Here is a 210,163-nt window from a genome sequence, read left to right on the forward strand (position 1 = left end):
GGTCAGGAGCCCCATCAGTCCTTTCACTCTCCACCTCTACCAACTCATTGAGGGTAATAGTACTTTTAGGTCAAGATTGCATGAAGGGGCAAGCATAGCATCCATACATAGTGCTCATCACATGTGTGCTCTGTTTCTTCTTGGGTGTAATCATCAGTGTGAATATCTTGGACTTGTCTAACAAGTCTTTCTGCCTAACAGTGAATTTTCAGACAAGACACATTGTCCTGTTTTTCCCATTCCCTCACTGCCACCACGCCTTGGGCAAGACGCGACCCATCCCAGAGTCTCAGTTTCCTCATCCATAAAATGATGGAATCAATAAAAAGTACATATTTTTAAATAAGACTCAATGGACTAACATTGACTTATCCTCTCGTTTCAACCACCCTAAATTTCAGAGTCTAGCAATTCAGCTAAAAAGAAAAAAAAAATCTAAAAACAGGCATTTTTTTTTAAAGATTTCATTTATTTATTTGAGAGAGAGAATGAGATAGAGAGAGCATGAGAGGGAGGAGGGTCAGAGGGAGAAGCAGACTCCCTGCCGAGCAGGGAGCCCGATGCGGGACTCGATCCCGGGACTCCAGGATCATGACCTGAGCTGAAGGCAGTGGCTTAACCAACTGAGCCACCCAGACACCGACTTTTTTTTTTTTTTAATTTGAGAAAGAGAGAGAGAGAGAGAGAGAGCATGAGTTGGGGGAGGGGCAGAGGGAGAGGAAGAAGCAGACTCCCTGCTGAGCAAGGAGGCTGCAGTGGGTCTTGATCCCAGGACCCTGAAATCATGACCTGAGCCAAAGGCAGATACTTAACCGACTGAGCCACCCAGGTGCCCCTAAAAATAGATACTTTTAAGTTCAGAGTTGGTCCTCATGATGACAGTCTTTCAAAATCTCAATAGATTGGAAATATTAAGAGCATTAACAACAACCAAAACAAAATACTTTTGAATTTCTCTTATGTTTCAAAAGCCAAAATAACCCAAGATCCAAGTTCTAGAACATGTAGCCCCCACTACAGTATGAAAAGTGTGTGAAATAACACAAACCTGTGTTGTTCGAACTCTTAGAATTCCTAAGGCAGTTGCTGTAAATAAGAGGCAGGTAATCACCTTAATTCTCTTGGGTCATCTGTACCTGCATGAAAGCCAGGAGAGCAAAATCTTATTTCAAGATGGCGAGGTGGCAGGACCAGCATGGCAAAACCTTAACTCGTGGGAAATGGCACATCAAGAAGATGGAATGCCATTTCTTGCTAATGGGACTTATTACGGAGTACTATAGTCCCCCAGCACCCTCCATCCACGGTTTCACTTCCTCTGGGTTCAGTTACCCATGGTCAACTGCAGCCCAGAAGAGGATGTTCCTCCTTCTGATAAACGTTGGGAAGGTCGATAGTAGCCTAATGCTAGGGCACAGCGCCGACGTCATTCCCCTGACTTCATCTTATCATGTGGGCATTTTATCATCTCACATCATCACAGTACAATGAGATATTTTGAAAGAGAGAGAGAGAGAGAGAGACAACATTCACGTAACTTTTATTGCAGTATATGGTTATAATTGTTCTGGTTATTGTTGTTAATCTCTTAGTGTACCTGATTTATAAATTAAGCTTTATCATAGACATGTAGGTATAGGAAAAAACTATACATATAGGGTTTGGTACAATCTACGCTTTCAGGCATCCACTGAGGGTCTTGGAACTTATCCCCCCCACCCCCCACCCCACAGTGGATAAGGGACGACTACTGCATTCCTCTTCAACTCAAGCAAATAAATACTGGGGAATATATTTGGGAAAGTGTAGCTCATCACCCTGGCTCCTGCAGGAGTGGAATCCTGACACACAGCAGGTCATTGTCAAGAAGGGTTGCCCAGCCTCTTCCCAGAAAACCCTTCGGGCTGTAGCAATGGCATTTAGTACTCAGCACTAACATTTCTTTGAAACTAATAACAATATTTTTTTGTAATCCTCTGAGTCAGTGACCGTGGGACTGCAAGTCAGATAATGAAGTGCGATGTGGGGAGTTCATTTTAATGGTTCACCCACTGAGCACAGAAGGTAGAGACAGTTCATTCTCCCAAGTCATGCCTGCATTTCACAAAGCTTTCAATGCTCACTCAGCATGAGTTGATCAAGAATACAGTTTGCTCAACATTAGAGCCCAATAAATACCTAGCAGATGACAATGTGATTTCCTGTGCAGAGACTGATAATCTTCTCTGTTCTCCATGTTCTTTGCTACCCTGCCTATCTCCAAGAAGGATCTGGAGTGTATATTCACATGCAATCAAAGGAATGAAGTGCATGAAAAACTCCTCTTGGTTGTTCCTGGAGGTTGTAAATGCAGATTACAGGACCATGGAGATTGGGTATTAAGTAAAAAATTATTGATAATTGCTGGATCTGTTCCCTTTTAAAGACAATTACTCCTCTTAATCACTTAGTAGAACTTGGCATTTACTCAGATTCATTTTTCTTCCAGCTATAATTTATAGGAGAGGTAACTCAGTGAAACTCAACCGAGGAACTAATTTTATATTTTCCCCTGCAATATGTTGTAATTAATAGGTTTTTTCCCTTTTTTCCCGAAGATCCAATATTCTATTGCTGGCCAGACTGTAGTTTGTAAATACTTAAGTGCCCAGGATTGCCCTATAAAAGTCATACAACTGATGAAGGAGCAGAAGGCAAGCTGAGGACAAAGCAGAAGTTGACACCCCGCAACTCCACCGCTCACAACCCCGGTGCAGTAGCTCTTTCTGCCCATGGGTCCTGTCTCCGTGCTTTAATAAACCACCATTTTGCACCAAAGATGTCTCAAGAATTCTTTCTTGGTCGTTGGCCCCGGACCTCACCCCACTGAACTTCACAACAATGGGGTTTCATGATGTCCAGCCAAAGTTGTCAGACATCTGGGTTGGGATTCCAGGTCACAGTGGAAGGGCCCTCTGGGGTGCCATAGACTAAGAAATATTCCCTAGAATGAAGGCTTGTTTCTTCTCAGTGCCTGCCACATGTGAATGAGTAAGTACTTCCCTGACTTGAACACAAAATCCAGTAAATTGTATGGATTCAGCTGGTGAGATAAAGCAGTATGTTCAGGCACCAACATTTTTTTCTGTGGATACCAAATTTTTAAAAAAATTTTTTATTAAGTAAGCTCTACCCCCAATAACCCCAAGATCAAGAATCACATGCTCCACTGACTAAGCCAGTCAGGCACCCCAACCAAACTGTTTTTTAAGGGAATAAAAACTAATTGTAAATATACATGATAGGTTGTTATATAACACCCATATCTCCGTATGGGTGTTAAGGATAATGAGTTTAGTTTGAGTTCCAAATATATGAAATGGGTTTTAACTTGAAAAGCAAGAAGGACGACTATGGGGCAAAGGATGGATTTTATTTTTTTTAATATTGTATTCATTTATGAGAGAGCGGGGTGAGGGGCAGAGGAGATGGAGAAGCAGACTCCCCGCTGAGCAGGGAGCCCAACGCGGTTTGATCCCAGGACCCTGGGATCCTGACCTGAGCTGAAGGCTGATGCTTAACTGACTGAGCCACCCAGGTACCCCAAGGATGGATTTTAGATCCAAAGTTGATGCAGTGGTGTTTCTCCTTTACAATCTTTCCCTTGTTAATGGCTTTGATGACAGACAAGGCTACAGGACCTAAGGGAATACTATGAAGAACTGAAAAGGATGGACATTTGGTTTATGACCAGCAAGAAATGCAAAAGCCTTGAAAAAGCTATTGTGTCCTGGTCGGCAATGTGTTTCTTAGTACACAGAAACAGGCAGGTGCTTCACAGCATGCTCTAAAAATCAGGTTTTGGAGGAAAAGAACTACACAAATGTCTCTGATGGGTTCTAAGTTTACTAGCAATATACAATAACGGGGGCAGGAAATATTTTTGAGGAAGGAATGTCCAAAATAACATTCCCACCACAAAATCCTTTGTGGGAAAAGGCAAGGTATGAATATAATAAATACATCCTAATAATCTTTTTCAATACACAAAATCAAAACTAAAAGTCAGGCTGGAGTTCTGGGCGAGAGAGTGGGTTGCACACATCCATCCATTTTTTCTCCCTTCCCATTAAAACTGGAATAAAGGTTTTTACAAGAACAGCACACAAGATAAATCCTTAAACTTGAAGAGAACAAGAGAGGAGACAATACAATAAAAATCTGGAAGTTGGAAAACAGATGGACAAGTTGTCAGTGGCGTGGCATGCAGCCAAATCCTAAGCTGGCAGTGGAAAAAGCTGAGAAGCGATCTTTATACCACAGATTTCTCAAAAGCTCAGAAATTGGAAAGGCCAGTATCTCCTGAAACCGGGGTAAGGACTGACTAAAACACAGAGGATTGGGTGAAAGGCGTTTGAGATGAGCTAAATGGGTCCTTTTCCAAGTCTGCTGGGCAGTCATCTGCAAGTTAATTTCTCAGTAAAGTGAGGGAAAAAAGGCATTTTTCAGACATGCAAAGGCTCAAATAGTTTATCTTCCATGTATGCATCCTTTCTAAGGAAGCCACTGGAGGATAATGCTCCATCAAAGCAAAGGAACAGACCGAGAAAAAGGCCATGACTCCCAGGAAACAGGGGATCCAGTACAGGAAGGAATAAGGGGAACCTTGGGCTGGTTACAACTCACCAGTCCTAGAGGGTAAGCACCTGACATTTAAGAAGATTCAGACATGTGTAACTAAGGAAAGTGTAGGGCTCTGTATCTGTATCCACCCATGAGAATAACTGGAAGCTAAGTTCTATCGGTAAGATCCACAAAGATGGTGAAATATGGCTGAGAGTGAATAATAAGTCATGACGAGGATGTGTGCAACGCGGATGCTTGTGTTGAAGCTTGATGACTCTCTCAATATTCTGGCAAGAACTTTCTGATCTTCATAGACTTTACATTGGAATAAAATATCAATTTACCTGAACAAGAAGAATTCTCAACCACACGCATTCTATGCAAGAGTATCTCTGGAAGGGATCCCAATAAGCTGGTACCAATAGTTGTCTTGGGAGAGAGATTTGGCAGGCTGGGGAGAAGGAGTACAGAAGGCCATTTTACTGTTTGATTTTTGTTGTCGTTGTTGTTCCTCTTGATATTTGTACCATGTGCATGAATTACTTATTCAAAATAACGAGATAAAATCTTTTTTTTTTTAATTTTATTTATTTGACAGAGAGAGGCACAGCGAGAGAGGGAACACAAACAGGGGGAGTGGGAGAGGGAGAAGCAGGCTTCCCGCTGAGCAGGGAGCCCGATGCGGGGCTCGATCCCAGGACCCTGGGATCATGACCTGAGCTGAAGGTAGATGCTTAACAACTGAGCCACCCAGGCACCCCAATGAGATAAAATCTAAAAAAAAAATCATGCCTGTCGCTATTCATCACTTTATTGGAATTTCTGCCAATAAGAATTCTTGAGGGCACGATTACAAAATCACCTGCCAGGTTACTTTAATATTTCCCACAAATTCTAATAAAAGCCTTGCATTCTAGCTGTGTCACCAAAGTGGGAGGGATATTCAATTCAATGAATTTGGTAAGTGGGCGACACTAAACAGAAAGCATTTTCTGCTGCTGGTTCTGCCCTTAGAGAAATCTGTGAATTAGAAAGCTCTTTGGCTTACTAATGTTGTAACCTTGCACGAGTGACAAGCTGTCCAAGCCACCATCCTCCTCTAGGGTAAGGGTGATCTGAGAACATGAAGCTACGACACGGATGAAAGCAGCCAGCACAGTGCCTGGGGCGGGGCGGAGACCCTTTTAAAGCATCAGCAGGATCCAAAGGAGTACTTTCTTTCTTTCTTTTTTTTAAGATTTTATTTATTTATTTGACAGAGAGAGACACAGCGAGAGAGGGAACACAAGCAGGGGGAGTGGGAGAGGGAGAAGCAGGCTTCCCGCTGAGCAGGGAGCCCGATGTGGGGCTCGATCCCAGGACCCTGGGATCATGACCTGAGCCCAAGGCAGACGCTTAACGACTGAGCCACCCAGGTGCCCCCAAAGGAGTAATTTTAACAGGTGCCATGATCTTCCTCTCTGCCATTCTTTCCTTTAACTTGGAAAATTTGGAAAATAGGATCCTTCCCGTGCCTCAGGAATTTCCCTGGCAGTCTAATAAGCTTTACTACTAAGACGGAAATAACAATAACTCCATCCCACTTAAAGGTGGTTTTTAACTGATTAATATTTGCCCCTCAAAGGAGAAGAGAGTGAATGGGAGTGTGGCGGGAGCCTCCAAGGATGGCCCCCTGTGATCCCCAAGTTCAGGGCAGTGCGTCACCCCCTCCTGCAGTGTACCACCCCCGGTCTGTGTGACTGATAGGATGTCACCTCTGAGATTAGGCTGGAGGCACTTCAGCTTCTAACTTGGGCTCTCTCCCCGTCGTATATCACACACTCTGGGGGAAGCCGTGTCACTGATGCTCGGCCCTATGGAAGCCCTCCGCTGGTGAGTGAGGGAGAGAAGCCTCCTCTGGCCAACAGCCACCTGAGTGAGCTCAGGGGCAGGTGCCCCAGCCCTACTCCAGGCTTCAGAGCCTGCAGCTCCTGCGGACATCACTGAGCCACGATAACACCGCAAAGATAAGAATGTTAACTTTAATGCGTTACCACGAGCTAATCCTCAGACCTTCTTCAGGCTTTTCCTAATCATCCCAGCAAGACCTTTCCAACAAAAAAAATGAAGCCCCTGAAATCGTGTGTTGTATTTAATTCATTCGATCTAAGAAAGTGCTTCAGCCATTCCTTTACTTTCATCATTTTGATTATTTTCCTTTCATATTTTTGAAGCCTACAGGCTGGTTATTTGGTAGAATGTCCCTCAATGTGGGTTCATCTGACGCTTCGTCATTAGATTCAGAACAAGCATTTTTGGCAAGAATATCACAGAAATAATGCTATGCTCTTCTCACTGCATTTTCCTGGGTGGTGCATGATTTAGGTGGTATCTGCCAGGCTTTTTTACTGAAAGGCTGGTCTTCTTCCCACTGTAATTTGTAAGTCTGTTATGGGAAAGTACTTTGCCTAGTATAATACCCTCTAGATCCATTCATGTTGTAAACGGCAAGATTTCATTCTTTTTTATGGCTGAGTAATACTCTACTGTGTATATTTTGTGTGTGTTTGTGTGTGTATGCATATGCCATGTTTTCTTTATCCATTCGTCTATGGATGGACCCTTGGGTTGCTTCCTTATCTTGGCTACTGTAAATAATGTTGCAACAAACAAAAGTGTGGTAGGAAGGTACATTTTTTTTAAAGTAGGCTCTACACTCAACATATGGCTTGAACTCATGACCCTGAGATCAAGAGTCGCACGCTCCACTGACTGAGGCAGCTAGGCGCCCCGAGTACTTTGAACTATGTAAATATCCCAGTCCCTATCAGATGTTTAATTAATTCATTTTTAACTTGATTTATGGATTCCTATTTCATTCAATGATTACTATAATCAGTACTACAATTACTTATTTTAAAACTCAAAGTATCCCGTATTTGTGTAGTAGGAACCCTTTCAAGCTGGCTTCTGTGCCACTTTGAGCATGTCCTTACTTTCTGGCACAACAAAGTGCTCCAGACTCATCTTGTACTTTCCCTGCCCTTGCCCTGGATTCAGCCATTACTCCTTGGAGCCCTGGTTCCTGTTCATGGAGAATGGTGTTCAGAAGCCAAGATCTGGGCACTAGGTACACTCATGGCTACCAAGGTCTTCAGTGCTCCCAGTTCCTCTTAATGAACACAGTTAGGGAATATATGTATTTCTGACATATTTACTTCTCTATTTATTTCTCTATTGAAAAACTTGAGTTTACACCGCTGGTAGCCAGCCTCCAAGCTGGTCCTCCATGACCCTGCCTCCTGGGATTCATGCCCTTGTCAGAAAGGCACAGAGACTATAAGAAATGAAAAGAGGTCATTGGGCATCCAAAATTCTACTGGCAGAAAACACACATCTGCAAACACATACTACCTTTCATGAAAAAAGAAGGATGACCCAGAGGGAAGAGCCAAGAGCAACGGAGAGTCACTCCAGGGCAGGGATAGGACCAAGTCCCAGTCAATGAGCGTCCAACATTTTCTTGGCTCCGTTTCAAACTGCCTGGACCACTGACTGCTGTGTACCTCCCATTTTCCCCCTTAGGAGTTGCTATACAGCGGCTATCGTATGCTGATCTCGCCATTGTACGTCGGTGCGTGTGCTTTGCGGGTGGGAGTGCTGATAACTGGTTTCTTCAGTTCAGGAGAAAAAGGAACTGTGTTTGAAGAGCCTTGTCTGCACCTAGATGACAAAAGCATGGACTTTGAGCTGGTGCTATAATGGGATGAAATTTGGGGAAGAGGGGTGAGCATATTTTGCGTGTGGGATGGACATGAATCATTGGAGACTAGAGGGTAGATGATGATAGGCAGCCTCCAGGATGGTCCGCATTCTTAACCTTGTGTAATTCCCACCCATTGCATGTGGGCTGCACTTAGTGACTGGCTTCTAATGAACAGAATAAGTCAGTGACACCCTGTGTCACTGCGACTAGGTCATAGGAGACCATGTGGCACTGCTTTGGTTCTTAGATCACCCACTGTAGGGGGAAGCCAGCTGCCATGCTGGGAGCAGTGCTACGGAGAGGGCCACATGATGAAGAGCGAATCCCCTGGCCAACAGCCACATAAGTGAGCTTGAAAGCCCCAGTTAATCCTTGAGAGGACTGTGACCCTCGCTAACACCATGACTGTAACCTTGTGAGAACCCTGGGCAGAACCACCAGCTAAGAGGTTCCCGCATTTCTGACCCACAGGAATTATGGGATAATAAATATGTATTGTTGGAAACTAAGTTTGGGGGTAACTTTTAGGCAACAATAAGTAACTAATATAGGGGTGCCTGGCTGGCTGAGTCAGAAGAGCATGCAACTCTTGATCTTGGGGTCAGGAGTTTGAGCCCCATGGTGGGTGTAGAGATGACTTAAATAAATAAAACTTAAAAAAATAATGAATACACTCCAATATACCCAATTTCAGTCCATCACTATGGGGTTTCTGCAATGGACAGATCTAGAAATGTCTATTTTTTAAAATCAGAAATTAATTATTAATAATTCCAAATTAAATTTACATTATAGAATTTTTCTGAACATCTTTGATATATTTGTATCTTTCTACTTATATTAAAATATCAGTTTTATTAAGATTAATATATTTACTTACTTGCTTTATCTAACAATGTACATAAAGAGGTTTCAATTTACAATAACAGTATTGCTAATTATAATAAAACTGAGTGAAGTTTAAGGTTTATTTGCAGTTCCCTTTGTCCTTGGACTACACCCACTGAGCATATACAGTCAAAATAATGGGTTCAAAAGTTACTTGAAATTGCCCTATGACCCAGCAACTCCACTCTTAGGTATATATCCAAAAGAAATGAAAACAGAAACTCAAACAGTGGTACATGAATGTTCACGGCAGCACTATTCACAATAGCCAAGAATGCAAAGAACCCAAATGTCCATCAAGAGATGAATGGATAAACAAAATGTCATCGATCTTGTAATTCGTTGGATGTGTAAGCAACATCCTCCTGGGTCATTACGTGTACTTTTGTCCCAGCAACAGGCTGAGATATGACCCTACTTATGGTAACAGGTGGTGGTTGTCTGGGGGAAAATGAGCATCTCTTTAATGTGCCCCAGGTGGGTTTCCAAGGGCTCTCAGGCAAAGGAAGGATAGTGTCCTCAGATATGGGAGCTGGGGAAGATAATTCCACTGGCATGGGAGGCTCAGAGTGATACAGGGGTTCAAGAGTCTGTTTCATCTAGGTCCAACCACATGTCCCCATTCTAAGTTTCAGGATCCTATCCCTTCCCAATGAGTGTCCTAACTCTCACATAAGAAATTGCAGGACTGGGGGCACCTGGGTGGCTCAGTGGTTAAGCTTCTGCCTTCGGCTCAGGTCATGATCCCAGGGTCCTGGGATCGAGCCCCACATTGGGCTCCCTGCTTGGCAGGAAGCCTGCTTCTCCTTCTCCCACTCCCCCTGCTTGTGTTCCCTCTCTTGCTGTGTCTCTGTCAAATGAATAAATAAAATCTTAAAAAAAAAAAAATTGCAAGACTGTGGATTCAACTTGCTGTAAACCCAGCAATACAGTTTCCTTTGCACTTGCTTTTCAACAATGGCAGCCCTGTGGCTACGAGAAACGAGCGAGTTTTTGAGGGCTGTCATAAAAGCTGTCGGGTTCTCAGACCCTGAGCTGAGAGGTGAAGAATCCAGGCTTGCCATTTTCTCTCTAGATGATCCAGTGTTGCGCACAGGAAAACCCACCCACCCCACAGTCTTTGCGCTCACCGTTACCGCCACACCCCTCAGGTGGGTTCCCAAGGCACTTTTTTCAGTTGTCATTCCATCACAATCCACCACAGACAACAGCTTCACCAGTTGTGACAGCACGGCTGTCCTGCTTTCCATTGGCAAGGCGCTCAGCACGGCACTCAAGTTCACGCTCCATCCAACCAGTTCCCAAATCCCATCATCGTGGCTCTACCTCCTGGTACTGCTTAAGGCACCAACTTGGTATCCTCAGAGTCCAGGGAGCAGAAGGCACAGAGTAATTTGGCCAGGGAAGGTTTAACAGAAAGAATTTGTAACTAGAGGTGATTACATACTAAGAAGAGACAGAAAACATACTCTCGACAAATGACGTGGGGCTGAAAGAGATGTCTGAGGAAGAAACAAACGTGGGGGGAGGAACAGGCTCTTCCCAAGACTGTACTTGACATTTCACTGGAGAAGGTCTGGTTGCAGCCCCCTGGGTTGCCCTGGACCAGAGCTGGACTACAGTTACCAACCTGCGCCGGGGAACCACGGGCTTGTCGTGGCAAGCAGGACACCTCCGCCAAAGAGCAGATGGGCAGAACCTGGTGGGCAGCGAACCTTGGGCCAAGAACGGAAAGCAGGGAACTCCCCTCTAGGGTGTAGTTGTACTGAAGAGCGTACGCAGGGCATTGCCAGCTGCAACTTGTAAACAGGAAAAACTGAGTCACCTGCCATGCAAGTAAGGCAGAAACTCACCAGCACCTGGAAGAAATCCCCTTCCTCCGGCAGTGCCCCTCCAGCGCTCTCTATCGACAAAGCTTAACATCATGCCAGGTGGCAAATGGAGACTCCAGCTCCATCACCACAGAGCAAGGCAAGGAGGGTGGATTTGGAGCTGAGTCAGTAAATTGATCATAATGGAGTGATTGTAAGTGAAAACGCAAGATGCAGAACGGTGTGCACGATGTGCTATCTTTTGTGGAGGAAAGGCTGGGAAATTATGTATCTGCGTAATTCTGCACAACAAAACACTGGAATGATATACCTAGAAATTAGTAAAAACAGTTAACTATGGAACAGCTCGGAGTGAAGTAAGGATGGAGGGAATGCTGATGGAAGCAAGATTTTCTGAAAATTGATGTGGTTTTGACTTTTGAACTGTGTATTTTATATGTCCAAAAATAGAACTAAACCAAAACAGTAAAACAAACAAACAAACAAACAAAAACAGAGCAAACCCTAACTGGTTTTGCCATATAGCCACCATCACCCAGGAGCAGCTGACCTAATTCAGAGGTGCAATGGCTTCCTGAAAGTTACAGAGCCAGTCGGGGGACACTACCTTGGAAAGACAGGTTCTGTGCTATGGGATGCAGGACATATTTTGAACCAGACTCCACGACATGGTGGCGTCTCCTCCATGATCAGAACACACAGGTGCGGACATGAAGGCATAGAAGGGGGGTGGACAGCCACTCTCACCATTATACCTAGAACCCTTGCACAGAAATGTTACTTTCTGTCCAGGCAACTTTGAGCTCTGCTGATTTGGGGGTCTTCACTCCCAAGGAGGAAATGCTTCCACCAAAGGAAAGAGAGCAGATTCTGCTAAATAGCAAGATGAGATTTTCACCCGGCCATTTGGGGCTCCTTATTGCCACTGAACCAACAGGAAGCAAAAGGGTTTATTCCACTGCCTAGAGGGATCGTCCCCAATTACCCAGGGCGACTTTTGAACTGCTGCCTACACAATGGGGCAAGAAGGATTATGTGTGCAACCCAAGGGGTTCCCTGGGGTACCTCCTAGCAATGCTGAATCTAAAACAGGTAGGACACTTGAAGACTCAGGCCATCTGGGAAGGATGGCCTGTTATTCCACTCTGACCAGCTGAAATTTTGCCTGAGGGCAGGGGAAACATGGAATGGGTAACAGAAGAAGGAGCCATTGATACCAACTGCAGCCTCATGATCAATTTCAAAAATGAGGACTATGGTAGCCTCATGCATTTTCCTTTTCCTTGTCCTATGTAGGTGTTTGTTGGCTTATGTTGTTTCCGTCTTCTCTCTCCTCCTTCCCATTTTTTTCAATTTATATGCAAGTTGTTGGAGGTTAACTTTGCAATTTTGTCTTTAGGTAACAGATGCTCAGGGAGGCTTTGATGATCTGAGGGTCATTAGCATGGCCCACGATGGGTACAAGGACTGCTCAGGAGGTATGGCTCCTCATTCTGGGGAGAAGGTGACAAACTTCTTCCCTCCTCTGAAGCGTGGCTGTATCTTGATAGGCAGAGACACAGAGCTGTTTTGTTGTGCAGAAGGCCAAATGTGTGTAGGAAGATGCACACGGAAGCGGCGTAGCCAAAGGGGGTGGACCATGGTAGTTCTTGATTTCTTCTCTGTCAGCTCCGAATCTCCTCTTCATTCCTTGTTCTGTGATAGTGGAGATGGACTTTGTAACCGTTCTCCTTTGCCAGTTAGCAGTAGATGACTTCGGGGCGGGGTGCTGCGGGAGGAAGAGGCGTACCCTCTTGAATCCCACTGGCAGGGGATCTCCTGCCTGCTGGCCGCAGCCTGGTGACTGGGCCCACTCAGGCCTGGAGCAACCCACCACGCTTCACCACCACTTCTCCAATGAGATTGAGCCATGGCACCACAAGAATTGCCCAGCCAACCCTTAGCCTCATGAGAAACATACATTGTTGCGGTTATTTTAAACCCCTACATTTTGGGGATGTTTTGACACAGAGGGAGAGAGAACACAAGCAGGGGGAGTGGCAGGCAGAGGGAGAGGGAGAAGCAGGCTCCCCACCGAGCAGGGAACCCCGATGCGGGGCTTGACCCCAAGACTCCAGGATCATGACCTGAGCTGAAGGCAGACACTTAACTGACTAAGCTTAAAATATGAAGTTTAAAATAAATTTTCTAGCTCCACATTTTTTAAAGGAGTACTGACATCCTTATGTTAAATTGTGTTATTAAAGAAGGTGGAATGGGGGCACCTGGGTGGCTCAGTCAGTTGAGCGTCAGATTCTTGGTTTTGGCTCAGGTCATGATCTCAGGGTCATGGGACTGAGCCGTGTCCAGCTCGGAGCTCAGCACAGTCTGCTTCAGATCCTCTGCCTCTCCCCTGCCCTTCCCCCCGCTTTTGCACGTTCTTTCTTGCAAATAAATAAATAAAATCTTAAAGAAGAAGAATGTGGAATGTTTTCAATTTGTTTGACTCCAGATTTTTGTTTTTGATTATTTTAATCTTTTCCTCACATATATTTTGATTATTTCTTAAGTTACTCCCAGGCATTTAAAAAATTATCCTGAACATGTATTTTCCCCCATTTTTTATTCTGATTTTTAATTTTTTTTTTTTATTAAGTAAACTCTATGCCCAACATGGGGCTCGAACTCATGATCAAGAGTTGCATGCTCCACTGACTGAGCCAGCCAGGTGCCCCTTGTTCTGATTTTTAAAATATATATGTGGCTCTTGCATGGAGCATTGGGTGTTATGCACGAACAATGAATCATGGAACACTTCATCTAAAACTAATGATGTAATGTATGGGGATTAACATAAGAATAAAAAAAAATATATATATATGTGGCTCTTGATCCTATTAACTTTATATCCAATCATCTTGCTAAGTTTCCTTATTTACAGCTTTTTCCTATAAATAGAAATAATTTAACTCTTTCTTTCCAATTTTCAGGCCTCTAACTGTATTTGATTGTGGTGGCTAAAACCTTCACTAAAACATTAGGCAGAAGTGAAGAAGGCAGTCGCTTAACCAACTAAGCCACCCAGGGGCCCTGAGGTACATACATTTTATCAAGCTAACAAAGTCTCCATTTAGTAAGTGCCTTCCTTAGCAGGAATGGGTCTGGATTTTGATGAAGGCTTTTTGGCAACCATGGAGTTGATATGATTTTTTTTCCCTCATTTCAATTAAATTGATTGATTATATTAGTGGATTTCTTAGTATTGAACCATTCTTGCATTCCTGAAATAAACCCCTACTTGGTCATGAAGTGTATTAGTTTACATTTAATGTACCATTAGAGTTTTGCTATTATTTGATTCAAAATTTTGCACTGACGGTCTTAATATTTGTGCAAACTTTATCACGTTTAGAAGGCACTGCTATCGCAGCTTCTTAAAAGAATTTGGAAGTTTTCCTACTGTAATCTGAAATAGTTGACTAGCATTGAGATTATCTGATATGTGAAGGTTTCGAAGAATTCCCCTATGAAGCCTGATGGGCCTGGCAGGTTGTTACTTTTTCATTTCTCTTATGGGAATTTGTCTGCTTAAGATTTCTCTCTCTCCTGACGTCAGTTTTGGCTAATTATCAATTTCCTTTAATTCCTTTGTTCATTTCCTTTAATAAGACACTTTTTTTTAAGGTCTGTCTTTTGATTCTTTGACAGTGTCTTGTCTTAGCTCCTTTTTTTCCCTTCACCACCAAGCCTCCAAAGGAAATCTATTGCCAAGGTGCCTCTTCTTCTCCAGCAGTGTCTTCTGCACCTCTGACTCCAAACCCTTCCGATCTTTTCCTTTTGATTCCAGTAGGTCTCAGTTCTCCTCTCGGCATTTGTCCATGCAGGGTGGGTCTCTCTCCTTACGGGCACGAGCTCTAGATGTTATCTGTTTCTACTGCCATTAGGACCATACCATTTTCTCTTTTCCCTGCATTCCCTACCTGGATGTATATTCTGGTCTGCAACTCCATGTCAGCTCTGCTAGTCGAAGATATTTATGTTCCCACTTACCTTTTGAAATGCATAGTTTTCGCTCTTTCTTGGTAAACTGTAGGTCTAAGCCATGGGTGACTTCATCTGTTCTTTTCCTGAACAATTCTTTCTTTTTAATTTAAATTCAATTAATTAACATATAATGTATAATTAGTTTCAGAGGTAGAAGTGATTCATCAGTCTTATATAATAGCCAGTACCCTTATATTGTTATATAATATACCCAGTGCCATTATATTTTATTATATTATATAATTATATTGTATAATACATCATGTGCCTCCTTAATGCCCATCACCCAGTTACCCAAACCCCCCACCCCCTCCCCTCCAGCAACCCTCAGTTTGTTTCCTATGATTAAGAGTCCCTTATGGTTTGTCTCCCTCTCTGGGTTCGTCTTGTTTCATTTTTTCCTCTCTTCCCCTATGATCCTCTGTCTTGTTTCTTAAATTCCACATATGAGTGGGATGATATGATAATTGTTTCTCTGATTGATTTATTTCGCTTAGCTTAATACCCTCTAGTACCATCCATGTTGTTGCAAATGGCAAGATTTTATTTTTTTGATGTCCATTCATCTGTCGATGGACATCTGGGCTCTTTCCGTAGTTTGGCTATTGTGCACATTGCTGCTATAAACATTAAGGTGCAGGTGCCCCTTTGGATCATTACATTTGTATCTTTGGGGTAAATCCCTAGTAGTGCAATTGCTGGGTCGTAGGGTAGCTCTATTTTCAACTTTTTGAGGAACCTCCATACTGTTTTCCAGAGTGGCTGCACCAGCCTGCATTCCCACCAACAGTGTAGGAGGGTTCCCCTTTCTCTGCATCCCTGCCAACATCTGTCGTTTCCTAAATGGTTAATTTTAGCCATTCTGATCATTGTGAGGTGGTATCTCATTGTGGTTTTGATTTGTATTTCCCTCATGCAGAGTGCTATTGAGCATTTTTTCATGTGTCTGTTGGCCATTTGGATGTCTTCTTTGAAGAAATATCTATTCATGTTTTTTGTCCATTTCTTTTTTTTTTTTTTAAGATTTTATTTATTTGACAGAGAGAAAGAGAGAGAGCGTGCACAAGCAGGGGGAGTGGCAGGCAGAGGGAGAGGGAGGAGCAGGCTCTCTGTGAAGGGGGGAGCCTGATGTGGGGCTTGATCCTAGGACCCTGGGATCACAACCCGAGCCAAAGGCAGACGCTTAACTGAATGAGCTACCCAGGCACCCCATTCTGCCCATTTCTTGATTGGATTATTTGTTCTTTGTGTGTTGAGTGTGACAAGTTCTTTTTTTTTTTTTTTTTTAAGATTTTATTTATTTATTTGACAGAGAGAGACATAACGAGAGAGGGAACACAAGCAGGGGGAGCGTGAGAGGGAGAAGCAGGCCTCCCGCGGAGCAGGGAGCCTGATGCAGGGCTCGATCCCAGGATCCTGGGATCATGACCTGAGCCGAAGGCAGACGCCCAACGACTGAGCCACCCAGGCGCCCCGACAAGTTCTTTATAGATTTTGGATACTAGCCTTTTATCTGATAAGACATTTGCAAATATCTTCTCCCATTCTGTCAGTTGTCTTTTGGTTTTGTTGACGGTTTCCTTTGCTGTGCAAAAAGCTTTTTATCTTGATGAAGTGCCATTAGTTCATTTTTGCTTTTGTTTCCCTTGCCTTTGGAGACGTGTCTAGCAAGAAGTTGTTGTGGCTGAGGTCGAAGAGGTTGCTGCCTGTGTTCTCCTCTAGGATTTTGATGGATTCCTCTCTCACATTCAGGTCTTTCATCCATTTTGAGTCTATTTTTGTGCATGGTGTAAGGAAATGGTCCAGTTTCATTCTTCTACATGTGGCTGTACAATTTTTCCAACACCGTTTGTTGAAGAGACTTTTTTCCATTGGATATTCTTTCCTGCTTTGTTGATTAGTTGACGACAGAGTTGAGGGTCCATTTCTGGGTTCTCCATTCTGTTCCATTGATCTATGTATCTGTTTTTGTGCCACTACCATACTGTCTTGATGATTACAGCTTTGGAATAGAGCTTGAAGTCTGGGATTATGATGCCACCAGCTTTGGTTTTCTTTTTCAACATTTCTTTGGTTATTCGGGGTCTTTTCTGCTTCCATACAAATTTTAGGATTATTTGTTCCTGCTCTGTGAAAAGGGAATGGTATTTTGATAGGGATTGCATTGAATGTGTAGATTGCTCTAGGTAGCATAGACATTTTCACAATATTTGTTCTTCCAATCCATGAGCATGGAATGTTTTTCCATTTCTTTGTGTCTTCCTCAGTCTCTTTCATGAGTGTTCTACAATTTTCTGAGTACAGATCCTTTGCTTCTTTGGTTAGGTTTATTCCAAGATATCTCATGGTTTTGGGTGCAATTGTAAATGGGATCGACTCCTTAATTTCTCTTTCTTCTGTCTCATTGTTAGTGTATAGAAATGCAACTGATTTCTGTGCATTGATTTTGTATCCTGCCATGTTGCTAAATCGTTCTATGAGTTCTAATAACTTGGGGGTGGAGTCTTTTGGGTTTTCCACATAGAGAATCGTGTCATCTGCAAAGAGTGAGAGTTTGACTTCTTTGCCGATTTGGATGCCTTTTATTTCTTTTTGTTGTCTAATTGCTGAGGCTAGGACTAGTAGTATGTTGAACAATAGTGGTGATAGTGGACATCCCTGCCGTGTTCCTGACCTTAGGGGAAAAGCTCTCAGTTTTTCCCCATTGAGAATGATATTTGCTGTGGGCTTTTCATAGATGGCTTTTATGACATTGAGGTATGTTCCCTCTATCCCCACACTGTGAAGAGTTTTATTCAAGAAAGGATAGCTGTACTTTGTCAAATGCTCTTTTTTTTTTTGCATCCATTGAGAGGATCATATGGTTGTTTTCTTTCTTTTATTTATGTAGTGTATCACATTGATCAATTTGCGGATATTGAACCACTCTTGCAGCCCAGGAATAAATCCCACTTGGTTGTGGTGAAAAATCCTTTTAATGTACCGTTGCATCCTCTTGGCTAGCATCTTGGTGAGAATTTTTGCATCCATGTTCATCATGAATGTTGGTCTTTAATTTTTTTTGGTGGGGTCTTTGGTGTTGGGATCAAGATAATGCTGGACTCAGAGAACGAGTTTGGAAGTTTTCCTTCCTTTTCTATTTTTTGAAATAGCTTCAGAAGAATAGATATTCATTCTTCTTTAAATGTTTGGTAGAATTCCCCTGGAAAGCCATCCAGCCCTGGACTCTTGTTTGTTGGGAGATTTTTGATTATGGCTTCGATTTCCTTGCTGGTTATAGGTCTGTTGAGGTTTTCTATTTCTTCTTGTTTCAGTTTTCGTAGTTTATATGTTTCCAGGAATGCATCCATTTCTTCCAGATTGCCTAATTTGTTGACATATGGTTGCTCATAATATGTTCTTATAATTGTTTGTATTTCTTCGGTGTTGGTTGTGATCTCTCTTCTTTTATTCATGATTTTATTTATTTGGGTCCTTTCTCTTTTCTTTTTGATAAGTCTGGCCAGGGGTTTATCAAACTTATTAAATTCTTTCAAAGAGCCAGCTCCCAGTTTCGTTGATCTGTTCTACTGTTCTTTGGTTTCTATTTCATTGATTTCTGCTCTAATCTTTATTCATTCTCTTCTCTTGCTGGGTTTAGGCTTTATTTGCTATTCTTTCTCCAGCTCCTTTAGGTGTAAGGTTAGGTTGTGTATTTAAGAACCTTCTTGTTTCTTGAGAAAGTCTTGTATTGCTATATACTTCCCTCTTAGGACCACCTTTGCTGCATCCCAAAGGTTTTTGAACAGTTGTGTTTTCATTTTCATTTGTTTCCATGAATTTTTAAAATTCTTCTTTAATTTTCTGGTTGACCCATTCATTTTTAGTAGGATGCTCTTTAGCCTCCATGTATTTGAGTTCTTTCAAATTTCCTCTTATGATCGAGTTCATGTTTCAAAGCACTGTGTTCTGAAAATATGCAGGGAATAATCCCAATCTTTTGGTACTGGTTGAGGCCCGATTTGTGACCCAGTATGTGATCTTTCTAGAAAATGTTCCATGTGCACTCAAGAAGAATGTGTATTCTGTAGCTTTAGGATGCAATGCTCTGAATATACTTGTGAAGTCCATCTGGTCCAATGTGTCACTCAAAGCCCTTGTTTCCTTGTTGATCTTCTGTTTAGATGATCTGTCCATTGCAGTAAGTGGGGTGCTAAAGTCCCCTGGTATTATTATATTATTTTTTAAATTTAAATTAAATTAGCCAACATATAATGTCAATGTGTTTCTTTAATTCTGTTATTAGATTAGAGCAGAAATCAATGAAATAGAAACCAAAGAACAGTAGAACAGATCAACGAAACTGGGAGCTGGCTCTTTGAAAGAATTTAATAAGTTTGATAAACCCCTGGCCAGACTTATTTTGAATGGTTTATATAATTGGCTGCTCCCATGTTAGGGGCATGAATATTTAGAATTGTTAGATCTTCTTGTTGAATAGACACTTTAAGTATGATATAGTGTACTTCCTCATTTTTATTACAGTCTTTGGTTTAAAATCTAATTTGTATGATATTAGGATTGCCACCCCAGCTTTCTTTTGATGTCCATTAACACAATAAATTGTTTTCCTCCCCCTCACTTTCAATCTGGAGGTGTCTTTGGGTCTAAAATGAGGCTCTTGTAGACAGCATATTGATGGGTCTTGCTTTTTTATCCAATCTGTTACCCTGTGTCTTTTGATTGTGGCATTTAGCCCATTTACATTCAGAGTAATGATTGAAAGATATGAATTTAGTGTCACTGTATTACCTGAAAGTGACTGACTTTATATATTATCTCTGTTCCTTTCTGGTCTGTGTTACTTTTGGGCTATCTCTTTGCTTAAAGGATCCCCTTTAGTATTTCTTGCAGGGCTGGTTTAGTGATCACAAATTCTTTTAGTTTCTGTTTGTCTTGGAAGCGTTTTATCTCTCCTTCTATTTTGAATGGCATCCTTGCTGGATAAAGTATTCTTGGCTGCATAGATTTCTCACTTAGCACCCTGAATATATCATGCCAGTCCTTTCTGGCCTGCCAGGTTTCTGTGGATAGATCTGCTGCCAGCCTATGTTTCTACTCCTGTAGGCTATGGACCTCTTGTCCTGAGCTGCTTTCAGTATTTTCTTTGTCTTTGAGATTTTCAAGTTTCACTATCATATGTCAAGGTGTTGACCTATTTTTATTGATTTTGAGCTGGGGTTCTCTGTGCCTCCTGGACTTGAATGCTTGCTTCCCTCCCCAGATTAGGGAAGTTCTCCACTATAATTTGCCCCAATATACCTTCTGCCTCTCTCTCTCTCTCCTCTTCTTCTAGGATCCCAATTATTCTAATATTGTTTCATTTTATGGCATCCCTTACCTCTTGAATGCTCCCCTCGTGATCCAGTAGTTGTTCATGTCTCTTTTTCTCAGCTTCTTTATTCTCCATCATTTGGTCTTCTATATCACTAATTCTATCTTCTGCCTCATTTATCCTAGCAGTTAGAGCCTCCATTTTTTATTGCATCTCATTAATAGCCTTTTTGATTTCAAGTTGGTTAGATTTTAGTTATTTCTCCCGAAAGGGATTCTCTAGTGTCTTCTATGCTTTTTTCAAGCCCAGCTAGTATCTTTATAATCATTGTTCTGAACTCTAGTTCTGACATCTTACTTCTATCCATACTGATTAGGTCCCTGGCAGTCAGTGCTGCCTCTTGTTCTCTTTTTGGAAGTGAGTTTTTCCGTCTTGTCATTCCTGCCGAAAGTGTCGCTTTTTTATTTGTAGAGTTGCATTCTTTTCTTTGGTCTCCGGTTGAGTTTGCAAGTTCAGAATGATTTTGTAGCTCTCTAGCTGAATTTCGGGGACCAGACAAAACTAAGGTCTCCTACTCCTCTGCCATCTTGCACTAGCTCCTCTCCTGAACAGTTCTTAAAGGATGTGGGGAGACATTCCTATTGAGGTGGCTGTGATTACCCTCAGGCATTTTTATTTTTGAATGGCTTCTTCCCTACTAACTCCATGGGAGATGAGAAATACCAGTGGTCATGCTGGAGGTGAGGATGGAGTGTGTTATGAGTAACAGGAAGTGAAGAAAAGATTCCCCTATAAAAGCCTCAACAGTCACGAAGCTGCACATTAGAAATGGGAGAAATTAACCTTCATGACATCCCTGCCATCAGCCAGCCAATAAATCTTTATTACAGCCCACTCTGTGCTGAGAAGTGGGATGGGTTCCATTGGGAAGTGAGCACTGACTTGAATACACTGAATGAGTGGCATCTCAGCTGACACAAGGTTACCCAGAGTTGCCAAACTGGTGTCAATGTTCGTCCCAGGAACTCAGCACTAAAGTTAGATTCAGGGGTGTCCAACTTCTCCAGGTCTCACATCCTTACCAGAATCACCAAACCCACTCAGAAACTCTAGGATTTCCTTCTGTGTCTTCCTTGTTCACCAAAATAACACTCTCTGTATGCCAAGTACATTGTGCAACATCCATATGATGGGCCATTATGCAGACATTATAAACCATTGAGTCTTTCATTATAAGGGGAAAAAACCAAAATTTACACATACAAACTTGTACTAAACTGTATGCTGTAGAGTGCAAGAGTTCCACGGCTCAGTAAGTTTGGGAAACATGGCACAGACTGTCTTTCAGAGATTCAGAATGCACATCATCCTTTCAAAGGCTCTGAGAAGTCCTGCAGTAAAAAACCAGTGTAACTTTGTCTAATCTGGCTTTTCCTACATCGTTTTTGCTTGTGAACTATTTGTTCACGATGGGTACCAAAGAACACTTACAAAGCTTTTGGGACATACATAGAAGATCTGAACCAGGTAATTGAGAATATGTGTGAAGAAAAGATGCAAAGCAAGTAGACCTAATAATTATAACTGTTTTTGGGTGGTGGGATTGTAGGTGAGGGTTTTCCCTGCTTTGTATGAATCTATTCTTTCCAAATGCTCTAAATGTTAGAACACATTTAGTGAAAGCTAAAACAATGATTAAAAGCCTCCAACCACTGCTCCAAGTGTTCCTGGAAGTAGTGAGGAATGCTGGCCTCTACCCAGCACCCTGGCCCCAAGCTGCTTCCCTAGATCTCTGATCTCATTTTGAGCCACTAAATTGTATCGTGCATTTCAGTGCCGAATTCCATCTTTGGTCCTAGGTGTTTGTTTATTCATTCAACAAACATTCATGGCAGTTCTGCTTCTGCTGTGTGTTGAGATGACAGCAGGGTACAAGAGCCACCACTGTCCCGACCTGGTGACATCCGCTGTCGCAGTGATCACACCATATATAACTACAAGGGATGCATCTCAGAGGGAGTAATGGCTGAACTAAAGTTTGTTGGATGAACTAGGAGCTAACTAAACGAAGATGGGAAGAAAAGCATCCCACTGTTGGGGGAAGGGAGAGAACACTTGCACAGGCCCAGAGGCAGGAGGAAACAGCTTGTCTGGGCATCTGAAAGGCTAGGGAGCAAGGGGAAAGTGAGGGTTATGTCAGATCACATAGGCCTCATGAAGGCCTCATTAAGGATCTTTTTTTTTAAGATTTTATTTATTTGAGAGAGACAGAGTTAGCGATAGAGATAGAGAGAGAGAGCATGAATGGTGGGGAGAGTCAGAAGGAGAGGGAGAAGCAGGCTCCCTGCTTAGCAGGGAGCCTGATGCGGGGCTCGATCCCAGGACCCCGGGATCATGACCTGAGCCAAAGGCAGACACTTCACCGACTGAGCCACCCAGGCGTCCCAAGGATCTTCTTATTTTTCTAATCATAAGGTCAATAGGAAGCCACTGACTTGGCTTTACGCGGGATGCCCCTTAAGAAGATTCCTCTGATGCCACATGGAGAATGGGTTGAGGGGGGCGCTGTGGCATCTGGGAGACCAGTCAGGGAGCTCCAGGCCAGGGGAGAGATGTGCAGAAATGGATAGACTCAGTATGTCGGAGGCAAAAATCTAAAGGGCTTGGTGACAGAATGGACTTGGAAAGTCAAAAGAAAGGACAAGTGTCAAGAACAATTCTTAAGTCCTGGTGTGTACAGCTCAGTGGTGGTGCCATTTGCCCAAACAGGGAACACAGCAGGGGCCTCGGTTTCAGGTGTGTATCTGTATGAGACTATGAGGGTGGTGGTGGACATAAAGAGTTTGGGGCATGACTGAGAGATCCAAGGGAACACAGTGCTTGGAACAGAGGTCTGGGCTGGACATGCAAATCTGGAAGCTGCGGGGGCACACAGGTTGGCTGAAACTGCAGGCCTGGAGAGAGAAGTGAAGGAAGAGGCTTGGGCCTGGTCCTCAAACCAACCCTGCAAGGCTCCACAGAGGAGTATTACCCTGCAAAGGGGACTTGAGGGCGTCCTCAGAGAGGAAGAGAGTGGGATAGAAGATGTTAAGGAGACAGTGTTTCTTTTTCTTTTCTTTTTTTTTTAATTTTTATTTATTTGAGAGAGAGCAAGAGTGAGAGAGCACAAAGCAGGGGGAGCAGCAGAGGAAGAAGGAGGAGCAGAGAAGCAGAGGGAGAAGTAGACTCCCCGCTGAGCAAGGAGCCTGATGCGGGGCTCGATCCCAGGACCCATGACCTGAGCCGAAGGCAGATGCTTAACTGACTGAGCCACCCAGGCGCCCGGGAAACAGTGTTTCAGGAAGGAATATGTGTGAACAGTATTGGAAGCTGCCCAGAGGTCAAGTAAAATGAAGGCTAAAAACGTGCAGCGTGTGGGGGCTGGAAACGGCCAGTATGAACCACTCTTGTAGAAGTCTGACTGTGTCCTGTGTGGCCCCAGCCAGCATTCTCAATGTCAAGGGTAGCAAATGGCTGAGCGAACAGGCTTCCGTACATTTTTGAGGGTGGTGGTGATTTACACAGGCTAAGATCAGCCCAGTGGTTCTACTATGCCCTCCCACTCCCCCTTGCAACCATCAGCTCATTTTTAGATGCATTTTGACAAGACCAGTCCTGTGCTTGGTCACCGGACACAGAGAAGTGGGAGGGAGCTCACAGTCTGGTGGGGGAGACAAACGCAATACCCAGAGAATCGTCCCCTCCAAGCGGTGGCTTAGCAGCTCACCTACATCAAGCAGCTGGGGAGCGCAGCCCCGTGCATGCATCATGACGTCAGACACAAAAGTACAGCTAAGTGTTTCAGGGAATTTCAGTGACCAGCTTCACCCCCTGAAGAGCCTCGGAGTAGCCTGGAAAAGGAATGGCCCCCCATCTGCACAAGTCTGAGCACCTCTTTTGATCCCAAGTCACTTCTCTATGAGGGGTGGGCCACAGCTCATTTTGGTCCCTAAAATTAACCTTTTTTTGAGTTCCACAAATGAGATCTACCAGTTTTACTTCACTTTCTGGTACGAAATGGAAACTTGAAGGCGGTATTCTCTGGAGCTGAATTTGGTTCCGGGAAAGGAGAAATTGTACAAGCCCATCATGTTCTCACGGGTGAACCAGAATTCACCTTCCTGGTTTTTGCACATCATATTCACCATCGCGTGGAAAAATGGCTGCTTTGACCTCATAAAATCATCTCTCCTCCAGCATCTGGGGACTGGCTCCCCCCACGGAGTTCCCAGTCCACTTCAACACCCCAAAGAAGCCAGCTCCTCTCTAACTCAATGGACCACCAAATTTGTTGAAAGTGGTTAGAAATTATAAATCCCTTTGAAAACTTCCATCCGTGCCTACATTGTGATGCGTACCTTTAAGTCTTATAGCAGCACCCTCGATTAAAGTCAGTCCTGTGTCTTTTTTTTTTTTAAGATTTTATTTATTTATTTGACAGAGAGAGAGACACAGTGAGAGAGGGAACACAAGCAGGGGGAGTGGGAGAGGGAGAAGCAGGCTTCCCGCTAAGCAGGGAGCCCGATGTGGGGCTCGATCCCAGGACCCCGGGATCATGACCTGAGCCGAAAGCAGACACTTAACCCCCAGGCGCCCCTGGTCCCGTGTCTTCCAGGAAAGCTGCTGCTGGCAGTCACGACAAGGACGGGGCCAAGTGGTCAGCTGGAGAGCTCTCTGTGTCTGCTCCATAGGGAAACAGCTGGACTTTTCAGACAAAGTAAAAACCCGAGAGTTTTAAAGGATTTATTTGATTTCTCCACATGATCACAGCTATGGTTTTACATCAATAGAGTCTGTTACTACTCACAAACAGAATGCATATTAAAACAAAAGCACTCCTTTCCTGCCCAAAGTTACACAGCGGGTACCGGGCCTCTTGGGAGCGAGGTGTCTCTCGAAGTCTTTGAACGGTCTGCATTCAAGACCTGATGCTAATCGGTTAAAACAACTAGGAGGTGAACGACAGACAGTTCCCAGGAGGAGACGGCTCCTGCGTGGGGCCTCGATGTGGCCGCAGTTAGGCTAGTGTGCGTGCCCGCCGGCTAGGGGAAACACAGCTCCTCCCGCCTGTCCCTTTTCACCACCCCCACTTCACACTGATTTGTTTCGCCATCTGTTTCCTTGATTATTGTTGTGATTGAAGACACTTTACAGAATTACTCCATTTCCGGGCAGGAAGGGAGATGATATTTTACAACGGAACTGTAAGATGCATGCTTACCTGTGGAGACACAGCTTCATACAGAACGCTGAGTCAACACCTAGGGTCATGTTTAAGTATCTGCTGTCTTTTCAGCTCATTTTAAAGAAAAACAAGAGGCTTCTGCTGCATGCAGCGTGGGATGGAAAAATCGCTCTACACTGGATGACCGAAGACATTTTTAAGCAAGATGTGCACACCATATTAGGATGAACTTTATTTTTACATTGTTGTACAATTCATTCATAAACTTAAAAAAAAATACAAATACATGATTTAATTGTTGTCCCAGAAAAGATTTTTGCGACGCTATCAGCCACTTCCGCTATGGGTCTCCTGCTCCTGTCAGCAGTTACTGTTTAATTGGAACAATTTGTGCGACTTGAGAGAAATGTCCCCAGTGCGTCCTGACAGTGCAGTGCTCAGCTTCCTGCTGCCTATCGGGGGGGGGGGGGGTGGTGGCGGAAGACAGGCCCCCATAGCTGTGACTCTGTGGCAGGCTGGGGTCTAGAAAGAACAGTCCCACGAAAGCAACACTGGGGGCGGGGGGGACACAGCAATCTGTCAGAAGGTTTTGCTGCCCAGACGACACTTGGGCAGCGCGGCTCCAGCTTCCTTAGTGGAACAATGTACCTTCTGGAAGCATTTCCCATGGTAAGTTTGTAAATATGACACAAAGGATTGATGAAACCCCACTGACCTGAGCCCAACACACTGTGAAGTTGGAAACATGGGGAGAAACGGAATTTGTTCAAGAAGCCCCCTTTCGCTAGATCCAGCCCTGTGACGCCCCAACAAAGCGTCAGGACACACGGATGGCAGCTTTGGAGGTGAAGGTTCGGAATGGCCGTGGAGCACGAAGGACAGCGATGGACAGAGCCCCCCACCCTGGCCATTGGCTTCGCCCTCTCTTCTTTCTCATTAGTGGTTGTCCCTTCGGAAAGGGCAATCTGGCGCCAAACAGCCTGTATCTTTTCTGGAACAACCTCGAGTTTACAGTTAGACTTTACTATTGGTACAGAGGGTGAAGAAAAGCCGACATATTTCATATGTTATCACTTTACTTCAACTATTTGTCAACAGTAACACTGATATAGTTTGCAAATACACAATACATAGAGTGTGGCCTCGCATGACTGACGCCGGGTGGCATGCAGTACAATTCAACTGTTCCTGGTCAGAACAACATCCTTTAAACTGCAAGACAGAGAATGCCTCGGGGAGCCTGACTCTGCGGGGAAACCAAGGAATTTAGGAGCCAGCGGGAGCGGGGAGCCTCCCGCCAGCCTGGACCAAATCAGACACACCCGTGCTTCTTACTTCTCTCCTTCTGGGAGAGAAATACGACACCGATGGGAAGATAAAGGTGGGCAGGTTAAAGTCACACTTCTTCCAAAAAAAAAAAAAAAAAAAAAGGCTAAACTCTAGATTGCTGTATTTGCTCTCTGTGGAGATTAACAAAGTGCTCGGTTTGCAGATTTGCTGGTATGGTGGCCTTGATGATATGATAAAGGGGTGGGTGGGGAGGGAGACGGGCAGGACCCCCCCCCCCCGCTGGCCCGCCAGGTGGGCTCCCCTCGGTCCTCCTGCCATCTGGCCACGGCACGCCACGCCATCCACGGAGCGCGGAGCCCGCGGCCCGCAGAGTCCCGCACTAGCTTCGCCCTTTCTGAAAGGGCTCTCCGCCGGGGCAGGGGCCGTGGGGCAGTCCTCGGGTCCCACGGCTTAGGAGCACAGCACTGGCGGCTGCAGTGGCTCGAAGGGCTGAAACTACAAAGTACGGCCCGTGGGTGACTCAGTCACAGAACCGGACGCCTGCGGCGCCCAGCCCCAGGGGGGCAGATGGTGTCACCACAACACGGAAGCGACAAGAGCACAGCTGAGAGTCATGTTGATGCCCTGGCAGCTAACTGGACCATGAGAAGGCAGCGGGGGGCTTCGCTGGCGAGGGCCGGCACTCGTGGCCGGGGTCAGAGGGGCCACGGTGATGACACGGCGAGGGGGGGGTGTGCTAGCACATGGCCACATGGAGTCACGATGATCACGGCTACCACTCAGAAAACAAAATGGGAAACACACACACCGCCCTGGGTTGCTACATGCTAGAATGAGCGTTCGGGCTCGGAGCGGTTCCCGGCGGAAACTCGCTCCGGGGCTCGTGCCTGTTGCAGTGGAGACAGGATGAGTAAGTTATGGTGTTGGGGGGACGAGGATGGGAGCTGGCCGTTTTCATGTTGGAGATGGACACTTCTGCCGTGGATGGGTGCCCCCCCTCGGAGGACTCTGAATGAGTGTGCATTAAATCATATGCATATAAAAGAAATATGGATCATGGAAATTCACAGTTATCGCAGCCATTAAAGTGTCTAAGAATCTGTGTAACCAATATCCTCAGACAACCAGTTACTGGTTGTCCCGAGTTGCTACTGTAGAGTTTACTGCATTTTTATCTATTTGCTTACCTGAAATAACAGAGCAGTTATAATACTGAGTACTTATGATAGTTTTCTGTTAATAAAATAAGGATTTATACAAAGCAATATTGGACTTTTTAAACAGTTAGATGCTATGTTACTTGGCACAGTTAGTAATGATCGCATAAAGATTTTAGCCAGTCCTGGAGGGACTTCTCTTCTTTTTATGAAAATATGGAAGTATCTGAATTTGTTCCTAGCATTTACGTTTTTGGTTTACTCTCTCTCACACATTCATGTAAGGTACTGTCTTCTTATCAGGTAAGTGGAGCTCCTTGTAAAGTCTCTATTGCTAATTTTGTGGACTGAGACGTTTCCTTTCACACACAAATACTACCTATACAGTATATATATATATATATTTATATATTTATATATTTATATTATATAAAGTTTACTTACGTTATTTTCATCAACCATATCAGGTCTACTTAATTTTTTGCCCATTGTCAATAAAAGAGCAATAAATGCAGCAAGTTTTGGGTTTTTTGTTTGTTTTGTTCTGTTTTGTTTTGTTCTGTCTCTGGTTTTTGTGTCTCGTTTCTTCTTTTCCTAGGCTGGGTTTTCATATGCGTGTACAGTTAGGGAGCAGAGCTGAGGGCTGCTTTGGGGTGGGGGGCAGTTCAACAGCTACGTGGCCCGTGGCACCGTTTTCAAGGCTGATGGTGGCCGAGGCCCACCCCTGGGGTCGAAGTGGATGGAACCCGGGACACCCACGCTAAGTGCGATCGGGAGCTTTGTTCCCACAACATAAGCCCCGTGGGCTCAGGGGGCTCCATCCAGGCCGTGGGGAGCAGAGGGGAGAGGTGGAAACACAAGTGCCCTGGGTCTGGTCTGAGGCTGGCCGCCCTGGGCATGACTCTGTGTGGTGTGCAGTTGTTCCAGGGAGTCTGGGACCCCGCCCAGGCTGTCTACACAATTGTGCTGATGCCGCTGGGTTTGGCCTTGCTGCTGGTGGGGGGCGGCGGGGCGGGGGGCTGCCCGTGGTGGTGCGCTGCGTGGCCCGGGTGGCCCGGGTGGCCGGCATGGGCCGAGGGCAGCGGTGGGTGGCTGTGCACATGGGCCCCGTAGGGCGGGTGCCCCCCGTGGGGACCGTGGTGGTACTGGTGTGCGTGCTGGATGTGCTGGGGGGGGTGGTAGTGGTGGTGGTGGTGGTAGGGGGGCGGGTTCTGCTGCACGTGGCAGTACTGGGGGCGGTGCACATGCACCTGGGCTTGCGGCAGGCCCTCGACAGGCCCTTGGTGCTGGCTGGCCACAGGGTGCTGCGGGTGGGGCAGGCCCGGCGGGTGGGGAGGGGCTGGGGGCGGGTGGGCCTGGGGAGGGGGCTTCCCTCTCTTACTCCCAAATAAGGAGCCCAGGAGGGAGGATGAATTAGGCATAGTCTGGTGTGGGCGAGATGGACACTCTCGTGTTGATGTAGCTCTCCGGCGCATGTGAGGACTGCTAATGATGGACCCCTAAAAAGGAAATTCATAGAAACCAAAATTAAAAGATCTTAAAGCACTTATGTCAGAATGATTTTTTTTTTCAATGTAAAAAGTTCACCCACTGACTGCTAAGCCTTAGTTCAACTCACTGGCTGCCGAGGGCGGGGCTGGGCGAGGCTGGGTTAGCGTCACCTCCGCTCATGCTACTGGGGGCCGGCAGGGACTCAGAAGTGGCCTTCCGCTGCGGGACGGGGGGTGGGGCAGGGCACGAGGGACCCTCCTGTCTGGTCAAAGCAGCAGCAGCAGCACAAGTGTGACTTCTGCTCTCGTCCTGACACGGAAGGCGGCCTGAGCTTTCGGATCAGGACACCTGGCCTGGGGGTGCCTGTGAGCGGCGTGTGCGGCATGGAGTGGGGTGGGCTGGTGTGCATGAAGGACCCCGTTCCTGCTCAAATTGCACCCTACACTCTCCTGGGTCCTCTCCATGGGTGCAAGGGCATCAGCTCTGCCCCAAGGTTTCTGGGAAGCTGGTGGTAGGGACAGGACGGGCTCAGGGAACCTTGTTCTGGGTGGTGGGGCTGCCTAGGCATTTCACTGCAGCTACCTACTGCAAACCAAACAAGGAAAAAGAAGGAAACAAAAAGGTCTGCAAGCTGAGGTTAAGATGAGAACAGTAATATAGAGATGGTTGGAAGATGAATGAAATCTCATGAAATCCACACTGAATTTTTCTTTCTCTCAAGGCTCTCCTCCCCCGAGCTAGCTAAGCAAGTCCACAGTGCCCTGACTGCAGACACACAGCAATCGAAACTCCAGGAAGGAAGCGATGGGGATGGCGGAGCATGGAAGTCAAGAGACCGGCAAAACCGCCCTGCCCCCGCCCCCCCACCCCCAGGACAGCGTGGGTGGAGGGTGCATGGGCGCCTGGCGGCGGTGCCTTCCACCCAGGAGCAGTGCCGGCAGGTGGGGACCCCGGGGGGAGTGCCGGGAAGCCGGGATGTTAACCACGGGGGGGGGGGGGGGGGGGCCCCACCGGGGACAGGGTTAAGCGGAAACTAAAACACAGAATTCAGAACCACCCCCCACGGGTCCAGCCCAAACAAGCGGTGAGAGGCATGGGCAACTCTAGGCGACGAAGCTGGCATGCAGCGGGGCAGAGGCAGGCATGGGGCGCGGGGGGTGTCTGCGCCCCTGTGCAGTAGGGGCGAGGAGCAGCAAAACAGAACAAAACAAAACGACGGGAAAAAAAAGACAACAGGTATAAACCAAGGATTGGGGAGGCAACACGCGACAGCCAGCTGGACGTAGGCGCTTCCTACTTACTTCCACATTGCTCTCTAGCGATCCCGCACTGCTGCGACGCCCTCGCTTCCCTGCCCAGAACATGCAATACCAGAGGTTAGACGCGGACGCGAGGCCGGGCCGCCGCCGGCGCCGCCGTGGGCCCGGGTGAGGTCGGAGGACGGGCTCCGCGGGGAAGCCGGCGGCAGGGCAGCAACGAGTTAAAAAAAAAGGGGGGGGGGTGGGTTTCAAGAAAAAAAATTCTTTTTCAACCAGCCCCAACTTCCTACCCCTTCTCCCAGACTGGCAGTCCGCTGGGGGGAGGGGTGCCTCCAGGTGGGGCCCCAGCCGCCTGCCAACAGGGGACGACAACGGGACAGGGGCAGCTCCTCCAACGGCTCAAAACAAACAAAACGTGGTCCTGCGCAGCCCTGACTTTCCGTGGATTTCATATACACATGTATATGCATATTCGTACATACATATACATCTCCCCCCTTGCAGGCACGGTGGGGTTGATGGTTAGGAGGAAACTAAACTTGGCGTCCTGTCTTTTCCTCCTGGGGGGCTCAAATGTGCCTCTGGAGACTGTTGTTTGGTTTGTGCAGTGCCCTGGCCAGGGGCAGGGGACAGGGTCAGGGGCTGCTGGGAGGGCCCTTCTATGGGCAGCCCCCCCACCCCGGGATGCTACAAGCATTCCCTCAGCTATGAGTGCTCCCTGCCGATGGCTTTTTAATATCCCCAGCACATGGCGCACAGTAGGCCCTCAATATAGGTTGACTATGTCAGAGGAAGGCTGTTGTCTTCTTGGTTCTGGATGCCCAGGGCTCACCCTGGCCACCCCAGTCCCTCTGGAGGCCATCTCCATGGATTTCTGTAGGACATTGAGGCTGGCAGGAAGGGTGGGTGCCCAGGCTTCGGGGTCTGGTCTCCGACTGGCTCTCAGGAAGGCAGATAGGAAGAGGGAACAGAGAAGGGGCCTCCCACTTGACGTTCTGTAGGCTTCCATCTGTGCAGCCCTGGCCATGAGCCAAGCACCTTTGTTCTCGGTCAAGCCCCATGGCAATGAAGGACAGGCATCCATGCCAAGGAGGAGACGGATGCTTTGGTTGGGGGGCTGTCTGGCCCAATTCCCACAGTGAGCAGGATTCACACCCAGGTCTGCCTGCCCACCTCTGGGGCTGGGAAGCCTGGCCATGCTGCCTTCTGAGCTGAACGCAGGCTGAGCCCAGGAGCCTGGAAGATGGAAAGGTTGCTACCTGCCTCTCTGTAGCTCACTGAGAGAATAGGTCTGTGGGTCCATGTCATCCGAGTGTACTGGACTGTGCCTGGGACACAGCCTTGATCCTGGGCGTACAACAGCAGACTTGGGGGGACATCTGGTCCCTTGGCTTCACCTGCCAACCCCCAAACCCGAGTTCCAGCTGGGAGCTTTGCTTGACTCTGGGAGTGAGCTCTGAGAGGGCCTCAGAGCTCGCTCAGGACAGGGCCACGTAGAAGATTAGGGCAACAGGGTTTTCTACCAGTTGCTGAGGACCAGGGAGAACCAAATAGGACCTGGCCCTTATTCCCAGCTAGAAGAAAGATGTAGGTCACGTAGCCTCATCTTTCAGCTGGTGTGAGAAGAGGGCCTGACCTTCTTCTCTTCCTGCTTTTTGTCTCAACACAGTGGTCCAGAGACATGGAGCAGGAGGAGGCCCTTTGGCTGGAGAGGTGACTCTACCTGGCACTCCTTTGATTTTTTTTTTACCTCAGTTTCTGCATCTGTGAAATCGGCACGCCCCTTCCTCTGAGTGGGCTGGACATGAGCATCAGACACTCAGGATATTGTGGCATCATGCAGAAATGCTGACAGTTAGATCTCTGCTGTCTTTGGGGTTTTAAAGTCAGCTCTCTGGCCCCTCTAAGCCTAGAGGACTCCCCTGACTGAAAACCAGGGACAGAGGAAGGCCAGCCCACACCCCCCACCCCCACCCCCGCCAGTGCCCAGCAATGTCTTCCGGCTGGCCTGCTTCTCCCAGTGGGACTTAGGCCAGGCCTGGAGCTAGGTTTGGGGGCTCCATATGGTATCTAGTCTGAAGTAGAACAAAACCCTCTTCCTGTTCCTCCTCCTGCCCCATGTGGGCCAAGACTTCAGATAGTTTTACCTTGGATGTCTTTGAATGATGTTGTTTCTTAGAATTCATCTTTTCAACTTCTGAAATCAGCATGAGATGTGGGGTGTCCCTAGAGGAGCTCTCTGCAATCCAGTCCCAGAGCCCCTTACTCACAGGCACACCCCACAGACACCTGCTCAGCGTAGACCCGTGTCCGGGGGTGTGCACACATGCACACACCATGTACTAACGGAGGTGAAGCGTGCCGGGACAGTGGCTCTTGCCCATGCATCCACACTATCCCTCACCTGCACTCTGACTCCAGGTAGCCTCCCTCTCTCCTGGGATCCTGCACCAGCCACAGGTGAGCCCCACCCGACCCGGTGCCTCTCCTAGAGCCAGATCAGGCCCTGCCAGGCCAACCAGGGCCAGGATCAGGAACCATATCCGGAAGGGGTTCCCAGCATGGCTCTTCACAGCCTCCCCCTGCTCCTCAGTGTCGCACAGGATGCAGCACGGGCTCTTCACCCAGGGTCTCACCCTGTGGCCCTTAACAATGCTGGAGGCCAAGCTGGTGCTGCTTTGGCCACTGGCCGCCAGGAGCCACCAACTCTCCCCTGAGGGGGCTGCCGTGGTACAGGACCTGCAGGGCCCCGGCTAAGCCCTGGAGCAATGACAGGGGCAGGCGGGTCCTATGGCCTCTGGGAGACATCCTCTTTCTGGAGACCCGTGCTGGGTAGCTTGACCAGGAAGGGCAGGAGGATGTGGGGGGCTTGGGGAGAGTGTCCACCATGACTTGACTGATCTGGGCCAGGGGCTAAGGCCCAGTCACACCTGTGTCCCTGGTCCTTGCAAGTCCTCGATCTCAGGCCAGCAGGACTCTGGTGCCACTGAATTGAGCACGGGGTCCTGGGCGAAGGAAGACCATGTGGGAGGTGTTGGGCAGCTCTGAGAACGTCAGGGGCTCCTAGAGGTCTCCTCGCGGCCCAAACTGTAACTGCCTCTTGGGTCTCCAAGGTCTCCGTCTGAGGTGTGTCGTCTCCTGGGATGCTGTGTGATCGTAGGTCACTCTCTCGCAGCTGCTCTCGGAGTGGTGACGTGCCAAGCGCTGAGTGCCCCGAGGCCTTGCCTCTTCTCCACGAGCTCATCTTGGTGAGGGCCACGGTGGGTGCAGTGACGCTGCCTCCAGAAAGCAGCAGCCCGACCCAGTGCAGGACAAGGGGTTCCTTGTCTCCAGCCGCTGCGCCCAGCGTCTTCCGGGATGGCTGCCGACACCGGCCAGTCTCCCCCTGGAGGTCCCAGGTGGCCCATTCCTAGTCTGGGGCGAGGGCAGCTGCCAGCACTCCTACACCCCTTGCCTCGCCCTCCAAGCTTCCTGGGTAGAGGGGGCTTTCTTCCCTGCGGATTCTTTTCACTGTCTCCCGGGAAGACTCCATCCCTAGAGTTTTTCTTAGCTCAGAACGCCCAAATGACAGTGGCAACAGGAACAATAAATGGAAAGCAGCCGAATCTCAGAGCTCTGTCTCTCACGTGGCCATGGGCCTGGGCATGCGGCTCTCCCTGACCCCCAGGAGCAGGAAGAGATGTGGCTGGTCATGAGGGCCATCCCGGCCATGGTGGGAGCCTCAGTTTCAACAGAGCCACAGTTACCCTGAGGGGCTGGACAAGACCCCTCAGCCCTCCGGGCACTGCATCAGGGAACAGAGAGGCCAGGGCTTACCCACTGCACAAACTCAAACAGAGGCCCCAGCCCCCAGCCTGCAGAGGCCCAGAGCAGTCCAGTTATGTTTAGCTGGGTTTAACAAGCCATAGGGAAAACCAGTGGTTCTCAACCAGGGGCAGTTTTGCCAACCAGGGGTGATTTTTGTGTCCCCCGCCCCCCAACCCCTGCTGCGGACACCTGGAAATTTCTGGAGGCATGACTGACTCTTATGACTGAGGGAGGTATTCCCGGCATCTCGTAGGTAGAGGCCAGGGATGCTGCTAAACATCCTGCAGGGCGCAGGACCAGTCCCCCCCAGCACTAAACGTCAAGACCGCAGGGGTTGAGAAACTCTGGGTTAACCCTCATGCTGGCAATGGATTTCTTGATTTTTACTATGGAAAAAAAAAAATATGACAAGACAAAAAAAGGCAAAGGAAAAAAAAAAATCCAACTCAAAAAAAAAAAAAAAGAAAAAACAAATTTCTGGGCAATGACTAAGCTGCAGGGAGGCAGCAGTGCTGGTGGGGCAGGGGAGGGATGGGGTCCCGGGCAGGCACCTGTTGCAGGGCCCAGAGCTGGCCGCGGGGTAGTGCCTGAGGCACGGTGGGCTGGTGAGCCCCCAGGAGGGGAGGGGGCTGATCGCGGCCCGATGGGGTCTTCTCCAACAAACCAGGGCCTATAATCAGGCTCCTGGGGAGAAGCTGCCTGGCTAAACAGGGGGCGGGGGCCGTCCTCCACGACTCCTCTGACGGCGGCGCTGTGGGCCAAGCAGCCTGGAGCAACACTCGCTCAGAGGACCTGGCCAGGTGAGGGCCGCCAGCAGAAGCCCCCTGATGCTCTCCGCGCACCCCCCGCCCCGGGAAATCTGGGAGGCTTGAAGAGATGCTGCGTGCTTGGGTATTAAGAGGCTGGCAGCAAATAAACACACACAGAAACAAAGAAACAACCACAAAAATCACAGTTCTGCCAGGGCTCTCCCCCCGACATCCCAGGGGCAGCTGCAGCCACCGGCTCTGGGCTGGATCGGGGCCTGGGTTTCCCAAGAAGGGAGCCCGCTGTGAGGGAAGCAAGACCAGGGACAGCGGGGAGAGGGGGTCTCCAGACACAGTTTAGGGGGCGTCACTCCATTTCATTCATCAGCATAAAACACAGGGACGCAGTAGCACAGAGGACAAGGGACACATCCATCAGCGGGGCCTGGCTCGCTCTGTGTGAGAGCAGTTTCCGGAAAACAAATAAAAGAATAAACAAAACCCCTACAAGGAGAAAGGGAGAACGGGGGTAACCTCCCGGCTGTTCTGCCTTAACAAGTGGGTCCTGTTGCCTCTGGCCTTCAGGGGACGCCCACTCTGCGTGGTCAGATGTTGCTACGGTTTGGGGACGGTCACAGGAAGTGCTCCGTCGGAGCCCTGCCGCCGCCACCGGCCGCCACTGCAGGCCCTTCCCGGCGCACCACGCGTGCCCCAGCTGCCTCGTCCGAGTCCTGCATGCGCTGGGCTAGGAAGGGGGACCCGGCCCGGCTCTTACCCGCTTCCGAGAGGTCCCTCAGGGAGCTGCTGAGGGCGCTGCGCTTGAGGCCCTCCCCGCCCGCGTAGCTGTCGTCCAGGCAGGCCCGGCTCAGCGTCCCGTTGCCCGACTCCTTCTTGAGGCTGGAGCACTGGGACATGCTGGGCCGCACGACGCCCTTCTGCTTCTCGAGCTCCGCTAAAACAGAGGGCGCGAGGGGCCGGTGAGAGGAGCACAGCCTTGAGGGGACAGCCCGGGGTGGGCACGGGACCAGGGCCCTCTGTGCAGGCTTGGCAGCAGGCCCAGCTGCCATCTGCCTGGCATGGGGAGAAGTCGGGGCCCAGGGCTGTCTTGGGAACGAGAAGGTATGAATGCTGCCTTTCACAAAAGGGAGCTGGAAGGAAACCCTGGAAGGGAGGCTGGAGAGGCGTGGGTCTTGGGTCTGCAGGAAAGATAGTCACTTTGCAGGCCTGAGGGCCGACAAGGAGGGCAGACAATTCTGAGGGTACGCTGAGCTCTGTTCTCTACCAAATGGCCTCTAGACCCTCAGTTTCCTTGGATGCATCCTGGGTGCCCCATGCCCAAGGCACTCTACGCTGAGGGCCATGCCTTCTGCTCCTTATCTGGGCCTGCAGATAAGCAAGGGGTAACCTGGCCTTGCCCTGGATGGGGGTAGCTATGTGTGTCTCTAGGGAGCGAGGCTTGGAGCCAGGAGAGGGAAGGATTATAATCAGCTTTGATGGAACCCAGGCGATGGGCTCGGCTGTGATCCCATCAGTCACTTGGGCCCTGATGCGGAAGACAGACAAATAATAACCACACTAAAGTGCAAAGAGCTCAGCTCCAGAACTCCGGGAACGCTTGTCTCATGGGGTGACCAGAGAACTAAGGCCCTGGAAGGACATGCCGTGTGGTCCCACAGGCAGGATGGGCCTGGGCCGCTGAAGCCCCGGCTCTCACAGGGAGGCCTCAGCTGCCCTCCCCATGCCGCCATCTCTGGCCCGGGCAGGTGGGCTGTCCTGTCACAGGACCGTGGGAAGGACAGGCGAGGCCTCAGAGAGTCCCCAGAGATGCCGGGGCTGCTGGCTCTTCCTCTCCAGGGGGCCTGCAACTTACACTCTATCCTGTGCTTCTCCATCTCCTGCACTTCTGCGATGGACTCCCGCAGGTCATCGGTGAACTTCTTCCGGTCTTGAGGATTGGGAGCATTAAAGTTTATTAACACTTTGATGTCTGCTCCAGGGACAGCAGACGTGAGCCGGATGCCATTGGGGTAGTCTGCAAAGGAGGAGGAGAGGAGAAGAACCCATGGGTCCCCATGTGATCTCTGCAATTTCCCTTCTGGTCAAGAAAATACTAAGAAGTCTGAGAGCCAGGCTCTCAGCGGACGTGTCCAGCTGGGAAGGAAAGGCATCCACAGCGCAGACCACAGGGACTGCCAGGAAATCCCCATCTCCCGACCTGGGTCCGTGTTGTTCCGTCTATAAGTCGGGGGCAGATAGGGCTGATCTAGGCAGAGGCCACGGCCCCCATTCTTCCTCAGCCTGAAGGTCATGGAAACTGGACCCTTCAATTCAAGGTCCTTGGTCACTGCCTGAAGTTTGAGAGAGTGGCTAGGGGTGGAGTCCAGGAGGAGTCAGAGGTAGCGTCCTGTGCTGGGTGGGGAGTTTTATCTGGTCACCTCAGACAATTCTGAGGGTACGCTGAGCTCTGTTCTCTACCAAATGGCCTCTAGACCCTCAGTTTCCTTGGATGCATCCTGGGTACCCCATGCCCAAGGCACTCTATGCTGAGGGCCATGCCTTCTGCTCAGACCTGTCTGGTGCCACCTCGGAGCTCATGGGGTCTCTGTGGCTTTGGTCCTCTGGCAGCACCTCTCCCCTCAGTGGGTGTTTGCAGGTTCTTGGCTCAAACACCGATCCCACTTTTGCTCAGACCTCGCGGTCAAGGCTCGGTACTCAAATACCTAGAGGCCCAAACATGTTCCCTAAATGTAGGAAGCAAACCACATGAGACCTAAGAGCAACAGAGCGAGTAGGGAGAGGGGCGTGCAGCCCAAGACCACCACATGGGAATGCGGGCCTAGCAATGCCAAATCCCAGTTTTTAAGAGAAGTCAAAAATAACTAAAAGTTTAATATGAAGATTTAAGTATCAGCTCAATGAATTAAAAAATAAATCTATAAATGGACTATAATATAACTGAGCTGGGACTGATCGAAGGCCACCACTCTAAGATCCGTGGTATGAAGGAATGTCCCATAGAAATGTCAGTGTCAGCTCTGGGGCTCCTGCCAGTGCCTTGTGTCCAGGACTGAGGGCTAAACCCTGGGAATCTAAAAGTGATGATGGCGCAGCTTCTGCCTGAGGATTCAGTCTGGTGGGGCCCACTGCTGTGAGCATCACAACCACTGCCACTCCTTCCAAGAGGGGGCCTGCTGCTCAGGATGATGTGGGATGGCGCCATCCTCCCTGGGGCCACCTGGTAGAAACTGAGGCAAGGCAGGCTTCCTGGCCTGGGATGTGGTAGACAGAGCAGGAGGTGGAGAGATGGCAGGGTTGGGGACACAGCAGGTGCCAGTTCCATCTGGGACAGAGAAGGGGTCAAGAGCCCCAAATCCAAGCCCTCAGGCCCCAGGGTTTGGGATGGCCCAGCCACAGGTCCCTGGTACTTTCTCAACCTGCAGATGGACAGCTGATCAGATGGTGGCTTGGTGACCTGTCCGAGAGGACGAGGGCTTCCCTGCTGCTGGAGACACCATGACACTCCACGGGCGCAGGCCTCCCCTTGGGTCGGTTCAGAATGGGCAAGGCAGCGGGACCAAACCCCTAGCCCCGTCTCAGGAGGCCTGGCTCAGCCTGCAGCTCAGGGACCCCCAACAAGGACAGGACAAAGAGGCAGAGAGGAAAAGGGAAGGGCTTGGGTGTTGGAGAAGGACCAGGTCAACAGAAGAAGTCAGTGGGGGTATGAGCTCCCCCCCAAAATCCCTAGGCCCCATGGCCCACTCATACCCAGAGGAGACTTTTCAGTAGCAGCTAAGAACAAATCCTGTTTCAGGAGCTGTTCTAAGTACTTCATGTGCATGGACTGAGCTGAGTCTATGAGGTAGGCACTTCATAGACAGAGGGACTGGAGCCCGGAGAGGTTACACAGCTGGGCCACACAGCCACTGCGAGTGAGAGCAGCACGTGAACCCAGGCTGGTGACGTGGGAGTAAGAGCATGCGAGGGAGCGCCACCCTGGGGGTCTGTCCTCGGGAACCGGGCGGAAGGGGAGATTGCTGGGGAGCGCAGCGCTTCCTGACTACAGGGCGAGAGCTGCGACGCTGTCTCCTGCCACATGGCGCACGGCCATGCGTGGATGAGCGCCCCAGTGCGCACGCTCGTGGCCAGGCCGCACAGGCCCCCAGTACAGACTTACACTGGTTCTCGAAGAGCAGGACCTGCATGCCGTACAGGGAGAAGGACTGTCGGAAGCTGTAGGTCACGGAGTTCTTCTTTTTTTGGAAGATCTTGGTAACCTGGGGGTAGCCGGAGACAGAGGCTGAGTCCCGTCATGTTCACTGCCCAGATACAGCTCTGGGAGCTCAGGATTCTAAGTGGGTCTAATGTCAGAATGCTTTCAGCAATTCAGAGGTCAGGGAGGCCTCTGGGGCAGGAGAGAGGGCTGTGTGCCCATGCATATCTTTGGACATGGATGCTGGCTCTGTTCCTACAAGTCCCAGGTGTCTTCCCAGCTGGCAGTGACACCCCTCAAGCTAGCAGAGAGGTGATGGGCATGGTGGCATGTCACAGGACCCTGAAGGCGCCGGGCCGGGCACTTATGCCCAGGACCCCACCTGAGCACTGTAACTGCCTGAAAGATTAATTTTGGAGGAGAAAAATGGAGGCTCAGAAGTTTGAAGTAACTTTCTTGAGGTCAGGGACTCTTAACAAAGGACTGGAAACCCACAGGTCCAGATTCCAGGCTCAGTAATCAGAGAGGAACAGCTGACTCTCAAGCAGGTAGGGATCAGGGACAAGGGCCTCTAGGAAAAAACCTGTGGCATGCGGGAGAGAGACAGAGACCCAAAGGACAGGTTCGCCCTACTGTCTGCAGGGGCATCTTTATCCCCAGGGGCTAGCACCCATGCCACCTTTTTTCCGGGCAGGAGCTCCTCAGTTTCCCTTTGGGGAACTCCCTCTCTGTCACCCTCAGTTCAGTAGTCCTGGGGGTGGGCAGTGACCCAGGCTTAGCCAATGAGAAAGCACCGCACCTGCCTGGCCCCCAGGAGTGGCTTGGGCACGGGCCTGGGATGCAGTGAGACCTTGGCTCAGGCTCTTACGAAGAGAATCCCACTGGCTGGGGATGCAAGGAAAGGGGGCAGGTGAGGCCTGCAGCTGCCAAGGCTGACATTCCCTTCTTGGACAGAAGGGAACCCACACAGCTGAGAGACAGTCCGAAGAGGAGTCCTGCTGACACAGTGGGAGCCTCCAGGAGCAGTTGGGGCTGAAGGCCCAGATACCCCTCTGGGCTTTTCCAGAAGCCAGTGAAGCCCTGTGCTCACCGGCAGTGCTGGGAGTCAGACTCTGCCTCTGCTAACCCAAAGACCGTGGGGCTAAGTCCAGCCCTGTCACCTGCACCCCACCCCCACGGGTGCCTTTCCGGAGCACCGGCAGACATGGCCACACAGAGACCAGAGGCGCAGGTCGAGGCTGCCCTGAGCTGCTCTCCCAGCCATGGCATGCTGTGGGGAACCACATACCACCAGGAGGTCGTTAAACAGGAAGATTTCTCGCTGGTGCAGTCCAAGTTTCTGGGGCTTATTTGGGTCTGGAACCTCAAAAAGCCGGCAGTAGCAGACCAGCCTCCGGTGGGGCAGAGAGAGCACCTGTGTGGGGAGGGAAGCACTGCTGTCAGTCAGCCCCCTGCCCCTCGGCTGGAGCCCAGGCAGCACACTCGGAACCCAGCCTGTGGGCCTGGCATTCGAGAACGCCCTCTCCCACCAACCATGCACAGCAGAGCAGACATGTTTGGACTCCTAGCAGTTCTCCCCTGCTCTTCCTCAGGAGGTCTCCTGAAGGGCCGTGGAAAGCTCCCCTGCTTCTCATGACACCTCCTTTCCTTTCCTTTCCTTCAGGCAGGTCCCAGACTTCTTAGAGCATCACATTCACATGGTAGCCAACCCCCCCCAACAGTGAGAAATTCATGATCCCTGAGTCCCCATAAAGTGCCCATCACAGACATAAGCCCGGTAGTCTCTGTCAAGGTTTCTTCAGAGAGTGTCTACTCTAGATGAGGAAACTGAGGCACAGAGAGGTTGAGCAACTTGCCTCAGCCACACAACAGGGAAGGTGTAGAGCCGGGAGCAGATTCCGGGCCCCTCCTACAGAATCCCGACGGTTCTGATGCCCGAAAAACCCTGTCCCAAGTCCTGAGCCAGCTGCCACCACTCTGTGGGGCCTGGCCTGGGCCTCCACTCTGAACATGCCTAGCATGGGTTCACGTGAGCCCCCTGCCTGCCGAAGCCCAAGTTGCTCTCAAGGCCAGGTGCAACTTGTACGGTGTCTAAGGGCTGTGGTGACAAGCCACCTGGGAAGCCCAGTCATGGCTCTGAGAGCACCCAGGCTCACACAAGAGACAGCAAGTTAGTAAAGGGCCAGGACGTGCTGGGTAGTGTCATGGCAGGCAGGGAGGGTCCACTGTGCAACAGGGCCCCTGGTGCAGGGATGCCCAAGCTCAGCACACCCCTCATTTACCAGTTTCCAAACCCAGTCAGGATAGCAATCCCTTTCCCCAGTCCTCAGATGGGGAGAGAGTGCATGGCCCAGGCTGGGCGCGCTCAGGGAATGGCCCTGTTTGGAGCAAAAGTACCAAGGGGAGAGGATGGTGAGAGGTGGGGCCGGAGAGGCAGGTGAGGGCAGGTCATGGTCATGGCAGCATCCAGCGGTCTCCCTCTGGGGGAAGCTGGGAAGAGGGGGGAGTGGACAGGTTTGTGACGCTGACTCTCGCAGCACGGGGCTGCCTGACGAGGAGAGGCAGACACAGAAGGCATGTGCCACGTGACTGCCAGGTTAGCTGTGTGTCCAGGTGCTCCTGGGGTGAGCAGGCAAACCTGCTCCAGGCCGTGGCAGTGGATGTCAGGGGGCAGAGCGTGGGTGGGGTGGGAAGGAGCGTCTGTTTCAGGCACAGTGCCTCCGGGTCTGGGGACAAGCCTTGGCCTCAGTGCTCAACCGGGCTCGGATGAGAGGGAAGGAGACTATCTGCTCTGGCCTGATGGCACAACCCGCCCCCTGCGGCCACAGTCTCTGGGCCTGCGGAGATTCGAGGCTGGGATAATTATGAAAATCAAATTTCTTAGCGCTCCAGAAATTAATTCAAGCAGTCAGAATTGTAGACCTGGGAGCTAGGGGAGGCAGTGATGTGAACAAAGGACACGGGGGCCACCCCCAGGGCGGGATATCAGCCAGAATGTAAAAGCAGAAGGATACTCACACAGCCAAGCCCGTGATGCAAGGATCCAATCTATGCGGGAAACATGAAACAAACAAAGGTATTAATGATCCAAAAAATGCACCTGGGCCTGGAGAGAGCTGATAGGACGACATCCAAGTAGGTAAGCACCCCTCCTGTGGCTCCCATGTCCTCTGTCCAGACATGCCACACACAGTTCTCGCAGCCAGAACTCTGAGGGAGCAATGGAAGGCATTCCAGGGCCACCAAAAGACCACTGCACAACTCTGGCTGTTGGTTTCTTAAGAGCCGCAGGCTCTCTTTAAAAAGAACCCAGAGCCAATGGTTGTTATTCCCAAATAGCAGGGGCCGCCCTACACCTGAAGTAATTCCGCCACCCTGCCCCTAAGGGGCTGGGTTCCAAATGGCATCAAGGCCGCTGTCTGAAGCTGAAGGCAGTGAGGTGGGCCCGGGGTCACATGGAGTGGGGGTGGGCGGGAGTGAGGGAGCCAGGGACGCTGGGTCACCACATACCGGCTTCTTCCCCACGATGAGCTTCTCCACCTTCTGCACCTGGGACACGTGGTCCTCATTGGTCTTCAGCTCCCGCTTGCGAATGCGCTCATAGATCCCGATCAGCATCTCCCGGGGAATGTCCTCACCATCGTCCACACCTGGGCAGGAGAACGGCAGCCAGGTGTCAGGGAGGGCCAGGGCCTGGGTGGCGGTGGCAGCACTCAGCTTCGGGCCCCAGGCTCACCCCTCATTTACCGGTTTCTAAACCCAGTCAGCATGGTGATCCCTTTCCCCAGTCCTCAGCAGAACCCACAGCCACTGAACATCTTCAGTCCATTACAAAGTGTCTCAGAATCCTTCCACCAGGACCAGGCCAGCACAGCCACGCTCCGAGGGCTTTATGCATATCAGCTTGCTAACAGGGCTGCGCCCAAGTTCTTGCTTCACCCCTGACTAGCCATGTGACTGAATCTCTGAGCTGGGGCCAGGATGTGCTGGGTAGTGTCATGGCAGGCAGGGAGGGTCCCGCCATGGACTTTGAGAGCAGCTTGGCCTTCGGAAGGCAGGGGGCTCACAGGGGGACTCACAGACAGAGGGTCCTATTTGAAGTGGACCACCAAGAGCACCACCGGTGGCTTCCCGGAGATCTTGTGGGGAAGCCAGAGCAGCCCTGGTGTTTCCCAGAAAGTGAGAATTCCGTGCACCTGCTGCTAGCTGTCATTCACGTCACGTGCGCAGAAGCTGGGGGCCCGGCTTTGAACCCGGGCTGCTCTGACAACAGGCACGTACCCTTTCTGCTAAACCCTGAAAAACTGCTGTGAGGAAAACTCAGCCCCACTCAGGAGAGAAACGCAAACCCACACCTCAGACCGCAGGCTGGCGAAAATCCAGGGATTTGGTAACTGGTGCTGTTGGTGAGGCTCTGGGAAGGGGCCTCTCACACATTGCTGGTGGGACCGGGGCGTGGGTCCGTCCCTGAGCTGGGCCACTTGCCTGTCACAATTATAAACTCAAACCCCCTCTGGGCCACTGATTGCGTTTGGGGGGAATTTATCCCACGGGACAGGATACGCAAAAAGGTGACTCATTGCAACATGGTTTCCAAATAGCAGAAGACTGGAATTCACCCATTTACCCATTGATAGGAGACTGATTAATACATCACTGCACAGGACGGCAATGAAATACCACACATGTGCCAGGAAAATGAGCAAGGCCATAGGGAACTGACATGGAAACATTCTCTTAGATTTGTTAAATGAGAAAAGCAAGGTGCCAAACAGACGAGGGTAAAACCAGTCACGCACGTTAGTACTTGCGCGAGCAGAGGGGCTCTGGTCGGTATACCAGGGACTAAATGACCTGGGCACACGGAGGGGTGGGAGGGGCTCCGCCACAGACCTTTCCTACTTTTTTTTTTTTAAACAGACTATTTTTTTAGAACTGTTTTTTGTTTTGTATGTGTTTTTTACAAGATTTTATTTATTTGTCAGAGAGAGAGCAAGCCCAAGCAGGGGGAGTGGCAGGCAGAAGGAGAAGCAGGCTTCCTGCTGAGCAGGGAGCCCGATGCGGGGCTTGATCCCAGGACCCTGGGATCATGACCTGAGCCAAAGGCAGACACTTAACCAACTGAGCCACCCAGGCGCCCCTAGAACTGATTTTTAGAGTAGTTAAGTCCACAGCAAAATTGAGGGGAAAGCACAGCGATTTCCCCATAACACCTGCCTCCCCCGCATCCCACTACCACCTCCCCCATCAGAGTGGTATATTTATGAAACTACACTGACACATCATTCACTCAAAGTCCACAGCTTACACTGGGATTCACTCTTGGTGTTGTGCATTCGATAATAAATGTTTAATGGCACATACCCACCATCGTGGAGTCAGATGGGAGAACGTCACTGCCCTGAAACTCCCCTGGGCTGTACCTACTCGTGCCTCCCTCCCTCCAACCCCTAGCACCCACGGATCTTTTATGTCTCCCTAGTTTTGCCTTTTCTGGAATGTCATATAGCTGTGGCCTTTTCAGAACTGGTTTCGTTCACTCAGTAATATGCATTTAAGGCTCCCCCAGGTCTTCTCATGGCTCGATAGCTCATTTCTTTTTAGTGCTGAATAATAGTCCGTTGTCTGGAGGTGCCAGTTTATGTATTCGTTCACCTACTGAAGGACATCTTGGTTGCTTCAAGTTTTGGCAACAATGAATAAAGCTGCTATAAATATCCGTGTGCAGGATTTTGTGTGGACATATGTTCTCAATTCCTTTGGGTAAATAGCAAGGAACGTGATTGCTAGGCTATATTACTTTCTGTTTTTTTTTTTTTTTTTTTTTTAACTATGTGAGGATAATACCCATTCAAAAAAATCAATCTAGAGAATTTAAGAACAAATATCAATAAAATAAAAGCATTGCTCATCCGGCTTCCATGCTGGTGAGCTATTCCTCCCCCACCCATCTTCCAACCCCCCAGAGGTGGTCCTGCTGCTGGACCTACTGGGTGAACTGGGGTGAGCAATTCCAGAGAAAATGTGTCCAGTGTAGGTTGGGTGGGGGGGAAGGTTTCCTCTATAAAGAACAAGCTGGATGTCCGCCCAGTGCAGAGCACCAGGTGGGCTTGGGGAGACTAGAGGCCTTCCCCCCACTGTCATGCACCTACTGTATGATCCTGGGCGAATCCCCTCCCTCTCTGCCTCGGTTACCCTTCTGGAACACAAGGAAGATGGAACAGAACACTCCTGAGTTCCTGGCTGGAAAAGATGGGATTTGGTTGGAACGGCCCAGGGTTAGAAGAGAGAACCAGCAGCTTGCTCCACTGAGAAGTGGGATGATAATGCCCAAACCCCCTGCCCCAGACTGCTGGAATGGTCACATGCAAGGGTGGTACAAACCACAGGGCCACTGACATGAGGGTGGCTGCCTGGCAGTATCTGACCCAGCAATCCCATCCTTCCCCTGGCTTTCTTTCCTCTTGGCTAATCATTTCTGGCTCCCCCTGTGGTTCCCCATACTGGGCGGTGGTGGGGGGCGGGGTGTCCCAATTACGTGGGTGAGGTTTCCAGGCAGAAAAAAAAATCACAGTCAAATCACAAAGACCCTTAAACTCCCCCGGGGTCGCCAGCAGCATGTCGTGTACAGCCTGCTTTCTGCACCCTGGGGCCACACAGGATTCTGTGAAGACCAGAATCAGGCTCAGCCCTGTGAGGAGCGAGGTCTAGGGTTGATAGAGGAGCACACATCCCTGCGTGCACATCAAAGCATCTGCTGGCCGCGCTCTTGTGCTCTGGTGCTGACTTGCGATTAAGGAAGTTCCTAGACTCCTTAGCTTCCTAGAAGCTCTAGCTGAGACCTGAATTCCCTGGGGCCCACAGCACCCCTTAGACCTAGCAGAGGGCCACACACCTTGAGTGCTCAGTGCAGGGAATGGCCATCATCTGGGTGGTCTGAACCAAGCCCTGACTCCCCAGCTGGGAACAGGGGGCAGCCCGGCCAGCTCTGGGTGGGCATCCCATTAGCCGGCTTGTTGCAGGGGTGCCCACCACCAGGGGGCGTGCTAGGACAGTTCAAATCCCAGGAGGGTCCTCCTGTCCTAGGAGAGGGGATGACAGAGCAGGGGCTTTGTAGGAAAAAAGGACAAGAGGAGTACATTTAAATGGCTCAACAAGCTCACAAACTTGGGACCTGATTTAAATCAGCTTTTTCCTTTTTTAAAAACATGACACCCTCAGGGGTGCCTGGGTGGCTCAGTCGGTTAAGTGTCTGACTCTTGATTTTGGCTCAGGTCATGATCTCAGGGTCGTGAGATTGAGCCCCATGTTGGGTTCCATGCCGGACGCAGAGCCTGGCTAAGATTCTCTCTCTCCCTCCGCCCCTACCTCCCTCTCCCTCTCTAAAAAAAATGTATGTGTGTGCATGCATATATCTACACACACATATATGTATACGTACCGAACACCTGACACCCTTTCTAAGGGGACCTCAGCCCGCTGCAGCTGGAGTTTCCCCAGGAGAGGGACATAGTCCCTCCTCTTCCTTCCAGAGACTCCAGGTACATGAGGACATGCTATCCAGCTAACACAGTGCCACCTGGGAGACAGCTGTCCCCTTTTCAATGCCTTTCCTCCACAATGACACCAGGAAGGCCTCCCTTCCCCCTGCCCACCTTAGCACCTCAGCCTTGGGGCCCAGCCAGAAGCAGCTCTGGTGCTTTCGTCCACTGAATTCATTTTTATAGTGACTGCCTAAGTGTGCCAAATGATACGGGCTTCCTGTTTATAGCGATGATGGAAAGTTCCTCTAAAACACACACACACACACACATACACACAGGCAAGTCGGTTTCACAAGGAACGTGGAGCGTAGGAGAGGGAGGCAAGCAGTGACGGGGACGGGGTGGGCCAGCCCCGCCTGCCCGGGGTACCCAGCACCCGGGCTCCAGACTGCTCCTTCACATCCCCCGATCTGGCCCTAGCGGGCCCTCCCATGCTGGGCTGAACTTTCTTAGGCCTGGCGCCCCCTCTCCACCTCCACCTGTCAAACCCCTGTGCGTCCTTCCTCCACAAGTGAGGTTCGTGGCACCACGAGACCCAGTCTGTGCTCCCATCGCACGTGTCGCTGACTGTCATGGCTGTCAGCACTCCTCAGGGTCATTTGTGCCGTGTTTGTGGAAGGACGGGGTGTGCGGGAGCCCAGCCCCCCCCGGCTCTGCCTGTGGCCTGGCTGGGCACGTGCTCTGAGGGACGGCTGTACGTCAGAGCCCCGGGCCCAGGCCGGCTCACCTCGCAGGTTCTTGACGAAGTCCTCCAGCTTCATCTTCCGCTCAGGTTTGACGTTGGGGCTGTACATGTCTGTGTTGAGCAGGATGATGGCGAACGCCAGGATGAAAATGGTGTCTGGGTTCCGGAACTGCCGCACCACCCCGGGGTTGCAGATGCAGTACCGCTGGCTGGGGGCCAGGAGAGGGAGCAGGGTTAGGACCTCTTCAGTCAGGGCAGGACACAGGTCTGCCCCTCCCTCAGGACGGCTGCCGCTGCTCGGGCCCCGGCACTAAACAGCTGAGGCTGGCCACTGCCCTCGGAGCCTCGGTTTGCACATCTGGTCAATGGGGGTAACACCTGCTCCTCCTTACGCTAGTTACAACTCAGCCATCTGTCCTCTAGCTGGCGATAGGGGGTGGGGTGAGGATCGCTACTTCCTGAGGCTGCTGCTTCCTCGGAATTGGATGCAGCCCAGAAGGTGACCAACTTCGGGCCAGTGGGGTATGAGCAGATGGGATGTGGGCATCTTTAAGGATGTACCTTAAAGGGCAGAGTCCACTCTCTTCCCCTGCCTGGAACAGGGATGTGATGGCGGTTGTTGGACATGCTACCTGGGACCCTGAGATGAAAGGAGCCTGGCTCAGGTAGGGGGTGGGTGAGGGGGGCAAACTGGAGAAGAGGAACCATGGGGCACCATGACTAAGGCAGGAGTCATCGGAGCTCAGACGACATGGGCTTCACTCCTGTCTTCTCCATTAGTGCCGCCACCTCCAGGAAGCCCTCCTGGAAGGAAGTACCTGAACAACCCCCTCCCAGGGCCCCAGAGTTGTCCTCCTGTTGTGTCCTCATTCCCAACCTTGGTCCCACCACTGGTGATGAGCCCTGAGGGCTGGGTCAGTGGCTGACTCGTGTCTCCCACACCTAGCGTGGGCATGGAGGATCTTACCCAGCCACTGTGCACACAGTCCTGGGAAGAATGACTGTGGGGTGGGTAGCTGACCTTGATTGTGGGCTCTCTGTTGTGCCAGGCACTGGGCTAAGTGTGCCCACACGCCCAAAGTGGTTTAGTCCTTCCACCAGGTAGGTGCTTTTGTGATCACCACGCTATAGGCAAGGACGTGAGGCACAGAGAGGTTAAGTTACCCATGCAAAGTCACATAGTAAGTGATAGAATGGGTGTTAGAGCTAGGCCATCTGGTTCTGCAGCTTGTGCTCTGAGTTACTGTGTGAGATGGGCTGCCCTTTGTGAATGGGCAGACAATGACGACACGGACTCATGAAGAGTGATGCTCATGAGGACCCGGAGGAACACAGACTGTCCAAAAGTCTGGTTCTAGAGATAACCAGCACAGCACCTGGCACACAGAAGGGGCTACTTACTGCCTCATTCCCCAGGCAAGTTGAGGGCCACCTGACCCTGCCCTGGGGACAGGGCTGGAGAGGGGGATTCCGGCCCTGAGCCATGGGCCTCAGAGTCAGGAACTTTCCTCTTCCCGACACCCACCCATGCCCTGCCCTGACCCCAACCTGAATGCCTCGATGAGCCGCTCCACCTTCTGAGCCTCCCCTTGGACCCGGATGTGTGCCTGGAACTTCCTGAGGGCTTCATCTAATTCCATGGCGGAGAAATCCATCTCATCCACCACACAGCTGAAACGAGAGACCAAGGCCCCATGAGGGTCTGCTGCCCGCACAGTCCCTGCTGGCCTTCCTGTTGGGGGCAGAGCACAAAGGAAGCCCATGCAGGGCAGGCCGTGAGCTGCCCAGAGCCAGGGGACCCGGCCGCCTCTTGTCCAGAAGGGCCCTCCGCCTGGCTTCCTCCAATCACTAAACACTTCAGATCACAGCCCAAAGACCCCTGTGCTTCTGGGGGAGTCTACAGACCCCCTGAGACTATAGGAAAATGTTGGTGCCCATATCTCTGTGCGTAGCTTTCTACAGAGGGGCCAGAGCCTATGGCCTATGGCTGTTCCTGATACAGGCCCTCAGCGTACACATGACCCAGGGCACAGAACAGCACATGACGGCAGGAGTCTTCTCGGGCTGTCTGCGAGGGATGCCGGCACAGCCCGCCCATCTTCCCCAGGAGGTCGGGGCTGTCCACTAAGGTCGGGCAGTGACTGTGCACTGGGCCCATCTCCCCACATGGAGGGGCCTGGGTGTCTTTCAAGGGGCACCTTGGAGGCCCTGTGCCATCCTCATCTGCCAATCTGCCAAGGGGAGCGGGGCTTGCAGAAATAGCTGAGCGGGTTTTGTCTGGCTCCCCTCATCCCAGCCCTGCCCTCGCCCTCCGGCACACCATGCCTTGTCCTCTGAGCCAGACCCCTGAACGGAGAACGTGGGGTCTGCCCCAGGGACCCACTCAGCAGGCTGTGGTTTCCAGTGTATCTATTTGTAACAAAGCCATGGCCACCCCTGGTGGCGCTGCAGAGGCCTCGGCCATAGCGGGGCCTAATCCTCACTGCCAGGGCCCTTGCTCTGGGCTTGGGCATTAACTGTGGCGCCCCCATCCTCGGAGACTGCTGCAGAGCAGCTGGGGGAGGGCAGGGGCCACACAGGGTAATTTGCTGACTAGCATCTGAGCTGGACGCCTAGTGTGGAGGGTCCGGGGTGGGGGTGGGGTGAGGATCGCTACTTCCTGAGGCTGCTGCTATTTTCTGATGGGGGAGAACAATGCACGGATTTCCTACGGACCAGCGGCTAGCTTGGGGGGGGGCGGGGGGAAGCCTGGGGGGAGCACAGGAATGGCTGCAGGGGGTGGGGGGCTGGCCCAAGACTGTCTTAGGCCCAATTCACTAAGGACCTCATCTGCTTTCCCCTGAGCTGCTTCCTGACGCTGGTTTAAAAGGCGGAGAGGGGCGCTAACCATATGAACAATGCAGCAGGCTTTTCCCGCTGAGGGCCGGAACAGAAACGCAAGCAGGGAGAATGCAGCCCAGGTGGGCACATCGGGCCGAGGAAGGGCACAGACGCCATTCGGCCGGCTGTTAGCTTCAGCTGCCGCTGAACGCCGTGGCTCACTGTGACCCGTGTGTCTGCGCATGTGCTGGGTGTACGTGTGACTGAATGGGTACAGACGTGTGCATGTGAGTCTGCGTGTGTGGGGGTATGGGGGACCCGGGCCAGCCCTTCCCTGGGCCCGGGTTTCCTCACCTGTATAAGAGGCCGGGGCAGGGCGCCTGGGTGGCTCAGTTGGTTAAGCGACTGCCTTCGGCTCAGGTCATGATCCTGGAGTCTCGGGATCGAGTCCCGCATCGGGCTCCCTGCTCAGCGGGGAGTCTGCTTCTCCCTCTGACCCTCCTCCCTCTCATGCTCTATCTCATTCTCTCTCTCAAATAAATAAATAAAATCTTAAAAAAAAAAAAAAAAAAAAAAAAGAGGCCGGGGCAGCTGCCCACCTCCTCCCAGGGCAGTGCAGACATGGCGGGCACGCATGTGGCCAGGCTCCTCCTTATGGCGGACATGCCTGGCCCCAGAAGGCCCGCTGCCCACCCCCTTGCCTTTGTTCTTCCGTCCGATGAGGCAGGGCTGGACGGATGCAAGGTACTGTCCTTGTTACTAGTGGTTCGCTCTTTACCCCGCTTTGATTTCTGCTCCTGGCCTACATCTCGGTGTGTAGCTGCCTGGTCAGAAATATCCTCACTGGAGATGCTCCCCTGGGGCCTGAGCCGCCCTATTCCATCCTGTCCCACGGCTTCGGCTCCTCCTCTGTGAGAGGGGCTTAGCGAGACCCGACACCCACCCTTGCATGTTTGAGGACGACACAGGGCCCGTACACAGTAACTGCTCTGTAAACCCAAGGGTCCCAGGGCAGGGGGCCTTTCCACTTAGGGCAGTCTCAAGGAGGAATGGGCAAACTTGGGGTACAAGCTGGACAGTGCTTCTCAAAACTCTCAGCAGTTCCCAGGGAGCTGGAAACAGGGTTTTCCGCAGAGTTGCAAGTAGCTGGGAGGGCCGTGGCTGCCAGCCATGGTTGGACTCTCACCCCCAGATCTCCTAGGCAGGAGAGGCAGGAGAGATGCAGGGGACGGAGGCACTGGGGTCTCTCTGGGCTCCCCCCGCCCCCGAGGGTGTGTCAGGACAGTTGGCAGTCAGGCTGGGGGACTGAGCTCAGACCTCCAACCCCCCAGTGCTGTAGTGGCTTGGCCCTGCTGGAGAGGGATGGAGGGGCCAAGGGTGCGTGCAGGGGCGCCCCGCAGGGTCAGCGTGTAAGCTCTAGCGCCCGGGGGTGGAGGCACGCATGTATGCCTGGCAGGGTGTGATGTGCAAAACCATGTGGGGTGTCTGTGCGTGTCCAGGAGCAAGAAAGAGCTAAGGGGAGGATTCGGTGTGTGTTCCAGCGAGCAGGGTGAGCCTGACACCGCATGCGTGCAGGTCCACACCCCCACCCCCCCCAGCCCCAGAACTCACTCGAGCACGTCTCGGTTGAACTGTTTCTGCCGGTTGCCCAGGAACTCGCCGATCATCTGCCTGCTGAGGCCCTTGCGCTGCAGCAGGAAGTGGGCTACCCCCACTGGTGTGTCAGGCACAAAGCCACGCTCGATGAGGTACTGGACGCCCTTCTCAGGCTTCCTAGGGGCGGGACGAGAGACAGGCTCAGCCCTGGCTGCCCCAACCCCTCCTGGCTTGCCCTCCTCCCTGGGTACTCCAGGTGCCCTGTCCTGGTCCGCCGGAGGGACCCAGAACTGCCCAGACCCTGCACTAGGCATAGGCTGGGACTGGGCCATCAGCTGGAGCAGGGACTGTCCCCACCCCCCTCGTGTTCTGCACTGCCCCAAACGCCCCTCAGTGTAGAAGTCACTGTCCTGTGTTTCACTGCCAGGCAGACTGGAACCCCTTGCCCAACACAAACTGGCCTGCCCTCCGCCCACTGATCACCGTTTCTAACATGCGCTGAGCCCTTACTCTGAGCACCGCTGTCTAGGCACCCTACGCCCACTAACTTCTCACACTCCTCCTGGGGGTCAGCACTCTTGTTACCTGGGCTGTTGAGGAGCCTGACGGCCGCGTGACCTTGCCAGCAACCTCTACTACCTTTGTTGTAAGGACTGCCTGAGTTAACAGTCAGGTGCCTAGAACGACGCGTGTAGTAAAGCGCCGTGGAAGGTTCTCATGACTAGCCCCAATTTATAGGAGAGGAAGTGAAGGTGCAGCATTGACCCTTCCTGGGCAAAGGGGTTTCTGGGAAGGGCTGGGCTGGCCCTGCAGGGCTGAGTGAGTCCACCGGCGCTGGGAGCCATGGGGCCCGGCCAGACTGTGGTGGAGGGAGGCCCCCTCAGGGGCTCGGCAGGGGTCCAGGCTGGCCCTTTCCTCCCTTTGGGCCTCTGTCCTCTTGCTGGTCTGTGGCATGGTACAGGCTTGGCTGACCTCACAGGGTGGTGTGAGGGGGCCGCATGTATGACCCTTGGAAAGCAGGTGTCCTCGGACAACCCCAGAGCCTCAGACGGGCCTGAGGAGCCCTGGAACCCTTGCGGTGTACCCAGCACCCGTGTAGGGGGTGAGGGGAGCTGTGCCCCACCGCTTGCCCTGGCAGGTAGAGATCAGTGTTTTGCTATCCCCTAGCAGCCTGGCAGCGAGAGTGGGTATCCACCTGTCCCCATAAACCATGCGGCTCTGGACTGACAGCAGCATCCAGCACATACTGTATTTCTACCTGCAAGCAAAAGCAGAGCTCCCACTGCAAGGTGACCTTGCTATTTTTACCCCAGGATAACCACACACCCTAACATCACCTTCAGGAGTTTGGCAGGGAGCGGCTGCTGGCCAGCTGGGTCCTGGCACGGCTCCCCCAGCCCTGTCACATACCCCATTCCTCCCCGAGGACTCTGGGGTAGCCAATCAAGAGCTGCCCCAGCCCCTCGGCTGCTCACGCTCCCTCACTGCCCTGCTCCACGCCAGCCCCAAGGGGCCCCACCCGTGCCCACTTCCCTCTTCCTCAACTTCTAGGTCAGAGGTCACCCCGGCAAGCCCACAGACGTCTCTTCTTTCGCTTACACGACATTAGCGAAAGGAATTCTAGTGAGTTGCCAACATGTAGAAATTGGGAGAGCTCAAACCAGAATCCAGATTTCCGGCTTCTCTTGAAAAATCAGGCCATCTGGCACTTCTGGGCCTGTGCCCCTGTGTGGCCATGACTGGAGAGCTGGGCTGGGCCGCCCCACTCAGGCACCCTGTGTCAGCCACCCAGCCTGGGGGCCCAGATCCAGGCCCGGCCTGCTTCCCCAGGGGGCTGGCTGCCCTCCCCACTAGGACCCCTCCCGTGTTTCTACACCAACGTCACACAGCATCTCGGACAGCAGGATACGGAGCAGAACGCAGCAGGGGAGTGGAACACACCACAGGAAGGAGGATTCTTCACAGATTAAGTACCCAGAGTCTACTTTTTGCTAGGTACTGCTCAGGATGACAGCAGAGAGCCGGGGCTGGTCAGGAACACCTTACAATGGCAGGCTCTAATCCTTGGTCTAAAAGACAAAGGGACTGAATGATCGCTGGAGGGCAGAGGAGGGGCTCCTGCAGGTGAATCAGAGGCTTTCTCTGAGCAGGTGACCCTGGGCAGTAACCTAAGTCATTAGGGAGCTTTCTGGGTGGAGGCAACAGTGAATGCAAAGGCCCTGAGGTGACAAAGGGTTTTGCATGATCCAGGACCAGAAAGATACTCACCAGGGCAGCTGAGAGTAGGGGCCCCTGGGGGAGGGGAGCTGTGCAGGCCACAGGGGGAATCTGGTCTTCCTCTGAGTTCAATGAGAAGCCCTAGAGTGTTATGAATCGGGCAGTGAGGGAACCATGCTCTGTAAAGAGCAAGGCTAGGTCCGAAGTGCGAGCTCCTCGAGGAGCTTCCCACAGGCATCCAGCTTACAAGGCAGGAGGTGGGGAGAAGCAGCCATTTTCGGACACTGCCTCAGAGTAGGGATGACAATAATTGCTGGTGGACCCGAGTTTGAACCCGATGACTCCAGCTCCGAGTCTGAACCCGATGTGGGAGGGACTGGTTCCACCTGGCAGGTTTCCAAGTGAGGTCACAGGAGAGAGGAATCTGAACTCACTGGGCCTTGACTAGTGACCAGGAGCTTGCTGAGCAACTGAAAGGAGGGATGTGGCGGCAGGAGGTGCAGGTAAGGAGCTGGGGTCGGGGGTGCGGGCCAGACTGGGAGCTCCAGGGTCAGGATGAATATGGCTGTCAAAGGAAGCCTCTGGAAGGCTTTACGCAGGGGAATGGCCCAGCCTTCACCATCCTCTTCAGCCAGTGCACTGGACATCTGATGGTGTGAGTCCCCTGCCTGTCAGGCCCTTGCTGGCCCCGCCCACCTTGACAGGACAGTGAGGCCCCGAGTGTGCTCTTGGGGGGCCTGCCAGGCAGGGGTTCTCGACCCACCTGCTCCCTCACAGAACTCCATGCTGATGGAAGGGGCACGTGCCCTGGATCCTGCTAAGCGGCACACACAGTGACTTGCTGGGTGCAGGGATGTGAGGAGATGAGTCATTATGCTGCCCACCCTTGTGGCAGTTAGGGGACCACATGGCCAATGCACTGCGAGAGAAGGGTGCGTGGCACTCCCCATGGGAGCCCCATGATCCCTGATGGCGCTTTCCCTTGACCCAGGGACCCAGAGAGCCCACCTGGAAAGGACGCCCCTGCTGTCTCGTCCCTGGGAGACTTGATGAGCACAGCCCCTGGCCAGCCAGTGACGGATGCCGACGCCACAGGGGAATAACCCGGGCTGTGTCAGCATGCCAGAGCCCACCCAGACTGGCTAAGAAGGGTGAGTCTGGCTAGGAAACTAGGTCACCGGGCGTCTAGTTCCACCCCAAGGCAGACACAGTGGTGGGGCTCTGTCTCCTCCCCAGCTGTGGCCTTACATTTCCTTCCTTAGGAGGGTGCTGCGGGACTTCTGTCTGGAACCCCAGGCCCTAAAGACACAGAAGAGGACACAGACTGGGGCTCATCCGGCTCCCGATCCTTAGGTCCAGCGAGGGCCGGGCTCACACAGAGCACACCCAACAGAAGCCCTGGAGAAGGCATGGCTTCGCTGGTGTCCCCAGGACCCTGTTTTAAGACCTTCCAGGGACTCCCAACCCCTGCAGGACAAGATCCAGGCTTTCTGCCCCTGGATTCACTTCTTTATTCATTCCACAAACATCTATTGAGCCCCTGTTCTGGGCCAGGGGTTGTGCTAGCACGCCTGTGGTCCAAAGTCCCCATCCTTGAAAAACACCTTGAAAAAGCATGGTAAAGGAGGGAAATAACATGTTCTCTGGAGTCAAAGGCCTGCACTCATACCCAGGCTCCACTTACAGGCTGGAGCAAGTTACTTAATCTCCCTGTGCCTCAGCTTTCCCGTCTGTATAATGGGGTCAGCAACAGTGCACACGGCAGAGGTACTGTGAAGGTTCAATGAGTTAATGCCTCTGAGACTTCAAAAAATACTGTTGGTCCTATGGCTCCAAAAGGAGGGTCAACAACAAGCAGAACTAAACCAAAGCGCTGCCATGGGAACCTGGAGAAGGCGTGTACTTCGGCTGGAAGGGGTGGGAGGGATGATCAGGAAAGGCCTCCCTGGGGAGGTGGCATTGAACCGGGAGCCGGGAAGGGGGACCCTGCTAGAAAGAATGATCAGTGCAAAAGCTGTATTTGACTCGTAAGGCAAAGACGGCACAGGAAGGTCAAATAACTTGGCTCCAGGTTGCCAGGCGACAGAAAGCGTGCCGGGAGTTTCAACCCACTCCTCTGCTCTGAGAAGCCCCCCAAAGTTTCACTCTGCTGTCCCCACCCTCACTGCTGCTGAAAAGCCAATCTATCCAGCTGCTGAGCCAGCTCGCTTCTCTAAGGGGCCCAGAGTCAATAGGTGCCAAGGGGGACACTTGCACCATCCACACCTGATCTGCCCCTGCGTTCTGGGCCCCCCTGTAAAGAGTCCTTGAAAGGCGTCAGCAGGACAGGCTGGAATGGAAGAGGCCACAGTTTGGTCCTGCTGTCGGTCGCCAGGCGGGGCCGGCTTTGCTCCACGTCAGCTGCTGATTCAGACTTGGCTGTGGTAGGCGAGTGCGTGTAGACCGCACCAGTGGCATCTCTCACGTGCATCTCCTGTCCCCGGGCCACCAGCAGTCAGTAGGGACGCCGAGCTTGTGGGGCTCCAGGAGGGCAGTTACAAGGCTGGGCACCACACTTATGGATCACCCACTTGCTGGAGTCCCAAGCTGAGTGCTTTGCAGGCTCTTGTCCCAGTAGGGGTCTGCATGTCAACAACGGGCTTCTCCTGTCGTTTCTAGTTGCCCGAGCAGCTGAAGAGACGTGCAAGTGGGCGGCTGTCCACACCTCCCTGCCTGGCATCTAGCTGGCCTCCGGATTTCCCACCCCACCCACTCTGTCCCCCTGACCCCGCGGGCTGACCTCACTCCCAGCCTGGCCAGTCAGAGCCCCGAATCCTGCCGAACACCACGAGCAGTTTGGAGCGAGCCAGCAGGGGCCGATGAGAGAGGAGAAGCGCTCTTCCTGCCGGGGTTGCTGTGAGGCTGAACCATGACCCCGGGACGGCTGGCAGGCCTCCTGCCCTGGTGGGGCACTGGCAGGAGACGACTCTGGGGAAAACGGCCCGGAGATGCCCAGCAGCTTTTCAGGTCCAGAACCAGTAAGGCCTCTGCTTACACCAATCTGACTGGGTTCCTGTCACTTGCAATGGAGAAGGCCCTGATTAACAGAGACCAACACAGGGTCTGTTTACCTATGGTGCCCGAAGATCCTCTGCGGTCAGAAGTCTGAGCCGTCCCTGTGACTGGTCTCAGCTGACCACGGGAGGAGGGACTCAGCAAGTTTGGTACTTGGACAATCTCTGCATGTCTGGAAGCGCCCTTCAATTCCGTAATCCAGGCTCAAATGCCCCCAGTGTCCTACAAAGGAGTGACGGCCTTCCATCTGCTCACAAAGTTCCAGGGCCAGCAAGCTCACCACCTCTTCAGACTGTATTTCATGAAGCTCTGATTTTTACAAAGCTCTTCCTGATGCCGGGAGCGCAAGCTGAATGGGGCTTGCCCTTACTATAGAGAGAAGGTGGAGGAATTACCCTTCAACATGACTGTCTGCCCTGCAGGGCTTGCCTTGGCACGGTTTTCTTCCCTGAGAGACTCAGCACCAGCCACCCCAGACCCAGGACACGGCCACGGACCCCCAGGGCTGTGAGGGCGGTGAGGGCCATGGGCTGGATGGGTAGCTCATGTCCAGGGGAATGGGAACCCAGCCTCCTTCTTAGTAGCTCAAAGTGCTCCAGAGAGAGCTGATCTTTCACCGGAACCCTGGAGCCAGCATGTCTGGCTCTGTGGCCTCGAGCTAGCACCTGACCTCTCTGAGCCCTGGCTCCCTAGAGCCAAGTGTCACAGGGTCACTGTGAGGATTCAGTGAGCTGACGCACATGAAGTATTCTGCACAGTGCCTGGGACCTGATATGTTCATATGGGCTGGCTGCTGTCATTGGTATTTTCATTACTCACAAGAAACACCTCACACGTGAGGAGCACAGAGTTGGGGCTAGCAGATCGGGAGCCCACCCCCAGCTCTGCTGCTCACTGACAGAGGCCGGCCCAGCTCTGTGGCCTCTGAGCCTGCTTCCCATGCAGGTAGAGAGCAGCTGACTGCCCAAGGATGCAGGAAGGGTGAAATCTCGGAGCACCCCAGACTCACACCAGGGCTCTCCGCCTCCCTCCTGCAGAAAGGAATGACAGGCAGGGGGGCACCCGGCAGGTCCCAGGGGCTGGGCCCTAGGTGGGAGGGAGGCTGGGCTGCAAGGGACCCCAGGGGCCCCCCTGAACAGCTCCCAGCTCAAGCCAAGAGTCCTAGCACACCATCACAGCGAGTGGTTGTTGAGGCCCTACCTTACATGCCCCTCAGAGACGAGGTAATCACTCATGGACGAGGGCAGCTCTGGGGATGAGCACACTCTTCCAGAGGTGGGAGAAGTCTGGCCTGGTCCACCTGGGACAAGGCTGCCTGGGGCTACAGTCACCTGGGCTTTTGCCAGAGCGAGAGGGGCATGAAAGAGGTGACTGACGCACTGAGGCCCGTGTCCCTGAGCATGTGTGTGGAGCACAGGAAGGGGGGGCCCCATCAGGGCTATGGGGGTACTGACCCAGGCTCCTGCCACTGTGACGGCCCAAGGACCACCGCTCCAGGGCCATGCGGCCTCCCGTGGGTGGTGTGGCTTTGCCTCCTGAGCTCTCCGTTTACCCCCGTGGCCCAGTGAGCTGATGGGGGTACATGCGGCTACAGGCGCAGTGGCCGTTCCCACACTGGAGCCGGTGGGGCGGTGGGAGTTCTAGCCTGCCCCCCCCGCTGGCTGTGTGACCTCAGGCAGGTGACCCGCGTGGGACCTCCGTCTACCTGTCTGCACAATGGGGTTAGTAAGAGGCTCTATCCCCCAGGAGAACGGGACTTAGAGCAAGACAGCTTGTGGAACAGTGTCTGGCACAGGCTAAGCACATGGAACTATCAGCCACTGCCGTTACCTTTGACTGTTCTCTGTCGGGAAGGCCTACTCCTGGAAGGAGGTGGGAGGCCGGGCAGGCCCGGGAGGCAGTCGGGGGTGCAGGCCGGGCTGGGAGGCTGGGGAGGGAGGTGGTGAGGGCTGAGCCGGGAGGAAGCCTGGTGCACTCTCCCAGCCCCGGAGCCTCCCTGGTGGGCAGGGGGCAATTTCACATGGAGTCCACTGGCACCTGCCACTGGAGGCCAGCCACCCCACTCTGCCCCACACCCCGAGTGGAGCCAGACCTGCTGCTGACTGTCCCTCAGTGCTCTAGACCAGCACTGTCCATGGGCACAATCGGCGGCGACCGAACTGTGCTAGATCGGCGCCGTCAGGCACGGCGGCCACGGGTGGCCAGTGAGCACCTGCACCGTGGCTAGGGTGCCAGAGGCACTGGATTCGAGTTAAGTTTCAGTGAACTTTAACTTCAGTAGCCACCTGTGGCCGGACCGCAACGCTGTAAAAACACCGACTCCCCCAAGTGATCTCTGAGCTGAAGGCAACACGGGCAAAAAGTCGGCCAGGGTTGCTCGTGGGTCTTACTAAGCGGATTCCAAAATTCACATGGAAGAATACCCACCCAAAAGAGCCGAGACGATTTTTAAAAAGAACAAAAGAGGGGGTTTTGCCCTCATAAGAAAACATGTGAAAACCAAGTCTGATGCTCGTGGAGGAACGAACAGGTCCTGGAACGATTAATGTGGAGCTTCGCAAGCATCTTCGTTCTGTTCCCTGATCTGTCCCGGGCCCCTAAAACACTGCCTGGTGTGTTACAGGCGCTCAATAAATAGCTGCTGAATGAATGAAAAGGTCCCATTCATGTAGGAATTAGATGGAACTTCAAGTCAACGAAGAAAGGACAGACTGTTGAGTAAATAGTTTGGAAACAACTGGCTAATCTTTACAGAATAATAAAAGTTGGGGTACGCCTGGGTGGCTCAGATGGTTGGATGTCTGCCTTCAGTTCAGGTCAAAATCCCAGGGTTCTGGGATCGAGTCCCACGTTGGGCTCCTTGCTCAGCGGGGAGCCTGCTTCTCCCTCTGCCTGCCGCTCCCCCTGCTTGTGTGCTCTCTGACAAATAAATAAGTAAAATCTTAAAAAAAAAAAAAAAAGTTGGACCCCTCATCTTGTGTGGTTCTCCAAAACAAATTTCAGCTTTAAGTCCTAAAGGGCATGCAAATACACTAAAGAAAATATTTTTAAAACTATACTTATAATTTGGGGCAGAGCCCCTTTTAATTATTATCACTGTATTGATGATTTGGGGCAGGCCCCTTTTAATTATTACTATTTTTATTATTATTTTTTTTAAGTAGGCTCCATGCCCAGTGTGGAGCCCAATGCAGGGCTTGAACTCACGACCCTGAGATTGTGACCTGAGTTGAGATCAAGAGTTGGACACCTAACCGACTGAGCCACCCAGGTGTCCCCATGGGCAGAGCCCCTTTTATTTTATTTTTTATTTTTTATTTTTTTAAAAGATTTTATTTATTTATTTGACAGAGAGAGAGACAGAGAGAGAGCACAAGTAGGCAGAGTGACAGGCAGATGGAGAGGGAGAAACAGGCTCTCTGCTGAGCAGGGAGCCAGATGTGGGGCCTGATTCCAAGACCCCAGGAGCATGACCTGAGCCGAAAGCAGCCGCTTAACGGACTGAGCCACCCAGGCGCCCCGGCAGAGTCCCTTTTAAAATAAAAAACATGAAAAGCCAAAGAAACAAAACAAGAAAATACGAATTTAGCTAATTAAAATCTTCCTGTACAGCATGGTGACTGTGCTTAATAATACTGGATTGTATATCTGAAAGTTGCCAAGACAGTAAATCTTAAAAGTTCTCATCACAAGGAAAAAAAATTCTAACTATATGTGGTGAGGGATGGTAACAACTTCTTGTCATCATTTTGCAATATACATAAAAATTGAATCATTACCTTGTACATCTGAAACTGATGTTAGATAGCAATTATCTCAATTTTAAAAACACAAAAAATTAAAAAACTTGTGTTAGATGAAAGAGCACAAAGTTAAAAGACATATATATCTGAGAACCACTGAACTGTATACTTTATAAGGGTGAATTTTACAGTATGTGAATTAGATCTCAAAAGAAAAAAATTTTAAAGACAAGTGACAGACAGAAAGAAAATGTTTATAATTACAAAGGATCAGTATCCCCGACAAATAAAGAACTACTAGTAAATCAACATGACAAATAACCTGAGAGAAAAATGAGCAAAGAATATGAACTGGGGGCGCCTGGCTGGCTCAGTTGGAGGAGCATGCAACTCTTGATTTCAAGGTTGTGAGTACAAACCCCATGTTGGGTGTAGAGATTACTTAAAAAGGGGGAGGGGCCTGGGTGGCTCAGTTATTAAGTGTCTGCCTTAGGCTCAGGTCACGATCCCAGGGTCCTGGGATTGAGCCCTGCATCGGTCTCCCTGCTCCGTGGGAAGCCTGCTTCTCTCTCTCCCACTCCCCCTGTTTGTGTTCCTTCTCTCGCTGTGTCTCTCTCTGTCAAATAAATAAAATCTTAAAAAAAAAAAAAAAAAGAAGCTGGGAAATGCAAACTAAAATGACCAAGAGACAACTATGTCTACCCTTTGATTGGGGGTGGGGAGAGAACACTGAGTGTTGCCAAGCATATGGGAGAAAGGGACCTCTCAGATCCACAGGCAGAAGAGAGGAAATGGGTAGAGCCCCCTTTTAAAGAGTAAGTTTCCAGTGAAAAACTTGCCTACCTAATTCCGCTTTTAGCTAGCTTCCCTACAGACTCTCTTGGGAGTGTATGTAAAGAATAGATCCACACTCCTTGTCATCTATGGTTGGTAGTTATGAAGAAGTGGAAGCAAGTGGCCATGTCAGTAATATGGATAGGCACACCAGGGACCACTACACAGCAGCAGGCGGGAGGGGGAGGGAGGTGGCCCATGCACACTGACGGCGGAGCGGGGGCGGGGGTGGGGGTGGGGTGGGGGGGTGGAGATCTCCAACAGCAAGCCGTGCGGTGATATCTCAGTGAGATGATGTCCACAACCGCAGGCCCCAGATAACACCAGCAAGGCCACAGCGGCAGCTAACACTTGGGAGAGGACTTACTCGATGCCGGGCACTGCTCCAAGCACTTCACATACCTGCTTCCTTCCAACTCACACCCTGCAAGGTGGACACTGTTGGGCCCAGCCCCACCGTACAGACGAAAGGCCAGGCTGTGAGCCCGGGCAGTCTGGCCCTGGAGCTGTGCTCTGAACCACAGCTGTCTGCAGTTCCGAAGAGCACACACATGCACGGAATAAAGATCTGGGAGGAGAGACTCCAGAATGACAAGAGCCAGAGGGAATGTTATCCTAACTGGAAGGCTTTCATTTTCCATGGGGAATGTATTCTTATATCGCGCACATAACTAAAAACAGAGCTTAGAGAGAATCTACACAGATCACAACTGGCTGGTGGAGGGACTGTTTTTTCTGGCCTCTACCTGTCGACCCGGCTGGGACCCCCACATCAGGACATCCCCGGAAGCTGACAGGCATGCGGTGGGCTTGGGCACTAAGGGAGCCCCCCAGTCAGTTCGGCCCCCTGCCCAGGAGGGCCCTGGCCTGGGTCTAAGACGACTTGGGAGCTGGCTGTGCCCAGAAGCAGGTGGGAGCAGACTTCTGGGACAGAGCTCAGGATGGGCTCAGCAGAACATGGCTCTTCCTGCTCACATGCTGCTCTGGCCACAGCTCGTGCAGCGGTAAGGCTGTCCCTACGTGCCGTGAACCACGGGCTGATGGGAGTCTCGGGAGAGAGCACCCGGGTGCTTGAGACTCATAGTTCTCAGCTGAGTGAGGACCAGTGACCCAGAGCCCCCTGGCTGCTCACATGTAAATGTCCTGTTCCCTATACCCTCCCTCTGGGACAAGCCTGAGTCCCCGAGATAACGCAGCACTCCCATTTGTAGCAGGGATGGCTCAAAAGTGCCCCCAAGTCTTCCTCCATCTCAAAGAGGAAGCAGAGAGCGGGGGAAGTGCAGCGGATGTGTGTCGGTCACCACCAGGCAGTCTGGCTGTGTCCCCAACCTTGGAGGAGTCAGCGCCAGGCTGACGTCCGATGACCCCCAATGCCAGAGGCCCCATGGATGGAAACGATGTGAAATATGAGGTTTAATAACCAGAGCCCGGCAGCGTCCCTTCCAAGGGAGTATGCGGCCTCCTCCCCTTCCGCTTGCTATTTTCAGCCGTGCTAAGAATAGCCTGCTTTAAATACCCGTCTCCCTCCTTAAATCTGCTCTCAGGACTGCCCCCACAGCACCTTTCTAGAACTCCTGGTGGGGAGCGGCCACTCAACAGACCCAATTAACACGTCTCCCAAAGGACCTTGCTGAGACATCTGTTAGCACCAGGCTTATCTGTGTCCTGCTTCCCCCGACACGTGCCTCCGAGCCGAGCCCGCACCTGCCCTGGGAGATCTTGCTCACACACGGACCCCATCACAGCGCCGTCAGCCTTCACATTCACATTTCCTGAGAAGCTACTCTGTGCTGGGTGCTGCTCTAGGCACCGACAGGGCCCTGAACTCCTGTCCCCGTGTTGCTTTGTCCCAGAGAAACCCCTCGTTCAGCTGCTTCTCAGCCTGTGAGCCTCTGCAATCCCCACGGCAGGGCTCTTGGGAGGGGCTGGGCCCCCCACTCACCGGGTCCAGTCTCCTCTACGACAGCAGCGCCGTGCCAGGTGCTGCCACAGGCCCCGTCAGCGCAGCATCACCCCCTCACACATGCTCTTTTAAACCCTCGGTGTGTGCAAAGGCCCTGGGGCGTAGGAGGAAGGCCCGCCCCACTCGGTCCTGCGGGGCTGGCAGGCACTCACTTGTTGAAGAGATTGAGGCCAATGCGGTAGTGCCTCTTGCGGATGACATCGTTGCTGAAGGCGGGTGAGTCCCAGCTGTTGCGGGTCTCCTTGTGGTAGGTCTGCTTGCTGAGTGTCTGCTCCCGCAGGCTGTCGCGGGACGACGACTCAGAGCTGCAGTTGATGGTGTCGTTGGAGTTGGATGTGCTGTTGATGCTGTCGTTGTCCCCATCCGAGTAGTCGGACTCCGACTTGCTCTGCCTGTTGGCCGAGCCGTTGATGGCCAGGTGGCTGTCCAGGGGCCGGGGGGGCCGGGGCCGCAGCTCCGGCTCCTCCCGGGGAAGGCTCTTGGGGGGGCCGGCCAGGGGGCCGTGCTTGGGGCTGCCCTGCGGCCCGCCCAGGCTGCGTTCGTAAGCGCCCTGCCTCTTGAGCGAGCTGCGGTCCGAGCGGTCACTGAGGTCCACGGAGCTGTCGCTGGGCGGCTCAATGGTGAGCAGCGGGAGGTGCTCCACCCGCAGCCGCTGCTCCTGCCGCTCTAGCGACGGTGTGCTCTGGCAGCTTGTGTCTGTGTCCCCCTTGTCGTCCTTGTGAGCCAGCGCCCAGTAGTCCTGCGCGGCCCCCCCGGCCCGCAGCCGCAGGTCCGACTCCGTGCTGGGCGGCCGGTGCGCCGCCTGCGACAGGGGCAGGGGCGGTGACAGCTCCTCCTCGTCGATGTACAGGGTGACGTCACTGTACGAGGCTGTCATCTCATCCAGCTTGTGGTGGTCCACGCCGTGCAGGGCCGGCTTGGGCTCGGCGTCCCGGGCCCGCCCTGCCTCAGGGGCCGGTGCCTCCTCGGCGTGCAGGCTGCGGCAGTTGAGGGCGTCGTCGATGGACTCGGCCAGTGACTTCACCTGCCGCGAGAAGGCGTCCTCCAGCTCCGTGATGGCGTCTGCGAAGTCGCTGGACGGGGCGGGAGACTTGAGGGTGGGTGGCTCGCCAAGGTCGCCGCACTCGGATGGCACCAGGGCCCCCAGCTGAGAGCCGTCATCAGTCACCGAGACCTGCTTCCCCTCGAAGTAGGAGCTGTGCACCTTCTCCGGGCCCTCGAAGGAGAACTGCATCCTCATGTTGGACAGCACAATGCGGCGCGACATGCGGTTCTCCGACATGGAGCTGCGCAGGCGCTCGAAGTTCTTGTTCATCTGGTACTGACGGAAGGCCGTCTGGATGGTGCGGGCCGCATGGCGGGTCACGAGGCGGCCCCCATACTTGCGTTCTAGCATCTCCACCTGGTCGGGGGTGGGGGGGGGCGGACAGGACATTAGTGAGTACAACCCCGTGTGCTGGTGCAGCGCCATGTCCACCCACAGTCGTGCCCGCGGCCCAGCCCCGCGGTGACACCATCCAGAAAGGCCTTGGAGCATCCCAAAGTTGGTTATGGCGACTGCGGAGGCCTGCCCGTGAGGTTGTGCAAGACAGGGGTTCCCCGGGTCAAGTAAGATGGAGAAGCCCCATGTTGAAGTGAAAGCAAGGATGTTCCCTGCAGGACTTTCCAGAACCTTTAAAAGGTGGCGTGTTCCCAAATTTCTTTAACCACAAAAACCTTTGGCCCCAGTGCATCTTATGGCCTGTGGTTTAATGAAACTTGGGAGATGCTGGATGAGGTGCAGGCAGCCCCTCCAGGGAAGAGGAACCTGAGGCACGAGCAGGTTAAGAGACCAGCCAAAGAGTTCAGTGAGATCCTGGATGCCAAGCCTTGGCTGCAGGCTTTTGGTCTCACTTCCTCTTTACAGCAGCCACCATGTGCTCTTACCAGCTGGGAGGGTGTCACTGAGTTTCAGGGAGGCCTGAGGGAATCACCTTAGTGGGGAGCAGGCTTCCAGGCCACATGCCCGGTCTCTAAGCCTGGCCCTGCCCCTCGTTAGCTGTGCTACTCTTAGCAAGCCTTGGGGCCGCGCGCTTCCTGTTTCCTCATCTGTAAAGTGGGGACGGTACTCAGCCCTACCTCGTAGGACCGTGGTGAGCACCTGATGAGACAGACACAAGTGCTTAGCACATGCCAAGCACAGGGACAGCTGGGGCTAGAAGTCCTTCAGCTGCATTCCTGGAAGGTCTTTACAGTTTGTGGGGTCCCCAACTCCCCTCACTGGACAGATGGGGAAACTGAGGCCCAGAGAAGTGACCCAGCTCACAGCTGTCATTCTGGCACCCCAGGTCCTGATGGCCCCTCTCCGTGATGAGGTACAGAGATGGGGCGGGGCTGCAGGCAGGTGGCACTGCCTGGGGCTCCCCTGTGTGACACACCAGCCTCCCAAAGCCCTGAGGCTCATGCCAGCCGTTGGTGATCAAGGACAACCCCAAGGGCTGCTAACCGTGCCTTGCTCCTGCGTGAAAACATGCCCATAAAGTGGGAGCCTACCCTGTAAGAATCAAAGAAAATTCAAGATAAGGAACTGGCTTCTCTGCGAAGCCAGGGCTCTTGGGGTGTTGGGCAGAGGGGGCACCTGATGTGGGGCCGGGAGAGGCCTAAGGCCCTCAGGAGGAAGGCACACTTGTGCCAGGGAGGCAAAGCACCACACCCTGCTTGTCTAGATCCCGCCGGCCTATGCCGTGCCGGGCATCACACCAAAGCTGGTGGCACAGAGAGATAAGGTCCCTGCCCTCAAGAAGCAGAGAGTCTGTCAGGGAGAACGGACAGACACACATACTTAACTGAAATAAAACCAAACAGATGCCGAGCAAATCCAAGCCAAGGCCCGAGTCGGGGGAGAGGGTCGCTCAGAGCCGCTGTGGGGTGGGCTGGGAACAGAGGGCTTGGAGCCCCACATGCCCCAGTGCAGGTCCCGGCCCCTCACGTCCCGGCTCTGGGAGGCCACCCACGTCAGGGATGCCAGCTCTCTGGGCCCGCAGGAGAGGGAGCAAAAGGCCCGGCAGAGCAGCTCCTTTCATAGGAGGAGCGGGTATAGTGTGTGTGTGTTGGAGGGGGGTGGGTGGATCAAAACGACTTTTCTGGGCCCAGAGTCAGCCAGGGTGGGTCTGTTTTTTCTCTTGCCCTGAAGTTACTGAACAACATCCAAAGAGATGACCTCACTTCCACATCTGTAAGCAGACTGTTTTTTTGGGGTTTTGAGTGGAGCTCTGAAAGCCAACGGGGCCGATAAAGGGCCCAAGGCTGAGCTCTGGGAAGCCCTCTCTCCTCTGCCCATCAAGGCCGGTAGCCTGGCCCCTCTCATGTCACCTTTGGGGGCAGTCATGACACCAGGACCACCAGCTTAGGCCCAGGGCTCACTCAGGGCTCTTTCTCTCCTGCTGACTTTGGACCTAGAAAACCAAGCAGCGACCTATTTGTCTGAGACCGGCTCCCCAAATCTGGGGGGAGGAGTTGCGGGGGGGAGAAGAGGGACTTTGGAAAGGCAGAAATTGGCTCTGTGTTGTCATCAAATCCCCTCCCAGTCCCTCCTTCCTGGTCTTCCCTGGAGGACATAAATTGACCCAGGCCAGCTCTTATGCATCCCCCAGACTCACGGTGGTCATTCCTCCTTCTGGGCCCCAATGGACCCGAGGCCCAGTCTGGAAGTTTATTGGGGTGCAGGAGAGGGAATCCAATCTGTATGTGCTCACCTGCTGTACATCACCCTCACCCGATACTCACGTGACATCCAGTCTGCAGAGGGGCTCTGGGATCCCCCTTCTCGGAGGATAGAGGCTCTGGGAAGTGATGCGGAGCTGACCTCTAGCCCTCACTCTCCCTTTAAAAGGACACTTCTCAACTGCGGGGGAGGGATAAGGAACAGAGAGGAACGCCCTTCCACAAAGCAGAACTACCACCTCTCCATGACTCAGGACTCCTGCTCTCATTGATAGGAAACCACCAGAAGGTGTGGAGGCCCTGAAGCCAAAGCGCTCCCTTCACTAAACGGGACTTTGTGTTCCCCAACTTTAACTCCTCGTGGAATTGTGCATCCTACTTTCACCTGGCAGTTCCCAGGTAATCTGTCCTATTGCCACTCTTGCTTTGATTGCCAGGAAGCTCAATAGCTCAGGGGACCTCTCACCTTTTCACCACCTCTTCCCCGCCACCCTTGTTCTGCCTCAGGGCCTTTGCACCTGGCGTTACTGCTTCCTGCAAGGCCCCTTCCTCAAACACTCAGTTCAGATGCCACCTTGAGGAGGTCTTCCCCACCGCCCTTATCCAATGCTGTCACCTCTCACAATCACTCCACTTCTTTCCCCTATTTCATAATCTCTGGAGTTTGTATCATACTCTGGAATTAAACTGTTTTTATTGCTAATTTGCCTGTGGGGTCCATCTCCTGGACCAAAGTGTCAGCTCAAGATCTGGGGCCTCACCCTGTCCACTGTTGACTCCCCAGCACTGAGCACAGTGTTTGGCACATGGTGTGCATTTGGTTAATGTGCATGGGATCAAAATGAACAGCTGTGCCACAGTAAGCCCATATGAAGCAGATGGTTATCTCCATAGGCCTCTGTGAGGTCTTCAACATCCTCACTTGTTTCAACGGTTCTGCTGGAGGTCTTTTACTATCAACTGCTTCTGATCCACTTTGGATCTGGGTGTAAGTGATAAATGGAACAGAGACCACGTGGTCTTCCCCTGCTGTGGGCCTGGCCACGGAGCCAAGTGCCACGGTGGCGGGGGGGGGGCGGTATCTGCTCCCACAGCCCAACAAGGGGCCATCTGCAGAAGGATGAAGAGAATCAGGGCTGAGAGGTAGCACTGAGAACAGGGAGAGGAGGGGGCTGGTAGGGGACTTTGTCAGGGGGCTTGGGGGGAGGAAAGACCCAACGTGGGCAGTACCTGCACCACTCCTGGAAGTCAGGTGCCACATCAGGCCCAGACCTCTGCTCGGTAAAAGACAAAGAGGAAGACTGGGGAGCAAAGAGAGGGCGGCAAGGCAAGGGGTCAATGTGACCACCTAGGACTCATGAGGAGACGGCCCAGGAGCTGGGGGAGGCTGGACAGATAAGCCTGGTCCTGCACATTTGCACTGCTGCTTGCCACAGCCTGAGGTTCTCTTGAAGCCTGAAACTTGCCTTCAGTTTCACCCAAGAATTCTTATTCAAGGGCCTCCTAGGTGCCTGCACCCCTGAGGCCCTAAAAGTGAGAGCTCTTTGCCCCCCGCCCAGGGGTCGCTCATTCCCTCTGCCCCCCACCCCCCACGCAGCCAGGACAGGCCTCCCCCTCAACCCCAAGAGGCTATCTTTAGTCCTCCCTGGAGCCCGGCCAAGCGGGCAGGCTGTGCAACCTCCTCATCCTGCACACAGGTGCCAACCCCACGGTGGGTCTGGGCCAAGGCCCGTGCGGGAGGAAGCGAGCCTTCAGCGAGGCCGTTTCCCACGAGAACAGAGTCGTAAACCAAAGGAGATATAATAAGCAACCTCGCCTGCTGGCTGTGGATGGGCTTGGTGTTCTTTACGGGGTGTGTGCTATTTATGTTGTAAACGGACCTCCTGCCCTTCTCGGGGACTCCTCCTGAGGACCCCCTAAGGGTTCAGGCCTCTCCTGGGACCTCAGACATTCAGTGTCTGGCCACGTCAGCTGCGTGCACGGCCATGAGGATGGTGAGTGGGGCGGAGGCCAAGTCCTGACCCTCCAGTCCCCTCACTCGGGGCACCTCCGCTGGTCGGGCGGAGCAAGACGGGGAGCCTGGGCTGAGGCGAAGGCCACGTTCCTAGCACAAGTACACTTAACCGGACTCCAGCGTGTGGGAGAGCCGAGCCTCCTGCTGCTTCAGGCCGCCCCAGCAAAGGGCCGGGCACCCACCCATCTCCAGCCAGAGCTGCCCCGGCTGCCTGTCCCTGCGCGGCGGGCCCCACCTACCTGCTTGTCCTGCAGGTCGGAGGAGAGCTCATAGCTCTCAGACAGTGACCGCGAGCGCTTGATGGCCTCTTCCTCGGCCTGCTTGCGCAGGATGGAGGTCGAGTGCTGCAGTTTGGGCCTCCGTGTGCGCTGCTGCTGTCCCGGCGGCCCCGAGTACAGCCCATACGCTCCCACCGACGTGTGCTCGTAGCGGTCGGGGCTCAGGCTGGAAGCAGGCGCGAGGGGGCCCTGGCGGTAGGCTGACGGGCTGTCCAGCGACGTGCCGGTCTCGCTGCTGGGGGCTTCGCCCTCCACGCTGCAGGGGACGGAGAGATGAGAGAGGCCTCCTGTGAGTGGGAGACCAGAGCCCAGGGCCCAGTGGGGAACCAGGAGGTGGGAGGGAGCCACGCTCAAGAGGCAGCCCCGCAGCGTCCCCCACACTGCCGGCTGGTACCTGACACACTTTACTGATTGACTTTGCTTACTGTCCGTCTCCTACATGAGAACGTCAGCTTTGCAAGGACGGAGGTTGGACCCACGATGTGCACTGATGGGCCCCAGTGCCTAGAGCAGGGCCTGGCCCGCAGTAGTAGGTGGTCAGTGAAAATCTGCTAACCAACTAAATGGATCTGGTCACCCTCTCTCCCTCACTCCCACCACCTGGGTTAAGTAAACCACTGATTTTTGTATTTTTGTTCTTATTTTAAACAGACATTCACAAAAGTGACTCTTTTACTGTATACCTACTTAAGGGTCAGGCACTGGAGGGTTTTTTATAGGCTGAGCCATGTCCCCCCAGAATTGATATCTTGAAGTCCCAACCCCCAGTACTTCAGAATGTGGAGGAGACAGGGTCTTCAAAGAGATAGTTAGGTTAATGAGGTCCGTCAGGGTCCTGATCCAATGTCACTGGTGTCCTTCTAAGAACAGGAGATTAGGGCCCAGACACGCACAGAGGGATGACCACGTGAGGACACAGGGAGAAGGTAGCCTTCTGCACACCAACGAGAGAGGCCTCAATGACATCAGCCCTGCCGACACCTTGATATTGGACTTTGGGCCTCCAGAACAGTGAGAACAGTGAGAAAATAAATGTCTGTTGTTTAAGCCGGCCGGTCTGTGGTCCTTGTTACAGCAGGCTTGGGAATGAATACAGTGTTGTACATACATTTTTTTTTTAAATCTTAAAACTAGTCTGCAAAGAAAGAATTACTAACTCCCCTTTTCCAGGTGCAGAAACTGAGGCCCATAGAAGTACAGGGACCTGCTTGTGGTCGCACAGGTAGTGAGTGGGTGAGTTGAGATCAAAGCCCAAGTTGGTGGGACTCCAAGACCTGGCGGGGGGGGTGTGCACCCCTCCACCTCGCTGTGCCTCATTCCCAGGACACAGACATCCCTCTCAACATTCCAAGCGCCAGACTGGGGGGGACAGAGAAGGACTGGATGGCTTACTCATCCCAAAGTCAGGAACTCAGAAAATGGACATTGGTTCCTGCTGCAGACTCCTTTTTAGTATAGCACAAAGAGGCAAGGTTGTTTCTAACACGGCTTCTAGTAGCCTCTCTGGTCAAGCCTTGCCATCTCCCTGTCCCTGCAGGATATCACTCAACCTTTAAAGACCCTCTATTTGATCCCTAGGGCCAGGGCAGGGGGTCTCTCTGGAAGGGGCCCAGAAGAGAGAAGGGAACATTGCACCCCCTCCCAGGCTGCGGTCCTTCCTCCACAGTCCTGTCTTCAGACCAATGGGAACACCCTGGATGCAAAAGCCTTGAGGCCAACTGGTCTACCCCCTGCCCAGCTCTGCTTCCAGTCACATCACAAGGCCTGGCAGGGCTGCCCTGTGAGCATAGAATGTGACTGTTTACAGACTCCTGGGAGAGACAGACTCAGAATGGGGGCAGAGGGAAGCAGCCTGCCCTGTGGTTCCAATGCTGCCCCGAGCCAGGGATGGGCTGCAAACCCCCGTGCTTGCCTTCCAACTTGTAGTTCAAGAATACTGTAGGACTTCCGCCCCACCAACTGGCTCTGACCTCTGAGGACATGCAGTTGGTGTCCTGTGACAAAGGACATCCCATCCTGCTCCCCAGAAGCTAAAGTGTGACAAAGTGACAAAGGTCTTTCCTTGGGGAAGAGCTCTGGGTGCTTTGCCTTGATCTGGCTGCGAATCAGGGTGGGTCACTGCTCATTTCAAGGCCTGTCTCCCTGTCCATTATCCATGTGGGATGGACTAGATGCTTTTAAGGTGTCAGAGGAATACCCACCCTTCAAGACTCTCCTGACATCACAGTTACCCAAGAGCAGTTTCCTTTGGGCCCCCTGTATATGTGTCGGGTGGGGGAGAAGGATGGGGACCAGCAGAGCTAAAAATTCTCTCAATCTTTTGATAAAGCTTTGAACAATACTTGACAATAAATACTCGGTGGCTTGATCAGTAGTTGTATGAAAGAGAGAGGGAATCCCCCTATCAGACCTGCAGGCAGTCGATAAGCAAGCCCACCCACGGACAGCCAACCAAAAGCCCCTGCCTTCACTCTGGCCCCATACGCCTCCCTGCCTCACCTTTTCTGTGCAGCCTGTGAGCATCTCATAAGGAAGTATTTCCACACACACATCCCCCATACTGGAAATGCTTTAGTCAGGGGCAGAGTCTGTTTTTCCGAGCAAGAGGCTGACAGGAAACAAAATCTCATCCTTGAAGACAAGCAGCCGGGGCTCTGCTCAGAAGGTTTTAAAACAGTCTCAAAACCACGAGTTTACAGAAACACGGGGAGACTGAAGGGCAATCCTCAGAGCAGGAAGCCCTTCCGTTGTGCCTCATGGTGGCTCTGTCAGGGAGTGGTGGGCTGGGACCCTCGTCGTACTGCCCCAACATGCCCCGGGATAAAGGAGCAGTGTCCACCTCTCATGTCTGTGGGGGATTCAACCCCCTACCTAGGCCTTGCTCACTGGGCCTCAAAGTAAGTGAACAGGCAAAGGCGCATTCTTCCTGATAGTGGTGGGGATGGGGCAGGGGTCAGTCTGTGAATTTGAGGGGTTGTCATCATTACCTGACAGCTGTGGTTTGGGGCAGAAGGGGCTGAGGAAAGAGAAGCAGGTGACAAGCTACTGAACTCAAGGGCTGTATGTTGCTTGGTAGTGGGGAAGAGCCTGGCTGCCTCAATGGCTGGGGACATGAGCAGGATGTCAGCGTGGGTCATGACATGACAGGAACAGAGGTGGCTGGTGGGTCGTGACCTGACAGGGACAGAGGTGGCTGGTGGGAGGCAAGCACTTTCTGGGGCTGTGCCAGTCCAGGATTCCGGCTCTGGGCATTACCTGGCTCCCAACTGTCTTAAGCCAGCAGGTTCTAGAACATGCTAGAGAGAGAGGGCCAAGCCTCCCCTCAGAGCCAAGGGAAGGGGTCTGACAGTCACCTGCAGCCTTTCTCTTCACCATGACAGCAACTCCAGTCTCCTCTCCCCTATCGGCCCTACCTTCCAAACACACCCAGGCTCCGCCCACTTCTTAGCAGATGGCTCAGGTCACCATCCCTGCTCCCTGGATTATCACAACAGCCTCCTCAATGGTCCCCCTGCCTCTCTCTTCCCCAAGGCTGCCACTGTGACTCTGATAAAACGTAAGATTGAGTGCCTCCCCTGGTCCCATCACACTTAGAAGACCCTGTCCTTGCAATGTCCTTGAACGCCTGACCTCGGCTGCTCTCATCTTGGCTCCTTCCCTGCCTTGCTCATTCTGACTTCCTGACTCACTGGCTTCCTTTCTCTCTGCTCAAAGGGGTCAGGCATGCTCCTGCCTCAGGGCCTTTGCACCGGCTCTTCTCTCTGTCTGGAACACTCTTCCCCAGATCTCTGCCATCACCAGATTTAAAATCGCAGCTCCCTCCCCCTCAAGATTCCTGGTCTCTTTCTTTGCCTTTTTCTTTTTTTTTTAAATCTTTGATGATCATCATCACTTCAAAACATGTAATATATTTATCCTGTTTTTTGGTTTGCTGTCTCCCATGTTACTATATAAGTTCTAGAAGGATGGAGGTAATTTGTCTGTTTTGCTTACTGATGTTTCCCAAGTGCCAACACATGTGCCTGGCTAACAGTGCTCAGTAAATACTTGCCAAATGAGTGAAGGCACTTCCCCATGCCTGCTGTTGGCTGGGTCCTGGAACAGCATCTTGCATCATCCCTGCCAGACCTCCTATGTGCCCCAAACCAAACTCGTGATCTTTCTCCATTGTCATGCAGTGACCCGAAGCCAGGATCCTGGGCATCATCTCTTCAGTCCCTCCCCCACCACCAGCTCCCGCCCCTGCCCCATTCAGTCTGTCACCAAGTCCTGTTGAATCTACATGAACCGTATCCCCTTGACTGGTACAATGTGGCAGGCCTTCCACCCCACCAAAATCACCACCAGCCTCAGACCACCCTGATCAGAACCGAAATGGCCAGGCCAACTTCCTGCAGCCAGCATGACCCCATCACAGACATTGCCCCCCAGTACAGGAGTGGACAAAAGTGAGAAATGCATGAGTGCTTGCATGTAGCTTAAGAACCCACCGTAAGCCAGAAGATAATCAGAAGCTACACACTATTAGACATAAAAAGAGAGTCCTGAAATCTGCACCAGACAGCTGGTTCACAGAAATATCATTTTTGTCAAGTGAAAATGCCCAGTGTTGACGAGTATGGGCAGCAACAGGCATTTCAGAAGTCTAAGTTGGTATAACTTTTTCAGAGTACTAGCTAGAAACCACTATCAAATCCACTCGATTTGGCAGAGGCTCTGGCAGAACCCATAAAGATGCTTTACTTACAGCAACACCCTGAACCCCGAGCCCCCCATGTCCTGCTTAGGACTCAGCTCTGCCCCCAGTTCCTTCCTGGGGGAGTGTGAACAGAACAGTCATCTTCTCCCTCCCCACAGCAGATCAGACACCCCATAGATCTTTGCTTTATATGATGTCCACGCCTGACACAGCAGGGAGTTGGGGGTCAGGGAACCACCAGCCCTGGCCCAGCAACCCCTCCGGCCCCCCTTGCTGCCACCCAAGCCTCCTGCACCAGCAGCCCACCCTGCACACTGCTTCTTCACCACAGTGATTTCCTGGCTGGAGCTCAACGTCTCATCCCCCAGGTCAGTTCCCTTGGGGAAGCTTCTTCCACAACCTTTGTCCATCAGCCAGGCCTGAACACTGTAGTGGGTCCTAAACCACACAATGGCATTCGTGGTCTCTCTCAGAGGCCTGGGCCATATGCAAATCAGGGAGTGGGACGGGCACCTGTTCCAAGGGCCTGACAGTCCCTGACAGTTTAGCGTTTCTGGAACATTCTACGACAGTTGGGTGGCTGCTGCCCAGCACTCTCAGAAGATGCTCCTGGTCTAGTAATCCCTCTTCTAGATATTCACGCTAAGGAAACAAGCAAATCTGCGAAGAGGTAAACACAAGGAATTTCACTGCAGTGTTGGTTCTAATTATAAACATTTGGAAATAATCTAAATGCCCGTCAACAAGGGATTGATTTAAATTACTTATATATCCATATAATGGAAACAATGTCAAGCCCAGGGGGGAAGATGGATGGCTGTTCTAAGGAAAAAGACAGGATTTTTTGGCTGACCATAAGTTTAACATGAGCCAATGCTGTGACACGGCTGGGAAGCCAGTCGCTAACACGAATTAATACAAAGCCAGAAGCAAAAACAGCCCTGCGGCCGCTACGGCTCTCAGATCACCGCAGAGGACCGTGTCCGGGTGCTGCACTGATCGTCTAGAGCCCCAGAGTGCAGATCACAAACCGGGGGCACTTGCTCGCCCCACTTTCGCTTGGCCGACATTGCTAATTGATCACAGACTCCCTCCCGCACATCTTCCAACCCCGTGCTCCACGTGACTGACCCCAGCGGGCGCGTGGCGTGAAGTCTACTTGCCAACCCCAAATTACAGTATGCCAGGAATAAATCTCCAGGTCTGGAGACCACCTCTCACCAAAAGCTGGGATTGCCTGGCCAGGAGAAAAGCAGCCAGAGGGGAGAGATGATGCCTATCATCAAGCCTCTGACAGGCTGACAAGAGGAGGGAGCAGATTTCCGTGGACAGAACCATGACCAAGGTCACCCAACCTGACAAAAGAATGCTCTCACGTGGTTAGGGCTGCTTGGGAGGTGGTGAGCTCTCTGTCACTGGAGGTGTGCAAGCTGTAGCAGGTCAGACACCTGTCAGAAATAGAGCAAAAGGACTCCTATACTTGCTAGAAGCTGCTACGGACAGTCTGAATGTGCACCCCCACCCTGTGGCTCCCCCCTGCCCGTCACTTGGAGTAGTCTACCTCTGAGGGGCCACACTCTGGTCCTGGCTCAAATCCTACTTCCTGCATGGGGCCACCCCCTGCCTAGTGGGGCCCCCATTCCCACACTCTGTCACAGTGTAGATTACCTGGAGAAAGAGAGTGTGAGGGTCCACCCACCCCCGAGAGCCTGCTCCATGGGGCTTGGTCCTGCAAAGACAGGGACCAAGACTGGCTCCTTGCCGAGAAAGCTCCACACATGCACAGTGGGGCTCTAGAGGTGGGCCTGGCCCAGCACAGCTGTCCAGGTGATAGTTGGAACTACACAGAGATGTGTCCCCAGCCCTCCCCTGCTGGCCTGGGGACTCGGAGCCCTGTGTCCCTGGAAAGTGACCCCAAACTCCTCCCCCCCTTCTCCAGTTTTCCCAACATGCCTTCCTCTGCTGGAGGCTGGTGTGTGCGTGGTTTTTATGCGGGGGAAATGGCTGGATCACTACAGAACAGCATCTAGAGTTTCTGACTGCCCAAGGATGATGAAAAACATAAGAACTAAGAACATGTTTTGAAAAGTTCCCCTCTTCCCCGGCAGTATCCCTGTGCCTTTCCACCAAGTGAGGGGGCTGGACAGGCTCCCTATGGCAGCCTCTGAGTCAGATGTCGGGGTTCTGCCGCTTATCAACTGTGTGACCAGGGGCAGGAATACTTCTATGCCTCAGTTTCCTTTCCTGTAAGATGGGGGCAGAGTCCCGACTTCACAAGACTGCTATGAGGCTTAACGGAGTTAACACAGAGGAAGTCCTTAAAAGACTGCTTGGCTCATAAAAGGCACTTTGTAATTGCCGGCTCTGGTTATTCTGACTGACCCGGCTGGCCTAACCTACACGTCCCGGCAGCCAGAGGTGGGGAGCAGACAGGCCCAGTGTGTGAGCCAGGGTCACCCGCCTCTGCCTGCTGCAGGGCCTGTCTTGGCGCAGACAGCCGCCTCCGGCCATGGGCCGTAGTCACTGGTGATGAGGCCCTAGGGAGGGCGGCAGAGTCCCAGAAAGCGACCCGGGCCCCATGGCCCAGACGCCACGTCCTGACTCTAGCTGGGGAGTGAGTCAGGGCCGGGGGGCCCTCGGCCACTCGGGCCACGGATGTCTCTAATTATGGCTTGTGAAGTCATGAATGACTTTTCTCAAGAAAAATGTTAGTTAGAGGCGGCTCTGGGCAGAGAGGCAAGGGGGCACGGGGGAAGCAGGGACCCTCTTGTCAGGGGGCTGGCTGTTCGCCCCAACATCGATGACGCTGATGGTAGTAACAGCTAATGTGTATATAGTTAGTGGTCTTCCAAGTGTTCTATGTAACTCAGTTCTCTAAACCACCCTACAGGCACAGAGAGGAGGTTAAGCTCAACCCCAAGGTCATACGGCTAGAACCCAGGCAGTGTGGCTTGAGTCTGCGCGTTTACTCACTGTGCTTACGTGACTTCTTAGTCACTCACACACATGCACACTCGTGCACACACACCGGGTGGGTTAGCAGCAGTAACTCTCCTCTGGAAGTAACTCTCCTCAACACAGCCCAGGTGCTGTGTTTTGTGTTCAAACATAGCCTATGACCCAACTACCATCCCTGGGAGCTAGGAGGGAGCTGTGCCTTCTGAGCTTGGGGCTCAGTGGAGTTGAGTCACTGGGCCAAGGTCACCCCTGCAGGACAGCAGGGCTGGGACTTGACCCCAAGTGGGTGTCTCGGCCAACCGGCTGCCCCGAGGAAAAGCATGCAGTTGATATGCTGGGGATCCAGGGTTGGGGTCCAGAGCCTAGGGGTCTTGGGGCTGTGCATGGTCATGAGAGAAATAAGCCTGGCTTTGTGTGTGTGGCCAGCTATGGTCATATCACATGGCGAAGCCGCTCTCTTGAGAGTGGGCTGGGTCCCCCGCTGGAGGAAGGAGTGCTCTGAAAGCCTGCCCATGGTTAAATGCCCATGCCAGGAGCCTCGGTCCACACTGACTGCTGGCAGTCTGCACGGGCCAGAGCCAAACAGCCTCCTGAAATACGGATGCCCCTCATGTCTCCAGGCCTTGTGGCCTCCCCCATGCTCTGCTCTCAGGGTTTCTGATTTCCAGAAAGGGAGTCTAGGCCAGAGCCGGGACAATTCATTCCTAGCCCTCACATGCTCTGTTGTGGAGCTTCTACAGCTCTTTGCTACCCAGGCCATATTAACTGAGGTCTATCACTCAGGCCAGGGAAGGGGACGGTTTGCTCTGTTCCAGGTCCTCAGGGAAGTATGCAGACAGACTAGGGCAGGGTCTAGGGAGGAGGTGAAGGTGGGAAGGAAAAGGAGACCATGTCCTCTGAGGAAGAGCAGGGAGGGCTCAGCTGGAGAAAGGCAGCCTTGGGACCAGCCACAACCCCTAGATCTCTGCAGGGTCATCCTGGGGCAACGGGAGCAGGCAGGTCTGCGGAACCAGAAGCAGGGTGAAGGCAGCCTGGCAGCTTCAGGGAAGTAGTTTTTCAGCAGTTCAGCTACTGGGGAAGGGGCTGCCTCAGGGGGTGGTGTAGGTGTTCCAACAGGGTCTAGAAAACCAGTCTTCAGGGACTGCTGTGGCTCAGGGCGGGTCACCGCACAAACACACCCACTGTGCCACATGGGAGCCCTCGCACAAACCACATCCACGTATTTAATCCCTGCAATGATCCCATCGAGGAGACTCAGTAAGGACTTGTGGCTTGCCCAAGATTACAGAGCTCGGGGCAGAGCCAGGACCCAGCTGTGCGACATTCTCCGAGTCCTTCCCACTCTGAAAAGTCCCTGGAGCCAGGAGGCATCCCCCAAGGGCTGGCCTGGCCATAAGGAGCAGGGTGCAAGGACACAGAGGGGCATGTTTCAAGGGAAGAGGGAATGTGTAAAGGGACACACAGCTGGTATGCCCAGCAAGAAGGGGACAGAGAAGACTTCCCTAGGGAAGTGAGGGAGGCTCTCCACACCTTCTTCCCTCGTTGGGGTGGGGAGAGGAGGTAGAGGAAAGGCTGCAGCTTCAAGATGCTTACAGCCTTACAGGCCGGACCACACCTGGTAAGTGGTTCTTGGGAGGACAGATGCCTGCCGGGGACCGAGGTGACTTATGAACACCCAGGAACACCCCAAAGCTCTGTCCCTGCTGGGAGGAGTGGCTGGGCATCTCCCCTGGGGGGCAGGGTCAGGACGAACGCAACCAGAAGGAAGTATCCTCAGGAATGAGTGGTGAGCAGGAAGGGACGCGATCCTAGGCTGCAAAGCCAGTGAGAGTTCTAGGAGAGGCCACGGCAACGGGTCCCTGGGACGCACGCAGGCAGAGAGGTTGAGCCCTGGGCTTAGAGCCTCCAGACACTGGCCAAGCCTGGGACGGAAGGGCCGGGGTTGTGAAAAGATTTAGGGTGTGAGACCACATGAGGCACACATGCTCAACGTGACTTCTGGCTGGTTAACCAGGAGCTCCGTATCTACAGCAAGGGAGGTGATGAGCTTTCTGGATAATCCAAGAGGTGCCCCAGCAGGGCTTGGTGGAGGTGGAGGTGGAGGTGGGGGTGGGGAGGGGAGTCAGGTGGGTTCCTGCTCTAACTAGTTACTCAATTTGCTTTAATGAGGATATACAGTAATCACAAAAGCACCAAAAAACCCCAACATCTGACTGCCCAGCACCACCCCTTAGATGACGAGTAGACCGCTCAAAGGCAGGCTCCACACAGAGCTCCTGTGCTCCCCCAACCCTAGGCCAGGTCCTCCGGCAGCCTCCCCGACCTTGGCTGAGAGCATTGCTAATCTCACAGCGGCTCGGGCCAAAAATCTGAGAGTAGCTCCTGGCAAGTCTCTTTTCTTTACACCCCACTGCAGGGGCAACATCTGACCCGTTGGCCTGCCCCCAGCCACCAGCCTGGTTTGCACTGCCCTCACCTCTTCCCTATGTTGCTGCCACAGCCTACTACACCCTTCCACCCTTCTCCAGACAGCAGCTGGGATCCTGTTAAAACACAACTCTGACCACGTCCCTCCTCTGCTCTCACCTCACTGGGATCTACAGCCCAAATCCTCAGAGTGACCCAGAAGACTATTAAGACCCAAACATTCTTCCTGCTACCCCCTCCCTCCATGCCCTCTTGGCCACCCCACCCCAGCCCCACTGTTACTCTGTACTCTTGGCACGCTCCTACCTCAGGACATTTGCACATGTTTTCCCCTCTGCCTGGTGTCTCTTCTCTCAGATATCTACCTGGTTCACTCCCTCACCTCCTTCGGTTCACTTCATTTAAAAGCCATACCCCTCCCTGGCCCTCCCTATTCTTCCCCACTTCATTTCTCTTTATAGTGCCACCATACCACTATATGTGGGGATGTGACTGTCTGGATGTCAGGCCCTGAGAACTGGGGCTTCCCCACTAGATTCTGTTAGATTCTGTTAAACCACAGATTCTAGATTCTGTTAAAACACGGAACTCTGGCGCTTCATTCCGTGAACATGTACCGAATGCCAAGTAGGTGACAGACCCCTGCCAGGCACTGTCAGTGTAGCAGTGAACAGACAGACACAGCCCTGTCCTCGTGGGCACACTGGGGGATGCAACTAATTAATAATGACGGCTCGTGTTAGGAATAGTAACAGAGGAAGCGTCTGGTACTGCAGGATGGCGAGCGGAGCCCGTGCCCTGGTGCTAGATGCGGGGAGGCCCCCTAGGAGGCATGCACCAACAGCTAGGACCCGAGGAGGAGCACCGTGTGGCCGTGAGGGGTGAAGGCTGAGTGGGAGGAGGTGGGTGTCCGCAGCGTCCACAGGGGATGGAGAAGTTCAGTGTGGCATGCACGGAGGGCAGGCAGGACCAGAACTTGCAGGCCGAGTGAGAAGGGAAGGATGCACGTCCAGCAATGTCTGCAGCCAGGTGGGAACAGAAGAAGAGATCTATGTGGGAGATGGTGACAAGCCAGAAGACACCTGTGGGAGGAATGAAAGGAAGGGCAGGAGGCCTCAGGGTCCTGATGCCAAGTTGGTGAGGCCAGAGTCACCGAAGAGTAGTTGAGGCAGCAGAGAGCAGGGACAAGGCGATGCACGGTTGGCACAGAGAGGGGTTAGAAGTCAGGCTTTGGTGGGGTGAGGAAAGGCCTTGGAGGACGGTGTCTGAGAAGACAGTGGGGGCTTGGGGTGGCAGCTGAAGGGGGCTGCAAGGAAGACTGTTGTTTTTGTTTTTAAAGATTTTATTTATTTGAGAGCGAGAGAGAGAGAATGAGAGAGAGAACACGAGAGAGGGTAGGGTCAGATGGAGAAGCAGACTCCCTGCTGAGCAGGGAGCCCGATGCGGGACTCGATCCCGGGACTCCAGGATCATGACCTGAGCCGAAGGCAGTCGTTTAACCAACTGAGCCACCCAGGCGCCCAAGGAAGACTGGTTTTAAAGCTGGGACAGACGCAGGCACATCTGAACGGTGACAGAAGTGGGGGGCCCTGGGAGGAGCAGCACTGGGCACGGGCTGGGGTCACTGAAATTTAAGCTGGCAGCAGAGGATGCGGCCAGCTGGGGTCCCTCCTTTGGGGGTCTCACTGTTCCCTGAGGGGCAAGGAGGGGGTCAGTGGGCTGCTGAGGGGGCCCGACCCCTCCCACCAGCAAGCCGGGGCTTAGGCAGGGCCAATTTCAGGAGTCCGAGGTCTTAACCAAGAGAAAATGGGAGGTTCCCTCCAGCCCTGTGCTCCGTTGCAGGGAGTGGGCCCACAGCCCCTACCACTGACCCCTGGTCTCCATCCCCACACCTCTTGGCTTCTGTGACCTTCAGACCTCTCAGGTGGCCCCTGAGCCCAGAACAGCTGCTCCCAGAGCAACCCTAGCGTCGGTGCCCAGCTCCCTCTCTGCTGACTGCCCTTTAACCTCCAGGCCAAACCCCCTCCTGCTAACTTCCCACCCTGAGGCCTGCCCTGCCGAGGCCGAGACAAGTTCTGGCCCAGATGCACCTCCCGGCTACAGCGTTATCTCTAATTACCTGGCACCAAGACCTCCAGAAGTGGCTTTTAATATATGTATAAAAATACAGGACTCGGAACAATGAACTTCTCAAAGCGGGAGGCTATTTTCAGGCTATTTCATGCTTACTGAACCAACATCCAGCATTCCCCCAGCTTGTCAGCGGCTCCTCCGGGGCGGGCAGGAGGCATGGGGAGAAGCAGGCAGCAGTTAGGAGTGGAGGAGTCTTCCTGGACTGCTCGAGCACAGCAGGAAAGGGGCCGCGTTGCACGATGCCCAAGCTGGAGGGGGCATGGTGGTGGCACCGACTCTTGCTCCCTGCCCTCTGGTCCCAAGCACCCTGCACGGCGCTGCAAGGCACTTTCCATCCTGATGCCATGATGATGTGAGTGATGGTGAGGCTCTCCAACCCCAGCTTCCCTGAGCCTCAATTTCCCACCTGCCTGGGGAGGGGGCCGGCCGCCACTTTGAGGCAATGTGGTAGAGTCAGGTGAACGGTGCCTTGGCAAGGAGCCCTGCAGACAACGAACGCTCTGCCTAATTAGAGGGAATTATCCAGGAGGGGCCTCAGCAGTGCTCATCCTCAGATGGGGCGTGTTCCCATCAGCGCACAGCCAGAGGGAAGGAGAAAAGTCTGCTGTCCCGTGAAGCCAGCGCATGCCGCCAGGCCCTTGCCCTGTCAACATGTTTTCCAAGATCATCTTTCCGGCCCCCCAGGAGGTGATGGCTCCAATCTCCCCAGGCCAGGCCTCACTCCTGAGCATAAAGAACATCTGTCTGCCCTTGCTGGGGATGGGCTGGATTGTCCCGTGGCGCGGCTGTGAGTCACTGCCATTAAAACAGCCCAGAGGACCAGAGGGGGCTTTGGAGATTGGAGTTCAGGGTCCTGGGACAGGACAGGGAGGGGTTGGAGGGCAGCCCCAAGAACCTGTGAGCACATCACCCTTGAATGTTCCTGACTCTGGCCGCTCCCATCGGGAAGAGGGTCTCGGCTGTGCAGAAACACGGTGCCCAGTGCAGGGCCAGGGGAGCCCCTCGTGGTGCGTGGGGGCCTGCACAGGGCGTGCCCTGGAGCTCGGAGCACGGCAGACGTGGGGGAAAGGGGTCGCCCTGGCAGGAGGGAAGGAAAAGGGGTGTTCTCGATCTGTATACAAGTGCCAGCTCCACACCCCTGTCATGTCGAACTCTTGGTTCCCTTCACAGCACGTCTTGCTGACCACCTTTTTCCCTTCGCTCTGATCTGTAAGTCCTTCTCTCCAGGAGAAAGTGGGATCCGGAAGGGTGGCGGTGGGGCTGCCAGTGCTGCCTCTGTTTATCAGGCCTCCCCAGCGCCGCAAACAGGGCTTGGCGTGAGCAGGAGCTCAGTCAGTATTTGTTGGGTGAATGAATGAATGAACAAAGGAACAAATGAGTGATGCTGTCAGTGATTAAGGAGCCCACACACACCTGGGAAGCGGCATCTCTCACTTGTTCGTGCATTCAAACACGGAGAACTCTGCGCCAGGTGCATCCCCACAACCGCGCCCGTCTCACCTTCTCCCCTGGACCAGGAGCTGTAGGACCGAACCCCTCTTGATTTGCTCTCAGACCCCCTGGGCAGCGCCCCCTTAGCCCACTGTCCCCTGGCATGTTGCCTGGGCCCCTGGTCCACTCCCCTCCAGCGGCAGGGCTCACTCCTCTGTCATCTGGAAGCAGGAGCCCAAGGCCTGGAGGGGAGGGAGGCTTGCTGGGTCACTGACACATGGCACAGCCATGACAGGGATCTGTGTCCACACTCGCTCCCTCACCTGGCAGCTGGGCCTTGGAAACACTCAATGGCTGCGGAACCCAGAGCACTGCTCTCCAGACCCCGAGTCACAAAGGAACAGGGGCCTCATGCAGTCTCACCCCTTGGGGACCCCTGGCTCAGCTCCCCTTGGCCCACCCCCCACAACTCCGGGAGGCCTGTGGGGCCAGGCTGGCGCTGGCGGGGCCTCAGACAGGAAGCAGGAGCAGAGTCTCACACCACAGGTTGGCAAACGTGCACTGCTGCTTTGGCTGGAAGCCAGCTGGCTGAGGGGAGCCATGACTCTCTGCATGAGGGCAGGGGCCCGGGGCCGGTGTGAACACCCTGCCACCAAGCCTGGCCAGGGCCTCTGCCTGGGGAGGGGCCACTCACAGTGGCATCACCATGAGTCCCAGAGAGGTCCTCGAGCTGCCTGGGAGCTCACCCTGCGTCTGGGGACCGGAGCACCAAACCAGGGATAAGGCCCAAATCAAGAGGAAAATCAGGCCTCGAACGCCAGGCCTGCAGTCAAACCCAGGACGGGCAGCCTTTCCATAGACAGGCTGTGAAAAAGCCCTTTATTCTCCCCAGTGCTATCCGGGCCAGGACCAAGGCAGGGGTGAGGCCCACCCATCCGGGACCCTGGGCCTTGTCCCTGGGACAGATGGGTGGGAGGCCCACTGCCCATACCCCACTCCTCATACGGACACTGTAGACTTCACAGAGCTCTCTGGAAGACAGAGCACCTCCATGCAAGGGGCTCACAAGGTCTCCATACAGAGTTCCCAGGCCCAAAGAGTATTTAAAAAAGCAAACAATCCCTCCCCCCACTGCAATAAATGGCCAACATTTACCATGTAGAGGCTTTTTATAATGAAAATCCAGACTTCTGACTTTCCCTGGGGAGAGAAACAGTTAAGGATCTGGCCGTACTGGGCCTATAGTCTTGCTTGATGACAGACAGAGCTGGGGATAGCTACCCCCAGATGGCACATGCTCTTCTCCACTGCCCCAGTCCTCACCACTCCCTAGTGCCCACCACACTTGCCTACTCCTCCCCCACAGGTCACCTTCCTGCCTATTGAAGGCATCTGCACTTGCTTGCAATGCTCACAGAGGACCCCTCTCAAAGAACAGCAGTCTGATCTGCAGCTCTGGGCTCAGTCATTCCCAAGGAACCTGATTTAGAACACCAAGTCCCGAGGGGCAGGATCCAAGCCTTCCCACAGCTTTGCATAACTAGTGGGAATGCCAAGGAGCTTCCGTTCTGTTGCATTCTCCATTTAACTTTTACAAGACTCTATCGAAGTAATGCCACCACACTGGTCACGATCCAAAAGCACATGGTCATCACAGCCACCAAGCCCCGATTTCCCAGATGTCCTCATTCCTCAGTTCCACACGGTCAAGATATAATTTGAAAAGCCATTGGATACCTGGTGTTTATTCTCAAACTGGACTCGTAGATGGTCTCCTGGGGTTGGAAGCCCCCTCTGTCCGTCTCTGTATCTGGAACGATGCCCCCGTGGCTCCAGACATGCCCACAGAGTGTGTGGGGAAGCTCTGGGTGGAGATCAGACCAGGTCGAGACCAGGTTCCCACTTCCGGGCTGAGTGACCTGGGGTAAGTTACTTCACCTCTCTGGGCTTCTGGCGGTCTCATCTTTGCAGTGGGTATCATTCTCCTGACCCGCTTGTGCAACAGGAATGTGGGAATTGGGGGGTGGGGGAGACTCACTTGGCCAACTGCAAACCCCTGTGTAGACACGTGGGGCTGTCTCTGCTGTGGACCACACACTGCTGCTCAGAGAAGAAGGGCTCAATGGAGAGACTCTGCTGGGATTGCCAAGGCCAAAAAGAGGGGCTCGGGATGAGTGTTCTCTAACCCAACACCAAACTAGGCACTGCCTGCTTGGGAAACCAGAAATGTCTCTTGTGGATCTGTATGGAGATTTATACTTTCAGAAGCCCCTTCCCCTTCATCCTTCCCACTGCTTACCTGGCCTCAAGCAACAAAGTTTACAAAACAGCTTCCCTGACCATGATCTCATCTGTGTACGACACCACCCTCTTCCCTTTCTGGTTTTTTTTTTTTTTTTTTTTTTTGCCATTTCCTATAGCCCACTCTCTGCCAGACGGTCACCCCCAGCTAATCCAGGCCAGTCCTTGTTGGTTTTGACTGCATAAAGACGGCCAGAGCCTCCAACCCTGGGGCTCACTCGGAAAGATTTTTCAGAATACACACACACACACACACAGCCAAAAATCTTCCTGGCTGAGCCAAATTAAATACAGAGGCCTCTAGTTATTTCCATACGCACAAAATGGACTCAAATAAAGCAGTTCTCTGTGGCAGGCTCCAGCAGACAGGGCTGGGCCAGGCCCCAGGGACGTCCCGGGAGTGCCGGGCGGGAGGCACACGCTGGGGAGGCTGGCTCTGGGACAGAGTGTGGGCAGAGAGAAGGAAGATGCCCGTCGTGCTGGCCTTGCTGCCTCCGGCCCACCCTGCTGTCCAGGATGAAGCGTGCGGGCCTTGTGGAGCCTGGGACAACCTTGTGCCCAGCTCTCCAGTCCCACCCCAGTCCCGCACCAACATTAAACTGTCCTCAAGAGGGGGATCCCTCCGCACTCACCCACCCTCAACTGCCAGAAAGCACTTTCTAAAATGCAAATTGTTCGCGTCTTTTGTGGCATCAAATCTTTGTCATGGTCCAAACCTCTGAGTGTGGCGCTGACACTCCCCTCCCACAGGCGCCCTGCCCACCTCCCAGCCTGCTGTCCATCCTGCTGACCCCCTCCACCCCCATGCTGCAGCCGTATGGTGCTGTGACTTCCGGCTGGTGGCAATGTGCACTGCTCCCCTCCCCGAAACACTCAGTACCCCATAGCAGAGGAAGCGGAGCCCACGAGAGCCCACAGGACTTCACTGCCCAACTGTGAGCTCACCCGGGGGGGGGGGGGGGGGGGGGCGCATTTTAGCGTCTGTGTCCCCAGGTGTTCAAAACCATATATGAAGTGATTGAATGAATCACTGGATGAACTGATGATGGTGCAAAGAATACTATAATAACAACAGATGCTCTGAGCACTTTGCACCGAACGAACTCCTAGCATCCTATAATGACTTTTTAGAACAGATTTTTATTTTTTAAAGCAGTTTTAGGTTCCCAGAAAAACTGAGCAGAAAGCAGAGATTTCACATATTCTCCGTGCCCCCCCCCAACGTAACCTCTCCTACTCTCAACACCCCCCACCTCCCACCATGGTGCATTTGTGAATCCATGGACCTCCCTTGACACAGTAGGATCACCCCAAGTCCAGAGTTTACATTAGGGTTCCCTCTGGGTGTTGCAGATAACTACCATTTGAGGCAGATGCTGAATCCTCTCCCCATTTTGCAGATGGAGAAACTGGTATACAGAGGGGCCGCGTAAATCACCAAGGCCCACACAACTCCCACACAGGGTGAGGAGAGGGCAGGTTGACCGAGGCACCGGGCCCAGCACTTCACACCCACCCCCGCCCCACATGCTCTGCCTTCTGCGGGGAAAGCCCACCCACCACCCCGTCTGCCCACCCCCCTCCTTCTGCGCTCTAGGGACCTGGACCTGCAGCACGGCAGCAGGCACGAAGAAAGGGTCTGGGGGAAGGATGAAGGCTCCAGGTAGGGAATGCCACACCCCCTCGACCTCCCACACCTGCAGCTCTGTCACACAGCCCTTCCCTGTAGACTACTTGTCTGGCATGTGGCAGAGAGGGGCTGTGTGACCTTGGGTAAATGACTTGGCTTCTCTGTGCCTCCGTTTCTCAGCCATTAAATGGGGGTATTATCTACCTCACAGTCAAACGATAATGCAGACACAAATCCTCAGCCTGGGGCCTGCCACCCAGAAGTGCTCAGGGTAGCTGTTGTTACTATCACAACATAGGACTGTTGCTCCCCACAGTGCACAGGGGCCCCGGGGACAAAGGGAGGGGCTATAAGGCTGTGAGCACTCAACAGTGGGAAAAAGCCTTAAGGAGCACCCTTTGTTCGGAAGGTAGGCACCCAACCATCTGACCCAACCCCAGCATCTGCACCTGAGGAGAGCGAGAGGTGAGTGGACAGGGCATGGTCACTGCTCAGAGCCAGGACTGGGGTAGGACTCAGGCCTGCTGTCTATTTTGTTTTTTTTTTTTACCCAAACTTGGTTGAGGGCCCTCTGTGTGCCAAGCACTGTGTAAGATGTTAGGGGTAGTAATAATATATTCCTAAGAACATATTAGAATATTACAACTAATATACCTATTGCAGCTAAAATTTACTGAGCACCTGTTATGTGCCAGGCTCCAAAAGTGGCACCATTAGAAGCTGCAGGATGGAAGAGACCGTGTGGCGAGAAGGAAAGAGGGCCTTGGCAGAGGCTTAAGGAACCGCAGTGCTGACATGCGTGGTGGGAAGAACCCGGGAGGGCCTGGTCTCTTAAGCCAGAGAAGAGCGCTCAGGGTGTGTCCAGAGGCCAAGCGAGGTGAGGGGCCAACCTGTCTCGGGGCAAAGGCAGGTGCCACTGACCGGCTCTACCACCAGGCAAGGGGCAATGAGGGCAGTAGAGGCAGGGTCTGTGGGGACACTCAGCAGAGAGCCCAATTCTGCCCAGGGAGCCAAGGCATGAAGGGCAGATGCCTGGGGCACTCCTGACCTGGCGCCAGCCCTTCCCCAGGAAAGCCCTGCCTGACGGCAATGCACAGGCCTGGCCTCCCTTGGCCACCTGCAGACACAGGGCCTCCAACACAGACTTCCCTGAATGCAGCAGGCATCATTTGGTCTTCAAGGCTGGGAAACTGGACCAGGCTCCAGCTTCCCCAGTTGGGCCAACACAGCCAAGGGCTGTTTGGGGAACTTTACGGCTCTATCCCAGGAACCCACCCCCAGCAACTCGACATCTCCACCTCCACTGGACAGGTCCCTGATCAAAAACATCAAAATGTCTGGTATGTGTTTTGAAACAGTCTGGGAGCAATGAAATACAATTGCCCGTTACTTCTGTGTATGGTTAAAAGGTTGCATAAGGAAAGGTTCAAAATAGTGCTAAGAATCCGTTACCCTCCTCAAGGCCTTCCCGGGTCATTTTGCCATTTTTTACTAAGTAGGAAAACAAAAACAAAATCCCAAACCCTGCCCATTTAAATTATGGCTCTTAGAAAAGTCAATGGTCCCAAAGGAACAGAGAATTGGAGTTTGCGTGGCCACACCTCCCCCTCCTCTTCCTCCTCTGGTAACTGCAGAGGAAAGAGCCACTTCCCCAAACGCTTCCTCTCCAACTCCCCGCACGGGACTTACTGCACTTCAGGGTCCAGTCCGGGGCCTACCCAGGGAAATCATGGCAGGAATAACAACTGTAGTTGATAGCAATTAATAAGAACCATAGGAACGGCCGGCATTTACTGAACACCTACAAGCCCGGCACTGTTCTAGCTCCTCCTTTCTCGTGTTCTCCATGGAAAATCATCCCAGGGACTGTGGAGGGCAGTTCTTACACCCAGATGACCTCCTGGGGCTGGCAAACTGTTTCTGGGATTCAAGGCCACTTGCCCGAGTGTCCAAGGGTGTCCTCTGTCTGCTCTGCCGAATGCCAGCGCATCTCTGTGCCCATCCGAGGGCTGGGGCCCGGTGGGGTCCTGCAGGTTCTCTCCCACTCCTCTACCTTCCTGCCCCTGCTTCACCCTCCATTCTAAGGCCCAAGCCTCCCACTCCCCAACAATGTCAGGGAGCAGGAAAGATACATTCACCAGAATACCAAATCTACTTTCTGCAGAGCTCGGACATTATTTTCACGTTTGCCTTAGTTTCCTTGTCTGTAAAGTGGGAATAATACCAACCACATCGAAGTCTCTGAGGATGTTCAAATAAGGTAAGTGTGTGTAAAATTCAAAGGCCACCCAAGTGTCAGATATTATCACTTTTATTCTGTAGCCCATTCCAGCTCCAGTATCAACTCTAGACCCGTCAAAAACAGTCATGGCTTCACCCAAAGCCAGCTGAACCCTTTTCCCCTTTCTGCCAGCCTGTACTAGGCACCTGTTGTGTCTGCTACCCACAATCACCTCTCCCTCCACGATCCCCACCTGACAAATAAGGCTCGTAGAAGGGGCCACCTTGCCCAGGCCACTCATTCAGAGAGGGGCAGAACTGTGACTCATGCCAAGTTTCTCCAACCCAAATGCCACTGTCTTTCGACTGCAGCCAACTGCCTGTCTGTCTGGTGGCTGGACCAGGCTGGGGAGCACAGAGCAGCACAGAGAGGGTCCTGAAGCCAGGCTCTGGAGCTCTCAGCCCCATTAGGCGCCAGAGGCAGCCCCAGGTGGGACCAGGATGCCAGAGCTGCCCGAAGTACCAGAGCTCAGCATGGGCCACCAGCTGAGAACTCCAGAGGCACTGCCACCCTGCCCCATTTCGGGGCCACAGGGCTGGGGCATCAGCCCCAGTGTCCCTACTCCTGAAGTGTCCCCAGGGGGTCTCTCCATTACCCCTGGAGCAAGCCATTTGCCCCATCCTAAGAAACCTTCACTCTAGCTGAGAGCCAAGTCACCTTGCTTTGCAATTTTTCCAATCCATGGGCAAAGCGATTGCCAAAACACTCTGGACTACCCTCTCTTAGTGGGCTACAAGCACATGCACATGACTATGGGCTTTAGTCACTTGTCACCAAGTCTGCGACCTGTCTCGCTCCCAGTCACCACCACCTCGCATGTGAGCAGCACCCTACCCTCCCATGGCTCCCCCCAGCTACCACCCCTTTTCTTCCTTCTTGCTCTTACCCCTGGCCTCGTCTGTGGCCAGAAGGAGAGACGATGCATTCCTGTCTAGCAACACGTCTCCCCTGAACAAGTACCACGGTCCAGTTTCAGCACAATTGGACTCGGCCGCCCTGATGTCACAGCTAGAAGTTACCACCTCTCAGGTATTAACTGTGCCCTTTAAGCACTTCATGTAGATTAACAACAACTCCAGGAGCTCCTCCTGTCACCCACGGTTTACAAATGGGGAAACTGAGGCACAGAAAGCCCAAGGAACATGCCCAAGATCATAGAGAGTGTGAGGAGCAGAGCTGGGGTTAGGGTTACCGGCAGGCTGGCCACAGAATCTGTCCCCCCGCAACACTGGGTCAAACACCCTCCCTCAGCAAATGACCATAAGCATCACGAAGCTCACCCCCTTCACAGATGGGAAACTGAGGCCCAGAAAGGGGATGGGAGGAGTGACTGATGCCAGGGCTTCTAGGGAGGCTGAATGCCAACAGCCAGTTAGAGCGAGCTCTGCTCAGGTCCCTGGAGGGAGAGACCTTCCAAGCTTAGTAATAATCAGGATAAATAGTTAACAACTACAGTGATTATAATAATAAACATTTATCGAGCACTTAGCTATAATACGATAAGGCACCTGTTTTAAATGTTTCACGTGCACTAACGCATTTCAATCTTGTACCACCTAGCCTAGCCTCTCGGCCAGAAATAAAAAAGCGAACACCATTTGCTTCTGTCTTTTAAAACAGCCACTGGGAAGAAAGTATTCATGTTGGTGGACAGACCTGGACCAACTCGGCCAATAGGCGATTTGGGGGAACCTGAATGAGGAGACTGCCTCGTAGATGCAGTCACCAACCCTGACAACCCTGACTCCTCCAAATTTTCCAGTTTATTAACAGTTCTTCTCTCTCAGGGGAGCAAGTTCAGCAGTCCACACTCATGTGTGTCCTCTAATGACGTCAAAGGCCCTGGCCTTGGGTTTCCTCCCCATGCAGAAGCTGGTTGTGTTTGCACTGGTCCTGCTGAGAGTCTGGGGACCGTTGGCTTCTGTGAGACCCTGCTCCTTGCTGAGGCTGGCCTGGGCAGGTGTGCCACTCTCAGAATGCACAAGTGCTCAGGGCCCAAGGGCACTATCTCAGAATCCGGCTGGAGCGTAGGGGCAAGCAGCTCTTGGGGCCTGTGGGTTCTGGCAAGACACTAGGAGAGCCCAGAGGGTAGTCCTCAAACCAAAGCCCGAGGCTGGGGCATTTGGAAACATTTTGGAAATGCTGATGCCAGGGGGATACCAGACACCTACCTGTTCCATGGCTTGGGAAAGATACAAAAGGCTCCATTTATGATGGTGACAGATTTTGCTACAGATTTAAATTCTAGAGGAGGCACAGCCTGGCTACGAAGAACGGAGACCCCAAAGCCAGAAGACTGAGTTCAAATCCCAGCACTGAGACTTATGGCCAGTGACCCTGGGCAAGTCACATAACCGTCCCCCAACTGTTCCCCAAGTGGGGACAGAAGCCCTTACTCACAGATTGCTCTGCGAATTAAGTACTTTGCAGAGCTGAATGGCAGCCACTGCGATTACTATTATTATACTGACCTTTGAACAGAGAGGAAAAAACAAATGTGCTCATAGTTTCCCCATCCAGACAAGCAAGGAGGGGACTCTTGCTATGGCTCTGCATCTGGGCCTTCAGTTCCGATTAAATGGTTACCATGTTAGGAAGGCGCAAAGCAAGGAAATAAAAGGGAATGACCCTTTCCATCAAGGAGCAGGGAAGCCACAGCTACGTGCAAATAAAGCATAAAAGGATATTCAAGTGAGAGCAGCTAGGATCGTGCCTTAGCTAAAAGCCACACAGCTCCAGAAACCAGCAAAAAAGGACCGTGAGGAACTACCTTTAACTCAGTAGTCACTTCTCAAGAGAAGAGGTGGTGATGATGCTGGTGTTGCTGGCTACCGGCTACGGTTTGCTGGGCATTGAATAGGTAGGAGTCACCAGGCAAAGCTGCATATGCCCTCCGGGGAGATACTTCTTAGCCCCATTTCATGGATGAGAAAATCAAGGCTCGGACAGCGGAGGCCACATCACCGAAGCCACACAGCTGGGAAGAGGCAGAGTAGGCTTTGTGTGACCCCCAAGGCCTGTCTGGGTTCTGTGACACACGGTTTCACGTTATTAACCTTGGTGCCTCTACATCTAGCCCAGGGCCTGGCACAAAGTAGGTGCTCAGTAGCTAGTGAGTGAATAAAGGAACATAGGAAGTGCAACAACGGGTGCCCTGTGGGTCGTACACATCTCTCCTGAGAACAAAGCACCCCCAAGCCCAGGAGAGCATGCGTGCATCTGTGGGTGCAGTCACTCGCTGACGCCTGGCTGTGCCTACCACGTGGCCGGGCGCTGTGCTGGGCAGGCATCAGCGCACACAGGCCCCAGGGCTTAAAGGGGCACTTGCCCAACTAGGGGGACGGCCACAGCAGCCAGCAGAGTGGCAGGTCCAGGTGGCACCGTGCCATGTTTCCCACCATAATCACCATCTACCGCTCCTCGGCAGCAGCTCAGGCAGTGGGAGCGGCCAGATTCTCCAAGGCTGCACCAATTAATTCTTCAAGAGCCTTAATGCCCTTTAAAGTCATTATGATTTGCTTTTGAGGACAAATGATAAATCACATTCAACAGCCTTTGAGCATCCTCCCCCATAGCACAAACACACACACTTCCACAGGGGACCTGGGCCACCTCTGCGGAGCTCTCCCCAGGCCTCCAGCCTGCCGCAAGCCCACTGGGCAGATATTCCACATGTCATCACAATTCAGAGGAAATTTACAAAAGGGGAAGGAAGAAAATCCCATGGGTCACTGGCAGCGGGAAGAGCAGAGCGCTGACTTGGACAATCGCAGCTCAGACTGGAGGCCTGGGGCTGGTCAGCAGTGCGAGGGCTGTCAGACATGTCCTTGAGCATCTGTGTGAAGCAAGGTACCATTCCCTTCCACGGAGGGGGAAACTGAGGCTCAGAGGAATGTGGTCTGAGGAATGTGACTGGCATAACGTCACAAAGCTGAGCTGGGATTTGAAACCAAGTGTTCACCTCCCTGAGCCCTTCTTTGCTGACGCCCTGAGCTGCTTTGGCCTCACAGATTCTCCTGGCCAACCAAGATCCCTCGTTCCACACAGTCTGGCCAGGTAACACCCGCACACACGCGCGGGCACACACACACATATCCTGAGCTCCCGGAGCCTACGGGGCCCTGTTCAATCCCTTCCAGGAACACCTATTTGCCCAGTCATCACACGGTTTGACTGCAGCTGTCAGTCCTGTCCATGTTTTTGAACTGAAGCTGTGTAAATATTAGCACAGCTAGTCCACAGTCCAACTTCCTTGAGTGAAAGCCTGAAAATCCTGGCAGGGCTGGCAGGGGCCCTCCAGCATAACATCTGGGTTCTACTCCAGGCTCCCCTTGTAATAGCCCAGTAAGGTCACTGGATTCCCTATTTTAACATGCCCATTCAGAAAGGGAGGGTAGGGAGAGACCTGGACTGCCCTGAGTTTCAAACAGCAGAGCATCAAGGTGCTGCCACGCAAAGGTGTCATGCTTGCTATCAGGGAGAAGCCTGTGCTTACAGGTGGTGTGGCCATGCCTGGAGGGGGTTATCTTGGACCTGTTGCACACTGGGGGTCTCCTGAGGTCTCTGAAGCATGCTGGATCCTTCCTGGGTTTGGAGAGGGAGAGATGGCCAGCTGGGAGGACTCTGCGTGGGGGGCAAGGTGGCCAGCCCAAGGAGTAGCTGGCTAAGCCTCCGCAGGCCAGGAGCTGGGCTGATTCTGCACCCCCCCCCCTTCAGAACTGCATCCCAGGCACTCCAGAGCAAATGTGATCCACCTGCTCTGAGGCGGACGGGTGAACTTCGGGTTGTGCCGGAGAGGGGCTTCTCAATCTCCAGGACACCTGGCCTGTGCTCTGAGACTCGGGGAGCAGCTGTTCACCACCAACCCTGACAACAAAAGGACTCAAGCAGGCTTCCCTGCAGCTAGAAGATTTAGAGTTGGATACAAAGAGGGACTTCCAATAAGAAGGGATGCAGGACTGAGAAATAAGCCAAAGAGGTGACTATGGACATCCCAACTGGAAGGGTGATATTGGAGAGGACCTAATGCAGGGGCACCAGGGACACCCCTCAGTCTCTCTCAGCTGGGAGCAGAAGAGTCGTCGCCTGTGGAGCATGCCGACTGCGTCACCACGACTGTGCTGGCCCTGGGAGGACAAACACTCTTGAGTTTTGCTCACCGCTATGTCCCCAGTGCCTAGACAGGGAACGCTCACAGCAGGTACTCCGTAAACCGCAGAGCCTTGGTGCCGACAAGACTTTAACACTCAGCCTCAGTTTGCTCTCCTGCGATATGGGGATGCCAGAACCACAAGGACAAGAATGCAAATGCGATACCGGGTGGGACAGCTGCGTAAGACAGTAGCACGTGTGCGATATGAATATCGTGACCCCCCATTCTCAGACTCATGCCACCGATTCCAGACAGCTGGCCCTGCAGCTGCAGCTTGCCCAGCCTCCGTCCCAGACACAAGAAGCGACGGGTTCTTGGGAACCGCACCCCCACAACCCCACACGGAGCCTCAGCCCAGCGTCCCAGGCCCCCGGGGTGAGGAGGGGGCAGAGGGGACCACATGCATGTTCTCAGTGCAACTGCCAGACACACGCCGCAGAATTTTTGAACTCAGAGATCAAACGGCTGCAGGTGGGCTTCCCCCCACCCCTCAGGGGGCCCGACACAAGCCAAGTCAGCTTGTCAACAAATCCTCTCCGCCCCACAGCCTGGCTCCTCCAAGGGGCCTGCACACAGCTCAGGGGGCAGCTGTGCTGGCGAGCGAAGCAAGGAAATCGATATTCCCAGCACATACACACTCTCTTTCCATAAATACTGGCCCCTGGACTCTCAGGCAGCCACCCACAGGCCCCAAAGCAGAAAAGCGTTGGTCTCTGGGACACACGTTCGTTCGCCCCCGTCAAGACTCCATCCCTGACCACACCAGGCACATGAAAAACACACACACACCCAATCACACCAGCAGACCCCTCACAGCCGCACTCACACAACAGCAGGAGCCACACAGATCTCAACCTCCCCAGCGCACTCCTGGGTCGCCCCCGCCTCCGCCTCCCCTCCCCCCCAAGCATACCTGGACCACCTGCGCACAGCCCGGGAAGGAATCCCTCGTCCTCACACACACTTGCCCAGGGTCTCCCTGACAGAGCTGACTCGTAACCTGGGATACAGGCCCAGGGACTCGCATAAGTAGGCCCACAGGAAGACTCCCTGGCAGCCTCAGCCCGCCTCAACCAGACGCAAGCACAGACGCCCGCCGGCCACACTCCGACTCACAAACTCCAGTGCACTGGCTCCCGCCTGGCGTCGCATACCCACGCGCATCAGTTTCTCCCACGGAAACTCACCCACACACAAGCTCCCATCCCGACAGTCCGCTTGGGAGCGAGCACGCACATGCCCGCATGCACACACACACACACTCCTGTCCTGACAGCATCTCTTTTTCTCACACAAACGAACTCAGGTCCCGGGTCTGGCTGCACACATACGATTACAGCCACACTCCACCCTCTCAGCCCTCCTCCCTCTCGCACACACAGGCCCTCATCACACACAGCCTGACCGTCTCACGCACTCCGGCACACCCATCCCCGCAGCCTCTCTGGCACACACTTACACGCACAGCCCCGGCAGGCTCTAACAAACCACTGCACAACAACACAGCACCCGGCTCTCTCACAAACCCACAACATACTGCACGCCAGCTGTGCAATGGCTGGGGTTCTGCTGGCTCCCCCACCCTGCCCCGCCAGCCCATTTCCGTGCAGCCCCTCCCCAAGGCCCTCTCGGCCGAACCCCGGCGCCCACTCCCCCCGCCCCACCCCCGGCCTCGGCCCCGCCCGGGTCCCTTACCCGCTGTCAAGCTCCAGCTCCAGCAGGGACTGGGTCCGCTCGGAGTTGCAGTGCAGGCACCACATGGCGGCCGCGGCGGGAGTTGACGGGGCCGAGCGCCCGGGACCCAGGCCCCGCCGAGCGCGGCCGACTCCCGCCGGGGCGGCAGCCCGGGGCCGACACCCGACCACCGGGAGACCTGACCACCCGCCACGCGACCACTTCGGGTCGCCCGGCCCAGTGCCCGCCGGTTCCCGCTGCTCCCGGCCCTAGTCCCAGCCCCAGGCCGGCCAAGCCCTCCCCTCCGCCTCCGCCTCCGCCTCCGCCGCCGCCGCCGCCGCCGCCGCCACCGCCACCCGCCCGCCTGGCGCAGAGCGAGGCCCGGCCGGAGGAATGTGGCCCGGGAGGGGGCGGGGCCAGGGGCGGGGCCGGAGGCCGGACTGCGCCCGGCGGGCGGGGCTGCGCGGAGCCTCGTGGGGAAGCGCGGGGGCAGGGCACGATGGGGCGGGGCTGCGCGCAGGGGCGGGGCGAGCCGAGCCAAGTCGGGAGGATCGCAGCGGAGAAGTTCTCCGCAACAGCATCCCTTGTACCTACAAGTTAGGCCCTTTTCTGGGAGGTCTCCCTCCAAGACAGAGTCCTCAAATATACGTATCTTCCTTCCCAACGTGTAAGCACAGCAAATACAAAACCCAAACCAGCCAACTGTGCTGATGGCGCCAATCTTCGCCAATCCTCACTTTGGCCGAAGTTTATAAAATGGGACCTCTGCTCCCGGGATGGTGTGGCTCCGGGGCTCTGATGCTCCTGCCCCAGAGAAAAAAGTGGGTTCCATCCTGAGGCCGGAGACGCCCATTTGGGGACTTCTGGGTGAGGATCTGATGAAAGCAGCTTCTTTTTCCCTAAGCCCACCCAACCCCACCAGAGACAACTTTCAGACCCCCATGGCTGGCTTAGAGTAATCCTGCTTCCCTATTAGAGCTCTACCTACATTTGGTCCTCAAGACAACACTGTGATATAGGTGGAGCTATTAGTGGCCCCATTTTCCAGAAGAGGAAATTGAGGCTCACCTTAAATGGGTTAACTCTAAGAGGTTTTCCCTCACCTTCTCTTCCAGGCTGCTCATTTCTCCTTACTATAAGCAATCATGGCTTGCTGTTCTCAATTTGCGTATTAACTTGTTTATTATCTGTCCTTGGGCTTCATGAAGGCAGGAATAGAGACCAGCACCCACACTTGTGGAATGCCCAAATGTGGTTGGGAGACATCAAGCGGACACAGACACAATCAAAACCCCACCTGCCCCACCTGCAAGTCCATCTCCTGGAGGGCCAGGCAGATGGCACGTTTGCAGAAGTCAGGAAGAAGTAGGAAGCCACTAATGCAGGGACTCCTCTTGTGCCCTTTTGAGTCTTTCATTCGGAGGGGGTGGTGCCAAGAGCCTAATGATGAGTGCTTTCCCAGATGGGGAAACTGGAGTGGGGTGGGGGACAGCGAAGGAAGAGGGCTGGGCTGGCCCAGCTTGCAGCAAAGGAAAAGGCCATCCCTAGATCCGGTTTAGTGTACCAGGGTTCCCAGGCAACAGGCTGAGCAGGAATCCAGTGCCCCTCACTGCCTGTCTCCACATTTCTCCTCTCTGCTTCTGATGTTGTCTTTGCTACATTAAAAATAAATAAAGACTCAGAATGGGAGAAAATATTTGCAAATCACATATCTGATAAGGGTCTAGTATCTATGCCATACAAAGAACCCTTCCAACTCAACAATAAAAAGGCAAATAACCCAATTAAAAAACAGGCAAAGGATCTGAACAGACACTTCTCCAGAGAAGATATATGAATGTCCAATAAACGCATGAAAAGATGCTGAACATCACTAATCATCTGGGCAATGCAAATCAAAACCACGATGAGATAGCATCTTATACCCACCAGGATGGCTAGAATCAGGAAGATGGACAAAAGCACCTACACACAAGGCTTCCAGAAGGAGAAGACTTCTGACACACACTGCTCAAAGACTGCTACCACGTTCTGTATCCTGGCTGGGGGGAGGGGGAGGTAGGAGAGGATAGTTTTGAAATCATCCAGTTGGGGGAGGGGGTGGAAAACTCCCACCCCAGCTTGAACAGCCCTCTAAAAATAGGTTGCAATAAATGGAGCCAAGAGAATTCCCCCAGCCCAGCTGCTGGAGCACTCCAGAAACAGGCTCCGACCGACAGCCTCACGACCTGGATTCTCCAAGAATTCCAGGCACTTGTCCAGGCCCACGGCCTAGCCGCCTGCCAGGATGGTCTTGGCGACATTGTTCCTGCTGGGATTTAGAAGAAGGGGGTTGAATTTCCCTGTTAGCATTTGGAATACCAGAGGATGGAGTCCCTGGAAACCAAATGCCTCGTAATTCTCTTGTTTTATCTCCCTACAAAGTGTGCCTCTTACTTCTGCTCAGTTAACTGCCTCACAGATTAATAATTTAGGGAATCGTGAGGCAAACAACAAAGTTCCAGCCTGGAGAGGCAGAGAAAGTCAATTTTTCTGCTAAAATGACTAGACTGGGCAGAATTCTTACATGTTCCATTTGGGCAAATTGCTTAGCCTTCTGAGTCTCAGTTTTCTCAACTGTAAAGTATGCCTCATGGACCACATCTACCCTGGAGAATTCATCTTGCTGTTTAATTTAACTTAGTAAGCATTTATTAGTGCTTACTCTGTGCCTGTCATCTGAGGCCTCAATGGGAGACACTGATGTGACAAGTGTCCCTCAGTATGATGTTATGATAATCTAGAGGAAGGAGCCTGTAACTGCCCCACAAGAGGCTCCAAAGATGAAGGGACTTTGGGGCAGAGGCTTGAGGGATGAGTAGGAGCTCATATATAGGGGTACAGGATTCAAGAAAGTCATGAAAATGTTTAGTTCCACTGTACCGTCCTGGGTTTCAGTCCTAAGTTGCTTGCCTTGGCTTGTTTCATGTGTCATGACCCAATTTCATCCCCATCCCCCTGGCTTCTGACACCAGATATGTATGTAGCATCCCCACCCCCCACCCCGAAAGGCCAACCTTTGCAGTCCCTCTCCCAGAGCTGTCAGGATGAAGGCCAGCCCTCCACACAGCCTGCCTCCAGGCCTGTGTGCCCTGATTGAGGTTTACCTCTTCAGCCCTCGCCACTCATCATGCCCCCTTCACGCACACCATACGTCCAGCAATACAAAACTTCTTTCAAAGCCCCAAAGTCCTGCTGTGCCTGGCTCATAGCTAAGACTTTGGATTTCAGCTTTCAATGTCACCTCTCCCAGAAAGCCACCCCTGACCGGCCCCTAGTCCAAGTTAGACACTCCTCTTAGGCACTCTCGGGTTTACTCTGCACCTGCTCTCCCATCACACCAATGAGCTATATTGCTATTGCCAGGCAGAGTTAGGCCTGCATCCTTCTCTGCAGCATCCATCACACCTACTATGGGACCCGGGACACAGACGTGCTCAGCAATTGAATTAATCTGGCCTGAGAGTCAAATCTGACCCACTGCCTGCCTTTTTTTTTTTTTTTTTTAAAGATTTTAATTATTTGACAGAGAGAGACACAGTGAGAGAGGGAACACAAGCAGGGGGAGCGGGAGAGGGAGAAGCAGGCTTCCTGCTAAGCAGGGAGCCCGATGCGGGGCTCGATCCCAGGACGCTGGGACCATGACCTGAGCCAAAGGCAGACCCTTAACGACTGAGTCACCCAGGCGCCCCTGCCTGCTTTTTTAAAATAAAGTTTTATTGGGGCGCCTGGGTGGCTCAGTCGTTAAGCGTCTGCCTTCGGCTCAGGTCATGATCCCAGGGTCCTGGGATCGAGCCCCGCATCGGGCTCCCTGCTCCCCGCATCGGGCTCCCTGCTCCGTGGGAAGCCTGCTTCTCCCTCTCCCGCTCCCCCTGCTTGTGTTCCCTCTCTCGCCGTGTCTCTCTGTCAAATAAATAAATAAAATCTTTAAAAAAAATAAATAATAAAATAAAATAAAATAAAGTTTTATTGGAACAGAGTCACACTCATTCACTTATGTATTGTCTGCAGATACTTTTGTGCTACAACAACAAAGCTGAAGAGTTACAATGGAGATAGATGACTTACAATGCCTAAAATATTTATATCTAGCCCGCCACAGAAAAAGTTCATATACCCTGCAATAAGTCAGGCTCCTCTGAGGGAGTTTCATGTTGGCACCAGCTACCCTGCCTGTTTAGCCAGACCTCCAGTGCCCTGGCGCAGGCCCGCCGTGGACAAGATCTGGAAGAGCAGAATCCAGATGTCATGGGGGAAGGTGGTGATTAAAACTATAGGGCTGGGCCAGGTGACCTTCAGACAAGATGGCCACGTGATGGGACAATCCACTGCTAGGAATGACTCCTACGGAGCTCTTTGCCCGTGTGTACAAAGACTTAGGTCCAAGGATATTAGTTGTTTGTAACAGCAGAACAGGGAGGAGGAGACATGCAATGTCCCTCAGGGGCGACTGGTTAAGTACACAGCAATACGCCCATCAGTGGGATCCTATGTTAACAAGATGGCGGCAATACCATACACATCGGAAATGATCTGAGATGTGACACTGTGTTTAACAATCCAATAAATGGTGATAAGTATTTATAATAAAATATACAGAACACTAGTGTGCTTATATAGCATCATATAACCATTGACTATTTCTTAACGAAGATCCAAGAAACATGGACCAGTGGTTGCCTCTGGTAAGGGTAATCGGGTTTCCAAAGATTCCTGGAGATGGGCTTCTGCCCTCTAAGCCTGAAGTCTTATTGGGACAGGGCTGGGAAGGAGAAAGGAGGACTTTTCACTCTATGCCCTTCTATAGTTTTCAAAATTTTACACAAGTGTTTGTTACCTTAAAAAAAAAAAAAAGCCAGTGCAATAAAGAAATCAATAAAATCATGGCAACCCACGGGACTGGAGGTCTTCTAGCATCTTGTAGGAGAATCTGAGGCCCTCCAGAACCAGTCCCCAAAGACTCCAAATTCTAGACGGGACTTAGGCCACCTCTCGGGCCCTCTGGATTCCTTTTCCTCTGAGTCGGCTGTGTCTTACTGATGGCCGTGAAAATCAATTGGAGCGCATTTGACTCCCTCTCAGCACCTGTTGATCGTTCATCTGTCGCTCTTCATAAGACCGAACAAACATCCCTACGGCACGGCCAGGATGCTGGGCGTGGGAGGGAGCTCTCTCATCATCCCTGTGGCCCAAGCCCTCATTTTACAGACAGGGAAACTGAGGCCCTGAGTGATAAAGGGATGTGCCCTGGGGTGTGTACTAGAAACCATGACACTGGCCCAGGTGTCCTGCCTCCAAGGCCACAGGACCCCACCGTCCAGCACACAGCGGGGCTGTGGGTGAGGTGTCGGTTCCTTCCTAGGAGTGTTGGCTGCTGTAGGAACCCGGAGGCAGCTGTGCAGAATGCAGAACTGTGCACAGTGGTATCTCAGAGAAGCCCGTCAGTCCCCCAGAACAGAAAGTTTCCAGATAAATCAAGCTGCTCTGAAGTGCCAAGTTACTTTTAAAATTTCACAGAAACCACTGGCAAATCATAGGCTTCCCTAGTTGCCCTACACCAAGTAAAGTAAATGACCTTGGGATAACTTGCTTTGGGAGGCTGGGGGTGGCCTGGAGGTGGCGTAGGGTTGTTTACCGGGAACCAGTCTATATGGCCATCTCCCTGCGCAGGCACTCCTTTGGTTGTCATCCAGGCCCTGACTCCTTCCAGCCTCACTCCCAGCTCCCATCCCTATGCTAGAGCTTCTCCCAGAATGCACTGTGCACTCTTCTGTCCCAGTGCCTTTGCTTATGCGGTTCCCACTCCCAGGCCACCCTCTTCATCTGCTTGGCAACCTCCCACTCAACCTTTAAGACTCAGCCCAAACATCGCCTTCTCTTCAAAGCCCCTCCCAGTGCTCTGTCCCCCAGGTGGGGAGGGAAACCCTCACCTAGACTGTGGGCACCTCAAGGGCAGGGACAATGGCTCTCCATCCACCCTCGTGGTGGTGGGGCTCAGACACTGCCACTGCTCCATGTGACCAGCCACCAGCAGAGCTGAGTACCAACCATAAAAACTCAGTGGTACTTGGGTTGGCCAAGACCCGGACCATGACAGTGAGATTCAAGAGGCTTTAATGTTAGCATATCCTAAATTTTAGGGCTGGACAGAATCACTGTGAGGAGCCTGAGGCCTATGGGGCAGGGGGGAGGGAGGAGCACTTCCCCAAGACACTCTGGGGCACAGCGAAGAACGCGTTATCATCTGACTTCCTTTCCGCAGCTCCTTCCCCACCGCTCTGACAAAGCAAACCACAGAGTCAGGGAACCACTGTGGTTTGAGGTGTAAGGAGGCTGTTTTCCTGTGGTCTTTAAATGAACAATAAAAATTAGATGCAGGTGCTTCTATGCTAACAGTTGACTAATGGATTAACCCAGGCTGTGACGGAAAGATCCTTAGGGAGGGCTTGCAATAACAGAACCACACAGGACACAGGGTCAGATGCAAGGAGAAACGAAACCCCTTACCAACACCTTACCAACACCGGGTGGCTCTATGGGAGCTCTGAAAAGCCTAGCATGTGACAGGTGCTCAGTGACCGACAATGTGAACAAAACGGTCAGGAATGATCACTTCCTCCAAGAAGCCCTCCTAGCCTGGATCCCCAGAGCACTCCATGTTTCTAGGTCCCCAGTGCCCACTGCAACCCCTGCCACAAAGTGGGTAACAGTTTGTTGTAAAAGTGAAGGAAGGTGGCGGGGGTGGCCATGGGTCCGAAGGTGCTGATGGTTTCCCTCCTCAGTGTGGCCACCCTTGTGTGCACTCTGTCCTAGTCCTTCTGCTGGGCCCAGCCAGGTCAGCTGAGCTGCTTGCCCTGGGATTTAGGGGGCAGGGCCCACGGAGAATAGACCTGTGGCTTCTAAGTGCCACTACTTGAGTTACAGGTCTCTATTCAAGTGGATGGGAAATGGCCGTTTGCCGGTCTTCTTGCAGGATTCAAGAGGCCTCACGACATCAGGAAGACATTTAGAAGCAAATATCTCAGCTGCCACCTTCATCAGTGAAGGGCTCTTCCCTGACTGCACCGCACCCCACTGCCCTTGAAATCATACTGCACATCACACTTCCCAACAGGTGGCCCTGCCAGCCCTAGGATACAATCAGAGTGACCCCACTTCAGCCCCTCAAACTCAACCCCCCTTTCCCTGGCCGGTAGCACAGGGAAGCCACTTGGCCAGATCCTCAGGTCTGATCCTCTGGGCCCCTCTGTACCTGAGACAGAGCCTAGGCCACCTTGGTTCTCTGCCCCAGATAGAAGAGGCAGCCCTGTGGCCAGTGGGTCTGGACACACATCCCAGCCCCTGACTCCCTTGTGTAACAGTGAGTGAGTCACCCAGCTTCCTGGGGCCTCAGTGAGTGCACCTGTAAACCCTCCTTGCAGGAGTGGTGTGGGGGCTTGGCAGGAACACCGAAATTGCCTGGCCAGCCCGGGCACCCAGGAGGCCTCAGAGCTTGGCAGTCCCTTCCCCTGCTCCACCACTGTCCCCACACAGTGGGAATGCTTATGGCTTAGGGCATCTGTCGGGGTCCATAGCCTAGCTCCCCCACATCTGATCTTTGATTGCACCTTGGGCAAGTGGATGGGTCTCTCTGAGCCTCCTTTCCCACCTCCCTGCCTCTATTTGCCTGTTCCTTAAGTTTGGGGCTGTTACCTCTCTAGACAGCCATGGCCACCCCTCACGGGTGCATACCCTGGATCAGGCACTTTACAAAAGAGGTTGCATTTAATCCTCAACAACCTTCCACTTTACAGATATACTGTGGCTCAGAGAGGTGGGGTAACTTACTTAAGGCCACACACCTAGAGCCTGGATGATAGAGATTTGAGCCCAGGTCCATTTGACCCCCAAACCATGAATGTAATCACAAAGCTAGACCTTCCCTGTCTTCCCCCTACACAAAGTGCTTATCGGATGCAGGCTCTGTGCTAAACACTTTACACGTATCATTCACTTAAGCCTTACAATGACCTTCCTAGGAACATACCACTATTACTATTATCATCCGATCATCCAGAGAAAGAAACTGAGGCTCAGAACGGTTAAAGAATTTGCTTAAGGGCAAACAGCTAGTAAGTGAGGATTTGAACCCAGGGCTGTCTGATTCCCAAGTCTATGCTTATAACACTGTTCCCTCTGGTCTTCAAGGCCCAGTTCCAAGGCCCAGTCCCCTGCAGAAGACAGTTTCCCTTCTCAGCTGATATAATGGAAATAACAAAAGCAAATACAGGCCCCCCCCCCCCCGCCCCACGCTGGCTATGGAGTCAGACACCTGGTTCTGTCCCCTTATTGGCAGTGTGGCCGTGGGCATTGCCATTCTGAGCCTCAGTCTCCTCCTCTGTAAAATGGGAATGAATAACAACGCGTATCACTGATGTTGGTGTAAAGATTTCAGCGGGATACCCAGTGCCTGGCCCTCAGCAAGAGTTCTGCCACCACTGACCCCACTTAGCCAGCTCCCAGGACCCTGATCACAAATCCCAATTCACTTTGCTCTACTCCCTTCCTGGGGAAAGCCCCACTTGCCCTCTGGAGTGGAGAGCAGCTGAGGAGGAGCTGGTGGGCATGGTGGTAGCTGGCTCTGGGAAGGACTTGAGGCTTCTGCCAGCTCTGCTGGGGCATCCCAGAGGCCCAGGTGGGGTCACACCGGGCAAGCGGTCCTGCCTTTTTTCCTTCTCCTCCCCAGCTGTCTGCACCTCTCCCTTCCTCCCTCAACTAAACTGCCCCACGGTTGAGCTCACACTCAGAGGGCCCCTTGATCTAGCTTGCCACCAGGGATGAATTAAGGTCTGTGGTTCCAAGCCCCACGCCCAGGCCTACAGTCTGGGAAAGAGACAGACCCCATGAGTGAAGGGCTCTGAGACAGCACACACATGTTCCAATGGACAGGGGCCCGCTTGCTGTCACCTCCTCTGAGGGACCTTCTGGGACACCCCCAGGTAAAGCACATCCCCATTCTCTCTCATCTAATTCCCTTCAAAGCCCATCTCTCAGCCTATATTTATCTTGCTTAATTACTTGTTTACTTGTTTACTGTCTGTCTCCTCCACCAGAATGGAGCTCTGTGAAGGAGGGGACTTTGTTTACCACTGTAGCCCCAGATGGCGCCTGGTCTATAGTACGTGCTCAATAAATGTCTGATAAATGAGTGAGTCATGTTGAACCACAGTCATTCTCATTCAGGGACAACCCCATGGATGGGGCAAGGCCTGTGAGCTGGGAAAGGAAAGGCAGGCCCCCCTCCCGCTCCCCATTCTTACCCTTGTCTTATTCGATCTGAGCCAACACCCCCATTTCCACCATAGATAAGATTATGGAAGGGCTGGGCGAAACGGTCTTTCAAAAACACCATTTTTCATCTCCAGTGTGCCCAGTACTTAAAGGAAGATTAAAGATTTTATGAAAAAGATTTTATCCGCTAAAGATTTTATAAAACAAGATGCATCCCTTTGGCAGAGCAAATGACCATCCTTGACATATTTGGGTTTCTTTCCTGGTAGCTTTGCTTAAACTGGGGCCCATCTGTATTAAAGGGAGCAGATAAAGTGAGGGAATCGAGGAGGAAATATGGAAATCTGCAAGGCCTCGTTCTGCTTCAGATTCAGACACGTGGCATTCCAGGGAGCCACCAGAGAAGGAGCTTGCTTACTCCTGAGCAGCATGTTCCTACCCAGAACAGCAGCTACCAAGAGGTGCCAAGCCCAGGCAAGGCCCCAGTGGCCCTCTCCTTTAATGAATAGATGCGTTCATTTATAACAAGTACCAGGGACACCTGTTTTGCAAACGGATGCCCTTAAGTGCTCCTAAAACATCAGCCTCTCTTAAGTGGGTTAAAAATTCCCCTCCGCAATCTTCTTTATGTTATTGATTTAAACAACACCTTCTCTTATCCCACTGGGAGGAAGACTGCAACCAGTTTGACCCGACTGCCCTGATTCGGAATTAATGGACGCGGGATATGTGTGATGCCTGACTCATTGTTTGAATAAATCCATAACTGAGAACATGTGCGTTCCTGAATGTGTTCGACAACTGCCCCCAACATTCATTACTACCTACCACGTGTCAGGCACCAGCTGGGGAATCTCAGAGGATGCAGAAGCAAACAGACGTGGGCCCTACCTTCCGACGCTTGGCGAGTAAGGGGACTGCAGGCAAATCACAATCATTGGTGCCAGCCCTGTTCCCACACGAGTTCACATAATCCTGACAGCAGCTCTACAAGGTGGGTTTGCACCCCAGTTTATCACGGAGGCCCTGAAGCCCAGAGTGTAAGTCATTTGTCCAAAGACGCACAACCTCTAAATGATGGCACTGGGATTAGCACCCGCCTATGCTGACACTCAGCCTGTGTTCTCTCTACTCCACCAGTGGTTCTCAACAGGTGTTCTGGGAACAACAACAGTAGCAGTCTCAGCTGGGAATTGTTGCAATTGCAAATTCCCACACTCCAGGAGGGTCTGATGCCTGCCACAATTTGGGAAGCTTGCGCCAGCCAGGGCACTGGAGTGGGTCATCAGTGCGGTATGGGAGCCACCTGACATAAGATCAGGACTGACTGTGAGCTGGTGGGATGGCCATTTAGGGAAGGCTTCCTGGAGGAGGTGATGTCTGTCTTGGGATCTGTGGCATGAATGGGAATTCACTGGGTGGCCCAGCAAGGGAAGGGCACTCCAGGTATAGGGAACAGCATAGGCAAAGGCTTGGTGAGCTTGGGAAAATATAATCGTAGTTCTGCATATATGTGGAGTGTGAAGTGTGGGGATGGGTGAGCTGTGAGGAATGAGGCCAGAGGGTGAAGGGGGAAGAATTCTGCTGGCAGAAGTGGCCTGGATTTATCCCCAGGTTGGTTTTCCCAATGACCACAAAGCACATGTATACCAATTACATAACACTATGCTTTACATCAGGGAAACTCGATCTTCATCAAAAAAAAAAAAAAAAAAGTCTCACTGAGAATAAATTGAATTTTCCCATAAAAACAAATCACCCAAACTAAAACAGTTATAAAATCCTGCTTGGATCCTGTTATCAGCAGAAGGCCTGTGCTGGAGGCCTGCTCTGGGTTTGTTTAACACAGAGAACCCATGTTATAGAAGGCAGCCATAAAACAGAAGGATGCTTTTTGTATCCTGATAGGGAATCAGATACAAGATGTATTGCTAGGTGAAACAAGTAAAATGATGAATGCTGTATTTGTATAAAAGGAAGGGGCAGGAGTAATCACACACATGCACACACGCTGACGTGTGCATAAAATATCTCTGGACAGTGGTTACCTCTGGGGGAACTTGACAGGGCTGGGAGGGTGGTTCACTGTTCACTGTGTGCCTTTTTTTTTTTTTAAGATTTTATTTATTTATTTTGAGAGAGAGAGAGAATGAGAGAGAGAGCACATGAGAGGGGGGAGGGTCAGAGGGAGAAGCAGACTCCCTGCCGAGCAGGGAGTCCGATGCGGGACTCGATCCCGGGACTCCAAGATCACGACCTGAGCCGAAGGCAGTCGCTTAACCAACTGAGCCACCCAGGCGCCCAACACTGTGTGCCTTTTATATCTTTAATTGTTGAACTACGTGACTATATAATGCCTATAAAAATAAGAAACAAGGGGCGCCTGGGTGGCTCAGTCGTTGGGCGTCTGCCTTCGGCTCAGGTCATGATCCCAGGGTCCTGGGATCGAGGCCTGCATTGGGCTCCCTGCTCAGCGGGAGGCCTGCTTCTCCCTCTCCCACTCCCCCTGCTTGTGTTCCCTCTCTCGCTGTGTCTCTCTCTGTCAAATAAATAAATAAAATCTTAAAAAAAAAAAAAAGAAGAAACAAGCCTTTTTTTGAGTGCTTCAGAGGTATCAGCACCAACCAACACTTTGGTCTTGAAGTAACTGGCAGGGCTGAAAGAGCACTGGGAGGAGAATAACACTCTCCTGGGTCCCGTGTGATTGTGTGCCTTGTCACTGGACGCGGAGTTTGCGGCTTACCTGGAATCATGTCACATGGCCCGGGTCTCACACTTCCACCTGCTTGGTGGGTAACAGGGATCAGAGAATACACTTTCTGCAGCAAGAAATATCCCTAAGCATGTAGTGACTTTACTGCCATCTAAGGCTGGCGGGGGGGGGGGAGGAGGTCAGGTGGGGCAGTAGGGGCGGTGGGGGTGGGGGGAGGTCAAGGCTGTCTTCCTATCCTCTTGGGAACAAGACTTAGCTGCCATCCCACCGTGCACCTCTTGCACTGTGCAGAGAGAAGATCAGGCCCCAGGGAGCACCTCCTGTGTGCTGGGCAGGTGTCTGCAGCTTGGCATGCACTCTCCTGTGCACGGTTATCAAGTCCTATTACGTAGCCCACCAGGAAACTGAGACACAGAGAGGTTCAATGGATTGCCTGAGGCCACTCAGCTCGTAGTGGCAGAGCTGGGATTCCAATCCCTAGGCTATGCAGGAAAAGCCTCTGAGCCTCTGAGCCAAGTGGGCCTTGGGCTGCTAAGGGAATGTGACCCCATGAAATAAGAGTAAACCTGGAGACCCAGACGGGGCTGCCCCAGACTCCTGGAGTGGATCCATAACGAGCATCCCTTATGCAACATAGCCCACAGACAATTTTGGTCTCTCTCGCAGTTTCCATAAATGAGTATAATTTCTGTGTTAATAGCAAAGATATCAAGGTTTGGAACCCCCTGGAGTGTTAGAAGTGCAATTTGTAATTACAAACATACAACAATTTGTTCAACACGTCAGCTCTGTCCGCAGTAATTATTACCCTGGTCAAGGGTAATCCCCGCAGTGCACGGGGATGGGAAACCAGGAGTGGGTGCGCTGGGCTTGGACCCCAGTTGTCTTCCTTGAGGCCATTTCTTCTCCCCAGATCCCTCCTGTTCCCTCCCACAGTGGGCCGCATCTTGTGGCCGCTGCTCCCCCCCGCCCCGCCCCCACCGTGGGCCTCTCACGGGCTCGGCCCTGCCTATGGGCACCCAAGTAGGGACAAGCAGGCATTCCTTCTTGGCAGGCATCCCTAGTGAATCCTGCCTCCCACCCTCAGGAGGGGCCCTATTCCAGCTGCTGTTGCCCGAGCACCGATTCTGCGCCCAATTCTGCGCCTGGTGCTTCGAGGGGCTCACAGTGGGTCTCGGCAACCTTCCCAGCCATAAGAGAGAGCACAGTCCACACCTTACAGAAGGGACGGAGGCCCAGATGTACAAGACGCACTTGCACAATATGCAAGATCACACACCAGAACACAGGGAGCTGGGATTTGATACCAATGGATGGCCCAAGCCATGAGGGTCCCCACTCTGGGATGCAGACTCTGGTTGCAATGGATGAAATGAAGTATGCAACACACGTTGGCTCCTCTTGTGCTTTAACTCCAGGGCAAGGTATGGGGGCCAAGGGAAGCAGGGGAAGGCACTCCAGGCTCTGAAGGCCTCCTTGGTGCCTAGCTCCGGCTATGCTAACTGTGGGGCACTCATTCTGGGCTTTACACACGTGACTTGTGGATGCCCTGTCCACCCTGTGAAGCTGGGACCTCATCATTTGCATTTCACTGGCCAAGGCTGCAGAGCAGAGATCTGGGCCCCAGCACTCCCCTGCAAAGTGGGGGTTCACCCAGCAGTCCCCAGGTTGGGCTTGGTGGCAAATTAAGATTGGTTTGAAAAGACAGCTCAGGGCACAGCTGGTGGAGCCATCCTTGGAGAGGATGAAAGATGGGGTGGTGACAGCTGTGGGCTGGAGCCACTGAACCAGCGGTCTGGGTGTCAGACTGGGGTGCAGGCGAGGAGCAGGGGGAAGGGTAGCTGGCCCTGGCCTGACCAACCCCACCTCTCACTAGGCTGGTCTTGGCGGGGCCAGTCCACCTGCCACCGCTGGAGGGCTGGCGCCACCTGTCGACCTTCTGGAGAACTGCACCCTGGCTTTCCCAGCCCCAGGACAGAGCTGGCAGGACCCCATGGTACCCCAGCCTTGGGACAGGTGTAGAAAGAGGCAGCTGAGTGAGCTTCTGGACCCCACCCTAACCTTCCTTAATCTAACCTCTTCCATCCTGCCTGAACAACCTAAGACCCCCTCCTCCCCAGCCCTCCTTGATGTACAGAGGGAGGGCAGATGGGTTAGGAAGCAGAGCCAAGACTCAAACCCATTTTCACTGACATTTCAATCTAACAACAAATCACCCTGCTTCAAACCGTGGCTCCTCACTGCTTACAAAATAATCACCAAACTCTTTGCTATGCCCATAAGGCCCTGCAGATTTGGCCTCTGCTCTCCTTACTCGGCCTCAGCCTCTTACCAGAGGGTTGGCTCCTGCCCTGGCCCTTTGCAAATGCCAATCCCTCTGTCCACGCTCTTTTCAACTACTTAAGCCCGACTCCACCTTCATGCCTCAGCTCCTTCGGGAAGGCCTTGCCTGACCTCCTCACAGGGCCCACTGAGCAATTCCTCCTAGCACCTGGTTGATGTTGTTCCAGAGAGCATTTCCCTCTATGGGACAGCTGTGTGAGGGTAAGGATCATGTCTGCTGGATTCACCATTTATTTCAGCCGCAGGGCAGTGCCTGGCACATACTAGATACTTGAGAAACCTTTGTAGATGAAACGAAGTATGTCTAGTTCACATGAATCCCTGTGTCAAAATTAACATGCCTTCATAAACAAAACATTCATTTCTCAAGGGGCCAGGCACAGAGGTAAAGGTATTTCATACTTGAGCTCTGGTGGAGGGGGCGGGGGGGGGGTGATATTAACAGACAATAAAGTAGGGGGGGTCTGTGCACAGATGTCCTGACCAGGAATAGACAGCCAGGAAAAGCTAGAGCTGAGATGTGACCCAGATCTGTTTTGAGTCAAGCCATTTTGTGGCCCTTGAGGCCAGGCATATGGCCCAGTTCCCTCTGAGGTTTCACCCGGCTGGGTTTGTTCAAGCAGCTCACACAGATGGAAGACAGTGTTTAGAGTTCCTTTTCCCCTGAGGTTACCAACAGAGTCCTGGAGAGAGATTCTAAAAAGTAAAGCATAGGAAGGCTGCCTACGTGGGGAGGAGAACCCACCACACCCTGGCATCTCTCCTTTGCCACTGAGCATGCTCAAGGCCGGTTCTACCACCAGCATGGAGGGCTCCTCTGTGTGTAAATCTGTAAAAGGCGCCCTCTTCTGGTGGACACAGCCTCTTAGGCTCCTGCTTGGACTGCATTCTTCCTTTGCCAACTGCTCTTATACAGTGCACAACCTGAACATCTGTACACTAGAGATGCCTGGAGCTCCGCCCTCCTGGGTGACTATGACCCTTGGTCCCTGCTGTCCTTCTGACACCAGCAGTGGATCCTGCTCTTCCTTCAAGGGGGCAGGGAGCCCTTCTGGTAAGCCTTTATAGTTATGCATGCAGGACATGTGGCCACATGTAGCCACCAGCTGCCTTCCTTTCTCAGACCCTGGGAGAGAGTAAGCCCCAGAGAAAGCCCTCTGGGAGATTTACATGGCAGAGATAAGACACTGGCAGGTCCAGAAATCACAAGGCCCACAGAGAAAACATCAGCAAAACTTAGCACTGACTTAAGCTGCCTCATGGAGGACTGTCAAAGCTTAACAGGAAGGCAGGGAAAACTCCAGCCCACATCATGGGTATTAGCTCAGGTGGGATGAATGACATGTGGCTTGCCTGGGTCTTCAAGGAGACAGACCCTCAGTCCTCTCAGAGAGGCTGCCGTACGTCCTGGGCTTCTGCACTGAGCCAGGAGCCCGGAGGAGGCCAGGGCTGGCTCAAGGTCACCCAATGGCCAGCTGGCAGCCAGGCTGGGCCCATGCCAGGTCCCCAGGCTCCACCCTCACTCCAGACCCAGATCTGCTGGAGTGGGGAGGAGGGGGAGCTGGTCTCCAACTCGGGCCTTCACCGGGCACAGAGGGACTGTTCTTTGCAGCTCAACAATCCCCCTGTTTGCCCCGTGCCAGGCTACAGCCTCCCTCGAGTCCTGCTGACGAGGAAAATCTGGTGCCAGCGTCCACAAATATGTGTGCCTTCTGGAGGGAGGAGGCAAGTCAGACTCTCTAGCCGAGTGGGTGGATTTAAAGGCCCAGAGGGAAGTCAAAGGGTGGGGGCAGAGCAAGCTACCGGGTGTTTTCTTTAAAATACAGTGCAGGGATTAAATACACACAGATATAGCTCCTGAATATTTCCGACTAGATACCCCCAAAATGCTCCTCATGTTTGCTCTGAATAGGGGGTGGGGGGCATATGCAGTTTTCATTGTATATTCTTACAATGTTGAATATTTTTACCAGGTGTCTGTTTTCCTAAGCAAATACTAAACTCATAGAAAAACCAAAAATAAAAGGCCCAGGAAGAAAGGAAACAGCCAGGGGCTCAGAATTTCAGAGATGGAGCTCAGGTACTGACCTTCCCTGTAACAAACAAAAGCTGAGGGGCGCCTGGGGGGCTCAGATGGTTAAGCGTCTGCCTTCAGCTCAGGTCAAGATCCTGGGGTCCTGGGCTCGAGTTCCGCATCAGGCTCCCTGCTCAGTGGGGAGTCTGCTTCTCCCCCTGGTTCTCCCCCTACTTGTGCTCGTTCTCTCTCCCTCTCTGTCAAATAAATAAATAAAATCTTAAAAAAAAAAAGACATAAAAAACAAACAAACAAACCAAAAGCTGAGATTACCTGTGCTTGCTGGGAGCTGGGCCATGTTGGTGGCCCATTCGTGCATGGTGGCATTTTGGCCTCACAGTGACCTGAAGAGCCAGGCCCTATTATCGTCACTCCCACTACACAAACCAGGAGACACGACCCAAAGTCCTAGCCACAAGCCTAGTCCAGCTCTTGCTCCTGGCCTCAACTTCCTCCTAGGGACCCAAAGTTCTCAGAGAGCCCCAGGGAGGAGTGATGCTGCCCCAGAGGGAATGTGCCTCGTCAGGCCACCGAGGGGAGTCCACCGGCGGGAGCAAAGCCTACAACTTCCGGGGCCACGTAGGCAGGCTGCTGAGAAGAGGCAGGGCCATTCTCTCAGTCCAGGCCCCTGCTGAACCACAGTCCCTCCCCGGGGCCTCAGTTTCCTCGTCTATTAAATGGGTGAGTCTTCCATGTTTTGCTTGGTAGGAATAAAGCTTACCCAAGCGGTGCCTGGCGCATGGAAGGTGCTCAGTCTATACCCACTTCCTCCCTCCTCCCCTGCCCTGACAACTCCATGAGCAGTAAGGTAGTGGCCACTGCCTGGGGAAAGGCAGCGGGATCTGGAGGGCCGACTGGAGGTTGGCAGTGACCCCTCCTATCTACTGGGCATGCCCTGGACACTGAAGAGGACGCAGAGCCCCTTGGGAGACAGGTGGGCAGGGTGCCCGAGCATGTGTGTGAGCTCGAGTGAGCTTGCATAGCGGCCTGAATCTGGCGGGCCCTTGCTGCACGCTGTGGCCCCTCCATCCTACCTCTCGCTGCCTCCAACAGACCTAGATTCAAAGAGCTTAGGAGGGGATGTTTATTTTCTAGACGGACGTACCCAGAGTTGGGCAGGGAAGACGCGGCCAGGGATCACCCTGGCCCTCCCTTACCTTGGTCCAGTGCCCTGGGTGGGGGGGCCTCCTGCCACAAACAGCACAGCCTTGCTGGCCTCTGGGGCCTCCTCTGCGGCCCACGTAGGTAAGCTCCCGCAGCCCTTCCCCGGCCAGTGCAGTTGGCAGCGTGGGTCATAAGCCCTCAGCCCCTGCTTAATCCGCCAGGGCCCTGGTCAGCACCAGCGGGACACGTGACACCCGCAGCTCCACAGACCTGTTTGGCAGGAGTGGCAGCTGGTCTGGTGGGGGAGGGCTGCCTGCCCAGCCCGCCCTGCCCTCGGGGCAGTCCCTGATCACCTCACTCCTCCTGGCTCTTGGGGTCCAGAGCCTGTGGTCCCAGGCTCCTGCCCGCCTTCCTGGGAAAGGTACCAGTATGTGGATGGGGAGGCAGGGCAGATGGGGAAAAGGGCACACCTGTCACCAAATGGTGCTGGGTAATGGTGTGTGTGTGTGTGTGTGTGGGTGGGTGAGTGCACACATGTGCACACTCAGAATGGGACCCTTATTGCACACCATACACGAATCAATTCCAGGTAGATTAAAGATCTAATGTAAAACATACAGAAGAATATTCATGACCACAGAGTAGGAAAGGATTTCTTAAAACACAAGACAATAATGAAGTGAAAGATAAATTTGACTACTTAAATTAAGAACTCTGAAATGAAGACGTTCACCCCAAGACCCCAGAAAAAGTTAAAAAGGCAAGATATTTACAACGTATGTAAATGATCAAGGAGTCAAGTCTCAAATGCCTAAAGAACCTCCCACCCCAAATCAACAAGAAAATAAAAAGACAGCCCAAGATGGGCAAAAGACTTGACCAGGCACTTCACCAAAGAAGAGATCCAAATGGCCAATAAACATACAAAAATGGCCCAACCTCATTGGCAATCAGGGAACTGCAAATGAACCTCACAGTGAGAAACCATTCCACACTCACTAGGTGAGCAACAACGGCGAAGACTGATAATAGAAGGTGCCAGGGAGAAGGGGGCGCAATAGGAGGGAATGACCACCCAGTGCACTTTCCGGCCCAGTTAGAGGTAACGCGCAAGAGAAGTATATGCCCTGCGCACTAGGATACAGACAGGTGCAAGAACAACAGCCCCAAACTAAAAACCACCCACAGGTCCATCACAGTAGACCGGATACGTCAGCTGGGGCCTAGTTGATACGAGGGAATACTACACAGCAGTGATAAGGACTCACCACAGCTACTTAGGACTGAATGAGCCACACAGCCGCGAGTTCAAGCCCAAGAAGCCAGACCCAAACAAATATCTACAGCCTCAGGCTATTTCCAGACAGCTCGAAAATAAGAAAAACAGAAAAACTGAATGATACTGTAAAGAGTTGTTCAGCTAGGTGGTAAGACAGCGAGAACAAGAGCATTATCATCACAGAAGCCGCAATGGTGACAATCTTTGAGGCATACTGGCTGGGGATGAACACAGAGCAGGGGTGGGCGGAGGGTTGTTTCTGAGACCGCTCCGTTTCCTGACGCAGGCCGTAGGCACATGTGTATTTCAATCATTCTTCTTTAGGCTGCTACACATATGCCTTTTCACTTTCCCGTGCGACAGATTCCTACCACATTTAAATAGGCACACTGGTGTGGTATGGGTAGGGGGTAGGTGGGGACCCCAAGCTGTGACTGCAGAGCCACCTGCCCCCACCTGCCACACCCCGACACAATAGCCACCTCAGCCACGTGGGACATCTGAGCTGAAAGGGCTCATCGTACCCTCTCATTTTCAAGACAAGCACGGAGGATCAGAGTCAGAAAGGAACTTGCCCAAGGCTGCAGAGCAAGTCAGGGCCAGGACTGGAATCTAGGTCTTAAACCAGGGTTCGTTCCTCTTCCTTTTGGAAGAATTTTCCCATTGCAAATCACCTTTAACACCAATCGGGGCAGACTCATTCTGTTTAGCACTTGGCGCTCTCTGGAATTTTTATTCGCTTACTTATTCATTGCGGGGCTGTGGACATTAGAACACAAGCTCCTGGAGGAAAGCGCTTTTTGTCCGTTTTGCTCCTGTGGTAAAATAGGTGTTCCATAAATATTTATTGAATGAATAAATGAATGGAGCTGACATTTCTATTTGGACTTGGAGGCCCCAGAAATACTTAGCGGCTCCTGTGATAGCCCCAAAGGAGAAAATGAAAAATAACTGTATGACACCGACACACTTTTTCAGAGCTATTTTCCTAACTGCCTCAGGTGGCTGGTGCCATCACCACTCCCATCTTCAGGAGGAGGAAACTGAGGCTCAGGGAGGCCTAGTGACTTGTCCCAGGTCACGGAGCTAGGAAGTGGACAGCTCGTGTTTGAACCCAGCCCCAGAAGCAGGCTGGCCCTCAGCCGGTCCACGAAAGGATCCCCGTATCAGGATCAGCGTGCTTCAGCCCCTCCTGCCCACCGCCCACCCCGACCTCTTTTAGGTGCCAGTTACAGCTTCCAAAGTGATTTCTGGTCTCTTCCAAACTCCTTTGGCCCAGGGAGGGAAAGGGACCTGTCCAAAGTAACAGGGAGTCCAGCTCTCTGCCTTCAAGCTTCCCAAGGTAGTATGACCAACAGTGACCCCAGGGCAGCTCATGGATTTGCCATAAGACACTCAATTTCTGTACTGTTCACTTCATACCAAATCCTCAGGCCCCCTGGCTAAGTCCAAAAGCTAGTCCTAGTTCTGCATCTGGATGAGCTGAATAATGAAACATTCCCAGAATACCCTCAGGCAACTGGCTTTATTAAAACACCTGGGCACTTAGCATTTTTACAAACCTGTATTACCATCCCGATAGCTTTCACCAAGCTCTCGGATGATAATTAAAAAAATAAAAAATCATTGGCTCTGGGAGTCTTGGAGCTACAACGAGTAGGCGAGAGGGACACGTCTGCGTCTCCAGGGCACCTAAACTGACTGATATATAATAAATCCTCTGTCCAGCCTCAGTTTGCATACCTCCAGTGAAGGGAATTCACTACCTCCTAAGGCAGCTTGTTTCTTGTTTGGATCCAGGTCAGTTGAGCACAAGGAAAACTTCTATCAGCCCCTGGCTCTAGGGCCAATGAGGTGCCTCAGCCACTGTTCTGCCCTTGGGGAATTCAGTCGTGAGTGACTGCATCATCCCAAAAGAATGGGACACAGCACAGGCTAGGATTACCTTCCAGAGAGGCAGCACGGGAGGCCCCAACCATTATACCCCCATCACATATGGCACGTGGATTTATGTGGGTCAGCCCAGACTCCGTTCTCACTTGAGAACCCCTCTGGAAGGGATGCCTCCCTGAGAGCGTCAGGGCATGAAAACTGGCAAACTGTGAGGCTCTGGGCCCAAGGAACCCAAAGGATTGCCATCGGTGGTAGGGGGAGGGTACAGCATTCCCAGTCGTTCCCGCTGGCCTGTGGGGTTGACATCATTGTTTTAATATTATGCTTCCAGAACCTTCATACACATTAATGGATGGGTCTGTGGTTTTGCAGATGAAATGGGATAATATATGTGAGAGCCACTGTGACAGCGTCTGGCAAGGAGCAGATGCTTAAAAAATGTTTGCTGGATTTGAATTGCAATCATGCTGGATCAGAAGTTCTTCGAAGAGTCACTGAGAACTTGGCTGCCTGTGTCCTGCCTTTCCAAGATGGCACGTGCTGTGGTAGCCCAATGGAAGGGCCCTGGGAGCAGGAGGGGATTCCTGCAGCCTGGTGACTCATCCATGCCCCTGCGCACTCCCCGGAGGGGGAGACACAGGGACTCAGGGCAGGCTTCGCTGCAGTGGTGACATCGACAAGCGTACGGATGAACAGAGCTTTCTAGGTGGCAGGGTGGGGGGGTGCACTCCTGCGGGAGCTAGGACAGGGCGAGGATGGGGTCCAGAGGGAAGGCAGGGGTCACTAGAAGATGCTGCTCCCCAAAGCAGGATTGAGTTACACTTCGCTGTGGCAACAACCAGGTCTGAGTGCGGGGAACCCCAGCCCACATGGACCTCACCAACACGATGGGCCTTTGCCCAGCCTCTTTTATGCAAAACACACTTTCCTGATAGGAACAAACAATCGCATTCCCTACCCCCTGATTCCGAAACACAAGCCGGGAGTGATGAGACCAGACACTGGCGACAGAGAGCTGGCTTAGGCTAGTTGACTCCCCATCCCAGGCGTCAGAACACTGGTGGGGAAGAAAGCTGAAGAAACAAAGGGTCACAAGTTCTGGCTTGGCCTTGGCACTCCCCTCTGCACAGTGGGGAAGGGGCATGACTAACAGCAGGGGGGCTGCTGTGGGGGGCAGGTATGGGGTGGGCGGGAGAGGGCAGGCTGGTCAGAGCTGCAGCTGGAAGGGCAGACAGCCACTGGCCCTTTCAAAGCCGCCTTGACAGAGGATGGCCACTCTGGTCATGAGACTGAAGATTACTTAATGTTTGCAAACTGTGCAGGAGCCAGAGTCCCCTGCAGAGGAAGGCACCAGTCCCCTTCCTTGTCCCTCCCCTGCAGGGACCTCTGTGGGAACACTGAGTCCTCTGAGTGTTCCCTAGGCAGCAGCTCCCCAAGGATGGCTGGACTGCTGGAGAGCTGGAGACAGTGGGATGCGGCGTGACCTTGAACACGTTCCTGCCTCTCTCTGGCCTCAGTTTCTCCAGCTCCAACAAAGGATTGGCCCTAGGATGCTCCCTCCAGCTCTGATGCTCAGTGGCTAGACTGTGGGCATTGGGCACCTGGGGCACCTCTTAGCTCATCTTTTCCTACCTGGAGGTGGGGGTGGGGGGCGGAGGGGGATGGGGCTGTTTCTCTTCTTTCCTTTCAAACGCACACGTGGGTTCAGGAGCGTGGCCACCTTACCAGCCCAAGGGAAGAGCCAGGCATAATGCTGGGGACCGAGGAGAGTGACTAGAGGGGCACTCCTGTATCACCTCAGTTCAGAGCTGCTCCGAGAGGGGGGCTGCGCAGGCCAGCATGTGGGTTGTCTCGTGGGGACTGACCACAGAGTGGAGCAGCGGCTTGTCAAAGTGCACAACCAGACTCCTGCTCCTAGTGCAGAACAAGTGCTTCTCTCCCTGCCCCCCACCCCATTATAGAGCATGCTCACAGCAAAATGTACAGAGCTGACCAGGCAGAGCAGACTGCTGTCTGCATGAGCCTAATCTTGTGGATAGGCCCGGGGGAGGGGACACCCACTGCCATCTTTCTGCTCCGTATGCTCCAGGAACAGATCGGCTGTGACAGTTGAGAGCTTGGCAATTTAAAGCGGCAACTGCCTGGCAGAAACATGGGAGGGGGGTTTCCCCATGACTGGGGTGGGGGTGGGGACAGCCTGACTCACCTCTGCTAGCTGTCCCTGCTCCCTATCCTGCCCAAGGGCAGCCCTTCTGGACAGGGCAGGGATTTCCCACAGCGGGAGCCCCCTGGCCCGGGAGGGTCCCAATTGAGGCTGGCAGGTGGGACAGGGCGTCCTGACACCTGAGACAACCCCGTCAGTTTTCAGACCGCTGCTGCCTCCTGTCCTCAAGCGCCACCACCTATACGGCCCCCTGGAATAAAAACCAGCCTCTTGCCCACGTGGTGGCTGCAGGAGGGGTTGCCCAAGGTCACACAGGGGGTCAGGGGCAGGGCTGGATTCGGACCCAGCCCCTCCAGTCCAGCCAAAACTCCTCACTCCCTCCCTAGACGCGTCTATCTGGCTTCCAGCGAATTCCTGAGATGCCTCAACCTCCCGCCCGCAGGCTCTGGACCCTGGACGCGGTGGCGGGGTTTCTCCGCCCCGGACGCAAGAGCAGGGAGGAGTGGGGAGGGAAGGGAGGGAGTGCGGCCAGGGGAGCGGGACGGGGGGGGGGAGGGGGGGAAGACAGCTTCGCTTGGTGACCCTCGGGGCCTGGATTCACGTTTCCCCGCCCCGGGGAGACAGCCAACTGCATAGACGCAAAAATGGAGCACCCTGAGCCCCCCCCCCCCCCCCCCCCCCCCCCCAAAATCGCGCCTTTAGCGTTCACAAGGTTTCGGATAAACGCTCCGCATAGTCGCGGAGGCTGAATCTCCTGCGTCCTCACCGCTTGAGTTCCGGAGAGCGACACCCGCAGAGACCCGGCTCAGAAAGACTGGCGTTGACGCACCCCAGGCCCTCCGAGCCGCCCGCGTAACCTCGGCTCCCAAAGCCGAGAGCCCGGCGGCCTCTGATCCCCCAACTCTACAACCGGGAGACCAGTGTCATCCCCGCCACTGCGGCCTCGGAACCACCTCCCCGGCCGGGCTCCGCAAAGCCGCCTGCGATCACCCCTCCCTCCCCCCGGTTCCCAAGAGCTGCTCGCGCGTCCGTGTAGCCGCGGCCCCGGGGGCGGAGCTGCTGCCCAGGCCTCTCCGCGGAGGGGACTCCGGGCCGCGGCCCCCGCCGCCCCCAGCCCCGGGCTAGACCCGCACCGCACCGCACCCGCCGCCGCCGCGCACGTCCCCCGCCGGCCCGCCTCCTACCTCGCGGGTCCGCATGCAGCCGCCGAGCGCGCGCCGTTCCCGCGGCAGGAGCGGAGCGCGGGCGCGGCCCCAGCGCGTCGGGCCGGCCGGGAGCGGGGAGGAGGGGGGGTTTGCCCGGGGGCGTCGGCAACCGGAGCCCGAGCTGGAGCCCGAGCGCCGCCGGCCCTCCTGCCCGCGCCGCCACCGCGCGCCGTGACCTTGGCTGCGGACTCTCCGCGCCCGGCCTCAGTTTCCCCCCTTTGAAAGGTGTGTGTGTGGGGGGGCGGTGGGGAGGACGGGTGCCGCCCGGCCGCCGACGTCACCCGAGCCGGGACGAAGTGAGGGCGCTTGGGTCGGTGCGGCCTCTGCAGCCGATGGGCCCGGGAGCGGGATACACACAGTGCAGGCGCGTGGGAGGGGGCACTGTGGTCCCGGCGTTTCCCACAGACTCCGCAAGACCCCTAAATAAACACCTAGTAACCGCGGCCTCAAGCCAAGTCCCTTGGCCCCTCCCACGGAGCACTGCAGCCCCTGCAGGCAGGCAATGCCCAGCGCCCTCTCCTCCAAGCCTCCCCAGTTCACAGATGAAAAAACTGAGGCCCAATGAGGGGCAGCCACTGGTCCAGAGTTGCACAGCGGGTGGGGGCTGCTCACACCCACCCTGGCACCACGTCCCCTGAGGACCCTCCAGGACCCGCGCTCCTCGCAGTTTGGGAGGAGGATCTCGGCCTGCCAGCTGCACGCCTTATCCCACAGCAAACATTGACTCAGCACCAACTGAATGCTGGGGATGGGCCTCGGTGGTGTGGCGACTGTCACAGAGAATGGGGTGGCACAGTCTGAGAGAGGGACCCAATCCGTGGGGAAGAAGCGGCATAAATAGGAGAGGCTGGGCCTGAAAGAGACAGGAAGGGGGCGGGTGCTCTGGGAGGAGTGTGCTTAAGGAAACTGCAAGGATGGGGATGCGCATTGCCCAGTGTGTAGTGTAGAGAAGGCAAGGGTTCTGAGTGCCTTGAACACCAGACAAAAAAACAAAAACAAAAACAAAAAAACAAACAAAAAACAAAAGGCGTCTTCCTTTCCTAGGCTCGGGGAGCCCCCGACCAGTTTGGAGCAAGGGCGTCAGCGGTCTGGGCTGTGTTTTAGGCAGCGCCCCCTAGTGGCCAAAAGGGGCGAGACTTTAGGCGAGAGGGACGCGTCTGCCGCGGTCCAGCTGTGAGGAAGCGGGCTTAGTGATGTAATGAGTCAGGAGAAGGGAGTCTCTGCCCGCCCTGCCACCCACAGGCTGCGTGACCTTGGGCAAGGCACGTCCCCTCTCTGGGCTTCTGCGAGGGAAGGAGCCTGATTTTCAGCTCTGATATCTCATGACCCTGGATATCGGGGGCCAGGTGGGAGTAGCAGACAGTAGATTCAGGAAGGAACAGACAGATCAGAGGTTCAGCACTTTATGAGACTTATTTCATTTCCTTGTGGTAGGAACTAGTACCCCAGTTTTACGGACAAGGACACTGTAGCACAGAGAGGGTAGTTCACCTTTCCAGGCTCACACAACTGCTAAGTGTCTGAATGCAGGCCTATGCAGCTGCAGTCTAAATGGGGGGCCTGACCACCCCAGTCTCTTGTCTTGCAGCATTTATAGAGCACCTAAGGCATTCCTGGAGTACACAAGGCACTGGTGACAGACAGACAAGGAACTGTCCAGCTCCTTGTGGTTCTTCCTCACCCCGTCTCACAGCAAACCCGACAGTGGTCACTCTGGGGGGTGGGCTTTTGGGGCAAAGTATGCGTCCCACCCCGAACCTCCTGTTACGTTCTTTTGTATGTTGGAGGTTTTCTTTTTAAGAGCTATGAGTTCATTTTATAGTTTCAAAAATATTTTTAAAAAGGAAGAAAAGATGCTTGTAGTTTTAATAACTGAAAATGTTCTACTAGAGAAGCCACTTCCTTTTGTTATCAGTGCCAGGAGTGAGTTCCCTGGCTGGTTGTAAGGCAGGTGAGGGAAGTGAGAACAGCAAGGGTTCTAGAAACTGTTCAGCCTGGGCGAGTCTCATCACCTCTCTGAGCCTCACTTGAATTCATCTGTAAAATGAAACTAATGATAAAAATCCCCACCCTGTCTCCCTTCAAAGGCTGCTGTGCAGATCAACCATAAGATTGTGTAAAAAGGTTGTGTAAAGTGCACTGTATAAATATTTTTATTTCCAGAAACCATGATGGAAAATATTGATAAACTTAACTATGTAAAAATTAAAACTTCTGAATAGAATAAAAAATACCACAGTTAAAGTTAAAAAGTTAAAATAGGCAAATGGCAAATAAAAAAAAAATTATCTGCAGTGCATATGCCAGAAGTTAATTGAGGAAAATGAGATGAACGTTAATTTTCTTCATACAGAAAGAGCTCTTTCAAATCGATAGGAAAAGATGATGAACTAATTAGAAAAAGAGCAAAGGATATGAACAAGCAGTTCATGGAAAGATATTTAATCGCACTTGTAATTAAATGCATATTAAATGCATCTTGTAATGAAATACAAATCAAAAATATAACATGCCTGTCACTTTTTGTAACCTTACCAAGTTGGCAAAAATGAACAAGTTCGGTAATACTTGTGCTGTTGAAGGTGGGGGGAAATGCATGCACTCACAAACACTGTCGGGTGAGGGGCAAGGTAGTGCCGCACTTCTAAAGGGTGATCTGGCAAAGCTACGCAGCAGGCAAATGTAAAAATACCAGGATAGCCAACAGTATTCTGTGTAAGCAAACAGAGAAGCACCTCTGGTGTCCAGCAGTAGGGGACCAAGAAACGGTATGAAGACACATAAGCCAGGGCTTTGTCCTGGGGTGGACTGGGATGATAATGATCCACCTCAGAGGTAATCCTGGTAAGTGGGAAAAGCAAGGTGTGGTACGGGGTATGGTGTGGTACTTTTCGTGTAAAAAAGACTGGGGTCTCCTATACATGCTGGTACATGCATATATTATCTCTGATAAGGGTGCTTAAGAAACTGAAACAGCGGTGCCTTCAGGAATGGTACAGAGAGTTGGGGCTGGGGTGGAAAGGAAACTGGCTTTTCACGGAAATGTTCTGTTGAAATGGTTTGTTTGGTTTTTTTTGCGATATATGCATGTACTACCGGTTTTTGAAAAGTACGTTAAAAAATAATCATTTGTGAAACTGGGCGGGGAGTTTCTAGGGCCTTCTCCGACACAAGCTGGGGTTGACTCCCTATGTGACCTCGGTGCAGGATGGTGTCCCTCTGAGCCTCAAGGTACCCTCTATCTAGTCGACAGGAAGCGCGAGATAAGAGTTCCAAGGCTCCTTATGCCTCTGATGCCATGCCAGCCCCAGAACTTTCTCACTGGATGAGCCAAACAGCTATGGAATGGCTGCTGGGGAGGTAGGGGGGCTCCTCACCCTTGGACCTGTGGCAGCAGAGGCCAAGGGTCAGTTGCCCTGGGGATGACGGCTTGTGTGACTTCTAAGACCCCTGCTGGCATGCTGACATGCTGTTCCTTTTTCCTTCTCCCACTCACAGTGCCCTGCCCGGAAACTCTCGGTTCATATTTCCTCTCCGGGTTACCCCTGGCAACATCCCATTTGTCTGGGTTGGAGGTCAGTTCTGGGGATGAGGGACAGATGACACAGCCCTGGGCACCCATGTGGAGTTGAGATGTCAGTGAGGGGAAAGCTTATGCTGGGAAACTGAACCTCTTACCCCATCCAGAGATCAGCCCTAACCTCAGTCTTGCTTCTTTTCGCCTTCATAGGCAGCTCTCCATCCCCACTGCCTCTCTGGTTCCATGCCCCCAGGCATCACCCAGAACGTTCTGTGGCTCTCCATTGCCCACCAAGCCAAGCTGACACTCTTCAGCTGGACATTCAAAGGGTTTGCTCGTTCTGGCCTCAATTTACCCTTGTAGCCCTTCCCTCCATGCATTATGTCTCTTATTTAAAGCAATTTTCAACAATACAGCTATAATTACATCCCTCCCTTGCTTAAAACTCTTCTATGGCTCCCAGTGACCTCTAGGATAAAGTCTTAAGTGTCACCAGCTAGACCCCAAGACCTGACCTTGACTGCCTACCTGCTTGTACTCACTAACCTTTTTTTTTTTTTCTCAAGATTTTATTTATTTATTTGACTCAGAGAGAGAGAGCGAGAGACGGAACACAAGCAGGGGGAGTGGGAGAGGGAGAAACAGGCTCCTGGCCGATCAAGGAGCCCAACACGGGGCTCGATCCCAGGACCCTAGGATCAGGACCTGAGCTGAAGGCAGATGCTAAACAACCGAACCACCCAGGCGCCCCTCGCTAACCTTTGTCTTACGTTTTCCCTTAAGCTCTTCTTTCTGGTTCAGCTCTTAACTCAGGCAAATGCCTCCGGTGATGGCAACTGTCCTGATAAGACCTCCCACTGGTCCAGACAACTCAGACCTTTTGAGCTAAACCCCCAACTCACACCTGCGCAGATGGACCAAGGAGTGACCTCTGGTACCTTTACCTCATTATAATACTAAAATCTCTGTCCAAGGAGGAGCCCCAGCCTCATTTACATAACATACAACGTATATATAGGCATGTTTCCTTAAGGCGCATGTGCCACCTTATGCCTGCCTCTACGTAGGGTAACAAGGCTTCCCTATCTAAATATTCATCCTAACCCTAAACAAAAGGAACCCATTCACCCTCTCTCGGGGAGTCATGCCTCTGGAAACCATTCCCTGTGACCTTATTTGCTGCAAATAAAAGTTTTCTTTGTGTGACAACTCAACCTGGTGTATTTTCTGACTCACCAAGGAGCGAACTCACTTTGGTTTGGTTACATAAGCTTCTCAGGTTAGCATCAGAACTGGTTTCTGCCTTCCTGCCTAGCTACATCTTCAGCATCTTCCCCCAGAGCCAAGCTATACTTAATGCCTTTTCAGCACACTGTGCTATTTCACGACACTGAGTATTTGCACATACTATTCCCTTGGTTCCCACAAATATAAAGAGTTCTTACAAATAAATAAAAGCCATGAACCACTCAAAATAAAAATGTCCAATTGATCTACCTAGGTATTTCAGAAAAAAAGTCATCCAGGTGGTTGCAAACATGCTTTTGTTAAAATGGAAGGGGGATGGGGTGCCTGGGTGGCTCAGTCATTAAGCGTCTGCCTTCGGCTCAGGTCATGGTCCCAGGGTCCTGGGTTCGAGCCCCACATCGGGCTCCCTGCTCAGCAGGAAGCCTGCTTCTCCCTATCCCACTCCCCCTGCTTGTATTCCCTCTCTCGATGTGTCTCTCTCTGTCAAATAAATAAATAAAATCTTTAAAAAAAAATGGAAGGGGGTTATCATCTTCATCCAAATGACATTGAAAAAACTGTGTCATGGTCAAATGATTTTTCACAAAGGTGTCAGAGAACTTACTAGAGAGAATAGTTTCTTCACAAACAGCACTGGGACAATTGTCTATCCACATGGAAAAGGATGCATTTGGACTCTTCCCATGACACACAAAAATTAACTCAAAATGATCAGTAATCTAAATGTAAGAGTTAAAACTATAAAGCTCTTTGAAGAAAATAGAGGAGTAAATAGAATAGAAATAGAATAAATTAAATTAAATAGAAAATAGAGGAGTAAATAGAATAGAAAATAGAGGAGTAAAGTTGTGACCTTGGGTTAGGCAATAATTTCTTAGCTATAAAATTATTTCTTAGATATAAAAATATCTTAGGGTTTTTTCTTGGATATAATGATTTATTAGATACCCAACACATAAGCAATAAAAGAAAAAACTGATAGATTGGGACTTTATCAAAATTAAAAACTATTACATTTCAAAAGACACCGTCAAGAAAGCAAAAAATTAAGCCACAGACTGGGAGAAAATGTTTGCAAATCATATAACCAAAAAACAAAACAAAACAAAACACCCCACAAAGACTTGTATTTAGAATATAAAAAGAACTCTTGTGACTCAATAATAAGAACACAACACAATTAAAAAATGGGCAAAACGTCTGAATAGGTATTTCACCAAAGGAGATAACACGAATGGCCAAGAAGCAAATGAAAAGATGCTTAACATCACTAGCCATCAGAGAAATGCAAATCAAAACCACAGTGAGATAGCACCTCATACCCACTAGGATGGCTCTCATCGAAAAGACAGACAGATGTCGACGAGGATGTGGAGAAATCAGAGCCCTCTTACACTGCTGGTGGGAAAGTAAAATGGTGCCACCACTTCGGGAAACAGTTGGGCGTTTCTTAAAAAGTTGAGAGTTACCCTGTGAACCCCTGGACCCTACTCCTAGATATCTACCCAAGAGAAATGAAAACATATGTCCACATAAAAAACTTGTATGTAGATATTAATAGCAGAGTTATTCATAATAGCCCCCAGAGTGGAAACAACCCTAACGTCCATCAACCGGGTCTATCCATACCATGGACTATTATTCAGCCATAAAAAGGGATGAACTACTGCTACATTCTACAACATGGATGAGCCCGGAAGACATGATGCTAAAGTGAAAGAAGCTAGACACAAAGGTCACATATTGCATGATTCCATTTATAATGAAATGCTCAGAAAGGCAAACCTATAGAGACCAAAAGTAGATTTGCGGTTATCAGGGGCTAGAAGCGGGACAAAGCCTTGATGGAAACTAGAGATGAGGCTTCTTTTTAGGGTGATGGAAATAATTTAGAATAAAATTGTGACGTTTATACAACTCTGTAAATATCTCTAATAATCATGAAACTGTACACTTAAAGCAAGGGGATTTTATAGGATGTAAATGACATCTTTATAAAGCTTTAAGAGAATGAGTGGTGACTGAATGCAATGCAAGATCTAGATTAGGGAAAAAAACTTGACATGAAGGACATTCCTGAGATAATTGGTAAAGCTGACTATAAATTATATTTTAGATCCCAGTATGGTGTCTATGTTAGACTTCTTGAATTTGGCTACTGAACCATGTTTATGTAACAGAATGTTCTTGTTCTTAGGAAACAGACGCCAAAGTATTATTCAGGAGTAAAAGTCATCATGTTGCATGTCGACAATGACCTCTCAAATAGTTCTGGGGAAAAATATTATTGTGAGAGAGCAAAATTTGGCAAAACGTTAGTAATAATGAATTTGGGTGAAGGGTACAGGGGAGAAATTTGTTTGTTTTGGTATTATTCTTGCAAATCTTCTTGAAGATTGAAATTATCACAAAATAACTCTTACAACTCTTAAAGAATCCACACATAAAAAAATTATTGTGTGGAACCTGAATTATTGTGTGAATAACCTGAGAATAAATCCATGGACCCCAAAGGGAGAAAAAGCAATCTAGTTGTGAACAGAATTCCCATAAGGGGTGTCCCCTGCTCATCACGTGTCTCTGAGATCGCTCACCCCTCCCCCCACCAAAAACGACACAGCCAGAAGCCAGAGGGCAGGGTTGGGACACATGTCTGTGTACTTCTCAACTAGCATTAATTCATTAATTCATTCATCCAACAAATATTTGAGTGCCTCCTATGTGCCAGGAATCAATCGGGGCACACACACAAATGTCCCTGCCCTCGTGGCACTGAGGTTCAGCTGGGGTCAGGGGAGGGTCCTGCAGGAGGAGGAAGGGGACCCCTCAGCTCTGCCCAGGCCCCAGTCTGGAGAGCAGGTGTCTGAATCATCTCTGTTCCCCTGGATTATAAGGAAGTCAAATTCTGTCCCCTCAAAAAAGAGGGTCTCAGCTTTTGGACACTGGGGCCCACAGCCTAGAGGGACCAGGCAAAAATGCTGGGTCACCTCAGATCGGTAGAGCTCAGAACAGAACCAGAAGAACGGCTGCTAGGGAGGGTGGCTGCAGGCTGTGAGTGTGGAGGAGTGTAGGAATGGGGGGGACAGGTGTCAAGGGAGAACCTCACTCCCCTCCCACCACAAAAACCAGCAAGGGGCTAGCCGAAGTGCTAGCCACGCAGAGCTATCATGAGGTGCCCCTCCCCCTATTCGGATCCTGGAAATTTCGGGGATTCCCAAGCTGGGAGCCCCTGAATTATTTTAGGGGATCTTACATCCCATATGCACACCCAATACTGCTGGTAGACCAAACAAATACTGTTTCACACATTAACATCTTTCAAACCAAAATAGAAGCTGTTGTGAATAAAATTCATAGACTTCAAATTCATCTGAAATGGGTTTTCGGTGGCTTATTGTAATTTTTCAGCCATGGATACTAACTGTGGGGGTGGGGAGGTTTCTCCCAAGTTTTGGTGATGTAAAGGCATCCTGCTTTTACTGGAAAAGCCTGGAGAGTGCACCTGGACCCCCCCCCCCTTACTTCACGGTGGGGAGGACAGGGTTGGAGCAAGGGGCTGGCTCCAGAGGGGTGGACCTCGGGCTTCCCGCTCAGCACACCCCTGGTCCTGGCTGCCTGAGAGCAGGGCGGGTGGGAGCCAGGGGCTGGAGGGATGCCCAGCAGGGCCGGTCCTGCTCACACCCTGGTACCATGTGTTATTTCTCCTGCCCCCAGCAGACTGGGAGGGAGCCCCTCAAAAGCAGTGACCGGGATAAGGCTGAATCCCTTCTGGGTCCCAAGCAGCCAATACAAGGCCTGGGTGACCACAAAGGCGGGCAGGTAGAAGGGCTGCTGGACAAAGGGGGCAGAGCTGGGCTCAGGCCAGCTGACTCCTGCTCTTCACTTGCTAGCCGTGTGGCCACTGAGCACTTGGAACGTGGCTAGTGCAGATGGGGAACTGAGTTTTAAAAAAATTTCATTTAACTCGTTAAAATTTAAATAGCCCCATATGGCTAGTGGCTTCGGTCTGGGTCAGGGCAGCTCTACGGGCTTACCGGTAACACAGAACGGAGCCACCGATGGGGGTTTGGACCCACTGCACTCCCAGCAAGGATTTGTGGGTCCTCTCCTCACCGCGAAGGCTGGAATGCTGGGGCAAGCCTTGGTTCCCTCATCTGCTCTGGCTTGGCGACCACACACTTCCGGTGGGTATACAAACCAGGGACTCTAGGTTATGGGCAACTGACAGGTCTTCAAGGGTGATTTTACCAGGCTGGCTTGGGCCTTGTATACAATGACTTTAGAACTTGCTAATGATACATGCGCTCTGAATACAAAATAATGGCCACAGATTGCCCCCATCCTGGTGCCCAGGCCCCTCTGCAGTGGGACTTGTCCCCTCCCTTTCCCACCCAAAGGGGGGTTTATTTCCCTTTCCCTTGGTCATGTGATTTCTTCGTACAGTCAAATGTGGCAAAAGCGATGGTTGGGCCGGTTCCGAGGCTGTGCCTCAAGAGGTTTGCAGCTCCATACTCATCTTCGTGGAATGCTGCCCTTGGACCTCAGTGGATGGAAGCTGGACACCTGCTGGAGGCCACATGGAGGGGAACAGAAGGGACCCCAGGTGCAGAAGCTGGCTGCCCACTGGGGCAAGGCGCCATGTAGAGGGGTCCTGGGGTGTCCTAGCACCAGCTGCAGACATGTGAGTGGGGCCATCTCGGAACTTCCAGGCCCAGCGGACCCTCTAGCTGAGTGCAGCAAAGGAGTGAGCCCCCGGAGACCAGCCGAACCACCCAGATTTTCCAACCTGCACCACCATCCACAATAAGAAATCATTGCTGCCGTCAGTTGCTACATTTTGGGTGGTTTGTTATACAGTTAAATGAAACAGGTACACTACATGCATTGGTAGTGAGACTGTCTGGGAGTGTCAGCTCAGGGCCAGCCCATGGCCCCAGGAGCAGAACCACGGCCCAGAAGCATTCCCTGCACCGTGGGCAGGGGGCCCAGGTGTCCAAGAGCAATCTCTGAGGCTCCCAGGGGGAACTTATCTGCCCTTTAAACAGAACAGAGACTTGAGTAGGGCCAGAGGGAGGCAGCCTTGGGGAGATGCCCTGAGGTTTGCACTGTGGACCAGGCAGGCTCCAGCTGGTCACAGGCAGGACTGGATGAGCCGGGGTGCTAAGGGTTTCTAGATCAGCAGCATCCTGCTCCTGGCGCATTTACAAAGACATTTTCCCAAAGTCACCCTTACCAGGCCCTGCCCTCCCTCAGGTCCAGCTTCTTGGTCTTCCTAGGCAGGGATCACAAATCTTCATGCAGTAAGGATGGGGGTCGGGGGGGTGGTAAAAGAGCTGTCAGCAAAGGACTCCACGTTCAGTGGACATACTGTCCAGAGGCACCAGATGGGGCCCTTCTCCCATGACTGGCCCAGCAGGCATATCCAGCCTCCAGATGATGGAGTAGTGGGGACACCCGCTGGGGACCAGCTGCCACCTGGGAGGAGGGCAGACACCAGGGTGGGAAGCACGTGAACACCTCTCCACTTACCTGACCCACTATACTGGTCAAACCTCCAATTCCCAAAAGCAAGCTCAATTCTGGGTCCCCACTTGGATGCAGCCCCTTTCCAGCTAGCAAGGAATGTGGACAAGTGATTTGGCTGGCCTCAGTTTCCCCATCTGCAAAACAGGGTGGATATTCCTACGGTTGCTGCGAGAATTAAACGAGTACCGAGTAGGGCCCGACACACATTCAGGCATGTTGTTCTGGTGGCTGCTGGGAAGCCTCCTCAGGCCGCATGGCTCCTTCCTTTGCCCTCCTGTGTCACCCTGCGGGTGTGTCAGGGCGCCATGTTGCAGCCTCGAGGTGCTCGCTGTGGCCTGCTTATCTGGGGCATCTGTGTGTACAGATGAAATGTGGCTTGTTACATAGTCTTGACTGAAGTTTGGGACCGAGCCCAGACTTCTGGTGTCTCTTGTTGGTTCTGGGGCTCCACCTCTTACCCCATCACTGTTGGTCAGGAGCCCCCAGTTTGTTAAGCTTGTCATGGGCTCCATCTTGACACCCCCTGCCCAGCCAAGCTGATGGAATCCCCTGGCCTGTGGGAGAATGGCTTGATGGTTTCTTAAAGGCCTTCCAGCTCTGACTTTCTCTGCTGCACCTGCTGGGGAGCCATAGGAGAGAGAGCAGGGACACGACCCTTCTATAAACCCAGTAGACCAGGAAGGTGCCGGTCCCTCCATGAGCACATCTGATCTCGCCATTGAGGTGGACAGGGCACGGGGGGCACGTTGTGGAGCCCTTGGGAGCTCTGGGTCCTGCCAGCCTGGGTTCAGATCCCATCCGTGACATTACTGAATGAACCCGGCCAAGGGACTTAACCTCACTGTCAGTTTCCTTCTCCATGAAGTGGGGCTGTTATAAGTGTTGCAGAAAAACGACCTCCTTTGGGTTAGTGGGTGCCTCTCCCCTTCAGTTGGGGGATTTCAGTGTGCCACGGCCAGCATCTGCTTTCTATACCCACGAACGAGCCAGCGTCGACAGCGCCCAAACTAGGGCAGCACGCTTTAGGGACAGACATCTTTAGGATTTCAGCACCAGATTTTTTTTTTTTTTTTTTTTTGACATTAAGAGTTTGTGTTTCCTCTACAAAGTCATCCCAGAATCCAGCTACAAAGTCTTTCCATACTGGTTCTCAGTCATATCCAACAGACCCCCCCCACCCAGTGTGGAAAAGCCCGCCATGACAACACAAGATACCAGAAGATGACATGATCTGTGTCAGGGGCCCGACCGTGCCCGGCACACACCGCTGTTCCACAAAAACCAGCTGATATTATTATTTGTGTCCCTGTATCTCCAGAGAGGCCAGGGCTCTGGGGACGGGCAGTGGCCTCTCTTGCGCACATGGAAGTTGGGCTAGGGTTGTGACAGTACTCGAAGGTGAAATGTGGTTCCTTATGTGGTTCTTAGAGGTTCTGAAGTTTGGGGCTGAACCAGCTGCCTCTTCCTGTAGTCCCCCTCTACCAGCACCGCCTGCCACCCTCAGTCTGGGGCTCCAAGGACAAGCAGCAGAGGTGGCTCGTGACCACCAGGTTGCGGGACATGTCCTCTCTCCCCCATCATTGTTCACAGGTGGGCCTCAGCTGGCCCTGCCTCCAGCAAACGCTTAACACATGAAATGGAATATCCCCCAACCGCGACCTTCAGGCTCTCACACTGGCCCACCCAGACTCCCTTCCTGGGGAGGGGGTGCTGGAAATCCCTAGCCCCTATCTCCTTTGAGTCTGAATTCCCTGGTGGCTGTCCACCCTGCTCCTCTCTCTGCCATCAGGCCCATTCCCCATCTCTACCGGCCACCTCCTTGTCCTCTGATGCCTTCCTCAGAGAGGCTCTTGCTGACCATCTGACTGAAGTGGCCTCCACCAAGTTATTCCCCCCCACACATCAACCCATTTACCTTCCTCACTGCACCGTCTGAAAGTATCTTGTTCAGTTGTTTGCTTACTTATTCCCTGTCTCCCTCCCACCCCCCCGCCCCCGCAGCTCCGGGGGGAGGAGATCTGGGTCTGACTTTTCAGCAGGGCCTGGCACACAGTGGGTGCTCAGTAGATACTAGCTAATTGACTTATTAATAGAATAACTCGCTTGGTACACTCCCAGGGCAGGAAGAGGAGCCATGGGGGCAGGGGAATGTCCAGCTGCCCAGGGGAAGGAGACACACCAGAAAATCCCATCCCAGGAGCTGGGCATTCTGTTAATCTTCGCAGTGACCCATGAGGTGGTGATTAGTAAGCCATTTTCTAGATAAGGCAACCTGAGGCCCAGAGAAGTGAAGTGACTTGCCCAAAGCTACATAGCTTATACACAGAAAGCTGGGTCCCAGGGCGCCTGGATGGCTCAGTCGTTTGAATACCCAAGTCTTGGTTTTGGCTCAAGTCACGATCTCAGGATCATGGGATCAGCACTCAGTGTGGAGTCTGCTTGAGATTCTCTCTCTCAAATAAATAAATAAATCTTTAGAGAGAGAGAGAGAGAGAAGAAAGCTGGGCCCAAGACCAGGATCTACAGCCGCACAAAGGAGAGTTCGCCGTGCAAAGGAAGAAACTGCAACAGCCAACATTTACTGACACCTGCCAGGCACTCACCCAGGTACTTTTCCAAGCTTTGCTCATTTATCCACTCGGGGAGGTAATTACAGGTCCATTTTGCAGATATAAAACTGAGGCCCAGAGCAGCTCTGTGACTTGCCTTAGGTCATACAGCAAAGCAGCAGCCCATCTAGGCTGGGTGCTCAGGCTGCCAGACTTCCCCACTCAGTGATGACAAAGGTGAGACATGCTGTGCTGCCCCCGCCCCGGCTGCCTCAGTTTTCCCTTTGTGCGATGAGGGTGTGGGCAGAATGACCTCTGACCTGTATGATGTCATCAGGGAGGCGGGACTCTTGCCTGGGAAGCCTTAGGGCTAAAAAGGGAAGTGAAGAGTGGCTGTTTCCCCATCCCACCCACTCCCCACCCTGGCCCTGAGCCAGGTGGGTGGTTACTTCCCTTTGACCACTTCCTCCGGAAATTCCCCAGGGAATGCCCCTGTGCCCATAGCCTGAGTAGAGGTCCAGCCTCCAGGCCCAGGAGCCTCACACCTTGCATTCTCCTGCTAAGATGCCCGAAACAGAAACCAGGAGGCAAAATAATTAGCACACTTCTGTGTGTATGTATACATATGCATGTGTGCATACATACAAATTGCTGTGTGTATGTGTGTGTGAGATATATTGCTGATTAGATCAATTTCTTTATCTACATAAGAAAACAACAATGAAAGCTAGGGCTGACAGTGCATTGGGACACGCTGCACCTCTATCTCTCAGGGCCCCTTCCCCTGCCCTCTGTCTGTGTGGCACCAGCTTCCTGCCCCATCCGCTGCCTCTGGTCTCCCCACTGCCACTCCATCCTCCACTCTAGCTCCCAAGGCACCCTCTTCGAACTCAGATCTGGTGTCTCCAAGGCAGTGGAAGAGATGGTTAAGAGCCCGGGCTTTGAGTCCAACAGATTTGGGGTCTGAGGCCATTTGCTAATGGTGTGACTTTGGGCAAGCCACTCTGTGTCCCTAAGCCTCGGTTTTCTCATCTGCAAAACAGGGATCATAAGAAACCCTACCTCATGGGGCTGACACCAAGGGATGCCACACATCGGGTCACCTAGCATAGCGCCTGGCAGGGCTTCTCAGCTCACAGTGGGGGGATGCTGGATGTTTCTGTCTGCCCAGCCTCCTTCTCACTTCAGGTGCCTCACCTGAAGGAGGAATCCCCTCCTCCACTCTTAGTCCATCTAATTTTATCAGCCTTTTCCATCCCTATCTCTAGAATATTTCACCCCCTTGCCAGAGTGAAGGGTCCAGGGATGGGCATGTGACCCCAGCTAGACCAGTGAGAGTCTGTTCTGGGAGTTCTGTTGGAACTGTTTCTGCTGGCGAAGTCATGAGAGATGAAAAAAGAGAAAAAGGCGCCAGTGTCTGGAGATAGAGTTTGAGCCCCTGAATCAAACCATACCTGAAGCCCTCACTGTTACAGAAGTAGAAGACAATAAATTCAGCTTTTGGCTTGAGACAATCTGCTTTTGTTGTTTGTTTTTATCACATGCAACCAAAAGAGTGCTGGTTAATACCACCTCCCTGCTTCAAAACCCCTGAGGGCTCCTCTGTGCCCGCTGAGTCTAGCACTCTGGGCTCTGGGCCTCACCAGCCTTCCATTTGGGCCTCAGCTCTGGGCTTCATCCTTCCAGACTCCGTGCTACCCAAGACTGATGATTATTCTCCAAACACACCATGGACACTCAACCTACATGTTCCCCCCCAAATTCTCCCCCATTCTCCACTTGCCCAGTGTTCCCACTCACACTCCAGACCTGGCTCAGAGGTCACCCCCCCACCCCCAAAAACCTCTCAATATCCCTCCACCACTCCGAAATGCCAATGGCATCTACCTCTGGCCTCCTTCCACTTTCTAACTGTATCCCTGGGGTATAGTCCACTAATTTTTTTCTTTTTCTCTTCAAAAAGCTTTGTCTCACCATCTCATTTAAAAAATGAATACCTTGGGGTGCCTGGGTGGCTCAGTCGGTTAAGTGTCTGCCTTCAGCTCAGGTCATGATCTCAGGGTCCTGGGATCGAGCCCCATATTCGGCTCCCTGCTCAGTGGGGAGTCTGCTTCTCCCTCTCCCTCTGCCCCTCCCCCCCACCATGCTCTCCCTCTCTCTCTCAAATAAACGATCTTTAAAAATAAATAAATAAATAAAAATTTAATACCTTGGATCATTTAATATCTGACAGGTTCAAAATTTGGTTTTAACTCACCAAGTGCATTTCCTGAACCTGAAGCCTGACCAGCTGACACAGGACTGAATGACCAGGTGCCTGCCCTTGGGGCAGGGAGGGGGAGGGGTATAGTCTGAACCAAACAATTTCCCATTTGGCTCAAGTCTGTGGTTGCAAAAACAGCAATTTTTAAAATGCTATAATCAAATCGAGACTATTTCTTTTCTTTGGGGATAATAATCCTTGACATTTATTGACCTCTTTCGATGTCATTGCATAGGGCATGCCTCACTTTACAGACGAGGATCCTGAGGCTCAGAGGGGTTATTACAGCAACCAAACGGGGAGCTGGGATCTGGCCCTCGGTCCTCCGGCTCCCACCCCATGTTCTCCCTGACTTACCTCGGCTACAAGTGAACACACTGTGGGGGGCAGCTCAGAAGCGGTTTAAAAATTCGCCGCTTAGGGCGCCTGGGTGGCTCAGTCGGTTAAGCGACTGCCTCCGGCTCAGGTCATGATCCTGGAGTCCCGGGATCGAGTCCCGCATCGGGCTCCCCGCTCAGCGGGGGGTCTGCTTCTCCCTCTGACCCTCCCCTCTCTCATGTACTCTCTCTCATTCTCGCTCTCTCAAATGAATAAATAAATCTTTAAAAAAAAAAATTCGCCGCTTAAAGCTCAAAATCAAGCTGGGTTCTTCTGGTTGCTCATGAGCAGGTGGCTCTCCATACCTACTTCAACATGGGGGTCTCTGGCTTCACAATTCATGCCTGGCCCCTGGCTATGACGTGCTCCCTATTTTGCGGACATCAAGTTTCAGATTTACTGTGTTTGCTTCGGCTACCTGTGTGATAGGAGTCTTAGTGGTTAGTCTGCTGGGAAGGTGTTTCAACATGTAACTGTTTTGAACACAGTCACTTCCCCATATGTCCCTGCCATGGGTGGTATCCCAGTAGCCTCTCGATGGCCGGTCAGAGGTCACCGAGCCTGGCCAACTGGTAAGTCCAAAATTCGAAGTTTGTGGGGAAATATGTTTGATTGACTCAGATAAGGAGTTCTGTTCTAGCACGTGTTTCGTTCTCTGCAAAGTGGAGATGAGGTACCTCCAGGGCGCGTCAGGTAGCCGGAATGAGGCAACATATGGAAAGTTACAGGCACACAGTAGGTGCTCACTACGTGCTCATTCTTTCCTGTCCTCGCTGCCTTGAAGCCAGAGCCATCTTTCACCCACAGGTAGGCTCAGTTGCTCTCACCCTCAATTGCCCCCACCCCCACCACCTATCCCGACCCCTAAACCCCACCGGGAACTCCACAGCCTGGCCAGCCCCACTGTGTGTGGGTCCTGAGGCAACCTGAACTCCACACTGAACCCCAGGGCTCCCGCTCCCTCACTTCTCATTCCCCAGACCAACTCCTCCTTCACCTTCAAAACCTAGTCCAGCTGTCATCTCCTCTAGGAAGACTTTGGGGAACCCATCCAGATGTGAACTCTGACATTCCTCCTCTGGTTTCCCATGGGCTTTGGAGCGCACACCGGTCTCAGCTCTGATCACCCTGTATGGTAACTTCCTCTTTTCTTGTCCCATCTCCCCCAGGGTACTGTCAACATCCCTAAGACAGAGATAATGTGTTGCTCATGGCAGCCTGGCCCCTGAAGCTGGCCTGTTGCTGGGTTGGGGAGCATTCCCCACATGCCAAGCACAGAGCTGGGGACCCCACATGGAGCAGCCCTGATTCAAAATGAAGCCAGTAGGGAGGAAAGCCGAGGTGAGAGTTGAGAAGTCCAAATCCGTTACATAAATTGAACCCCTGATCCAGCCGTTCCTGAAGCTAGTTTACCCCCCGCCCCAGACTTTTCGGTTCCATGAACTAATGAAGCCGTCCTTCTGCTTAAGCCTGTTTGATTTGGATTTCCTCTCATCAGCAACCAGAAGGGTCCTCACTGACAGACTGAGGCTAACCTGAGGCTAATCCAAGGTCAAATGGCTAAGAAAGTAGCAGAGTTGAGACTCACACCAAAGTCTAGGCTCTCGACCTACTTCAGCAGCCTGACTTTTCCCAGAAGCCTGCCTCATGGCCCTAGAGCCCAAGCCCCAGCTGACAGCTATCTTGATACCCCCCCTCAGGCCGGCTACAGCCTGGACACCCCACCCAGCCTGACCAGACTCCTTTTATCTCTTTCCCAGAAGCAGCTGAAATCACACTGATATGGATTTCTGGGCATTGGTTGGCTCATCCCTCAAATGGGGCTCATGACCCCTCCCTAGCCGACCCAGGCAGAAGGCCCAAGAGCGCCTCACACTGGCTTGGCCCATAAAGGACTCTGAGGGGAGGATGCAGTGTGGACCCTCTTACTTGCCCTCACCTGTCTGACGCCTGCAGATGCTATGCTCGGCAGACTCCTTCCCCAGCTCGGGGGCCGCGGGCATGCCTGGCCAGGCCTCCCATATTGGCAGTAACCCCACATCTGTGCTGGGCTTCTGGAGGCCACGCTGCTCTGGCTCTCTAATGATGGGGGTAGGAGGCCTGCACTGCCTCTGCCCGCTCCGAGCCCAGGGGTAGGGGCTCCCGAAAGGATGAGACTGGCAGGCCCCCCGGAGGTGGGAGGGCCCAAGTTGGCTTCCTGGACCCTGTGTCCCACCCAAGCCCAATCCCCAGAGAGAAGGCCTGAGGAAAACCCCCGTGCCTCAAAGGATGCAGGCTCTTCAAGGTGTGGCAGAGGAAGGGACAGGAGGAGAGGGCCGTCAACCTGAGCTTATTTGGTGCCATGAAACAGTCGTTCATGTTCAAGCAGCTGGTGGCTCGGGGAAGGCCTGTGGCTTGACTAGACTCGGGCGGGCGGGCGGGCGGGCGGGCGTGTGGAGCTAGGACCCAAACCAGCGCTTGTCGGACGCCGACATCTCTGCAGCGGGAGCCCACTTGGAGGGTCAGCAGAAGCCCAATGTGACTGTCGGGTGTGAGAGACCTATTTGAGCAGAGCCAAGCTGAAACAGTCACGTTATTAAGTGGGACTTGGTCTGGCCACTTCCAGAAGGTTCAGGGGAAGGAGCGTCTGTGGAAGTCCCACGTCTCTCCTCAAAGCCCAGACTCCCCCTAGGCAGACAGCAAAGCTCAGTTCCCTGCTCGCCCGGCCTCTGCTGAGAGCCCCAGGCACCCACAGCCACATGCACGACTCCGGCCCTCTCTGTCCACCGCCTGCTCTCTAGATCAACTTCAAATCCACTCGCTTTTTCATCTGGTAAGTTTGCTTCATCCTAAGCATTGGTAGCTCTGAAATCATGAATCCGGTATGCTGGCTGGTTTTGTTTCCTAACAGGTGATATGTATCTATGAAAACAAAACACACCCAACCAGGTACGCCTCCCCCGCCATGTACACCCTGCTGCGGCCTCCTCTGCTTTATCACTTTTGTAGTCCCAGAGATAAGACGGTGCTTGGCCCGCAGCAGGTGCTCTGTAAGTCTGTCGAATGATTGAATTCATGAATGAATGACAAGCCCGAAACCCTGCAAGGAGTCACGGAATGCTTCACGGCTCCTGACTATACCTGGCTGCTCACAGGTGAGCACATGAGGACTCAGGAAAGAAAGGAGCCTGTCTGGATCCCAGGTGAGCCCAGCTGTCCTGGCTCCTGGTCCCGCTCTTTCTGCCCTACCCTCAGGACTGAAATGGGCCTTCCTCCAGGACAGGTGCCGGCACCCACCTGGGCAGGCTCCCCAGCTTGCACCCTGGAACCCAAAAAAGACAGGTAGCTGCTGGAGACCACTGAACTGGAGGCCAGAGCCCTGGGCTCTGAGCTGCCTGACCACCCCAGGGTCCTCCCACGGCCCCCCTGGCTCACTGGGGTCATCAGGGGGTTCTACCGATGTGGCAGAGGAAGCCTTTGTTGACCTGAGAACACAGAACCACCCTGGGGGCTCTCACTTCTGCGGACAAGCCTACCATGATGCCAGCCCCAGCTCCCAGAGGCCAGGGGGGCAGACAGCAGCCCCCTCCTCAGCCCTGGAGTCCAACCCACTACAATTGGAAAAACTGAGACCTAGTGATGGGTTAGTCATGGGGTCATTCACCCCAGACAGAGACTGCATGATACACTGAGGGGCTCGGAGTCACTCTGGGTTCAAGCCCCAGCTGCCCAGCTTACACCCGCTGTGGGACATTGCACAGCTCTCCCAACATCTCTGTGCCTGAGTCCCCACATAACCAAGGGTGCTAGCCATTGTCCTCTCCAGGGCTGTAGTGAGGTTAGATGGGGAAGCAGAGCTCGACGGGGAATCTCCCTGAGGGGTAGGTGGCCCCAGGCTCCCCAGGTTGCTCAAGGGGATTTCCCAAGGGCCAGCACCAAAGAGGCTCACTGAATCTCTCTCGTTCTGTGCGTCCAGAGCTGCCCATCACCCAGGGGCTGTCTCGAAGTCCCGCCCGGCCCTGGGGAATCTGCAGATCCTCAAGATTCTACTCTGGATCATTTTGGAAAGCAGCTTCTGCTCCCTCTGCCCTGGGCCTGCTCGTGCTCAAAGTTCATGCTCTGTGGGGTGAGGGGGTAGCAGCAGGGAAAGAAACGGCACCAACTACACTGCAGGGGCCCTTGGCAAGTGTGCAACCTCTGTGGGCCTCAGTTTACTCAGCTGGAAAATGGGTGTGGTTCCTTCTCGGGGTGGTTATGAGGGGCCCTCGACCTTCCATCCCCACCAGGGCCTGGGCTGGGCTAATGCCCAGGGGAGTGAAAGAACTCCCCTCCCATGGCTGAAGCTGCCCTTGTAGGCAGCTGCGGGGAAACCCCTGAGGTTCTCTGGGCCCTGGCCATCCAAGCAGTGAGGAGAGTTGACAGAAAACAGTTGCGAGAAACATCGAACACACCGATGAGAGCCCCAGAGACCCTGCCCCAGCAGGCTGCCCTGACCATCAACGGCCTCTCACAGGTTTCTCAGGCGGCTGCGACCCTCTCCCTCCCCCAGGCTATCTGGTTGGTACTCACAGTGTCACAGGGGAGAGGGCGGAGGTCCTCCTGGAGCCCCAGCACCCTGCCTGCCTCCACGGCCCCTGGGGACGAGCTCTGGGCCCTCCCCACCGCAGGGCCTGACGTCTGACTTCCTCCCTGCTCAGCCAGCATCAAGGAAACCACGCCCTGGGGAGAGGGTGCCACACACCCTGGGGCCCCCGCCCACCTCTGACTGGGCCCCAGACACTCACTGCCCAGTGGGCTCCTTCAAGGTCCGGCCAGTCCGAGAGGCCTCAGCAGGCAGGTCAATAAATAATACAGCTCCCTCCCTGGCCAGTCTCGTGTGGCTGATCACGTTTCAGGCCACTCGAGTTTCAGGTGAGGCTGCTTTGTTCGGAGTGCCTGCCCAGCCTGGGGCTCTGGCCACAGGGGCGCTGACACTCACCGAGGGCCAGCCCGAGCAGGCAGGACTAGGCGCATGTCGGTGGCCCCGGCCCAACCAGGACTGGGGTGGCAGGGGCCGGACATTCCACTTCACCTCCCTACGGCCTCCTCGTGCTCTCAGCTCCCCACCCCCACACTGGTGGTGTCCCCTGGAAAGCCCTCTGCCTGGCCCACCCCCATTCCCGGAGGCCCCGCCCTGGCCCCGCCTCCAGGAAGCCTCCTCATCCCCAGCTGGGAGTGATCTGTTCCCATCTGAATTCCCCCTGCCCTCAACGGCCAGTCTGTCGCCTCTGGGTATCAATCATCGTCTCTCCTCTAGACAGTGGCCACTACCTCCTGATTGGTGTCACGTCCCCCAGCCCACACCCCTCCCTCTCCACAGTCTCATTTCCTTCAGCAGCTCCAGTGATTGTTTTAAAACAGAAAGCACATCGTGTCATTATCCTGCTTTAAACCTGGCCCTGTCTCTCCCCCACCCCAGTAAACTCTCAGGTCCTCACAAGGATCTGGCCTGCCAGACTTTGGGGACTGCACATTCCTTCCCTCCTGGACCCCGGCTGGGTCTCCTCCATGTTTTTCAAACACACCAGGGCCTTTGCACCTGCTGTTCCCTCCGCCTGGAATGCTCTCCCCCAGGTCTTCATAAGCTCCCTCCTCCCTGCCACTCTCAACTCAATGCCACTCCCTCAGACAGACCTTTCTTTCTTCTTTCTTCTTCTTAAGACCGTTTTATTTATTTTTTTTAAAGATTTTATTTATTTATTTGACAGCGGGTTAGCAAGAGCAGGAACACAAGCAGAAGGAGTGGGAGAGGGAGAAGCAGGCTTCCCGCCAAGCAGGGAGCCCAATGCGGGGCTCGATCCCAGGACCCTGGGATCATGACCTGAGCCGAAGGCAGATGCTTAATGGCTGAGCCACCCACGTGCCCCTTAAGACCGTTTTATTGAGATATAATCCACTTTCTATAAAATCCACCTATTCAAAGTGTACAACAATTTCAGTATATTCACAGAGTTATGCACACATCACCCTGATCTAAGATCAGAACACTTTCATCATCCCCAAAAAGAAACCCCGCTTGCATTAAGCAGCCCTTCTAGTGCCCCCTGTAGCCCCCAGCCCCTGGCAATCGCTACTCTACTTCCTGTCTATGTGGGCTCGTCCACTGTCAGTGGTGTTTTGTGACCGGCTTCTCTCACTCAGCATACTATTTCCAAGGTGGCTCCGTGTCGTGACACATCGCAGCCCCTCATTCCTTTTCGTGGCTGCGTAGAGTTCCATCGTGTGGACAGATTTAGTTTGTGTGCTCTGCAGCCAGTGGGCAGCTGGGAGAGGTCTTCCCTGACCATCCAGGTGTCCTCTCGGCCCCAGGCACTCAATCCACCCTCCCAGTTTGATCTTGCCTGTAATCCCTGTCTGAAGACACCTCCCTCCGTCTATTTGCTTGGTTTACTGCTTCTCTCCCCCCAGCCGTCGGCTCCGTGCGGCCTGGGCCGTTGACTTACTCCTTGCCACATCCCCAGGGTCGGGCACAGGCCTGATGCAGAGCAGGGGCCCAGCAAATATTTATTGGCTGACTGAACGAAGCCTTTTCCAGTGAGATTCCCGTGCAATCTCCCTGCCTGGCTCGGAGGACACCTGCTGCCCTCACCAGGAAAGGCCTTGCCAGTGGCCCAGCTTGGCAACTAGTAACTTGAGGCCCTTGAGCCCCAGGTTCCTCCTCTGTCCAGTGGGATGGCTGCCCTCACCCGGTGGACATGAGCTGCCTGATGTGAGGCTGGACACTGAGCACCTGGCACAGTGCCAGGGCCAGAGGAGGGCTTCACCCCCACACAAAGACTGGATGGGGAGTGATGGGCAATAGAGCAGCATGGGGAGGGGCAGGGGGAAAAGGGGGGAGGGGGAGGGGAAGGCAGGCCTGCAGGGCTGAGGTGGTAAGTCCCTCGTATGAAAGGGTAAAGCAGCCACCAGAAGAATCCATGTGTGCTTTGGGCAGTGCCCATGCAAGGGGTGGAGGCAGCTGGGTGAGCCCTGCCTAGGAGCTCCCGTCCCACCCCATGCCCAGCTCCAGACCCTGCCCAGAGAGAGACAGGGATAGCCTGTCCAGAAGGGGAAGGATGTGGGGAGGGGACTAAAGACCCTGTCCTCAGCCTCAGGGAATCCTGGCCACTTACAGGCTCTCCCAGGACAGGGAAGCAGATGCTCTGGGGGCCTGGAGAGCAGGGCCAGGCCCCCCAGTGTGTGTCGGGGGGGCACATCCCAGGAAGAGGGGTAGAGGGGTGTTCACTCCAAGTGGGAAAGAATTTCCTTGCATTGGAGCTCCCCAGGCCTGGCCCAGGCTGGGGGGCGGAGAGCTCCCTGTCCCAGGAGGTATGTGCACACGGCCTCCCGCAGAGGGCATCAGATGGCTAATTGTCCGGGAAGCTCCCTGGAAGCTCCCAGAGCCTGGCTGTCAGCTGCTCCCCAGCCCTCCTCCCCAGATGCACCTCAGCAGGGGAGGGGTGGGGGGGCCTGCTCAGCAGAACCCCCGCCCCACACCCACCAGCCCCCCAAGTGGGCTGCCTCTGCCCACCAGGCGGCTCAAATGCCCCGTTGGCCCTCAAGGCACAAAATGATCTGTCGTTCCCAAAATAACACCAGATGCAAAAGTGATTTTCCAGCCTGGCCCCAGAGGCTGAGGATTACCGATGCCACAGACTAAGGCCTGTGACAGATGGGAGCTTGGAGGTGTTTGCTCAGAGACAGAGCCACGGTGCGGCACCTAGCCTGCCCGGGCAGGCCCACGGCCTCGACTCAGTTAATCTCACAACAGCCCTGGAAGTCGCTTACACAGTACAAAGGGGCTGGACCGGGGTTCGAACTCAGGCAGGCCTGACTGCCGAGCTGTCCTTCTCCCTGCTCCAGCACTCCAACACTGAGACTCAGGGGGACGAAGGGGACAGGCGTCACAGGGAGGCGCTCCACTGGGTACCGGCCAACAGAACCCATTCGTGATCTTCCCCAGAACCACCTCGCTGGCATGTTACCCAAGGAAACAGGCCCAGAGGGGTTTAGCAACTCACCCCAAAACGCACATCATATAACCTACCGTCTCTGGCTGTGGGCCCCGGTGTGCACAGCTCCCAGGTGTCGTGTTCCCTCTCGGAGATCTGGGGCCAAAGGCCCAGAGACCCTGCCCCTGGCTTCTGGGCTGCAGTCACTGAACCCCTGGGCAAAGGGCCAGGGCTGGCCGGCCGGCAGCCTGCTCCCCACACACACCTCTTGCTTTTCCAGATGTAAGCGGGTCTGGGCCAGGGGCGACAGACTCGGGTGGAGGGGAATCTGAAGACGCAAGTGGAAAACTATGTGCTGTCCGATTGCAACCCTCCAATTTGTCACTGTGGCTGCCGCCAGCCCCGCCTCAGGCCGCAGACCTGCTGACTCAGGTCTTCCCTGATGCTGAGGGGGGCTGGGATCCCACCGAGGGCCTGCTCTGTCCTTCTCTCTGTCTGTCCGACTCGGGGGCTCACCTCAGTCCTCTTGGTGGCCTCCCAACAAAATGGGGTGGGGGTCCAGAGAGCAGAGCAAGTCTCCTGGAGCCCCCTAAGGGCCATCTTCCCCAGCTAAGCATGGAGGGGCCCTGTACTTACAGGTGCTAAGTGGGGGTTTGGGGCCAACCCAGTGCCAATTATGGTGTCCACACCCACCTGGTGCTGTGTTTGAGGGTAAGGCGGCCACCCCACCAGTGTTCATATCAGCCCTGCGATGCAGGCCTGCCCATCGCCACTGTTGGGCTATCAGGCCAAAAAACACTCTTGGAGCACTTAACCATGAGCTGTGCAAGTCTCTGCCCCACAGCCCTGACTGGTAATTGTCCCTTGTGCCGTTAGCCCCGCGCTGTAGACGAGGGAATTCAGATTTTATTTTTTTTATTTATTTATTTGAGAGAGAGAATGAGAGACAGAGAGCATGAGAGGGAGGAGGGTCAGAGGGAGAAGCAGACTCCCCACCGAGCAGGGAGCCCGATGTGGGACTCGATCCCGGGACTCCAGGATCATGACCTGAGCCGAAGGCAGTCGCTTAACCAACTGAGCCACCCAGGCGCCCCTAGATGAGGGAATTCAGGCATGGAGCGGCTGATCTACCAGGCCCTGCGAGGCTGGGCTACTCCTCCTTGGACTGGGTGAGCCTCTGGCAGAGCATGGCAGGGCCTCCCAGTGCTGGGCTCCCTGCATCCTGTAAACAACCCTTGAGGTTTCCATAGTGCCAATCCCCAGAAACCGCAGGAGAGAAGGAGACACAGGGAAATCCAGCTGAGGTTGGAGGGAAAGGCACACAGCACACTCACCATAGCCGGGGGACTCACCCCCTGCTGTGGCCTGCCTGGCCGAGGTGCCAACCGGAGGAGGTCTATCCCAGGGTCTAAGGAGGGACAGGTGGCCACTGACTCACTCCTGGGGTGAGCTTTCCTCTCTCTGTTCCCACAGCCAGCCACATCCGCATCCAAGAGAATGCCTCCACCCTCACTGTCTGCCCTGTTTTCCTAAAGCTAGACCCAAGGCCTATCCCTGCCATGCCTCCCACCTTCACCCACCCATCTATCCAGGCCCAGAGGCCCAGACCCTCTCATCCAGCAGCAAAGACAACTGTGGCCACTGTAATGATCGTTTCCTATCACAGTGAGTGTGGGCTGAGGGGCTAGGTTTCCCCTTTCTCTTTGGCTGCCAGGAAGCTCAGCAATTTTCACCTCTACAGAAGGACCTCAGGATCCTGCTTATCTCTCTGTCCCATTCTATTTTTTTTCTTCTAGGTCATTACATTCTGTCCTATATTGTACTTATCCTGGTCCTGATGTTTTACTTGATTTATTGTAGGTATTTCCTATAAGCAGTCACAAATATTTTGGAAAGAAGGAAGAAAGGAAGGGAGAGTTTATATAGTTTATAAACTAGGTGATGAAGGTGGGAAGAAAGAGGGAGACTCTTCCAATCCCTTAGCCTTTGTAAAACCTCCCCTTGGTAACAAATATGCCCTTAGGTGGTATCTAAATAGATGTCTTCCAAGCCCTTCCAAGCAGCTGCCTCTAAGCCCCTCCCATATAAACTCTGGCCCCACCTAATCCCCCTTTACAGACAAGACCCAGCCTTGCCCGAGATCACACAGGATCCAGCTCCCTGCTCCCTGGTCTGAATCCCTTCAGCAGGTGCGGGGGCGGGCGCCAACCCGGGGACAGGCCCCCTCCCCAGGGCACAAAGAGCCCTGCTCTGCCTCCATGTGCGCTGGCGTGCACAGCGCCCCCAGTCCAGGCACCCCTCCCTGTCCGTCCACCTGGCGAGGGGGAAGGACGAGAACAAGAGCAGCGGTAATCACACCTGAGGCTTACCCAGCGCTGGCCGGGCGCCAGGCCCTGTTCTTTGTACACCACCTCATTTAAGCCTCACACGAATCCTGTAAGGATCTGCAGGTGGGAAGCTTTGGCCGCAGAGATGAAGCCACTTCACGCCGCTGATGACGCCAAAGCCAGTTTTAAACTTGGGCGGCCTGGTGCCTGCGTCCGGGCTGAGCTCTCAGCCGCTCGGCAACTGCCCCGGACAGGCACAGGAAATTACCCCACGCCGCGCTCTGAAGGAACGAGTGTGGGCCCCATTTCACTGACGGTAACAGGCTCAGAGAGGCTAGGGGACAGGGCCAAGGTCACTCGGCTGTGCCCAGTGCCCGTGTGTTATGCAACAAACGCCCGTTCCCGTGCACCCTGGGGAGTCTGCCAGCCATACCGTGCCTGCCGCTGGCATCCTCCTGTGGGCACGCCGGGGCCCAGCCAAATGCCCGCACACTCCCCACTACTGTTCCACGCTCCTGCCTCCCTCCCTCCCCACTAGAGACTCTGAGTTTCTCCGGAGGGCACCAGGCATGACCTTTCCTGCCCTCCATCCCTGCTCCCCCCAGGCTGGAGCTGTCCTGGGGCTCACAGAGTCCGTGCAAATCGGCCAGCCCGGTGCCCAGCGTCCCTGCCACCAGGCGATGGCCGGGCAGAGCCGCGTAGACACACACACACACACACACACACACACGTGCGCACGTCCCGAGTACCTGAGGGTCCTCACGGAGATGCAGTACTTCCACATAAGGCTCCACACGGCGCTGCCGCCACCCTTCATGCCTGGCTAGTTGGGAGAGCCAGCGGCTGAGGGACCCAGGGCCACAGCCCTCCAACCCTGGTCTCCTCCCCGCCAGGGGCTGGCTGTCTTTGCTGGCTCTCAGGTCACTTCCTTCTTCATGGTGGGAAGAAGAAAGACAAGACCTACAAGCCAGGGGAGAGGGGGAGGCGCCGGGCTGCTGGTGTCCCAGCCACCGGCCTTGCTGTCCCCAGGCCAGCCTCCGTGTGCTGGCCCGTCGGGCTGCTCAGCCCCTCCTGGCTGAGTGGCCCTCTCGCACCAGACCCCGTGGCTTCGGCACAACCTTGCGCCTGCCAGGAGACAGCAGTGGCTGTGGGCTGTGGGCCAGGGGAGCAGTGAGTCACTCGGGGCGGGACGGGTGAGGGGTGTCTGCCCGGTGAGGGAAAGTGCCGGTCCTGTGTCCAGAGGCTGGCCTGGGACGGGAGAGGCCGAGCCCGAGAGGGAGGGAGGTGGGCGGGGAGGCGAGGGCGGGCCCACATCCTCCCCCATCTCCCCAGAGGCCTAAACCCAACACCCCGCCCCGCAGCCCGGCCCACCCCAAGCAGCAGGCCAGGAGCTGGCCAGGACAGGGAAAGGGGCCGCTCTGCCTGCTTGGCTCCTGGGGGAAGCCTGGGGTGTACGGGACACAAAAGAAAGACAGATTCAGGGCTGCAGCCTGGGAGGGCGGCTGGCCCAAGAGGGTCTCCATCTGCTGGGAGAGACAAAGTTCCCAGGCCTGGCCAGGCCACTTCCTTGCTGTGTGACAGATGATGCTGTGTGTGGCCGGCCCCTTTGACCTTAATTTTCCCTGACCACTTCGGGCTCATGGAGTCCTGGGCACGGGTCTAAGCTCTCCACGGGGCCAGAACCGGCACATCCAGTTCTCCCAATGGCCTTATGAAGTGGCTTTGATCATCGGCTCCGTTTGATATTTGAGGCAACTGAGGCACAGATGGGGAAAGTCACTCACCCCAGGTCACAGCCCTAAGAAGTGGGGGAGGTGGGCTTTTTGCTGTGGCTCCGGGGGCGCAGCATTTCTGGGTAGAGGTGGGAAGTGGAGGGGGGCGGGGGGCTTTGGCCCCTCTGAGCGGCCGTGGGGGCTGGGCCCGAGCTGGGTCTGGGGCATTTCCAGACCAGGGTCCCAGCTGCAGCCCCCACCCTTGTTCCCCATCCCCCTCCCCCCAGCTGCTCCAGGGCCCAGCCCAGGGCAGGCAGCTGGGGCTTCCCAGGCAGAGCCCCTAGGGACAATGACTCACAGCTCAAGGTCAGGGTTCACAGAATCTACTTCTACCCACCCACAGCCCCCAGGAAGTTCCCCAGGGTCAGGTGGGTCCAGATCCCTGCACCCTGCCAGGCCCTGGGCGTAGAGCTATAGAGCTATGGACGGCTGCCAGTGTCATCCTGTCCAGGGCCCACCAGGGCCCCCATTTCACCTATAAGAGAACTGAGGCTCACAGGGGGCATCACCTGCCCACAGACAGTCAGGGAGGGTGGCGCTGGGCCCTGAGCCTGGGTCTATGGGTCAAAGCCTTGCTCTGTCCCCAGGCCCCTGGCCCTGGCCTGGGCAGGACGTCCAGGATTCCAGCCTGATTCCCACAGTAAGGATCAGCAGCTGCATGTTTGTCTGTCCCCCAAGCCAGGAAAGAACTTTTTATCTGAAAGCAACATTGCTTTCTACAAAGGCTGTGGCTCCTTTGGGGGGCTCAGGAACCCCAGTTCTCTCTCCTCATCATCAGAAGCCACCACAGCGGCCCACTACCTGTCATAGGAGCTCCTCCACAGCACCCTGGGGAGGTGGCTGCCCAGCCTCAGCTTGAGACCCCTGAGCGATGGGAAGCTCATTATCCTTCAAGGCTGCTATTCCAGCCTGAGCCTCCACTGACCTAAGGAAACTCTCCCCAGGGCAGCACCTCACTTCCTTGTGCCACACAGAGTAGGACCTCCATTCAAGAGTTTATCTGGTCTGTCCTACTGGTGGAAGTTTTCTCAACATCTTCTGTGGGCGGAGGCAGCGTCTGCGCTCTTGTCTCCAACACCACCACTCTGTTCACACCATCCACGGACTCACTCATCCGTTCACACATCCATACCCAGCTCCCGCCTCCCTTCCCTCTCCCCTCCCAGCCATCCACCCACCTCTCCTCTCCTCTTCCTTCCATCCATCCCCTCACTCACTCCCCTCTGGCCTGGGCTGATCCCTGGTCCCCACAGGGTAAAAAGCTAGAATAGGTGATTGCAGAGGCCTCTTTCTCTTCCTGAAGCATCTTCCAGAACCCTCGTCCCATCCTCCCTATCAGCCTGTTGCCTCTCACCTGGTCCCCCAGGATTCCATCCATGGCCTGTCCCATCCCAGGCACATCCGAGCCTTCTGTCTTTCTGCCCCGTGCTCTCCTGTTGCCCGCTAGGCTCTGGTTTCTCATGGCTCCTGGGCGCTCTGACCCCAGGCTCTGGGGCAGACCCGCTGGGCCAGGGCTTAGCACCGGGGTCCCTCACCACTCAGCTGGGAAGAGTATCTGTCACATGCACCTCCCATGCCTGTTGTGTGCAAGACACCAGTCGTGGAGGGTAGCTGGTAGAGAGGGGAAGGTGGCAGCTTTGGCCCTGGAGGTGATCTCAGAGAGAGGTGTCATTTTCAGGACAGGGGGCCAAGACCCTGTCCTGGAAGACACCCCTGCCACCCAAACCTCTGGAGGGGCCAGGCGCCGCTCTGTTCTTCCCCTTGGCTGCACCCACCTGTGTGCCCCTCCTTTCCAACAGCATCACACTACGGCTTCCCTCCCCCACTTCACAGATGGGGAAACTAAGGCACGGGGAAGGGATGCGTGCAGCTGTCCCCAGCTGCCGGGGCATCGCCTGCTTCTCAGAAGACTGCTTCCTTGGCTTGATGAGCGACGGGGTGGGGGGCACCCACGAAGGATTAGCAAAGCCTCAGGGAAGAGCTTGAGGGCTCGAGGTGTAGTGTGGCCACCCGGCAGGGGCCACGCCCTGGGCCATCTCCCGCACTCCCTCCCCGGTGGCCCTTGAAGATCTGCTTTTTCAAGGCGCTGGCAGCCCCCACGCCATTGCTGTCAGCTTGGGCCAGCCTCACACCCGAGCCGTTACGTGCCGCCTGCGCTGCTCCCCAACTTCGCAGGGTGCCGATGGCGCAGAGACTGTCACACGGCCGGGTGCAGGTGGTGGTGGCCTGGGGGTGTGCTGCCCTCCTTCACGACTGCTCTCATCATGTCCTCCCAATGGCCTGAGGGGTGGCGGTCATCATGCCCATTTTATGGGTGAGAAAACTGAGGCTCCCGGTGCTCTGAGGTTTCCTGAATGCTGACTCAGCACACCGTCGTCCTCATCACCGATGGTGGCTTGTCCCTGAGAATGGGGGCGGACTCCTTCTTCACCTCTGACTCCCTGTCCCTAACACTAGTCATCCCATCTCCCTGAGCCTCCATTTGTTCCTCTGCAAAATGGGAATAAGCATCCTTGCTACGGTGGGGAAGAAGTGATAGCAGGCTCACAGAACCGTGTGGCCCTGGGTGCAGGCCTCAGCCTCTGAGGGCCACCTTCTGCAGGACAGCAGAGCTCACGGCAGCTGTCATGGCAAAAGCCCCTGGCACGGCTGGGCACCCGTTAGGTGTCCAGTGATGTCGTCCCTCCAACTTCCCCTGTAGGACACAGGGGGCCACAGCAGGAAGAGAAAGTGAGGGAGGTCTGAGTGGAAGCTCGCCCCTCTCCCCAGCCACGCAGCCACGGCCGGGCTCAGCGGAGAGCTGGCCGGCCCTCCACCCTCCGTGCGGTGACTCACACGGCCCACTGAGGATGAAGTCACTGCCGCCCAGGCAAAGAAAAGGATACATTTGTTCCCTGGGAGATGCCGATGCCATGGTGAACTTGGCCTGTGAGGGCAGGACACAGCCTGTGCTTGGTGGAGGGATGCAACGGCTCCAGCAGGGAGGGCAGTGGGTGGAGCCCCTGCTCGTGGGGAGGGGGACTGAGCTGTGGGAGGCGCCCCTCCTCCGCAGGCCAAGGGAGGGCCTGTGAGCGTCGGCCTAGCCTCCAGGCCTAGCTGGATTTGTCAATTCTACTTGCTCGGTGAGGAATATCTGTGGTCTCAGGGATCTGAATGCCCTCCAACCTCTGCCTCTGACTTCCACCCGTCTTGCCCACAAAATGGTCACTCTCCAGTCTCTTCCCTGGCAGTGGGCTGGCGGTGACAGTGGGTTTATGAGGCCAGACAGCGCCCCCCTCCTTGCTCTCTGGATCTCTGTGTGGCCTCCCCAGTGCTGTCCCTGCCTTTGGCCTGTCTCCCACTATCTGTCATAAGCTTCGTTTTAAACCCAATATCCTCCCTGAGGCCTGCCATTGCCTACTCCTGGCCAAACCACAGTGAGGCAGGCAAGACCCTGTGCCGTCTGCCACCCACATCGAGCCTCCTGATGCCCACAAGCGGTCCCTGCCCCAGGCCTCCTGGCTCTGAGCCTACCCACTCTGGACAGGAGTTCTGCATCCCTGGCCTGTTACTCTCCAAACGCCCAGCAGATGGATTGTCTCCTCTGCTCTGGGCCCATGGACTGAACCACCAGGCTCCCATGCCCCCATTCCCGGTCGTCTGTGGCCAGTGGGAGACCCTGGCAGGAGAGCGGGAGGCGGTCAGGGTGTTCACTGCCCCTTGGCAGCCGCAGTGCCTGGCAGGTGGCCCTCTGTACACGGCTCTGTCTCTCTCCTGCTCCACATAACTGCGCCCTCTCCCTACGCTCAGGCCCTGGGTTGTAAGGCCTCCCAACTGCTGGCAGCCCCGGTGCCACACCGTCCCCTGGGTCCTCTCTTAACCCTACCGCCATGTCTGTGCACGGCTCCACTGTGGCCAGCTTTGCGTACAGACGCTTCCAGTGAACCCTCGATACCCCGCCCCACCACCAAGGCCACCGCCTCTAGGAAGCCAATTACTCCTATGTTTGTTCCTTCATCCGTTCCATGTGGGGACTGCCTTGCTAGTGCCAGACTCCACTCGTGGACCTGGGGAAGAGGAGGGGGAGCCAAACAGGGTTGATGTTCTCCTGGGAGGAGTAACCGGCCCCAAACAAAGAAACCTGATAAGCTTTCCTGGGTTCCTTCCTCTTCTGCCCCACATCCTCTCTGGTCCCTGAGCCTCACATTGCATGGACATGGCCTGTGTCCACGTCCCTCTCCCTCCCAGCCTTGAGAGCCCATGGAAAGCGGGCAAAATATCCACACAGTTTAGCTCTTTCCACACCTCACACACTCTGAGGAGTGGCGCTCACTACTACCCCCCCCTTTTTTTTAACAAATTAACAAACTGAGGTTCAGATGCCTTGTCCAGAATGATCTCTAAACTCAGCTCTGTCTATCCAACTCCAAAGCCAGAGCTCTTTTTCCTGATTCAGGCTGAAAACAAAATGAATCACCCATCATTTATATGTACAGACTTCCAGTGGTGCCCAGAGCAGGGCCAGGCGTGAGGCAGACACCCAACACATGCCAAGTTGGCTGAATGTTAAAACCCTTAACCTTCCTGCGTCTTAAGCAGCATTTACCTTATGTGGAGGGGGTGCTGGGATGCCCCTATTTTTCAGATGGGAAAATGGATGCCCAGGGTTGTTAAGAGCATTGAGTCATGGGGGACCACTGGGTGGGTTCCCAAGCCCCCAGGGAATCTAGCCAACCGACTTCTGCCATCTTGTCTCAGGCCTAGGAGGCCAGTAAGGGCTAAGGGCACAGGCAGAGATGGTCACCGAATCAGGCCGGGTGTTGGAGAAGACTCGAGAGAAGACCTCTGCCATGCCCGTCTTGGGGAGCGTGAGGCACATTGTGTCCAAGCTCCCGACTGGGTGTGCAGGGCCTCGCTTTGCTTGCCGTGCAGACAGGAAACTGTAGGGGGCAAGGACAGAAGCAAGGACCAGGAAGCAGCTGATGCTTGGACCCAAGAGGTGGCCCAGATGGTGGGGACAAGTGACTGGAGTCTAGAAACATTCTCGAAGCAGAGCCAGTAGGGATTGCAGATGGCTATGATATGGGGTGAGAGAGAAAGAAGAACAGGAGATGATGCCTGGGTTTCTGGCCTGAACAACTGGGGGATTGGAGGGTCCATCAATGGCAACGGGGACATGAGGACGGCTGGTGGGGAGAGGTGTGGGGGATGGTCAGGTGGGACAGAGGGGTGGGGACCATGCAGTCTTAAGGGACAACCATTGCTGGGTAGGAATGAGGGCTCTGGTTTTTCAGAAGTCAGAAATCCACACTTTTGCCTAAAAGCTCTTGATTTTTGCATGTCTGCAATAAATTCAAACTTGAAATGCCATATTAGGGCTAATCCCATGCAAGTCAAATCAAGTCCATCTGTGGTGTCCGGCCCACAGGTCACCTCTCGTACTCTTTGTTCCTTTTCACCTGTCAAGGCTCACTGAGCTGCCATGTCCTACAGGAAGCTGCCCATGACTGGTCCAGCTCCAGAGATGCCCGTGGCTCCTCACAGCCCTTAGAGCAGGGAAAAATCCAGACCGGGAGTGACTTGAGGGTAGATATGGAGCTTGCTCATCAGTTTCTCTGGCCCTGGCAAACAATTTGGCCCAGAGGAGGAGTTAATGAATGAGTATCTGCTAAATGAAGGAACAACCCTTTCACTTGATCTGTCTGCCTTTTATTTTGTAAATGAGGAAGCTGAGGCCCAGAGGAGGGATGTGCGCTGCCTAGGGTGAGATCTGGGGCTTGGGCCTGCTCACTGTCCAGCCTGTTTGTCACCTGCCCCTGAGACTGGAGGTGGGTGGGGCAGGAAGTACAAAGACGATTGCACGATCTTATCAAGTTTGGCCACTGGAGGGAAAGCCAGGATCCTGGGAAGCTCCTAAGTATCCGGGGTGGGGATGGTGGGGGGGAAGACTATTCTGGAATGTCTCTTGAGGACCTGCTGTGGTGGCCTGGCTATGGGACAGATGGAGCCCCAAAGAGCAGGGTCTGACATCAGCAATCAATCAAACCGAAAGACAGCCCTCCTGGCTTCTCTCTTTTGGGACTTGTGACTCTGTTCCCTTTTGGGCCTGGGGAAGGCAGAAATACCGGGGACCTTCAGGGTTTGTGCCCCCATCTGCTATGTAGGGAGATCAGACAGTGGAAGCAATGGAGGCCCCGGTCCCATTCCCTAATGTTGGAGATGGAGAAATGGAGTCACACAGGGGTTAAGTGACTTACTTAAGGTCACACAGCAGGGAGCAGATCTGGGACTCTCAACACTGGTTCTGACTAAGACCTTTCCACACCCCTGAGCTGCACTGGCCAACGGGTTTTTATAAACCATTCCTGCCCTGCCCCCCCCCCCCCCCCTTCAGTGTCCTCATCTGCAAAACCAGGAGAGAACAAAACCTGCCTCAGGGGGCATTTGTGAAGATCAAACCCATAGGAGGAGCCAATGCTGTGTGAATGTACTTTGAGAAGCTCTATGAAGGATCATGAACATAAAGCAATGCCCTTCTGAGCTTCTAGTCTCTACAGTTGCTGGCTGTGGTGAAAACTAAAGCTTCCAGGGAGAGATGTTTCGCTCTCACTCAATAGTAATAATAATACCCGGTGCTTATTGAGTGCTTACTGTTGCCGGAGCCCTACATGTGATGAGCTCACCGAATCCTCAGGCCTATCCATGAGGTGGGTACCATTATTATCTCATCTGTAGAGTGGGGAAACTAAGGCACAGAGTGATGCGCAAACATCCCCAGGACTACACAAATAGGAAATGGCAGAGCTAGGATTTGAGCCCAAGCAATGCTCTCCAAAACGCACATTATAACCACTATGCAACATGACTTTCCTACTCTGGTGGGCAAGTCCCTCTCTATGCCTAACCTAAATCCCACTTGCTGCTGGCCTTACCCATTCCCTAGGTCCTTCTCAGGCAAAGGAGAAGAGCTGTTCTCTGGGACGCCCATCCTGTGCTGAAAGGTCTCAGTTCTTTGGCCCCTGGCTCCTCGCTTCCTGGGTCTTGGCATGCAGGACAGGAACCCTCCCCTTGACTGATCATGCCCACACACGAAACTCAGAGAACTGGTGAGGACTGCACCACCCTGGGCCCGGACCTCACCTCCTCCATGGCCTTCCTGACTCCTTTTTTTCTCATCCACTGCCCCAGCCCTGCCCTGTCCAGGTCAGCCCCCTGGCTGAGTCTCCTCCATTGCTTTCCTTTGTTCATAGATAGTTCCTAGCCCTAGCCTCATCCCACCATTTTGATGCAGACTCTCTGTGGACATGCTGGTATTTCATTTAATACTCTTTACTATTTTCCCTTAAAATCAACTGGCTTAAAATACCTAGTCTGGCTTAAAACAGCAAGTCTCATCAAGTGCCTCGATCTAACTCTTAGTTAACAGGAACTACGGGAGACAGAGGTAACAGGTGAAATGACACCAGTGGGGGAAGCGATCAGCCAGAAATGGAATGTGGGAGGCGCTGAAGCATATGGCCCGGTTTTTTCAACAAATGAATGGCAAAGCTGGAAAAGGAAGCAGGAGCTTCTAGATATAAGGAGACTCAACAGACACATGCAGCGTGCGGATTGCATTAGGATCCTGATTTGAACAAATCTACCGTAGAAAGACATTTATAAAGACCCCCTGGGAAAGCTGAACATGAAAATGGGTGTGGAACGTGTGGAGGAAAGATAAAACACGCCGGGCAAAGCCGTGACATCTGGCGCAGGTAGGTGATTCATGGCGGGACCCTGCTATGGGACCCTGAGCAGTCGCTCTCTGCTTCCAACCAGATTTCCAATTTACAACAATAGTAAGTTAAAAACAATGCACAAAATGCCCAATTAACTGGCTTTCACTCCTGAATACATTCATTTTAAAAGGAAACTTTATATCACTCCCCCAAATGGAAAACTAGTATCACTTGCTGTAAGTAGAAGGTTACCATGAAAACAAGACAATGTTATTCAATTTCAGGCAGATACTGTTTCCTGCCAAAGGCGCTGGGCTTAAAATCTGCCCTGTCTTTGTGAGGAAGAAGCCCTGGGAGAGAAGTGAACGCACTCTCATTGTGGGCCCCACTGTATGGGGACCCGTGCCTTACAGGTAAGATCCGTGAAACACATTTTCTTCTGCTTTTCCTCTGTCAGGGGATAGCGGTGAGGAGCCCGGGGAGGCAGGTCCCCAGGTAATCCCTGCAGCAGAGAGGGTCTCAGCTGGGGGACACTGAGATGGCGTAGCAGCTTGGGGCTTTCTGCATCACACAGTCCCAAAGCTTTAGAGCTGGGGTCAAGATGGGGTGGGACCTTCCCCCACAGACTTGCCAAGTCTGTGGGGGAAACCAGAAAGGATGAGACTCTGGGTTTTCCGACCTGCAGCCCTATGATCATCTAAACTTTTTCTTGTTCACAGATATTTATTGAGCACCTACTGTGTGTCAGGCACAGAGGATGAGGAGGGGGAAAGGGTGGGGATGAATGAGACAGAGTTCCACAGAGCTGACATTTGGAGGTGGGGGCAGAGGAGACAAACCCTAGGCAAATGATGAGATAATTTCTGATGTTGCGGAGGGTGATAAAGAAAACAAAAGTGGGGGACGTGGAAGATGACAAGTAGGACAGGCTGGTGCTGTGCCAGACAAGCTAATTGATCAGGGAGGGCCTCTCTGAGGGGGTGGCATTCCAGCTGGGGCCTGAGGGACTAGGAAGGAGGCAGAGGGGAAATCTGGGGTCAGGGGGCTCCGGAAGAAGCCAGAACATGAGTAAGGTGAACTAGCCTTCAGCAACTCCTGATGCTTTTTTAAACTTTGTATTTTGAGATCATTTCAGACTCCAGCAAAGTTGCAGGAAGAATACAATGAAGCCTGTGTATCCTTCACCCAGATTCTCCACATGTTAACACTGTATCCCATTTTGCTTTATCATATTGTCTTTCTCTCCACACATACACAAGTACAAGCATACACACACACACACATACTTAGCCACACCACACACACTTTTTTTTTTCCAGAATTATTTGAGAGTAAGTTGCCCAGCTCAAGCCCCTGCTACTTCAGAGTGTCTGTCCTAAAACAAGGACATTCTCTGACATAACCACAGTACAGTGTTCAAAGTCAGGGCATTAACATTGATTGAATTCTACTATCTAATCCTCAGATCTTATTCAGAGTTGCCAAATGACCTAATGATGTCCTCTCTGGAGAAACAATCCTAATTCTTAAGCCTCCTTCACAGATACCCAGAGGGAAATGCATTCTCAGGATGGCCTTCCAAGGAGAACACCCGGCCTGACCTTTAAAGTGGACAGCACAGCAGGTGGGCGGCTGGCTCAGGGCCAGCTAGGGCCCAGTGCAAAAGGAAAAATGTGCATCTTGATACATACTTGCCAAAAGAGCATTTTGAACCAAGTGAAAAAGTTAATAAGGCTTTAAAATTTAAGAAAAAAATGATTAGGGGCACCTGGGTGGCTCAGTTGGTTGGGCGACTGCCTTCGGCTCAGGTCATGATCCTGGAGTCCCGGGATCGAGTCCCGCATCGGGCTCCCTGCTCGGCAGGGAGTCTGCTTTGCCCTCTGACCCTCCCCACTCTCATGTGCTCTCTCTCTCAAATAAATAAATAAAAAATCTTAAAAAAAAAAATGATTATATATACAGCTTCACGGTTCGCTCTCTCTCTGCACTTTATTATCGACCCTCATAAACCCACCCTGCAGGGCACACTGGGCGGAAGGGCCTAGAAACCAGAGCCCCTGTAGAAATGACTGCATGGCACCGTAGTGCGCATTGTAAAACAAACAACAACCTGTCTTTAGGTACAATCTTGACATTTTATTTACTTGATTACTGAGTGGGGTTTTTTGGCACCCACTTAAATTCTGGGCCCGCAGTGAATGTCTCCCTCACTTTACCCAGCTCCCAGCCCCGACCGCCACACACAGACATGTCGGTTCTGCCGAGTGGACAGAGGGTGCACACACCTTGTGCTTGGCAGTCTCATGATAAACCCAAGTGGCCCTTGGACCCACTTCACAGATGAAGAAAGAGAGGTCCTCTAGCACTTCGCTATATTGAAGTATCACACACTGGGGAGCTTAAACAACAGAAACTAATATATATATAATTTTTTTTTTTTTTTTTTTTTTTTGCAATTCTGGAGCCTGGAAGTCTGGGATCAAGGTGTCTGCAGGGCTGGTGTCTTCCAAGGCCTCTCTCCTTGGCGTGTAAATGGGCTCTTCTCCCCAGGTCCTCATCTGGGTTATTAGTCAGGGTCCCCCAGAGGAGGAGAAGCAACAGGATGTGTGTGAACACACATACATACATAAGGTATTGGTGTATGTGATCAAGAAGGCCAACAAGTCCCAAGGTCTGTGGTTGGCAAGCTGGAGACCCAGAACGCTGATGGTGGGTTCCAGTCCAAATGCTGGGAGGCTCAAGGCCCAGGATATGCCAAAGTTTTAGTGTGAGTCCAGAGGCAGACCTCAAGGGCAGCTGGGCAGGTGGAGTTCCCTCTTATTCGGCCTTTCTGTTCTACTCAGGCCTGCTGATTGGATGAGGCCCACCCATGCTGGGGAAGGCAATCTGCTTTGTTCAGACTGCGGATTCGGATTCGGATGTTAATCTCATCCAGAAACACCCTCACAGCTACATTCAGAATGACAGTTAACCAAATATCTGGACCCCAGTGGCCCTGTCGAGGTGACACACAAATTTAATCATCAGACATGGTCTTCCCTCTGTGTGTGTCTGTGTCCTAATCTCTTCTTATAAGGACACCAGTCATACTGGATTGGGGCCATCTTAGTGATTTCATTTTAACTTAATTCCCTTATAAAGACCCTATCTCCAGTACACTCCCATTCTGAGTTACTGGGGTTGGAACTTACACATATGAATTCGATGCGGTATGGCCGGGGGAGGGCAGGGGCACAGCTGGCCCCATAACAGGCCCTGACTGGGGAAGGGACCCAGATCGTAAGCTCTCGGGGCCAAGCACTTTCCTCCTCTGAGTTGCCTGGGCACCTGGGGCCCCTCAGGTTGGCATGCCCTTCCCCAGGCAGGCGGACCCATCCATCTGATGTCTGCCAAGACATGGCGGAGGTGCAGACTGTCACTCAGTATGGATCATCTCATATGCAAAATCCAGCAATTACTGAGACAAAAGTGCTTATCCTCAAGAGTCCGGTAATTTCTCCCCCACCCTCTGGGCTACCCGAGGGATCTTGCTAAGACACAAGGCTGCCAGGAGAGGTGATGCGTAAAAGACTGCTGCCCTGGAACCTACCCACGCCTGCAGGGCCTGCTCTTAAATGCCCTCTAAATGTGCCCGACGAGGACATGTGGATGGAGGCAGGCAGCCTCGTCCCACTCGAGGGGTTCAATTCCTCTCTTGGAACTTGAGCTGGGTTCAGCTCTGGCTCCCTGATTCTTCAACCTTCACTGACCACTCCACTGAAGACAAGCTTCTCCAGGCCCCTGACAATTTGGTCAAATGGAGCCTCCGGTGTATACCTCACCCAGGCCTCGCTCGGGTCCAGCAGAAGTGCCTGCAAGAGGAGGCCATGCTCACAGGGAACACGGGGCACTTTGCACCACCCAGCACACAACTTTTTCCTAACAGCCCTCCCATAGAGCCCAGGGACCAACCTCTCTCATACACAGTGCAATGCTGCTGGGGGTGGGGGGAGCACAAAGGCCTTGGTGGGGTGGAAGCCGCAGGGTCCCTGGAGGCTCCTTCCTACCGCTCCTCCCTTGGCGTCCCAGCACGGCTGAGGGGCAGGAGATGGCCTGAGCTGCACCAGTCAGACTCTCGCCCCAGACTTTACATCCGGAGTGGAGGCCTGTGGCTGTGGGCTCTGTGGGGGAAGGTAGCCTTTGTCATAGTGGGGAGCCTGCACCGGGGGGCATGGGGCTCCTGTTCTGGGCCCAGCCCACTTCTCCAGCTTCCTCTGATCCTCTGAGCTCCCCAGAGAGGCACCCAAGTTCCCTTTGGCTTGAGCTGGCCATGGGCAATTGCTGTTGCTCGCCACCAAAGACTATCGGATCCAGTGCTCCTACGCCACCACTCTCATCCTTTTCGTGCCTTTTCTGCCCTGGGCACTGACCTCCCCGTGTCAGTGGGAAAGCCCTCCTCATCCCTCAAGACCCATCTCAGCTCCGCAAGAACCCTCCCGGCCTTCCTAGTTGAAATGATCATTCCCTCTCTTGAAGAATAATCACACTTTCTTCAAACTTCTCTCATTAATAAAAAGAAGACCTACAATTTATCAAGTACCAGCTGTGTCCCAGGTGGCTTCACGCCTGTCAGGCACTCTTCCTAAGCCCATTTCAGCTCAGGATGGGAGGGCGGGAATGGGGAGGTGTTCTGGATGGTCACCGTGGCAGATTTGACCTCCCAAGATGGCCCCGTAGGCTTGGGCAGATCTCGCGACTCCTGGTCAGGAGGTGGGGTGTGAGTTGCCTCCCCTTGGATGTGGGAAGGACCCCATGATGTCCCAGGGAGTGGACTGCCACAGAAGTGAGGCCTCATGATGTCGGAGGCCTGGTCATGAAAGGTGACACACTTCCTACGTGGCTCTCTAGGAATGCTGCTAACTTTTGGAACATAGCCACCATGTTGTGAGGAAGCCCAGGCCCCATGCGGAGGCCCCGTGTGGGTGTTCCGGCTGACAGCCAGCAGCAGCTGCAAAACAGGGGACTGGGTGAGTGGGTGGGTGGGGGAGGCCTCTGAGGAATGCAGCCTCTGTTCTTCCAGAAGCCCCATCTGATGGGAGTCGAATGGGCCCCGCCCAAGTTGCAGATCCATGGGAAGATCAGACACTGCCATTGTTTGAAGTCATTACATTCTGGGGTCATTTGTTAGCCAGCCTCAGCTAGTGGGGCACTTACATGGAGCCAGGAAGCTTCAAACAGCGCAGACAGGAAATGAAGCAAGGCGGCCCAGTGGGGTCCATCCCTTGGCTTGGACTGACCACATTCTGTTACCTCAGGGAGGTCACTTACCCTCTCCGGGGCTCTGTTCTGTTGTCAGAAATATGGGGAAAATAACAGTATCTCTTTCATAAGGCTGTTGGGAGGATTAATGGAGATACGTATAAACACTCAGGGAAAGTAAGGAGTAATAGTAATACTTATTATCTAAGGGACCGGCCAGATTGGATTCCCAGTCAGCCTGACCTCAGAGCCTGCACCATCTCCCCAAGTCACAGAGTATCCAGGGTCTCACTGCCACGTTTCTCCTCAACAGACCGAACTTGCAGCCAAGAGCTGAGGTCTGGGACTCTGGTGTGTGTTGGGAGCACCCTGGTACCCCCTAATCTGTCCTGGAAGGTTTGCCTGTCTGGCTGCCTGGGCTGAGCCCTCGGGGCTGCAAGCCAACCTAGTTCACTCACGGGGGCTGAGGCTTAGGGAGCGCTCTCCAAAGTGAGTTTCTTCACACTGTGGTTTTGATATACCTGGCCTTGGTTATTTCCAACAGAAGCGGTCAGCGAGACCTGCCCATCAGGAACTAAGTGGTCTAATCTAGAGTAATCCTACATTTGTAACCAGACATCCATAATATGCTCAGAGGCGAGGCTACAAGTCAGCCTGGGGGCAAGTGAACATGCACAGTTATAATTACTCTTGAAAAATCCCTCACTCCAGAGGACCTGGAACACACTGAGGGAACAGCACATGCGTGTCTCACCCTCCACTTCAGGATGCCTGAGGCTGTGTGGAGCTATGGGTGGAGTCCCACACCATTTACAGTGCTCTCTCCTCTTCCTCTCTGTCTCTTGCTCTCCTTTCAACATTAAAAATAGCATCTGGCTTTTAATACCGAGTGCAGGCAAGCATGTAGAGACACGGGGACTCTTGCCCACTGCTGGTGAGGATGCACACTGTTACAACCACTTTGGAAAGCAATTGTACAAACCTCAGTGAGGCTTAAGGTACTCATATACCACCCTGGTACAAACCCTACAGAAACTCCGCAAACATGAGCAAGGAGGTATGTGCAAGACCCTTTACTGCAACCCTGTCTGTAACAGCGAAAAATGGGAAGCCACCTAATTCAACAAAACAGCAGAACGGATGTTGGCATAATGGCATAGTCATACAACGGAATACCATACACCAATGAAAACGAATGAATGAGAATTATACATGGTAACATGGATGAAGCTCACCAATAAATGTTGAGTGAAAGAATCAAGTTGCACTTTGAAGAGATAGATAACTGCACACCTGTGTTCACAGCAGCATTATTCACAATTGTCAAGAGGTGGGAGCAAGCCAAGCATCTATTGACGAAGGAATGGATAAACAAAGTGTGGTCTCTACATATAATGGAACATTTTCAGCCTTAGAAACGAAAGAGATTCTGCAATCTACTACAGTGGATGAACCCTGAGGACATTGTGCTCGGTGAAACAGGCCAGCCACAAAAGGACAAACATTGGATGATCCCACTTATATGGGGTCCTTGGTCAGATTCAGAGATAGAAAGTAGAATAGGGGTTGCCAGGGGCTGGGCAGGGAGGGGAACGGGGGGCACTGGTGTTTAAGGGGGACAGAATTCTGTGATATCCTGGAGACGGATGGTGGTGATGTTTGCACAACAGTGTGAATATACTTCATGCCACTGAACAGGACACTTAAAAAATGGCTAAGATGGTCGATTATAACTTATGTGTACTTTACTGCAATTGAAAGATTTTTAAAAGCAGGTTGCAGATTACATCATATATCTGAAGTGTAAAAACATGTAAAACAGCTTTTGTGTTAGCAAAGTTATAAGAATGTGCATGGGAAATAGACAGATGGAAAGGGGGGTAGGTGGTGGCGCACTACTTAGGTTTAACTCTGGGGGAGCGGGCGGGGGTGGGATGGCATTTGGGGGAGGTCCACAGGGGCCACCCACCACATTGGTAACAGTTTATTTGTGAAGTCAGGCGATTGGGTATATTACTGTCTATGTTCTTTGCACCTGTTTCTTTTTAAATTTTTATTTATTTGACATAGAGAGAGACAGCGAGAGCAGGAACACAAGCAGGGGGAGTGGGAGAGGGAGAAGCAGGCTTCCCGCGGAGCAGGGAGCCCGATGCGGGGCTCGATCCCAGGACCCTGGGATCATGACCTGAGCCGAAGGCAGACGCTTAACGACTGAGCCACCCAGGCGCCCCTGCACCTGTTTCTTGAACAAGTGTACCCTGCGGTTTGCTGGGCTCTGGCGACTGGGGGGAGGGTTCCATGTCCTCTCACAGTGGCCTCTTGGCCAAAGCTGAAGGGTTCGCAGGGCCACCTTCCCCCCCCCCCCCCCCCCCCCCCCGGCGGAATGCAGAAGTGCCCTACAAACATTCTTTCATTCTCTAGTTGAAATAAGCAGCTCCGCTCCTCCCCCAGCCTCAGCCTCTGGCAGAGCTCCAGGATTATTTTACATTAATTTAAGATCTCTAATGAAGAATAATTAACAGCTTCAAGGGAGCCTGGCACACCCTGTGTTTAGAAGTGGTTAATTATGCATTGTCTGCAAAACATCCTTTTCATACTCTTAAGTTTTGGGTTGCTGTTTTAAACAACGGAATATGGCATCAGGAAAAAAGCCAAGAGGTTCTGTTTGCAAAGCCTTCCTGGGCGGGGGAGGGGGGGCGGGATGGAAGTTCTGTGTGGGCCAGGACAGCCACCATTTCCTATGCCCCTACTAAGTGCTTTCCCAGAGTTGTCCCTGTCAATCCCCACAAAAGCCCTGAGAGGTGGGCTAGCAGCCCTCCCACATCGTACAGGGGCGGGCTTGGAGGGAAAGTGAGTTTCTGAGCGCTCTGCCAGGATGAGGTCTGATCATAAAGCCAAGTTCTTGTCTCCCTGATGTGTCACCGTTATTTATGGTCACTCACTGGGGATGGAGAGAGGACTGACCCAGCCCTGAGCATCTCATTTGCTGGGATGCATAGTTGGACTCCTCAGCCGGCAGCGAGTGGCCTCCGCAGCCAGATCACCTGGTAAAATCCGGATGATCCCACTGACAGGCCATGGGACTCTGGGCAAACTACTTCTCCTTCCTGTGCCTCCAGTTTCCCCTCAGCGGGAAAATGGGATAATCACGTCCCCCACTTGTTTGGGTTGCTGCAGGGTCGGGGCTTGGAATGGGACCTCACATGTAGTGGGTGCTCAGGGAGCTTCAGCATTATCGTCACCTACTCTGCCTTCCTTTCTAGGCTCATCCCCTTACAGATACCCTACACTTCAGCCTCACATTTGGCCATTTCTTTTTAAAGATTTTCTATTTATTTATTTGACAGAGAGAGACACAGCGAGAGAGGGAACACAAGCAGGGGGAGTGGGAGAGGGAGAAGCAGGCTTCCCGCGGAGCATGGAGCCCGATGCGGGGCTCGATCCCAGAACCCTGGGATCATGACCTGAGCCGAAGGCAGGCGCTTAACGACTGAGCCACCCAGGCGCCCCTCACATTTGGCCATTTCTGAACCATGCCAGGCTCGGTCCTACTTCCTTCTGTTTGTTTATGCCACGCTCTCTGCCCTTCCCTGTCTGGAAAAATCCCACTCCTACAGCCAGCTCAGATGCCACCTCCTGCAGGAAGACTTCCTGGATTTCTCCCAGACAGCCTCCCTCATGCTGCTGGTAGTTTTGTGCCACCTCTACCTCCCATCTTTAATTTTCATGGCTTGTTAGTGGGTCTATTCCCCTTGGAGCCTGGGAGCTCCTTGAGGATTATATCCCATTTGTCTCTGGGCTGCAGTAGGGGCTTGGGAAAAGAGCCCCAACTCTGAATATGAACTTCCCACGGTGGGCGGGGGCCAAGGGGGCTGTCACCAGCTCCCCCTGGAGGCTGAGCCAGGCTGCTCACAAGGATCATGGGACTCCCAGAGGTGACGCTCAGCTTGTCCCTCCCTCCCTCCCTATATTTCTCATGGGGTCCTCACTGTGTGCAGCACAAAGCCCAGCCCCAGGTCCTGGACTCCAGTCCCTGGCACCCCGTCCGAGCTCCATGGTCTTTTGCTACCACCTGAAGACATCTGCCCTTTGAAAGCTTCTGGTTTCTTTCCCCACATGCTTTTCCCTTTGCCTGGAAACCCACCTTCTTCTCAGCCCTGCCAACTTCTCCAGACTCTTCACTGCCCGCTCAGCTGTCACCTCCTCCGTGAAGCCCCCATACCCTGACCGCGACTCCTACCGTTTCCACCTGAGCCCCTGTGGAGCAGGGCTGTGCCTCAGTCATCCCTCCCGTTCCAAGGCCCTGGTGTGCTTGCATGGCCTCAAGTTGGGGAGCACTCAAGAGAGACTGTCTTAGAACAAGAGAGACCTAGGTCCAAATCTTGTGGCCTCACTTACTTGGCTGCCTGCCCTGCAGTCTCCACTGGCTCACCTGCTCAGAGTGGGGGCTTAGTGCCTCTTTAGCAGTAGGGCTGAGGATGAAGGAACAGGGAAAGTGCCCCACCTTCCGCTGTCACTTGATAACTAACAGCCAGAATATGCCAGGTGCCCCAAGGCTCTAACAACAAACTCCCCGGGGTGAGGGTGGAGTTTCGGCCACCTGCAGAGGGTGGAGATCCCACCTGGTGGGGCCTTCCGCTCAGATGTGGCAGTGCTCATCAGATGCAGGACAGGCCTCTTTCCCTGGCACCCGCCCAAGAACAGGGACTTGCTTTCTGAGGCTGCCGGGAGACCCTCAGGGCCCGCCCCCTTTGGAGAAAGCCCCTGGAAGAGAAAAGAAAAGCTGCCATGCTTTCCCAGAGCTGCTCGCATGCTAATAGCTGTGGACTTCACAGAGTGTGAAATCAGGAAAAACTAATTCCCTCAGAATAGCTGGTATTCTAATTCCCTCCTCCCAGGTCTTTCATTACATGCCGTTGAAGGAGACCACGAGGATGGCCCACAATGCCCTTCCCGCTGGCCTAGGCCCCCGCGTTTCTCAGCCAAGGTGTGCGTGCAGACAGAACACACGTGCAGAAGACATTGTCAGGTTTGTTAACATTCGGGCTTGTGGTGTCTGCAGGGAGCAGTCCCCAAATGCCACTATAATCAGTTCCAAACACCAAAAGATGGGGAAACTGGGGCTGAGAGAGGGAAAGCAACCTGTCTAAAGTCACACAACAAGGGAAGGGACTTGAACGCTGGTCTCCTGACCTCCAGACCAGGGATCCCCCATTCAGCCTCCCCAAATAGGTCTCAAATTCCTGCTTGGGATGCAGGCAGTCACACCTGTGAATCACATGAGCCACCCATTAGGCCGGAGGGAATGTACCGCGGAAGGGCCAGGCTGCCCTCCTGCGGGGTCACACCTGCCCAAGATCCAGTCCACTCCAGGGCTGATCCCAGCAGCAAGAAACAATGAAACATAGCATTTGGCCACCGAACACTCTGGGGCGAGCACTTCCCTGCAGAAAGCCTCCCTGAAGGGCTAGAGGGAGATGAGAGTACAATTAAGCCGAGTTGCAAAGTGACCCGCAGCAAACGCCCCCGCCGTTCTTGGTCAGTGGCGGGGAACCCCCCGGCCGACCTGAGGAGGCCCTGCAGTCGGCGGGCTAGGGGGTGGGGGGGACTTCACCTCACAGCCCGTTGCCCTGTGGCAGAGGTCCTCCCCGGAGGGTCCACGTACCTTTTATAGACTCCATGCAGCGGCTGCAGACACAGGAACTGCCAGTAATCCAGGCAAAAGGCCTTGAACTTGAGCATTTTCACCTTTCAGTCTCCAGCCGGCCCACCGTGGCTCCTCCACCGGGACTCGGAGAGGGGTTGGGGGGAGCTGGGCGCCTGGCCACTCCGGCCCACCCTGGTCCCGCCGCAGTCCCCACTCACATGGCCCGGCCCTGCCCAGCCGGCTCCTAGAGCACACGCCTCCAATACAAAGAGCAGCGCGCACAAAAGCCTAGCAACTCGTTGGTGCTGCTCACCCGGGGCAGTCTCAAACTGCTGCTATCTCTGGCGGCTGGTTCTTCTTGGGGTTCCCCTGGGACTCCCCAGGGCAAACCAAGGCAGCCCTGGCTGTGCCCAGTGGCAGGGGCCCCCGGCCCGTCATCCTGGGGGGCCTAGATGCTGGGGCTCCTGATGGCAGCTCAAAGCCCCTTCTTCCAACCAGGCCCCGGACACTCGGTGGCCTCACCCGCACCTGGCCGGGTGGTTGCCCACCCGCCTGCCTGGCCCAGAGTGGCTCTGGCCCCAAAGACCCGGGCGTGAGGCCAGGAGGGGGCAAAATGACAGGCGAATGCCGACCTTGCTACCCAGATCGGTTATGTTTGGTGGAATCCCAGTCCGGCCTGGGTGAGCGAGAACTCACCACTTAGCCACATGGTGTGGGTGGGAGCAGCTTGGCTCTGAAAGGCAGGCAGAGAAAGACTGACAGGGCCGCCGGAGCCGTTGCCCGGGCGACGGGGACACATTGATAAAATCTAAAATGGAACCTCGATGACAGCTGCTCATTGGCTGCTGGGAGGGGACTCCTGCTGCCAGCCAGGGAGGGCAGGAGGGAGGAGAGCCGCGGGGCTGAGGGGCCACGGACAGCCGGGGGCTGTTGGGCGGGAACGAGGGGGCCACGGGCAGAGTGGGTGGCTGTGTGGCCCCAGGACCTGGCCGTCCCAGGCGACAGAGCAGAACCATGCAGCCTGGCCTCTCTCCCCATCCCTGCCGGTGGGTCCTGCTTCTGCTCCACCGCTCTAGGGATCATTCCCTACACACCAGCCACAGGGACCTTAAAATGTCACTCTTCTCCATACCCTCATGTGGCCACATGCCACTCTCAGAAGAAAGGCCAAACTCCTGACCGACAAACTGGCTCCTGCTGGCCGTCTGACCTCTCTAGGCTCCCGACCCGCAGACACCCGCCCCCCCTTCATGTCCCCTAATCTACGACACCCTTCGGGCTTTCCCATGCGGTGCTCTCCGCCGGAGGAACCCCCTCCTCTGGGGCAGCAACTCATCATCCATCAGATATCACCTCCAACACCTCCTCAGAGCCTCCTTCACCCTGCACCCTAATTTGCTCCCCTGGACGTGCCGTCCTCCGAAACGATCCTGGTTACTTATTTACCGCCGCTCTGAGCTGGCTGCAGCACGTGCATCTCCTGGGCAGGGCTCCCGCCTCTCTCTCTTTTCACCGCCCATCCCCCAGCTTGGCCCCAGCTGGGCCCACCACAGGCACCCAGTCATCATTAGTGGAAGGAACGAAGGAGCTTGGGTAGCAGAATGGAAGGATCTTAGCGCATGAAATGCCCTCCTACGAACAGCACACCCCCCGCCCCCCACTCCAGGTCCCTGGTTGGCTCAACATCATTTACACAGTGGTGGTCCCGTGGGGTCCTTACGACCCTCCCCTGCTCGGAGATGAGGGAACTGAGGCTCAGAAAAGACTCCGTACCATGCATGAGGGGGGACATCCAGGAGACGGCAGCCTCAGATGGGAGCTGGTGCTGAGTCAGGCTGCCAGGCTCCTGGGGGCCAGGTGCGGAACCAGGGGCCTGATCCCAGCCCCGCACTCTGACAAAGCCAAAGAACAGAGTCACCTGCGCCAGGAGGGCGTTCTCTGGCATTGGCACGCATGCTGCTTCTAGAACAGTGGCTCTCAACCAGGGGCGATTTTGCCGCTCCCCGCCGCCCCGCCAGGGGCCAGGTGGCAATGTCTGGAGAAATCTGGGGTTGCCACAACTGGGGAGGGGTGTGCTACTGGCATCTAGTGGTGTGTAGATGCTGCTCAACATCCTCTGATGCACAGGATGGCCCCCACAATAAAGAACAATCCCTCCCCAGCTGTTGTTAGTAGTGGTGAAACAGAGAAACCCCGCCCTGGAGAGTAACTCGCCTGGAAATATCCCATCGTGGACAGTTACAACTGGAAGGGCATTCGAAATGGCTCAGTCCAAGGCTCCTATTGTACAAACAGGGAGTGTGAGGCCCAGCCAGGGGAAAGGGCACACCCAGCATCATCAGTCTGCGCCCAAGCTGGACCCAGAAAGCCCCGCACTGTCCGGGGCTGGGGAGACACGAGCCGCTGGAGAACCGGGCTGATAACAGCGGGGCAGATGGGGAAGGAGGGTGACAGTGGCCATCTGCCAAGGGTGAGGAGCGTGTCTGCCTGTTTGCCAAGGTAGCACAGGCCTCGTGAAGTGCTGCCCCGCCCCTCTCCCCCCACCAGGACATCAGCTTCCCTCTCACGCCTGTGGCAGAGGAAGCCGGCTGTGCCTTTGAAAGGAGGCAATTGCTGGCTGGGACCTTTGTTTCTGAATTCCCAAGCTGTGAATGGGGCCTCCAGAACCTCCGTGGGATGGACGGGCAGAATGGCACCTCTTCCACTGGGGCCTGAGGGCCAGGTTTCCCCGAGGCTCCCACAGCGCTGCCGCACAAAAAGCGCACGGAGGCCAGGTGCTGGTGGGAGAGGCTTGGTGGGGGCCCTGGGTCCTGGGCCTGGGTCAGACACCAATATTCCTCTGGTCTCTGCATCTCAGTTTTCCTCATCTGTGAAATGAGAACATTGAGCCTGGCTCTGCCTGTGCCCCAAGGCTGCCGTGAGGGTCAGCAGTCAGGATGCATGGGACTCCACGATCACAGATCCCAACTGGCACCTGCCCCTTTTCTGTTCCTCAAATGGACCAAGCACATTCCACCTCAGGACCTTTGCATGGGCCATCCCCACTGCCTGATGCTCTTCCTCCAGTCACGTGGCTCACCTCCACTTTCCTTCTGGTGTCTGGTTAAATGGTCCCTCCTCACAGAGGCCTTCCCTGACCACCCTGTTATCACTCTCTATCCTCTTCACCCGGATTTATTTTTCTTCATAGAATTTACCACCACCTGACATGGTATTTTAAAGCCCGATTCCTTTGTTTGCTGCCTGTCCCTCCGCCTGACACAGCATCTCAGCAAAGACAGCAACACTGTTCCCCACAGTATCGCAAGCCCCCGACACCCATAGGTGCTCAGGAAATAAGGGCTGGGTGGAGGAGGGGAAAGGGCAGAGCTAGGGGGTCCTGCTGTCTGCTCTGACCCCTAGCTTGGTCCTCTAGGGCTATGAAGACACTGGGTCATTGGCTTTGAGGTCAAGTGTGACCAGCCTTGGGGGTGGTGGTTACCGTGGCCGTTTCCTGACCATGACCTCCTGTCTGGTCTGGTGAGAGCTGGGTCAGGGTCAAACCTGAAGGGAGCAGGGGACATGTGACAGCCCCTCCCCAACCCCCAGACACTCGGGGACAAAAGCCCCATGCACCCTCCCTTCATTCTAGAGCCTTCCCCGCCTGGCCCTGAGCAGAGTGCTGACTAGGGGCTGGCAGAGCAGATAAAGCGGCGGGGAGCCACACTGCTGGGTGGTTTTCAGAGAAACCAGTGGCTCAGCGTCTTTACAGCAGTTTCGTGACCGTCTCACCCTGGGCTCGGCCCGTTCTGCCACAGACACCCACGCACCTGCCAGGCCGGGCCGTCCGGCGGTGAGCACGTGAAAACGCAGTGTGGCCGTGGGGGTGTGGGAGCCCGTGCGCGGGCGGGTGTGAGCAAGGGGCTGACCGCATGAGGAATGGAGCGTGCGCGTGTTCTGGACGCAGCGTATGTGACGGTGCGGGCGCAGTCCCAGGAGCTGTGGGCGCGAGGAGGTGTGTCCGCGCGGGCGAGGAGTGTGCTGTGGCTTTGGGGAGTGTTCACAGCATGCTCTGCTCACCGGCTGAGAATCCTGAACAAGTGACTTCTGTAAAATACTAATGTATTAGTTCTGTGCGGTGGTGAGGAGCTGGGTTACTGTGGACTTTTGTCACATGTGCCCACTCCTGTCAGCATCACATGTGGCCGTGGCCATGGGGCGTCCCCATACAGGATTATCTGAGTGTGGGAGCTGCTGTCCACCCCCCAGGGGGGCTGCCAGCACCACGACGGCTCGAGGAAGCGGCACCCGGATGGTCACCCCTCTGCCCTCCTCAGAGCCTCAGGCAGCCTTAGGCTTTCAGAGCCGGTGGCCGGGACCATCCCATCCCAGCGGAGCATCCGTGGCTCTTGCCCCAGCACAGGGGACCCAGGCCCTGCAGTGTCTCCAGTGCTGGGGCTCAAAACCTCATGGGCCTCCTTTCAGGCTCCCCAGAGGGACTCAGCTCGGCCCGACCCTCTGCCTCACCCCTCCTGGCTCTGCATGCGGGGCCACATCCACCCTTGCGGATCGTCACCAAGTACGCCGCTTCTTGGCAGCGCCCGTTTCCCACCCCTCACAAGGACCAGCCTATTTCTAGTCAACGAGGCCAGTCCCCTCCTCCCTGGCTCAGGCTGCTAGGTCAGACACGGCTCCCCACGCCAACACCACTCCAGGACCAGCGGCCTGTGACTTGTCTTTTGTGCCCCTGGCCTGTGAGCAGAGACTGACTGACTTCCGATCCACAGGACCTTCCTCAGTGTCTCGGTCTCCAACCCTCTCGTGTAAAGTTAGAGAATGTCTTTTTCTGAAGACATCTTATGGAAATGTCAAGGTACAAAACACATGTGAAGGCAGAGGCCCTCGGACAGCCCCGCTCCCACCAACTACCATCCGAAAACCGATAGAAAGCATCAGCTTCGCCCTCGGGTCACTGTTCTGTTGTTATGGGAACTGGTGGCCGCAGGCTGGCCCTCAGAGGGACCCCAGCCTTGGATCTCAGAGGAACCATTAGCTGAGCCCTAGTCCTCAGGGGACCATTCCTCCCTGGATTGGTTCTCAGAGGATGTGTCAGCAGTACCTCTCGTCCCTGGGGGAGGTTTAGGGCTAAACGGGGCGACTAATTTCCCATGATGCCTCTTGGTCCCACCCTCGGTGCTGATGGGAAGAGTGGGCCCAGAGGAGAGGGAGAGACAGTACCTGTAGTGGTCAGTGGACAGGCTGCTTCCGGTCTCCAGGGAGCTCCTGAGGCGGCAAAAGTGAGACAGTGTTACCCATGACCCCCACACGACAAATGCTCCGGGGCTCATGCCAGCGCAGGCCACACTGGGTGGACCCAGGACAGGTCCTGGGGTAGGTGAGCAGCCCTGGGAAACGTGTTTGGCCCCCACATGCAAGAAACCATGTGCTTTCTTTCTCTCTGACAGGTCAGTGAGAAGCTGCCCTGTCTCCATCCCACATGCCAGTTCGGAGAGCTCAGTTACAAAGGACCCTTGGCAACATCGAGTCCAGCTACTCCCTGCTCACTGGGGAAACCAAGGCCCAAGGTCCCACAGGGAGTCTCCCTCCCAACAGGGGCCTGGGCCTGCCACCTTGCAGCTCTGCCCACTGGCCCTCTTGTCACTGACCAACCCTGCCCATGCACGAGCTGGCCCCTGCCTCCTCACCCTCCTCTCATCCTACCCCCACCTCCAACCACCCTGCTACCTTGCTGGTCCTGCAACATGCCAATCTCATTCCTGCCCCAGGGCCTTTGCACTTGTTCCCTTTACCTAGGATGCTTGGCCCCCATCGCCACATTTGACACTCTCCCCTCAGAGAGGCCTTCCTGGTGTGTCTAAAGCAGCCCTGCCCCTTATGCTCTCATCCCATCACTCTGTTTTCTTTCAGAGCCCCACGTGAAAGGAGCTAAGCCATTTAGCTGTGGGCTTGTTCACTGCCTATCTTTCCAGGCAGGGTCTTGTGTGTCCTGGTCATTGTTGGCCCCACTGAGGAGACCAGTCAATCCTGCCGCCTGCTATAAACAGTGGGTCAGAGGTGGTGAGTGCAGGTGAATGCAGTCAGAGGAGGGGAGGGAGCCCCACCCGAGGTCCCACAGTGGCCTGCGAGGCAGCCTCTTAGCCTCATCATGGCTGAGGATACTGAGGCTCAGAGCAGGGAAGCACCATGTGTCTAACAGCTCGAGACTGGGACTGGGCCAGGATTGGGACTCAGGTGTGTTTGGCCTGGGACCACCATGCTTATCCCTAAAGGGGCCTCCCCTTGGAGTCCTCGTAGACTATAGGCCAGGCTCATGAACTCCATGCCCGGAGTCCAGAGCCCCTGCACAGAGACTTGATGCCCAGCTCTGGATCTGGGCCCAGAGCCAGCCCAACCTGGGGTCAGACCCCACTCCACCCTCACTTGCCATGGGTTTGCTACAAGTCCCTTTACCCCTCCATGCCTCAGTTTCCACATTTGTAAAAGGGGGATAAGTAAGTCGTTCATGGGGGCAAATAATGGATTTGAAACGACTATGGAGAAACACAAGCCACTGTTTGCTGTGCATGGTAGCATGGCCAGTGTCCTAGAACTTTGGGGCCTTGGGGTGTGGCCTGGTTCCCCCAGCACAGCCTGTCCCTGCCCTCCTGGGGAGCGGCTATTATGACACTGGACACACCCTTGGAGGCAGTGTCCCTGGACTACACCTCTCCTCCCATGCCATGCTGCCTGTCCTCCCGGGATGCCACCTCTCCCCACCGTGGCCACCCTGCGCACCCCTCCCCCACCCGATGCCTCAGAAGTCCAGGGCCCCTGCTTCCTGTGGGCCTGTGCTTGGCACTTGGGCTTTGCCATTCTGAGCCAACTCTGGGTGCTTGCCATGGGTCATCCAAGCTTCAGCCTCGGTTTACCTACTTGCCCTTAGTAGGCTGACCCTCCTTCCACATCCCCACACTGACCTGCAATTCTGGTCCAGTGAAAGCATTGCTGGTTTGCTGGATCCCATGTTCAGCGGGTTAGATTCCCCAGAACAGAGCCCTGCCCCAGGCCCCTCCTCCTTCTCCAACCCCAGCTGCAGAGGCTACAGACCAGCTCCCTTCCCCCCCCCCCCCCCCCCCCCCCCCCAGAGCCAGAGCTCACTCCAGGGCTCAGCAACTCTGCCTGTGTCAATGAGGCCTTGCCAAAGCTCAACGAGAAAAGAGGACGTAAAGGGCAGTATCAGGATGCTCTCCAGTCACTTTTCCAGACTGTTCACTGTCCTGTGCCTGCTCGGGTGGGTGATGGCTTTTCCAGGGGGAGAGAGGGCGGGGCTGGCCAGGCAGGCCTTACCTCCCTCCTGAGGCAGGACCCCATACCGGGAGTGGCAAGGAGCTCCTGCCTTCGGGAAGTCCCTAGTCCAGACAAGGGGACCCAGCGTTCAGCACCTCTCCCCCAACAACTGGCCCCTCAGATGCAGATGTGCCATGGGAGGAAATACCAATATGATGTGACAGGGACACAGCAAAGTGATGCCAAGGTGCCCAGGCACAGAGCCACTTGACACAGCACAGGGATTCGACTCCCTAGATCTAGTCCTGCTCTGACTACATTATGAGAACCGGGTAACATCCCAGCCGGCCACAGAGAGCCCACCTAGTGCAAGGGGCTGTTCCCACACACGTCCTCATCTAACCCTTGCACAACCCTCACGAAGCACAAAGCAAGTGCAGCTCAGGGGCCCTGTACGTGGGACGCCATTCTGTTTCCTGCCTCTTTAGCCTGTAGCAAACTCCTATTCACCCTACAAAACCTTGCTCAAGGGTCGACTCCTCCTTGCAGCCTTCTTTGCCGACCGTGGCCTCCTAAGCAGATGGCTTCCTTCCCTCCTTCCTCCTCTCCCCTCTCCCTCCTGCCCTTCCTCCCTCGTTCTCTCTCCCCCTTCCCCAGTAACAGCAAATCTATCTGGAGCAGCTCCTCTGTGCGAGGAGGCACTGCCGTTAACGCCTCCTGGCATCAACTCATTTAGTCCTCGCTGGAACCCGCGAGGGAGTTACGGTGACGCGTCACCTACTATGACACACGGCTCCAAGATGTCGAAGCGTCCACGATGTTTTCCAGCCAGATAGCACTGTCACTGAAGTACACCTATGAAGAGGGGGACTGTCTCCTGAACACAACCTGCCCCACAGGGCTGAGGGGCCTTAACGGTCACGCAGGGCTGACCTGGCCTGCCGTGGCCCAGCCCGAATCCCTGCGGCAGGTAGTGGCCTCTGCCTGGGCTCTCCACTCCTCCTCACCCATGTCTCTGCCCAACCCCAGGATCCCCTCGGTAGCCTGAACCCCTCGGCAACCCCCCGCCTGAAGTCTCACTGACCCTCCAACAGCCCAGCTAGGACTGGCTGTAAGTGGAGACCCTCTCTCCACCACGTGCCCTGCTGGGTCCACGCAGCCTTGGCGCCACAGACTGAGGCCCGTTCTGCTCACCACTGTCTGCTGCTTAGCCCGGCTGCCAACAGGAGAGGCTCAGGCCAGAGCAGGGAAGGCCTAGAGTGAGGGTGTTTGGAGACCACGAGAGGCCGCCTGGCTGAGAATACCTGCATTTGGAACCAACCACCTGAGCTCACAGCACAGTTCCAACCTTGGTGGTGACAGAAACCCTAAGCCTCGGCCTCCTCCTGGAACAAGGGGTGGCAATAACATCACATGGATGATGAGAGGAGAGATGAGAAAGAAAAAGTGTTTTGTAAACCAGAAAGCGCCAGTGCATGCATATTTGAGGTACTCCTACAGCTGTTATCATACGTGTCAGAGTGTGTATTGAGATGTCAGGGCTTAAACGTTCAAACATGAGTTCTAGAGCCAAGAGGGCCAGGGTTCAAATCCTAGCTTTGCCACATACTAGCTGTGTGAACTAGGGCAAGTTAATGAACCTCTCTGTGCCTCAACTTAGTCTCCCCAACTGTAGTGTTTTGGGAAGAGGCAACTGGCTTATACATTTAAAGCACTTAGAACGGGGCACTTGGGTGGCTCAGTCGTTAAGCGTCTGCCTTCGGCTCAGGTCATGATCCCAGGGTCCTGGGATCGAGCCCTGCATCGGGCTCCCTGCTTAGCGGGAACCCTGCTTCTCCCTCTCCCACTCCCCCTGCTTGTGTTCCCTCTCTCGCTGTGTCTCTCTCTGCCAAATAAATAAAATCTTTAAAAAAATAAAAAATAAAGCACTTAGAACAATGCCAGGCACAGAGTCAGCATTCCATAAATGCCAGCTATCACTAGTATAGATAGGATTCAAAAGAATTACTCAGTATACCTTATATTATGTAACATACATGATACAGATTATATTAATACATAATACCAACCGTAAGTCAGCAAAATATCAATGTGTTACATTAACACTAATTCTGTATTAATACACATTTGTTTTATTCACATATATAAAACCCTCATTTTATATGTGGGGAAACTTCTAGCCACTAGTCTTACTGGAGGACTGGAGTTGCTTTACCTCTCCCCGCCCTGGGCACCCTGGACCAGGCTCGGACATAGGGCTCTCAGTCAGCCAGGCAGGGCTTCAACTCCTCCTCCTGTCTCCCGTTCAGGCGCAGGGGATAAGTAGCCCCTTCTGGCCACCCTGGACAAGGCGACTGCCCTGGGACAGTCCTTCCTCGGAAGCCCCTGCCCCCCCGCCCTACTGTACTGGGCTCCTGGGGAGGCCACTTCCTTTACCTTCAGAATAAACCGGCTGCTCCAGTCCTCTCTAGCACAGCTCCTAAACAGCACCCAGCCGTTTATACCAAGTTCAGGGACAGGAAAACTGCTCTGTGCTGGAACAAGTCAGGAGAGAGCCCCCCTGGGGGATGGGCCATGACTGGCAGGGCCACGAGGGGGCTCCTGGGGGGGCTGCGTCATCCGGGGTTTGGGGGCCTTGGTGCTGATCACGTGAGTGTGTTGTCTGCGACAATTCCACGGGCTGTACCCTGTATTTCAATAAAAATTTACATTAAAAAAACCTGTGTGGTTCAGCCCCAGCCTGGAGCAGTAGGAAAAACCCAGAGCTTGAGCCTGTTGTAGCTGGAGGCCCCTTCAGGCACCCTACAGCAGCTGTGTGTCCTCGGGAAAACCCCTTCCTCTCTCTGGCCTCAGTTTCCCTCTGCTGAATGAGGAAGTGGTCAGTGTTTCTATTCCCAGCTGTGCCGTGGGGACGGCGCTTTTCAGAATTCTGATGTACTGATGCTTGGGCCTTAAGCCAGGCCAATTAAGTCATATAACCTCTGGGGGCGTGTTCCTGCACTGTGGGTGTTCTGTTTTGTTTTTTTAATTCTTTACTTGGAAATAACCATAGATTCACAGGAAGTAGTAAAATACAATGTCCTGGGAGGTCTCACGCACCCCCTTCCCCAGCCTCTTCCAGTGATAACATCTTGCACAACTACAGGGCACCATCCAGGCTACATAGGTACCATCCACCACGGTTATTCTGACTTCACGCGTGAGACAAGCACATGTGTGTGTAAGTGTGCACGCATGCGTGTCTCCATGTAATTTTAACACACATGCAGCTTGGTGTAACTCCCACCGTGATCAACGGCACAACGGTTCCCCCACCAGGCTCTGTGCTCCCCCCGCAGCCACGCCCGCCTCTCGTCCCCAGTCCCTCCCTGCTGACAACCACCCATCCATTCCCTGTCTCCATAAGTTTGCCATTTCAAGACCGCTCTACAAACGGAATCGTACAATGTGTAACTCTTTAAGACTGGCTTTTTTCACTCCGTGTAATTCCCTGGAGGTTCATGCGAGTTGCTGAGTAACTCATTACCTCCTTTGGATGGCTGCTGCGGACGTAATGAGTACTCCACGGCCTGGACGCACCACAGTTGTCCACTCGCCCACCGACGGACATCTGGGTCGTGTCCAGTTTGGGGGCCCTAGTGAATAGAACCGCTACGAACATTCTGATACGGGATTCTGTGTGAATGTTAAGTCTCATATCTCTGGAATAAGTGCCCAAGAGTGCAACAGCCGGGTTGCACGGTGAGCGTACATTTATTTTGAAAGGGAACTGCCAAACTGTCTTCCAGGGTGGCCGGACCGTCTTACCGTTTCCAGCAGTGATGTAGGCGTGATCTAGTTTCTCTGCATCCTGGCCAGCGTTTCGTGCTGCCACAATTTTTTATCTTAGCCACTCTCAGCTATGAAGTGAGATCTCACTGTGGTCTGAGTTTGCATTTCACTGACGACTAATGACGACCACTGTTTCCTGAGTTTCTCTGCCACCCGTGTATCTTCTCTGGTGAAATGTCTGTTCACGTGCACCTTCATTTTTAAAAGCTCCCCAGATGGGTTTAATAGGCAACCAGCTAATCCCCTAGCACCATCTGAACTTGGAAAGTTTAAAAAGAACCTGGTCGCTGCTGTAAGAATTCTGGGTGGCCTGTGCTTTCTGGAAGGGATACTTGGAGGGCTCTCTGGTGGGGTCCAGGCTGCCACAGGTAGTTCTGAGCTACTGTGTCTCAGGCCCGAGGGGACCCTGTCTCTTCCTGAGAAGGAATGGGGAGACAACAGAGAGCAGAGACAGAGGGCATGGGAGGGGACCCCTCCTGGGAGCCCCTCACTCCAGGGAGTCAGCGCAAAGCCCACGGGAGCCTCTACGAGTGGATTTGTCTGTAGAAAGCAGTGGGTGGCTAAGTCCATGTGTGGGGTGAGGGCATGACCCAGGAGGGAACCTGAGGCCAGGCAGCTCCAGCCTGTCACAGGCCCTGGAAGGGACATATTTGTGGAATTTACGTCAATCTCCAAAGGGGCGGGGGAGGCCGCACCCCTCCCTGTTACACTGTCCCTCCCTCCCTGTCATTAAATAAGCTGGTGGTCACTGCATCAACCGTACGAATAATAGCAGAGCACAGCAAGGAAATGAAATCGTCCCCCACCCCAGCTCTCTAGGGACTAACCAGTGTAACTATTTGAGAATATTTTCTGGCCGGGCCCTTCTCTAAATGTGTGCCCATGACTGGGCATATATATGTTTTTTGGTTACATAAAAACACAGTCTGTTCTATAAAATACTCCCACCCCACCCCCTCGCTCCACACTTCTCTTGAGTGTGTTTTTAGTTCTCAAATATTCCTGCTCGTCACCCCTTGGAAAGCTGCCTGGAACCCCTGTGAGTTGCCCGCTGCCCCAGGTGGGTGCTGGGCTTGGGTCCATCTCTCCTCTCCTGGTAAACAAGGCTGCGGGACCGTCCCATCAATACGGTCTCTGTGCACAGGTTGGGATGTTCCTCTAGGACCCGTTCCTGGAATTTCTGGGTCACGGGGTGGGAATGTTTTTATGTCTCTGCGTACACATGGATGCTGACCCACGAGGCTGGACCAACACACTCCCAGCAGCGGTGACGGCGAGCGCTCGGCCATTCTCAGGGCCACAGAAGTGTGTCTGTCTGGGGCAGAGGCAAGGCCGAGGGAGGAGGCGCTGGGCGCCATTCTGCCCCATGCCCACCCCGTGCCCCGTGTAGGTGAATCAGCTGTGACCCATGCCACGGATGCCGTGTGAGCAACGGCGTGCCGGGTCTGGGCTCATGACTGCTCTGCTGGCTGCTGGGAGAAAGCACCTCAGGGCCAGGGCCCGGGGGCTGTCATCCTTCCTCTCTGGGGGCGCGCAAGCAGAGACACAGAGAAGGGGCTCGAACCCAGGAGCGCCCCTCCCCTGGCCAGGCTGTCCTGGTGTCTCATCCCCTTAATCCCTGAGGGGTGAGGCTTTTTGCCCAGGGTCACACAGTGGTGCTCACAGACCCACTGGGGTTCCCAGTTCTGGTCTCATGAGCTAAGGGACGCTGCCTCAGCCTCTGCTTCCTCATCTATGATCTTCCTGCCTCAGGGGCCAGAGTGAGGCTCCAGGAGCTGACAGACTGGAGGCGCCTTGTAAACCAGACAGACGTGAGGTGTTGCCATGTTGGCCCATGCCCCGGCTGTCCTGCCCAGTCCCCCATGCCCCTCCTGGGGCTTCCCTCTGAAAAGGCCACAGAGAGCTCCTGCCCACCCACCCTCGGCCTTCCTGTCCTGGCTCTGGGCCCCAGACAGCCTTGCCCACCAGCCTGAGGCCCCACCACCCAGCGGCACAGTGAGGTGATTGTCCCCAGGTTGGCCTCCATGCCCCTCTATCCTGCCAGGAAGCTCTGCCTAGGAGCTCAGCCTGAGTCTGGAAAACTCCCTGCGGGGGGGGGGGGGGGGGGGGATGTGTCTCTGTGCAACCCCCCTGGACAGAGGTGTGGAGAGAGAGATCGGGGCGACCAGGCAGGGGCCCTGAGTGAGACCTGGAGTGCATCTAGTCCATCTCTGGCCCTCAGTTTCCCCGTCTGCACCATAGGAGGGTTTGTCTACAGAAGTGGTTCTTAACTTTGGGGGTGGGGTTCTTAACTTTCAGCCTCACCCCTACCAGGTCTCAGGCCACTTTGGGACAGTGATTCATGCATCCCACCTACTAAGCACACAGCCCCCACTTTGGGCCAGGCTCTCTAAGAGCTTAGTACTGACTCCTATCGCCCTCACAACCAGCCTGCAACTCGAGATGTTCACATCCCCACTTCACAGATGAGAACACAGAGGCTCCCAGACGTGATTAGAGGCATTATTCTGAGCATAGGGCGATACAGAGTGAGTAAGATAGACATAACACTGAGTGGAGGAGGGGGCAGACAAGAAAAGTAGATAAGCATGCACACAAACAAGGTCATCTGGACCAGTACAGAAAGTAGAAGCAGGTGTATGAGACAGGGGAGGGGGCACCCTTAGACACTAGCCAAGAAAAGCCCCTAGGAAGAAGTGACCACTGAGCCTAGGTCCGAGTGACAATCAAATGCTGGCTCAGAAGGATGGGGCTCTGTGTAAGGAATAAGCAAGGGAAAGGCCTGAGGTGGGAGCCAGCTGAGCACGTTCAAGGTGAGGGTCCCTCTGTGGAGCGGGGGGCCAGGCCAGGCATCTGCTGCTGGAACGAAGCCTGTCTTGGAGAGGGAGGCCCACAGAGACCCCCAAGACCACCACTCCAGCATCCCAGCTTCTTCTGCCACCCGAAAGGTCCCACCAGGGATTCTCTTCTTAAGGCAGAGACATCCGCAGAAGGTGTCTACAGGCCAGGGCAGCTGGTGAGGGCACATCCAGTTTTTCCTGGCTGGGGGAGTGGACTGAGGCCTCCGCCTGGGGCTCGGACCCCAGCCACGCCTGTGCCCCAGGGCCTTTGGCACTGCATCTGGGACTGCCACGACCTGTCTGTCATTCCTAGGTCCAATTTGCTGATGGGCAGTGAGCACAGAGGTGCCTTAGTCTAACCCGGGCCAGGAGGGTGGGGTGTGCTGCAGTCCCTCCCAACTGGGACTCCTTGCCCTGCCCATCTCCAGGAGAGATGCAGCTTCCAGCAAACCCACTGGGTCCCTCTGGCCTTTCTGGAGGGTCCTTCCTAGGTTTTCAGCCTCACCCCTACCAGGTGTCAGGCTCTTCAGGAGGGTGCTGACAGGGACTCAGTTAATCCTCAAGCCTGTGGGCAGTTGGAGGTTCTTATCCCCATCTTATAGATGAGGAAACTGAGGCTCAGAGGGGCTCACACCTGCCCAAGGCCTGAGGCCTCTCGGCTGGTAAGCAACCCCACCCAGACCCTGACCCGGGTCATCAGGGCTCTGTTCCCCACCCTGTTCTCCATGGCCCCCATCATCCACAGTCATTCCAGGCAGCTGACCCCCACCCAACCTTAAGGTGGGAGATTTGCTGAGCCGTGTGTTCCCGGAGGATATCTTTCCCCTGCAGGGCTGGGGATAGGCGGAGTGGGAGGCTTTGGATACCCAGAAAATAAGCCAATTCACCCCAAACTCAGCAACTTACACATTTAAAAAATTTAACTTTTAGTCAACATGTTCTCACGGTTCAAACAGAAATAGAAAAGATATCAAGTTTAAAGTCTCCCTCCCCACCGCCCTGCACCCATCAACGTTCCCCCTGCCCCCCAGGGAGTCCCTGTCAGCAGTTTCCTGGGCGTCCTTCTAGAACGTCTTTACGTGAACACACACAGACGCATATGTGCCGAGCTGTAGGTACTACGTATGTACTTGCTCCTCACACGGAGGTCTCCTCCCGGACACAATGCCCTGGCTTTTCCCCTACCGGTACCTTCTGGAGCTCACTAGCGCCCCCTGAGCCACCTCAGCCTGAAGACTAAGCCAGGTGAAGGGGGCACGTCTCCAGGGGTAGGGGCGAAGGGCAACTCTCTTCTGTGGTCGGGGAATGCTGGGGGGCCTCCTTGACCCAAGCCCCTGACCCTGGAGTAGTGGGGTGGGCACAGTGCATGCCTCTGGGATGCCATGGACCTCGGTGGGCGCTGCGTCCCCTTCCACATCTGACATGGGGCCCATTAACAGCACCCCAGCTCATAGACGCACTCTCAGACCCACACTCTTACCATCACATGGGCGTGCGCGCGCACACACGTGCGTGCACAAAACACAACGCGCGCGTGATTGTGCATACGTACAAGCATGGAGACCCCCCCTCCAGCACCCAGCTGGGAGTACCCCGGGGGGTGGGCTGGGGCGCAGGCCACCAAGCACAGGGTCACGTGATGAGCAAGTCAGCTGGGATGTGACGCCGCCACTCCCGCCTTTGTGCCCGCACCCGGCAACCACATTAAAGGCAACTCTGCCTCCAGCCTCCCTTAGCTGAAAGCGGGGAACCAGGACCTAGGGTGATGAAGAGCTCAGGTTCCACTTGCAAGCTCTTTTCATGTAGATTTGGCCCTCCTTCCTGCAAACTGGGTGTGTTGATTCAGTTCAGTTATATGAAAGTTAAAAACAACAAAGAACACTTTCAGAACCTACCGCTGGCCCGGCCCTGGGCTAGGTGCTTTATTGTAAATCTCACGGGGAAACCGAGGCTCAGAGTGAAGGCTCACAATGAAGCCACTACGTGCCGAGTGCCCGCTGTGTGCTGAGCACTGGGCATGTGGCTTCTGTCCTTCCGAGCACCCTATTATCACCCCCACCTTGCAGCATGGCCAGCTGGGCGCAGAGAGGGGAAGGGGCTTGGCCCCAGTCACACAGGAAGAGAGGGCACTTGGGGTGCCGTTCTTGACTTCAGGGCAGACTAGACTGGAGAGGGGGTGGGGCAGAGGGAGAGAGCCAGGTCTGCACAGCTGACAAGGGACCCCAGCCCACAGTAGCAGGAGGCAGACCCCAGTTCAGTATGGGGGACAGTTTCTCAAGGGCTGCAGAGGGCCCCGAAGCCTTCGGGGGGGGGTGGTGTCTGCAGGCAGAGCTGTTGGGCACTCCCAGCCCTTGGATCCAGGGGTGTGGTGGTCTCTAGGTAAAAGGGGAGCCCTAACCCACCCCCTCTGTTCACAAGAGAGGAGCTGGAGAGGAAGAAGCTCAGGGTGAAGGCCACAGTGTGGGGGCTTCTAGTTCAGGGGCGGCAAGATGCCATCACAGCACGCTCTGTTCCCCGCATGTCTGGTCTCTGCTTGGGACACAGAGCATTCTCCGGGCAGAGGGCTCTAGCCCAGGCAGAAGGCCTTGTGTGTCCTTGGCCCTTGGGGTGGGCTGGTGGCTGCAGCAGCAGGCCGAGTCTGTCCTTGGCCGGCTGGGCAGGGCTGAGCCTGGGGTGCAGAGTCGAGGGGGTGGCTGGAGGGGCAGCGTCCCCACTGGCGGTCTGTCCCAGCCCCTGACCTCCCCCCACTCCAACCTATAGGTGCTCCCACAGCTCCTCCCTGACTGCCCCACAGGCGTCTCTGTACCACCAGCCCCCACACTGGGGGCCCATCTTGGTGACAGCACTGCCACCCACCCAGACCCCAAGCCAGATCCTGGATGCCGTAGTCTGTGACACCTTTGCTGCCTTCCTCTCTCTCCCTGCCCCCAGCCTCAGGCCGACCCTCAGTGGGCACTCTGCTCTGGCAAATCCTTGGCCTCCCCATTGGACCACCTCTGGCTTTTTCCATCATGCCTGCCCCTCCCAGCCCAGGCCTGGCATGGGGGCGCCCTCTGAACGGTGCTTTCTGGATGAAAGAAAGAGAAACAGAAAACAAACTTCAGGCTGAAGGAGACAACGTGGGATGTCCTTCTCTTACCTGACAAACACAGAGGGCTGCTCTGTACCAGGCTCTGGCCTGTCACTATGGCCTGGCTCAGGTGCCATCTCCTAGGCACAGCACCCCAAGGTCTCTGGTCCCTCAGTCAGTACAGAGATAGCTGCAGAGCCCAGAAAGGAGACGGCTGTGGCTGGAGGGAGGGAGCAAGGTTGGGGGGGTTGCGGCTGGAAGGCTCCTGAGGGCCTGGCCCGGAGATCTTACGATCTGATATGTGTGCAATGTCAGTGAGCCAGATGTAGCCCTAGGACAGGGGGTGAGCAGCACTGCCGTCCCCGAGCTCGAGTCCACACCCTGGTTTTCCACTGATGGGCTGGGTGACCCTGGGAAGAGCCCTGCTCTCTCTGGGCTCATGTCCCTGTCTGGACCTGGGGCTGCCTGGCAGGGACACCTGTCTGTGAACTGATGACAGGCTCAGGGCACGTCTGAGGAATAAGGACAGGATGGAGGCAAAGCCATAGCACGGCCTAGCTGGGGAAGGCTGCTGGAGGGCAGGGGGCCTGCGTGTCCAGCAGAGCAGCCCCGCCCCTGCCCGTGGGGCTCTGGGGTTGGCAGATCCTCAGCCCTAGGCTCCAGGAGGAAGCAGCTGCCCTGAGAACAGGAGGGAGGGCACCTGGAGAACCCAGACTTGACCCAGGGAACACATGAGCTGAGCCCAGGACCCAGATCTAGACCACCCCTTTGGCCCACAGGGACCCCGAGATGCGTTACGTGCCTCCTGGAGCCTCAAGCTCCTCTTCTATGGAAGGGCCTCCAAGCCCTGCTCTGCCTCTGGGATGGTTCTGAGCTGCACACGTACTTCCTAGGTAGTGCTCTATAAACTGGGAAGTGCTGTGGACGAATGGAGGGTGCTGTTCATTCCAGCTGCAGAAGCCCAGGCCCTCCGAGGCCCCCAGCCTTGCTGACCAATTGCTCTTGCCTGAGAACCCCGTGTGCTGTCTGCAGTCACCCCCGTGAGTCCGCACCCTGGCCTTGGGGGCCCAGCAATGGCCCATTTTACAGATGTGGGCCGTGCCTGCCCCCATAGCCCTTGCTCTGCCTCTTCCCTACACTGTTCCTCCCCCGGGAGGCAAAGCACAGACAGGATTTCCCTGCCTGGGGGGCTGGTGAAAAGGAGGTGAGGTCCATCTGAAACATGATTTTTTTGAGAAACACACAATGCCCTAGGCAGCTTTAGAAAAAAAAAATTGTTGTTGTTTAATATATACTACGGGAAAAGAGGAAAGACAAAATGGTAAGAAAAATGGTTCTTGTTTAGAGGCCCCAGTTGGCTAAGAAAGAGGGAGGTATGGTAGCCTGCGGTGGAAGGTCAGCTGGTCCTGAGCACCGGGGGTCCTGGAGATTTATGCAGATACACCTGGTTGCAAATCCTGTCCTCCCATCTGCACAGCCCCTGGCACTCAGGGTCAGCTGCCTGGGTGAAGACCTGCCTCCCCGGGGCCCAGCTGGGGCTCTGGGAGCTCTGTGTGCCTTTGCCCACTCCCGAGCTGAGGCTGCCAGCTTGGCCTATGCTGCCCTCTGACTCCAAACGGACTCAGCGGGCTGTCTGTAGCCTCAGTTTACGGCCCCTCCCCCACAAACACACACATGCGAATCCCCCTCCTACACTCCCGGGGGGCGTGGGCCAGGTGGGGCTGACCCTGTCGGCCCACCTCCAGGGGGAGCCAAGTGACAGAGGCTGGCCAAGTGGCACACGGCCTCCCCTGGGCCATGGACAGGGTGTCAGGAACAGCCGTGAGCCCTAGAGCGCCCGCATGGGAACATGACCCGGGGGGAGGGCAAGCAGGAGATGGTGACCAGAGTAGGGGAGCCCCCGGATTCAGCCACACCGAAGCAGGCTCCTGGACTGTGCACTGATAATAACCATTCACATCTCTTCTGACTGGAGTTTCTGTCCTTTGCAATCCAAAGGCTCCTGGATTAACACACTCCCCAGCCCCAGCCTTTCCCTTCCCAGATGTCCCAATTTTTTAAGTCCCAGGGTGTCCCAAAGCCTGTCCCTGTGCAGTGAGAATCCAGGGAAGGAAGGGGACGAGAATGTTATTTTAGGTGACAGATCCACCATGTGCTTTATTACCTCACTGAATCCTGATGGCCACCCTGCAAAGTTGGAATTATTGGCCCCATTTTACAGGAAAGGAAACTGAGGTTCAGAGAGGTTAAGCCATTTGCTCCAAGTCATACTGCCACCAGGTGGCAAGGTAAGGGGTTCCATCCAAGCAGCTCCTCGGAAGGTGGCTGAGCCCTGTGGCAGGGGGCGCTATCGGAAAAGGCCTTCAGAACCCCAATACATGGGCCCCTCAGCTCTGCTGGGCCCACCCATTCTCAGGGAGCTTTTCCAGGGCAGCCTGATCACCCAGCAGCCCTGGAGACGGTCAGGGCCTGGAGTCGACCAGGATGGGGGACTGAGGGACCTGGAAGGTGCCTGCAGCCCTCTGGGTGACAAATGGGTGAAGCCGGGCATTTCTCTCTTATTGGATAATGAGAGCAAATGTGAGGAAGCCTGGCTCTCTGTGTTATCTCAGGGCCCAGCAAACGTTGCGAGAGACAGGCTGTGAATTGCAGTGAGGGCTGTGGTGATTAAAAATGCATCACTTCCCTTATTAACCATTCCAAACAGATGCCGGGACTGTCTTGACGAGGAATGAAACCGCCGGAGCCAATAAAACATCTTGCAATTAGCCATGCTCAGATTGGCCTCCCGTTGAGCTCTAAGACTGCTCCGGTAGGACCCTGTCACAATTGGGTGATTTGTCCCTCTGAGGACGGGCCAGGGCACCAGGGTCCAACAAGGTCAGGCCTGATCGGAGACAGGGGGAGACATGGGACATCTCCAGCCCGGGCCTCGACTTCCCAGCTCATCCCCAGGAAATCCAGTAGACCAGAGAGGGGAGGCCAGAGTCCGTCCGCTGGGGGGTCTGTCCAGGGAGCCTGGCCCCTGAGATCCCAGGTGGGTGGGGCCCCGAGCGGACACCACACTCGTCCCGGCTTCAGACTCACTGCCGCCAGCCTCACTGGCCTCGTCCCGGCTCTCCCTCAACATGTGACGAGTCAATTTGCCAAAAGCCCATTCACTGAGAAGTCAATTTGCAGGACGACAGACTCCTCAAAAACACTTGCTTCCCTTAACCTTTTAGTTTTAGTTGGCTGGGTTACATTTTTGTCTTCAAATGGCATTTGAAGCAATGTTTGATTTGTGTCTGTCCCAGCTCCCTGTGGCTGGGTGGGAGGCAGAGAGCAGGGACAGAGGGGCTGGGAAGAATGAGGTGGCTGTATTATCACTCATGGAGGTGGCACTGGGCAGAGGCTGAGCGGGAGGGAGCAGGCAGGCCCACCCGAGGGCAGCCTCTAGCTGGGGCTGAGCCCAGGCTTCAGAGGGGGCTTTCAGGGAGTGAGGGTGTCTGGGGGGGGTGTTCCGGAGTCTCAAACTTATCGCCAGGGCTGACCAGGTCCCAGCTGACAGCAAAAAGGGCTTTTGGGAGGGGAGGAAGCTGGTCCCAGGGCCCCTGGTTGGGTGCCGCCTTGGGGAGAAGGGGTCAAGGGGTGTCATCTGTCGGGGTGGGCAGCGGAGCGGACAGGCTTCTCATGGAAGGACAGACTGGGGGGTTGCCCGTCTTCCTGTCTCATGGTCACCAGGGGTCCAGCCCATTAGATCCAACACCTATCTTCAGCCTTTTTTAAAAATTAACTTTTTTATTTTGAGACAACTGTAGATTCACTTGTAGTTGTTGAAAATAATAGAGAGATCCTGTTTACATTTCACCCCATCTTCCTCCATGGTAACGTCTTACAAAAGTGTAGGACAATATCACCTCCGATACTGACGTGGTGCTGTCTGCCATCCTAGATTTCCCGTTGTACTCCTACTCATGCCCATGTGTGCGCATGTGCGCATGTGTGTGCATGTGGGCAGATGTGTGTTCAGTTCCATGTGCTTCATCACGTGTGCGGGTTCATAGGCGAGCCACACCATCGTTCTGTTACAAGGATCCCTCGTCCAACCCCCTGTCCTTTATAACCCTAATCCTGTGCTGCCACCTTCTCTGTTATGACATGAAGTCCACACGTAACATCTATCTACACGTCTATTTCACAACAAAAGTCAACAGAGCGCCCTCACTGTAACAATCCAGAGAGAAAAGGAGGAAAGTGACCGTAAGGAAGAGAGAGCGCCCCAGGCATGAGAGCGGTGGGTCTGGCTGTCCCACAGGGCCTCCCGAGGAAGTCAGTCACCTGCCTCTCTGGACGGCGGTGGCTCCAGACCAGGCGGATACAGCGGGTTGCTGGCAAGATGCTGCCACGGGGGGATGCTGCCCTCGGTGATGTGATCCTTTGAACGGTGACAGCTCTTGGCAAAGCTCTGAACCTATCAAAGCCTGATCTTCCCTCGGCTGCGAGAAGAGCAGTGGCGTTCCTGGAAAATGCAATATATACTAAAACCATAGGAAACGCGTTTTGTGGTTTGGATGCCCAATGGAGTGAGGTCCAGGCTCAGTTACCTACGCGTGGATTTTCACTCCCATGAATAGGCGGTTAGACATGCGCAGGTTCTTGGCTGTGGGGCGCTTAGCCCCTTTGTGGCCCCTGCCTACCAGACCCCTCTCCTCGAGTGCCCCAGAACTCCTGCCAGCATCATCCACGGCCCAGAGGAGGCAGTGCGGCCCTGCTGAAAGCCCCCCACACTCACTCTCCATCCCCACAATGACCGATCCACCTGCATCTGTCTCCCCAAGGGCAGGGGCTGCTGTTCCGTGGGCTCTAGCCCAGGCCCAGTGCTGGACAGGTGCTAATACATGTGCTCAACAGGACGGATCTGGACAGTCAGCCACGGTGACTATGGTGAAGCTATGCGGAACTGGCCGGTCAGGGCTTCCCGCCAGAAGGAGACGGCTGCCTCCTTTAAGGCCTAGTTGGTCACCATGTCCCCCAAACTGAGCTTTTTCTTTTTTTTTAAAGATTATTTATTTATTTATTTATTTAGAGCACGAGCCGGGGGAGGGGCAGAGGGAGAGGGAGAGAGAGAATCCCAAGTAGACTCTGTGCTGAGCACGGAGCCCGACACGGAAATCAATTTCACGACCCTGAGATCATGATCTGAGCCGAAATCAAGAGTCAGACCTTAACTGACTGAGCCACCCAGGGGCCCCCCAAACTGAGCTTAATTGGCTCAAATTCAGAACCGCCAAGCAGTGATTGGAAACTGAACTGCTCTGTGTAACTGTCTTGGCAGCCAAGGCACTTCAGTAAGCAAGCACATACGCACATGTGCAGATCTTCTCTGAAGGACCTCAAGAAAGTGGACACAGCGGTGGCCTCTGGGTAGAGGGACAAGGAGGGAGGGGCCTGACTTTGCACTGTGTACAGACATTTTTGTACCATGTGGATGAATTCTCTCTCAATTATATGAATAAATAATCACCAAAGATAGACTGAAGGTATTGCTTCTGTGATTAAAAATTTTTGAGCACCTACTATGCACCAGTCATCCCCAAAGAGCCCAGCCCCCCTGAACTGCATATGTCCTGGAGGCCTGGGTTCTGGGTGGGGGGCCCAGAGCCCCCTAATCTCCCCTCTGTCCTGGGACAGACACCCCAACGAAGTCAGTGGAGGCACTGGTGGGTGCCCAGCTGGACACAGCCCTGCTGAGTCAATGCCAAGTGTCCCTGGGGCTAAGCGATCCATCGGGAGGTGGGGAGGTCTGCATCACTCAGCCTTTAACAAAGAAAGGGAAATCAAAATCATAGTGAGAGACCACTTCACACCATGAGGATGGCTACCATAAAAAAATCCCAAACACAAAACAGCAACTATTGGTGAGGAAGTGGAGAACCTGGAGCCCTCCCCCACTGCTGGTGGGGATGTAAAATGGGACAGCCGCTGCAGAAAACAGTATCGTGGTGCCTCAAAAAATTAAATATAGAATTACCACACAAGCCAGCATTTCTACTTCGGGCTATATATCCAAAAGAATCAAAAGCAGGGTCTTGAAGAGATATTGGCACACACATGATCAGAGCAGTGTTATTCACGATAACTCAAGTGTCCACTGATGGGTGCATTAAGAAGATGTGGTCTACCCACACAATGGAATATTATTCAGCCCTAAAAAGGGAGGAAGTTCTGACAGAAGCTACAGCATGGATGAACCTCAAAGACATTATGCTCAGTGAAAGAAGCCAGTCATGAAAGGACAAACACCGTATGACCCCACTTACATGAGGTCCCTAGAGCAGTCACATTCCTTGAGAAAGAAAGTAGGACAGGGGCCACCAGGGGCTAGGGGGGGAGGCGTTGGGGAGTTCGTGTTTCATGGGGGCAGAGTTTCAGTTTGGGAAGATGGAAAATTTCTGGAGATGGATGGTGGGGATGGTTGCACAACAGTGTGAATATATTTAATGCCACTGAAGGGCACACTTAAAAATGGTTAAAATGGTAAATTTTAGGCTATGTATATTTTGCCACCACATTTAAGGAAAGGTTATTGGTGCTCTGCAGGCCAGGGCCTGCTGGGGTGCTGAGAAACAGAGGCGGGGCCCTGCCTGGGAAGCCCCCAGGCTGGTGGGGGAGATGGAGAAGCGGGTAGTTGGTGACAACAGAGGGCCTGCATGGTGGCAAAGGGGAGGACCGGGCATGCAGGGGCTCAGCGTGGGGACCAATTTGCCTGGGGGAGTCAAGAAAGAGGCATGAGTTGGATCTTGGGGTCTGATGTGAGGGGGAGAAAGGGCATTCCTGGCGGAGGAACCAGCATGGGCAAGCTCTCCTGAGGGCACTGGGGTGTGCAGTGGGGGCGGGCAGGCCAGGAGAAGCAGGAGGTGCCAGGCGGCCATGGAACCAGAGAAGGGGAATATTCGAGCAGGGCCACCCCACTGCTCCTTGGGGCGCCCCCCTTTTCTCCCTTCCATCTCTCCATGGCTCGGGCCTCTGCGGCCTTGGTTATTGCTATCCTGGACTGTGGCTGTTTATAGTAAGTGCCCACCGGGCCTGGCGCACAGATTGGCTTGAGTGAATGAATCCGTGCGTGGACGATGACCCCACAGTGACCACGTGTGACAGACGGAACTGTGTGCGGAAGAGCCAGAATGTCTGAAATGCAGCTCCTGCTTCTCGTGGCCTCTCTCCTCCCAGCCTCCCGAGCATGCCAGCGTAGCTGACGACCAGCAAGAGCAGACCCTGCCTCTCCGCTTCCAGGTGACATTGCTGGCCCAAACACGGCAAGAGGCCTGCCCAGGATCACAAAGCAAGGCAGGGGCAGAGCTGGAGTGGAATGTCCTTCTCTTGCTCTGTGAGACCCTGGGAGGGCCAGTGCCTCAGAGACGTAGGGGCAGGGGTGAGTGTGACGGGGGGAGAGAGAGACAGCAGGAGCCAGAGAGCAGGTGGGGTGAGGCATGCAAGGGAAATTGGGGCCTCGAATGGGCCTGGTGGGTGCTTAGTCAGCACCCAACAACAATGCCTTCTAGGCCCCTGTCGGTCACACAAAAACAGTTTGACCGTGACCCAGGGGCATTCTCAGGAGCATTTGGGCTCCTGGCCCCTACCATTAGCAGCCCTGCAGGGAGCAAGCCACACACTCCTTCTTACCTCTGCTGCAGTATTCCTGACTGTCCAAATGGGGCGTGGAGATCTGAGGGGACCCGACATCCTAGGGGATGTCACTGTTCTCTGGGGACACGTGTGCCCTGCTATGGGCACAGGAAAAGGACAGTTGAGAGCCCTGTCCAGCCTGCCCCCCAACTTCCCCCCAAGTCCAGCGATGTAACCATGGTCCCCACCCCTGATCAGAACCCTCCATGGCTCCCCACGACCCACTGCCTGCAGAGAGAGCCCCCTCCGGGCACTCCAGATGACTCCTGCCCTGGGTCCTGCCCACATTGTCAGTGTCATCTGTCACCATCTTCTCCCTCACACTTGGGGCTCAGGCCAGACATAACTACTTTCAAAAAAGCCTTCAGTATAACAGAGCACTCGAGCTGGGCTTTGGGGTCCAGCTTCAAGCCCCACTCTACCCCCTCGTTGGGTGTTGGCTGGGGTGTTATTTGGTGACTCAGTGGCATTGTCAGTATACTGGGGTAACAGCCCCACCTCCCAGGGTTACTGTGAAGGTCAAATGAGCTAATGCCTGTAACCACGGCCTAACATTTGCATACCAGAGTGCCCTTCCCTCCCATTCATCCCGCATGCCCACTGGAGGATGTGGCCACCTTCTCCGTCTCTGGGTCATTTTTCTGTCCTGGTCCTTGGCACTCTGCATTGATACTGTTTGTTCATGTGTGTTTTTCCCCCTGGCCTGCGGGCTCCCAGAAGGCAGAAGCTATTTCTTACTCAGCAATAGGCTTTTCTGCTTAGGGCAGTGCCCGGCACAGATCCATCATTCATTCATTCGTCAAAGATTTACTGAGCAATTACTGTATGCCCATGCCTTTCTAGATGCTAGAGGTACAGCTAACACACCATCAGCCTCTCTGCCCTGGTACGGCCGACCTTCTAGTGGTGAAGATGGACCAATCCACCAACAAGGAACACAGCGGCGGGCAGATGGAGACTGTGCTGGGCAGGGAAGGTGGGATCTGCAAGCTAGATTTGGTGGTGGGAGCAAAACCCGGAAGGAATGGACAGAGGGGTCACGGGAGTTCCAGGTAGAGTGAATGAATGAATGAGCAAGTGAAAGAATGAATGCATGAGCAGGAGACTGCCCCCCTCCAGGCCCCGACCCCCCCACCCCCGCCAGCAGCTCTGAATTTCACACTCACTGCAAACTTCAGTGTTTGCACGGAGTCCAGCTTCCCATGTTCAGGCGGCAGGATGTGACATGCCCGTAAGACGGCGGTTACCATGCTCCATGTAGTTACAGTCGGAAGGGGGCTGACCTTAATTAATACACCATTAATTAAACTGTCAGTACAGTAATGACCTCAGTTGTTAGCAAATCTGATTAAGGAGCTGATTCTTGGAGGCCTCATGATTTCCCCCCATTTCATTAAGAAATCTCCTGTTTTTGTTGTCGTATCAGCCTTTATTCCGTTTGCTGTGCCACCACCGTGAGTGACTGAGCCCCCAGGCTGGTGCCCACTCTCAGACAGAGCCCAAATTCCATATCACTCTCTTAGGGCCCACTCTGTGGGACCCAGAGGCTGGAGGACAAGAAACTGGAGGACATGGGACACCCTGATCCTGCCATGCACGGGGACACTGGAGCAAGTCTGTCAGCTCCGGCACGTGGCGTACCGGGGGAGGGACACCGCTGCCCAGTGGACAGCAGGAAACAGCTATATGACCTCGGCCCAGCTCCTACTCTCCCTGAGCCTCCCTGAGCCTCAGTTTCCTCTTCTGTAAGATGAGATCAACAATACAGCCATTTTACAGTGGTTGGTGAGAGGCAACGGGGCAGAGAAGGCTCTGGAGCCCAACAGTGCAGCGGTGTGGTGGCTAGATGCTACAGTGCTTGAGTTTCCAGATGCCCTGAAAGTTAAATAGCTAGAGATACTTAGCTTCCCAGCCCCGCCCCACGTCGAAAGCCCTGGGAACAAAGGTTGAGCAGCAGGTGCTAGGAGAGCTGAGGTTCTGGGTGAGGGTGAAGTAGGGGAGCAAACACGTGCCCTCGGGGCCCACTGTGCAGCCACGCCTGCTCTGGGGCTCCAATCTTTACATAAAAACCATGGGGGCAATGGCTCCTCTCCAGTCACCCCCTATTCCCCAGCTGCTTTGTAACCTCTGGTACCCATAGGTCTGCTGGCGGCACCTGGGGAAAAGGCCTGGATGTCATGGCACCAGGCCGTGGGAGCCTGAGAGCTGGAGAAACATAAAAAGACCCCCACAAATGACAGGCAGGGTACAGGGGTACAGAGCCCCCCCCAGAGGCCCTCCCTCTGTACCGGCTCAGCTCCTCCCCCAGGCAAGCGGCAGGACAGGGTTAGTCTTTGGGACAAACCTGCCAGGGGCTATGTGTTACGAATGCTGTGTCCAGGGCTCCTGGCAGGCCAAATGAGCCTCTCCCGGTATTGGGATGAGGAGTGGAATTTGTATGGCAACTGTGTCTCTGGCAAAATCACGAGCAGATAGGCTTGAGTAGCTCCTGAGCCCAGGCAGAGGTGTGGCAGGAAGGAGACGGCTGCCTTGGGAGGACCTATTCTCAGCAACAGTGGTGGATGTGCCATGCCGGGGAAGGGTTTACTATTTGTTTCCAGAAATACACCTGGGGCCTTGTCACAGGGAGTGAGAACGCCGCAGTGTTCTGCTCACATCAACAACCAACCTGTGGGCTTTTCCACTAAAAAAGCAAATGAATATCACAGCAAACCATAGACACAGGCCACCTTCATCGCCCCTGGGGATCCTGTCTGGGCCTGCTGGTGCAGTGGCAAGAAGTATGTTTATTTTCGGGGCTCCTGGGTGGCTCAGTGGGTTGGGCGACTGCCTTTGGCTCAGGTCATGATCCCAGGGTCCTGGGATCGAGCCCCGCATCGGGCTCCCTGCTCGGCGGGAAGCCTGCTTCTCCCTCTCCCACTTCGCTTGCTTGTGTTCCCTCTCACTCTCTCTCTCTCTCTCTCTGTGTGTGTCAATTAAATAAATAAATAAAATGTTTAAAAAAAAAAAAGAAGTATGTTTATTTTCCTTCACACACCAGTAGTGAGAAGCTATCCCTCCATGGAGGGGGGTGGGTGCTGCTTAACTAGGGGCTCCACAGGTCCCTGTCATTCTATAGGGTTCTGAGGCCTTGGAGTGGCCCCCAAGATGTCCCCCTACATAATGCTCCAGGCCTCTCCTTTCTCATCCTGAGGACTGAGCCCAGCCCAAGAGGGTCCAACTCGGTTCTCTAACCTTACAAGGTCTGAGGTCACTGAACAGCCCCGAACAGCTGAGGCACTGGGCAGGCAGCCTATGGCAGGTGGAGATGTGGAGCTGGGTCTCACCCCTATAGCTTCAAGTCCCCAAGGAAGGATCCTGCAAGGCCAGAGACCAAAGGTTGCTCGCCCCAGAACAGCACAGTGCAGAGCCCCGGAGAGCTGCGAGGGAAGCTGGTGTTCTAATCCGATGCCCCCTGGGAAGCCTAGCTTAACGAGGCACGGGCTTGGGTTTCCATAAATACCCGGACCCGTGATGTCACCACCCCGTGCGGAGTTTCAACAGCTTCTGCCGCTGGCTGTAGGCCCAGCAGACAAGTGCTCTGCCACTGGCCCACAGAACACCTGTGTGGCACAGGAGGACATCAATGCCCCCTGCTCAAGACGGCGGGCTGGACCTTCACCTGTCCATGGAGGACACAGCATCCTGTCCCCACCCCAACCTTCCGGCCAACCTTCCATCAGGCATGGCTGGTCACGAACGAGCTGGGCACAAGAGGCTTTTTCCAACAGACACGCTGAAGGCTATACCAAAAGCCAAAATGGAAGAAGTGGTGTTGAAGACCCTGCTGTATATGGATTTGGGGGGATTACCTGCCCTCAGAGATAAGGAATTTCACAGCCCAATGGAGACCTGCTGACTAACAGCCTTTTTCTCTTCGTCACCACCAACACATACCTCGCTGCAGGAGACAAACGCTGACACCTCAGCCGGGTGCCAGCTCCCTCTGCGAGCCACCTGCATGGCAGCCCACCCCTCCCCCCACCAAGCCCCCACTCCAGCTCCACGCTCAGCTGGGGCCCCTCTGGCTTCTGGCCCCGAGTTTCAGGCATAACCCCGTCACATATACTCACAAGTAGCGTCTTCGGCAAGCCATCCTGTCTGGGGGCAGTTTTCCCCTTCTCTCGCTCTCCAGCTGGGAAGGCTCAGCGTGGTTAGAAGAGGAGCAGGATGCTCAGGCGAGAAGTGGAAGGGAATAAAATTAAATCGAGGGGCGAGTCACATTCCCGGGGGCGGCGGGCTCCTCCGCCCAGCCTGGGGCGGGAGCAGGGGGTGGCAGCAGCAGGCTCCGAGGGGCCCCGGGCACAGCAGGGCTCACACCGTGCCCAGAAGCCTGCGAAGTCGTCCAGTCACCATGGTCGCCAGGTTGGCCGGGGGCGTCGGCCTCGCTGCTACCTGGGACCACCTCGGGCTTTTTCCCTCCCGCACATCCGGGGTGCCTGAGCGCGGGGAGGAGGGGAGGGCTGGGGGGAGTCTGCGCCCGCTTTGCTCTCGCAGCATCCGGAGGAGGGGCGGGCGCTGGCGAGTCCCCCCCCCCCCCCCCGCCCCCCAGGCGCCCAAGGAGCAACGTAGTGCGGCCGCGCTGGACCAATCGCCGAAGCGCTCGTCGCCATGACAACTGCAGCATCAGGCGCGGCCACCCGGCGGCGCCCTCGCTGCAAAGTCACCGGCCCGACAGAGAGCGCCCGCGCGGGTGCGAGGCTACCGCAGCCTGCCTAGCCCCTTCCTGGCAGCCGCTGGAAACCTGGAAATCTGGTTGCTAAAATGCACGCGCTGCCCGGAGCCTGCGACGACGCTGCTTTCCAGGGCGGCTTCTCTGCCTTTGGCACAGAGACACGCAAGCCATGGAATGCACAGGCTGGCGCCCTGAAGTCAGGCCCACCGATTCCAAGGCTGGCTCTGCCTCCTAAGGGCCTCGAGGACTTGGGCAAGCCGCTTCCCTTCTGGGAGCCTCGACTGATGCTACTGTAAAATGGGATCATTATGCCTACGTCACAGGGGTTCCAAGAGGGCTTGTCACACACAGTAGCTGCACAGATGCACAGCTGTTATTATTTGTGCTGGCCATGCCCTGGAGCTAGGGAGAATTTCTGGTCTAGCTGTGTGCCCACTCACTCACTCATTCATTCGACAAACACCCCTGACCACCTTCCACGTGCCAGGCACTGCTTGTGGACGGTCAACTCAGTGATGAAGAAGGCAATGCTCTCATAGTATTTATATCCCAAGAGGGAAATAGGAAAACAACATGTAGTCAACTATATAATTTTACATGGTAAGGATGAAGACAAGAAGTAAAGAAGATGACGGAGAAGAGAGGCAGATAATGGGAGGGAGGGAAGGAGGAAGACATCTCTATCAGAGGGGGTGGTCAGGGAAGGCCTCTCTAAGAAGGCACATGTGGGCTGTGACCTGACTAATGGAAGATCTAGGGAAGGAGCACTGCAGGCCGAGGGAAGAGCTAGTGTCAAGGTCCTGAGGCAGAAATGAGCAGAGTGTATTTGAGTAACATTGAGGAAGCCGGTGTGGCTGGAGTGGGTGAGCCACAAGGAGGTGAAGGTGAGAAGGTCCACATCCATCCTCTTCCCCCGGATTCACTTTTCTTTCATGCACAGATCTCTCTCTTTTCTTACCGGATGCTTAACTGATCAGAGTCTGTTTCCCTATCTGTAAATGAGGAATCCAAAACCTATCTCAGATATATACACATATATAATTTTTATGTCCATTATAATCCTTATGACAACCTCAATGAAGGATAAGATTATCTTCCTATTTTAAGGGGAGAAAATTAAAGCCAGGGGTTTACCAGCTGCCCCAGAGTCACACAACTGGTGAGTGGTATGCCTGGGGTGTCTGGCTCGAGTCCTGACTCTTAAGCACCTACAAAGCTTCCTCACTGGGAAGATTAGATGAGGGAAGAGGTATGAATGCCCTGCCTCTGGTTGGCAGCTCAGAGGACCATTCCCTTTTTCCTATCCTGTCTGGACTCTCAGACCCACTGAAGTTAGGGGAAGGAGGAATGCTGCATCCTTGAGTTTTGTTCCTTTCCTGACAGTGGAGAAAATGGAGCTCAGAGAAGGTGAGTGACTTGCCTGAAGTTGTACAGCACTGAGTGGCAGAGGTGGGACTGGGACCCAGTTCTGGCTCCATGTCCCGTATGGAGCAGGGGTAGAGCTGAGCTTCGGAGTGACTAATGGGGTAAATGGCATCAGAACTGCGTGATGCTTTCCGATTCACCCTCTGGAAGCAAACCTTGGAGTGACCAATCTTCCTCACCGTGCACTTCCCTCCCTGAGAAGAATGCAGTCGTCATGGACGAAATTCACATTTCTGTGGGCTTAACATGTTACAGATCCCGCTCTTACCCGTCCCACCATCCCTACCGTCTCTCCTCACTGAAGTTGCACAAGATTTTAATAACGATGCAAACATAACAACTACAACCATGAGGGCTTCACAAGATCATTTTGTCAGATCCAATGTTTAGTGAATCCTCAGAAGTAGGTGGATTACCACCCCCATGCAGAGAGGTCTCACCTCTACACAGCAGAGCTCACTCACTCGAAGCCACATCTCTGTGACTCCCAAGCCCGGGGCCCTAGCAACTCCCCTCACAGCCTCCTCAAAGTGGGGATTATTTTATCACATCCATTTTCCAGAAGAAGAAACTGAGGCTCAGAGCACAGACAGCCCCTGACTGCAGAGCCAGCACCATCATCCTCTTCCTGGGCTTCCTGCTCTCTGGAGCCTTCTGGGCGGGGGGTGGAGGACAGTGGTGGTGAGGGGGGGGATGGCACCCATCTGCGTATTCATTGCTTTCTGGCACTTCTTCCTTATAAACTTACATGTCTGTTTCTTCTATGTTATGTTGTTAATTTCAAAATAGGGCAAATGGCGAAGACCCCAGTGTTCAGAAACAAATGCCAAGAGTGTAGGCAAGTGTTTACAGGACACCTGGGCTGTTCTGATTTCTGATGGTGGTGGGTCAGGCGTCAGGGAGTCTCCAAAAATCATGAAGCCAAGGCCTGGCGGGAATTGGTGTTGGGACAGCGGCAGCCACCACTCACTCTCAGGGTCCCTCTAGAAATGCCCGTAGGCCCACCCTGCACTCCCACCTTGTCACTGTGGACCCATGGAAGCAACCCAGACTAGAAGGAGCAACTGGCTGACAAAGAGTGGGTGGGGAAATTTTCCACATCCAGGACTCCCCTCCCCAACTGGAAAATTCCAACCTGCCGGCTGATAGGCACATTCACACAGGGAGGTCTGGCTCCTGCACCCCGCTGCCAATGTGCCCCCATCTGTCCCCAGCATGAAAGGAGCACAATAGCATTTGGGAAGAGGGAGTACAGAAAGAGCTGGAGCACATCGTCCACAGATCTCAGGTCACAGCGCCTTCCAGACTGGCAGCTCTGGAGTCCCAGGGATCAAACCTCTTCCATGGGGGCAGTATGGAGCCCCAGCCCTCGTGCTCAGGCCACCAACTGTTCTAACCATGGAAACACAGAACCATCCCCATTCTGACTCTTCAAAGCTCAGAATCACAAATCTTTCAAATCCCGGTTTGTTTGTTTGTTTTCCTTTTAGCTTAAGCTTTATATTTTAAAGAAACAAAACTTAGGGGCGCCTGGGTGGCTCAGTTGGTTAAGCGACTGCCTTCGGCTCAGGTCATGATCCTGGAGTACCTGGATCGAGTCCCGCATCGGGCTCCCTGCTCGGCGGGGAGCCTGCTTCTCCCTCTGACCCTCCCCCCTCTCATGTGCTCTCTCTCATTCTCTCTCTCTCAAATAAATAAATAAAATCTTTAAAAAACAAAACAAAACAAAACAAAAACTTAATTGCACAAATAACCCAAAGATCTCTTCTCTTTGAACAAAAGAAAATGCCCTGGCCCACTCCCCGTGCCCACCTCTGCAGAGGTAACTGATGTCCTCTGTTTGGAACACATCCTTCCAGAAAGTTTGTGAGGCAGGCAGCTACATTTATAGGCCTCTAGAAAATATAGAGAATTACAGGGACCCTAGAAAATGGTATCTTATTAAATTATGAAATTTTTAAAATTTTAGTTTCACGACACCAAAAGGCATAAAGATAACTGCAGTGAACTTTGACGTCCCCAGCACCTACTACAAGAATTAGGAAACGACGAATCTGATGGAAACCCCGTCATCACCTCTGTTCTCTCCTCCCCAGCCCTTCCCAATTCACATACACATGGAATTCACTCCAAAGTGAATCGTCCGATACATTGCTCCTATCCATATAGGTGCCCACAAAGGGCAGGAATGCTTGCCCACATTTTTAAACTTTACACAAATGGAATCACACTGCACGTCGTTTTCTGCAATTCTCTTTCCCCAGATGGAATCTCTAAAGCAGACGCTTCTTTGCTGAGTTGCCAAATCATAGGCTTTTCTGATCCCAGCTGTGGGCCGGGCTCCTGGAGCTGGGAGGGGCCCGGCAGGCTCGTGCACAGCCCCCCTTGAGCTTGCACCCCCTGCTCCTCACGTGTATGCGGCGGAGGCAGGGAGGAGGTAGCTACAGCAATTATCTCTGGAAACGGACTTCCGGAAGCTTGGTAAACACCCTGTCTGCAATGCACCGAATCCCAGCGAGGTGCCCTGTCCCCTGTCCTAGCGGAGAAGCCCAGGCCCTGGCCCCAGGACGGCTTTAGCAGGGGTCCCTGACAGGCCGCTGAGACACAACGGCTGCCGCTTCTCAATGCCATTTGGAGCCCTGGCCGATGGAAGCTTGGAAGCCACGGGGCTGGCATCAGACTCTCTCCCACTGCTGTGCCAGGCTGGCCAAGGACAGCCCTGGTCCACGGAGTCGGCTGACGCCAGGAGGACGTTCCTTGCAGACACTCCCGCTGCATCTGGGCTGTGCTGGTGGGGGTGAGGAGGCGTGGGAGTCAGGCTCACCTTGGTGTGTCCCTTCTGCAGGGCTGGGACTCTGTCCTGCTCACCTAGAGGGCGGGAACCAGCAGGAGCAGAGGATGCTGGGAATAGCCTCATGCCCTTCTGAGCCTCCACTCATGAGCCTGCGAGGGGCCCGCAGCGGGATGGAGGGTGGGCGTGACCATGAACGGGAGGCGCCACTGGCCAAGTGCTTGGCCAAGGATGAACCAGCCATAGATCCCAAGCCAGAGCCGATGGGTCTGAGTGTGGCCTGGGGTGTGGGCTCACACCCTCTCCTAAAAGGTGGCTATAGCCCCTCTGTGCTCCCCCACCCCCCAAGGCCCTGCACCTTCTCAGCAGGCAATGTAGCCTGGTGGTCAAGTCCGGGAGCCACCTGTGTCAACGGCATGTGACTGTGGGCAGGTAACCCATCTATGCACTGAGGCTCACAGGGCGTCTCCCTCTACCTCCAGGTAAGGACTAAATGAGTTAACAGGTGCAAAGCAGTTCGACCGTGGCCTGGTACAGCCTACTCGCACTAGAAGTGTTAGGCAGTGTGGTCGTGATTCTCGAGCTGGGTAGGCTGCTGGGAAGTTCACAGAACTGAAATTCACTGGGCACTGGAGTCAGAAGACCAGGCTAACACCTCCCCACTCCCCCACGCCCCCAGCTGAAATGAGAGCATCCGGTGGGCCCCAAACCGACCTCACCGCACCTCCCATTTCTCACCTTTCTGACTAATTTGACTAATATTTTTCTTATATCTAAAAACAGTTTTTATTCAAAAGCTAAACTTTCTGTCATTATGGTACATCGTGTACTTAGTGGGCTAGTTACACCCCCAATGAACATTCAAATAAATAGGGTCATGGAAGAAAAACCGCTGACCTGAGGCCCTCTCTTGGCATCAGGGGTCTGAGGGTCTCCAGCTGGGAAACCCTATGCTGATGCTGGAGACACCAGGCAGGGGGAGCGCAGAGCGGGTGTCCATGCAGGCAGTGGGAAAGGCCATGCTCATGAGCTGGGTCAGGACAGGCCAGGAATACATGTGGCAGTGTTTGGGGAAGGTCACAGGGCTGTTTGTGGTTACTATGGGGTTGGAGACTGCCTCTTTCCCTTCCAGGAAGCCCTCCTGCCTTGTCTCGGCTGGGGGTTCTATGTGTGCATGTGTGTGTGTGTGCGTGCGTGTGTGTGTGTGTCTACCTGGGTCTATCTCTGGTGATTTGCACTGCTCCTCGGAAACAGAGCGGAAAGGCCCTAGGCCCATGTGAGGGGGGCAGCAACCCTCCATGGCCACCTTACATCATTGCCACAGTCTGGTCTCCAGGGTGGTCTCCTTCTGGGTCTTCACAGGGATCTACAAAGCCATGCTGGGCTCTGTGTGTCGTTGGGGACCAGTAAGTGTGGCCACCCACTGCCCAGCCCCTAGCTCCTAGGGCCATGAGCATTCCCTGACCACAAAGCAGCACTAATTCTCCATCCACTTGTATCTTCATCCATAGAATGCTGACTACTTCTTGCTTTGGGTCAGGCCCAGTCTAGGCAGTGGGGGACTAAGGTGAGAGAAAGCCACATGTCCTGCCTGGAGGAAGGGAACAGGTCTTGAGGCCTGTGGTGGACAGCAGACCCCTCTCCCCACGCAGCTGCCTCCCCTCCTGGCAATCACTCCTGCACCCCGCTCAGTGTCTGGGGCTCAGGTAGGGCTGACGCTACTCCCAGGAACAGGTATGGCACTCAAGCTGGGCCCATGACAGGCAGGCCCAGACTTCACTGGCATTGTCAGGAGAGAAAAACTCTGGACCTGAGCTTGAACGTAAACCTTCAGATAGGAGCCAGCACTTTCCATGGGGCCCCTTGAGAAGGGGGCCAGTACATGGGGAAGCCAGACTCAGAGCATAAGAGGGACAGATCCAGTGTCAGCATGGGAACCTCTGCATCCAGTCATGCCTGTAGTTTTGAGGTTACATGAGCTGATAATCCCATTTCCTTTAGGCCAGGTTGAAGCGGGTTCTCTGTCACTTACAACCAAAAGTCCTAACACATGTGTCTCCTAATAGTTGTGATTCCGAGTGAATATTATAATACTGAGTGACTGTTTCAATGGAGGCATACATAGAATACAATGTGATACGGGGGAAGGAGGGCCAAGTTCTGGAAAAGGACATAGGAAGGAAAAATGGAAGCTTCCTGGAAGGCAGGATGTTGAAGCTGAGTCTAACAGGATGACCAGAAGCTTGTCAGGCAGACAGTGCAGGGAAAGGCATGCATGCAGATGGAACAGCAGGTGTAAAGTCCTGGAGGTGAGAAGCACAATAACGAGGGTCAACTTACTGAATGATGTGGGCTTCATGGTGAGGGTAATGGGGAGCCACAGAAGGATTCTGAGTACAGGAGGGATATATGACTAAATAAATCCCTTCATGGGGTATGGGTTTAGAGGTTAGAGGCAGGGGGACAGTGCCTTTGGAGAAGGGGAACGGCGTGTCTTTAGGCCTGTGGTGGACAGCCAGCCAGCACTTCTCTCTGCCCTGCATACAGCATGGGGGGGAGCGGATGGGAGAGAAGAAATGCTTTGGGGAGAGATGTGGATGAGGTATGACAGGGAGGCAGGGTCAAAGGCAACACCCAGATTCCTAGCTTGGGCACTGGGTGGATGGTGGTGCCATTTACCTACATGGGGGCACAGGAGGAGGTGCAGGGTGCAAGGAGAGATGACCACACTCCTTTTGGATGTGTTGGGGCTCAGTGCCTCCAGGACATCCAGGGGAAGCATCCAGGAGGCTGTAAGAATCTGGCTGGAGGCACAGCACCAGGAGATCAGGGTGGGGAGGGAGTGGTGGTGAAGGGGGAAAGCCGAGCAGAGCCCTGCGCATGTGGACACTTACGGGAAGAAGCAAAAGCCAGAGCAGGGAGGTGGTGGGAAGAAACCCGCTGAACTCCCTGCCCACAGGTGCGAGCTCCACGCCTTCCCATAACACATCCCCGTGACAGCGCGCTCACTCCCAGCCTGGGACTGGGCTGCGTTCCCCAGCCCCACCCCTCAGATCCTTCCTGGGGATCCACCATCTGCCCTGTCCCTGCCACAGTGAATCAGGCCCTGCCCCTCCCTCCCCAAGGACCTGACATAACATAACGGCGTTTCTGGGCAAAAAAGAATCCAAAATAGGCACCAAGCTTCGTGCTCAAAGATGTTCATCACAGCGTTATTTATAACAACAATAAACAAACTAAAACTCCAAACAAATATTAAGGTCCAACATTGGGAGCCAGCTACAAATACACGGTTCTGCATGTGCTGGGCTACCATGTGGTCTTTAAAAGGGAGGTTTGCAAGCAATCATGTTGACAGTTGTTAGGCAAAAAGTAGATCATCAAAGTGTGTATTCGGTATGAACCCTGCAATGTGAGTGTAACACAACTAGAAAAATGCCAATATGCCACCATTAAGAGTCCGCACCTCTGAGCGGTGGAGGTACTGGTCAATTTTATTTCCCTTTTCATTTTAATTGATTTTTCATAATTTCTACAACATGCTTAACTAAAATAAGGGGAAAATGTTGCATTCTGTGGGGGTGAGCAACAGGTTTGGAGTCAGGTGGGGGTTTGAATCCAGCTCCCCCACCTGCCTCAGCGCTGCGTCCCAGCTCCTCTCTCGGGCTGGTTTTCCCTCCGAGGATCCATCCCCACCCCTCACAAGGGCTGTATGGGGACCAAATGAGTGGATTAGGCAGTGCACCAGGAAGAGTGTGTGCCCAAGACAGGTGTTGCACAAAGGTGACCAGCATCCCCAGGGGTCATAAAATCAGGATACCATGGGGGCCGCCTGGGTGGCTCAGTCAGTTAAGCATCTAACTCTTGGTTTCGGCTCAGGTCATGATTTTGGAGTCGTGGGTTGGAGCCCTGCCTCAGGCCCCGCGCTCAGTGGGAAGTCTGCTTCAGGATTTTCTCTCTCCCTCTGCCTCTCTCCCTGCTCGCTGGTGTGCGCTCTCTCTCTAAAATAAATAAATAAATCTTTAAAAAAAAATCAGGATGCAGTGAAGGTGACCCTTGGGCACAATGTGCTGGGCTGGGTGCTGGGTGTAGCCCTGAGTGGGTCAGCGAGGCTGACCCTGGGGAGCCCGGGTCCTGCGGTCTCCTCTCTCCACACCTCCAGCTGGCTCTGGGCCCGAGTTTCCCTCTGCCAGTCACCTGCTTGTTCTTACCAGATTCTCTAGGCCAGCGGGGGCTGATCTGGCTGCTGACCTGGGCTGCCAAGGGGGCCCGTGTGGGAGGGCTGGGGTCTTGAGTCACCCCACGCAGACAGACACAGCCCATCTGGCCTGATGAAGGCTGTCCCGAGGGCAGACTGGGGTGGGACAGGCTGGGGGCACAGCAGGCATGGACTCGGCTCTCAGGCCTCAGTTGAGGTCTCAGCCTCCCGCTTACCTGCTGTGTGACCTTGGGCAAGTGACTGCCCGTCTCTGTGCCTCGGTTCCTACCCTGGAAAATGGGAAAAGCAGATCCCCACTGAGAAGGAGCACAAGAAGGGTTCTGGGAGACGTACCTGCCACAGCACACACTCGGTGAAGGCTGAGCTCGGGGGGAGCATGCTACGCATAAGTGTCCTGGGCCTCTAGAGGCCTGTCTCGGTCTCTATTCTGGTTCAGCCCTGGGAGAGGGGTCTGGGGAAGCTAGGTACATGGAGACACCCCTAGGAATGGGAACCGGGAGGAGTCTTCTCTGGGAGGACCAGAGAAGTGGTTCTCTGGGGCTGTGGCCTAGTCATACTGCGGCATATCATCTTGCACAAACACAAATCAGATCCATCCTGCTCTGGCTTCCCATGGCCCTCAGAATAGAATCCACACGCCTGGCCTGGCATCACAACTCTGCCACTCTCATTCACATGCCGACATTCATCCCTTTGCCCACTCTGTTCTGTGCCAACCTTGCTCCTGCCTCAGAGCCTTTGCACACGCTGTTCCCTTTATCAGAACACCCTCCCCCCACCCCCAATCTCTGCACAGCTTACTCTCTACATCTCAGCTCAGAGATCACCTCTTTGGGAGGCATTTCCTGAGCATCCTTGCTGAAATCGCCCCCCCCCCCGCCCCCATGCCCATTTTATTTCATCCAGAGCATTTAAACTCATCCTGTTTAGTTGTTTTTTCTTTTTCAACATCTGTCTGCCCTCAAGAGAACGTTGGGTCCCCAGTGGCAGAGTCATCACCTCTGACTTGGTCATCACAGCCTCTCCCAGTGCACTGATGGGGCCTGGCATACAGTAGGTGCCTAATAAATGTTCACCAACTGAAAGAATAAATGGATGCTCTCAAGCCACACTACCTGGCTCATGCCCACTGGATCAGAGGGAACAAGGGTACCAGCCTGTAGCTTCTCATTATTCCCACATGCCTCAACCTTTGCAGGTTTGGTAAAAATCCCAGCCCAGACGAACGTTCTTCCCACAGTCTAAATCTGCACGGGGTAATTACTCGCGCATTCGCACTAATAATAGGTCTTATGATTATAGTTTATTTGCTGCGATTTTAGTTAATGGACCGGATGGAATATTTGCATGTGGAAAGTTCCCCAGCTATTTCAGGGAGCTCCCAAACTCGCCGCTCAGAGGAGAAAGGCTCTTGATGCAGTAAGAGCCTTAAGTGCAGGCAAACAACCCCCCCAATGTCTCTGTCTCCATCTCCTCACCTGTAAAATGGGGAGATAACACCTACCTTGCAGGGAAGGAGTCCGTAGGCCAATCCCAAACCTCCACTGCCACGAACACTGCGCCATGGGCTAGCGCTCTTTGTACCAGTATCCAAGCAATGGCTTGCTTTAAGTGGATTTTTTTTTTTTTTTTTTTTTACTTGAATGCATTTAAAAGGGAAACTTTCTTTCCCTGCCCTAAATGGAAACCAGGACCATTTGTCTGAAACATATCTCATGGAAGAGAGCCCCTGGGGTTTTGCGACACATTGATGGATTTGCGTGTTCAATGCCTGTCTCTCCCACTGGATCACTGGCTCCTTTATCTATCCTCTAAACTGCTGAGCCCCCAGGGGTACACAGTAGATGCTCATCAAGTCAGTGGTGAATGAACCGATGGCGGAGTCCCACCAGCGGGAGAACTGAAGGCTCCAACGGAGTTGGCCATCCATGCATCTGTTCATTCTATGCCTATTGCATGAGCACCTACTATGTGCCGGCACCTATTAGGTGCTGGGAAACAGCAGTAAACGAGACGATGTCTTTTCGGTTCCTCTCTCCTTCCCAGTCCCCTCACCTGGCTCCTCCTTGTCCCCGTGTCCCTGGCCACTTACTGTCCACACTCACTCCCTGGTGGTCTCATCCAGCCTCCTGGCTTTGTAAACCACCCAGACGCTGACCATGCCCATGTTTATATGTCCAACGTTGACCTCTCTGCTAATGTTGGACCTAAGGTCCAGGAAGGACTTCTAGGACAGTGTAAGATCAGCATCGCCCTCTCCCTCAAAACTTGCTCCTCCTGCTGTCTCATTCTTTTGGCAAGGCGACTTCACCCTGCCACTTGCTCTCTCCTTCTCACACCCCACGCCTCCCCTGCCTGCTTTGGATTCTCTGCGCCTCCATGGCCCACCTTGGTCCCGGCCACCCTCTGGATGACCGGAGAAGCCTCCCTATTCCCTGATTCTGGCCTGGCTCTCGACAGCCTATCTACAGATAGCAGCCAGATTTGATCCTTTGGCTAAAAGTAAGCAAGGCATGTTAACCGTTCTGCTCAGCACCCTCCAGGCTCCTGCCCCACTCAGAGTAAATACTGAAGTCCTTGCAATGACCCACAAGGCCCTGCATCATCCCCCTGACCTGTCTTCTGTCCCTCTCCCCCTTGCTCACTCTGCCCCAGGCGCAATGGCCTCTTCTTTGCTCCAGCCTGTGAGGCCCTCTCCTGCCTCAGAGCTTTTGCATGTGCTGTGGTTTCTGCCCAGGGGAATACTAAACCTATTTAACAATAGGCACTGACCTGACCACTCGGAAACACCTCCTGCTACGCTAAGTATTAACTCCTTTGTTGCAAGTCCTGGGGATCTGTGAGGGGGGCCAGGAGTGGGGTGGGACAGCGTGACAGCAGTCAAGGGGCCATTCTGGGGGTTCAGGCAGTGGTCTTCAGCTTACTGGCATGAAAATCTTTCAATATTTTAACAAAGGTGTGTACTTGTTGAACATCAGCCCTGATTCGGCCTGGCTGCCTCCTCTCCCAGCCATCTGCTTACGGCTTTGTCTTCTCCAGGCCTTTGCTCAGGGTCCCCTCCTCAGTAAGGTCCTGTCCGATCCCTTCCCCAGTACACACTGTCAGACCCCATCCGTGCCTTTTCTCCTTAGCGCTTGTCACCGTCAAAACTCTGCCTTGCCCCCAAGTGGAAACAACTCAAGTACCCATCAATAGATGAACGGATAAACAAACACGGTCTGCCATACAATGGGATATTATTTGCCCATAAAAAGGAAGGAAATCTAACACAGGCTACAACGTGGAAGACCCTTGAAAACACTGTGGTAAGACGTTAGTCACAGAAGACCACAGATTGTATGATTCTACTTATACGAAATATCCGGAATAAGCAAATCCCTCGGGGCAGAGTAGATCAGCGGCTGCCAGGAGCTTGGGATCTGGGGGTGGGGGTGGGGAGTGAGTTCATGGGGACAGGGTTTCTATTTGGGGTGATGAAGAGGTTCTAAAATCGATTTTGGTGATGGCCGTACAACTGAGCGATTACACTATAAACCACTGAATTGTACACCTGAACAATAATCATGTATTTTCAGTTGTGTATCCTAGTTTTTGGTCGGTCCCCTCCTCCTGTTACTGTGTTAGCTCCATGAAAATAAGGTTTCTATCTGTTTTGTTGACTGCTATATTCCCACTGTTTGGGACACAGTAGGTGCTCAACAAAACACTGAATGGGTGAGTGAATGAAATCTGAGCTCAAGGCACAGCTCCATAGCGAGCCCCAGAGCTCAAATCCCCCACGTTGTCCCTCTCTGTGTCCGCATCTGCTCCCACTGCTGGCCAGGAGCCTCCCCACAGGACAGGTCTATGAGGTGTGGAGGGTGAGGACGCCACAGGCCTCTCTTAGGGTAGGTCCAGGCACACACCTGGTCAACCATGCATCTGTTCATTCAATGCATGGATCCTCTTCTGGTCCACACCTCCTCCCCATACCACTGCCCGGGGCTCCTTTGCTCAATACACATTTCCTGGGCATACCTGTGTGTCCTGGGCATTTTTCTGGGTGTGAGGGAGACACACTGGAGGACCCCACACCCTCTAATTGGTAGGGGCTGACTGGAGAGCTCTGATCTGGGGCTCATGACCAGGTTCCATGAGGCTCACCACCGGCCCCCCCCCCCCCCCCACCCTGTGCTCCCTTGGCCAAGGACACCGAGGGCAGAAGGGTTGGGACTGCATCCACCATCCCCCTGGATGCCTTGACCAAAAATGCCCAGCTGCAAGGGCAGCATGTGGGACCACACTCTCCTTCCCCTTCTCGCAGCCCATGTTCCTATCTCCCCTGCTGGATTCCTATTGCCTTCCCCCATGGTGGTTTTATGTAAGCTGTAGCTGAGGGGGCGTGGCAGGACGATGATCTGTGTAGGAGGGAAATCAAAGGAGCTCCCTCGGGGCGGAGTGAATGACCCAGATGAGGACCTTGGGCAGGGAAGGGAGACCACGCTTACCCTCACTGACCAGGAACTAAATGGGTTTCTTGAACTGAGCCTCAGATATCGCTTCCCGGGGCTGCCGAGGGCGGGTTTGGATGACTTGATGCAGTTATTTGTGTTCACATTTGTTTTTTAAACATGTCCTTGCATAGTACATTTGCAGGATTCCAAAGCACAAAATGCCAAAGGTTTATGGTGAAAAGTCTGGTCCCGCCTCTGCTCCACCCTTCTCAGCTCTGTGGCTCCCATTCATAGTGGCAACCACGGCTCTCAGGTTTTCTGGTAGGCTTCCTGTGAAGGACTTGTTTTGTTTTTGTTTTGTTTTGTTTTTCCAGAAACAAGCAAATACGGGGCAAAGACTCTGAATAGATACTTCTCCAAAGATGATGTGCACATGGCCAATAAGCACAAGAGAAGATGCTCAGTATCACCTGTCATTAGGAAAACGCACATAACGAGAAACGACTCCTTACCCGCAAGGACATCTAAAGTGAAAAACACACGGTAACAAGGGCTGGGGAGGATGTGGAGAAGCAGGGGCCCTCACACGCTGCTGGTGGGAACGTGAATGGGGCAGCCGTCGACACAAACCGCCCCCCCTCAAATGTTCGCAGCAGCATTGCCCAGAACAGCCCAAGAGTGGAAGAGACCCAGGTGTCCATTGACTGACGAGTGGGTAAATAAATAAAATGTGTCCTGCTCAGCGGGAAGCCTGCTTCTCCCTCTCCCTCCATCAAGTGTGTGATCGTTTTCCCTTTGCCTCTGCCCTTTCCCCCCACTCGTGCTCTCTCTCTCAAATAAATGAATAAAATATTTTTTAAAAAACATTTTATTCATTTATTTGACAGAGAGAAAGCGCTAGAGAGCAGCAGAGGGAGAGAGAGAAGCAGGCTCTCCGAAGAGCAGGGAGCCGGACACGGGACTCGATCCCAGGGCCCTGGG

General features: G+C 53.8%; 1 protein-coding gene across 5 annotated transcripts; it reads right to left on the reverse strand.

Annotated features, from left to right (window-relative positions):
- Nucleotides 1–25,175: 25,175 nt before the first annotated feature.
- On the reverse strand, nucleotides 25,176–147,819 carry IQSEC1 (IQ motif and Sec7 domain ArfGEF 1). Of its 5 annotated transcripts, none has more exons than XM_034997112.1 (14): nucleotides 147,321–147,819; nucleotides 70,003–70,297; nucleotides 64,200–65,449; nucleotides 52,252–52,413; nucleotides 49,369–49,491; nucleotides 47,863–48,029; nucleotides 43,102–43,241; nucleotides 42,610–42,639; nucleotides 40,880–41,005; nucleotides 39,556–39,655; nucleotides 37,252–37,413; nucleotides 36,157–36,333; nucleotides 30,871–30,920; nucleotides 25,176–29,577 (listed from the first exon to the last, which is right to left on the reverse strand). In XM_034997112.1, exons 1-14 carry the CDS (start codon nucleotides 147,386–147,388, stop codon nucleotides 29,032–29,034), a joined length of 3,396 nt encoding a protein of 1,131 aa, XP_034853003.1. In that variant the 5' UTR covers nucleotides 147,389–147,819; the 3' UTR covers nucleotides 25,176–29,031. The 5 variants fall into 5 exon arrangements, with proteins under 5 accessions (XP_034853003.1, XP_034853006.1, XP_034853005.1 ...); XM_034997115.1 differs by lacking the exon at nucleotides 147,321–147,819 and adding an exon at nucleotides 141,059–141,162; XM_034997114.1 differs by lacking the exon at nucleotides 147,321–147,819 and adding an exon at nucleotides 140,844–140,956.
- Nucleotides 147,820–210,163: the final 62,344 nt, after the last annotated feature.

The sequence above is a fragment of the Mirounga leonina genome, unplaced genomic scaffold (assembly GCF_011800145.1).
Source record: "Mirounga leonina isolate KUSES-001 unplaced genomic scaffold, KU_Mleo_1.0 Mir_94, whole genome shotgun sequence".
NCBI lineage: Eukaryota > Metazoa > Chordata > Mammalia > Carnivora > Phocidae > Mirounga > Mirounga leonina.

Coding starts and splice junctions, on each gene's coding strand:
- IQSEC1 (XM_034997112.1), bottom strand. CDS start 147,388: ATGAAGGGTGGCGGCAGCGCCGTGTGGAGCCTTATGTGGAAGTACTGC. Junction 48,030..49,368: donor CGGCTCATCGAGGCATTCAG/GTTGGGGTCAGG, acceptor CCTGGCCCCCAG/CCAGCGGTACTGCATCTGCA. Junction 37,414..39,555: donor CCTGCTCTTCGAGAACCAGT/GTAAGTCTGTAC, acceptor CCTCCTTTGCAG/ACTACCCCAATGGCATCCGG.